Here is a 235,319-nt window from a genome sequence, read left to right on the forward strand (position 1 = left end):
TGTGTCCTCTACCACTCCCCTCTACCCGTCCTTCACCACCAGCATGAAGAGGGGTGGCATGGTGCCCAACTCGATGAGAGTAATACGGTTGAGCAAGTAGAGGGCCTTGATCGCACTTTGATGGACTTAGTCGGTGCATCGAGAGCGTTAAGGAGGTCCACGAGAGCAATGATGTAGGGCTTTTTTTTATCCAATGATGGAGCGGTATGCTTCAATAGAGAAGAGATTGTAAAATGTTACAATAACATGATGGGTGGCTATGGGGGATAAGAGGCAAAGGACAATGACAAAGATATTGAGGATGCACAGGGTGCACATAAGCGGAGATAAAGAGATCAAGGAGAGCAATGACAATGTTCTCTTGGGCCTCCATCACGGATGAGTGGTGGTGGTGGCCATAGAGGATGCAGGTGGCAAGGAAGGGTACTCATCTTTATGTCTTGCTTCGATAGGCGGCAGATCTTTATGATGGTTTCGGAAGTAGACTTCGATTCTGCAATGACGGAGCGCCGACATAGATGTAAAGCAACGAAAAGATCACTTAGCAACTGTGTTGGCGTCGATGCCAGTGACGCTACTATTCAGCACCACCAACGCCATCCGTCATCACAAACTGAAATATTTAAATTATTTATTTTATTCTATATTTTTATATTTTTTTTGATAAAATTAATATTATTAAAATAAATAAACCTAAATATTTTAGAGAGATGTCGATATAATTTAAAGTGTCAGGATCGTAATATTAAAGGTAGAGGGAATAAATATGGAATTAACCACTATCGACACTTTTTTATATTATCACTAAAAATAGTGAACATGATCTTGTTAATAGTTATAATGTAGTTCGGACTAATATAGTTTGTCTATTCAACAACCTTAGTTACACATTTGAGTGACTTAATTTAGGTGCAATGACCCAACAGACCTCACCAAATGAATAAGTCCTCCTCGAAAGAAAATTGCTAGTGATTAAATTTGCATATAAAATTGGAGGAACTAAATTTGTTGTATTTTCCTAAAGTAGTAAAGGCTAAAATTTTATGCAGTGAACGGAGGACTTGCATTTCTATTAGTTCTCATGCATGATAAAGTCAATGAACAATCATATTTTCTTCCCTAAATATGTGAGTAATTTTATATTTATAAAAATTATAATTTCATAACCAATCGAAATAGTTGACATAATTTTAGCTTTGAATCTGATTTATTTAGTAAGAAATAACTTATAAAATTCCTAAATTAAAAGGGTATATATGTAAAAGCGTATTGGGGGGGGGGGGTGGGGGGAAGGAGTACGGAAGCTGGAAAACTAGCAAAAGGGAAAAAGAAAGGGGAGCGAAATATAGACACACCCACCACGGGAAGGTGGGCAGCAGAGGAAGAAGACGTGTTTCCGAGGACAAAAAAAGAAAAACAATAAGAAGATAGATAGATAGATCAGATGTAAAGGAGCGGTGTTGCAGTACCCCCTTTACTTTCCCGAATCCTCCCAATTATTTCCCCCTCTCTCGGTGTGACTGTCCCTCTCTCGGCCTCTGTTGAAGTGATCAGCACAACTGACTAATAAGCTCGCCCCCTTTCGACTCAAAGCTGCAGCAGCGATTCCAGTGTGTCGTTCGGTGCGCCTCCGCCTCTTGCGTCTCTGGATCCGTCGCCATAGTTTGTCCCTTCTGCCTACAGCACCGCGTGTGTTCGCTGAATCCGCCTCTTTGAAACCCTAGATTGGGTGGAGTGATCGGCCAAATTGAGGAGGAGGAGGAGGAATAGAGGGGTGGGGAGGAGAGGGAAGGTGGGTGGGGTGCATTAATTATGAGGGTGCCGTGCTGTTCCGTGTGCCACTCGCGGTATGACGAGGAGGAGAGAGCCCCCCTCCTCCTCCACTGCGGCCACGGCTTCTGCAAGGCCTGCCTGTCCAAGATGTTCGCTGCGTCCGCCGACACCTCCATCTGCTGCCCCCGCTGCCGCCACCCGACCGTCGTCGGCAACAGCGTCCAGGCCCTCCGCAAGAACTTTCCTATACTCTCCCTGCTCGCCTCCTCCCCTTCCTCCCCGTCCTTCGATTACGACTTCACCGATGACGATGAAGATGATGGCGGAGGAGGAGGCGACGGCGAGGAGGACAACGAGGAGGACTACTTTGGTTCCGGCGGTCGGTGCAGGAGGACCGGCTTCTCTTCCCATCCCTCGGTGTCGGGTTGCTGCTCTGCCTCCGGCAGCAGGGCTGCCTCCACCTCCGCCATCGATCTTGGGTCTCACCATGACCTCAAGCTGCTCAGGAGGCTCGGAGAGGGCCGGAGGGTGGGGTACGAAGTTTGGTCGGCCTTGCTGTCTATGGGTTCCTCTTTCTCCTCGGGTCAAAATGGTCGGAGGTGCCGGCACCAGGTGGCGGTGAAGCGGGTGGCAATCACGGAGGACATGGATGTGGTGTGGTTGCAGAGCCGGCTGGAGAGCCTGCGCCAAGCCTCCATGTGGTGCAGGAACGTGTGCGCATTTCATGGTGTGAAACGGATGGATGGACACCTTTGCCTCGTTATGGACAAGTTCAACAGCTCCATCCAGTCAGAGATGCAGCAGAACAAAGGCCGTCTTACGTTGGAGCAGATACTCAGGTTCTTATCTTCTTATTATGCTTTGAGTGAACTAATAAAAATGCACATTAACCAAGCACGCATAGAAGTTTCTTTGATGTGTGGATTTAAGGCTCTTATACATCAGCTACGAATAATGTTGATATCTGTACTTAACTAAGTTATGGAAAATAAAAAAAAACGAAACCTATCATCACTAGGGATTGGTGAGAAGGCTTTGAAAGCCTTTTGCTTTCCTAATTCAAATCAGGAATGTATTCAGAAGGTCATTTTATGTTCCTATTTTTACTATGATTGGACTGCCGTTTCCTATTTTCACTATGTAGGCCTCTCACTTTGATTAGTAGTTTTCTGTACCATGCTGGAGTAGACCCAGATCCAACCAAACTGGATTCATATTGGTTGAATCCTTCTAAGCAACATATTGAAGGTTGCAACCAATTGTCCCAGTCCGAACCAAGGTGAACGGTCCTATATTTTGTCCTTTTTGATAGCCCATATTGCTGTCTAAGGGTGACCAGACCTTGGCTATGCTCTGGACTGATGGAGGTTATGAGCTTTGATAACACCATAACATTTTCATGTAAAAGGAACCATGTATTATGAACATGAATTTTCATCCTTGAAGATTCTTATAAATTTAACAGATCAGTATGAATGCAATGCACATGCAGCCCAGTTGACAGTCATTTAGTAATACGCTAAACTTTGATCAACAAATGGAAGCACCACAATTAATCATATGTTTTTCCATATCTTCCCTGTAAACCAACACATATTTATTTTGATCATTTGCTATAATACTTAGTTTGAAGTCTCTCGTATCACATTGATGAGTTGTTCGTTTTCGATTTCCCTAGTTGTGACATCCAATTGTTTAGAGGTTGTGGTCTCTCATGCTTATGCCTTTTATTAATTGCAGGTATGGGGCAGATATTGCCCGTGGTGTGGCTGAGCTCCATGCAGCAGGTATTGTTTGTATGAATTTAAAGCCATCAAACCTTCTTTTGGATGCAAGCTGCCGTGCGGTGGTCTCAGATTATGGGCTTCCGGCTATTCTAAAAAGACCTACATGCCGGAAAGCTCGATCTGTTCCTGAGGATTGCCCTTCAAGTTTGCATTCATGCATGGACTGCACAATGCTAAGTCCGCATTACACAGCACCAGAGGCATGGGAGCCATTGAAGAAATCACTAAATATATTTTGGGACGACGCAATCGGTATATCTCCAGAGTCAGATGCTTGGAGTTTTGGATGTACGCTTGTTGAAATGTGTACTGGCTCTGTCCCGTAGGTGGTCTAAACCATTTCCTTTGTTCCTCGTTGCATATTTCCCATTAAATGGTGCATTAAGGTGTTTTTATGCAGATGGGCTGGCCTAAGCGCAGAAGAGATCTATCGGGCTGTTGTAAAGGCACGGAAGTTGCCTCCTCAGTATGCCAGCATAGTGGGTGTTGGAATTCCTAGAGAGCTTTGGAAGATGATTGGAGACTGTCTGCAGTTCAAGCCTTCAAAGAGACCAACTTTCCATGCAATGCTAGCAATATTTCTTAGGCATTTGCAAGAAGTTCCTCGGAGTCCTCCTGCTAGTCCGGATAAGTAAATATTAAAACTGCTGATGTTCAATAGTAACAGTTAAATATAACCGTGTACATATAATAAATTATCTCTAGTCTTACAGTTTTGTTGTTATCGTTGCATATTAAATTATCTCTAGTAATTTCCCTCTTGTGATGCTGAAGTCCACTATAAATTGAAGAAATAAGAATGGACCTTATATTAGAAAATAGTAAACAATTTAGAGCATAACATATGACAGTTTGGTTCTGAAAGGTGGCTATTAATTACGGACTGAAGCTTAACATTTCCCTCCTTGACTCTCCTCTGCTGAATAGGAATAATTGTTTTGGTCCCTCATTGCATGTTTTTAACTACAACGGTTTAATTCGCATATATTCATGCAGATTCTTCTCTTTACAAAATTATCTTGGCCAGAATTTGCTCAACTTCATTAATACTGGTAACAGACAACTGGATAGTTAATTTTATCACAGCCTTTTTCTGCATTCTTTCTATTGTGATGACCTTTCTTTTTAGCTACCAAATATTTTCAAACAAAAAGGCTTGGTTATGCTGATGACAATGAACTTAGGCTACAGAATACATTTATGAATCACTTGTCCAATGCCATGCAACTGATTCCCTGTGACTTCCCCAGTCCTACGTGAGGATCTTTTATGTTTTTTTTTCCTTCAATTCCCATGTCAGGCGAATTTATTCTCAAAAAGTAATACAAGTTCATTTATATTTATCAAAGTTTTTCATATCCTATCTGCTTCCCACAGTGATTTTGCAAAGGCTACTTCAACAAATACCATGGAACCTTCCCCGACATCTGTTTTGGAGGTTTTCCAGGGTAATCCAAATGATTTGCATCAACTTATATCCGAGGGAAACTTTTCTGGTGTTAGGTATGTCAAAGGTCTTGAGATTCTTCCTATAGTGATTATCAATTTAATATGTTCCTCTGTTGTGAGGATTTACATTTTTCTTTCTTTTGTGATAGTGATCTGCTGGCCAAGGCTGCATCAGAAAAGAACAACTCAGTTGGTTCTCTTTTAGAAGCACAGAATGCAGATGGACATACTGCCCTGCATTTAGCATGTAAGCGGGGTTCTGTTGAGCTTGTGAAAACCATTTTGGCATTCAAAGAAGCTGACGTGGACATCTTAGATAGAGATGGTGACCCTCCAATCGTGTTTGCTTTGGCTGCTGGTTCTCCAGAATGTGTCCGTGCTCTGATTAGTAGATCTGCAAATGTTAGTTGTAGGCTGAAAGAGGGTCTTGGTCCATCTTTAACCCATGTTTGTGCTTTTCATGGCCAACCCGAATGCATGCGGGTAGGTCATATGTCATACTTCAGGGCATGGTCTTTTTGTTTCGTGGACATTTCCTCAATTAAAAAACTCCTTTAAACTTTTGCAGGAATTACTTTTGGCAGGAGCTGATCCAAATGCAGTGGATGATGAGGGTGAATCGGTTTTGCATAGGGCCATTGCAAAAAGATTTACTGATTGTGCTATTGTCATTTTGGAGAATGGAGGCTGTAGATCAATGAGTATTCTGAATGCGCAGAGGAAAACGTAAGAATTTCCAACTGCCTTATTTTTTGAAATGTTCTATTTTTTAAGGCTGAAAGCACTTACCTGTATTTTCTGGACATGCACAACTACTTTTCTTATAATGACTCATGCATTATGTTCAGGTTTATATGTTTAATTTGTTTTTTCAATCCTGATTATGTCTTGGTAAAATTGTTGCTAAGCTGATGTTTACATGCTAATATGATTTCCATAAATCCACCCTGAAAAACATATCAGTGGTTTGTGTCCTTTGCAGATTGATGATAGTGCACTGTGCACCAGATTATGAATCATAAATGGTGTTGTACATTTCTTTATCTGAGTGGTCATATAGAAGCCTTCCCTGCTGGTGCGTATTATTTAATGGAACATGCAACTCATAGTTGATGTAGGACTAGAAATGGAAAGAGTGCTTTGGCTAATTGATGGTAGTGCACCACATTAAAATTTCACCTAAATGGAGCTGCACACTTCTTTATGCAAGTTGTCATTATAGAAGCCCTTCCTAGTACTAGTAGCATGCATTTATTTAAGGGAACATGTAACATATAGTTGTAGGACTAAGAGCAGAAGAGTGCTCCATTAACTGTTTGATATGGAACAATATGTGACAACTAGTAGCATGTATCACTTCAGCTTTGGCTGATTTGGATCTGTAGGTTCTGAGCTTCAATTTTCTGCTAGGGTTCAGGGTTTTAGGGATTTTTTAATTGTGAGTTGGGGTTTTGGAGGATTAGAAGTGAATAGGAGAGAATTTGGGGTTGTTGTTGGGAAAAGATAGTACTCGGTCCTTTTTTGGTTCCTAATATAGTTCTTGGTTTTAACACTAGTTGCCCCTCTCACATGGATGATGAATCACACCAATAGGGGAGATACTTCCTTTTTATAATTTTATTGTAAACCTCAATATCGTTCCTAGTTCGTGGAGAATTGGTCTTTATATAGGGTTACAAATATGATTTAATAACAAAATTTTTTTAAAGCAGTAAAATTCATCTATTTGAAGTCTCATGAAGAGAGACTTCTAGAACTTTCAGTAATTTTTTACGTACTAGCTTAAGGGTTTTTGCAACCCCATATGCACCTAAAATAGGACTCAAAACTGAGATATCAACTCAAAATATGACAGACATTTTCTAAATAGCAATTGAAATTCAGACCTAAAATTCATTTAAAAAATACTAAAAAACACTTGTCTCAGAGCCTGTTTTAATCGAAAGTCATCTAACGCATATCATGGTTTATCATGAGTTTCTTATATATCAATTGTTGTTGCCTTGAAATAGATTCTTTCTTTTGTTGGCCTTTCACTTTTACTTTCTGTAGAGATGTGGTAGTAGAAGTCGAACTATTTCATCAACATAGGCTGTTGCCTTGTTTTGAGTCATATTGTGGTCAATTTCTTGCTGAGTTTTTATTAAGCTTTCTTTGTTTTTGTTGTTTTCTGTTTCTACATAAAAATTTTAAACCATTCAATATTTTGCAAGTTTTTAAAAGCAATATAAAGTTTTGTTCTGTAATAGCAATATTATACTTTTTGACATGAGATGCTCTTGTTATAAATTGGTTCTTAAAATTTCATGATAAACATAATTTAGGACTTCCTGATGGGATTTTGTATATATTATCCATAATGGGAGTCATAGCTTTTTTATTGTTGCTCATCTTTTTTATGAATAGACCTTTGCATATGTGCATCGAGACATGGAATGTGGAGGTGGTGAAGAAATGGGTTGAGGTGGCATCACAAGAGGACATAGATGAAGCCATAGACATATCAAGTCCCAATGGAACAGCATTGTGCATGGCTGCAGCTCTTAAGAAAACTCGTGAAAATGGTAATTTCCATTTTATAAACTATATTATGCTGCTTTTCTACTATAATTGAATCTTCTCTATTGGAATCTTAATAATTTAGAAAAGCTTCTTGGTCAACAGAATGGAACACTGTAACAAATGGTGCCAGTAAAGGATGGATGATCTTTGTTTTTGAACTATAGGAATTTAAACTAGATTGCTTCTTGGGGTATATAGGAATTTAAACACAGCAATGTTGTCCATTGCTGAGGACAAGCAGGGGTCAGATGTCTTAAAGTTGTATATTTGCTTACTGGTTTCACGGGCATAATCTTCTACGGAACTGGACTTCTTTCATAAAGTTAGGCATCGAATTTCACTTGTACATCAGTTATGAAAAGAAATTGAGCACTAGCACATGCTGTGACTTGTTGCAACTGGTTGGTGTGGCGCATGCCAGACAACAATGAAGTCAGTAAGTTGCTACACATGCCAGTGGTTCTTCTAGGTCAGCTTGTTTATATATGCCATTTGGTGGCACAACATAGTCAATGGTCTTTGTGGCTGACAGCAAGTAATGGGTGCTATAGACCACACAACTAAATATAAAAGGATTTTTTATACTATCAAAATGAATCATATAATTTATTAAAACAGAGATCCAAATTCTAAATGTTCATAGAGTCTAATGCAATTGTTTTATGTAAAAGTGGATGCACACAATATCAATGTATCAAAATGAAACATGATTGTCACCAACAATGTTAAATCACATATTTTAATAATAATATTAAAATATCACACATTCATACTGTAGTCTCCCATCATTTTATTATATCACTACCAGAAGAAATTAGATACCATCCATTATATGGAGAAAAAAGAAAGATATGGCAAATGAGAATCAAATGTTATAATCTGTTATGGTGTGGCCTATTCCCTGGGCATAGTCAGGGCTTTTTTGGCCTCAAATCAGACTTCCCAACTGTCAGAAAGGCTCAAATAAGGGCATACATAAACTGGGTTAGTCTTCTGTGGCTTGTTATTGTACAAGGCATCCATTCTGTAGAATTGGGCCCAAAGGAGCTTGATCTAAGTTGGTGTGAGCCTGGTCCAGTTAGGTTCATGAGTGTCTCAGCCAGATGGAACTCCTACATGGATTTAGAGGTCTATATTTCTTTAGAAGGAACTGGACAGTGCAATTCTAGTTAGAGTGAGAGTGGATGGAGCAAGGCTTTTGATGCTAGTTCACACCTTGGCTGATGGGCAGCCAGTATAATATGTGATACTGATTGGTAAAAGGAAGTATACTGGGTGTATCAATGGGACAAGCAATAACATATATTAATGGAAATAGAAACAAGGATGCAGACCAGATCTCTTTCCCCTAAAATAGAATCCTTCCTCATTCATCGTCTTCCTTGCTTCGTATCTTATCTTTTTTTTTTCCCTTGCATCACATTGATTGGTGATCAACCAAAAGTAATCAAAGAATTTAGGACTGCTTGCAACCCATAATAGAGGCAATTATTATGATTTTGAAACAATTGAAGGATTCAGTGTAATAGTTGAAGAGGTTTTGGTCTGATTTGGTGATGAATTGAACAAGACATGCCATTACTACAGTTTTGTGCAGTTTTTATGAAACTGGGCGGTCAGCTGCAGACCAAGAACACCTGTTCAGTAAGTATAAGGCTAGGTTCCATTCGCCAACCAGAACCAACCAAGTGGTCCTATTATGTTCTGGAAGTCTTGATCTCTTATGCTGCCTTTATGCATTTGGCTGCATCCAAAAAGCCACTTTCTAGTTACTGCTTCAAATGGGTTATTCTTTCACCTCGACCTACTCGGTCACGATGAATGCATTATGAATGATGGTAATGCTCCAAACATTGAGCGTGTTGCCATGTTATCGGAGCATTGCTGATCTGTGACCATTTTACTATAAAATGATGTCAATCTTATTCAGATCCACAGACCATAAGATACAAATTTGATTTTCAAAAGTGAAGGTTAGATCCGTTAAAATTAAAGCTAGGTATATGCACATCTATGCTAGAATAGATCTGGATGGATCTAGCCTAAAATCTTGAAAATCCAGGCTTGATCTATATGGATCTATTCTAGATCCTCATGGATAAAGCCTTAAATTTGCAAATATAATGTGGATCTAGTCTAGATTTGTGAAGATAGATCCGTGAGGATGAAGATTTTGTTCTTGTGAATATAGCCAGATCTTGGCTTTATTTTTTTGTGGATCTAGGCTAGATCCACAAGAATGAAGCTTCGATCCCCACAGACCTAGCCTAGATTTGTAAGGTTCCAGGCTTGATATTTGTGGATCAGCCACAAATCGGTTAAGGTAAAGTGTCTAAATACTAACCTAGTTTCATAAAATAACTGATAGCAATAAATCCTAAACTAATTGCAACCATATAGAGAGTGATTATATTAAAACTTAAAAGATTATACTCAAATTTATCCAATTTTTTGTGAAAATATGGTTCAGAACTTGGGATTGAACTTGGTGATTGGAGTTTGGGGGAGAAAATGGGTGACATTTGAAAGGGATTGAAAGAGGAAATGAGAGGAAATGAGAATGAAGGGGAAAGTGGCAGGGCTAAAAAGAAGCCATGGATCTCTTTTGGATCCAAGAACCACACGTGAGGTTACGGTCTGGTAATAGTGAAAGAACCAGGTGAAGGACCGGTGTTGGCCTAGTTCATGTGCAGGTTCAGGGGCAGACCAGTGAAAGCCTAGTGATATGTACATGTCTGCTTGGTTTTTTGAACCCTAGATGTGCAATAAAATTTACATATTTTTTAAGCTTGGTGAGTGCCTTTTGCTGCTAGCATCTACATTCTCTCATCTTACACCTTCCCGTTTCCAAATTTGTCTTTACTTTCTTCTCTTTGTATTTTCCCGTTCTTCTTCTCCTTCTAGCTTGTTGCCAAGGAAACCATCAGATTATTAGATTTTCTATCTGCCATCTTCAGCAGCCATTCAACCAATCAACAAAGCTTAGGCCTTCTGCTGCACAAGATTTTCAGGCAAATTATTGGGTACAATTTTTTTATTGGTTAGTTTTATTAGATAATGTGCTTCAGTTTTATTAGATTTCTAGAAGGAAGATATTCTTGGACTATATAAATTATGAAACAAAAATATTTTTCTAATGACTAGCATATTGTGGATCAAGAGGCTTTCTGCAGGTTATTATTTTTGGCTAAAATATTGTCGGAGTCTTTATATAAATACAAATTTGCTCTAGTAGTGGGATTCATTATTTTATTTTAATTACTTGTAAATACATGATTGTGGCCTTAGGGACTTAGTGTTGTAGATTTGAATTAAGATGGATTTCTGAGTCATGAAAAATTTACATGAAGAATAAGCCATTATCTACTTGCATTCTGCCATGAACATGTACAGCATATTCAGGTTTAAGTGTATGGTTTATGCTATTTGATAATCATACCCTTTTGGTAATTTGGAATAGGATCCAGATTTACTAGAATTTTTTAAAAAAGGAGCACATTAAAAATTTCTGGAGTTATAATGAGGAATTTGAAGATAAAAAAAATGATTGCTTTGGTGGTAACTTGGAGATAGCATTCGTTGAAGATGAAATGCATTATTGATATTCTTGGCATGTCTGATTGCGGAAGACCTTATTACTATGTATTAGAAGGTAACACGATTATATTCAAAAAAGACATAGAGGGGAAGTAAGACTAAAGACAACTTGATATCGAAAAGAGAGGAAATGTAGACCTTGGTTGGTCTGAGGTTGTTGCCCTTAATAAGCTAAATGGATAGAAATGATCCACTTGGTTGACTTGAACAAGTTGCAATCAGTTTTGTGTTTTTCATTGTCGTTTTTACTGCTGCTATTGCATTAATGTTGCCCTTGTCCTTGTGGAAGCCATACTAAATTTTCTGAAAAATATAATCATCTTCTGGTGGTCAATTGAGCTTGTTTCCCATTAACCAACAAATAATGTACTATCCAAGAAGTTTGGCTGTGTGATTTTGCACGATGAGCAATTGTCTGTGATGGTAGAAGACGACAAACCAAGGCTGAGGCATGCACAACATTTAAAAAAAAGAGTGCTAGATCCTCTTTTTTATAAAATGGAGTGCAATGACAACAAAGCCACAAAATCCCAACTACTTGGGATCGGCTATGGATCTATTGTTGTCATTGTGCTATGAAAAAAAATCATATCAATTGTTAAGTTAAACATATTTAAATTTTTATTTATAGTTTATAGTAAAGTCTTTTGAAGTTTCCTTCCTCTCGTCTCCTTGTACCACTATTACTACTAATAGTAATTTTTGTTTCACCTCTTTATAAATGAAAGACACCCTGAACTATTTATAGTTTCACTACTAACAGTATTTAAATGTTGTACATCTTCAAAATTTGTAATAGTCACCATAAATTGGATGCACTTGATGCTTGGCTCCTTGCCTGTATACCAACGATTTCAATAGGCGCTCGAGCGACGCCTCGCCTGAGCGCCTCGGTTCATGTCCAGGCAGCGCGCTTCAAAGAGGCGTCGCCCCGAAGCGCCCGGTGCTTGGGCTCGGGCGAGCGCCTTGGTTAAACCAAGCAACCTCGGTGCTTTAGTTAGTTCAATCAAACCAACTAAAGCACCGATATCAGCTCCCAGCATCCTTCTCGCGACTTCCCCAACCCTAACCCTGCTCATGATTTTATCGTCGACATTTCCTCTCCGGTGCTGTTGCTCTCTGCTGCCACTGTCACTGTCACTACTCGCCGCTACCACTATCGCTGCTCGTCGCTCCTGCTCCCGCTCCTGCTGTCGTTGCTCGCTGCTACCACTACTGCTGCTCTCAATCAGGAGCATCGGTGTTACTCTTATGTTGCACTCTCTCTACCATTGCCGTTGCTCGCTGCTGCCACTGCTGTCGCTGCTTGCCACTGTCGTCGCTCCCGCCCTCGCTGCCGCTGCCTTCTTACTCTTACTCATTCTTCTCACATCGACTCGATAGTATACTGTTAACAATATATTAACAATTTACTGTTAACTGTATGCTAGTAACCGTATTTTTTTATTTATTAGATTAATAATATATTATTTTGATTTTAATACTGTTAATTTTTATTTATTTAAAATTATTGTTATTGTTTTGAATTTTGAGACTTTTTGCTAATGTGATATTATGATTTTGCAATCTTTAATCAGTGGAAATCCTTAAGGGAAAACCAAATGTGGGCAATTCTTTTTTGTCTGTATGCCCTTAAGCTTTACTGAAATCTACTTTAAGTTTGTCAATTGGTTATGATAAATAGAAAATGATATTAATTGGATGGAGAATTTGCTAATAGCGTTCACACTTAATCAGTTTTCTATCTTCTCTATTTTCCTTCTTTTCTTTTGTAACGTCCTGCTTTTAATATATTTAGAAAAACTCCCATTCTGTTCATCCAATGTGATTGATCTAACTTATTTAGCCTTGTCTCAGCATCAAATTTTAGTGTTTATCCCGATATGGATCCTAGTTTCCTTGCTCCAAACTAATTACTAAAACAAGTATTCAGCAGAACTATTGATCTCTGAATAGGTTCTGTCAGCTTTTATATAACTTTTACATAGGTGTCTCAGTTAAACTAGAGTCTCTAATTAATTCAAATTCTAGTTCTATCATCTCCTTTGAAAAGAAATAAATTATTTTATGGCTTAAATTGGAGTTTTAATCATTCAAGACAGCTTGGACTGCATCACCTTTTTTTCGTCGACGTTTCCTAGCTTTCTGACATAGAGGTGAAGAAGGTCAAGTCTAAGGCCTTAATAATCAATGATGCACAAGGCTTAATTTGAATGAAAGGTTGTGGTGGATATTCTAGTACAAAGAAAGGAGATCATAGTTTTTCCTTTCAGGAGTAGGCAGGGTAAGCTATAGATTAGTATGACAGTCCTTTCTATTGTCAACTTCTGTATGCTAGAAAGTTTTTGACTTAATTTTATGACACTAATAATTTGGTTTCTTAGTCTCTCACTCTAGCTTTGGCAGCCTCTAACATCATGTGACTGAGGCTATGATCCATCTGTCTGTGGAAGTTTGGCCCTATGGAACACCAAATGCACAGGAAAAAGTTTGAGTTTTCTTCCCTTGTCAAGACTTGATAGATATTTTATCCATTATATTCAGTGATTTAAAAAGCGCTAGGCGCCAAAAGGCGTCAAGGTCCAAAAACGCCTGAGGCGCTAGGCGCTCGCCCAGGCACTCGCCCGAGCGAAGCGAGGCGCTAAAATATAAAAATATATAATATAATTAATAAATATAATTATTTAAAATTTTAAATAAAAATATGCTATTAAATTAAGAAAATCTAAGATACAAAATCACAATGTCACATTAACAAAAAGTTTCAAAATTCAAAACATTAAAATTTTACATCAAAATTATTCATCATAATCAATATTATCGTCATTTTCACATAAATCATCTTCATTGAATTCGTCTTCTTCCTCTTGTTCTTCGATTCCTTCCTCTTCATCAAGATATGTTTCATTCTCTGTGTCTTCAACAATAGCAGGAGCCAAGCTTGATGCTTTTGCACTCATTTTTCTCTTTGACATCTGTCTTGTATATGTTTGTAATTCTCCAGCACCTGAAGCTCTTGCCACATCTCCCCACGTCAATCTATCATCTTCAAATACAAGCTCGTCTTCAGCATCTTGCAAGTTAGCACCCATTTCTCCTACTAACCACTCATTTGAATCATCAATATCTTGCAATGAGATTGAATCAAATCTATTTTTCAAATCTTGACGAGTCTTCAAAGCTTGATTATACTTTATGTAAACAAGATCGTGCAATCGTTGATGTTCTAACCGATTTCTTCTCTTCGAGTGAATCTGTCATATCATATAATTTAAAAATATATTAATACATATATCTAAATAAATAAATAAATTAAAATAAAAATATTTAATAATACTTACATGCTCAAAGACACTCCAGTTTCGCTCACAACCCGAAGCACTACATGCCAAACTAAGTACTTTGATAGCAAATTTCTGTAAGTTTGGGGTGGAATTTCCAAATAAACTCCACCATTCAGCTGTAAAATTTATGTTATTATTAGCAATAACATAGTAACATAATATATATGAAATTAATTATATCAAATTATTAATACCTGGAGAGGTAGTTGTCCTGGATCGAACGGCAATTGGAATTCCAAAAAGACCTTCAGCATTTTTATATAAAGATAATTCATGAATAATCTTATCTTGAACCTCAATGCTGGGAACTAATCTTGCAACACACTGATATAACCCACCCAAAACTTCTGCATCAAATCCAACAGATTTAATCTTATAAAAGAATTCAGGGTTCAAATAATATCCTGCTGCATGTAAGGGACGATGAAGTTGACAATTCCATCTTTCGTCAATGATTGTAAAAATTTTCTCATATTTTTCTTCATTTTCATTAAAAGATCTTTTAATCGTCTCCTTTGCTCTATCCATAGCCTCATAAATATATCCCATTGCAGGCTTATTTTCATTATCCACCAACCGAAGGACTCGAACAAGAGGGCCCATTACCTTTAATATATAAACTACATGATTCCAAAAGGATGACATTAAGATGATATCAGCAGCCCTTTTGCCTTTTGCTTCTTTTGCCCATTTACTTGTCACCCATTTCTCAGAGGTAAACATATTTCTCAAAGTATGTTTTTGACGATGCACGCTCTGTAATGTCAAGAATGAAGTAGTAAATCGGGTAACACCATGTCTCACTAATTCTTTATTTCCTGTAAATTCTCTCATCATATTCAAAGCCCCAATGTGATTATAAAGAAATCCAACAACAAAAATTGCCCTTTCTAAGGTTTTCTTGATTTCTAAGATCTTTCCAATATCTTCCAACATTAAATCAATACAATGTGCTGCACATGGAGTCCAATACAAGTGTTGTCTTTTTGATTCAAGCAATTTACCTGAGACAAAGGATAACAAAAATGATAAGACTTAAGAGTTTAACACACTTAATTGAAGATAAAATAATTAACAAAATCAAAAGATGAATATTACCTGCTAAAACATAGTTGCTTCCATTGTCGGTTATGATTTGAACGATATTTTGTTCTCCAATTTCTTTCACGAAGTTGTCAAGTAAATCATATATCTTGTCTCCAGATTTTACAAAAGATGAAGCATCTATTGACTTCACAAACATAGTCCCTAAAGAACAATTAACCATAAAATTAATTATACTCCTGTGCCTCCTGTCAGTCCAAACATCTGACATAATAGAGCAACCATGTGTTGCCCATGATTCTTTATGACCCTTTAGTAAGTCATTTGTATAATTCAACTCTTTTTGTAGCAATGGAACTCGCATCTCATAATAACTTGGAGGTTTTAATCCTGCACCATATCTTCCAATAGCTTCAATCATATCCTTAAAACTGTCTAAACGAGTTGTACTAAGGGGAAGACCAGCCTGATAGAAGAAGCGAGCAATGTGCTGAATTGTTCTTCCTCTTATTTCTTTATCACAAGCATCACTTATATTTGTTTGTCTCAATTTTAAGCCTCCTGCTTGCCCTTGTTGTTTCTGGGATCCTTGAAGCATATATAGATCCATCGGTCCTTTTCTACCTTTCTTAGTACTCATAACTTCTTTTCCCTTTTTGTCGTATACTCTTTTTTCACTTGGGTTAATACTCGCAGAATAATCTTCTTCTTCATCCCTAAGATGTTCAACACTGTCTTCTGATAAATTCCCATAAGATTCATTCTTTTGTGTCTTCTTTTCATTCATATAATTCAGCAACTCTTCTTTTACCTCAGGTGGACATTTTTTGCAAGCTGCTGCATTCTTGAAATTTCCTACTAGATGTTGTTTTGTACGAAAAATACCACCTCTGGTAGTCTTATCGCAGAATATGCAAGTCACTGCATTAGGATCTTTCGGATCCTTCAAATAATTATACTTCCATGCAGGATCTTTTTTTGATACCATTGGAGACTCTATTGAGTTGCTCTCTACACTTGCCATTTTTGTTGAAACCTAACAATAATTTCAAATAAATAAAAATTAACAACATTAAAATCAAAATAATATATTATTAATCTATTAACAGAAAATTAATCATTTTAAAATTCAAATAAACTTAATATTAAGAGTATACTGAGCTGGAGAAACAAGGAAGCAGCGGCGGCAGCGGCAGCAGCAACGGCGAGTGGCAGCAGCGGCGACAGCGGCGAGCGGCGGCGGCAGCAGCGGCGAGCGGCGGCAGCAACAGCAGCAGCGGCGAGCGGCGGCAGCGGGAAAGGGAAAGGGAACGGAAGGCGCGAGCAGCGGGAGGCCTCGAGGGAGGCGCGAGCAGCGGGAAGGCTCGCGGGAGGGCCCGCAGGAGGCGAGAGGGCTCGCGGGAGGTGCGAGCAGCGGGAGGCGCGAGCAGCGATAGCGGCAGCGGGAGCAACGACAGCGAGCGACGAGATCGCGATCGGGATCGGGATCGGGATCGGGATCGAGAGCGGCAGCGGCAGCAGGTTAGTGTTGGGTTAGGGTTAGGGTTAGGGTTGGTGTTATATCGGTTTAGTTGGTTCGATCGAACCAACTAACAACCGAACTAGGACCGAACCAGAGCTAAAATTCTGGTTCGGTCGCCTTGGTTTACCCAGGCGCTCGCCCGAAGCGCCCAGCGCTTGGGCTCGGGCGAGCGCCCAGACGGCGCCTGTTTGAAGTGCGCCGCCTGGGACATTAGCGAGGCGCTCGGGCCTCGCCTCGCCTCGCCCGAGCGCCTAGGCGAGCGCCCGAGCGCCTTTTGCAATCACTGATTATATTTGACACACTGCTTTTCTTATCTGTGTTCTTTTTTCTAAAACAATATGTTTATGTATGTTCTTGTATGAACTTAATTCTTATTTCTCTTTAAACGCATTTAATTGTCCTATTTAGAATGTTGTGTTTCTTCTGGAAATGTAAGAGAACCATAAATATTTTTTGTTTGCATTCTTTCTCTTAGATGCTCTTCGTACTGATCAGCTTTGTTTCATGTTAGGAATGAACTAAAACTTTTTTTTATATAAGAATTAGTGTGAGCTTTGAGATGCTTGTGTCATATTAACATTAATTAACTGGTTGGGAACCTTTTGACAGAGGGTCGGGAACTGGTTAGAATATTGCTCACTGCCGGTGCAGATCCCACAGCCCAAGATGAAATGCACTTCCGGACAGCTTTGCATACAGCAGCGATGATCAATGATGCAGAGTTAGTGAAGGTAACATAGGCCTATCCATAGTTTTAAATTTGATTAATGTTAACTAAATAATAGTTACACATTTTACATTTGTTGCTTTTAGTGTTTCTTGGATAAAAAAAAAGGTTTCTTGGATCAATACTAATATTTAGTGCCCTGTTATTACTTATGGCTAGATAATTCTGGAAGCTGGGATTGATGTGAACATAAGAAATGCCCAAAATACAATACCCCTCCATGTTGCACTAAATAGAGGTGCAAATTCATGTGTTGGTTTGCTTCTAGCTGCTGGAGCAAACTGTAATTTGCAGGTATTATGACTACTTCCTAGTTTAGTTTATAATGAAGTTACTTCCTGTATAAGTTTTCAAATATGCTGTTTATATCTGAGCACTTCATTTTGCAAGTAAAAGATTTACTTCCAATATCTCAACATCTTCGTAGAAGCTCTGTGGACAAGTTTTCCTATAGTTAATAAATTTCTTTGACAGCATAATTTTGACACTGTTCAGCATCTCAAAAATTGTCTTTTGCATATCTTACAATGATTCTGACTAGATGATGTTCTTCTATTTCCTTTTCATCTTTAGACAATTTTGATGAGTCAAAAGTTCAGAAATGAACAGTTTAAGGAGTCTCAGTTCACCAAGTTTGATGGTTTCAATTGTTTTTTAGTGCTTCGGTTGAAAAAGAACAGAAAAATGGCAAAGATGAGATAAAGGTAAGGTATTTGTGAAATGGCTCATCAGACAAGTGATCTGGATACAAGTGAATTGAGTATCATATTCTGAAATATATAAGAGAAACTGCTTTTACCAATTAGGTTGCTCTTCCCAGCCGTGGCAAATGGTCTGGGTTAAAAAAATAGTGAATATTGATGCCAGACAAACTTTTGCCACCATTGTCTCCCAAGGGGAGCAATGTTGAAGTCACAACTCTTTTAGATTGAATTCAAATAAATTATGGTTTATGTTTTAGAGTATACAATTAAGGTTTCAAGTTTCAAGAATTTAAGTACCCTCCCTTATGAGTAGATTACTTGTCTTTCTAAAACATGCATAACATAGAATCCTTCTTTCATCAGACATTTGAGAAAATGGTGGAGAGAATAAAATTGACCAAGGCAACTCTGGATCCACGGGAATGGAATTTTCTTTCAATTCATCTTGTCCATAATCAAATTCTTCAGTAATAGGTTACTTTACAATTTTGCGCAAGTATTTAGTTTTGATTGTGTCATCTAATATATTTGTGGGTGAGAAGGATAAACTGCAATGCAAAAAGTTGTTCGAGATGTCTGTAATTTGGGTTGGACCTACCCTTACATGCTTTAGAATTATCATAGTTACATTTTGTGGCATCTATCGTTGAAATTTGTTTGTACTAATATACTAATCTGGCTGAAATTCATCAGGATGATGATGGTGACAATGCCTTCCATATTGCAGCTGATGCAGCAAAAATGATACGTGAAAATCTCAACTGGATTGTTGTAATGCTGCAGTACCCATCTCCCGATGTTGATGTGCGAAACCACAGGCAAGGGCTGACCCTGTAACTTAGTTGAATCCTCTTGCTGTTTTATGGTCAGATTAATGCCTTGTTCTTGTGGTTCTCGTATAAATTGTTTCAGCAAAAGAAGCATAGAACTTGTTGACTCACTTGTTTTCTGCATTGCCTACTTGATTATATGATCAGTTTGTTATTATCTTACTTTAGGGCCCTTAGTCGTTGTTCGATCCTCATAAATCAATAATCTTTTAAGTAATTATGCTTCCATTATCTTGGCGTAAAGGTTGATACAATATCATTTTAGCTTTAATTTTCAGCAAATAAGTACTTTCTTATTTTGAGTGGAAAGGTCCAAACCAAAAAGAACATTCTGGTTTGTACTGTTGATACAGGGGCTGGACATTGCGTGATTTTCTTGAGGGCCTGCCTCGAGAATGGATCTCCGAAGCATTGGTGGAAGCACTCCTGGACAAAGGAGTTCATCTCTCTCCAACCATGTATGGTGAAAGTTCTTGGTCTTTTAAATTCTGTGACTAGATATATTTCCATGTATGTCAGAATAAATTATTTGTATATATTCTAACAATCATAATTGAATGCTTTATTTAATTGTACCTGTAATGTTTAATTGATATCTGATACCATTTTAACAGATATCAAGTTGGGGACTGGGTGAAATTCAAAAGAAGTGTTGAGAATCCAACATATGGTTGGCAGGGTGCAAATCACAAAAGCATTGGTTTTGTCCAGACTCTCCTGAATAGTGACAGTTTGGTTGTATCCTTCTGCACTGGAGAAGCACATGTTTTGACAAACGAGGTTATTAAGGTGATTCCGTTAGACAGAGGACAGCATGTGAAGCTAAAGCCTGATGTTAAAGAACCAAGGTACATCTGAATATTCTAGGCATCAATTTTGACTTGACTTATCGATGTTGCCATATAATTCTGCATGAGAATTTGAACTGAGTTGACTTTATGGATTAAAATTCTCGGTTTCAATACCAATATTAGTTCGGTTTGGGGTGTCCTATTGATACTTGGTATGAGTCGGTACCTGCTGGTATGGTCCAGATCAGGCACAAAGCAAGATGAGGAACTGGAGGCGGTGGAGGAGGAAGAGGAAGAGGAGGCATACCCATAGGAGGAAGTGTTTATGTTGCAGCAAGAAGGAGAAGATGAGAGACTAACAAAGAGAATGAAGATCGGTATTGGTACCACGTAAAGCAAGACAGACTAACAAAGAGAAGAAGAAAAGCAAGACAGTCATGATATTTGTAAAAAAAAAAAATTAAGATGGGTATTTGTACCATGTGGTAGACTTATTGTTCGCCATAGGTCTGCTTACTGCATGCAAGTCCAACATGGTGAGTTTACCAGGTGGCTTAGTCCTTCCAGGACCAAAGTAGGCAAAATCTTTCGGCTCATATCTTGGTTGGTTGCTAGACCGTTAAATACTGGCTTCTACCAATCAGTTTGGGAAGTATTTTAACCATGGTTTACTCTTGAGATTTCAACTCTTTTTTAATTCTTTTTATCCACATTAACTTTGTTAACTTTAACTATTCTGGGTCATGTGATGCAGTAAAACTTTGCTAATGTTGAGTCAGCCAAGCAAGGTCAAGGACTGTAGTTGTATATGTTTGATGTTACAAACACAATCAAGTTTAATGAGTTCATCTTCTTTTTTTATCAGCTAACTGAAGAAATACATAGCAGAAATGAATGCTTCAATTCAGGGTTTGCTGTCCTTATGCATACCGTCCAATAGGGGTGGTACATATTGGTTCGATAGGATACTGATACATAGACCACCATCTACCGGGCGGTATCGGTCACTTAACCTCGTATCGGGCGATACGGGGTCTGTACCAGGCGATGACGATCGAAATCTGATCGTTACCAATCTGTACCAATCGGTAATGGTCGGATTTCGATCGTTACCGATCAAGGGCTGAGATTATCCTATTTCAAACGGTTAATTTGATCGTTTAAGACTTAGAAAAGGGTTTTTTAAACCCTTTCCTCACTATTTTGACTCATTTCATTCTTTCAATCTCTTATACTCAAACTCTTTCACTCATATCTCTCTTTTATTCCCATATTTTTACTCTTCTAAACTCATCAAAGCTACAATTTGTGGATTGGATCAAATTTAGGAGGCTAATTTGGGAGGATTAAGAGGAAAAATACTCTAATCAAGAGGTTAATTTGAGGGTGGTGCATGGACCGAGGAGCAGAATTTTACACATGCCACTCAAGATTCAGATCATGGAACTCGACGAGGTACTGATCAAGTTTATGCATGAAAGGGAAAGGAGAGGCCAGTGGATGATTTTTAATAGATACGCTAGAGCCTTCATGACGTAGATATAGATCGAAGCTCATCATATTCACAGTCGTCGTATTATGGAGAATCTTACGGCCAACAACAATATGGTGATAGTTGGTCATACTCAGTGATTTAAAAAGCACTAGGCGCCAAGGTCCAAAAACGCCCAAGGCGTTAGGCGCTCGCTTGAGCGAAACGAGATGTTAAAATATTAAAATATATAATATAATTAATAAATATAATTATTTAACAGTATTAAAATCAAAATAATATATCATTAATCTAATAAATACAAATACATTACTGTTACTAGTATACAGTATATTGCTAACAGTATTCAGTATACTGTTAACAGTATACAGTATACTATTAACAGTATACTTTCAAAAGAGAAGGAAGAGGAGTGTAAGGGAAGATCGAGGGTGCAGCGACAGCGGTAAAAGTGAGCAGCAGTGGCGAGCGGCGATAGCAGCAGCGGGAGCGACGACAGCGGCAGTGGCAGCGAGCAGCGACGAGCAGCAGGAGTGTGAGCGGTGACAGCGGTGAGCAGCGGGAGCAGGAGCGGCAACAGCCGCAGCGGCGGTAGCGTGAACGCGAGCAGGGTTAGGATTGGGCAGCGATAGCTGATATCGGTGCTTTAGTTGGTTCGATTGAACCAACTAAAGCACCGGAGACCGAACCAGACCTAAAATGCTGGTTCGGTCGTGTGGTTTAACCCAGGCGCTCGCCCGAAGCGCCCGGCGCCTGGGCTCAGGCAAGCGCCCAGGCGGCGCCTCTTTGAAGCGCGCCGCCTGGAAGTGACGCGAGGCCCTTGGGCCTCGCCTCGCCCGAGCGCCTATTGAAATCATTGGTCATACTTTTTTTAGCAACAATATGATGATCGATCTGACCATACGGAGCAACATATCACTAGCGAGAGTAGAAGTTATGACATTCTCTATGCTCCACACTAATACATGTCACATTCATCGTTGCCTCAAGACCCGCCTCGGACACATAGTTCATGAAGATCAGACTATGACCATCACTACATTGATACACCAATGACATACGATGTATCAATACACTGTCGTGGGACCAATTTCAGGATTGGGTCTGACAAACATATCCCATTGATATACTGATACATAGGATGAAGGATCTCGATCCACCACCTATGGAGTCTCGTTTTTTTTGGTAGAACTAGGTGCATCCATTGATTGATTATTGAATTCATTTGAATCTTAAAATTTAAGTTGTATAAAAAATAATATATTAATTCAAATAATTTTTTATAGATAATTTAATATTAATGAAAGGACGATTTAGAGTGTATAACAAAGTTACTTTTCAAAGCCCGAAAATATGTGGCATTATTCTTTCCTAATTTACATTATTTTTGCTAAAATTGTATTAAATTTATACTTATGTCTAACTTAAAAATCCTAATCTAATTTTTCTCTATTTTCTAAGTATTTTTGGAGGGTTTTTTTTTATGATTTTGAGTGTACCATCGGTATGCCTCGGTATGTACCATACCAAAAAGGGCTTGATACACCAGTATGAACTGAAATTGTAATCCTTGCTTCAATTGATGTATATAAAATAGCATTAGCGGACATGTAAACCAAGCATCAATGTTCTTGAATTAGTTGATATTTCTAGATGTTGCTATTTGGTCAATTAGCCCAACAGCATTCTAACTCTTTAGTGTTAATGTGTTGTTGATTTTCATTGGCACAGCTGATTTTTACTTTGAGGTGAGGGAGCGGCAATGCCAGATTATCATTCTTATGGTGGTGCAGTTATTTATAAGGGTGCATGTAGATAATTTGGATTAACTTTTTGAGCAACTGCGTTATGTAAAATTTCTTAAATCCCACATGAATGCTATGAATGCATAGCTTATGCATGAATTTGATCAGTTTTTTCAAGGTCTAGCTTGTCAACTAGGCAAATTTACTTGGATTGGAATTTGTCCTGGTCAACAAGAATGACTGATCCATCTTGAGTTTCCTTGTTCATGTCAGTCTTAATTCGAACCAAAGACACCTAAGAACACCCCTAATCATCCAAGAGGGAGGAGGAAGGGAAGTGGACCATGTTTTTTACCTCTTTTTGAATCCCATTAGGGGCTGGCCATCCATAGGACAAAAAAAGCTAGGGCCATCATCCCTAAGGCAGGTACCACATGCCTCATGGGTACCTGACCAGTTCATGAATTCAGTAAGGGATTGCCAGGGGCAGGCAGAATACTAAACAAATAATGAGGGAGCACACCATAGTTATAATTTCAAGTCTTTATTAGGTTAGATCAAGTCAAAGCTTTCTTGATTTGTAAAATACATTACTTCGGTCCCTTGGGCAATTCATTGAAGTGATAATAAAGCTTTCTATTTCCTTATTCTTTTTATTTTTTTTATCTCTTTTATATTTGTCTCCCTCTCTTTTCTCCTCCTCTAAATTTTCTTTTGGAGGTTGTATTATTATCCCTCAGAATTAGATTATGCTTGATAGGAGGTGACACATCCAGTCACACATTTAAATCAACAACAGTTTAATTATGTAATACTACCCATGTTATTTTAATTTTTAAAATTCTATATGTAATAGGACATGCTACTAAATTAGTCTTTATGCTCATGATGATATTTTAGTGGAATGTGATTGTATATTTATTTTTTAGTTTTACTTGTGCTTTGTGCAAATCTTTATATTTCTTGTTTCCCATAATTTTTTCATTTTATTGAATTTAAGTATTTGGGCTTTTATGTCTCCAAAATTAGCTAAGAAAAAGGGTGATTACTGCCCATCGCTCCTGCCAATACACGGTTTGAAGGATGTGCAACTGGATCATGTTATTCCTAAAAGCCATGGTGGTGACCTATATTGACCTATATGTCCACGATCACCTCTTAGAAGCACCATAGTTTTGTCTGTTGCTTTTGGCGCAAGCTGGCTCTTGACCATGTCTCTTATATTTTGTTAGAACACAGGTTTTATAAAAAGTAACAACACAAGGAGAGAGATGATAGAAGAAAAGATTGGAGAAAACCAAAAACTTCCACTAGTGTCTGGACTTCCAACACAAACTCTATTTATGGAACATGACAATTCAATGTTATATGAATCGTTCCTCTTCTTACCAACTCCATATTCTAAACCAAAACACATAATGTAATAAATATTTAATTTGTGTCCTATTTTATTATAAATTGGAACAGATTGAAGGCATCATTTGGCATTTTATTGTTTACACTTCTCAAATTGTGTTAGTTTTTATGGTTTTTGTGTTGTGGATCCAATCGTGATCCACCTGCCAGTAGTTGGACAAATATGGTCTCGTGGTACAGACCATTGTATCGCCCTGTATTTTTTGATATTAATGGGAGCAGAAATACTAGAGAAATATAACCTTGGCGACTTGCAATCAATTGAAGTCTTTAATCTTCACTTGAGGACATAAGTTGTATTGGAGATAAGAGGCAAGAGCTAGAATTCTTGTTCTTTATGTTATCTTCCTCTCTTGTTCTTTAACTTCAGATGAAGCAGCAGTGACACTGCGATTATCTAACTGAGCCCAAAAGGCACTTTTTATTAATAACCTGTTCTAGTATTCAGAAATCAAACCTAGCCAGGCCGACTATAAACTTAAAAGAACTGGATAGTCTAGAGCTTAAATTGGGTCATCTCTCAGTATGAGATGATCCATGGGCTATAGAAAATAATTGGCTTTCAGCTATAGAAAGGGTCACACAACAATTATATAGCACTTTGGATGTCTTGCACCACTTTTGTTATCTCACTTGATTGCAATAAATGATATCTTCATAAAAAAAAATTTTCTATTGAATGATTGAAGATAATCAATACTTCTAAAATGTTCTCTGCCTATTCCATCTTTTGATATTGCTATAGTTTCACTTGATATGGTAGTCTTACTCTTGTCTAGTCTAATATCCTTATTTTCTCATGTTTGCTACCATAGAAGTTTTGGATTAATCCCTATTAATCTCTTTAATTAAAAAAATATCATTAACAAACATTTTCCTCGATGAAAGTTTATTCTGAGTATGCCTAGTTAGTTCATTGTGAAAAAATAAAGTGATAGAACTAAAGCTTTTGGTAAAACCTGCAGTGATATAGAACTTACTGAGATGCTCAACTTTATATCTATCTTTTGTCACCTCAGTATAACTACTAGACACCCCTTTTGAAAAATCCAACACACGATATTTCTGGGACCTTTATCATACTGTTTTCTAAGTTAATAAAAGACTGTACAAACCCCATAGTAGAATTCGTAGAGTTTTATATTTTCACAATCAGACAATTTTGTTGGTTATTAGCTAACTAATGCAACCCTGTTTTCTGTGTTGGTTATATTCTGGTAATTGGCCATAATTCTTTAGATACTGCTTTCAGTCCTTATTCAATGTGTTTTAATTTGGTATAGAATCACTTTGTTGCCATCAATATTGATTGTATTTCCCTATATTAGGTTTTTTTTTGTTTTTAGGATGTACTGGCATACCTTGTTGGTATGCCAGTATGGACCAAACCTGTATTGGTCCGGGCATGGGCCGATATGGATCTAGGACGAGAAATCCTTTTTCTTCATGATGTTGGTTGTTCTCTCAAGCTGAGTTCATTAATAGTTGCTATTTATTGTTCCTTCTACAGATTTGGATGGCGTGGTCAATCACGAGATAGCATTGGGACTGTACTGTGTGTTGATGATGATGGTATCTTAAGGGTTGGTTTTCCTGGAGCATCCAGGGGATGGAGAGCTGATCCTGCTGAAATGGAAAGAGTTGAAGAATTTAAGGTTGGTGACTGGGTCCGCGTTCGCCCCTCATTAACAGCTTCTATTCATGGCATGGAAGCTGTAACTCCTGGAAGCATTGGGATTGTGTATTCCATCAGACCTGATAGTAGCCTTTTGCTAGGTCTTTGCTATTTGGCTACTCCATGGCACTGTGAACCTGAGGAAGTTGAACCTGTTGAACCTTTCAGGGTAAGTGAGATACATGGTTGTTAGATAATATATGATTTTCAGTTTTTTTTCTTTGTTACTACACTTTTTTTGTCCTTTTTTGAAATATATTTTATTCACATTCTCTACTTTAACCTTTTCAGATTGGTGACCAAGTATGCGTAAAGAGATCTGTTGCAGAGCCTAGATATGCTTGGGGTGGTGAGACACATCATAGTGTGGGAAAAATAATTGAGATAGAGACTGATGGTCTGCTCATAATTGATATTCCAAATCGATCAACCCATTGGCAAGCTGATCCTTCTGATATGGAAAGGGTCGAGAACTTTAAGGTACTTTTCTCTATAAATTTGATCCTCAAAAAGGCATTGGCAAATATCATATCTGAAATTCCAAATCCTTGAAACAAATGTGGTGTGCAGGTTGGTGACTGGGTCAGAGTTAAAGCTTCAGTACCATCTCCCAAGTATGGATGGGAAGATGTCACACGAAACAGTATTGGGATAATCCATAGTCTAGAAGATGATGGCGATATGGGTGTTGCCTTGTGCTTCAGAAGTAAACCTTTCAGCTGCTCAGTGGCGGATATGGAGAAGGTGCAGCCCTTTGAAGTAGGAGAAAAGATTCATTTGATGCCATCCATATCTCAGCCACGACTAGGATGGTCAAATGAAACTGCAGCAACTGTTGGGGCAATAACAAGAATAGATATGGATGGAACTTTGAACGTGAGACATTTATCTATCTGCTAACAATAGTGTTCTTGTGTTAGATTCAGCATAATTATTTTTTTCTCTATTTCCTCCACAAATTATTGTTTAATGCAGATTAAGGTTGCTGGTAGAAGTAGCTTGTGGAAAGTTGCCCCAGGAGATGCCGAGAGACTTACAGGCTTTGCAGTAGGAGATTGGGTGCGTTTGAAGCCAAGTCTTGGTTCTAGACCCACCTATGACTGGAACAGCATTGGGAAAGAAAGTGTAGCTGTTGTTCATAGCATACAAGACTCTGGATACTTGGAGTTGGCTGGGTGTTTCAGGAAGGGGAAATGGATTACTCATTGCATGGACGTTGAGAAAGTCCCATGTCTGAAAATAGGGAACTACGTCCGGTTTCGTGCTGTAATTGTTGAACCAAGATGGGGCTGGAGAGATGCTCGGCCTGATTCTAGAGGCATCATAACTGGTGTGCATGCAGATGGAGAAGTCAGGGTGTCCTTTTTTGGCATTCCAGGGCTGTGGAAAGGAGACCCTGCAGACCTTGAGAAGGAGGAAGTGTATGAGGTTGGTGATTGGGTCAGGCTTAAAGATGTATCAGGTTGTTGGAAGTCCCTGAAACCTGGAAGCATCGGTGTAGTGCATGGAATAGGGTATGAACAAGATATGTGGGATGGAACCGTTCATGTTGCGTTTTGCGGTGAGCAGGAGAGGTGGGTGGGACCTGCTGCGCACCTTGAGGCGGTAGACAGGCTTGATGTGGGGCAACGGGTGAAAATAAAGAAATGTGTGAAGCAGCCACGATTTGGTTGGTCCACCCACAGCCATGCTAGTATTGGGACTATATCTTCTGTAGATGCAGACGGGAAGCTAAGAATATATACACCAGCAGGATCTAAAGCTTGGATGATTGACCCAGCCGAGGTGGATAGATTGGAGGAAGAGAAAGTGCAAGTTGGTGATTGGGTCAAAGTGAGGGAAGCTATTCTGACCCCAACATACCAGTGGGGAGATGTGACACATGCCAGTGTAGGAGTGGTGCACAGGGCAGAGGATGGGGAGTTGAGAATTGCTTTCTGTTTCAGAGAGAGACTATGGGTATGCAAAGAGTGGGAGGTGGAAAAGGTGAGAGCATTCAGAGTAGGTGACAGGATAAGAATAAAACCGGGTCTGGTGATGCCAAGGTGGGGATGGGGAATGGAGACATCTGCTAGCAAGGGTGAGATCATGGGCATAGATGCTAACGGGAAGCTGAGGATCAGGTTCAAGTGGAGGGATGGAAGATTGTGGATAGGGGATCCAGCTGATGTTGTTCTTGATGACATCTCAACCTAGTCCTGTGCTATTGATAACTGCTGCTTGTAGTAGGGGTTTCAGCAATTCTTTCTCTTTATTCTTTCCTCATTCCACTTCTTTTGGCCTGCCGCCGGTAAAGTATCTAAGCTATTATAAGTTGGATCTCAAGCTGGTTATATGAGATTGCATAACAAGTGTCAGTTCTAGAGACAAATTTCTTAATGCAACCAGGACATAAAGCAGCATTTTCTTGGTGAGGAATGTAGTAGTCAGTTTCTCCTCCTAGTTTGTATCCATATAAACTATGGACGTACTACTGTCATTGTGTTAGTCTTTGATGCTGGTGTACAGATTCTCATATCTGACAGGTGCTTGAGAAAATTGTTGTCGTCGTTGTTGCTCTTGAAATGTCGATGATTTTTAGTTTCTACAATTCTCTCTGTGAAGCTCTGTGAGCACATACATAATTTCTACCCGAAAAGGAAGAAAAAAAAGCAAGTGTGGCCGCTTGCGTTTTAGTATCGATACTTAAAACGAAGGGCTGCTTATGTGGATTGAAGGGGTACGATGGAGCTGTTTTGTGAATGCAGGTTGCCACGGAAGTAGTCTTGGGCTAAAGGGATTCATCTTTGGTTCATGACCACTTTTGACTTTATTAGATTCTGTTGACCTATCACACAAAAGCATGGAGCACGAAGTCACATTTTAATTTGGATTTGCAATCGAAAAGACAAAACCACATAAGGTCAATTATTTTTTTTGTTTTCGTTGATAAAATTAATATAGTTAGGATAAATGAATTTGGATATTTTATTTTTATAATTATATAGATATCAATATAATTTTTTGAAAGATAAAAGATCGAAATCCTAAATGCAGCCAACTATGTAAGATAAGCTATCTGCTCATCAAAGCCTCGAGCAACTCCGGAGGAAAACCGGGTTTCAACCAAAAACTTGGCAGCCAACCAGTGAGCACAGTTGTTAGCTTCTTAAAAACCCAAGTAATAGAAAAGATTTGAAGACCAAAAGTACATTACTAACACAGTAAGTCAAAAAGCCAAGGTGGCTGCTCCTGCTTGGTACGGAGTGGAACTAAGCCTTCAGCATCCACTTCCAGATGCAGCTTCTGGATTCCTTCTTCCAATGCAGCAGCATTAATCCCCTCTTCGACTGCCTTCATTTCATTTATCCATTATCCAGCAGTTTCCTTCAGCAATGAACTTTGCCCCCAGCACTTTATCATCTCTTGAAACAAAGCCTGGTCCTCCAACATGCATTTGTTGCTCATGAACATATCAACATAGATCCATTTCTACTTCATCCATTTTTTACCAGATGAATAGATGAGAGATGCATAATAAACAATGTTTTTGTTAGAAAAATTGAATTCATGTTTCCAAGTCGATGCATCCTTAAAAGAAAACAAAACACCACAATTTTTGGGAAAGTAGAGTTCTCACTGCAGCAGGAGTTGTGCAAAACTTTTTACGTAACAATAACAACAAGAGCCAAATCAAACTCTGAAACCCCTACTGTTCCTCCTTCCGCGAGCCCGTTCAAACTTCCTTCCCTTGGATCGGACGTAAGGCTTGGTGTGGCTATGTGGAACTCCAGGTGCCTTACCAAAGTGCTTCACAGCTTCCCTAGCATTCTTTGGACCCCTCAGGAGTACCTATACATAAAAATTATAATAATCATGAACTTATTGGAAAACACAGAAAGTGCTTCCTATTTAATTCAAAACCTATGTTCTCTTTGAGCCATCATGTCAGAATCAGAAAAGATATATCACATTTACTAAGAAACTATAATTCTCAGTAAGAAAACAAAATTAAAGTTTAAATTATCAGGCTTCAGCATCTTAAGTTAAAGAAAACGAGACAAAGAAGTTTTCGCTGTGATAGTAAGAGCAGAACGCACGTCAAAGAGGAAAAAACAAATCAGATTGCTCTAACCCATGAGGACTCTCCTCACTTAGGTACCTCACCTAGTTTCATGGTTACTACAATTTCTCAAATTCTCTTCATTATGGCTAAAAGTGGGATTTACAATGTTTTTATAAGGATGGATGTCCCTTCGATGATTGACACATACCCCTTTGTACGAGAGAGATGCTTCGGGATTCATATGATAAAAGACATATGTCCACTCTAGGATCTTCTATCATGTGCGCTTCAAAATGCATACATGACATCTCTTATTTCAAATGAAATGGACAATATCAAGATGTTAAATCTAAGTTCGAATGAAATGGACAAAGTCAATAAATGAGAACATGGAGAAAAATAAATTACTTGGAGCATATGATGGATCAAGTTTTCAAACCAAATAAGAATTTGTGGTGCTTAAAATTTGGGTAGGTTAAGAAAGGTTACGATTAATAAAACAACATGCCAGAGTTTAGAATTTTTGTTTAGAAACTATCAAAAAGATGGGGAAAAAATCTCATAATCATAAAATAACTTTATTATTGAAAATGTATATTAATGGAATATACTCCTTGTGGTTAACTAATCTCAAAGGATTCATGTGAACTATTGAAAAATTCATACAGGATAAGAAAGGGTACTATGAATAAATCAACATGCCGGAGTTTAGAATTTTTGTTTAGAAACTATAAAAAAAACGAGGAAAAATTCTCATGATAATATAATAACTTAAACTATTGAAAATGTATATTATTGGACTATACTCCTTGTGGTTGACTAATCTCAAAGGATTCAAACGTACTATCGAAAAAATCTTCATTCTCCAAACTTACGATATCGATAAACAATTTCCAAACACTCTAGGGGTTAATGCTCAAAATCCTACATTTCAACATTTCTTCAAAACAAAATAGAGGTTAAAATGTTGAAAGTTTACTTGAACAAGTGTACTCATGGATTTATACTAAACATAATAACAAGCACAAAATTAAACTTAATATTTATTAAACTATCAAAATGAAGAAACCAATTTCATCAAATACACAATGCAACTAAGCAATTAACTTCAAAATGCAGCATCGAGTGTAATACATACAGTGTTCTGTCCAAGAGGTGCACGGAGGGCAAGCTGATCAAACGTCAGGCACTCCCCACCTGCCTTCAGAATCCTGGCTCTTGCTGTCTCCGTGAACCTCAGAGCCGTGACCTTCATTGCTGGCACTTCGTAAACCCTCTTGTCATCAGTCACCGTTCCCACGATGACTGCAATTTTGTCATCCTGATTCAAAACAATGACTTTAGTAACATAATCACCAATCTATAATTCTCATAGACAGAAACCAATAGGAAAACAGGGTAAAAAATGTCTAGCCTTTCCATTCATAAAAGTAATTAGCCTTTTGAGGGATATCGGAGGCCGGTTGATCTTGCTCATGAAGAGCCTTTTCAGAATCACCGCATTGAACTTGCTACCCGTCCTTCGCACCAAAAACCTGTAGAGCTGATCGAAATGGCAAACACGATCAATTCCAAGACATAAAAAAACCAATCTTGCACAAAGAGAGACTTCACATGTGGGCCGAACAAAATCGATTCGAGTTGATCTAAACCTTGACGAGGAGCTTAAGGTAAACATCGTCCGACCTTGGCGCCGTTCGCCTCGCCTTCTTGCTCCGGCCTCCGGCGACGATATCGATACCCTGCAAAAAATACGAACGTGAAAGAGATAGAGATCAGACGACAAACGCAATGGAAGGCATATTGGCATCGATTGACATTTGCGTTCGAGGGAGGAAATCACCATGACGGCGCAGTTTCTAGGGTTTCTCGAACGTTGCCTACAAAAAGCTTCCGTTCATGATATTTATGTGGTTGTTGCGGTTCGGTGTCCTGCGGTTCATCGCAATGGCCATCAGTACGCAAATCATAAGATCTGAACCGTTGGATTCCATAGCAGAATGAGACGTTGTCTAAGAAAATGACTGCGTCATATTATATATATATATATATATATATATATATATATATATATATATATATATATATATATATATATATATGTATATATATATATATATGTATATATATATATATGTATATATATATATATGTATATATATATATATATGTATATATATATATATGTATATATATATATATGTATATATATATATATATGTATATATATATATATATGTATATATATATATATGTATATATATATATATGTATGTATATATATATGTATATATATATATGTATGTATATATATATATATGTATATATTTATATATGTATGTATATATGTATATATGTATGTATATATGTATATATATATATATGTATATATGTATATATATATATATATATATATATATATATATATGTACATATACATACATACATATATATACATATATATATACATACATATACATATATATATACATACATATATATATATACATACATATATATATATATACATATATATATATATATATATATATATATATATATGTATATATATATATATATGTGTGTGTGTGTGTGTGAGAGAGAGAGAGAGAGAGAGAGAGAGAGAGAGAGAGAGAGAGACTGCTACATTTATTTATATTTTATAGTGCTTCTAAAAATTTGAAAAACACAAATTTTCACTGTTTTTTCTCTCTTCACATGTAAATCTCTTATGCGTTTTCATGAATGAGAAAGGCTAACTGCATCAAAATTAATGATCTCAAGAACTTTATTAGGTATTCATACACCATACAATGTCCTAAAAAAAATATCAGATCTCTCATATTTAGAAATAGTGACAGTGAAGATTTGATCTGACTTGACTTAGCACAACCAAAAGCAGATGTTTCTCATCAGCCAACCGACTCATAAAAATGTAGTCCTTCAAATGCCCCATTTGCTTTAGTGCTTCTCTACATCCTCCACTTCAGTGTATATATATCTCATGGAGTTTCTAACTCGCATCAAATGCCCACTTAAGCATATGAATGCTCTTTAATGCCATTATGCCTTGTGGGTTAGAACATGACTCCTGATGAGTCAAGGACTCACCCAACTATATTGATAATCAAAAAATAACTCAAAGATAAGAATACAACCCAAATTCAATCTAAAATATCAATAAAAAAAGAACAAACATATATCTAAAACAACAAAATGAAAAAGAAAAATTCAACCACACAACCCTTGTCCAAAGATAAATTAGTAGACAGGTTATTACATTCATAGAGTCAGTTTGCTTTCTTACATTCATTGCCATGTACACAACTCATAGGAATACAAACTAACTTAGTAGACAGGTTCTCTATTTGTTGAAAATTAAAGTATCATAGGGGACTGCAATAGTCCCTATATTCATAACATGATATCACTGACTCTTTTTGGCCTGCAATACCAAATATCTACAATCATGAAATAATATTTTTTTAAAAATTAACTAATGTCTGCAAAAGACATGCCATTACTAAAATGCAGGTAGTTATTGATTATAAATTCAGCTGAAGATTTTTCTTTTCTTCCAACTCGAAACAACCAATGCCTCCGAGGACTAGAATCCATGAATCCAAGAGTAAATGGTGAAGTACCAACACGAAACAACACAGAAGCAGAGTGGAATGTGATACAACCATATTGCAGAGTGATTACATGTCATAGACGATCATTGGAAAAAGTTCAAAATATTAGAGAGAGACAACTTGTTTTCTGACAGAAAAATTCATAATACTTATCCATAGTTGAAAGTTCCAATCTTGCTCTTTTAGTTGTCCATTTATCAAGTTAGATTCTCAACTCAGGATCTTCGAGAGGACTGAAAGTTTGAGAATATATGACTTGGAAAAGCATAGTAGGCCTATGTACGTAATCCTCATGCTTCCTCATCTGAATCTTCGACAACCTTACTCCGTTTGGTTCTCTTCTTTCTTATCAACATCTCTTGATTATTCATATCGTTTTCAGAGTCCACATCAGTGATATTTCCGTTAGGCTCAGCAGAAGCAGTCTTCTCAGATATATTCTCCTCATCTGGGCCCTCAGATTCCCCACTAGATCCATTCTCAGAAGTAGAACCGGACAGAGTATGCTCGTGTTCTGTTGTCTCTTCCCCCACCACAACCTTTTTTGTCTCCAAAATTTTAAAATCCCTTGCAATACTGCGCTTGGCATATCTCAACAAATTAACATTACTTGACTTGCTGAGCTGAATGAGATATTTCTCATAGTTTTCAATTTGGAATATCAGATCCGGAATGCATCTATTCTCCCTTTTGATCTTGCTGATGATTCCCTTATGCTGAGCATTCTGGTTCTGAGTTGCAAAACAGCACAAGATGAAGCATTTCTAAGTTAAAAAGCAAGCCTACATGGATTATAGACTACAGAAAAGAATGAGTCAATGCAAATAGTTGCAGATACAATACCCTTTGAACAAGAGCCACGAAGCTGTACAGGGGACTGGTGAGCTTTATACATGTTACTTCTGCTAGCTTCTGAAACTTTAAACTAGGTAAAAATTGTTTGGAACCTTTTGAAGCAATCTGAAGCTTTGTCATAGGAGCCAAAAGCTTGTAAACCCTTGTAGTTATCTTCAGTAACTGTTCTGCTTGAGAGTCTGCAGTTTAACAAATATGTAATTCTTTTTCCCTAAAAAAACAAAAAAAAAGGCAGCTTCATGATGTTAAGTGATGACACATACCCGTAAGTTTCATCTCTACAAATGAAGATAACAGATACACCAGTGATTCTGATCTGGAATAGAGCACTTCTTGCAAATAGGGTCCATGTAAATTTTCAGCAAATTGAAGGTTCTTTCTCAGATCGGGTTGTACATGATTGCATGCAGAAATTGCCTTCACTTTTGATACAGCCCACTCCAAGTCAACAATACAAGATTCAGCCACTCGTAGAATTATAGTAGCAATTGCATTTCTTGTTGACTGATTAATAACAGGATACTTCACAGATCTATGTTCTGGATCTTTATCTTCAGAACCCATAACTTTCAGCAGCTCGGAGGCCATGTCACATGCAACAATTAGGTCAGTTGGAGCTGGTAGAAGATGAATCACAAGTAACAGTACATTCTGTGCTGCACTAGAATTTTCTACTTTTTTGCTCTGACATACACTCACAGCCCAGTTTCCATGAGAATTCCTTTGTGCAGGTGGCAATTTGTTCCCAACAATCAATAATAATTCAGCTAGCACCTGAGAAGAGGAAAGTTTTACTTTATTCTCCAAGACAGGATAGATGCTCTCTAGAAACACAGGAAGATCTGTGATGTGAAAAAGAACTACAAAGATCAATATACATTCTAGCTGCAATCCAAGGAAATATGGTGCACGATGTGAAAATGAAGTGTGCTGTGGACAATGGATGACAAAACAAGCTACATGATGTTCAGCTCATTTTTTTTTTATTTGGTATCTGCCAAAGTGAATAGGCTATCTAAACAGATCAACTGTTCTAGATGATTACAAAACTGACTTATATTCCAGACCAGCAAAAACAAAGAAACTGTCAGACCAACAACAATGGCTGATTCAATCATCCGATGTTACTAGCTTCAGCATAAACCGTGTTTGAAATCTTCCAAAGGCAATCAATAAAATATTAAACCTAGCCATCCAAAGTAGGCAAAGTTGTGAAATTCCAGGTAAACAAAAGAATAAACATCCAACATAAAAGACTACAAAATCGACAAATGGCAACAATGATATTACAAATATCATCCCATAGTATCAGAACTGCAATACTATCTTTGTCAATCACTATTATAAACAAACAGAAAAAACAATTTAGATTTACCTCAGATTCACGGAATAGTGAAAGATCTATCAGTGAGGAATATAATGGTTCTATTCTTTTTTCTAAAAACAAATGTAAAAATCTCAAATGTTGATAGTTGTTCAGAAAGCTTTTCTCTTCGTTAATGCCCGGATCAGCATTCCTTCCAGTTTCTAGATCCAACTCTGGTGCAGCCAGAGAAAGCAAGTCATTAACAAGTTCAGACAGCTCAGCCCCAGAAAAATTCATCTTGAACAACTCATTCAAGCATAATAAGGACAAAAATAATGGGTCAATGTTTTCTCTGTTCATCTTCCCATTGGCATCTTTCTTTCTTCGATCCTTGTCTTTTTCCAGTACTGACTTGAGCAGCCATACGAGCTGCATTACTGGTTTCCCTAGAAGTCTGATATCTCCACACAACAGTCTTCTGAAAGGATCACCACTTGTTCCACTTCTTATTGAACCAACAAATTTAAGATGGCGAAGACACACTTTTAAGACAAACAGCATCATCTTCAAACAAAGATCTATTATGGACGATGATGATTCCCTGTTATTCTGAGAAGCGATGGATCTATTGGGAAAATTAAAGTTGTATGATTCAATGGCTGTAAGCAGTAGATAGTGGATGGTTGAGGTAGCTAAGAAGGTTCTTGATTGGTTTACTTGTGCATACTCTTGTAGCTCGCCATTGATCTTATTCGAGAGTTCTTTTGAAGTCCCTTTCCGACTGTCAGTCCTTTGTTTGTTCATGCTTGAGTCCTTTTCAAGATTATTATGTAATTCAGCAAATTCTATAAGTTCTTTCTCGAGCAGCAGCTTATTTTCCCCTTCTGCTTTCTCAATCTCCATAACAATAATATTGACAAATACCTCAACAATTCGAAGCAGTATTTGCCAATGACAACTATTTTTCTCTTTCTGCAAAGAATGACAACTAGAGTCTTCTCTCTGGCCTTGAGGACCTAATATCAGAAAGGAGATGAAAAATCAGAAGCGTTCTCTTTATAAAACAGCTTAACTCATAATCAAATGATAAGAGGAAATCCAACCTTGCAACTTGCAGTTCTTTAAGTTTCTCCTGATCTTAAACAATGCATTTGAGAATGACTCTGTGGATGTTGCCTTTCCAGCCTACAGTGTTTTCCAGAAAAAAATGATTGTGATATTCATACGGGTAAATTAATATCTTACATACGAATTGCAGCATCACCTCATTCTCTTGTGAAAGTGAGAAGCCAAAGCATGGCCACGAATCTTCTGATTGATGTTCAGACTTACCATGTGATTGAAGAAGAAGTAACCAAGAGACACATGACAATAGGTGGTCCAAAGGTTCTACTACACAAACTTTTCCACTCTCCAACTTAAAACAAGCATCAAGTTGAAGGGGAAAATCTTTGTCCTGCAGTAGATGTGCTAGAAATGTTATTAAATGGATCCCAGATGATTCAGTCACATGACCACATGCAATGATAGAGAAGTAGTGAAAGGTCCAAAGAGCAGCATGTTCTACATGTTCAAGGTATACAGTACCAAGAAGCAGTAATAGGAGCAAAAAAGGATAAAATAATTGAAAATAAAATCTTTAAGAGAGGCAAGAAGAATGGAGTACCTCTAGGTAAACTCGCAGGAAATGAGGCCAGAGGACATCAAAGATAGAGCTCGTAATGGTCGGTTCCAGCATGACAAGTTTTACGAGACCCTCATACAATATCTCTTTAACTCTAGCCTGTCTAAAACAAGCTAACGTATTATAACTAATGTATAAGATTGTATGTAGGAAAAAAAAGATGGCCCATATAAATTTCTCTATGGAAAAAACCTGTTGGGAGAGACATCTCCTAAGCAATCCACTAAGCTCCTGAAAAAGACAACCCTCCACCCTGCTGGGTATGTCACCTTGCTGGCTACAGCTTGCTTGGCTAGATGATTCCTCAAAGCTCTTCAGGCCATTTTTCTTAGAGCTATTTTCCATTGAAATTATATTAATTACAGCATCAGTAGCTGCTACTCGGGCAGTCTCTTCTCGTTTGAACATGGCCTTTCGAACAACCAAAATAATATAATCCTGCATAGGCATTAGGAAAGCCTTTTAATAGTTTATTTTCACCATTTCACTCTGTCCAGGATATTTCAAAAACAAATACCTGGAGATCGTGACTGAATCTGATAAGTGGCAGTAAGGCATCAATAATAGCTATTGCCATTCTTTCTTGCAAAAATGTGAAGTAGTCCAGCAGTTCCTTCAGATGTGCAATATATTCTAGCATGGGATAAGGGTAGCTCTGGACCAAATTACCAAGCAACCTTTCAAAGAGACGCATTAAAGAAGAACTATGTATTAGATTGCCAGAACATAGACAAAAACAACATTAGTTTATTTAATTAAAATGCTTTCTCACTTAATGATCGGCATGCCTTTCTGAGGCTTCAAAGAAAGAAGTCGAAATTTGCACTGCTCAATTATCTGCATGTAGGAAAGGACAGAAGGCACTACATCAGAATTCTAGAGACACGATCAACATGAAAAATTAATTTAAAAACAACCATCCCTAAATGTTGTTATTCTGCCTACTTGCATTGATTTAACTGGAAACTATGCAATTAAGCAATTCAGGATGAAAGCTGTTGAAGAAAAGAAGTTGCATCAAGCAATTCCAAATATTTCAGGAAGTCAAGTTACCAAGTGTCCAGCAAACAATATCCTCAAAAAGAAAATTCCTAATAAACATACCTCATTTCTTGATATGTCATGGACCTCAAACAGTGTCATCAAGATCATTATACTGAGCTCTTCAATGCTCATCAAACCTGCAGAATCACCCCTTTGTTTGCCATCGTCACAATCCACTGATTCTAGCAAAACAAATCCAAATTGAACAATGCTAGGCACAATATGTTCCCTTCCACTGTTGCTCTCATTGACCTACAACATAGAATTACTTCATTATGTTATCATGAATCCATTCGAGTGTTTGTGTCAACATTAAGAAAAGGAAAACCAAAACATCAAAATTAAACTAACAGCTTTCAAAAATGATTTTTCTACACGTTTAGCAGTTTCCAGGCATTCTTCTTTCAGATTATCTGGCAACCACTTGCAATCCCTACAAGTTATAGTCGGAATATAAGCAACAGACATAATTCAAGATCACAACTTAATAAGACGAAGGTTTTCGAAGCAGGCTAAAATAAGTTCTCACCGTGAGGTCTTATAGTCCCGGTGAGAAGTGACAACCACCATCTTGAGAACACCAATGCAGCTATCGTTGAATCTTCGCACCCTGGCCATAGAGAACAGCACCGCAACCACAAAGTGGTTGATAAGCCGGAGATCAGATCGGATGATGGTGAACACCTCCCGTCCCAATGAGGGGTCCTGCTTCACGGCGAAGTTGACGTGCATCAAAACCGTGCCTTCCACCTGCCTCAGGATCGAAGGCTGCCCCTTCGAGAACCCTCCAAAGAACCCTAGAATTCCACTGATCACCTCCCTTCTATTGATTCCCTTCGAAGCCAACAGAAGAAGTTGGTATATAAGAGACGGCAAATCCTGGAGGTCGACCACCTTCATCCCCGAAAAGATCTTCTCGAGAAAATCGGAAACCCTAGCTTTGCCGATGCGCGGGAGCTCGCGGAGGAGAGCGACTATCTTCAGCAACAAAGATTTCGACCACTCACCAGCCAGGAGCCTGTCCAGCATCTTATCAACGAGTTCATCGCCTTCAGCGAGGTCGAGGAGGCGAGGGAGGAGGTCCAGGGGCAGGGCGTCGTCGGGTTCGGCGACCGCGGAGAGATCGGAAACGACGAGGTCGAGGAGCGAGGGGAGGTGGGTGCGTTCGAGGAAGGGGAGGTGGGGGGCGAAGAGGCGGAATACGGGGGCGGCATCGCCGCGGGGGAGGCGACGGGAGAGGAAAAGGCGGAGGAAGGAAAGCAGGAGGGAGGAGAGGAGGGAGGGGGAGGGAGGGGAGCGGGAGAGGAGGGAGAGGAGGGCGTTGAGGTAGGCAGCGGCGGGGACGGTGGAGGAGGGGCAGTCGAGAAGGGCCACGAGAGCGGCGGGATCGACGGCCGGACGAAGGGTGGCGGAGGGGTCCTGCGCGAGGAGGACGATGGATTCGGCGGTGACTGTTTGGCAATCGTTGAGCTCCGTCATCGTCGCAGCCTCGTCTCGATATACCTTTCGCCGTTCCTCTGATTTCTCTATCCCGGGAAGGGATTTGGACTTCGCGCGGGAAAATGAATAGGGCAATTCAGCTAATATGATCATGTTTTAGGACGTTAAATATGTAGTTGACTCTTGTAACTCTTTCTCAAAAATTAATTTAAATATCGCCTTTAAGTATATATACAATTTACAGATAATTTACATGTTCCTTGCATATGCAAATGGAGAACTAATCATTCAATTATATTTTTTTAATAACACTAAAGTTTGTTGGTTCTTTTATCACATTCGATCGAACAATTATTTTATAGAATTAAAACCGAATTTTGATTCAAACCTACTTTATATAGATCCAAAATAAGATTTCAGAATATTTTTATAAAACTTATTAAATTTACTATAATATGCATAAAATCCTACAATAATTAAGAAACATATTAACATGAAAGTGTACCTGATGGATCCATTAGAATATTTTCTGAATTAATCGATAATTTGGTCTTCCAATTATAGAGTATCCTTAAGAACTTTAGATTTCTCCTTGACCGATGAAGAGAAACTTCATTTGATACTGCAACCAGGGATCATAACCTTATTTATAGTCATAACTAATGAATATATAATTATGCTTCAAGAGTTTCATATTCCTGATGATATTCACACAATTAATTTTCATAATAATTATGTCCCTTAGCCAAATAACTTTATTTTAATTAGATCACTTTAATTTTGACTAATCAAGATAATGACTTAACATATTTAATTATACATGTGTGACCCTTAAAATTTTAACAATTTTCCACTGGGTCACATATATATCCTTATAAATGTACTATACTTTATGAGCTCAAAACTATTATCATTATTAAATATGATGTATAAAACAATTTTGTCCATTGGCCATATTAGTATAAGACAAAAACGGTCTTTGCTATATTAATCATAGCTAAACCCATCAATGATCACTAATATTAACATGACCAAATGATATAGATCAATTATGAAATGTGTAGCATTAAAATTATATGAACGTGATATGTACATGTTAATTTTCAACTAGTCCAACTTTATCTTTATAAGATCATTAATAACTTTAATAACCATAATATATAAAATATAATAAACTAAAGCTTTATTTCTGATCAGAAAATATATGTAAAAATATAAAATCTGGTATATAACATATAACAAACATATGACTCCCACTAAACTGAAGTTTTCTCAAATTCTGATATACCCATATGAGCAGTATGCTCATGAAAAACTTTGGGTGGTACACCTTTTGTAAGAGGATCTACCAACATAAAGTTTATTCCTAGGTGTTTTATAGAAATTTATTTATTTTGTACCCGTTTTTTTGTAACTAGGAACTTGATGTTAATGTGCTTTGACTTAGTTGAGCTCCTATTGTTATTGGAGTATAAAACAATTGATTTATTATCATAGTATATCTTTAGTGGTCTTTCAATCCCTTGTACTATTTGCAACCCTGTGGTAAAATTCCTCAGCCAAATTTCATGATTAGATGTCTCAAAACATGCTACAAATTTCGCTCCCATGGTGGAAGAAATAATAAGAGATTGATTGGCACTACGCCAAGAAATCGCCCCACCAGCCAACACATATATGTAGCTCGAAGTTGATTTCCTGCATCCAGCAAAATCGGAGTCAGAATACCCAATGATCTCTAAATGGTTTAATCTCCTATATATGAGCATATGATCTTTTGTCCCCTTTAAATATCTCATGACTCTTTTGTTAGGATCAAGAGTCGGCACTAAGAGGGGGGGTGAATTAGTGCAGCGGTAAAAACTACGTCGATTCGAAAAAAACCTTCATACGATAAAACCAGGTTTCGACAAAAACCATTTCGGAAAGATCTTTATATTGAAAGCATACGAAGTGTGGTTAATGTAAAGGAAGGAAGGCAGTTTGCAATTAAGATAAATAGCATAAAGGAAATGCAAACCAGATTTTTAGAGTGGTTCGGTCAATGTGACCTACATCCACTTTCGGCTTCCTCCTTCGACGAGGTCACCGGCGTCCACTAGAGGCCTTCCTTCAATAGGCGAAGGTCAATCACCTTTTACAACTCAATTCTCCTTTTATCGGGTTTAGGAGATAACCCTTACACCCTCACTCACTCCTCTCTCAATCTATTCTAACACATAGAACTTTGAGAGGAGCTCACACAAGATTACAGCAGTGTTTCTATACTTTTTTACTCTCAAAACTTGTGTTCTTTAACCATGGATGAGAGGGGTATTTATAGGCTTCAAGTTGATTCAAACTTGGAGCCTAAAACTTTCCCATCCTGGGTTCCCCGGGCATGGGCGGTACCACCGCCTAGTGTTTGTTTGACTGACACTGCTCTGGGCGGTACCACCGCCGAGGTCTAGCGGTAGCACCGCCTGGGGGCCAGTGCTGGGCGGTATCACCACCCAGACTAGCGATACCACCGCTTGGCACCCTGCCAAGGGCGGTACAACCGCCCAGACCAGCGATACCACTGCTTGACATAGTCTCGAAGATTGTGCCATGACGGTGAGACTTCTTAGGGCACTGTTTGGGCTTCCTATTGGGCTCAACACAGTTCTTACATGGGCCTAGCTGACCCCTAATTTGATTAGCCCAAATCTAATCCCAATTACGTGCTAACTACGATTGCTAAGACATATTCTAAGTTAAACAAAGTCCGTAAGTCTATTCTTTCGACGAGCTTCCGGCGATCTCTCGGCAATGTTCCGGCGGACTCCCGGCAAGCTCTTGCACTTCATGACGATCTTCTTGGCAAGTTCCAACGTGCTTCTCTGGCAAGCTTCGAGACTTCTCAGTTGGTTCCTCCAGAATTGCCGACAAACATCTAGACTTCCGACGAGCTCTCGAACTCCCAACGTGATCTCGATCTTGACTCCGGGACTTCATTATGCTTCGTGTCTTGCTATCGTAATTAATCCTGCACATGTAAAACATATTTCGATCTAGACAATTAATACTAAACAATAATCAAGTTATCCAGCATGTCATTGGTCCCTCGACACTTCGTTCGATTCTTCGGTGCATCGTCCTCTCTTGCGGCATATTGCCCAATCGGTCAGTTGACTTCGCAACTCTGATATCCTTGGCGCAATATCCACTCTTCTTGGCCCGATGCCTGAATCCACAGCTCGAAGGCTTCTGTTGATACGTCGACTGTTCCTCCGGCCCAACGTCCAATTTTTTTACATGATTTTTCCTACTTTAATTGTCTCATCCTGATTGAAGCATCACTCAAAACGCAGATTAAAACATAAACACTTGTCGATTGGTTTCATCATCAAAATATGAGATTCAACATCTTTTAGCTACCTTCCAATGATCCATTCTAAGATTGCTTAAGTATCTGTCTAACAATGTACGCTATATCCGAACGCGTACAAACCTGTGCATACATTAGACTCCCTACAACTAATGTATAGGGAATCTTCTGCATTTCTTGAGTTTCCAGATTTCCTTTAGGGCACTTACTGAGATTGAACTTGTCTCCCATTGCGATATGGGTGTCTCCTGATTTGTAATCCTTCATGTTAAACCTTTTGAGTACTTTATCAATATATCTTCTTTGTGATAATCTTATAATACCCCGAGATCTATCTCGGTATATATGGATTCCTAATACGAAACGCGTCACCAAGATCTTTCATCTCAAAATTTCTAGATAGAAATATCTTGGTTTCGTGCAATAAGCCTATATCATTTGTGGCAAACAGAATATCATCCGCATACAATATCAAGAAAATGAATTTGATCTCACTGAATTTATGATACACGCTATCATCAACAGAGTTCACCTCAAAGCCAAACGAGATAATTACTTAATGAAATTTGTGATACCACTAACGGGATGCCTGTTTCAGCCCATAGATGAATTTTATCAATTTACAAACCATTTTCTTTGGGTCTCCTGACATAAAGTATTCTGGTTGTACCATATAAATTATTTCATCAATGTTTCCATTGAGAAATGCTATTTTAACATCCATCTAATGAAGCTCCAAATCAAAATGTGCGGCTAGAGTCATAATTGTCCTAAAAGAGTCATTCGTTGAAACCAGAAAAAATGTCTCTTTAAAGTCAATCTATTCCTTTTGAGTATAGCCCTTTACCATAAGACGTGTCTTATACCTCTCATATTACCATTAGAATCCCTTTTGGTTTTAAAAATTCATTTACAACCAATGGGTTTCACACTTTCTGGTAATAGGATAAGTTCCCAAACTTTATTGTCTCGCATGGACTTATACTCTTGATTCATTACTTCAATCCACTTATCCGAATTGAAATCCTTCATGGCTTGATGAAAGTTGATTAGATCATCTTTCATTATACCACTACTTTCTTCGTGTTCTTGGAGAAATATCATATAATCATCCGAAATGACACTCCTCTTTTCCTTAGGGGATCGTCGTAAAGGTGTTGGCTCTTGTAGCACGTATTCTTGAGGATGTTGAGTTTATTCTTCGTGAACAATTTCCTCATACTGTTTGGGAGTTGAAATGACTATATCTTTTTTAGGTACTGATTTTGCCACATTAGTGGCAACTATATGAATTGGATCAGACTGAACCAATTCTTCCTCAAAGGTAAAGTCTTTAACCTTATTTCTCCTCCCAAACTCAACATCCTTGAAGAATGTAGCATTACCCGTCTCAAAAATATTTTTTTTATTTGGGATCATAAAATTTATACCCCTTCAATCGCTCAGAATAACCAATAAAGTAACTACTCACTGTTTGGGGTTCCAATTTCTTTTCATTAGGCCTATAAGGCCTTGCCTCAGCTGGACAACCCCATATATGGAAGTGTTTTAGACTAGGTTTTCTCCCAGTCCAAAGCTCATAAGGTATTTTTGCAGTTGCTTTAGTTGGTACTCTATTAAAAGTGTAAGCTGCAGCTTTTATTGTTTCTCCCCAAAGTGACTCTAACAAAGTAGATTGAGAAATCATACTTCTTATCATGTCCTTAAGTGTGTGGTTTCGTCTTTCAGCTACACCATTCATGCTAGGTGACCCTGGCATTGTATACTGAGGGACAATTCCACACTCCTCTAAGTGTAAAGCAAATAGTCTTAGATGTTGTTCACTTGAGCCATCATTTCTGCCATAATATTCCCCTTCACGGCCAGATCAGACGCTTTTTATCCTTTTGCTGAGTTGATTTTCAACTTCAGCTTTAAATGCTTTGAACACATCCAAAGACTGAGATTTTTTATGTATTAGATACATGTATCCATATCTAGAGTAATCGTCTATGAATGATATGAAATATCATTGACAATTCCTTGAAGATGTAGGAAATGACCCACAAATGTCTGTATGTATCAATTCTAAGATGTTTGTAACTCTATATGCACCTAATCTCTTAGGTTTGGTTTGTTTACCTTTAATGTATTCAACACAAACATCTAAACCTGATAAGTCAATGAGTTCAAGAATCCCTTCTGACATAAGTTTTTCAACTCTATTTCTAGAGATGTGACCCAAACGTTTATGTCATAATACACTAGAATTTTTAATTTTATATTTAGTACCTTATAATTCTGCATTCAGGAATTCATGATAGGATGCTATAGTATCAAGTAAATATAGATTGTCATAAGATATAAGTGAACCGGTACCAATCACATTTGAATTTAAAGACAAAGTAAACTGATTATTTCCAAATAAACAAGAATAACCAGATTTGTTCAAATAAGAAACAGAAATTAAGTTCCGTTTAAATGACGGTACAACAAAAGTGTCTTTCAAATCCAAATAATATCCAATACACAATAACAATCTAAATGTTCCTATAGCTTCCACATCTACCGATTTTTCGTCCCCCACATAAATGCATCTCTCAACATCATTGGGCCTTCAATAGCTCAGGCAACCATGCTTTGAAACACTGATGTTAGTAGTTGTACCGGAGTCTAACCACCAAGTGTTTTTAGGTACTGAAGTTAAATTGACTTCGGAACAAATCAAAGTAAGGAATATTCCCTTTTTAGCACGCCAAGCGTAATATTTGATAGTCTTTTTTTAAATGCCCAGATTTCTTACAGAAGAATCAAGTATCATCCTTATTTTGTTTCTTCTGTATCGGACCCTTATCAACCTCATTCTTTCTAGATTTGTATTTTCTTTTCTTGCCCTTAAAGTTAGTTTTGTTTAGAATCGGTACTGAATTGAGGTTAGCAAATTTTGTTGCAAGAGAACCTAAATAAGAGAACAATAAACAACCAAAAATTATGCTCATATCTATTACCATAAATTTCAGTAAATTCAAATAATTATATAACCCATCTCAAGATACCAAATGCAACGTTAATATCTTATTTTTGAACTTCAATATTAATTACTAGTGGTAGTCTTGTTGTAATGATCAAATATTGATAATAAGGTATGTATAAAATTCTATCAGTTATTAACCTTCATTTGGGCTAGATAATTACTGCATGGATGTAAATACATACTACATTTAATATTTTCATGAGAAATATTATATATAAGAGGTCATGACGATTTCATACATTAAATTACTCGATCTAATATTAAACTTTCACTAATTGAATTTGAACCATATTAGTCAAATTGGCTTGACCTTAATTTGTTGACTAAGATATTTAATGTAGGTAAACCATTCAATTTATGCCAACAAACAACTTTATAGAACCAATATTATGTTTAAACCAATATAATATTACAACAATATTATTATTAATTAAATTTATATATTACAACATCATAATTAAACCAACATAATAATGTAATAATATTAAATTTACTTATTGCAACAACATAATTAAACCAACATAATATGAAACTTTAGATAAAATTTAAAGGAAATTTAGAAAATTTATGCCTTGTAATGCAAAAATGAATTTGCATACTGATGAAAAGAAAAAGACATCTCAAAATTAAAGTGATATAACATTAGAAAAAGACATGAACTGAATGTGAAGCATGCTATAGCATGATTACATAAAATCATCATCTTTCCCAATGATGATAGAATCAAATTTGTCACATCCCAAATTTATAAAAAGAATAATAAATTAATATTTTATTATCCATAATTTATATAATAAACTCTCTTCTTTTCTTTTCATTCGTCTTTGAATTCAAATCCTTATTTTTACAGTAATAAATATTCTATTAACCAGAAAAAATGACAACATCTTTAGGGTCACAAGTCTCTTTCAAACAAGCTTCAGATCTATTACACAGTAGTAAATTATTCTGAAAATAAATATAAAATAAAAACATAACATCAACCACATATGCCGATTGAAACCTTAGAAAAATTATAAAGTTAATCTTTAATATTCATAAAATATAAACAAGTATCAATAATTCATCAAACTTATGCATCAGAAAAATGATGATAATTTCTTATATAATAAACAAAATCATGCATCAACCATATGCAACACATACATAATAACAAAGGCGTACATCACCTGATAGTGCACTCTCCCAACAACGGATGAAGATAATCCATATCGCACTCCCAACAGCGGATGGAGTGGTATCTCTCACCCGCCCAAGTGGGGACACGTTCCTCCCAACAGCAAATGGAGGAACCGTCTAACCATCACGTCTAACGGCCTGCTAATCTCCGAAGGGAATCACCATACCTGCCCTCGACAGGGATACATAAACATCCATGATCATTCATTTACACTCATCCAATCACTCATGCATACATGAAGATGATTAAATATTATGAGAGGTCATACTTGATGTAAATCTGCTAGACTATATTCATTGGTGGCTTCGTACTGTGATGGGCCCGTAGCTCCTTTCACAAGTTACACTCCCAATGTGAACTACTAGTCTAATTACATCTACTATATGATACTCATCATATCAATATCATAAACATAAGAAAATAGAAAACCAATAATTATTTTCAAATAACATCTTCAGATAAAACCTTTAAATTCATCAAATCATTAAAACATGAAATATCAATATCTCAATAGTCCTCAATCAACAAAAACTCTAATTGAAATAGCTCAATTGACTTAAACCAAACTCAATTCGATTATGATCTAACAGAACTAACATCAAATCCTTATAGAACCGGTCTGAAATTACGTTAGACTGATTTAATTTAGATTTAATTGATCTCGATTAGGTCAAATATGTTTGAACTAGTCAAGTTCAAGTCAGACCCAATTAGACTCCTCTTATCAAATTAGATTTCAGTATTTAAAATTATTAATGAATGACTCAAATTCATTAATTAAAACTTTAAATTCATGATCTCAAATTTAAAACTAATTATATTATAGAAATTCATACATAATTCTTGAAATATAGATATATCTAATTAAATAAATTAGACCTACTATGTTAATCTAAAAATAAGAATTTTAATAATTAAATCAATATTAAAATTCACTTAAGCTTAAGAGATCGAGATAAATCAAATAATCATTATAACATTACAAATCAATTATCATTATTTACTACTCATAAAATTTTAAAAATAAAATATCATTATGCATCATAAAATAATAATAATTTCAATATCAAGATTTCAAAACATAAATCAAAGCTAATTGAAAAAGAAAGGATCTTACATCTCTTTGATTATCCCTTCCTCGATATTATTTCCCCGGGAAGTCATCTCCTCAATCCTCCCATTGTTAGGCTTAGTAAAGAATGAGGGAAAAGTAACCCCTTTATATAGGAAAAGATGAGATTTCGCCGAAGGGTAAGTAATAATTTAATTTTTATTTTTAATTTATTTTTTGTTTGCTTTCACACACAAAGAAAGTAATATAATATTCATCTCTTATTGTTCACACAAAAAAATGGAATGTAAACTATTTACTTCCTAAATATCAAATCACTCATTAGGAAATAAATCAATTAATAATTTAATTGATTAGTAAAATTCTTAACTTATCTATGTGATTAAGAAAACTAAATTTAATTATTTCCTTAACTATAGTACATAGAAGTTAGTAATAAAATAATATATCATTTATAGTAATTAATTTATGTTAAAGGAGAAATTATCGGTGATTATAAAATCACTCCAAAATATTGATGAAAACATCATTAAAATATATAAAAAACAAGCATAGATATTCAGTAATCATTGTAAGATGGCACTGATACCGATTGTTGATTCTTTTAATATATTAAATATGGATCAAATAATTATTTTATAGAATTAAACCAAATTTTGGTTTAAACATACTTTATAGATCCAAAACAAGATTTCAGAATGTTTCCATAAAACTAATTAAATCCACTATAATATGCATGAAATCCTATAATAATTAAGAAACATATTAACACGGAAGCATACCTGATGAATCCATTAGAATATGTTCTGAATTAATCGGTGATTTGGTCTTCCAATTGCAGAGTATTCTTAAAAACTTTATATTTCTCCTTGACGGTTGAAGAGAAACTTCATTCGATATTACAACCGGGGACCATAACCTTATTTATTATCATAACTGATGAATCTATAATTATGCATCAAGAGTTTCATATTCCTAACTTATCTCGTCATTAAGTTATAAATATGACTGATGGTATCCACATAATTAATTTTATAATAATTATGTCCTTTAATCAAATAACTTTACTTTAATTAGATCACTTTAATTTTGGCTAATCAAGATAATGGCTTAATACATTTAATTGTACATGTGTGACCCTTGAAATTCTAACAAAGTTAACTTTTGTAGTATATTTTGTTAAGAAATCTTGGGGACAATATCACATGCGTAGCGGAAGAACAAAAAAATAAAATCTCTAATTTTCCAAAAAGATGTTCGTCGTCGTGCGAAGATTGATGCATAAAATTTCGTGAAACAAATTACGTATAAAATAAATTATGTTACCTAGGGAGATTGTATATCCCTATTTCTTTACAGATCTCTAGAAGATGGTGAAGGAGGTCAAGCGTCCTCCTCTCTAGCGGTGATCCACACAGTAGGGCTGCGACGATGCTTCTCAAGACTCCAGGCCTGCTTTGAGGTAGACAGGGAGAGGAGAATAGGAGAGGCAAGCAAAAGCTCTAACCTATGAACCACTTAATCCCTCCTATTTATAGAGGTCCCATGTCAAACCCTAATGGATCCTCCCCTATTGGGTATTGGATCTGCATCCAACTACCTAAGCCTCTTTGATTAGTGGATCTCTATCCAATAATCTCTTATTGGCTCTTATTGGATCTCATCCATAGAATCCAATAATTCAAGGGCTTATTAGATATCCAATAAAACAGGAGCTCCGACGGATATCTCATATTCGAACATCTACTCATCGCAACGGCTACCATATGTGTGTGACCCTCTATCGAGCTGGCCGTGAGTCATACTTGTCAGAACTCCTTCTGACTCAATGAATTATTATCTCTGTAATAATTCACTCGACTCATCAACTACGGACGTATTAGGCCACTACGCCGTAGTCTCCAAACGATACAGGGGAATCCAATTCATTGGACCTGTCTGTCCTTAGTTACCGTGTACCTATAGTCCCTCATCCATCTAATATCCCAGAGACCGTATATCGGGTACAGTACTGTCAGACCCATATGGTTTCTACTCGAGTTTCGTTCTAATCGGATTCTCCCGGAGAACTCTTTCTCTCTCAATCCAAATGACCTTGGCCAGGGATTTGTCTGAGCAAGAATACATGGGATATTCCTCTCATGACGTCGAGAGTGGATGATCCTTTATCGACACTCAATAGCCCTCGTAAGGTCGATTGTCACTCCCAATGTTCAACTGTACTAGATTTGGGACATCCAAACCTATAAGCCTGATATCAAAGAGTGGAGCACTCATACAGGACATCCTTGGTGTCTCAAGTATAAGGACCAGATACACCACTAGGACTACAGAATCATTATCGGATAATAAGGCATCATCGACCATCCAGCATTCTGTAAGCGGATCAATCAGTGAACTCATTCTCCAATGAGCACTTGTATTGTAGCTCTAGTGTCCCCACACAAGCAGTTATGAGATCAGCTGCATCCATTATATGGATGGGTATACAGCACACCAATCTGTTCGGTTATCTCGATGGCCCTCTCGAGTAACCTATGACCGGGATTATTTAGGATCTATGTTTAAAGGTGAATCGATCTCATTATCGTGATCTCATCATGATCCGATTCCTATTGCACAGATTCAAGGACGTCATAATATATACATGCATATATGTAACAGTCAATATAAAGTGATAAATGCCCAAATATAATAATCAAAAAGATTATGTGTCAAGTCACACGTGCCATCACTCACGTGATTGACTTGTTGGGCGCCTATGACTAGCAAGTCACTTCAAGTTTGTTCATATTAAAATTTACTATGAACTGAGAAAAGGAATCTGGTAGGGACTAAAGCACAAGGTCTACACACAGGTCATCCTCTAGGACCATTCCTAGACCTATAAGTTTCTCTATCCACTCAATCATCTATAGAACATGGCCCTGAACCGGTGTCCTCTCAGTCATCCTAGCATGGAAGAGACTCTTTGATATCTCATATCGTTGAGTCCTTCCCTATTCCTCAAATAATTTATGGAGATACAGGTGAATGGATCTAGCATCCATCTTTTTATGTTATCTCTGTAACTCAAGAGTCATGGAGCCCAACATGTAACACTGAGTAAGAGTGGATTCATCTATGTACTTCACGTAGCGAGCGATCTCATCCTCGCTTGCCTCTTCCTTGGGCGTAGACATCATTGTATCATGAACGTATGTGATTTTCTTCGTCGTGAGAACAATTCTCAGGTTGGAGAGTCAATCCTTATAATTTGTACCAGTGAGGTAGTTGACATCAAGTATGCCACGTAAGGGATTTGAAAGTGACATATTTTTGAAAATAAATATGCAGTAGAAATAAATAACATGTAGATTTCATAAAAATAAATAATTAAGATAAGGACTTCTATCTTAATCTACTCCCACTATTTTCTTACGAAACATACAACTCCCTCTAGTATATGAATCGAAGACCCTCAATGGATCTTTAGGGGGGATCAAGATCCAATCAGCGTCTTACGTAACCTCGAGGGACTCGACTAATCACGCTAAGCTTATAAAGGTGGGCAACTCTTGCCAATCACAACTCTTTGTGATTCCTATCTTGTTCGATCTCTGAACCATCATAGCCTCGAGGGACTCGACCAACAATGTTGTTCAGTTAAGTCATCACCATTATTACAAGATGAATCTGATTCGATGATATACCCTTGAGGGCAAGCATTCCTAATGATCATGATGTCATCCACATATAACACCAAAAAAGTGATATCGCTCTCACTTACCTTCCTGTACACATAAGGCTCATCTTCATTCTTAATGAAATCATAAGATTTGATTGCCTCATCAAATCTTATGTTCCAACTTTGGAAAGCTTGCTTTAGTCCATAAATAGATTTAAGCAACCTTCACACCTTATCTGGGCAATTCTTGGACACGAGTCCCTTGGGTTATATCATATACACCTTCTCCTCGAGGTTCCTATTGAGGAATGTGGTTTTCACATCCATCTGCCAGATCTCATAATCATAGTGTGCTGCAACAGCCAATAAAATTCGGATGGATTTTACTATTGCTACGGGTGAGAAGGTTTCGTTATAGTCAACACCTTGCTTTTGACTATAAGTCTCTACCTTTCTTTATAGGTCACTAGCCACTAGCCTTGCTTTATATGTCTCTACCTTTCCATCTACTCCGATCTTTTTCTTAAAGATCCACTTGCAACCGATGGGTATAATAGCTTCGGACGCATCAACTAGGTTCCAAAATTTGTTGGAGTACATAGAATCCATCTTAGAATTCATGGCTTCTTGCCACTTCCCAAAGTCTATACTCATAATATCCTCCTCGTAGGTTTGAGGGATCAATATCCTCAACATCATATCCTCTAATATGTCTCACATATCTCTCAGGAGGATGTGATACTCTACCAGACCTACGTACAGTTGGAACTTGTGTATTAAGTACCTGAACAGACTCGAACTGTAGAGTGGTGCTTGAGCTAGGTTCTCCAACCTCACTCAACTCTATCATTCTCCCACTGTGTCCGCCAAAAATGTATTCCTTCTCAAGGAACACTGCTCTCTTGGCTACAAAGACCTTTGGTCCTCAAGATGATAGAAATAATACCCATAAGTTTCCTTGGAGTATCCCACGAACTTGCACCGTTTTGTCCTCGATTCCAACTTATCAGGGTTGTGTCTTTTAACGTGGGCAGGGCAGTTCCAAATCTTAACAACCTTAAGATCAGGCTTCTTCCCTTTCCATATCTCATATGGTATAGACACTACCAACTTAGTTAGAACTCTATTCAGAAGGTAAGTTGCGGTCTCTAGGGCATATCCCCAGAATGAGATAGGTAGGTCAGCGAAACTCATCATGGACCGTACCATGTCTAACAGCGTACGATTTCTCCTTTCAAACACACCATTGAGCTGAGGTGTATAAGGAGGTGTCCATTGGGATAATATCCCATGGTCCTTAAGGAAGTGAGTAAACTTTGTACTTAAATACTCACCTCCTCAATCTGATCAAAGAGTCTTGATACTCTTTCCATCTGGTTCTTCACTTTATTCTTATACTCTTTGAATTTCTCAAAGGCATCAGACTTATACTTCATTAAATACACATATTCATACCTTGAGAAATCATCAATAAAGATAATAAAGTAGGAGTAACTGTTGGGAAATCTTGGGAGCGACATCACATGCGCAGCAGAAGAACAAGAAAACAAAATCCCCAATTTTCCAAAAAGATGTTTGTCGTCGTGCGAAGATTGGTACGTAAAAATCTGTAAAACAAACTGAGTATAGAATAGATTGTATTACCTAAAGAGATCGTATATCCCTATTTCCTTACAGATTTCTAAGAGAAGGTGAAGGAGGTCAAGCGTCCTCCTCTCTAGCGGCGATCCAGACAGTAGGGCTGCGACGACGCTCCTCAAAACTCCAGGCCCACTATGAGGTGGAGAGGGAGAGGAGAATAGGAGAGGCTAGCAAAGGCTCTAGCCTATGAACCATTGAATCCCTCCTATTTATAGAGGTCCCCTATCAAATCCTAATGGATCCTCCCCTAGTAGGTATTAGATCTGTATTTAATTACCCAAGCCTTTTAGATTAGTGTATCTCTATCTAATAATCTCTCATGGGCTCTTATTGGATCTCGTCCATATGATCCAATAATTCAGGGGCTTATTGGATATCCAAAAAGATAGGGGCTCCGACGGATATCTCACATCCGAACCTCTACTCATCGCAATATCTACCATATGTGTGTGACCCTCTAGGCCCAATATCGAGCTGGCCGTGAGTCATACCTATCAGAACTCCTTCTAACTTAGTGAATTATTATCTCTGTAATAATTCACTCGACTCATCGACTACGGAGATACTAGGCCACTACGCCGTAGTCCCCATATGATACAGGAGAATCCAATCCATTGGACCTATCTGTCCACAGTTACCGTGTACCTATAGTCCCTCATCTATTTAATATCCCAAAGACCGTATATCGAGCATGGTGCTGTCAGGCCCATATGGTTTCTACTCGAGTCTCGCTCTAATCGGATTCTCCCAGAGAACTCTTTCTTTCTTAACCCGACTGACCATTGCTAGGGATTTGTCTGAGCAAGAACACATGAGATATTTCTCGTAAGGTCGATTGCCACTCTCAATGATCAGCTGTACTAGATCTGGGATAGTCAAACCTATAAGTCTGGTATCAAAGAGTGGAGCACTCATATAGGACATCCTTAATGTCTCAAGTTTAAGGACCAGATACACCACTAGGATTACAGAATTGCTGTCTAACAATAAGGCATCATCAACCATCTAGCATTCCGTAAGCAGATCAATCAGTGAACTCATTCTCCAATGAGCACTTGTACTATATCCCTAGTGTCCCCACACGAGCAGCTATAAGACCAGCTGCATCCATCATATAGACGGGTATACAGCACACCAATCTGTCCGGTTATCACGATGTCTCTCTCGAGTAATCTATGACCGGGATTATTTATGATCTGTGTTTAAAGGTGAATTGATCTCATTATCGTGATCTCATCACGATCCGATTCTCATCGCACAGATCCAAGGACATCATAATATATACATGCATATATGCAATAGTTAATATAAAGTGATAAATACCAAAATATAATAAGCAAAAAAAGATTATGTGTCAAGTCACACGTGTCATCACTCACGTGATTGGCTTGCTGGGCACCTATTACTAGTAGAATTCTCATAAAAAAAACCTCAAGTTTCAAAATTTTTGGTAAAGAATCTTAAGTTTAAAAATTTTATATGAAAAGATGATTTTACCTTCGTCATTTTGAAAAATTCATGTCTTACCCTAGTTGTGCCTTCGTAAGTGCTAGACCTGGCCACACCTCCACCTTGTCGACGACCCCTCCTTTGCCTCACACATGGTTGTCTTGTCTGCTAACTTTTGTCTGCCCATAACTCTCACCATCATTGTTGGCCACAAAAGCAAGCCATCCCCCTCCTTTCTTGCTTGTTGTTGATATCAAGGAGGGACCGTGCATAGACCACACCAACGAAGAAGGGGCACAAGTAGAATGCATGAACCCAATTGAACCCCTGACCTTATTGTCATCGCTAACCACGAAGGTGTCATGCAGCACCACCTATACCCTTGCTCGCATGAGGGCAATGAGGATCGTTGCTACCATTGTAGTTTGCACCCTTGCTCGCGAGAAGACGATGATGGCAACTCTGTCACTAGCCCAACAAGAGAGACAAGGATCATTGTTGGGCACAGAGGTACCTCACAACACTACTTACACCCTTGCTCGTGCGGAAGTGGCAAATGTCGCTTCTTCGTTGGTCTAGCGAGGTGCAACGAAAGCCACTATGCCTTCATTGTTGGGTGGGTCTAACAAAGGGGTGCAATGAACGAGATTATGATGGTGCAACCACGGGCTCAGCGAAGGGTAGTGGCCCATAGGTCCATTATGGTCATTTTAAAAAAGAGGTGTTTGTGAATTTTTTTAAAATTATGGTACTATTTAGGAAATTCCAAAGCTTAAAAGGCTTTTTTAGGAATTCATTCTATTATTTGATATTTTATATTAAAATATGAAATGAGTATGCCAAAAATTCACTAAGAATTGGTAAAAAAATACTTAAATTTTACTTTAAATTAATATTTTGTACAACCTAAAAATGAAAAAAAATGACTTTAAATAAAAGATACAATCTATAACTCATTTATATGTACACACAATTGATAGAGATTTATATATTTGCACTGAACTAGAATTTTTTAATATTCATTCTAAACCTGATCTAATAATTATAAATGTCTAGATTTGTATATCAATACCTTTTAGGGTATTTTTCCCATTAAATCAAAATTTGAAATAAATATTCCAAATATAATTTGAAATTGATAAAAAATCAGGTAAAATATGATTGGCTCAAACATACACTATAACTCATTTATATATCATTTGGTAAAGAAAGAAATATAATTAATATAGATTAACCTAGTACTTGATTAAAATTATATTCAAGCACCATAAGGATATGATTTTGAGATGTTCATACGTTCGAAATCACTTTTCCAAATTTATACTTTATTTTCAAATCAATTGATATTCATAAATAAAAAATTAAAACAATTTCCTTAAAATTAGTTTGATGTTGACCAATAGTTCAATTATATCTGACCAAATACAATTCATTAATAATCCAATAAATAAAAATTAGAAGTTACTATTTTTTCAATTTACATGGTTTTTTCACCTTATCTTCTTATCGCTTAATTTTTATAAATTAAGTGTGAAATAAATATATTAAGTAAAGGATGATTCCGATGTACAACCTATAATTCGTATATGATACGACAAAGAAAAATTAATAATTGATAGGAATATAATTATTATTTTTTAAATATTCAAATCTTGTCTAAGAATAAGATACCTTCCAAATTATTCAATCAAATTTTATATTTTATATTTTTTTATCAAATTCGGAACCTTATCTTCTCTTCTCTTATTCGTTTTATTCTACACATCCTCAAGCTAACCTCTTAAATGGGAAATCTTTTTTGTTTTCTTTATCATTTGATCAAAAAAATAAAAATATTTTATTATAAAATAAAAAAGAGCAATTTACCAAAAAGTAACTCTCTTATGGAGTTTTTACCATATGTCACCCCCAATAATTGGTTTTACTAGAGGGGCATTTTTTTAATTTTGTTCAAAATATTCTTATTGAAATCATAAAAAATGATCAACCTAATTGTTAGACCTGAATAGATTTTTTTGAGATTAATTGGATAATATCAATTCAACTAAATTCTAACTGCCCAATTTGATTAAATTATTATATTGATTTCTCCTCCTCTTTTGCCTCCTCTCTCTAATCTTTTCCATAGTTTATATAGAAAAATTATTACATTTAAGGGACACACTCGAGTTACTTTAGAATTATATTCATTCATATAATATATTAAAAATATATAAATATATATATATATATATATTAAGATCATTTAAAATTAAAAAACTTAAGTATTTATAAAAATATTATTTTTTATATAAAAAATTTAAATTATCCAAAAATTATTATACTCGAGTTACACTCAAAATATACTCATTACATATTAAAAAATATGTTTTTTTATATAAAATTATCATGAAACTAATCGTAAAACCTTACATTTTCTATTTCCTATATTGATCTAGTCGAATTAAGTTAAATTTGATCACCTAACTTATTTTAAAATTAATATTTTTAGATAATTTCAAGAAAATTAATTATCAAAACTTTGAGAATTATACTTAATATGATTTAAACAAAAATTATACTACTTTTTTAATGATCATTTTAGATAAATTTATATAAAAAATAATAATATATTTTTAAATATATTTTATGAATTACCATAATTCGAACAACAGAGGGAGAGGCTGAGTGAGAAAGGATGGAGGCAGAGGAGAAAAAAGCCAAAGAGAGAGAGAGAGAAAGGAGGAGGTGATGAGGGTGAAGTGAGGGAAAAAGACAGAATAGGAAGAGGAATGGAAGTAAAAGAATACAACTGAGGAGACTGAGAAGGAGAAGGGGAGAAGGAGATGAAATTTATTTATTTATTTATTTACCTAAATCGATTTATTGGTCTAAATCGATTTATTTGTTTACATTGATTTATTGGTCTAAATCACTTTCAATCGATTAAAAAAATAAAAATAGGATAAACTTAATTGACAAAAAAATCATAAAAAATAAATAGTGATGACGTCATCCAATTTTAAAAAATAATGGAAACCCTATTTGATAAATCATTCAATAAAACAATATAAATTCTTAAGACGAAATCTCTCGCACCGCGCCCCTCTCCAATTCCCAATCTCCTCACCAACTACTCTTCCACTGAGAGTTCCGTTCCACAAGTCACGATAAGATCGGTTTGAATGATGTCACCGACTTTGATTCCCTTCCCTCGATTCGGCAATTGACTCGATGCACGCTCCACTCGATTCTTCCAACCATGTTTATTGCAATGGTGGGCCCCAACGAACCAAGTTTCTTTGTCCTATGGGTACCGTGGAGCCCGGTTTGGCCCATTCACCGAATCTGCGCCGAGGGACCCTTGTTGTCATCTTTCGTTCGCGGAACACGATAAGAGAAAACATAGGCAGATCTAAAAAGCAAGAGGAAAAACCACATAATCTCGTTCACCGCAAGCCGCGATGTCTCCGTTCGGTCCGATGTCTTCTCTTTCCATCGTCCTCCTCATCCTCCTATGCTGCTTCGGCTTCTGTTTCTCCGCCGACGTTGAGAGTCTGACGGCGTACGAGGTGCTGGAATCGTACGGATTCCCGCCTGGGCTGCTCCCTAAGGGTGCCCTCGGCTACGATCTCGACGGCTCCACCGGCGCCTTCTCCGCCCACCTCAATGGCAGCTGCAGCTTCTCCCTCGAGGGCTCCTACCAGCTCCGCTACAGCCCCACAATCTCAGGTCACATCGCCTCCGGCCGCCTCTCCGGACTCCGCGGCGTCAGCGTCAAGGTCCTCCTCTTCTGGGTCAACATCATCGAGGTCCGCCGCCTCAGTGATTCCCTCCGCTTCTCCGTCGGCATCGCCTCCGCCGATTTCGCCATAAGAAACTTCTTCGTATCCCCCGGCTGCGGCTGCGGCTTGAACTGCCCCGATGACGACTACGATGACGTTGCCGATTTCCCGCTTCGACTTCGTCGGCTCCATCCGGATGCGGTAAAGAACTACTAGCGTATGTCTAATTTTAGGGTGTTGTTAGTTCCCTTCAAGGTACTTTTACTTTCGCTTAAGCCATATGTCTCTATCGGATCAGGATCGGACTATCTGTTATTTTCTACTGAAATCGAAGATCTTTGGTAAATAAATTAATCAAGTGGATTGAAACATCATAAATCAATTTACCTCTTGGCTAATTATCATATGCAGATTGTGAATTTTGCTAAGTACCTTGTTGAGTCTCCTAGCGTTGGCGTAGTGTATCAATTTCAGCTTTAATTTAGATTAGACAACTGTGGATCGGTGTTCTACTTTGATGGGACTTCTTTTTTGAAAGCGAAAATTGGTTTGTTGATCACAGGATAAACCATTAAATCGGGCAACAAAAGTAAAAGAAATACCAAATCACATAATGGTGAAAATGAAAATTGCTTTGATGATCACAGGACCAACAAAAAAATTAAGGCAACTAAGACAATGGCATCATAACTGATAAGCGTTATAGAGCCTCATTATTATTGACACAGATACTAATGATATTTTTTTATGCCTAGGCTCTAGCCTCCTCTGAGGTTGCATCTATAATCAAACTCGCGTGCTGATTGCTTTTTTAGCTTTTGTGACAAGTTATCGTTGTTTTCTTGTGTGATATTCCATAGCCTTGACTTCATTTGCCGATACTCCATTTTTCTTCAGCATCAGTGAAATTTCTGTCTTCTGACAATCTTTAATTTCTCCTTCTTTCTGCTGTCTCGATCATAAAGTAGTCTGATCATTGTACTTGTGATCCTTCAAGGTGGTTTCTTGGTCATTTGGTGGTAGTCACAATCCTGTGTGCTTTTGGTACTTTTAGATGTATTAGTGACTGATAATCAACTTTTGTAGATTGTAATGGACTTCACACGAAAAAAGGTTAAACAGTGATTCTTTGTTTTCATTTGATGAGAATATATATTGATCAAACAGGTGATGGGGCAGGCCGTAGAATAAGTCGTCTCTTGAATTCAAAGTTTTGCTAAAAGATTACAGGAGGAATGAGCGTCATATTGCTTGAACTTGATAATTTGTTTGCATTTGGAGTTAGTTATAAAGATTGGTATTCAATTTCCCATACAGAGTTGTCACTCCTAAAATGGGCTCTCTGTAGTTAAGACTGTCTTCAACCCTTCTTCTTATAACTTGCCAAGCTTAAAAAGAGTCCCTGTTTTTCCCCCATATTCAGATATAGTAGTTTCCATCTCCTAGTCTGTGCTTGAGATCCAAACTATGTTGGAAGTTATGACGTGAGCTGCCAAATTTACTCCCATGGTTATCTTGGTGAAAATGGCTCTAGATTTACATATCATGAGGCAAATCTGGGAGTTCCCATCTCATCTTGTGTCTGTTATACAAGCTATCAAGGTTTAATGTATCTAAGTGTACCGCTCAATATGGGTGGTATGTATGGATCCGATAGATGATTGGTATGGACGGTACATCGGTATACCCTAGTGTATCGTGTGTCAGTATACTCGGTACAACTCAGTACATACCGTGCCGACAGCTAGTCAGTACACCAGTATGAACCGGTAACGCGAGCCATGGTTTATATGTATTAGTGAACTACAATGAAGATCCTTTGGTGGGCTATTGTATATAATCTTATTTGGTAAACTTGTTTATATGTATTAGTGAACTACATACAATGAAGCTCCTTTGGTGGGTTATTGTAATGGTCATCATCTTATTTAACGAGCTCACAAAGAACAGAGGAAGCTTTTCTCTGTAATTATAGAGGAGAGAAGTAGAGAACGAAATATATGATAATTAAAAAAAAACTATCAAAGTCATTGTGGCTAAAGGATAATTCTATCATAGTTTTCTGGCCTTTTCATATAGGCCCCTAAGTACAAGAAGAAAATAAAAAAAGGAAAAAAATACGATCATATTGAGGCTAATTAAATAAATTATATCTTTTTTTGGAGAAGGTAATCTTTCAAATTTAGTTTTGTGTACTTGATTCACTTCCTTCTCTAGAGTTTTGAATCCATGACTTATGTCAACCAGAAGTTTAGACTGTTAAGTCCATGAATTTAGGGTTTAGTTACCCTGTGAAGGCAAATATTATATGCTATAAAACATCTATAATAATGTTATGAAGTTCAAATGCTTGATAAAAATGTGCTTGAATTATCACATTCCAGATTTGTAAAAAGAATAATAAATTAGTATTTTATTATCCATAATTTATATAATAAACTCTTTTTTTTATTTTTTTTGAATTCAAATCCTTGTCTTTACAATAGTAAATATTCTATTAATTAGAAAAATGATCACATCTTCTTGATAGGGTCACAAGTCTATTCTATCCAAACTTCAAATCTATTACAAAGTAGTAGATTACTCTGAAAATAAATATAAGATAAAACATATCAATAACCACACATGCTGGTAGAAACCTCAAAAAAATTATAAAAATAATCAATAATCTTTAATATTCATGAAATATAAATAAATATCAATAATTAAATAAGAAATGATAATATATCAATTCATCATAAAATTTATGCATCAGAAAAACGATGATAATTTCTTACATAATAAACAAAATCATACATCAGTCACATACAACACATACATAATAACTAGATAACAAAGACGTGCATCACACCCGATGGTGCACTCTCCCAACAGCGGATGGAGGAACTGTCTAACCATCGATATATAAACATTCATAACCATTCATTTACACTTATCCATTCACTCACACATGCATCAATATGATTAAACATTATAGATACCATACTTGATGTAAATCTATTAGACTATGTTCATTGGCGGCTCCACACTATGATGGGATCGTAGCTCCTTTCATAGGTTGCACTCCCAATGTGAACTATTAGTCTAGTCACATCTACTACATGATAATAATCATATCAATATCATAAACTTAAGAAAATAGAAAATCAATAATCATTTTCAAATGACATCTTCAGATAAAACTTTGAATTCATCAAATCATAAAGGCATGAAACAACAATCTCTCAATAGTTCTCAATCAACCAAAACCCTAATTGGAATAGCTCGATTGACTTAAACTAAACTCAATTCGATTATGATCTAACAGAATCAACCTCAAATCCTTAGAGAACCGGTCTAACAGAATCAACCTCAAATCCTTATAGAACCGGTCAGGAATCACCCTAGACTGGTCTAATCTAGATTTGATTGATCTTGATTAGATAAAGTATGTTTGAACTAGTCAAGTTAGTTTGGAACCACCCTAAACTGACTTTAACCTATCAATCATGTCTGATTTAGTCAATTAACGAGCTCAAACCAATAGAGAGAGAGAGAGGAAATCGAATTATGTCGTATAGTGCTAACCCTAAACGAACCTACCCATCTAAGTCTTGGATGGGTCACATACGCTGCATATGTCTATTCCAAGTAATAGGTTGAGTTGAGGTACAACGGGCTAGATAGAAGAGCAACAATGTGTCTAATGCAAATCACATAGCTGGTCAGGCTTAACTTCATAGACTAGGCTAAGCATTACTCATAAGTTGAGCTGAGCCTTACCACTGAACTAGCCCATGCTTGACTCGCGAGTTAGTCGTACTTAAAAACATAAGTTGGGGTTGTATCTGACCACATGTACTGGGTCGTATCTAGCCGCATGAGCTGAGACATATATAGCCACATGGGCTGGATCATACCTGGCCACATGGGTTGGGTCATGCCTAGCCACATGGATTAGGTCATACCTTGTCACATGGGTTGGCTCCTATCTGGCCACATAGGCTGGGTCATGCCTAGTCACATGAGCTAGGTTATACTTGGCCACATGGACTAGGTCGTACATGACCACAAGTCGATATAGTCTAATAGATCAACTTGGCTCAAGTCAGACACCAATTAAACTCCTCTTAAAATAATTAAAGAATGACTCAAATTCATTAATTAAAACTTTAAATTTATGATCTTAAATTTAAAACTAATTACATTATAGAAATTCACACATACTTCTTAAAAACATAGATATATCTAAATAAATTAAAACTATCATACTAATCCAAAAAAAAAATTTAATAATTAAATCAATATTAAAATTACTTAAGCTTCAGAGATCAATATAAATCAAATAATCATTCTAACATCAAAAAATAATAATTATTATTTACTAATCATGAAAATTTAAAATTAAAACATCATATCATAAAATTATAACAATCTCAACATTAAGATTTTAAAATATAAATCAAAACTAGTTAAAAAGAAAGGATCCTACCTCTCTTTGTTATCTTTTTCTCGATATCATCTTCTCGGGAAGTCCTCTCCTCAATCCTTCCATTGTTAGGCTCGGTGAGGAACGAGGGAGGAGTAGTCCCCTTTATATAATAGAAGATTAGATCTCCACAAAAGATAAGTAATAATTTAATTCTTATTTTTAATTTATTTTTATTTTTTTTCACACACAAAGAGAGAAATATTATATTCATTTCTTATAGTTCGCACACGAAAATGAGAATGTAAACTATTTACTTCCTAAAAATCAAATCACTCATTAGGAAATAAATTAATTAATAATTTAATTGATTAGTAGAATTTTTAACTTATCCACGTGATTAAGGAAACCAAATTTAATCATTTCTTTAACTATAGTACACAAACATAGAAGTTAATAATAAAACAATACATCATTTATAGTAATTAATTTATGTTAAGAGAAAAATTATTAGTGATTACATGAATGGTACAAGACATATCTAATTTATCAATGGCTTGATTTGAAATGCTAAATGACCAACGTAGATGGTTAATCATGATCACTGTGATAATGTTTTCAGCTAATTTTCAGCCTTAGGATTTTAAGTGGTTAATTAAAGTTGTTGAATTAAAATTGTTAGGTATAATTAGGATTTCCTGGTCATTAGAAAGGCCCTAGGATTATTTCTCTTTATTTTTGGTGGACAGATTAGTAAAATTTCGAAGTTGAATGTTATCTTCTTTCCTGCATGTGTGCATTGTTGTCATTTTGAATTATCTCACTCTGAATGTTCTTTCTTCTTCTTCTTTCTTTTCTTTCTTTTATTTTCCTTCTAAACCTGAACCCGCAAACGTCAAACACCTCAGGATTTCTTTGATATCCCAAAAACTCGTAGAAATGCTGTAACAGTGGATAGTTTCTTTTCTAAACCTCAAATTGGTTGGTCAGATTGACTGACTGTTGTCAGTGTTAAATGTAATCTTATGTAGCAACTTATTGTGACTTCTGCTTAATTTCACCCTGAAATTTGGTCGTTCGGATTTACTATAACTGTTAAATGTAATGTTATGCAGCAATCTGTTTGTGACTTAGGACAATTACAAATTGCTGTTGTTTATGTTAAGAAACAAGAGGAGAAGAGGGCTTAATGACTTAATTGTGGGAATTTCTAATTAGTCACTATATTTGGTCACAATCGCCTCATGCAAACTTGTTTTGTGGGAGCTTATGATGAATCTTTTCTCCACCCAACACCCATCCCTATTCTTTCGTTATCATTAGGTACGGTGTCTCGCATTAGCTCTAGTTTTTTGATAACATGAAGTTTTCTTTGGATAGGGAAAATTGTCATTAGTATCAATTGCTCTAAGTTAGTTTTTCAGAAGCAGTGATTTGTTGCTTTTGTTTAATTTCTGAAAAATGTGCACTTAAAAAAGACTCCTTGGGTGCGATTGTCTAGTGACGGATGGCACCGCAGATGCAATTTCACTAGCAAACGTTCACGTCGCAGGTAGACTGACGTCTCTGTTGTGGACTCCATGGAATTGAAATCTGAACTGATCATAAAGTTCAGTTCTTTATTTGGATTTCCTCACAGAGGGCAGCTGTCCATGACTTTTATTTTAATTCTTATTACTGTTTCGTTAGTAGCATTTTTTGAGTATGCCTATGATAAATCTTTCAATCTGTTCTTGCTAATTTGATCACAGCATTTTCTTTTGCATGACATTGAACAAAAGGAGTTGACTTATCTTTTGGACTAAAGTTAATAGAGTTGTTATCAATAGGAAGCTTGTGAAAGGTTATCTGTGCCTTGAGGATTTAGCTTGTGTGTGAATTTTGTGTTCATTCCAGATTTAGTTGACCGTTCATGCGTTCCAAACTAATGAAAACATGAGTGGCAAAATCAATTGTTGTCTTAAGTGACAGTCATCCAAACCTAAGAGCAAGATTTATCATCCAAATGCCTGTGAAGAGTTTCGAAGATTTATTGAATGCTTCTCATCTATAATAATAGATTAGTTATTTGATACTGATTAAAGAAGCTTTTTATATTTTATGATTTTAATTAATTGGTTAAGATGTATTTAGATTATAAATAGATTCTGATTATAATACCTTAAGAGATGATCGAGGGATTTTTTTCATTCACCTTAGGAGATTATTATTATCATCATAGATTTCTTCATATAGATCTCTCTTCTATTGATGGTTGCTATGTTGGTTGGGTACGGACAATGTTGTTGGGCGATTGTCATGAAGAGGGTCATGCAAGGTGGAGGTGAAGGTACCACGATGAGGAATTGGCTGGTTGAGCAACACGAAATCTCAGCTTACGATTAAGTCAAAATCAAATTTGATCAATCTAAATCAAGTTTTTTTATTAGAAGCTCCATTTTGGCCTAATTTCCACTTTTAGGTCAAAGTTCAAATTGAATTTTTGATCGATCAAGGCTAATTTTGACTTGGTGAACTTTGGTTAGTTAATTAATTTGATTGATTCATTGGGTTGATTATTTGGCCAAATTTGGGTAATTTAATTATGAACGTCTTAATTTATTTTGACTCAATTTTGGGATGTCTCGTTAAATAGGATTGATTAGCTCAGTTGGTATTTTACATAAGTTTAAAAAATATATAAATTATAAATTTATTTTATAGTTTTCTGATATGATATATAAGTAAAATTTTTATTACTTGTGATTCTTAAATTTTAATTATTATTTTTGGACATCTGTGTAGTTATTTATATGCATATATTTGAAAATTATTAAATAATATGTATTTTCACAAAAACATAAATTTTATTTTATCGTGATTATTGTCATTATATAAGTTTTATTATGTTGATTAAAGTTTATGTTCAATAATTATTATGATTATTTTTATTGAATAATTTTTATATAATTAGATTAAAAAAAACTTAGTGAATATTATTTATAATTTATATCCCTAAGACATACTTAGATATATTGAGATTATAATTATATTATGATTAAGATTATCAATTAATAAAAAGAAAATTTACTTATGTTATAATACTCCAAGAGATAAATTTGATGGACTCTACTTTTTAGAGGCTCTACTCTTGCCTAGTAGGATTGGGAGCATTATCATGGTAGATTTGTTTTCTCTATGATAGGTTGATATTTTATTAATTATCAAATTCTTGAAAATACGAAGAAATAAAAAAGAAAAGAAAATCTATCATCCCTTTTTTTTGTCTTTAAATTGTTTTTGTCCCTCCCTCAATCTATCATCCATATTTTTAGGTGTTCTAGAACTTACCAAGTTTTTTTTCTTAAATCAGATCTGATAATTCTGATGCTTTTTTTTTCCTATTGAACACATTGGTAGGGCCAAACACATTTTGTACCAGAGACGAAATTTAGGGCCTCTATACAGTTTAGCTGTCAAGTGCCCTCGAGCCCCGAGTTGTGGACCCCGAACGATCCTAAAGCTTAAGAGTCCATGTCTCCCACGATTCCAAACCTTCACCTTAAGAGTGAGGCGACGACCGACTGCAACTCGAAGGCGTTTCTTGATCGCCGTGGGTATTGCTCAACTTAAAAGCCATCCATGGTGTCCTATAAACAAATAATAACTCCATATATTTAGATTAAAAAAGATTCGAATCTCCTAAGATGAGTGAGAATAAAACTGATACGACGCCAAAAAACCAAAACAGACAAAACTGATTCGACGCAGTACTGAACTCCTCTAACAGCATCGTTCGTTCATGCTGTTGGATGAACCGAACGAAGTAACAGCTCAAATTAGCCTCGATCCGTAAGTGCGACGCGGTCCTCAGTCTCGCGACTTGTTGTGGCTCAGCATCATCTCGCGCAGCTCGGCCGGGTCGATCTCGCCCATCCTGTTCGCCGGTCGGTAGTACCCTGTAGCCGGATCCGGCACCCAGGAACACGCCGCCTCCTCCTCAGCCTCTGCCGGCGGCGCTCTCTTCACCATCTGTTCCGCCACCGCAAGCCGTTCCCTGCTCCCCGTCGGCGTCGTCGTCGTCCCCGCCGCTGCCGTAGCGTAACCCCTCCTGCACCAAAGGCCGGAAGCAAATCAGCACCGCGATCCACCGTTATACCAGAAGCGTAGGAGAAGAGGAGCACGGTACCTGGTGGTGAGGAGGGCGACGCCGTCGGAAAGAGCCGCAACCAGGTTGGAGTTAGAGAGAGCGCGAGCCATCGGATCGGAGAGTAAGCGGCTGCGCTTCCGCCAACTCCGCGCTCACTTTCTCTCACCCGTGGTATCTTTCGAGTCCTAGGGTTGGAAGCGAAGCGGTTATTTATAGTGCGACGATGCTCGAGTGAAACGGGAGCGGCGTCGGGGTCGAGCGTGGGAAACGCTTGAATCGGGGCCGGTTCAGGAAACCAGTCCTTACACGACACGTATGCATGGGAAACAACAGCCGTCGGTTTACGCTTGCGTTTTTATGGCCGGAGACGATGGGACGAGAGCAACAAAACCTTTCGCGTAGCCGTCATCTCCAGTGGGGGCTACCGACTATATCCGATCGGAAGACGGGTATTCGGTTAGCGTCACATGGAAGGTCGGCGGAAAGGTCTTTTCAAGGTATGGGATGCAGGGCAGACCATGTCGAAAGAATGTCTCAGAAGTACTATTGCAGTTTTGTTTCATGTAATTGAGATTTTTGTTAAATATGTCAGCTATAAAATAAGTTTGTAACATATATATATATATATATATATATATATATATATATAAGTCGGGTGTAATCTCAATTAAGATATGACGGAATTAATAATTCTCCTAGATGTATATTTTTTATAAATAAGATTATAATTATTATCAAAATATGATAAAAATGATCAGTACATGTAATTATAAGGTCTCGAGACGGTGGAATCAACCAGACATTATTTTTAGGGCTGTCGTTGGAACCCTAAATCTAATGGGCTCGGACTCGCGAGTCGAGTTGGGCTTACCCGACTCAGTGAGCTCCACTAAACGCGTTCGTTGACGTGGGATGGGAAGCCGAATCCCGAGCCCTGGGCTCACCTGCGTCCTAAATCTAAGCGTAAATCAACGAGACTCGCGAGTCGACTCGGGCTTACCCGACTCAATGAGCTTCAGTAAACACGTTCCGTGACGTTGGATGAGAAGATGAAGCGGAGCCCTAGGCTGCCACCTTTTGTAGCTGCTGCCGTCGCCGCCGCCGACTTCGCCGTCTCGTCTCTATTGTTGCCGCAGGCTGCCACCTCCTCTCTTCCGCTATCGCAGGCCACGCTACCTCGGTCCGACCGGTACACTCTTCTCCTCTCCACTCCTCCTATTTCCTTCCGGCTCCTGTTCTCTCTTATCCTTCACTCGCCTGTTCTATCCCATTCTCTCCTCTCCTCACCCTCGTAAAAAGAAAAGAAGTACTTAACCTTTATTTCTTCTTCTTGTTTTTCTTTTCTAGAGTTTCTAAAGGTTTATCATTGAGGGACAAAGGAATTCAAGGAACACAAACGTACCGCAGCGCAAACCCCCAGGAATTCCAAACCCTCGACTGGCCTTCGCACAGCACCTCCGGACGCTAAGCCTCGCGCGGCCATGATGGAGAAGAAAAATAAGGCGGCGAAGGCCAATAAGAAGCGGCGAAACGTCGCCCTCTCCAAATCCCTAGCCCCCAACAACAGAAAGATCATGAAGATAAACAATAAGAAGGAGCAGCGGAGGAGACACGGGCCTCGCATCCCCACAGCCCTTCACAAGGATCTCAAACGTCTGAATCCCGAACCTAGCCACGACGAATCAGATTGGGAAAGTGAGGAGATGATGGAGGAAAATGCATATGAGTACGAGGAGGCAGTCGCTGAAGAGGAGGCACGGAAAAACCGTCGCTTCGATTCTGTGGAGAACTACGAGTACGAGCTCCCGGAAGATTTCGAGGTCAGTTAGTTCTATTCTCCGTAATTCGTGTTGAAATTTGGTATTTGTTTCGTTAAATCTGGATTCGCACTCCTTTAAGGATGAGGACGTGCCTTCAGATGATGAAATGGATGATGAAATACCTTCGGAGGATGGCCAAGATGGTGACAAACATCTGAGGATGCTCGAAGGTATTACTGGCTTACCAAGCCAGGCCTTTGAAGGTGAACTTCTAAAAATTAAAATTTTGATGATTCCTACATGATGATATGAATTTTCCTTTTTTTTTTAACTATAATTGAGATTTTATTGTAGGCAAGGAAAGAAAGAAGTTTGTTTTATCAGATTTTCAAGGGGATTCGGTTGATGGGCGGATCAATATTCATGATCTTTTGGATCCTCTCCATGGGAAGCCTGGGTATAGCAACCTTAGGAAGAGATTGCACCAACTAGAGAGGAAGCCACTGGCTGTTCAGGCTCCATTGCCAAAGGTGGAGAGGGAGAAGTTGGAGAGGAAGATCGCATATGAGCGTGCAAAAAAGGACGTAACCAAGTGGGAGCCACTGGTTAAGAGGAACAGAGAGGCACCTACCCTGTATTTCGATGAAGATGTGAACCTGGGCTATTCAACTGTAGGAGCAATTGCTTCTGAATTTACACCAAGAACGGAGTTTGAGAAAAAGATGTCTTTGTTAGTTCATAACCCAGAGGTTGTTGAAGCTCATAATAAAGATGGTGCAAGACTCCTGGAGCTCAACAAGGTATGCTCTTTCAAAGTTGTCCTTGATGTTCTTCTACATCTGTTAAGGTATGGGAGTGTTTAGGATGACTAATGTATTTTCATCATCATTTTAAGAGGCAACTGCAAGAGTTTAATCTAGAGCTGAATTGGTGTCCGAAAGCCCTAATATCTGCATTATATTAATTATGCTAGATGTTTCCTTTGTAAACATGTATTTTGATAGTTTTATTGTCATTGCTCAGAGTCGCTTGACAGATTAGTCGGCCAGCTCACATGTTTATGAGCATGTGAGCCTTGAAATATATTGTGAGAACAAAATGAAGTATTTCAGATATCTTAATTTTCTCTTCTCTCTTTCTTTCTATTGTCTCTCTTTTCTCTTTCATTTTGCTACCTTCCCTCGAAATTAAGTGGCAGTCTGGTAGATGACATCCTATGAAGATGAAATTTTTGTAAGCTAAATTCGTTTTATTGAATTCACAAATATTCCAGTATGTTTTATATCAGTTTTAATTGTTATGTGATACCAGGGATCATTGGTTATAGCAATGGAGATGTGATTTATGATATTTCATGATTAGACTTGTTGTTGATATTTCTAATCATTAGCAAACTCATTGTTTCTTCTGCAGATTTCTGTTGAGGATGTGAGGGATCACCAGAATCGTCTTGCGAAAATGCGAAGTCTTCTTTTCCGTCATGAGGTGAAGTCAAAGCATATTAAGAAGATCAAATCCAAGACATATCACCGTATTCTTAAAAAAGAGAGATTGAAAGAAGTTTCTGCTGATGTGGAAATGGATCCTGAGACCATGAAAGATAATGCTAGGAAGCAGGAATTTAAACGGGCAGAGGTAACCAAGGCTTCTAATATTTAATTTGTTAATTTTTTATTATTTTTGGATGATTAATCATTGATGTTCTTTTCTTGAAGATCTCTACTTTCTATAGCATTTTTTATATCTATTTATGTATGTTGCAGGAAAGAATGACGCTGAAACACAAAAACCGTTCAAAATGGGCAAAGCGAATCTTAAAGCGTGGATTAACAGTTCAAGATGAAGGAACTCGAGCTGCCATAACAGAACAACTTAACCAACATGCACTTCTGACTAGAAAAATGAATTCATTGAAGGACACTAGCAGTAGTGATGAATTTAGTGATGACAATGATGATGCTGATGAAGAATTTTCACCTGGAACAGAAAGGGAAGACACTTTCAGGCTTCTAAATAAAGCAAAAGAAAATACACTCAAGGCCATTGAGGATGAAGATGAGCTACCTAAGTCAGGAGTCTTTGCATTGCCTTTCATGGTAAACACTTACTAACTTATATTTAAAGATTTCTTTGTTTGTTGATCAATTCTATTACTTGTGTCGGGTATATAGTAAATTAACATGTTTGATTTCTTTTGCCATTTATTACCTTGGAGCTTCTTTAATATTGTAAGTGATAGCAATTCTTTTCATTTTTTGGTAGGTTTGTAGATTAACAAACTTAAAAGCATTTTTTGTTTGTATTTCGATTAAATGATTCTTAAGGATATTTTTGTACCCGGCTATAATTTTGCATATTTTAGTGTCTTCATTCTGCATATATATTGAAATAACTTTTCCATCTTAAACCTTCTTTTATTTACAGGAACGTGGCTTGAAGAAGCGACAGGAGGCAGCAGAGGAAGAAGCTCGAATTGCTCTTCATGAATATGATGCATCATTGAGACAACTTGAAAATGAGAATGATGTAGAAAGTCCAAAATCAACTAAAGTAAGTGGTAGGAAAGTCTTTGGGCCTCCTATAAACAAAACTCAAGAATCCAGCAGTAGGAAGGAATCATATAATGCAGACAAGAGTAGTGACAGTGAAGATGATTTTGAGGCTGTCGATTGTGTGGATGTTGGACATGAAGTTAAAAATCATTCACAGGAGCTCCATCTCGGAGCTGCTTTGCATGATGATCCAGAAAAGACGCATGACTCAATATTCAAGGTAATGACTACTTTAATTTGCTGCAATTTCTTCAACTTTTATGTTTTTAACAGTTTCTCTTAATCTAATCTTCATATGGTTCTATGCAGAGTTTTGATGACATTATGAAACACCCTGGTACAAAGACAACATATGAAGTTGCAATCTTTGCTTCAGATTCCTGGAAAAAGGTTTTATATTGTGCAGAATCTATTTGTTTAAAGTTATATTTCTGTTTTCATGTTTTAATCATTCTGCCAATGTTTTGAGTAGATGAAAGGTGAAAATGTGGGAGATGACAGTACCACTAGAGATGAAGCAGTTCAAAATCCTCAGGAACCTAATGTATGTGCACTATTTATAATTTGATTAGCTATTTAAAGTTACTCAGTTGTTTTTTTTTTTCTTTTAGTCCAACAGTATTGATCAAGATAATGATGATGATGATTCCGAGGAAGAGATGGTCGACGGATTTTTGCCTTCCAGCCTAAAGTACGATTACAAACTTCCATCACAAACTGACCTTATACATCGTGCCTTTGCTGGTGATGATGTGGAGGCAGAATTTGAGATGCATAAATTGGACATTCTTAATGAAGAGAACCCTGAACCAGAAAAACCAGTTTTACTTCCTGGATGGGGCCAATGGACAGACATCCAGCAGAAGAAAGGCATGCCTTCTTGGATGCTAAAAGAACATGAAAATGCCAAGAGGAAGAGGGATGATGCCCTTAAAAAGAGGAAAGATGCCAATCTCAAACATGTAATAATTTCGGAGAAAGTTGATAAGAAGGTAAAGTTGCTCCAGTCATTTAATGTTACTGTTTTGTGAGCTTTTGTTGGACACTTTTTGCTTTATAGTTTTTTGACATCTTATTAGATGAGATGTTTCTGCACAAGGCATGTACTGTGGTGTTACAAAACAAAGGATGTTAATTAGTACTTCAAATTCAAGATTCAGTCAGTCATTTAGGATAATTCAACTTTCAATTTATTTAAAGAATGAAGGGAATAATCATTAGTTAATTTATAGTTGCTGCTGCATTAGTATATGTGTAAGTTTTTAGGTTTTGAAGAGAGATAAATTTAAACTTAGTGATGGTTTGACCCTAAACAAAAAAAAAATGCTGAATAAGACTGGACCACTCAAGAAGGTTTGGTCCATTTGATGGTTTGCTGTTGGAGCAGTAAATACCACTCAATATGGACTCGATCTGAACAGAATTTAGAACCATGGTCTAAATCATGTAACTTAAATTGCAACATAGCTTTAGTTATTAAGTGTAGAGGACAAAGTGGGAAAGCAACTTGAAGAAATTAACTTTAATAAGTTGAACCAAATTCTTTTTAGTGGATAAATTGAGTACTTAAGAGGAAAATGTTCACATGCTAACTAGAAGACAATAAGTTGCTTACATGATATCCACTAGTAATTTGTTTTGAGCTTTTAAGTCATGCTTTTTGTATGTTGTGTCAAATGAGATTAAATGAATTTTTTGCTTATTATTTAGTCAGTTTATTTTTCTCTCTTTTATAGATACAAGGCCTTCTGATATATGCTTGCTTGCAGTATTGCAACACGTATCCATGTCGAACCTCGTACGTACCTGTGCATATTGACAATGTTGTTAGAAACAAGGTTTCAGATGCTAATGGATCGATATGTCATTTGGTGTTTATTGGTTTGACCAAGGATCAGCATTGGATCATTAGTGTTGGTCGGTGTTTAATTTTTTTTCTTGTTTTTTCCACTGGGTTGGTATAGGTTAGAGTATTGCTCAGTATACAACTACCGTACGTATCCAAATAGTTGCAGAAACTGATACTGGACCGAGATCTAAAACCTTGTAGAGAGTACATCTTATGAAACCTTGTTCATGTCGTTTATAGCTAATTGTCGTCCTATGATTTTCATACTGATATTGTGAAGTTGCTTCAAGTAGGAAACCCATTGTACTTTAAGTTTGTTTCGTGATGCCACATGTTCTCTTCTAATGATTTTGTTGCTTCTGTGAAGGCTGAGAAACTACTTACAAAGACTTTGCCTTTCCCTTACACATCTAAGGAAGTTTATGAGCAGAGCATCCGGATGCCAATTGGACCCGAGTACAATCCTGCAATTACTGCTGGAGCACTTAATCGACCTGTGGTGAGTATTGTTAATGCTTCAAAATTTCTTTTTCATAATTGGAGCAAATAGCTTAGTGATCCTATCAGTTGTCAATGATTCGGAGTGTTTTTTTTTTGGGCATAATTGGAACAAATAGCTTAGTGATCCTATCGGATGTCGAAATATAGGATGATGGAAGAAAACAAGAAAAGAAAAGAGAGAGAGGGAGGGAGGGACATTGCTTATCTCTGCATTAATTAAAATTTTTTGAGTAGACAATTTAATGCTACTAGCATCTCCAATAATTAGGGGTTGGAGTGGGTTAAATCTTACCCTAAGAACTGTTTTATACAATTATGAATTGCATATGGGTAGAAACTGTATGGGTACAAGGTTGAGCTGCATCTGGATCCAGGCATTCATACAATGAAGATATTACTTGAGAATTAATTGTTCCAACTGATCCGTTGTGTAAGGTGAAATAATTATTTTTGTAGGGTTGCAAACTGCTTTTAGCAAATGATCTTTTGAGATAGCGATAACTGCTTTTATTGTCTTTAATATTGAGTACTAATGTAAGTTAACGTTTGGATATATCAATAGTTTGTTGCAAAAAATTTTTAACAATCATTATTGTTAGTTCTGTGAAAGATTATAGCAGTGACCGTTTATGATTTGAGCTGATATGGCATCTAAATCAGTATTGGCATTAACAAATATGGTTTTGGCTAATAACTAGTACGTATGGTTATTAACAATGAATTCTTATGATGTCTCTCTATTTGCATCCATGATCAGAAGTTGATAAAGAAAAGGGTTTTCCAGCCAATGTTGTTTTTTTTTTCTGTAAATATATGACATTTAATAACAATTGAATCGTAATGGACATCTGGTTTCATGCCTAGCTGGCATGTGTTATTCTTATTTAATTATTTAACAGTTGATTGTAAAATCTTTTAGTTAGTAATAGGCCAACTAAAAGCCAAAATGATTATGATGCTAGACTTGAATTCAGTTCGGTGATCTTTATAGTCACCCTCGGGGATAGTTAAGAGTCGGGTTTCTTGAATTTTCTCTTTTGCTTCTGCTACTCAGCCAGTCGAATTGATCTTTTGTTGGTCTCCTTGTTTGTAGACCACTGCATGCTTTTCTACTTTTTTTATTTAATATGTATGAATTTGTGATTGATGTAACATTGTGACCGGAGCATGCTCAATGTTTGAGTTGTGTTGGTTTCAAACTCTTTCCAATCTGATAGTAATTGCTTGCCACACAGGTTGTCAAGAAGGCTGGGGTTATCATAAAACCAATTCAGTATGAGGAGGTGGATCCCCATGAGAAACCGGAGCAACCCAAGCGCATCGTACAGAAGCCAAACGCTAGACCAAAGGCGAAGAAAGCAAAATCTGCAGGAGGCAGACCTACGAAAAAGACATCGATGGGCAAAAGTAGTTGAACTTTCATCTTTGCTCCAGACATTACACATTGAAAACCATGCAAGGAGAACGAGTAAGCTACTCATATTTGCCAACGAAGGATGTCTCTATGCTCCACCGGTTGGCTGATGGTTTTGACGTAAAAGACTACCAATTGGTGAGAACTGCTGAAATGTATTCTTTTTTGCTTCATTTCTAAGATACTATTTGGCTCGAGGATATCCTAAAACAGTCGGTGTAGCAAATTCTTCCTGTGTGTATGGATGATGACTGGAAAGGATCATGACCTACCTCTGTATACTTTTACCAATAGGTGTTTTCCCAACCCCATTTGTCAGCATCCTAACTGGTTGAAGTGTAACATACGAGTTATTGTTGCCATCCCAAACAAATCATCGGCATTACTGGCATGGAAGGGTTTGTCTTTCTTCATTCTTCAATTACATCGAGAGGGACCAAAAGGCTAGTGATGGTCTGTCGAGATTGACATTCTACCTCGAGTCGTACCCCTTCGTCCTCATCAAGACAGAGAACCATTGAATCCTGCAACATGAGCGTACTTGGATTTGTCTTGGGTTCTTCATGGTGGGAAAGAGCCAGCTTGGCTTCCTCAATATACAAAAGAAAATTCATAAGAGAACAGAACCATACTCTGCCACTGCAACTCAGTTACTACAGCTAAGCCTGTAGCACCAGTAATTAACATACGCTACAATGACAGGAACGCTCGACAAGAATACTCGTAAAACATCTCTCACGACTATGTTCTCTGACTTCTACCATCTCGTCTCTCTGTATATATATAAATATATATATACGTGAAAGGGAGTCTTAGGAGGATCCGGTGGCAGTGGCGCTGGTGGGGTTGGCGTCGGAGTGGTCGCCAAAGATGCGGTTGCGGAAGTCGGAGACCATGAGAGGGAGTCCCTGGCGGAGCGAGATCTTGGGCTCCCAGTTGAGCAACTCCTTGGCGCGGGTGATGTCGGGCTTGCGCTTGTGCGGGTCGTCCTCCGTGTTGGGTCGGAACTCGATGCTTGCGTTGGGATCGATGGTCTCCTGCACCACCTTGGCCAGCTCCAGCATGGTGAACTCCCCTGGGTTTCCCAGGTTGAACGGACCCACGTGCTCCCCTTCCATCAGTCGTATCAGCCCTTCCACCTGCATCCCGTCGGAATGGAGCGTCAGCGTCAAACTATGCATCAGCTGATCCTGCCAAAAATGCTCTAGGAAGAAGACCCTCCCTACCAAATCAGAGACGTATTGGAAGCTCCTGGTTTGCTTCCCATCCCCATAAACAGTCATGGGTTCCTTCCTCAATGCCTGGGCCGATCGAACCGTACCATCTCAGTTTTAGTGAACCAAGACAGAGAGTCTCCTACTAAGAAAAATTGCAGCAGCAAACCTGCGCTACGAAGTTGCTGACAACACGACCGTCGTCGATGCACATGCGAGGCCCGTAGGTGTTGAAGATCCGAGCAATCCTCACCTGTAGTCAACCAAATGAATCAGTCAGAGAGAAAGCTCAGCCGTAGACTGTAGCAAAATGCATCAATCGTAACGTCGGATGCACGTCAAAGCCACGTCTTTCCGTATACATGAATATATACATATAGTGGGGGATCGATGACCTCTACTTGGGCACCGCGGTGGTAGTCCATGGTCAACGTCTCGGCTGTTCGCTTGCCTTCGTCGTAGCAGCTCCTAACGCCTGTCACCGCCACATGCAGAGATCAGAAGGAATCATCATCATAAAGCCATCCCGCCTCCAAAGAGAGAGAGAGAGAGAGAGAGAGAGAACCGATGGGGTTAACGTTGCCCCAGTAGGTCTCGACTTGAGGGTGCTGCAAGGGGTCGCCGTAGACCTCGCTGGTGCTGGTGAGGAGGAATCTGGCACCTACACGCTTGGCCAGGCCGAGCATGTTGAGAGTTCCCACCACGTTGGTCTTGTGCGCAGGTGGGTTAAGGAGGCATCCAAGAAGGAATCTAACGAAAGATCCTCGAAACAGAGCAGAATCCAATCTGTTTGATGCAAAAAGATCTCAAGGAACGGAATTTGCACAAACAGCGGTCGTACTCTGCAAGAAAACTTGGATGAACCGAGGGGAAATAGCAACGACGAGAGGAAGGATATGATGGTCTTGACGGGGTTGAACTTGTAGTGGACGGGGGAGGCGGGGCAGGCGAGGTGGTAGATCTGGTCGACCTCCAGGAGCAGCGGCTCGACGACGTCGTGGCGGATGAGCTCGAAGTTGGGGTTGCCGAAGTGGTGCATCACGTTCTGCTTCCGCCCCGTGAAGAAGTTGTCCACCACGATCACGCTGTCCCCCCGGGCCATCAGCCGGTCCACCAGGTGGCTCCCCACGAACCCCGCCCCGCCCGTCACCACGATGCGCAGGCCCTTCCGCTTCAGCCCCAACGGCACCTTCCCCCCCACGAACCCCCTCGTCACCTCGAACTCAGCCCTGTGGTTGTGGCCGTGGTGGTGCACAGCCGTCGACCACGGGTCCGCCATCATCGGGCGGGCGCCGCCGGTCGCGGCGGGGGAGGTGCGGGCGGAGGCCAGGACGAGGGCCGCGAGGGCCATGCCGACGAGCAGGAAGAGGAGGCGCTGCTCGCGGAGGAGGTAGCGGAGCGCGCGCGACAGCGAGAGCATCCGCTTCTCGGGCTTCGCAGAGTACCCCGCGCCGCTCGTCGGGGGCTGCGCGTCGTGGCCGCGGTAGATGAGCTCCGAGCTCATGTCGCGGATCACAGCCGGTCTGTGGTCGAAGTGGCGCCTGCGACGAAGGGAAGGGGAGAGGAATTAAGTAGGGCCCAAGAGGAGGGAGGGGTGGGGGGAACTCGTGATTCCCCTGTTCATGGCACCGCCTCGCGGGACCGGACAAGGATGCCATTTTTCTTGTGTTTTCTCCATATAAATCTACAATTATTTATTTTTATGAGGTTGATCTTCTTGGTATATAAAAAAAAAGAAATTTTAATTATGAAGAATAATTCGGCGCAGTGGTAAGACCTCAAACAATTGTTTTCTGTAAATTTATATATCCATTACTAAAAATGTGGAAGACCTTTTTCACATATTTTATGTTATATATATACATTCGAAGTCAAAAAAATTAGTGTATATATATATATTTTTTTATTTATTTCTTTATGTAATAGTGAAAGGGAAGGTGGTGATGGGTTGGCCACATGTTCTTTGTTGTTGGCGACTTTGCTTGATGTCGCTCGAGATGAGTTGGTATGTAGTGACACTTATTAATAGAAGACACATTTAAAACATTTGACAATTATTAAAGCATCAAATTCCACTTTATCTTCGATCTCATAGGATCCTAAAATGGTTTTATTGTGGGTCTCAAAACTATATATTTATTATTTTATATTTTAATATGAGCATCATATTCGGTTGTATACCTTACCTACTTCATATTTTGATGACTTGATGTTAATTGGGTAATATATTCAATAAGTGGTCACCAACGCTTTATATATATATATATATATATATATATATATATATATATATATATATATATGCACATTTGAAGTTAAATAAATTATATATATATATATATATATATAATAAAATATTTAATTTTTTTTTATATTTTTGGTAATCAATATATGTTTTGGACTGACACATTTTACTGTAACATTCATAATGTAATGCATGATTTCATGACTTAATGATGATTAAAACCATTGTGTAATTATTCTTAGAACTAATCTCTATCCCTATTCGATGATCACTTCGATACACTATAAAAAGCGTATAAAATATACCCTTGATCATAGGTAAAAAAAAAATATTATTATTATTTATATATTCTCTTAATTTCTTAGTAATCTAAGCATACATGTCTCTTATATAGTTTTTATATAATATATTACTTATGGAGGCATGAAGGTTATATCGAGTTATTCACATGCATGTCGGGCAACCACAATCAAATTCAAACGTATATTATACATAGATTTGCAAGCCTGTCGATATATTTTGTGGATCCCAAGGAATGTAAGGTGGCGGCTTGGGTTCCCAACTAGTCAAGTTAATGTCCTAATCTCTTACCTCTCGATCGAATTAGTATCATTAGTCTTCGTCATTTTGATATATCTTGTAACATCTTAACTTGTGAGTATGTAAATTTTTGTAGAGTTTAAGATTGTTCTTATTTTAATTTGGAGGCTTCCATAGTCTTCCGTTTTATAGTTTCTGTTGACTAATATAATTTCTTATTTTTCAGAAAAAAAAATCATTTCAAAAATTTGGATGTGTGAAAATATTATCGTTACATCATCTCTAAGAGATATGTTTTTATATTTTATACATTAAAAAAATAATTTATTGGTGATGTGATCAGTATTTAAAACCTTATCCGATATTGATAGAATATAAGATTTCCTCAAATATATGAGGAAATTTCTCTGTTGAGAAAAATCTTCTACTCTGTTGAGGGAAATCCTTCCTCCTAATATATTTAAGTTAAAATTTTTTCATTTCTTCAATAATTATTCTTATCTTTTATTATTTTCTTTAGATATATCAGTTAAGTGATTGAGGTTTTGATCAAGGTCTAATAGATTAAATCCCGTACTAATTATTTATCATGCAAAAAAAAGAGATATACAATTTAGAAATTAATCTAAAACTGAGGTAGTAAAAGAAGTTATAATATGTACGTCTTAGTCAATTAAATGTGTGATGGCAAAACATGTTGAGCCAATAAGTGACCTAATGATTAACAAAGTCGAATAAGCTCGTAGTACTCTTAAATAGCGTCGTACAAAGGAAGTTTAATCTCTATAACAAATGGTTAACCATTGTCTCTTATGCCGTACAACTTGTGCTTAGAGAGAGAGTGAATAAGTTGTAGCGGAAACAATTGATGCAAGAGTTTAATGAGGTCATCTTTTGTACGAGAATTAGGTTTACGTAAGCTTCATGCGATCCAGCTATTGAGAGGGACAACTTCACGTTGGTCTCCTATAATTATTGTGATATTATCAAATAAGAAGAATGATATGCTTTGGCGTCGTGGCATCGATGCCAAATATCAGGACAAACTATGATCACATTTTCCAACAGTTTTCGGATATTTACTTCGTACCAGAGAGGTAATTAATTGCGTGTCATTGCTATTTTGCATTATAAGTAGGGAAAATTCTTCAAGTCTGTTTTGATTAGTGAGGCCTCAATTAATGTTTAACTAATTAATTATATAAAATTTTTATGATATGAATTAATTAACTAATTAATTAGTCTCGTATCGAAAATATGTAAAATAAAATTTGATTTGATGAAAGTATAATTATTAATTTTAATTTTAATATTCTAATCAATGGTTTGGATTCAAAGAAATTAAGAGTTACCCTATTAAATCCAGATCGTGACATCTTACCTATCGACGTTAATTATTATTTTATTATTTTATAAGTTATGTTATAAAAATATAGGCTTAAGTCTTCTTTTTTTTCGTAATTGAAGATAACTTAGCTATTAACGAACATCATTTATCTTTATTTTACACTTAGTATCTTAAAGCTTTTTGTTTTAGCTATTAATGATAATTTAGCTATCGATGATAATTTATCAATAATTACCTATCGATGATAATTTAGCTATTAATGAACATCATTTACCTTCATTTCTAAGTTTATGAAGCTTTTTGTTTTTTTTTGCTATTTATTTACTTCATATTCATATTCGTGGGCGAAGTAGAATTCATTCCATGTTAAGATAAGTCTCACACACATTAAAATCCCTCGTCCGTAGAATTGACGACCGATCTATGTGGTTCTCTTGTGTCTTCTTCTCGCCAACTCTCCAACAGTAGTCACGAGACGAAGCTTTCGGAGACGAACACTCGGATTCTTATGGTGAAACGGACATGTCAACGATTCAGCAAAAGTATGCAACAACGACTACTTAGCTTCATCTCCAATACACGTTGCTACTAACAAAGATTGCCTGTTGCGCAGGGCAACCAACGACGACCGCTGGTCTACCATGTACTAAGTAGTATTAGGTTGGGATTTTCTTTTTTTTTTTTCTTCTAATTTTACTCCTCCTTAATTAAATTCTCGTAATCATAACTATCAAAACAGAATCAAAGAAAAATTATATTTAAAAAAATTTAATAATTTACTAAGTAATACGTACCGATCGATCGAAGCTTTAGTTACTCTTTTTTTTTTTTGTTGGGTCATCTAATTCTTTAATATTATGTTTTGATAATTTAAAATATTAGTTAGTTTAGTCGATGGAGACCATTTAGTTTTTTCTTGTGGTGTGTTAAGTATATGTCAACTGTCGTTTCTTTTGCACGACGAGCTTCTTGTGCTGCCCACAACCAACCAAAGGCACATTAAGCCTTTTTCATGACTTTGCTTGTTTGTTTGGCTCCGTTTAATCTACTAAATTTATGACGATGTAGGTTTAGATATAAACCCTTGACAATTTGTTTGACAGCATGATGAGATTTAAAGTGAAAAAAGAGGATAAAACACTTGCAGCATGAAATTTAAAGTAAATCAGATTTAAAATAAAAATAAAAACTGATAATTTAATTATAAAACTAAAAAAAAAAGAGAGTTAGGAAAGAAATTGAAATAATGTTATGTTTTTTTTAATCTTAAAGACTATTTATCATTTCGGTGTAAGACGTAATGCACTAATTGATGGATTTGTCTAGCGGTGATGTATCGTATATGTTTAATAAAGATTGAGTGTTTAAAACTTTATCGAATAATTTATATACTTAATGTGTCAAATCTACTTACCATGTGTTTTTAAAGATTTTAGCAGGTAAAGTCTTTAACTATTATTTTCGTAAATATATTTATATTTTTTTCTGCCTGGCTATGATCGATATTTTTATTTTTATACTATGTTAAAACCAAGATTATGTCTAAATCAAATCGATCGAGTTAATATATATCAGATGGGATATCAGTTTAATTTGAAAGACCTAACCTTATTAGGTGGCTTTGTGTCGAGAACATGGGACAACCTGTGTCTTAACTCAAAGAACATGCTTCCCGGAGTGTTCTTGAGCTGCATGGTATGCTGTGAAGTCGGTTCTCCTGGCAGCCGTGTGCTCAACAGATTTCCTCGAATGAGACGACGGGCGTAGGTGAAGTTGTTGTTCCATGGCTGCCCTGTAGTTGTTTATCATCATCGAGATTAGCCATGTAAAATGTTGCATAGTTTCTGGTATGTGCATCATCAGTCGGCAAAGTTGATTTGTGGATGCTACAATATCATTGACACATGAAATGACATGATAGAGAACATTAGGAAGGACGACAAGTGTTGATTGTATTTGCTGAATGCCAATCTTTTTCATCAGTAGGTAGCACTAAAAATCAAAAATAGCCATCACCTGCAGTATTGGTGCAACTAACACCAATAATGTCTTTGCTCGGAAACATGCATATGTTATTCTCAATAATGCTATTCAAAATTGAATTTTTCGTTCACATAAAATTGCCAACAGTCCAAACGCTCTTACTTTTCGATAGTGGATTATGTGGTCATCTCAGACGGCAATAGTATCTGATGATATCATCTCAGTCCAAAAATTATGATTGCAAGTAGTGTAGCAGTTGTGCAGATTGGTTGGTTGTTCACGCAGAAGGCTTGAGATGGATATGATGGCAGCAGAAGCTCTGGCTTTAACATGGCTTGCTGAAATTGAATTTATTCGTGTCAGGCAGAGTCAGATTCAGCCATCTACAACATTGCTTAAGAAGGATAACAATTGGACCCAAAAGGAGTTCTACATGCAACATTATGTTGTTGTTCCATGGATGATGCCGTATCAACCGCACACCATGCATATGTCGAAGCCAATTGCAACACAAGAACGACTACCGACTCTTCTCTTAGGCCCAAGTGTGATACTGACACTATGTACTTTCCTACAGCTATACACAATTGCCTTAGCCATTGGGCACTGTATACTGTGGCTATCGACATGAAAATACTTACAAAATATCAGACAGCAAAATATTCATATATCACTTAATTGTTACCTCAAGGAGGCCATTATTCTCCAGTCATGCTTCCTGTGCCTGCCTCGGTGGTGGACCTTCTGCTCTGCAAACTTGTTCTCGCTGACAATTTCCATCTGATCAGCATCTGCGGCTGATAAAATCATCAGTGAAGTTGTAGCACAATTCTATTCAATTTCCCTCTTTCATGATGATATCAAGGACACAAAGCAAGAACAGGCATGCAATATACTTGCGTTTAATAGGGCTGACTCAGCAGTTGCATGTAAGGTTCAGAGTATTTAGTTTATGCAGCATACGGATAACCTAAAATTCCTCCCAACTATTTCAAGCAGTGATTGAAGGAAGCATCCCTCATCACAGACTGCAGCATAAAGGATTGTGTTTGATTTGTGGTCAAGCAATCGTCAAACAGTCATATAGGTAAATCCAACATTCTTTTGTTTCGGTAGCTTAACATATGAACCGAACCAAGTACACCCCTTACCAGAGACCAAATATCCAACCACTTAAAAAAGAAATATTAATACTAATCCAGACAGACTGAACCAAATACAACCCCTACAAGCCATCAAAATGTCGAACCACTTTATGCAAAAAGAGGGAGGAGATACCTCTCGGGTAACCTATGCGTGCTCAGTACAATTTTGGTTTGGATTTATCAGTTTCTTTTACCAATAAAGGAATGATGTCTACCTGCCACATCGAGACATGCATGGTGAATCTCTACATTCCATATGGATGGCAAAGAATAAATTAAGCTACTGACAATTGTAAATATAATTGATAACCACAATTTTTTTAATAATTTAAGAAAATCTACTATATTTGAATTGTGTTTCTTGGCATGTAAATAGATATAAAAAAGATAAGGATACCAAAACATATCTGTACATCTTAGTTATTACTTGTTTAAAGTCATCCCTATCTTCACAGGTGTCCTTTTATCTATCATTTTGTTATTCATTTTTCCTTCCCTTTTGATTTACTATCATGCTTTTCATTAATCCTCCCATTGGTCTGCTTCTGTCTCATCATCCACCACCATAGTAACTATTAGAACACTAGGCAACTATCTCAACAAAGCTGTCAGGATAATTGTGACCAAACAATTCAACTATCTATCTCAACAAAAACCAAACCAAACAAAAAATTCCAATTAATACTAGTACCATCTCTTTTGAATTATTGATGCACAAAAAACTATAGTATCTCAGGAATATTTCTGACAAGAAATATTTTAATCGCATAGAGCAACCTGTCCATAATCTTGGCTACTTTTCCTTATTCCATTTCTCGTTACATTGTGAGATTCTTAAGTATTTAAAAGAAGTTTGTAGCTAAGTGAAGCTAGAAATAGAAGATCTGATATTATACTAGTTGTGCTTGTTAATCTCCTGAGATACATTTGTTCAATTAGAATCATTCATCAACTACAGTTCTCATCACTCAAATTGTCTGGGTATCAAGTTTTTAAGCAACGAAGATTTATGCTTTTCTCGCTAAAGCCAACATGTTTGTCACTGAATATTATACACACTACTGCACCGATAGGAATGAAAAATAACATAATTGAAAAGTTTTCTAAGTCTCAGTTAATTCATCGCTTCCTTTCTTCTATATATATATAAATGTTCATATGTTATAGCTCACATGACATGAGATTAACAATGCACCGATTTTTCCACACATGCCAGCAAGTCTTGGATCCAATCAACAAATGCAATAAATCAGTAAGCTGAGAAAGATAACAAAGGCAAGCTACGGTCAGCAGTTTAAAACCATATAGACGTACAAAAAGATGATAATACTGAGTTTGATAATTCTAGAGATCATTCATCCAAGAGCAGGGTCAAATGTGGTTTTAGGGTTCATACCTCCGAGTTCTTCACCCCAGAACAACTGTTTCCCATCATCATCATCATCCTCATCCTCAATTTCGTCGTCGTAGCCGAGCTCCCCATCGCCCCTGTATCCAGCCTCGCTTCCATAGCCGGATTCGTTCGCCTGTGATTCCAGCATCCCTGCACCTCCAACGCCTGGAATTCCCCCAAACCCGGAGGTTTCCCTTTCCAACCTCACTCCTACTGCGACCTCCCTCCCCTCTCTCCTCGTCACCCGGGCTGCCTCGCTGGCATCCGATCCCCAGCTCCAGTCCCCGATCACGAAAAACTCCCCGCTCGAATCCGTTCCACCAGCAGCCAGCGGGAAGTCAGAGCAGGTAGCGTACGTCGCCGAGACGCCGCCCCGGGGTCGGGTCCCGCTGCGATCGGAGCTGCGACCGGAGATCGACCGCGATCCATGCCGCCGCCGCCGCTTCCCCGCGAACCACCGCAGCCCCTCCTCCCGTCTTGGAGGCCGAGGCGGCGGGGGGTCGTCTTTCAGGCTGAGCCGCGATATGTCGAGGCCAACTGCGTTGGCGGGGGAGGGGGCGGTGGACCGATCGGCGAGGCAGGGCTTCTTGGCGCGGAAGGGATACGACCTGGGTGGATCCGCAGCAACGAGCGTTTGCAATTGGAAGGGCTTCCACGCGTGGAGCAGCAGCGTGCACGAATCGATTGCGTGGCGTGAGTTCGCGGTTCTCGGTTTCATCGCCGCCCCGAGGGATCACGAACTCATTTCCTCTGCCGACCTCGAAGGCGACGAGTCGATCTAGGGTTCTTGAAGCTCACAGTTATCAAGTCTTCGATCGATCGATCGATCGAATCGGAGGACAAAAGGGAAGCAACTTAGGCCGGTGGGCGTTCTCCGGCCAGCGGGGGAAGAGTTGAAGAACGCACATCGACGTTGGTGAAACTCATCACAACCGTTCGTTGTATGAATGGATAGCCGATGGATATGAAGATATTCACAAGACTACAACCTTGGGTTAGCTGACGTAGGAAGGGGTAGTTTTGTAATTTAGACGCTCTTTGACAGCTTGTGACGTGCAGTGGCGTTAAGAGTCGGGGACCTACGTGGCAATCCGTCATTGGTCGAGAGATAAGATCGACCTCAATCTCATTTTTCTTATTAACAACCATGGTTAAAAATAATACTTCAAAAATAGGTAAAAATTTATAGAACTGTAGATGGATAAAAGTTCACAGCACAAACAACTTTTTGAAGACAGCAATTTACAGCAACAAAGATAAAGTTTCCAATATAAAGCTTGTCAAAACTGAATAAACAATTAGAAACACTTCCAATCCGCATATATGAAAATTTAAAGAAAAAAATTCTAACATATACTTCCACTATTCTTGTATTATGTATACTATCCAAGTGCTTGTCATAAACTATTCAGGGTCATTGATTTTATGATGATGATGAGAAAGGTAATAATAATAATAATAATAATAATAGTAATAATAAATCATAATCTTCAGTTTTTTCTTTTTTAAATGCTCCTATTTTAGTTTGTCTAAAATAGTTCTAATTCAAAATAAATCCAAGTTATCCCTCTACTTTACTTCTCTCTTTCTCTCCTCCTTCTCCTTTCAAATTGAGACAAAATAATATAATAATTTTCTTTATAAAATTTTGAATCAGACCAAATCTCTTTTGATGGATACTAAACTCTTGCATCTTACTTTAATATCTTATGTAAATAATTTAAAGTATAAATATCTTAATTAAATAAATTGAAGCATAATTGTCCAAATATCTAGTGCAACTTACCTTACATATTTTGTCAAAATAAATTGATTCTCAAATTTATCAGTTCTTGCTTTTACCTTTTGAAACTTAATTTTAGTTAAAATCCATCCTCAAATGAGGCCCATTGAACCATTTTTTCTCTTAGACATTGATTTTTACTATAATTGAATGAGTTGTGTATATATTCAAGTTAGCTTTAACATTGCTCTAGACGTGCATATACATGCTTTTTGTTGTTTCACATGATTTTTCAATATATATCTATCTCTTTGATCAGAATAACCTTATGTGTACTTTTGATGTTTGTAAGATATTTTGATCTTTTTTTCAAAAATAAAAAGGAAATAGATTATGCTAATGGAGCCATGTTGAACTCTAAACTGATGTTATGTTTGTCCAAAAATAGGTGAAATCATGCTATGTTATGATCCGATTACATCATTTATGTTCTTTTGATATAATTGAAATATATTTTTAGTTAAAATCCTTTGTCAAATGAGTCTCATATTACTGTTTTAAAGTATCTTTTTATCTCTTATTCATTGATTCTCGTTATAATTGATATGTTTATGTTAACTTGATATTGTTTTATATATACATATGTATAGTTTTATTATCTCATATATGCTTTTGATACATTCCTACTTTTTTTTTTTATCAAGAATATCCTTATTCTAGTATTTATGAGATATTATGGATCCTTTGCTAGAAATAAAAAGAGGACAATGTTATATGTACAGCTTGTGTTGCTCTTGTCGACCCCAAAAACTTTATCTAGATGTGGAATACTTGTGTTATGTGACCATCTAGAAACGGATAAATTTATATTATATTATAATCTTACGACACTATCTATGTTCCTTTGATATGATTCCAAAGGATATGCTTATATATTGTTATATGCTCTTTTGATATTAATAAATTGAATAAAATATCAAATATGATACTTAAGCTTATGTCTTGTATTTGTTCATGGCATGCTCCCATGATACATGATAAATATAATTTTACTCTTGAGTTTATTGTTTTGCATTCTAATTGATCGACTTGTATGTTTATTTTTATTCTTTTGTTATCAAACACAACTTTTAAGCTTATTGTTCTGACATTGATTCACTATAAGTTACTATTTACTCATTCGTTATTAATGTATCGAATGGAATGTTGAATAATTCTTGCATTTTGACCTTAATATGCTTATATATTTTTATATGCTCCTTTAATATCAATGAATTAAATAAAATATCAAATATGACTATTGAAATCATGTCATGTCATGCATTTTGACTTTGATCTATTTTTTATGTTTCTTTGATATCAATGAATCGGATAAAATGACAAATATGATTCTTGAGTTTGTTATTTGGTTATCGATGAATCAAAAGAAATGTCAAACATAACTCTTGAAATTATATCTTGTATTTTAATCTTCATCTACTCATATGTTGTCATATGTTCCCTCGATATCAATGAATCAAATGAAATAACAAATATGACTCAAAGAGAATAAGGCCAACTATAAGAAATCTAATTTTAATTTTAAAACTCAAAGTATATATTCATGTGGTTGATAAAGCTAGGATAATCGAAAAAAATATTAAGAAGATTTAGAATATCATGGACAAAAAAGCTAATGCCAAACTCATCAACCATAAGAATAAAAGAAAAAAAATGAATCAGAAATATATAATAAAACTTTAAAGACATTTGAGTTTAGTTTAAAAGAGAGAAGCAATAAGAAAAGACTTTCTCACATGTAAAATATTATAAAAAATCATAAAATAAGTCATTGTTTTTGAATGATTGGAGTTTCTTTTGCTCATAATAAGTTGGTTTATCAAATGAAAGATTGCCATTTTGACAAAAAGAAAAGCCATTACCTCCTAAGCTTATAGCCTATGTTAGAGTATATGTTATCACTAAATATAATTCTAGAACTTTCAAATTAGTGGTTGAATGTATTATTCATGTTTCTAATAAAAATATAAATGTTTTGTTTGATCTTAGTTCTAACATATCATTTATTTTATAATATTTTGCTTACTGTTTGGCTGTTCCTTTGGTTGAAGTGGTTTTAAAATATCATTCTATTAAAAATTTTACTTAGGAGAAATGATAAAACTTTATCCCACATCTTTTCATTGATTGAAGTAAGATAATTAGATAATTAGATTTCTTTTTTTAGCAATAGGAGGGGGCAATATCCTTTATTTTTAAATTATTTATGATATCCATATATTTTTTAATTATTTTTAAATAAAAAATATTTAATAATTTTTATATTACATAATTTTATATTAGAAGCTTAATTTATATGGACCTAACTGTAAATCCTAAAATCTATACATGATTTGTGAATGTTTTTATATTAAGTCAGTAGAGGAGAAAAATATTAAAAAAGGAGAGAGAAAATGGTTAACATGTATCAATCACTTTGTTTGTTTTTTCTTTTCTTTTTTTTTGCATACTTCACATTGCAACACTTTGTGTTATCTAAACCTAACTAATTATAGAACATAAGCGCAAAACTAATTATTAAATTAGAACCTTATTGTCATCTATGTTAGACTAGAGAAGAGAAGAGGAATTAAAGAAAAGAAAAATTGAATGAGAAGAAGAAGTAAAGTCTTCTTACTTTGGTTGGGGATTTTGGACTAGTTTAACATTTTTAGGAATTTAGCTATTAAGATAAATATTCTATCTAATCCTACAATATATTTCCTTATTTATAAGAAATTAGTATAACTTTGCTTTTTGTAATAGCATCAAACTCAATTGAGCTATAAACTTACTATTTTAAAATTTATGAGAATCCTGAAGTAACTATCTTATTTTAAAATTAGTATAGAGACTAGATTCTTAGATTTTTCTTTTAGTATCATATTTAAATTATTTGAAGTACAAATACTTATTTAAATATTTAATTTAATTGATCTTTAAATTTTATTAAACATAGATAAAAACCTAACCTATCTATCTTATTTTAATTATAGTGTTATGTATAAAACTCTAAGTTAATTAAAATTATTTTTTTGTTAAAAATTAGACTCTTTAATATCTTATTTGAATGATTCGAAGTATAAATATCTATCTAAATATTTTCCTCCTCTCTCCACCGATGAAAATACCTCCCGATGAGAGTAAAGGGAGAAGACAATTGAAGCGACAGATGATAGAGGCAATAGCAACATAAAAAAAGAATAGAGGGGAGGGATAACAGTCGATAAAGGCATTGACGATGTAAAAAAACTAGAAGAGAAAAATAATTTAGATATTTTTCGAATTAGAAGTGTTGTTCGAGAAAAATGAGTATCTTTTTAGAAAAACTAAAAACTAAATTTTTACTAGGAAATAATGAATATCTTTGTCTCTTACCAAAAAGTCAATCAATTTTAGATAGTCTCTCTTACCAAAAAGTCAATCCAATTCTAGAAAGTTTCCTAATGCAACAACTAAAAATCAAATAAAAACCTTAATTTAAATGAGCTACAAAGGTTGGGAAGAGATACTCCTTTCCTTTCTTGGATTGAGACATTAAACCACTTGGCCTTCTCAGTGCCAGTCGTCGTCTTACATGTACTACCAAACTTCCTGAAACCCAGCAGACACTCCTTTATCCATAATAGTATTCCTTACCCACACACTATATTGATCCCTTCATATGACCCCATACGACAGTCTTTTCATAGTATATATAACACTACTCCTGCGTCCTAAAGTCAATGAGCTAAACACGCCGTCGTTGATTCCCTCACTGCCTGCGCTCGCTGGGAAAATTTCTTCCATGCTTTTGACTCTTCTTCATTACCGAACTAAACGCTATTGGTTGTTCTGCAAGTGATTTGATTTTAAACTCGGATTAAGGTGAACAATGTTTATGTTATCTTATCAAATTCTTATTTATATTATACAAAATCACAATATATAACTTATACTTTTTAGTAGATAAATTTTTAAATGGATGATTTTCTTAAAAAAAAATCATAAGCTGTATCTCCAAATATACTTCAATATTATATTGATATGAGTAAGAAAACATCTATTATTTATTGTAGCATATAGAAAAGCTCTTACGTCTCTCTACATATTTTCATTCATTTGATATTTTTAATATTCAAGAAAATTGAGATTCTATAGATCATTCGTAATAAAACTATTTTCTACCAAATTTTATAATTTTTATAAAATAAATAGAGTTCTCATTTTAATAGTCCAAAACGGATAATTTTCACCTTTGAAGATAAAAAGTTGATTAAAAATATTTACTCCAATATCTATTTTTTTTATCTATTAATCTCCGCTTCTTTTTTAATTGATATACTTTTACTGATGATATGATATCATGCTGGTTGACTTTTTATATTACTAGAAGGAACAAGAAGTAATTCTAATTTAGAATATTTTTTAGCCTAACAAATATTAGCCCGATAAATCTCCTTATCCTCATCTATTTATCTTAATCTAAATTTTTATTATATAATTATAATTATTTAAATTAATTTTATTATAAAAATCATAAACTATATATATATATATATATATATATATATATATATATATATATATATTATAGGTTTGTTGAATTTGAACCACAAAAAAAGTCCACAAAACACAAGAAAAGACTGCCTTAAGGGAAGTTGAATTAGCTTTTTCAAAGAGCAGACAAAGTTGTCCATTCCTTGCCTTTTTCCTCACCCTGTCCATTTTGGCTGCACTTCTTTAATCTTTCGTCGGGAAGAAGTCGAAAGCAAAAGAAAACACACTTTCTTTAATGTTCCACAGGGAAGAAGTCGTTCACGTCTCTCAATCTTTGCAATTCACGTAACCCGAGTTAAAAGAGATGAACCAGACAAACGAAGGCCGTAGAAGAATGGGTTCTTGCCCTTGGTTGAATGTATGGTTCGTCCATCCAAAAAGGATGGTGACGATATCGATGTATGACTGTCTTCAAGCGTCTTGTTCTTTTCCGTTGCCCCACACAGTGATCCCTTATAGTGGCAGGCGACACCCCCACCTCCCGTTCCCAGCTTTGTCAACAGAGACCTGCTGAGCCCTGACTAGGAAGAGAGAGATCGATGAGGAAGGAGAGCTTGGCCTTGTTGACGACCCTCCTCCTGCTGCTGCTGCTTCTGCCGACTACCGAGTCCAAACTTAGCAGGGACGACTTCCCACCAGGCTTCATCTTTGGAGCAGGAACTTCGGCTTACCAGGTAACTCACTCTCGTCGATGCCTTGCTGCTTAATTACAAGGGGTAATTATATAGTTACCTAAATTAATATTTCGATCTCTATATTAAAAATTACAAGAGGTATTCCTATCTCTATATTTTAATTTTTAGCATTGGATTTCATATAAAACTCTGGAACGCCACCCTCGCGCGCCTCCGGCTGCGCTGCGGACGGCAGACCAGCGGCGGCATCGGTGGCACGCGAGGCCGGCGCCCGGATCTCCTCTGGAACAGTGTTCACTAGCTAGACTTGGCTGAGACAAAAGAGAGAATTCATGGGATCCTCGCAGTTAGTGCAAGTTTCTTTGTGCTCTTACATGATGCATATATCTATGTGCAGGTGGAGGGTGCCGCTGCTAAGGATAGTAGGACTCCAAGTTTATGGGATACATATACTCATGCAGGTGAGAGAACAAGCTATTCTTCCTGTCAATCTCATTTTTGACTTGGCTTTAATTAAACGATGCAATCCTCTTCTTCTTCTTCTTCTTTCGTTTTCTCGTTTTGTTCTATGCACGTTTATGTCGCCGAAGTAATTTGCACCTAAAACAATCAAGATTTTTCAATAAAAAAAAAAAGGAAGAAGATAGTTCCTCTGAGTTTAACCTACAAAAGAAACACTGGCATTACATTTTGGGTGATGGATGTGACAGGGGGGATGCTGGACAAAAGCACAGGAGATGTGGCTTCCGATCAATACCACAAATATAAGGTCTGTCCGTCTGCCTCTCTTTCTCATTAAAGCTTCGTTCATCATACAGAAAAATAAAAAGAAACAAGAGAAAAATACAAATCGTAAGCAGCTTTTCTGAGTCCTCATCTTTTGTAGTGTTGTTTAGTTGGGTTTTCCTTGTTGCTTTGATTATTGGCATTCCTATTGTGGCATAGAAAAGAGTTCAGCAGTAGAAAGAGAAGGCTTGCATCACTATCGATGAGGACATGCATATGTATATATATATATGTACACCCGAATTCCTTTCGAGTTCTTTTATTTAGCAATACAATAAGACATGGCTATAGTATTACCATCGGAAATCAAGCTTAGCTGTAAAATTAACCATGCAGGAAGACGTGAAGCTAATGGCTGACACAGGACTCGACTCCTACAGATTCTCCATCTCCTGGTCGAGGCTTATACCAAGTATGACAGATCTAACTTGTTGAGATGTCCAAAATCCAAGGCGAGATTTAGATTCTTATGTGTCATTTCTTGTTCCTTAGATGGAAGAGGAGCCATTAATCTAAAAGGTCTGGCTTACTACAGCAATCTCATTGATGAGCTATTGAAATATGGTGAGTTTAATTCCCACTCCTGAATTATATATTCTAATAAAGAAAAAACCAATTTCTTGCTTATCTTCTTGTTTTGTTTCCTTTTCTTTTTTGATGACGCAGGAATAAAGCCGCATGTGACAATCTATCATCTTGATCTTCCACAAGCACTTGAAGACGAGTATGGAGGATGGCTGAGCCAGAAAATTGTGTAAGCCACCATCCTTTCTCTCTCATTCACGTCGATGCAAAACCCGCTTGCTTGATTCAATTAATCCGAGACTAATCGATCTTCGGAGATGCAACCCAGGGAGGATTTCACAGCATTTGCAGACGTATGCTTCAGAGAATTCGGTGATAGGGTGTCTCAGTGGACCACCATCGTCGAGCCTAACATAATAGGGATGGCGTCATATGACAATGGAGTCTTTCCACCAAACAGATGTTCTAAGCCTTTCGGCTTACTCAATTGCACCGTCGGTGACTCCACCACCGAGCCATACATTGCAACTCACAACCTCTTACTGTCACACGCCTCTGTTGTCTCATTGTATAGAACAAAGTATCAAGTAAGTCGGTTCATCTTTTCCAGGATCATGTCCTTTCACCTAGCAATGCACTCACAGAAATGCAGACTTAGTCTATCTTTTCTTATAGGCCATACAAAATGGGAGGATAGGATTGAATGTGTATTCTTTTTGGTGTTATCCATTGACAAACTCCAGATTAGATTTCCAAGCAACCCAAAGATCATTGGACTTCCTCATAGGCTGGTAAGTGCAGCTCGCAGTCAACTGCATGTTCACAAGAATCATATGCTAATCTCTGTTTGATTTTAGGATCATTAGCCCCCTGGTTTTCGGAGACTACCCAAAGATCATGAAGAAGATTGTCCGCTCGAGGCTTCCTTCCTTCACGGAGGAGCAATCCGAGCAAGTAAAGGGTTCGTTCGACTTCATTGGCCTAAATCATTATCAATCAATCTGGGTCAAGGACAACTCCAACGCTTCCAAGACTGCACCTCGTGATTTCAACGCAGATCTCTTTGCCAAATTCTCATGTTAGTCCTCTTCTTCCTTTAGTTCACATGAAAGCAGTTCATTGATTGCACTCCTAATGGATTGTTGGCACCTTCATGCTTGCAGTTTCAAAGAACGACACACCGAGCGGTCAGGTAAACTAATAAGAGCAGTTCTTTTAATATGATCAGTTTCTGAATACAGCTTGAGTTGGCTAACCTATATGTGTGGTGTATATCTGAGCCAGTTAATCCCTGCTGACGTACCCATCGATCCTGATGGCCTGCAACATATGTTGGAGTATATCAGAGATGCCTATGGAAATCCTCCAGTTTATATCGAAGAAAATGGTCAGTGCTGCTTCACCATAATGACTCCACACTCAGAACCGCATTACACGGTATGAAATGTTTGATCGTCTCGTTTGAATGTTGATGCATGCAGGTTATGGATATGGAACAAATGACACAATCTACGACGTCGAGAGGGTGAACTACTTGAGTGCCTTCATTAGCAGCATGCTCGATGGTATTAGGTATTTAGCCCGATCATCCACTTCATGTACGTAAGAGTAAGAAAGTGAGACATCTTCATAAATCTCTCTCATCATGTAGGAAGGGAGCCAATGTGAAGGGATACTACGTGTGGTCATTTTTAGATGTCTTCGAGTTCTTGGCTGGGTTTCAATCACGATTTGGGCTATACTATGTCGATTTCAAAGACGAAAACCTTAGAAGGCAACCCAAGCTTTCTGCACTTTGGTACTCCGACTTCCTGAAGAAGAAGAAGACTGGCACGAATATAAACAGGATGGGACTGCATGAAAGATCTCATTCTCAACAGTGACTCGTGATGGTTATCATGTTGCTTTGGATAAAGATGAAGACATACAATTAAGTTGAGCCAATGTGAGTGAAGATGCATCATGTTTCCTTCGATCTTCACTAGTTTTCTGCTATTTGAGCTGTTACTACTAGGATGAGCTGCATCCATGGCATTAAGATGTGATGCTATAATAAAGGAGGTTGATCCTGGGTGGGTCAACGTTATCGTGCTTAGGTGGATGTATAAGATTGGCTCAAATAAATGTGATCAACGTTATGTTCGACCTAGATTTTGTCAAATACAAACGAATAGTTGTCCATGAGGATCTGCTACTACTCGCTAACGATATTGAGATCACCCGACGGTTCGTCAACGTTGGTGCGTCCATCCACCTCTGACCCTACCTTCACTGTTGCCCCTCCGTTGAGGTCGACGATGGGGACGACGGGGCGGAGAGGGGTGGGGGTGGCGACATAGCGACCTCCTTACCCTCATGCTCACCCCACTACCTCCGTCCCTTGGCTGATGTTGTTGCCACAAGGTAAGAGCGGTTTTAGAGAGGTTTTAGGACTTGGTGATATGATACTTGTGCTACTGTCAATGTTTGTTATGATAAGGTACTCTTCAAGACTTACAAAGAAGTCACAAAAGGATAAGAGATACAAATGAAAAATGAGAATCTCTTTGGTAAGGGAACTATCGAACTCACTTTTCGAGAAAGAAAGTCATTTTTACTAATATTTTTTATGTATCAAATATGAGTAGAAATTTAGTGAGTGAGAATCTCTTTGGCAAACCTGGAATTAAATATGTATTTGAATTCTGGAAGTTAATTCTATCCTGTAATGAAACTGGAAAAGGCCAACTGAGGGAATAGTCAAATTATCTATTATTGACAAGGATTCTAAATTTAATAAAGATATTGCTTCTGTTTATATTGTTGATTCTTATTCATTATGACATGATAGATTAATACATATTGGAACTAGTACCATTAAAAGACTGGCTAAGTATGGCTTAATAGATTATCATTTTGATGATCATAATAAATATGAAAGTTATGTTAAATCAAATATGATGAAGAAAACATTCAAAAGTGTTGAATGGTATACTAATTTGTTAGACTTAATATATTATGATATATGTGAATTAAATAACATATTAATAAGATGAGACAATAGATATTTCATTACTTTTATAGATGATATGTCTAGGTTCATATATGTTTACTTATTGAAACATAAGTTGAAAATTAATTAGGGAGGAATATTAAAATTTTAAGAAGTGATAGAGGAGGAGAATATTTTACTAATGAATTTTAACTTGTTTTATGAACAACATGACATAATTCATGAATGTTAAGCACCTAGAACACCTTGAGCAAAATGGATTAGCAAAAAATAAAAAATAAAACTTATGTAGAGATGATTAATGCTATGTTGTTGCATACTAAATTATCTTATGATTTGTGAGAATAAGCTTTATTGGCTACATGTCATATTTTAAATAGAATTCCCTCTAAAAAGAATAAGATCTCTCCATAACTCTTATGGAAAGGAAGACAACTTAATATTGGTTATTTTAAAGTGTGGAGGTGTCTTGCATATTGTAAAATTAATGATCCTCAAAGGATATAGTTGGGACTTAGAGGAATCAAATGTACATTTATAGGCTATGCCTCAAATAGCAAAGCTTATAAACTTCTTAATTTGGAGTCTAATATCATAATAGAATCTCGAGATGTGGAGTTATTTGAACACTTAATGACTTCAAATAATAATGTTCATCCTCCAACTAGTAAAGAGTCATCGATTGAGACATCTCAAAGGTTTAGTAAGCAACCTAATATTCTTTTGATTGGGCATCAATCAAATTCACAAGAGGTTAGAGAGAAATCTCATGAATTAAGGAGAAGCACTCGTATATGGAAAGCAAAAACATTTAAGATCGGATGAGAATGATTTTCAAAGTATTTCCTTTTACTTTATTGAAGGAACTAACGTGGAGTCTTAAAAATAATTTCTCTTGTTTTATAAGTGGAAGATGATCCTAAAACGTTTAAAGAAGCTATGGCCTCTCATAATGCTGCTTTTTGAAAAGATATTATTAATAATAAGATGGATTCTATTATGTGGAACTTATCGATTTACCTTTTACCTCTAAATCTATTAGTTATAAATGGGTTTTTTTAATAAAGTATCATATAAATGGTGCTCTCCAAACGTTCAAAGCAATGTCAGTTACTAAAGGATTTCGATAAAAGAAAGGAATAAATTATTTTGACACATATGCTCTTATGACTAGGATCACATCTATTATAATTATTTTTGCTTTAGCATCAAATTTTGATCTTTATGTTTATCAAATGGATGTCAAAACGATATTTTTAAATGGAGACCTCGATGATGAGATATATATGGAACAACCCAAATGTTTTATTCTATCAAGAAATTAACATAAAATGTATAAACTTATTAAGTTATTGTATGTTTTAAAGCAGGCTCCAAGCATGAGAAATTTGATGCAATAATTCTTTCTAATGGATTTGTTCACAATATTGTAGATAAACGTGTTCATCTCAAAACTTGTGATGACTATATGGTGATAGCTTATTTTTATGTTGATAATATGCTAATAGTCAGTAACGACATAAAAGGCATTATAGAAACAAAAAGGTTTTTATCTTCAATATTTAAGATAAAAGATCTTGGGCAAGTTAATACTATACTAGGTATCAAGGTAAAAAGAAATAGGGGGGGATATATTTTGAGTCAAACTCATTACATAGAGAAAGTACCGAAGAAATTCAGTTATTTAAAAATCAAAGAAACAAATACCCTACTTGACCCAAGTATCAAATTAGTCAAGAATGTTGGAAGAACAATGACTCAATTAGAATATTCAGTGCTATAATAAATCTTATGTATATAACACAGTGCATAAGACCTGATATAACATTTGCATTTAGTAAATTGAGTAGATTTACTAGCAATCCAAATGTAGAGCATTGGAAGGTTATTGAAAGAGTTCTTGGGTACCTTAAACAGATTAAAGATTATGACCTACGATACTCAAAATTTCTTGCTAATTTAGAAGGATATACTAACACAAGTTGGATATTGAGTTTTGAAAATAACAAATCTACTACTGGTTGGGTATTCACTTTGGGAGGTGGTGTTATTTCCTGAAAGAGCAAGAAACAAACGTATACAACTCACTCAACTATAAAATCAAAATTTGTTGCTTTAGGCAAAAGTAGGAAATGAGGCTGAATGGTTGAGTAACTTTCTATTAGAAATTTCATTGACTTCTAAGAGTGTGAATTCAATTTCTATACTTCGTGATAGTCAAGCCTCTTTAGCTCGTGCGTATAGTGAAATATATAATGGAAAGTCAAGACATATAAGTCTCAGGCATGATTATGTGAGGACATTAATCAAGAGTAGGATTATTTCACTCATATTTATGAAAACAAGTGAGAATTTAGCTGATCCGTTCACTAAACCTTTTACAAGAAAAGTTGTAAGATCAACATAAAAATGGTTGGGGCTAAAACTCCTTGAATAAAAGATCTACTGATGATAGCAACTATACTCAACATTATGAAATGAGTAATGAAGAGTTCAAAGGGTAAGAACAAGTCATTAACATGTGAAGTGGTTCAGTACTTTGAAATATTTTACGAGCCTCTTCTAAAAATGTTAAAGTGCTGGTTGTCACCGAATGAATATTGAGTTAATTATACTCTTAATGAAGTTCAGTCAAGTTAGGACAAGTATCTCAAAGAGTGATAATGATACTATAAGAACTTCACCTATATAAACTTAGAAGTGGTGCTGCTTCAATTGAGAGTTGGAGTTTCTCTCATAAAAGTTCATGAACTTGGATGCGTCAAAAATCATATTAGGGTTGAGTGAGAATTTACGAAGAATACATAGATGTTGTATTTATGTGTTTGGTATCACTAGTGTTATCGTTAGGAATAACAAATTCAAAACTTTTATACTATTTGGGATTTCTACTTCACTTTGTGATGCTTACACTAAGATAATATTCAAATCAAAAGATATATTATTTTATTTCTAAATACTATTTAATCACTTAGAAAAAATTTTAAATTTGAACAAACAGAGGATTATTATAAATTATTCAAATTAAAAAATAAGATTTCTTTTCAAAAGATTTATTTGATAAGTGATTTCCTTTGTAGTTATTTTTCAACGTTTTGTGAAAATATCTATAAGTAGATATTTGAGAGTAAATTAAAAAAATATCTCTTTCATATTCTCCTTTTTTTCCTCGCGATCGAATTAGATATTTTATAATTCGTATTTGAAGATTTTTTATTGTTTGCTCAATACAGATTTTAAAGGATTGTCATATCCACTAAAACTATCTGCATCAAACCCATAGCAATCTTGTTGAGAAGAGGATGCAAATATCACTTTAAAGAAAGTTTTTATACACATTTCAAGCCTAATTATATTTCCTATAGTATTCTTGATTATTTGTTTCTATAATATTTTCATCATCTTCTTTGTTATATTTTTTAATATTCACTAGTTTCAAATCGAATCACAATCGACCATAAGTGATTTGGTTCCAATTCCTAATCATGAAAAATTAGTTTCGATTATTTTAATTTCAAATCAGTTAAATATAATAAAAAATAAAAAAAAATAAAATATGATATAGTGGTTAAATATTTACTTAGGTTCATAGCTACTTTGATAGAGTTATTTAGTTTGATTAAAATTTTATAATTTTACTCTTTTTTAATAATTTTCAATGTTTCAATTTAAAAAAAATAAAATTAATAAGTTTTCATGTTCTAAATTATTTTAAATTTAAAAATAATAAAATATTAATGTTTTTGACTAAAACCAAAATTGCACTGACTGGAACCAAGAACCAATGGTTTGGGTTCCAAAATCGAACAACGATGAGTCCCCATGAATAATGGGGTGGTGGATAGTGAGACAACTAAGATTATGGATGAAATAAGGAATTGTGAGAATAAAGATATAATCGATAACTAAAGAATTGTGAATAGTAAATAAATAAATATATTTTTATTTTTATAGGGATTAGCAACATTATCGGGTTAAATTATTTTATTTTTTTTCTAAATATTTATTCTGATGAGTTATATGCTTTGTTTAGCAATTTCTTAAATTAGTCGAGCACGAATATGTAATGTGTTTTAGGAATTTTCTTGAAAATGTCGAAACATATTTTAATAAGTTAAATTTAAATTTTGTTACGATTATTAGTGGAATTGCAATTTACTTTGTTTCCCATCCTCGGTTTATAAAATCATGATTTTGAACCTTGTTTCAAATTTACCATGATTTGCTCTTTGTCAATAATATGACATAACTCACATTGTTTTTATTGCATACAATGTGTACTAAGCTAATGAATGTAACATTTTTTTGTCAAAACCAAATAAATATATCATTACTTTAAAAGTTTGTATTCGTGGAACATGCGATTTTATGATCTTTGATGTATTAATATTATGATCTTGAAGATAAGGGCTCAATTTATATTGTTTTAATGAAGCATTTTATCTGTAAACCATGATCGATATTTTAGCTATCAATTTTCGAATCGTTAAATCCAATCTTTTATCTTTCAAGGTCTAATATCATTTAATCACTAATAGAAATCTAGACTTTCTTTAAGGGTTTCTCAAATATATATATACGTGTCTATATATAGGGGGGTTTTAGAAGACGAAACAAAGCCCTAGCCGATGTTGGTGTCGCCGCCGCTGCGGACTTCGCTGGCTCCTCCCTGTTGGTGCCCGAGGCCGCCACCTCTTCTCTTCCGCTATCGCAGGGTATGCTACATTTGTCCGGTACACTTTTCTCCTCTCATCCTCTCTCGTGTTCTCTCTTCTTCCTTTCGTCCCCTTTCTTCTGCTCCGCTCGCATCCCTTCTCCCCTCCTCCTATATCCTTCCGGCTCCTGTTCTCTCTTATCCTTCCCTTTCCTGTCATTTCTTCTTTCTCCCCACTCCTATGCTCTCCCTCCTAAACGACTAATTAATTGCGGCCTTTACATGCTGTTTATGATTATAACAATAGGACACGTAATAGCTGTTGTCTCCATCTAAATTTTTGCCCGTAAGAATGGCTATATGAGCTCTGAGATTGAAGATGCAAGTGCTCTATGCTGCGAGTTTTCTTTACATGAGCTCATTTTATTCTCTCACGGAAGGGCGAATCAGAAGCATACGTTTAAGGACTAAAATAAGAACTGTATTGTACGACGGATTTTTTTTTTAATGCAAAAACACAAGAAGCAAAATTTTGCCGAAGGTTAAAGAAAAAAGACAAAGTACTTAACCTACATTTCTTCTTTTTGTTTTCTTTTTCTAGAGTTCCTAAAGACATGTCATTGAGGGACAAAGGAATTCGAAGAACACATGCAGAGTAAACTGAAGGATTTCCTCCTCAATGGATTGCTCAACACCTGAAATTATTTTCTTCTAAGTACAATTTTTTTTAAATACATCTGGTAAAGCTATAACTATTTTAATTCTAAAAGGTTGTTTGGAGACCAATGTAGACGTTCATCTTCAGCAGAAGCTGCTAATTCCAATCCGAAATTCCTATTAATTTTAAGGTCTACGGAAGTGAAAAAGAGAATTTTCTTTCATCCAATGATTTGTCATTCGCTAGGATTTGTTTAGCACTCTCTTGCATAAATACAATCTCTAAATTGATAATTTAATGAAAATACAATTATTAACTTAAGAACATATGCAAATTACAAATATTAACAAAGAAATTATTTATAAATTTGTAGAAATATATGAATATATTATAAATTAATTTTGTATACGAATCTCATGATTTGAGTTTGTGTTTGCTTTATGATCCTAGTTAGGATAGCAAGTTTGACAACCATGATTTATCCTTTATTGTTTTATCTTTTTGGTCATTGCAATTTCTAAGGCTGGTCACTGGAGACTATTTACAATCTGTAATCAAGGATAACAGAAACTCCGTGGAACTTGACCTTTTCTTTTTGGCAAAGCATTAGTGGTGTGGACAAGATAGGATCCCAAGATCTTGTTATCGGTTTTCAAAGCCTTTACCAGCATATTTAGTTGCTATCTTCGACAAAATTTATTTGATGAAGTTTTGAATCCTCAATCTTGATAAGTATGTCGAGCTTTTGAATTTGAAACCTTGGGTAAGGAGGTTTGGTACATCACTATCAGAGTATTGTTTTAGAAAGATCTTAGGTGGAAAATTTATCGGACAAGGTCAGGAATTCTCAACCTTTAGTAAGTGGGCCTACTACACCACCATCGAACTAATGTTTTGAACCCTTAGCTCTCAATTTGACTAATTTTGTTTTTGAATGGTTCCTATTAGTCTCAAGAAAAGTAGCTCTTTCTGTCTCTCTCATGCTCAGTCACCATTAATCAATTATTACTTTGTTTGTTGATGATGACTTCTCCATTGTAAATGAACTTGTAAACTGATATATTTTTTGTAATCCTTGTTTCTCATATGAAAATGATACCAGACATGGTTTGCACACAAGTAAAGTTTTACAAATTGTCATATGACAATAATACCAGACATGGTTTGCAAACGAGTAAAGTTTTACAAATTGTCATATCTTACATATGGTCTTTATTGCTCAGAACAACTATGGTATGCATCTTTATTTTTTCTAAGCTAAGCATGTTGTCCCATTTACAGAATTCCCACGTATGAACTTAATGGTAAGAAAGTCTCTGATGAACTGCATTCCCTACATATTTTCCGCAGCTCTTTTTCCACAAAATAGTCATTGCATGATGTGGAGTTCCTTATCTGGCTTTAGTAGTACATCGTGGAGAGGATTTTCACGTGGTAGCTCTAAAGTTTGTAAGCTGGATTTTGTCTTGACGGGATTTCATTTTCATTGCTTTTCTACTCACCGCTCGCGGACTCGTCCGTTGCCAATGGAAGATTCCCAGCCATCAATGGTGGAAGAAAGTAATGCATTTTATGTTGTTCGGAAAGGGGACATTGTTGGTATCTACAAAAGTTTAAGTGATTGTCAAGCTCAAGTTAGCGTGTCGGTATGTCATATTTATAATTACTTCTGATTGACATTATGTTACTTCTCCAGTTTAATTTATTAACTAACAAGCCATATTATGACTAAAATTTTCATTTTGACATACATTCAGACATGATCTTATACAAGAAATTTTATGCTTTACAAGTCCTCTGATGAAATTGACTGGTTGGTCTTTTGGAGAACCTCTATGCCTGCTGAATTACTTAGCATCTAAACTAAACTAAACTAAAAACAGGGGTGCAGATGGTTTATAGTTGTGATTTTAAGTTCCATTCACCATAGAAGAGTAAATCCCATTATTTTTAGCTGTTTGTTCTCTTATATAGAGGCAACCTAAGTTTATTTCTGCTCATAGATAAAATTGAATTTTTATTTAATATTGCCACTAAAACTTGAGAAAATCGGGGTTAAAAAAATTAAGGAAATCGACTTTCTCTACTCTGATGGAGAAATGTACTGATGCTTCATTTTTAGTGGAAGCTTATAGAAAAACTCTTGTTTATTTTACCATTTTCTTAAACCCTTTGTCCTGGTTGCTTCCTCAACATCATACCCTCAGGATTGTTGAAGTCCATGTTGTACTTACTGTTCTCCCATCATTTGCAGTGTCAGAGCTGTTAGTTTTATCCTGTTCAACTTTCTCCCCTTCATTAGTAATCTAAAAACTCTTTGCATCTAATAAGCTCGTGTGTTGTTGCCAAGCTCAAATTATGTCTTCAGTAGTTAAATGAAAATTTCATTTCGATTTTATATTATTAAAGAATTCTCATATTTTATGTAATATTGCAATTGCATTGGTTGTTTGATCTGTTAGTGAATTCTATACACATTAAACTGGATATGTCATGTTAAATATGCAAGCTGAGAATACATATGTGATAATACTGTGTATGACAGTTTCATCTTCAAATTTGTGCCTTTGATGAGACAAGAGCTTAATCTGTCACATTCAGAAGTTGTTGCAAGGACTATTTGTTTCCACTTTTCACAAATTAATTCAATGGTTGGCAACAAAATATTTTAGAACCATTGCTGCACTGAGATTTGCAATATTGATTTGTATTGATGTACCGATCAATGGTTGGTATGGTACGTACCAAGGCGTATCGATGGTACATTAAAAAAAAAAATAAAAAATAGTTCCAAAAATAACCTGAAAAATAAAAAAGGTAGATTAGGATTTTGAAGTTAGAAATAAATATAATTTTAGTATAATTTTGACGAAAATAATCTAAATTATGAAAGGATAGTGATACATCTTTTTTGGATTTTGAGAAGTAACTTTGTTGTACATTCTAAACTGTCCTTTCGTTAATATTGAATTATCTACAAAGAATGATTTGAATTGTTAGATATGAGTTAGAATGCATTTGAGAGAGTTGAAGAGATTGAGAGAGTGATATGAGTTGAAAGAGGGGGAGGAAAGGGTTTAAAAATCCGTTCCTATGGTTCAAACGGTCAATTTGACCGTTCGAAATAGGGCGATCTCAGCCCTTGATCGGGAACGATCGAAATCCGATCGTTATCGTTCAGTATAGGTCGGTAACGGTCAAATTTTGATTGTTATCGCCCGGTACAGGTCGGTAACGGTTGGATTTCGATCGTTACCATCTGGTACATACCTTGTATCACTCGATAGAGGGCGGTCCATATATTGGTCTCTTGTCGGATTGATACGTATCGCCTGTATTGAGTGGTATGGGTTGGTATTGCAAACCTTGGCTAGCACAATCCGTAAGTGTTATCAAACATCAAGAACCATTGAGTAGAAGTGGTATTTTAATCTGTCTAGCGACACTAATCTATCTTGGTTCAAGTTGATGAACATTGGTTCTGGTAATGGTTTCTGATTCTGCTATTTTATCTGGCGTATCATCAAATATTTAACATCATGCCTTGTTGCTATAATAAGTGGAATAATGAAAGCTTTCTTATTGCTATTTGAATGTATAAAAGCCTGGTTACTGTAACGGTCCATGTTATGATGTTTGTTATTTCAAAATGGTGAAATGATGAGTTTTATTTTAAACACATAAGTTCCTTTATATATATTCATCTTGCTTATAGGCTGCTCTACTATTTATAAAGATGTTTACGATCAATCCTCATATTAGCAATTTAATTTCATTTGATGAACTTAATTATTTAGGTGTGTGGTCCTCCTGTCAGTGTATACAAAGGTTATGGTTTACGTAAAGAAACAGAGGAGTATCTTGCTTCCCGTGGACTAAAAAATCCTTTATACAGTGTCAACGCATCAGACGTGAAAGAGGATTTGTTTGGAGCCCTGTTGCCTTGTCCTTTTCAGGTAAGATAATAGTACATTTAATTATTATTATTATATTAAGGAATTCAAGACAGTATAAAACTTCTGCAGTAATATATTCGTGGAAAGCCCTTATTTGTGTAGAATCTATCAGTCTTTAAAATTGTGCAACTTGTCTTATTTGGATATGAGACCTTATGTTCTACATATGTTGTATTTCTGCTAAAAAATAGTTGATGACAATTTAGGAAAGATTTTAAAGCACAAATTAGATGTAGTTATCATTTTCATCTCTGCATGTTCTCCTTTTGGTTTTGTTAAATCCATTCAAGTCATACTTAAGGCAATTATGTTTAGGCCTAAGAAGATGGCATTTTGTTGTACATGGTCATCAAGAAAATGAAACTAACAAATAAAAGCAACTATATTAAAGTGGAAAAACTAAATATGATGCTTATTGTGGATATATCCATTGGATTTTTTTTCTCTTTTCTGAATCTGGATGTGTTCCATCTGTGACTGACACATAAAATGGTCATCTGTGTCATTGTGTTGTGAATACTAGGTGACTTCTTGTTATGTTCATCTTGCTAATGTATGATTGGGTTGTGAATACTAGGTGACTTATTGTTATGTTCATCTTGATAATGTATGATTGGGTTGTAATTAAAGATGAACCTTGGTGATTTATAAACTCGAGTCTGTTAATCCCATATTTCTTCAATAAACTTGTTTGTAATTGGCAAATTTAACATGTTTTTATTGCTTCCAGCAACCAGATGGACTTGATGATATATTGCCTAAAAAGGTGTCTTCACTGAAAAGAACAAAGGATATGGTACTGCTAATATTCTGTCAATTACTTTGTTTATGTTACTCTGATGTGCAGTTTTGCGAACTTCAAAATTTTGACTTGTCTAATTCTCTCTCTGTTTTTTAATCGTAAGTTTTCTATATGTTTTTGTCACTGGTGTTGCTTGCTTACCCATTTACTTTGCCTTTAACATTCTCATTGTTTGTCTTTCTTTTTAATTTTAATATTAATTGATTAAGATCCACCTCAATGGATTTGATCATGGAATGATAATTGGGTGAAAAAAAATTTTACTGAAAGCAACACATCGTCTGGTATGATGTCAGCAAGGCTTCAGGTTTGGGATTTTAGTCTTTTTATGTAAAACTTTTGGCCGACCATTTTTTCCCTAATGCACAGATGATCTTTTTGAAGTAGCATCCAGAAGAGTGAAGTTGATTGTTTAAGTGATTAGAAAGATTATAAAGCAGATCACTCGAAAGTTCTCTGGCAAGCGTGATTCATCAAATTCAGAGTTCATAATATGCTAAAAGTAAAAAAATATAATTTTTAGAAATATTGAAATCTTTTTTGATCATGATGGTGCTCTAATAGTAAAAAAAAATAAATCAACTTGCAGCAGCTTACATAGTTTTACTGGATTTTTAATGATGTTAGTGGAACTAGATGTCCATGTTCATTGCAACAGTTTCTGTTGCTGCTTCATTGTTAGTTTAATAGCAACCATATGCTCAATTCAAGGGCAAGTTTCATGTGACATTATGTTTTGGTGTAGTTAATTTGACTTAATTCATTGAAGTTAGTGGTGATTTTCTGCTGTCCTGACATGGGCGTGTAGTTTTAATTCAGTCTGCAAAACAATAGAACTGTATCCTTTCAGTTTTGAACTTTTTATATTTAGCAATTGTGTGCTGAGATAAACCTTTTAAGTACATTAAGAACAAATAAGTATAATGGATCTACTGCCCTTGATTTAGAGGTGTCGTTTATATATGTATAAACAAATAAATTTACATATATGCAAATTATATATATGTATATATATATATATAATGTATGTGTATGTATATATGTATATATATACATGTATGTACATATATTCATATACATATAAACATATAAATATGTTTATATATCTATACACACACATATATATATATATATATATATATATGTATGTATACATATGTACATATGTATACATACATATATATATACATATATATATATATATACATATATACACATACATATATACGTACATATACATATATATATATATACATATATATATATATATATGTATATATATATATATATATGCATTTGTATTTATATAAACAAATAGGGCATGATAAACTCCTAATTATAAGGTGTTGTTTAATCCTGCTTTGCTTGTTAAATGATCTATTCTTTCTTTATCCAATGCTGCCAATAGTCACTCTTTCTTGCTTCCAGCAATCAGATGGACTTGCTGATATATTGCCTAAAAAGGTGTCTTCACCGAAAAGAACAAAGGATATGGTACTGCTAATATTCTGGCAATTACTTTGTTTATGTTACTCTGATATGCAGTTTTGTGAACTTAAAAATTTTGACTTGTCTGTCGATAATAATATGCTTTGTAAATTCTCTCTCTGTTTTTTAATCATAAGTTTTGTACATGTTTTTGTCACTGGTGTTGCTTACTTACCCATTTACTTTGCCTTTAACATTCTCATTGTTTGTCTTTCTTTTTCATTTTAATATTAATTGATTAAGATCCACCTCAATGGATTTGATCATGTAATGATAATTGGGTGACAAAAAATTTACTGAAAGCAACACATCGTCTGGTATGATGTCAGCAAGGCTTCAGGTTTGGGATTTTAGTCATTTTATGTAAAACTTTTGGCCGACCATTTTTTCCCTAATGCACAGATGATATTTTTGAAGTAGCATCCAGAAGAGTGAAGTTGATTGTTTAAGTGATTAGAAAGATTATAAAGTAGATCACTCGAAAGTTCTCTGGCAAGCGTGATTCATTAAAGTCAGAGTTCATAATATGCTATAAAGTAAAAAAAAATAAATGTTAGAATTATTGAAATCTTTTTTGATCATGATGGTGCTCTAATAGTAAAAAAAATCAATCAAATTGTAGCAGCTTACATAGTTTTACTGGATTTTTAATGATGTTAGTGGAACTAGACGTCCATGTTCATTGCAACAGTTTCAGTTGGTGCTTCATTTTTGGTTTAATAGCAACCATATGCTCAATTCAAGGGCAAGTTTCATGTGACACTATGTTCTGGTTTAGTTAATTTGACTTAATTCATTGAAGTCAGTGGTGATTTTCTTCTGTCCTGACATGGACGTGTAGTTTTAATTCAGTCTCCAAAACAATAGAACTGTATCCTTTCAGTTTTTAACTTTTTATCTTGAGCAATTGTGTGCTGTGATAAACCGTTTAAGTACATTAAGAACAAATAAGCATAATGAATCTATTGCCCTTGATTTAGAGGTGTCGTTTATATATGTATAAATAAATAAATTTACATATATGCAAATTATATATATGTATATATATATATATATTAAATGAATGTGTATTTATATATGTATATATATACATATATAAACATGTATGTACATATATTCATATACATATAAACATATATATATGTTTATATATCTACACACACACACACACACACACACACACACACACATATATATATATATATATATACCCACATATATGTGTGTGTGTGTGTATTTATATATATGCATATGTATTTTTATAAACAAATAGGGCATGACAAACTCCTAATTATAAGGTGTTGTTTTAATCCTGCTTTGCTTGTTAAATAATCTATTCCTTTTTTTATCCAATTCTGCCAAGAGTCACTCTTTCTTGCTTCCAGCAACCAGATGGACTTGCTGATATATTGCCTAAAAAGGTGTCTTCACCGAAAAGAACAAAGGATATGGTACTGCTAATATTCTGTCAATTACTTTGTTTATGTTACTCTGATATGCAGTTTTGTGAACTTAAAAATTTTGACTTGTCTGTCGATAATAATATGCTATGTAAATTCTCTCTCTGTTCTTTAATCGTAAGTTTCCTACATGTTTTTGTCACTGGTGTTGCTTGCTTACCCATTTACTTTGCCTTTAACATTCTCATTGTTTGTCTTTCTTTTTCATTTTAATATTAATTGATTAAGATCCACCTCAATGGATTTGATCATGTAATGATAATTGGGTGACAAAAAATTTACTGAAAGCAACACATCGTCTGGTATGATGTTAGCTAGGTTTCAGGTTTGGGATTTTAGTCTTTTTATGTAAAACTTTTGGCCGACCATTTTTTCCCTAATGCACAGATGATCTTTTTGAAATAGCATCTAGAAGAGTGAAGTTGATGGTTTAATTGATTAGAAAGATTATAAAGCAGATCACTCGAAAGTTCTCTGGCATGCGTGATTCAACAAAGTCAGAGTTCATAATATGCTATAAAGTAAAAAATAATATTTTTAGAAATCTTGAAATCTTTTTTGATCATGATGGTGCTCTAATAATAATAAAAAATCAATCAACTTGCAGCAGCTTACATAGTTTTACTGGATTTTTAATGATGTTACCGGAACAAGATGTCCATGTTCATTGCAACAGTTTCAGTTGGTGCTTCATTGTTAGTTTAGTAGCAACCATATGCTCAATTCAAGAGCAAGTTTCATGTGACATTATGTTCTGGTGTAGTTAATTTGACTTAATTCATTGAAGTCAGTGGTGATTTTCTGCTGTCCTGACAGGGACGTGTAGTTTTAATTCAGTCTCAAAACAATAGAACTGTATCCTTTCAGTTTTTAACTTTTTATCTTTAGCAATTGTGTGCTGCGATAAACCTTCTAAGTACATTAAAAACAAATAAGTATAATGGATCTACTGCCCTTGATTTAGAGGTGTCGTTTATATATGTATAAATAAATAAATTTACATATATGCAAATTATATATATGTATATATATATATATATATATTAAATGTATGTGTATGTATATATTTATATATCAATATATGTACATATATATACATGTTTCTACATATATTCATATACATATAAACATATATATATATGTTTATATATCTATACACACACATATATTTACATATGTATATATATTTATACATATGTATACACACACACACACACACACACACATATATATATATATATATATATATATATATATATATATATATATATATATATATATATATATATATATATATATATAAACACACACATATATATTTGTGTGTGTGTTTGTGTGTATATATATGCATATTTATTTATATAAATAAATAGGGCATGATAAACTCCTAATTATAAGGTGTTGTTTAATCCTGCTTTGCTTGTTAAATGATCTATTCCTTTTCTTTATCCAATTTTGCCAAGAGTCACTCTTTCTTGCTTCCAGCAACCAGATGGACTTGCTGATATATTGCCTAAAAAGGTGTCTTCACCGAAAAGAACAAAGGATATGGTACTGCTAATATTCTGTCAATTACTTTGTTTATGTTACTCTGATATGCGGTTTTGTGAACTTAAAAATTTTGACTTGTCTGTCGATAATAATATGCTATGTAAATTCTCTCTCTGTGTGTTAATCGTAAGTTTTCTTTATGTTTTTGTCACTGGTGTTGCTTGCTTACCCATTTACTTTACCTTTAACATTCTCATTGTTTGTCTTTCTTTTTCATTTAAATATTAATTGATTAAGATCCACCTCGATGGATTTGATCATGGAATGATAATTGGGTGACAAAAAATTTACTGAAAGTGTATGATGTCAGCAAGGCTTCAGGTTTGGGATTTTAGTCTTTTTATTTCAAACTTTTGGCCGACTATTTTTTCCCTAATGCACAGATGATCTTTTTGAAATAGCATCCAGAAGAGTGAAGTTGATGGTTTAAGTGATTAGAAAGATTATAAAGCAGATCATTCGAAAGTTCCCTGGCAAGCGTGATTCATCAAAGTCAGAGTTCATAATATGCTATAAAGTAAAAAAAAATAAATGTTAGAAATATTGAAATCTTTTTTGATCATGATGGTGCTCTAATAGTAAAAAAAAATCAATCAACTTGCAGCAGCTTACATAGTTTTACTGGATTTTTAATGATGTTAGTGGAACTAGATGTCCATGTTCATTGCAACAGTTTCAGTTGGTGCTTCATTGTTAGTTTAATAGCAACCATATGCTCAATTCAAGGGCAAGTTTCATGTGACATTATGTTCTGGTGTAGTTAATTTGACTTAATTCATTGAAGTTAGTGGTAATTTTCTGCTTTCCTGACAGGGACTTGTAGTTTTAATTCAGTCTCAAAACAATAGAACTGTATCCTCAGTTTTTAACTTTTAATCTTTAGCAATTGTGTGCTGAGATAAACCGTTTAAGTACATTAAGAACAAATAAGTATTATGGATCTACTGCCCTTGATTTAGAGGTGTTGTTTATATATGTATAAATAAGTAAATTTACATATATGCAATTTATATATATTTATATATATATTAAATGTATGTGTATGTATATATGTATATATGTACATATATATACATGTTTGTACATTTATTCATATACATATAAACATATATATATGTTTATTTATCTATACACTCTCATATATATATATATATATACATATGTATATATATATACATATAAATATATTTACAAATATATATATATACATATATGTATATATATATGTACATATATATACATATATATATATATATACATATATATATATATACATGTATATATATATATATATATATATATACATATATATATACACACATATATATATATATATATGTGTGTGTGTTTGTTTGTGTGTATATATATATGCATTTGTATTTATATAAACAAATAGGGCATGATAAACTCCTAATTATAACGTGTTGTTTAATCCTGCTTTGCTTGTTAAATGTTCTATTCCTTTTCTTTATCCAATTCTGCTAAGAGTCACTCTTTCTTGCTTCCAGCAACCAGGTAGACTTGCTGATATATCGCCTAAAAAGGTGTCTTCACCGAAAAGAACAAAGGATATGGTACTGCTAATATTCTGTCAATTACGTTGTTTATGTTACTCTGATATGCAGTTTTGTGAACTTAAAAATTTTGACTTGTCTGTCGATAATAATATGCTATGTAAATTCTCTCTCTGTTTTTTAATCGTAAGTTTTCTTTATGTTTTTGTCACTGGTGTTGCTTGCTTACCCATTTACTTTGCTTTTAACATTCTCATTGTTTGTCTTTCTTTTTCATTTTAATATTAATTGATTAAGATCCACCTCAATGGATTTGATCATGGAATGATAATTGGGTGACAAAAAATTTACTGAAAGTTGTATGATGTCAGCAAGGCTTCAGGTTTGGGATTTTAGTCTTTTTATGTAAAACTTTTGGCTGACCATTTTTCCCCTAATGCACAGATGATCGTTTTGAAATAGCATCCAGAAGAGTGAAGTTGATGGTTTAAGTGATTAGAAAGATTATAAAGCAGATCACTCAAAAGTTCTCTGGCAAGCGTGATTCATCAAAGTCAGAGTTCATAATATGATATAAAGTAAAAAAAAAATATTTTTAGAAATATTGAAATCTTTTTTGATTATGATGGTGCTCTAATAGTAAAAAAAAATAAATCAACTTGCAGCAGCTTACATAGGTTTACTGGATTTTTAATGATGTTAGTGGAACTAGATGTCCATGTTCATTGCAACAGTTTCTGTTGCTGCTTCATTGTTAGTTTAATAGCAACCATATGCTCAATTCAAGGGCATGTTTCATGTGACATTATGTTCTGGTGTAGTTAATTTGACTTAATTCATTGAAGTTAGTGGTGATTTTCTGCTGTCCTGACAGGGACGTGTAGTTTTAATTCAGTCTCAAAACAATAGAACTGTATCCTCAGTTTTTAACTTTTTATCTTTAGCAATTGTGTGCTGAGATAAACCTTTTAAGTACATTAAGAACAAATAAGTATAATGGATCTACTGCCCTTGATTTAGAGGTGTTGTTTATATATGTATAAATAAGTAAATTTACATATATGCAAATTATATATATGTATATATATATATTAAATGTATGTGTATGTATATATGTATATATGTACATATATATACATGTTTGTACATTTATTCATATACATATAAACATATATATATGTTTATTTATCTATACACACACATATATTTATATATACATATGTATATATATATACATATAAATATATTTACAAATATATATATATACATATATGTATATATATATGTACATATATATACATATATATATATATACATATATATATATATACATATATATATATATATACATATATATATATATTTATAGATATATATATATATATATATATATATATATATATGTATGTATGTATGTATATATGTGTGTGTGTGTGTGTGTGTGTGTGTGTGTGTGTGTGTGTTTGTTTGTGTGTATATATATATGCATTTGTATTTATATATACAAATAGGGCATGATAAACTCCTAATTATAATGTGTTGTTTAATCCTGCTTCGCTTGTTAAATGTTCTATTCCTTTTCTTTATCCAATTCTGCTAAGAGTCACTCTTTCTTGCTTCCAGCAACCAGGTGGACTTGCTGATATATCGCCTAAAAAGGTGTCTTCACCGAAAAGAACAAAGGATATGGTACTGCTAATATTCTGTAAATTACGTTGTTTATGTTACTCTGATATGCAGTTTTGTGAACTTAAAAATTTTGACTTGTCTGTCGATAATAATATGCTATGTAAATTCTCTCTCTGTTTTTTAATCGTAAGTTTTCTTTATGTTTTTGTCACTGGTGTTGCTTGCTTACCCATTTACTTTGCTTTTAACATTCTCATTGTTTGTCTTTCTTTTTCATTTTAATATTAATTGATTAAGATCCACCTCAATGGATTTGATCATGGAATGATAATTGGGTGACAAAAAATTTACTGAAAGTTGTATGATGTCAGCAAGGCTTCAGGTTTGGGATTTTAGTCTTTTTATGTAAAACTTTTGGCTGACCATTTTTTCCCTAATGCACAGATGATCGTTTTGAAATAGCATCCAGAAGAGTGAAGTTGATGGTTTAAGTGATTAGAAAGATTATAAAGCAGATCACTCAAAAGTTCTCTGGCAAGCGTGATTCATCAAAGTCAGAGTTCATAATATGATATAAAGTAAAAAAAAAATATTTTTAGAAATATTGAAATCTTTTTTGATCATGATGGTGCTCTAATAGTAAAAAAAAATAAATCAACTTGCAGCAGCTTACATAGGTTTACTGGATTTTTAATGATGTTAGTGGAACTAGATGTCCATGTTCATTGCAACAGTTTCTGTTGCTGCTTCATTGTTAGTTTAATAGCAACCATATGCTCAATTCAAGGGCATGTTTTATGTGACATTATGTTCTGGTGTAGTTAATTTGACTTAATTCATTGAAGTTAGTGGTGATTTTCTGCTGTCCTGACAGGGACGTGTAGTTTTAATTCAGTCTCAAAACAATAGAACTGTATCCTCGGTTTTTAACTTTTTATCTTTAGCAATTGTGTGCTGAGATAAACCTTTTAAGTACATTAAGAACAAATAAGTATAATGGATCTACTGCCCTTGATTTAGAGGTGTCGTTTATATATGTATAAATAAGTAAATTTACATATATGCAAATTATATATATGTATATATATATATATATTAAATGTTTGTGTATGTATATATGTATATATGTACATGTATGTACATATATTCATATACATATAAATATATATACATATATATATATATATGCATATGCATATGTATATATATATATATATATGTATATATACATATATATAAATATATATTCATATATATACATACATATATATATATATACATATATATATATATACATACATACATACATACATATATATATATATACATACTTACATACATATATATATATATATACATACATATATATATATATATACATACATACATACATACATATATATATATATACATATATATATATATACATATATATATATATATACATATATATATATATATACATATATATATATATATACATACATATATATATACATACATATATATATATATATATATACATATATATACATATACATATATATATATACATATATACATATACATATATATATATACATATACATATATATATATACATATACATATATATATATATATTTGTGTGTGTGTGTGTGTGTTTGTGTGTGTGTGTGTGTGTGTATTTGCATATGTATTTATATAAACAAATAGGGCTTGATAAACTCCTAATTATAAGGTGTTGTATAATCCTGCTTTGCTTGTTAAATGTTCTATTCCTTTTCTTTATCCAATTCTGCTAAGAGTCACTCTTTCTTGCTTCCAGCAACCAGATGGACTTGCTGATATATCGCCTAAAAAGGTGTCTTCACCGAAAAGAACAAAGGTTATGGTACTGCTAATATTCTGTCAATTACTTTGTTTATGTTACTCTGATATGCAGTTTTGTGAACTTAAAAATTTTGACTTGTCTGTCGATAATAATATGCTATGTAAATTCTCTCTCTGTTTTTTAATCGTAAGTTTTCTTTATGTTTTTGTCACTGGTGTTGCTTGCTTACCCATTTACTTTGCCTTTAACATTCTCATTGTTTGTCTTTCTTTTTCATTTTAATATTAATTGATTAAGATCCACCTCAATGGATTTGATCATGGAATGATAATTGGTGATGTGCCTGCCAATACAAAAATTATAAAAAATATATAATTTTTTGTTGATGACTCATCTTAGTTACTATCTACTATTGCCATGATTCAAGATCCTAAGATCCTAAAGCTACAGTAGCAACTGAAAATTCTATTTTGGTGGACTTTGCTGGGTAAGGGAGCGGATTAGGCTACAGGAGCCCTTGCACATAGACTGATAGGAGGGGGATGGGGGTGTGTGCGGTATTGCTTGAGGCAGAGAGGGAAGGGATAGGGAGGGGTGGTTTAAGAAGGTGATGAAGAAGGGTGAAAAGAGGGTGTAGAGGATGTTTAATATAGAGAGAGAAGGGAGAGTGGAGGGGATGTTTTGGTGAAGGGAGAAGATATAGATGTTGGAAAATTTGGGGCAACATCACATGCATAGCGGAAGAACAAAAAAAATAAAATCTTAAAATTCTCGTAGAAAAGAAGGTTTTATTGTCGTGCAAAAGTTGGTGAGCAGCAACCCGTGAAATCGAAAAACTACGCGTAGGAGAATTATCTAGGGTTATCGTATATTTCTGAAAACCTATAGATCTGTGGGAGAGGATGAAGGAGGTCAACTGTCGTCTCTAACCGTGATCCACATGATAGACGCTGCGAAGATGCTCATCAAAATTCTACCCAAAACTCTTCATCATGTGCACCATGTAATCAAGAAGGGGTTGCCCCTACTTGCTGTCCACACGCCCTAAATAGGGGATGCTGTATGAGAGGGAGAGAGGAGAATAGGAGGCAACTAAAATAAACCTCTAGCCCGGGTCTTTGGTTTCCTCCTATTTATAGAGGCCTCCTGTCAACTTAACTCTAATGGATTTTACCATATTGGGTATTAGATCTTCATCCAACTACCCAATCCTCTTAAATTAGTGGTTCTCTACCTAATAATATTTTATTAGCTCCTATTGGATCTTATCCATAAGATTTAATAATTCAAGGGCTTATTGGATATCTAATAAGATAGAGGCTCCAATAGATATCTTATATCCGAACCTCTATTCGTCGCAGCGCCTACCATATGTGTGTGACCTTCTAGGCCCAATATCGAGCTGGCCGTGGGTCATACCTGTCAGGACTCCTTTTGACTCAGTGAATTATTATCTTCATAATAATCCATTCGACTTATCGATTGCGGACATACTAGGCCACTACGTCGCAGTCCTTAGACGATACAGGGGAATATAATACTTTGGATCTTTCTATGCTCAGTTATCGTGTACCTATAGTTCCTCATCCATCTAATATCTTAGAGATCGTATACTGGGCATGGTGTTGTCAGGCCTATACAGTTGCCTATACAGTTTCGACATGAGTCTCACTTTAATCAGATTCTCCCGGAGAACTCTTTCTCTTTCAATTCGAATGACCCTGGCTAGGGATTTGTCTGAGTAAGAACACATGAGATATTCCTCTCATGATATCGAGATAGGATGATCCTCTATCGACACTCAATAGCCCTCGTAAGGTTGACTACCACTCCCGATTACCGACTGTGCTAGATCTATAACCTCAAGACCTATAAATCCGGTATTAAAGAGTGAAATACTTTTATAGGACATCCTTGGTGTCTCAAGTCTAAGGACTAGATATACCACTGAGTCGACGAAATCGTTGTTTGAAAATAAGATTTCATCAACCATTCAACATTCCGTGAGCGAATCAATCAGTGAATTCATTCTCCAATAAGCACCTACATTGTATCCCTAGTGTCCCCACACGAGCAGCTATGAGATTAATCGCATTCATCATATGGACGGATATACAACATACCTGTTTGTCCGGTTATCTCGATGTCTTTTTTGAGTAGCTTATGATCGATATTATTTAGGATTCGTGTTTAAAGGTGAATCGGTCTTATTATCATGATCTTATCACGATCCGATTCTTATTGCACAGATTCATGAACGTCATAATATATTTATGCAATAAACAATATAAAATAATAAAATATTAAATAATAATAATAATAAGTAAAAAGATTGTGTGTCAAATCACACGTGTCATCACTCACGTGATTGGCTTGTAGGGCATCTATGACTAGCAATAGATGCCCCTAGCGGAGAGAGAGAGGGGGGGTTGGAGGAGTGGTAGTGGCTGAAGAGGAAGAGAGAGAGAGAGAAGGGAAGGGGGAGTGGGGGTTGTTGTTTGCTGAGGAAGGTGAAGAGGTTTTAGGGGGCACATCATCGACTACTGGGGAGAGGTTGTTTGTCATCAACAGCAAAGAGGAGAGTCGATGGTGAGGTGCTGGTGAGATAAGGTTTGTTCTTGCGTTCGTTGAACTGAATCAATTGATTCGGGTTTTAGGAAGCTCAATCAGATTGATTTGAGCCATGCAAGCGCTTTGGACGTTGCTTGGGCCAAGCGTGCACCTAAGCGGGGTCCAATTAAATTCGCCTGCTGGAACAATTTAGAGGTGCTTGGGCCTCGCCTCATGTATAACTTGTTTAGAAAGATTTATGATATTTATGCTGTTGTAAACTTGCCTTTGCCATATATAACTCGTTTATGACAGCTCTTAGAGTTTCAAGAACCATTCTCCACATGATCATTTGTCTTCTTTGAATTCTGATTTTTCTAATACATACCAGGAAACAGCTGGATCTGGTTCTGTGTCAACTGAACAGTCAAATAAACATCTCAAACAAAAGTCTTCATTGGAGGCAAAAACAATATCTCATCCTGATGTGAGTACCTGCAATTATAATGCTTGATGCATATTTATTTACTTCTACATTGATGCTTTAAAGTCATGTTGAAAAAAATCTGATATCATGCTTTTTCTTGTATGTATAGGGTGTTTACATCAGCACAGAAGTTAGCATTACTCATATCATGTAGTCAGATTGTTGATTGTATGTTCTTAAGTGGAGTATGCCTTAAAATTTCCTTAAAATTTCAATTTGATATCACCTGATATACACCTAGTTTTGTCAGATTGTTGATTGTATAGGGTGTTTACATCCAATGATATACACCTAGTTTGGAGATTCTTTTTTTTTTCCTTTTGGCCTGAACTTGCTTTTTGTTGCCTAGCTCTGGTTGTGGAACTACCTTGTGCTAACCCATTAGCCCGGAATGTTGAATTCCATTGTATGTATAATTGTTGTACCCTACATGTTTGATTCTCTTCTTATGAGACCAAGGAAGGATGGTCTCGTTGAACTCCTGCTTTGGTGAGACCAACATTGTATCTGTCTTCTCAATAGTAGTCATTTTAGTATTCAGATAGTTTCTTCATTAATTATTCTGTCCTGAAACACTGGAATTGATTCATACAAACAGCATTGATGAATCAAGAAGGTTGAAAGAAAAAGTTAGAGCAATTATACTAGGCTTGAATTAGAATTATTTAAACAGAATAACACAATGATTTAATTGTTAGGCTTTGTTTATTGTCCACTTTCCCTGAAGACCCTTTGCACTTCACATGCCATGAGCAAATTATAGTAGCATGATAGATGCAGCTAAAACATTTTATATTTTAATGCTAGATTATTCCAAGAATTGATTGGATCATTCCAAAAATTGATTTAGTGTTTAAGATTTCCAATAATGTATATGGAGGAAGACTTTTGAACCTCTTAGTCTTTTGGTTCAAAATGAATAAAGGTAATCTCCCACTCAAATTTCTCTTTTACTTATCTAGCAAGGTTTTGTGTGTGTGATCATTTTGTATTATGAAATTCACAAATTCGTTTCATATGTTACTAAATATCCGTACACTACCATTTTACATACTTCTGTACTAAAGAGATTGGTACATACAGGTGTCTTGTATTATTGAATTTGATGGTGCTTCAAAAGGAAATCCTGGAAAAGCTGGTGCTGGAGTAATTCTTCGCAATTTGGATGGAAGTGTGGTAGATATGCAACAACCTTTTATGTGGTTGTATAGTTATCTAAAGTAGTGTTTCCAGTCTTAATAATTTAAGATTCTCCTGTGATTTGAGGAAGATCTCCCGACTTCGAGAAGGCTTGGGTGTTGTGACCAATAATGTTGCTGAATACCAAGCGTTGCTTTTAGGAATGAAGTTTGCCCTAAAGAAAGGATATAAGAAAATTCAAGCGCAGGGAGACTCCAAAATAGTTTGTATGCAGGTATATGTTTCCTTTAATATGGTTATTTAGTTCTTGTATTACTGTTTCCATATTTTATTATCCTTTATGTTCATATTCTGCATAGTGACTCATTGGTTTAAGATGCTGTTTTAAATCTACAAAATTCCAGACTTCCTATTTCTTAACAATTATTCTTTGCTTTTAATAGCAGGAAACTTGTGTTTAGATTTCTCGAACTCATTAAAACTAGTCCTCTTGCCCACATTTTGTGCATTCCCATGAAGCAAGTTTGAAATGCTACTTGCACTTGGCAGTCCCTGTTGCTACCTGATTTAGGGAATTATGACCAGAAGTTTGTTTGTTATTTTGGATTATGTTATCTCATGTTTATCTGTTTGTCAAGGCCATCATGTTCAAACATTTTGGACGATTAAGAATTTTAGAGGGAGAAACTTGGCCTTGTTGCTTCTTTGCAATCTGAGTCAATCAGGTCATGGAAACCCATATTTGTAGGATAAGATTGCTTGTATAGACCCTTTCCATCTCGCATTTGCACGAGTCTTGTGTACTCGGCTGTTCTTTTTTTATGGAGGCAGGGTTTGCTTTTAAGGGTAGCACAATGCTTAGTAAATGCTAAATGGAAAGCAATAGTATGCAAAAAAAGATCCTAATATACAAATAAAAACATTTTTATAACAGAAATATGTTAAATATTTTTTTGATGAACATTAATAATGAAAATCAACAAAAAATTCGTAGAATAAGTTATAAGAGGTGCTATTATTGGTCATTGTCACTTATCAATTATCTGTTCTATTTATCTGAGATTTCACTCTTCAGTTTATTTCAGATATCCCTTTGTGTAAGGTCAACCACCACTTATTCTCCTATTTTTGTTTATAGAATCTTTGTGCTGCTTTGTCAGATTGGTACATTAGATAGAATAAGTTATAAGAGGTGCTATTATTGGTCATTGTCTTTAAGTACATATGATGTCATCTTTGTCACAATCATCATTGAAGCTTTTCAAAGAATATGGTTTTGCATGACTTCTGGGATACTTGGGAATGATGCAACTTGTATGGACACCTTGCAACCTATGACCAAATTCCAAGAATTTGCATAGGAACTTATTGACACAGGCAAAGAATGTGCTGCCATGAGACTCAAATGTCATTTGGCACGTAAAGAACTTATTTGACTGATTGATCCCATATACCAAGGAGGAACACATCAAAGTTCATCGGCAATTGGAAGAACCCACTGGAGTGTAATTATGCTCTTTGATATTGACCTCTGTTCTTTTTTTGACTGTATATTGAATTATATAGTACAAAAGTAGTCTAGTTCAGTAACATCACTCTGCTCTGCTGACGTCTTTCCTTTTACAAAATCACCATGTTACTCTTGAGCTTGACAGTTTTGTAAGAGCCAATTTACGTTCTCTCATGTTTTTTATACACAATGCTGTATTGCTTTCTGGAAAATCAGGTAGAAGACCTCTGGAAAACCAAGAATGCAACTATGGCTGCCTTGTGTCAAGAGGCTAAGGCACTCAAGGAGTTATTTTTGTCATTCCATGTCAACCATGTTAAAAGGGTAAAAGTTGTTTCCACACTTGCCTATTTTGAGTTTTAGCATGTTCTTATTAGATATAACAGTCTAAGGAATATGTTTCAATCTAAATTCCTTCTCAAGATTGGAAATTCTCTGAAACATGTATGATGGCAGATCAGAAAGTAGAACAAATCTAGTAGCAGTTAGGTCTAACATGATAAAGTTTATGCAAGTTAGTTATGTTGATACTAGTACGTGAAAGTCTGCTGCTATGAGTAAGACTGCTTATATTGACCCTTTCTAGAGTCCTGCATTGGTGGGAGCTTTATTCACTGGACTCCTGTTTTCATGGTTCATTTTGGAAGGCTGGTTTGGTTTCTTTTCTTTTTTTTCATTCTGTTCTTCACATCATTTGTGCTTCTGTGAAATTTAACATTGCATTTAGAAGTTCTTCATTTCTTGATAAGTTCTGTTTTAATTAATTGTAATATTACTTACATTAACCCTTCCTAGAGTCGCATTGCTAGGAGCTTCGTTCATTAGACTGCCTTTTTTATTGGTGTGGTTAAGCTGTGAGGGAAGGGCCATCATTTTACATATTACAACTTGCTTGTTATTGACTAGTTTTCAAGGAGATGGCATTTATATTTTTTGTTGCCTTAACAGAATTTAGTTTTTTAGTCTAGTCACCAACTTCACATTCGCATTCTTATGGTTAATATTTGTTTATTTGCCGATGATTAACCACCAGCCATTAAGCATATATATATGTTGTTTGTTGAAGGAGTTCAATTCTGATGCTGATGCACAAGCAAATTTAGCTGTAGACCTCCCGAGTAAGTGATTAGAACCATTCAATATTGAACTTTTTAAAGTTATTTTTAACTAAATGACGACGCTGATACAAGCTTTCTTCTGCAGCTGGAGAAGTTACCGAGGAGCTTGACTAAGTTTAACGGATTCAAATTAGAGAACACGGTTCGATGTGATTCAGTATCACATGTTTGGTTCTGCCTATGGTAAAAACTGACCAATGCCTAACTTGAAGACAAAGGAAGACTGCATTCGTGCATCTGCTGAAGTTTGTCCACTTTCTATCAATTTCTCGTCTAATGATGTTATGTGTAAACCTTATACCATTAAGCAGGAGGGACGACTTGATTACGATGCAGACCCTACTTTAAAGATATTCTAAGCATGTATTCGACTGTGTTGGCTTCTGTTTGAGCTTTTAATTCCCAACCGCTGTTCAATTCCTCCATGCCCAGTCTTTGGCAAGTAATGTTATTGTTTCTAACATAATGCATAAATTTATGTAATGAGCTCGAGAACTGGTTGCGTGCTAAAGCATGAAATGCCAACCACCATCTCGGCACTAGAGAACAATCGGGTAGTAGGATGGTGATGCTAATATCAGCAGTCTCAGCATTTTAGATCAAACAATCTCGGGTGGTAGGATTGTATCACTACCCACGTCATTTGCTTGTCCATTATCATTTGCCTGTTCAATGCTCTTACTGGTGGTTAAAAAAGGCATGTTTTGGACTGTTTACAAGTTTACCGATGCAGTCTGAACTATCAAATGAAAAAAATGTTATAGATCATTTTCCCCAACAGCCCAATAGAGCAAAGTATGAAATGAAGTTTGTGGATTCACAAGATTAAACAAACATGGGCTGTAGGAGATTACTTGATGCATCACGCCATTACTCTTGAGCTCTCTTCTGAAGATAATCTACGATTTCTTTGTCACGATTCATACAAACAACAGCTGCTAATAAAACAGGTTTCTACTTCTGCTCAGTGTTCTTTTTTGTCTTGTACCAGAGAATCAACTGATCTGAACCATAGAATTGCCTCAATTGCTTCCTTCCAAGGTTTACATCTGCAATGGAAAAAAGCTACACGTCAGCTTCGTAATGTCAAAATGGAACAAGAACTCCATTGAGCCTCTACTGCCAACCATAGAACCAGCGCTCGCTTCAGACAATTCCTGTGACACCCAAATCTTCCCAACAGCTTCAGTTTTGATGATAGGCGTTTTTGAATTTGTAGACATGGCAAAAGACGAGTACGATTTGCAACTAACAATCATCTCAGCTTCTGCAACAACAGAATGATCATTTTTCAGTCCAATTGCCTCATCTTCCATCCAGCAATCATGCTAGAAATTCTCCCCTTACATTTCCTGTGCTTCAGTTAAAACCTCCTTCATCCTTCATATTCTTCCGAGACCACATGTGGATAACTTGGACTTGGAGTTCTCTGATATGCATGCAGATCATGAATCCATTTAACCTCAAGCGATACTGCTTTTCTAAAGATGCACCACAATTACTCAAAACAGCTTGTAAGTTATAAGACAGCAGATCTATTCCATTCGACAGCAGAGTGTGTCAGCAAAAAGAGAGCACTTCCAACCCAATTTCTCACTTCTGCAATATTTTTTCTCTACTAACTTTTGCAGCCTGCAGTACCAAAATCAGGGAGATTAATGGCACTCTTCTCGCTTCTGCAATTATTTTTTCTCTACTAATTTTTCACCAGTTTTCCGCTTCGAGCACAGAAAGACTTGCTTTTCTCAAACTTTGCAGATAACCCTGATGAATCACAGAAAACTTCAAAAGAATTCACAAGAATACTGGAGTCTTAACTCTTATGGAGAAGTAGATCATTGGCAAAAGTCGAGTATCAAATCTTTAGTTTGAGACTTGACTGGACAAATGAGTTCTCTCATCCAATATAATCTGCCACCTCAATATCCTGTCCAAGACAATCTGTTTCGAGATTCCATCTAACCCAATCTGTAGAGATAGCACTTCTATAATCTTATTGTTTCTCCGGCATGTATTTTGATGGCCAAGTATCTCAAGATAACATAGTTTTTGCCCTTCTCCAAGGATGTGACAGCTACAGGTTACATCTCCAAGTTCTCCCATAATAACAATCTACCTTCCTACATTTTGATGCCATATAGCTGAGACCTTTTATGCAGCACATGCTCCTGATCTCTAATGAGTGCAACCAACTCGTTCAATACCTCATAGATGAGCCCAGCTTGGGGATGAACCCTATCTTCCACAACAAAAATGTGAACCTCCTTCTCAACCTCAATCCAACTTGATCCTGTATCCTTCTTCACCCCCATCTCCTTCATCATCTTCAAAATTCTAGCTCGTTCTTCCCATCTCCCGTCGGATGAATATATATTTGCCAACAGCACATAAGCAGCGGAGCATTCTGGTGCAATGAGAAGCAAGTGCTCTGCTGCATATCTTCCCATTTCCAGATTTCCATGAATGCTAGAAGCACCAAGCAGTGCCTGCCAAAGATGAGCATTAGGATTCAAAGGTAGATCTTCTATGAACCTCTTGGCATCATCCAAAAGTCCGGCTCGACCCAGCATGTCCACGACACAGGCATAATGTTCCATCCTTGGCATGATTCCATGATCCAAGGACATCGACTTTAAGAAGCCCATACCTTTCTCGATAGAACCAACATGACTGCATGCATGAAGCAAGGATAAGAACGTGACATCTGTCGGCTCCATGCCTTCTGCTTTCATATGCTCGTATAGCCGAAGTGCCTCTGAACCATGACCATGACAGGCAAAGGCTGCTATAATTGAATTCCATGACACTGAATTCTTAATCTCCATTTGTTTAAAAATTTTGGAGGAGTCCTGCAATTCGCCACATTTGGCATACATGTTGATCAGCCCATTGGAAACAAAAACATTCGATCCCAAAGACTTCTTAACGGCCAACGAGTGTATTTGCTTGCCTAGAGAGAAGGGTGCAGAGGGACCAAATGCACCCAACACAGCTGAGAACATGTTTGCGTCCATCTCCATCCCGGACCCAACTATCTCAGCAAAAAGCTTAAATGCTTTTTCCTCCAATCCATTCTGTGACAAACCAACTAAAATCAACGTGAGGCAGACATCATCAGGATGTTTACAAGCCTGAAAGAGCTGAAGTGCAACTTCCATCATGCCACATTTTGCGTACAAATCCATTAGAGCGCTCTCAACACACAGGTCCGTGAGAAACCCAGACTTCACTATGAGCCCATGAATCTGTTGTCCTTCATGAAGGGCAACCAACCCAGAGCATGCAAGTAGTGAACTTGAGTATGTCAAAGAATTAGCTTGTTCAACACGACGCATATGTTGAAACAGCGCCAGGCTCTCCTTGCACATTAGGCTTTGAGCGAGTCCAGAAATCATAGCGGTCCATGTTATGACATTTCTCTCCAGCATTCCGTCAAACACCTTTTGTGCTGAATTCGAGCACCTATGTTTGAAGTACGCACTTATGAGAGCATTCCCTACTGAAGTCGCCTGCTCGTAACCACTACGAATCGTCAAAGCATGCACCATTGTGATCCCAAGAAGGAGTTCCATTTCCACATATATCGACAAAACAGTCGTGAAGGTCGCATGGTCGCAACTCCCGATCGCAGAGCGCCGCATATCCCTGAAGTACCGGAACCCTCGTTCCCAATCATTCCTAATCAAACAGCCTGAGATGACCGAATTCCAAGAAATCGAGTCTCTGTACCGCATTTGATCAAACACCTTCGTTGCATCAAGCAGCAGGCCGCATTTGGAGTACATGGAGATCAGCGCATTCCACACAACCATGACGTAGCGATGATTGCTACAGCCGTCGAAGCTAAAATGGTCGGCATTTTTGATGATAGCAGCGTGAAGCGATGAGCCGAGACGACATTTGGCATCCCGACCACAGAGGGAGAGGAGAGAACTCAGCTGTGCATAGTTGAGAGGCAGATTCCCATGTCTCATCTCCTTGTAGCGTCTCGAATCAACTGCAAGCCGAAACAAATGGTCGAAATCACAATCTTTTCACTAAATTTCCCTCCCTAATTCATATTCCTAACTTTAAAAATTCTAAAAAATAATTAAAATTTATAAAAAAAATAATTTTAATTATGAATGAAAACAAAACCTCAAAAAAGAAAAAAAAACATCAACTAAATTTTTATCCAAAATAAATTAGTCAATAATATAAAATAAATAGCTAATCCAACATAGTCATCTATGACTTCAATATTTTCAAAAGTCAAAATGTGGTTTCTTAGCTTAGTCATCAAAGTGTCACCCAGTGATTCTACTTCAAGAAGTCCATTTGGTATCATCATATTCAAAGTTTCAACACTGATAGAACGAAATAAATAAGAAGAAGTAACAATAGAGAGGATGACACGAAGCAGCATATATAGTAAGCAAATGAAGATGTGAGGAGATGAGACGAAGACGAAGAGAGAACATTGTAGGAAACAATGATGCAACTTCACTCTTTATCCAAAGCAACGGGATAACCATCACATGAGTCACCGTTGAGAGTGAGATCTTTGGTGCAGTCCCATCATGTTTATATTCGTGCTAGTCTTCTTCTTCTTCTTCTTCTTGAGGAAGTCGGAGTACCAAAGTGCAGAGAGCTTAGGTTGTCTTCTGCGGTTTTCATCTTTGAAATCCACATGGTATAGTCCGAATGGTGACTGAAACCCAGATAAGAACTCGAAGACATCTAGAAATGACCACACGTAGTATCCTTTCACATTGGCTCCCTTCCTACAGGAGGATGAGAGAGATCTATGAAGGTATGTCTCGCTTGCTTACTCTTACGCATAGGAAGTGGATGATTGGGAACAATACCTAATACCATCGAGCGTGCTGCCAATGTAACCACTCAAGTAGTTCGCCCTATTGACGTCGGAGATTGTGCCATTTAATCCAAGTCCATAACCTGCATGCATCAACGTTCAAACATTTCACACCGTGTGATAATGCAGTTCGAGTGTTGAAGCGAAGCAGCAGTGACCATTTTCTTCGATATAAACCGGAGGATTTCCATAAGCGTCTCTGATGTACTCCAACAGATGTTGCAGGCCAGCAGGATCGAAGGGTATGTCAGTAGGGACTAACTAGCTCAGATACCACGCAAACACACACATACATTCGTCAACTCAAGCTTGATCACGGTAAAAGAAGAGGTTTCGGTTTACCTGACTGCCTGGTGTATCGTTCTTTGAAACTGCATGCATGAAGGTGGCAACGATCCATTAGGAGAGCGATCGACGAACTGCCTTAGAACTAAAGGAAGAAGAGGACTAACAAGCGAATTTGGCAAAGAGATCTGCGTTGAAATCACGAGGTGCAGTCTCGGAGGCATTGGAGTTGTCCTTGACCCAGATCGACGAATAATGATTCAGGCCGATGAAGTCGAATGAACCCTTTAGTTGCTCCGATTGCTCCTCCGTGAAGGAAGGGAGCCTCGAGCGGACAATCTTCTTCATGACCTTTGGGTAGTCTCCAAAAACCAGGGGATTTATGATCCTAATATTGAACAAAAATCAGCTAGCATATGATTCCTGTGAACATGTAGTTTGATTGCGAGCTGCACTTACCAGCCTACGAAGAAGTCCAATAATCTTTGGGTTGCTTGCAAGTCTAATGTTGAGTTCGTCGATGGATAACACCACATGGAGTACACATTCAAGCCTATCCTCCCATTTTGTTTGGCCTACGCAAGAAGCTAGCATAAGTCTCCATACTGATCTATAATATTTGACAAGCATTTCAGTGAGTGGATTGCTAAGTCGAAGGATGAAACCCCCATAGATTACGTTGTGTAATATGGAAGGAAGATGAAAAGAAAAGGTGAACTAACTCACTTGATACTTTGTTCTGTACAATGAGACAACAGATGCATGCGCCAATAAGAAGTTGTGAGCTGCAGTATATGGCTCGGTGGTGGAGTCACCGACGGTGCAATTGAATAAGCCGAAAGGATTAGAACATCGGCTAGGTGGAAATATTGCACCGTCGAATGACCCTATCGCTATTACGTTAGGTTCGACGATGGTGGTCCACTGAGACACCCTATCGCCGAATTCTCCGAAGCAGACATCTGCAAATGCTGTGAAGTCCTCCCTGAGTTGCATATCCAAAGACTAATTAGTCTCAGATTAATTGAATCAGGCAAGAAAGTTTTTATAAAATTAATTTAAATAGTTAGGATCATATACAACAAAAGAAAATTTAGATTAAGCTCCATAAAGGAATGGTTGGGCATTTCTTTCTTGTTTAACAAATTATATTTTATTCTTTAGGCTAATATAAATATGTGTTCTTGGATGAGTCGAGACACTAAATATTAAAGTACTCCTCGTCATTTTTATTATTTTTCTTCATTATTTTTCTTTAAGTTTTATAAAAGAAGACCAATAGGAATATGTCGATTAAAAAGGAAGGAGGGACCAGTAAATTAAGAAGGAAAAAAAAAAAAAGAAGATGATAGGCATAAGAGTTTCTAATCAAATTCTTTCTATTTTCAATGGTGAAAATTATTAATTTTAGGCTTTTAAAATTAGTACTCTATCTATCTCATAAAGATTATGAAATTTGATAAAAAATAGTTTTTATTGAATATGATTTGAACGATCCTAATATTATTGAAGATCAAAAAGATCAAATAAATAAGAACATACGAAAAAAAAAGAGCTCTCTATATGATACAAATAAGTTCTTATTTTTCTAAATTATGCTGGCATCAACATCAACAAAAGCATAAAAAATATTAAAAAATGTGTTTGGAGATAAACTTCAAAACTTCAAATTCTTTGATATGAAGTAAAAAACTCTTATGATAAAAGATTCTGAATTCATCACCCATTTTTTCTCAAAAGTCTTTTCTATTACAAACCAACTTAGGTCTTAGTGAAAACCTAAAAAATCAAATAATAGTAAACAAAAATAATACTAAATTTATCTTCAAAATTTAATATGATTTCTAAAGAAGCTAAAGATACAAGTATATTATTTATTGATGAATTAATCAGCTCGCTTTTATTTTATGAACAAAAAAAAAATAGATCTTCTAATAAAACTTCAGAATATTCAAATGAAGATAGATCAAAAGAAGAATTAAAAGAAAATTTTGGAAACCAAATCTCAAGGAAGAGGTCAAAATGGTAGAGGTCGTAGATAATCTAGCACTGACTCGGCTGATCAAATGAAAGTTATAGGAGGTAACAAAAAAAATCCTTTAATATTTTTATTATAAAAAAATTAGACATATTGAAAAAGATTATTGATATAAAAATAAAATCCAAATATTTCTTTCTACTCTTACCATAAAAATATGATCATTTTGAAAAAGATTGTTGGGACAAAAATATTTTTAATTATTATATAAAATAATAGTAAAAAAGATTAAAAAAAACATATTTTTTTATGATATCTAATGAAGAATATTATAGAACTATTTGATTTTTAAATAATGGATGCAAAAATCATATGAACAAAAGTTTATTTCAAAGGTTTGATGGCTCGATCGGATCTACATTATAGATGGAAAGTAATAGCAAAGCTCAGGTGGAAGGGAAAGGGAAATGAACAGTTATTTTGAATGCCAAATCTGATAAAAAATTATTAATGATGTAATATTTATTCTTAGTTTAAAATAAAATCTCATTGGTGTAGAGCAATTATTGAGAAAACGGTATTGTGTTATTTGTTATGATGAAAAATATTTGATTTATGATAAACTTTAGGAATACTCCAATGAATATAAATGATAAACTTATATTAAATGATGGAGTTACCATAATAGATGGGAAATAGTATAGAAGTTAATTGGAGGGTTATTTTATCCCACACATTCAATATTATGTTTATATTTAGTGATTGATTCATGCACAGTCCTAATAAGCATCACATAATTAGGATTAGATGTGACAAAAGATATGAATTTTGAATAACATAAATAAATGAGTAATTGATTTTTTAGTGCATAGATGAGGATGATGAGGTTTGTTGGGCTATGATTTATACCTTTCTTATTTAAAAAATTATATTTTATCTTTTTGGCTAATGTAAATATGTGCACTTTGCAAGTACTTCTTGCTACTTTTAGTATATATATATATATATATATATCCTTAAAGTTCTATAGAAAATCAATACGTTTGGGATCGATGTGAACAAAAGATAAAAGGATTGTGGCTTACACAATTTTATGGCTCAGCCATCCTTCATACTCGTCTTCAAGTACTTGTGGAAGATCATAATGATAGATTGTCACATGTGGCGTTATTCCTGTGTCATAAAAGAACAAAACAAGAAGATAAGCAAAAATTTGACATTATCAATGTTTCATTGAGAACAAACTACAAGTATACTTCATTCAGGAGATGTGATCACCATATCTCAGTAGCTCATCGATGAGATTGTTGTAGTAAGCCAAGCCTTTCGGATTAATAGCTCCTCTTCCATCTAAGGAACAACAGATGACACATAGGAATCTAAATCTCGCATTCGGTTTTGGAATCTAAAGAAGTTAGATGTGTCATACTCGGTAGAAGCCTCGACCAAGAGATGGAGAATCTGTAGGAGTCGAGTCCTGTATCAACCATTAGCTTCACGTCTTCCTGCATGGCTAATTTCACAGTTTAGACTACTTTTCGATGGTAATACTATCGCCATTTATCATCGGTTTGCTAGACGGTATAAGAGTTTGGAAATCCTCGATCATTGTACGGTCATATATGAGATTGTAGGTTGGTTAAATAGCTTTGGTGTTGGAAATCCTTGATCGAGAGTAGGTCAGATATTTTTTTCCCATGTGTTTTCTACATATCGACAGTGTTTACTGATGAACCCATTATGTTCTAAAAGCCTGTAGCAGTTTATACTTGTAATGGGACTTCCAATAATTGAAGAGGGCATTAAGTGTGTGTGTGTGTGTATATATATATATATATATATATATATATATATGATGAATAATGAACGAAGGAATAGTGAGGTAGAGAGGAGGGATACGGACAAACCTTATATTTGTGGTATTGATCGGAAGTCACATCTCCTGTGCTATATTGTCCAGCATTCCCCCTGTCAGTCAGAGGTAGAATCTACAGGTCACATCAACAATGAGATTGACAGGACGAATAACTTGTTCTCTCAACCTGCACGAGTATACGTATCCCATATACTTGGAGTTCTACCATCCTCAGCAGCAGCACCCTCCACCTGCACATAGATATATCATCGTCTAAGAGCACAAGGAAACTTGCACCAGCTGCGAGGATCCCATGAATTCTCTCTTTTGTCTCAGGTAAGTCGAGCTAGTGAACATTGTCGCTTGTAATCAAGCAGCAAACATGGCATCGACGAGAGTGAGTGAGTGAGCGAGTGACCTGGTAAGCCGAAGTTCCTGCTCCAAAGATGAAGCCCGGAGGGAAGTCATCCCTGCTGAGGTTGGATTCCGCGGTTGGCAGCAGCAGCACGAGGGTCGCCAACAAGGCCAAGCTCTCCTTCCTCATCTCTCTCTTCTTCGTCTGGCTTCAGCAGGCTTCCTATGGATAAGATTTTGTATCCCAAGAGCCAGGAATGTGAGGAGGAAATAGAACCAACCACATTGTGTTTACTCGATTTGTTTGTTTCACGAACCACCACGACAGGATAAGGAAGCCTGGAATTAAGTGGGCCTGAATCCGATTTTGGGCCATAAAAATACTGGGCCGAAGGTGTCCACAAAGATCACATGCCTTCTTTAACACCAACCAAATTCTCCATTGCTAAAAATTAATGCATTATAGCTTGATCTTTCACTAATCGAAGTCTCATTTTTAACTTCTTTTGCTCAATTATTTAAATTATACTCAATTAAAGAATCAACTTGAAAACGTGTTAAATTTAACAAAAGAAACACCCTAAAATATGTGAAAGAGTTACAACCATTAAACTTATTAATATTTGCAAATGAAAGACATCCAAATGCAAGGCACATTCAACTCTACACCATAAGGACAACATAAGCTCGTTAGTAGCATTCAGGGTTTAAGGTCAATGACATGAAAATAAATTTCCATAACGAGGTTTAAAAGTTCGACATAACAAGAATTTTCGGTTTTCAGGAAAAATAACAAGATTTCTGAATCTTCTCAAAACAGCAAATCCACAGAAATGAACAGCATGCAGAAATGATGTCTTAAAATATCTAAACTCCTATGTCCTAACCTAAGCACACCGAAGATGAATAGGCATTCTTATCGAGCATGTCACGGAATAGATGAGAAAAGAAAGTGTCAATCATAGTAGTGAGGTGTGGACTGCACGCATAGTTCTTCATCGTCGTCGTCATCCTCATCATCAACTGCACCCACCCAATTACTCGGATGATGCTGTGAATAGGGATTCCCATGCATGTCTGCCCTATCTGCAAAAGAAGACATGAAAAAGAGACGAGTCATTCAGATTTAAGAGCCTCGAGTTTCTAAAAATTATTATGCTGATATCAAACCCTGAGTTTTGTCCCTGTCATCTGTTTCCATAGGCTGCTGTCTGCAGCAATATAGTAAGGGCAACATTTAGGCTTCTGGCATATATTAATTTATAACAAACACATCATGCCTGAAATACATTTGATGAAGAAAGTATGTTCGAGTCTATGTTTTCTGAATATCCCAACTTGAATTCCTAAAACAGTACTTACTATTGCAATTCACAAATTGAGTTCTAAAATATATGTATTTGAGTTACAAGACAGTATGCAAATCTACATATGATCATAGCATCAAACAAAACCACCTTAATTTGGATATTTGATCAACCCACTTAGTTCTATTATATAAATCATGGTTCTTATTTAAAGTGACAATATAGACTTCACGGTCAAGGATATCTGAGATATTTGTCTATATCAGTTTTTACAGTGCTTCTACGTTGGGATTAGTTACCAGCTTTAGTTTGATACAAGGGCAGCATTAAGAGTCAGGATATCAGTTTATTCTTCTATGAAGCAATTAGATGTCTCTATCAATCTTTATCACATAACAAAAATCAACAAATCTTTGATGTTATTCTGATTCTGTTCTGTTACTTATGAAACACTGAGCTACCTTGTGAATGTTTAGGAAGGTCACTAAGACAGGTATAAGGTTTGTTTATTAGAATTTTAAAGCAATCATAGAACTGTATATGTATGTTCAGTGCAGCTAGAGTGGCATGAACTGTGTGCAGAACCGTACAACTACATCAAAGAAGGGCATGCACTAGCATTTTGCATGCTGTCTGATACTTGCATACAGTCTTCATCTAGATTATTTATCAAATCTCATACCAATTTGAGTTAGAATCGAAGCATACAAAAGTCAAGAAAAAAAATAATTGGAGTGAAAAGATAGATTATATCCGAGGATCATAAATGAGCATGATACCCTTTAGAACCAAATGAAGAACAACATTTTACAAAAAAAATATTAAAATATCACATATGCTCAAAATACAAAACTTTGTTGAGAGCTTTAATTAATTAGTTGTTCAGATGAAAAATGAAAAGTTTTATCATGTTGGTGCTCATATAAGACTCTTGTGACATTGATATCATTGTAAAAGATCACAAGAACAATGATTTCTTGCTCTAAGACCAGACTGTTAAGGTATGCTTCCAGCATGTACTACCTCAAGTTGAGGAGAGATAGAACACATCCCAAGAAAAAAAAAGAGGGAACAAGAAGACAACTACCCTATGTTAAATTGTTATTAAAGCACAACTAGATAATAATTCCAAGACTGCTCTCGGCCTTACAATAACTCCTATAATTAGGCTACCAATACACAAACATAAATCTTAAATTATGAATTATATCTAGTAGTCTATTGAAACATTTTTTGGTTTTTTGAATAATATTTATTTATTATAATTAGATCTGATATGATAGTATGTGCTGCAGCTTTCCTTCTCTGATCACAAGTTGATCCCTCCTCTTGGCTCTAATTAGCTCTTGGACCAATAAGCAAAACTTGCAAATTCCCTCGATGGAGGAAGCTACGAACGACGACGTCATGGGTGGACTGTGAAGAAAGCTTCAGATGTTTCTGTCAGTGGAGAAAGAAGTTGCGATCCTATCCCTCGATGGTGGAAGGAATTATACACAAAAGCAATGGCAACAGAGGGAACTGCGCATGAAAGCTACACCAACGAGACTTTTGGACCATTTGTCGGTGGCAGAGGAAGCATTGGCCTTAAGCAACGGCGGCGGAGATAGTGATTGTGCACGAAAACAACGATGAGACCAAAGGTGAGTCAGGGTAGCAAAGTATTTAGGGTTATGGATCGGGGGTCACACATTGGAAGGGGGGAGTTTACTATTATGCTTAGTCGGTTCGAATGCTTGCCTTCAAACAAGCACTTGCCCGAACCCAGGCCAGGCGCTCACCCAAGGAGCATGATGCCTAGGTTCGAGCGAGTACCAAGGCAACACTTCACTGAAGCATGTCCCTCGGCAACTATACAAGGTGCTTGAGCCTCGCCTCGCTCGAGCGCCTACGTGAGCACCTGGGTGCCTTTTAAAAACACTGGACGAGGTCTACTAATTATAGATTATGCAACAATGATACCTTTGACCAAAAAAAATTTTTAAAAAGAGAAAAATCGTTCAACTAATATTATCAATTTACGATAGACACTAACTGGTTTTTACTTGCCTGACCAAGGACCGCATTTAACCATATGGTATGGACGGTCCGTATTATTAAACCACATGGTCTGGTAACGATTTGTATTATTATCTTTTGGCTAATATAAGACAATGAGACAAGTCAATACACCACCTAGTATACTAGTATTATTATTGTATAGCAGATTCTGAAAACTAGTATTGGATCAAGACTATAATTCATGAGTTAAGGTGACTCATAATCTAGAACAAGACAGGATCTCAAGCCTCACTATACTTTTCCAGAGTTCTATCGATCTGGGGTTGGTACAGCAATGGCCAAGGCAGAGTTGTGAAGGCAGCACGAGAAGATTCCTATCGAGAGGCAACTCTATTATGTAACAACTCACAAAGAATCAGGATATGATCTTGATCCATGACTTGAATTGGCTGATTCTTCAGACATAACTGATATTGAACTTGGCTATGCAAAATGAAGACAAGAGAATGCTATTGTAGTAAAGAAGAAAGGACTCTATTATCCTAAATTCTATTATAGTAAACAATTGTTTTTAAACTATTATTGGAACTATAGTGAGAATCAAAGCTTACAAAATATTAAAAATAAACCAATTATATATTTCGGTGTGTTTCTAGAGTTTTTTTCCTAATCAACTTGCTTCTTGTGACCTGTCTTATCACAATGTTCATTGTGTGAATACAGGTTGTAGACATAGCAAAATCACATTGCAAGTTAATTATGGCATATAGGTTAATTACATTTAACTCTCACTGCTACATAATGTGACTAAGCTTTGTAGAAAAGTATTTTATCAAGACTGAGGCTTAAAACTAAATAGATTAATTCAAATAATCATGGATGAAAAGGGCATAAATATCAGGATACGTATCCAGTGTATCTTCCTGGGCAGCAGGTACTCTTGGAACATTTATCACGTTAGGCGTCTGTTGATCATTTGGTATGCTAGAGCTTGGATTTCCTTCATCTTGAACCTGTTTACCTCTAATAGTATCAGAGCTCTTGGCAGCACTACCTGTTGCAGGATTAACATGAGTAACTAAATTGACAATTTGACATTATTAGATAAAACAAAAGATTGAGCATAAATAGATACCTGAGAGCTCTGACCAGATTTTGGTGTGATTAGAAGGATTGTCAGAAACTGGTGAGGCATTAGCAGCCCTAGAACGTTCTAATTGTGGCACTGGAGGAACTGATGGTTGCTCTGTACTGCTTCCAGAATTCAGTTGTGATACTAACATAGTTGCAAGAACTAAGGTGGCATCAAAGTCTGAATCTGATGCATCATCAAATCCAAATGTTGGTGCCATTAAGATAGGTCTGTCCATCCAGAGGATAAGTTACTAGAGAAATAACATGGCAGAAGACAAGATTGAAGTAATGAAATACAAACTCACTCTCCAGCTTTTTCGAAAAAAATATGAATGTTCACTTCACACCCCTCACAGAAGGCTAGAAAAGCCTAATTTGGAGAAAATAGGGATAAGTAATTAGATTATTTATGAAATGCAAATTCAGAAGAATACAGAAGAGAAAGGGTGATGTGCAAATCAAAAGCCTTATATATTACAACACATCTTATTGGAGTGTGGGGTGAACTATACTGATTCGATCAAGATAGAGGCTCATTTTCCTGCATGAAACATATCGGTATGAAGTCAATATGTTTCATATCAGAAAAAGCACAGCATGAAACTGGAAACTTCTCAATTCAATATATTTTTATGGAGTCTGCAAACACATCAGTATGAAATGAACCTAAATTCTTTATGGCTTATGCTTTTGCTCTCTTTCTTTCAATTCAGTATCTTTGTGTGTCCAGATATTGAATAGCCAATGCCATTCTTGCAGTGCGATAGAAACCTGCTCTCTCGAAGTCTAACTACTCCCATTCCAAAAGATTTTGATTTCCCAGAAACTAACATCATACGGAAAGGCAAACATTCATATAGAACAAGAAAAGGAATTATTACTTTCAATTCCTTCACACCAAATGTGACATCCACCGGATCCCCAGTGTGCGTATACTGAAAAAATTCCTCTGCCGGGTCAATCCAAAGCTGTGTGTGCAGTGTCGCATCACTATTATCTACACCACAAAGCATGAGAGAACAACTCAACCAACCCAGAGGCAATTATCCAAACAATGGAAGCCCCAAGACCAAACCTTTAGTAGGATCTATGTAGCTCCGAAGCTCCACGGCCTTCCGCCCGATCTCATCCCTAGAATCTGATGGCGCTGCTGACGTCTCAGTGGCGATAATGGTGATCTCCTGCAGCGATGACTGGAAATTAGCGAGCAACCGTGCCAGGTCACGCGGCCGAACAACGAGGCTGCTCGGAAATCGCCGTCTATCAAGCGACAGCTGCTGCACGTCAGGATCCACGTTGCAGGTGATCCAGTACGTCTTCTTCGCACCTGAAAGCGAGCATCAGAGAACCGATAAAGAAACGATTTTTACAGTAGGGAAAGGGGAAGTGGAAGGTACCGACCGCTGAGGCAATGGAGGGTGCATTGGAGCTTGGCGGCGTCGGGAGACGGGAGGGCAACGGCGATGCGGTCGAGGGCGGCAGCGGGGGTGCGGAAGACGGAGCAGAGGGATTTGAGGAGGACGCTGCATCGGATGGAGGAGGAGGAGGAGGAGGAGGAGAGGATGTAGATGTCGAAGGAGCCAGGGTGGAAGGAGACGGTCTGGTATGCGGAGCGCGAGGAGTTGAGGGTATGGAGCTCGAGCTGCGGAGAAAGGAGGAGGGTGAGGAAACGGAGTTAAGGGCGTAGTGGGGAGAGGGTGGGAGACCTTGGAAGGAGAAGCGACGAGGACGAGCTCGGTGCCGACGCGTGCGAGGCAGGTAACGGAGCGGGTGAAGGTCTTGAGGGCATTTCCGCTGAGCGACAGCTCCATTCCCCGTGCTTGTTCTGTGAAGCGGAGGGCGAGCAACGCCCTCGGGGCTTTCGAGGGGGGGTTGGTAGAGGGTTGGGGCGGGGAATGTCGCGAGAACATTAGGGTGAAGATTGTAAAGAGGATTAAGATTAATCTTACGTGGATTAAAATTGAAAGAATCAATATATATCTATATATTGTGTTTCACTTATAATATAATGATTTTATTTTTTTAATGTTAAAGTAGTCTTCAACATATGTTAATCCTAATTAATTTAACTCATTTGTAAGTTATTATAATTACCGAATATTCCTGTTCTAAAAAAATCTTGATATAAATTTTAATCCTATACTTGTACCCCTACCTCTTTTCATCTCTGCAATATTATTCTCAGGATCAATATCTACAAGAATATTTATATCAATTTTATTTTAAGCGTTCAAATATATCAAAATTTATATCCAATTCTACGAATCCCGTTTATACAAGTAGAGAAATGTAAGGTGCCAATCTTATCCACCAAAGTGCGTTCCTGCAGGCAACCAATTTATGTATCAATTAAAATTAATCTTCCTCAATTGCAGGTTTGACAGAGTGCATCCTAAATCCTCGGTTCAGACATCCTTAGAAACCTCGGCTGAGTTACAAAAAAAAACACAGTATGGTCCACATGTCATGTTTCACATCAACTACTACATATTGCAGCTCCATCGGAAACCCTAATTTGATACCTATCATATCATTGTTCTATGAATTCAAGTCAAAGCAGGAACAGAAAATTAAAAAAAAAAAAATCATGAGCAAGAATGAGACTTGTTGGTTATTGTTCCGTGTAAATTTATTTCTTCAACAGACAAACCATTAGAAATCTTTTTTTGTTTTGTTTGTGTTGTCATTGATGTTGTTTTTGGTACTCAAATACCCTCAACTAAGCACAAACAGTAGTATGACAAGAATGAGGCGATGCACTTTTAAAGCTCAAGGGCGTCCGTTTGCAGGTAGTTGAGCACATCATTCTATTCCGGCAAAGAAAGGCAAGACAGCAATGAGCGCATCACCGTAGCCAACTGCTTCTGCAAGTCCAAAAAAGAAAAGATTGTGAATCGAAAGGGAACTGAATACGTCTATCAAATTTGAGGACTAATCAATAAGAACCTTGATTAGAAAAGTCTAAATATCTATAAATACTTCAGAACAATTGAGAACAGTCCAAGTGTTTTTAAAGGATGAAATGCTAAATATAATATGTGCAAGGAAACATAGTTTTATATTTTCATTATGTAATGCCAGTAATAAAGATCGAAATGCATGGCAAACATACAGGCACATTGGGAAGGCATACTAATGTATAATGTTTGATCGTCAGTAAGGTGATTAGGACCTTTCCAAAGCATTAAAACAACCATCCATTTCTACTAGAGTTAAAGTGGACTTTTGAGAGACAAGTCAAAAGTATGACAAAAATGCTTGTCAAGTGAGACTGTGTGTAACGTTGATGAGGTGGAGCTGGAGCTAGGGGTAAACTGGCACTAAATTGCCTGCCCACAAACATGATTAATACCAGACTCACTGCAATTGAACATGAAGCAGGTGAATGGGTTAGATATCAGTTGGTCAAGGTATGGATGAGTTTAGTGGTTGACTATGGAGAACAGTAGTGAGGTGTAGGTGATGCAAACTGGCATTGAGTATTTAAGCTAGACATGCAATGGGACTATGGTCATCTTCTTGTTCTTTCTCACAGAGTCAACTACTATCTACAGAGTAATAAAATGTGACTCGAATGACAGATTGGGGAATCACATACTTCGCCAACTTGATTAGTTGAACTAATAATGGAAACCTGGAGCAATAAATTCCGACTATGATTGGCTTTTTCGGTACATGAATTATTTAGTTTGATGTCACCCAGAAAGTCCTCCACAAGTATACAATATAAAAGAAACTCAAATCTTGACTGAAATGGAAATTCTAGTATACCTCCATCCTTGCATAGGATCTTTAGGACTTCTCCAGCTACATTGGACTGAAAAATGATCATAATAAGAGCATGAATTGAAGTAAGAAAATGTGCGGATTTAATATTAGTTTGAAGAGAATGTGTCAATAATGTGTCAGTATGATGTGTCACAGGGTTTGTGGTGGATAGCACAAACGAAAAGTACACAAAATGGGGTACTGGCAAATCCTTTGGCACCACATGGATATCCGAGACACCATCTCAAGAGCATGGATACCATGCTTTACCATCCCTGCATGGCTGAAATTATCCAAACCCTAGGAAACTCAACTGCAATAAAATGTGACTGTGAAAGGTATACAAAACTTACCCTAATAGGCAGCTCATTTCCAAACTGATCCAAGAAGCCAATGGCCTGCCCTTCTTTGATCATGTCACCCTGTAAGAGGAAATGTCCTCATGCAAAGGTTTTAAGAAGTTTTGTGTGGCAAAATGCTAGTTCCTATAAGAACAAAAACAAGTCAAATATGCAAAATTACCACTTCACAGCATGGAGGTTGCTTCTTTCCCTTGAGTGTTGTTCCAATTCGAAACGTTCCCACCTGGACAATTAAACCATCAGCATTATACAAAAGCACTGACTTGAACACTTCAGGTAACAGTATACACAAAGTCTCTCAGGCAATTCACACCGAAGGAGATGATATTAGAACATATGCATTTGAACTGGAGGCTCCCAGAGCTGCAAGTTTTAACGCCTTTGAAGAATAGATGTCTGAAAATGGACTTGTTTCTGGTAGAACAGGTTCCTTTGGAACGTCTTGTTGGGCAGGGGCAATAGTTGACACACACATTGGCTCACTTGGAATTGGTGGTGCTGTAGTAGGTGAGACAATCGTAGATATAGTAGAAGTTAAAGCTTCTGATATTCCAATGTCTCTTTTCAGATGCATTTCAAAGTTGCCAACCTAAGACATCCATGAATTTGACAGTAAAATGTTCTGTATAGAAAACTATGAGAAACAGAATAATATCATGAAAGATTGCCATATATTTCTAATTAATTTTATCTTAACCTGAAGCATTATAATTAAAAAACCTTGATTCTTAAAGTGAGCAATAACAAAAAAAAAGAACTAGCATATGACCTGTGAAGAATACCAAAGTCTCTAACAGAAAGCTTTGGACCATGGGTTTACTCTGTTCTCATAAGGGATAAGACTGCATAAGTTGAACCATGGTTCGAAATCTTGGATATCAAACCCATACTGATTCCTGGTTGGGCTGGTGCAGACACAGTTCATATTGGCATCTCAATACATGGTATGTCGGTATGTAGAGGGAGAAGGAGAAGAGGGGGAGGTGGTAGAAGAGGAGGAGAAGAGGAAGAAGAGACAAAGAAGGAAAAGGAGTTGTTGCTAGGGAAAAATCCACAGCAGAGAGACATCATGAACAAAACATGGAATCTTGCTCCAAACTTCAAGAAAAAGAAAGATGTTCCTTTTGTAAGAAAGAAAACCACATAAAGAGAAAATGGAAAATGGGTAGGTGTCACCAGAGAAGATTAAAGAAAGATTGATCTAGTGAGCTCAACTAATGATGCTGAACAGGATGTCCTTGCGGTCACTACAAGTACATTTCTAAAATGGATGGATTATACGCTCTGCTTCTTCAACCATATTTGCTTTAAGAGAGTGGTTTATACTTTATACCTTTCAATTTATTTGTGAAGTTGGTGGGCAACCCAATCAGTGAGATTTTCCCATAGGAAAACTTAAGCTCAAAATGTTGGAGAAGTGGACTTTAAATGAGTGAGTTATGTTCCTACAATGTGTTATAATGCAAACTTCTAGTGACCCAAAACCCCTCCTCATCAGGGTTTAATAACAAAGAAGGCTCCAATCTTTACTGGAGGACCATTGACTTTGACTGAGCAATGTATGTTCCCAAATTATGTTATAATGCAAATTTCTAGCATATCAAACCCTCTTCATCAGCCCAAAAGACTCCACAGGAGTCGAGGCTTAATTGCCTAAACAAGTTGGTTCTAATGGGCTTCACAACACTTAGTAGATCTGTCAGTGGGTATTGACATCCAGACTAATAAGATGAACAAATTATTAATACGGACAAGATCCAAGCCAAGACCCAGATCCCAACTAGTCCACAACATAAGAGTGTTCTAGTTCTAGTAGGATTAATAATAACCTCATATATTTTGTCTATCTTTTCAGAAGTAATTGTGGAAAGCCGACTTTGAAGTCAAATTACTGTCCAGAATCCCAAAAATGGGTGTAGAATATGTTATGCCAGTTAATTTCCTAGTTAGACTTGTATTATGAGAACTCTAGACTCTTTGTTCGACAGGAATTTTGTGAGATGGGATAAACTTTCCTATAATCATGTAAGCTCTAGTTTCTCCCAATATTACTTAAAAATAAAAGATACCAAAAGGGAGTGGCCACTTAATACAAAGGTCTTGTGCGCCTCCAGAGCCATTATAACTTATTTTAAATTCTACTCTCTGTAGTTTCTTTCTGTCACTCTTTAGTTTTTCTCTATCTTCATGTTCACGATACTCTCTTGGAGGTGTCCTTTCCTTTTTCTAGAATCAAAGCACTCCATATGAGCTGTTAGATCTTAGCAATTTGGTATCCCCAGTTTCTTATCAATTTGGCATTAGACCTAAGTTCCTGATATTAGAACTAAAATTTCTATCAATTTCCTATCAAGCCAGATGTCTTAACAATTTGAAGTTCCTATCAATATGGTACCAGAGCTAGATGTTGGTGCCAGAGTAAGCATTTCCATCAATTAATATTAGAGATAGACATCCTATTTAAGTATCCAGAAATTTAATTCTGCCATGTACTTTGGACTGCAAAATCTATAGGAGTTTTGAGAGTAGCATGTCATAACATATGAAAGTGAAAGTTGTACAAACATACATAGGATGATTGTGACTACAATTGCAAGTGAAACTACAATTGCTAGATTGCTACTATTGTTGAAGAAAGAAGATGGTCCCATGATAGTCAAGCGCTTATACTGAGTTAAATTTGCCATGACAAAAGCAGCATGTCGCCAAATATTTTTGTTTGTGTTTCTCTCTTGATCCAAAACTAAGAATTTTGATTTGGTTGCTAGAGTGCAGTAGCATAAAGATTTGAAGAAGAATACTCTAGAGACACAACATGAAGAACCAACAAGATAAATTTAATCCCAAAGTGGAGAATGTTGTAGTTGCTCTAAATTTTATCATATTATAATTAGGACATATGGTAAATCCTATTAAATTTAGTCTAGACTCTAGACTACTTTGACTGGAGCAATTAGATAAGTTGGAATGATATCATTGCCTATGAAGGAGTAAAGCTTCAATTTGCTTGAATTTAGAGTACATGGGGTCCAATTTTTTTTCTAGTAGCACTGAAGTATGATTCTTGCATGAGGTTTATAAATGCACTAGTGATTTAAGGCAAGAATCCAAATCTCAAGTTGTATTGGGCAATATGCTTGATTCAGCACAAACTGATGAATTCCCAATTCCGATACTGTAGTGTAGCAATGGAAGGTGGTCTTGGAAGAAGTATCAAGGGTTTTTGGTAGGGTTTTGCATGTTCTAACACATTTCGGAACTTCCAGAATTGTTTCAGCAAATATATGTGATATTTTAAAAGCATCCCTGGGCCTTGTAATTAAATCTTGGACCATATTGGGCATATCACCTGATATGTGCCAAGTGGTCGCTGAGAAGGAACCACCATGTTGGCATTTCAATCCTTCGTTTAAGGTTAAAAAATGATGAATGATAAGTGCTGAGACAGCCCAACCTCTTCAATTTCTTTTGCCTGTTGGCAAACAAATTCCTGTCTTTTATCTATAATGGTTTGAATTTGAACATGGCTATCTATAAATAACAGTGCTGTCTATAATTAGTTTAAACATTCCACATGAGGTCTCACTGATAGTAAGGTTCATCAGGGGTCTTCTCTGGGTTTCTGCTACTACAGGCACTGTGAGTTGGACATAGCTTATTTGCGGCCATTTAGGGGAAGTAAATAGTGAGAAGCTTCTCAAATATTGGATATCTTTCATATTCTTATTTGTGGCCATTTAGGGGAAGTACATAGTGCGAGGCTTCTAATATATTGGATATCTTTCGTATTCTCATGGTGGTATTAAGCTATACGGCCAATCCACGAAAAGTTTTGCATGCTCTTGTTAGTTTCTCCTTATATTAATTTGCTTTGTTTTTGTTCTTCACACAGGTGTTGTGATACGATAAGCCAATTCAATTCCACTATAGTTTCACAGCAAAGAAATCAAATGCCAATGTCTATTTCACTTTAAGAAATGAAAATGGAATTAAGAGATGCATTTTGAAAGTAGACACATAAGATACACCCTTGGCAATCAATATCAACATTAAAATCACTGAAGGAAATGAACCATAGAATCATTAAAGTCCAGACTGCAATAGAAGCACTTAAGTTAAAATAAGCAACTTCAACAATCTGGCACATAAAATTCAAACCACAAGAACACAAAAAACCTTCCACAACTATAAAATAGAATACAAATGATCTGATTACATCATGAAGCTCAAAGGCAGCTAAAAAGGTGAAAAATGTTAAAAGGAATACCTACAAGAAGCATTGATCATTCAATGCAATAAAGTTTGTTGTAAAATGTGTTAAGTTATAAATAATAAGAACAGCTTCATTTAAGAACCATATTCTCAAAATACTTTGTGCAAATCTCAGTTGCTTAGAAACAAATGATGTTACCTTCATAGAAAGCTCCGCAATGCTAGTTTCATCACAGACTGTTAGGACCAATTCCTGTTTTGAAAATCAAGAAAAATATTTTAGTTCTTCAACTCGATAAATCACTCGAACATGACCAAATTTATTTAGTCCATAGAGCATAACTGACCCAATTGTTATGAGTCTTATAGCACTGTATTCATGAGAACAGAGAGAAATAAGGTATGAATAAAAAGTGTTTTGGTTGAACTGTTAAAATTTTAGAATCACAAGATATTTTGCCAACATTTGCAATACCGATCCAATACTAATACCAGCCATGGTCCTATGGACACTCATTTCAGGTTGATAGAGATGTTACACCAACTATCATATCAAACAAAGTTAACAAACAAAACTTACATTTTATCGCCAAAGTTAACTCTCTTTAATGTTTTTATAACTTGTTATCACTCATACAAGGAAATAACATTAATAGAATAAAAATTAGCATGCAAGTTCAATCATGAGGCATAGTTAAATCATTATAAGTTCAATTATAGAATATTACTGAAGCAACTACACTCATGGCTAAGCCTGAACCTGCATGAGCCAAACAGTACATAGAGGTCCAAACCTGGACCAAAACGTGGACCTCTTAATTTCTGGTGATCCTCAGGCAGTACAACACTTACCACCCAGTAAGCCTTCTAAACCATGCTTACTGACCAGTTTCAGCCCATCACCAGGCCTAGACCAGGTTTTCGTTAATCACTTAACCACAGCCCTCCCCTCCCCCTCCCACCCAGCAACATTAAAATAATAGGTGCAACCATTATCCAAAAATCAGGTAAGAACAAGAAACAAATTGATAGATTTTTTCAATTAAATATATGATTAAAACATAGTAAATTGGATGTCCGAAAAATACAAAAAGAGTAAATGTTCTCCCAATATTGTTCTTTTAATAATTTAAATAAGCAAATACAATCAGTGATTCATTAGTGATAAATATTTACATTTAAAGTCCAAACAAGCTTGCAAGCAATCCTGCATGAACAAATAAAAAAGATTCATATGACAAAATGGAAATAATTTCTTCAGGAAATACCTCAAACCCATTAGGAAAAGTGGATTTCCAAACAGCTTTCTTCTCTAAAGGGCCTTGCGAACTATTTTCTGAAGCAGCTACTGCATTTAGATGTGGTAAATCTCAGATTAAGACACAAATTAAACTAACTATAGCTACAACAACAAAAGCTATGATGTCCTAACTATTTGTAACTCTTTTTTACTTGTTGTGCTCTGTACAAACCAATATATCTTGATTTACAAGGCAAAATCTCTAGTTAAATCAAGAGAGCTCAAATATCTTTTTGTTATTTTTAGCAAAATCTTTATAGATCTCTCTTCACCATTCCTCACACATTTAATATTAATTGACTAACATTATCCATTAACAACATTTGTCATCCTTTGAAGTTTGAACATATACATTATCTTAGATGATTCTTCCTCATTTAGTCATCTATGAGACATCCATGAATAAAGACCTTTTTTTCCTTCCTACTAATTCAGCACCTAACCATCCAACATTGATATCCAACAAAGCTTGGTTGGCCTAAAAATTATCTTACAAGATTTTCCTTTTAATCTATAAGCATCCAATGATCACAGAAAATCTCTGATGCTCCTCTCCAATTTAATCACTAAATTTTTTCAATGGCTTTTCCTCTATGAACAATATTTTTATCAATCTCTCCATTAACTCTATCGAAACTCCCTTCACTCAGAAGAATATTGTTAATCAATAACATAGTCTCTTAAATATGTAAAATAATAGAGACATAACATTAATAGTTGATGTAACCTTATAGAAAACTTGCTAAACATACACCGAGACTATATTATCATACATAGATTTTTTTACATCAATATAATTAGTAGGTACATATTTATTTTTCAAACTAACTATAATATATATCAAGTAATCGTAGACATTTTCTAAGTCAATAAAAAACAATGTGTATCTTTCTTCTTTTCTGTAACTTTTTATTAATTTTATTAATAAATAAATAGTTCCTATGGTTGATTTTTCGAGCATAAAACCTTTTTTTGTGGCCAGTCATTTTTCTTACCTTAAATCATCCTTCCAAAGTTTCAAAATGACTCATTATCTTAATTCCTTTATAATTAAGTAAATTTAAATATATCTCTTATTCTTATAAATTGATACTCAAAAGTCTTCTTCCATCATCAGATATCATTTTAATTTTAAAATTTTATTGAATAAACTAGCTAACTAAATTACTCCTAAATCTCCTAAATTCTACCGTACCTCAATCGTGATACCATTAGGTCCACACTTTTACATAATTTCATCCTTTCTAAAGCTTCTTTTACCTCATTTGTCCTAATTTTATGAACAATATATGACTTTTGAACTTATTAGTGTTTATCTTTGAAGTTATTTATAGAATGTTCATTAAATTCTATAAAAAGATAATTTATCCTTCTTTCCTGAATCTCAATATTATTAATTCGTATCCTTTGAACTTTGTCCTCTATACACCTAGTATTAGCTAAATTGCTGCTCAATCTTTCTCTAACTTTAGCAATAAAAAAAATATTTTCCCCAATCTTAGTATTTAGCTCCCTGTCGAACCTATGATAAGACTTGTATTTGGTAATACAACTACTTTTACCTTTTCTTAGCTGTTGTATTTTAAAAAATCTCCTTTTTTAAATTTTTATTAATCTTTATAGAATTTTGTAGTGATTCCCATTTGAGCTTCTCCACACCACCACAGCCTTTCTCTTTAAGCTACATCTCTACGTTTAGATACTCCATGAATCTCCTTTCCCATGCTTCTAATATTAGTGGCCATGGCAGTGTGGTTTAGCTAACATTAGCTAAGCTCTAGTTAGAGTTAAGAACCATACCTACTCATTATGAGATAGTACAAGCTAGCACACACACACTCATTATGTGTGTGTGTGTGTGTGTGTGTGAAATAAGGTATGCAGTTTATAGATTATATTTCTCTCATCAATTCTTAAGTCTTAACATGACATTATCTTCTCTAAATTCCTTGCTAACTTCCATGTACAGCTAACTTCAATCAAAAGCGAAAACACATGGATCCTAAAACCAAAATTGCAATCTCGGGTACCAGACCAATAATGGTCCGAGCCAGAACCAGTGTAGGTCCAAACCATACCAAGGTATCATGAGTCATTATGCCAATACATACCGTAGAATTGTTTGGGGAGGCGGAAGACAAGAAGGAGAAGGAAGGAGGAGGAGAGATCTTGACATACCATGGATGGCAGGAGCGGTAGTGGGTAGGCAATTGATGGCAGGGCTTGCGATTCAAGCAGTTGTGAGCCCTAAGACTGCATTAAACAAAAGAATATATATATATATATATATATATATATATATATATATATATAGCCAAAACCGGATGCCCAAAATGGGAGCATTCACATCCTGGTCGGCGGTCGGACTGGTAAATACCAGTTGCACACTGAACTGACCAATTTTGCATTCCATGCCTAGAACTACACTTGAAAGAAAGGCCTTATTTTAATTTTACGACATGCATTGTTGCGCTAAGCACCAACATAATATGATGACGCTAAGGCAAGCGCCTGAAGTATCCAAATTTAGTATCTAAACTTTGAGTTACATTAATGTATTCATGTCTTCATGTAATCACATGGTCATCAATTTCTAGAATATCTCAAATTCTTACTCTTGTAGTGTAAATGGGTATCAAGGTTTTAATATGTAGATAATCAAAAGTGAAAAAGGACAAACCCGTATTCTTTCTAACTAGAATTCATGTCAAACAGAGACAAGCATGTGTGGCTTATCCAATTTTTAACATGAACAATGAATAGTGGTACTTTTGTCTATATTTCTAATCAATATAACTTTAGTAAATTTCTCATGTAATTTTTTTGAAGTACATAAATCAATTGTAATATGATTATAGAATATCTTCTGATGGTTCCTATCAATCTCTGCTGAATATTAAATGCATCAATTAACTAGGACAATCTCATTTCTGACTGTATGATGCATGGATAAATACATTCTTCATGGTTGAGCACACATTATTCTTTTGGTAAAGGGAGGAAGTCAAGAGAGCATAGTTGTTAAAAAGCGATATCCAAATACCATGCAAGAAGTATCTTAATAACAGAAATAAAAAATACAATTTTAGGAAGCAAAGAAGTATCAACTTACCATTAGATGTCAAATCTGCAGTTCTTTCTGAGGCCTTCAGTCTTTTTAGCAAAGACCCCTTTTGTGCCTGACTGACCCAAGCTTTGGGAAAGATAATTCTTTTCCATGCACTATTGGAATGGCAAATCCAATTAGGCTTATCAATAGAAGAATGTGAATTCCAAAGTATCCGAACGGAACCTGAGAAAATGTAATATAGAAAAGATGAGAAATGATTTGCATGTCAAATAAGTTGGAACATTATGACAAACAAAGTTGTTCTTGCAACAGTAAAATTACAGAAATAAATCCATGAGTTAGTCAGCATGCAATTGGGATTCTTGCACTAATCCAGGAAGTGGATCCCTTTTTGATACGTGTATGAAAACAAGATGTTAAATACTCAAATGTCATCTTAAATTATGGAACCTATAAGTGCCATAAGCATATCTTGGAAAAATAATGTCTTAGCAATCAGTCAGTCTAAACAAAAGTTCTAGAAAATCAGCAGATTTAGCAAGTAATCAAAATAAATTTAACTACTTATATGATCTGCTCTGCTGTGAAAAATTCTTGAAGTTCAATGTCAAAAAGCATTTGAACAGTGTTTTTTAGTTCTTCAAGATATACCTATTACTCCTATTACTTGGCCCAGAAGATGGGTGAGTACATGGCAAATTGAGTTTCAACAATAACTAGTCAACTTGGACCAGAAAGAACATACTCAAATGTGCATGTGAACTTAGATTTTAAAGAAAAGATTGCAATTCAACAATCTTGGATTTGCAGGAGACATCTAGTTCAACTAGCATTATGGATATATTCAACCATGATGAATGCAAATTTTCTCATAAGCCAAAAAATTTATAGAATCATAGTTAACCTGCAACACTCAGTATAGGATGAGGTCATAAATCAGCTTATTTCGCACTACCATATATCTCCATGCAACTCTATGAATGATGACCACGCAAAGCTACATCAGCTTCTAGTGGTGAAAGCGCACTTCACTAACAAACACAAAATGATACCAGAGTTCAGAGTGACTGGCAGGCCCTCGTTCCAGAAACTTATAGGATCCAACAAACTAATCCACCTATCTCCGTTCCTATAGCATAATTTCTTACAAGAACTAACGAAACATGAACTGACGCTCTAGAACGAGAACTATCATAGCAGTCTCAGCCATTATGTGGACAAAATGCCAAAGATTGTTCAAGAACCAACACCGAGGTTCACAGAACAAGCTCGTAAAGCAATCCTAACTTTCTGACATGCAAATTTCTTGGATCTTAACTATATCTTGGTTCCCGGGAACAATTACTCCAGCACACAAGCACCGTCGTCGTCGGCGCAACAACGAATCAGAAGTTCAAGGAAGCAGAGAAGTAAATTGACGGAGCCTCGCATACCGTGTGAACCGAAGGCAGCGATTTCCATGGAAGTAGGGATTTGTCGGAGACTGGAAAGGCGGTTCGCACGACAGAGAGATCGGAATAGTGATGAGAGTTACATATATGTCGGCGTATGGTTTCGTGGAGATCTCCGCCATCGTTCGCCCTGCCGAGTATACCCTGACTTCCACCCAACGAGTCGGAGATTGCGAGCGAGGTACGGACGCGTGCATGGTAATTTTATGCGGGAAGTTCTTTGCCGCTCGCGAGTCTCATCCGGTTCAATTCGGTCTGGGTCAGCTGAACCAAGAACTCCGAGTCAATTCGGTTCTCGTTCAGCTTTATTGTATTATTAATGGATTATTTAAATTTCCTCGAACTCACAAAACAAATTTTATTTTGTGTTTCATTATTTATCAATTCTATTTTAATTCTTAAATCGGTTTGTACTTTATCATTTGGAAATCTCATATATTTAAAGTGGGATCCATATGTTACATTAAATTTTTTATACTTAATATTTAATTTAATTTTTTTTATATTAGAACTTTTATATTTATAAAAATAAAATATTTAATCTCGAGATTCACTCGTTATATTAGAATTTTTATATTTATAAAAATAAAATATTTAATATTTTTTCTTCTCATGTTATAAATTTTGTTGATAGAAATACAATGATAAATCGAAATAAGATAAAGTTTCAGTAGTAATTCAGCAGTAAATTAGTGTTTTCATTGAGGATAAATATTATTAAATATTTTATTTTTATAAATATAAAAAATTTAATGATAATTTTTAAAAATATAAATATCGAGATGTTCAAATAACCATTTACCAGTATAATACGTAATTAGCCGCCATGGCCCTCCGCTTCTTGGGGGGCTCCGCCGCTGCGGCCGCGAATTTGCCGGTGTCCGGGAAATTGAGCGTAGCCTTGCTCCCCCGGATCTCGCGCGCCGCCGCGTCGTACGCCCGGGCAGCCTCCTCCTCCGTTCCGGACGTCCCCAGCCACACCCTCGCCCCCTTCCTCGGGTCCCTTATCTCCGCAGCCCACTTCCCCGACGGCCGCAGCCGTATCCCCCTGTACAACGTCTTCCGCCGCCCTAGTCTTCGTCTCCTCGCACTCCTCCCCTGCGCCAAAATCGTGCAACAAGTTCACCTGCCGAGAACCGGAAGAGAAGGGGTTTCCTCGGTTGTTTTACCATGATGTGTGTAGAGAGTGTTGCCGGGCTTGAGATCACCGCCGTCCATGAAGTCAGATACGATCGCTCCGCCACCCCCTCCTCTCCTCCGGCCCGCCTCGATCGATCGAACGAACCAAACTTCTCAGCAAAGCTCGCTCGCTCCCACCATCCCCAAGCCCACTTCTCCCCCTCCCAATATATAACCTCACCTTTCGATCTCATCGCTAATTCTGACAGAAGGCGAGCGTTCTAATTCTTTTTTTGTCCTTAATTTCCTGATAAAATTAATAATATTATTTTATGCTGGGGATGATGCGGTGCATGCGATACACGCTGCGGGGAGAGACGATAGCGTGCCATACGCCGGTGACGCGATGCCCCGCGCGGCGTCGATAGCCGCCGGTGTAACTCATGCCACCACGTCGATCCGAGACGAGCACTTCATTCACGGATCGTGCCACCGAGCGACGCGTCCAAAGCCAAATGCGTCCCCTCGCTGCAACAAGAGAACGAAAGATGACGGAGTTTGGGAGTTGATGAACGAGTGGCGTCACGCAAAGGGCGCATTCTGTTCATCAACCCATGCCTTGTCTTGTGATGATCTCGTCATGAAATTTGTCTACCAATCTCTAAATATTTCGAAGTATATGATTCATTTAGATGGTTGAACACAATAATCTACGATTAAATTTTAAGTAAATACAAGTTTAAGGATACTTAAGATAAATTGATCTGCATCAGTTAAAAGAGACTTACGATGTACATGCATTTGTTTATGTAGATCCATTTCATTAAAACCTTGCAAAAAGAGTTTTATCTAGTGTGGAATGTGACAGTTAATTATCCTTTAGATATGAAACAAGCATGATATATAAATGAAATAAAAGAAACTGATTGCTTATTGATTTCTTTACATGACTTAAATTATAAAGAAGAATACATTGCAATTGATATTTTTATTAAAATAGGTTCATGTACCTTCATGAACACATGTGCATCAATACATGTGTTAAGAAAGGTACATGAACCTATTTTAATCGAGAACAAACATTAGTACCATATACAACAAATTAAAATTTGATCATATAGAGATATGATTAAAGTATTTGGAGAGTTCAACTACTCTAGAACTTATATTCGCTTAAGAGAGCTTAACAAATAGGAGAACACGACTAAGCAAGTGAACGTTACTTATCAAGGAAGTAAAGGAGAATAAAATCGTTGTGAATCCCATAATATGATGGGAGTTGAAATTTATCTTTTTATTGACTAAGAGGAATTATTTGGAGAATATAAAGGTGTTGAAGTAGATGATCGAAAGGGATGAGGATGCGACGATAAGTCTCAAGGAACTTAACTACCCATAACTAAACATCGATAAGGATTAAGGTAAACTCGGAGGAGTACCATAGTGACGCAAAAGTAGGTCTGCTGATTACAAAAAAAGGGATGCAGACGTGAGACGACATATAGTAGGGCCATAGGCATAACGCTATGGTACCACAGAGGTGGGACTTTCATAGAGTCATCAATCTATTGTTCTCATAGAGGGAGAGTGCTTCATTGTAAAAGAGACTGAGGAGGTGAAGAATACAGAGGCAAACTCTAAATACTAAAACAACGCTGAAGGGTAGAGGTAGAGGCTAGAAAACTTCATAAGACTAGTGTCGACGAGTTTCTTATCAAGATTGCTGAAAGTGAGAGACTTTGAGTCAATGTATCAGTGTGCGACCAAGGAATATAGTACATATTACTTAAATGAATAGGTGATTGAGATGACACAGAAGATGATGCAATCCCACAAGTAATCATAATTATCAAAGACTTGCTACAAGTCGAGGTGAAATTTTACATTTTTTCGAACAAAACTTCTTGCATTTCAAATAGTCGTTGATAATGAGAAGACAAATTCTAATAGCTAACTCAATATAATGAGTGCAAATACTTCAGGTGTCTTAGAAGTACGAGCAAAAAGGAAACGAAGGCTAATAACCAGCTTAATGTATAAAGTAGAATCTCAAGGAGGCGGGCAAAGTTAAATAAACTTTACCTTATAAACTTTACCTTTTAAATTTCTATGAGAATGAATGAAACTTTGTACTATAGTTATCTTACTTATTTAGCAGAAGAGCTTTGCAATAATGAAAGATAATAATTATCAAATCCTCACCAATAATGATCGATTTTACTGATTATAGACTATTCGTATTATTTTCTAATAAAATATCAATTAAAAGCTGAAGTGTTACGAACCTATTTGGATGTGACAATTAAGAAGAAGAGAAATCGATGAGTAAATTTTGTAGATGAGGGACTATAAAAATTTTAAAGTATGTGTGATGATTCTTATTAAAGCTCTAACAAATACCTATTCAGTTAAAACAATGTGAAACGTTTGAGAAATTAACGCATAAAAAAAATATATATTTTTCTTCATCTAAAGGATTTATAGGAACCCACAAAATATACACAAACTCAAATGATCTTATACCACAGTCAAAATTATTGATGAGTTAAAACAATATTAACATATCAAAGTTTAACTACTTAATAACAATAATAAAAAGTGCGAGCTATGTGGCACATTAAACTAGAGTAAAATATCAAAGATTCACCTTCCCCCCAAGCCCACTTCTCCCCCTCCCATTACCTAGCCTCACCTTTCGATCTCATCATTAATTCTGACAAAAGGTGATAAAATATTTATCCCTAATTTTTTTTTACGTCATTAACTTTTTCAACTGAAAATAGCACACGTGACAATACCAGATGAAAATAATAAAAATATAATTTTATTATCTTTATATTATTAATTTTATATAAATTTTTTTAATTGATTTTCTCTTGCCCTTCTTATTCCAATCTACTTGCTTATTGCTCGTTGCACCTGTTGATACTACTCGCCTATCACGCAAGAAAGTGTCATCTCTAAAGGTAAACAACTTCCAACAAAAATAAAAGATCGCTAGGAAATTACCACACTGAGTCAAACTCCAATGAGGCATGACAAAGTTCATGAACCATATAAGCTTTTGTCATCGTTATCGCCTTCACGTCGGTATAAGCTCATATAAGCAAATGAACCAACTTAAGTGTAATTTTTGTTGGCTTGCAATAACTCTGCTTACAGTTGCGATATCTCGATCCGATGAGTCTCATACAAACAAAGTTACAAGGAGAAAGCAAATGTACAAAAGTATTCTATGAGCTCCGCAACAAATGACACAAAACGATAGATCTACTTTTTTCTTTCAAAGATGATTGGAAATAGCACATCAATTTCAGTAATGTGTTGATGTTGCCACATTTTTATTTTGTCATGCCACCTTGCAAATGAAATAAGATTTTTCATGCAACACGAACACTTCGATTTCATACAAGAAAATGAGAGAAAAAAGAAAATAATTTCTCATAATTTCATTTTTAAAAAAAAGTGGATGTAGCCATCGAGTGATGGGTGAGTAGGAGTGAGCAAGAATAACGAGCAAGCGAGTGTAGCGAATGAGTAGGTACGACGGGCGAGCAGGTGTGGCGGGGAGCGACGGGTGAGTAGGTACAGTGGGTGAGCTGATGTGACATGCAAGTGGTGGGCGAGCAAGTGCGGTGGGCGAGTGGCATGTGATAGGTGTAACAGGCCAGTAGAATCAACAGGTGCGATGGACGATAGGCGAGTAGGTTGGAATGAGACGGGGAAAAGAAAATCGATCAAAAAAATTTATATAAAATTAATAATTTAAAAATAATAAAATTATATTTTTTAATCTTTTCATTCATGTCCTTTTTACACGTGACAACTCGTGTGTTTTTTTTTTATCGAGAAAATTAACGACGTAAAAAGAATTAAAGTTAAATATTTTATTTTCATAAATATAGAGATTCAATATTATTTTTAAAATATATGAATTAAAATACTAATTATATTTAATTATATGAGGTAATATGTAATTATCCTTCCAACAAATCTAAAATATGAAACAAGCATGATATATACGAAATAAAAGAAAATGATTGCTTATTGCTTAATTTAAAATTCTGAAATAGGCTCTAAGCATAACGATAAATTTAGTTATATAGTCTCAGTTGCGTCGCATTCTTCTTTTTATCAGTATCAAGCTAACACACCAACTCTATATCTCTGTTTGCAACCTTATAAGTCATACCTAAATAAATTATAAAGAAGAATACAATGCAATGGATATTTTTGTTAAAGAGTCGGTCGAGAGTGTGGAGCTGCGGATTTTTCACTCGTGTCAACTTCCATCACGGGATCAATTTGCAATGGAAAACGATAAATTAAAAAGATAATATCCCGAAATTTAGTTTGAGATTCCAATTTCATTTTTTATCCTAAATCTTTTTTATGGAAACGTTCAATTCAATTTAGAGGCACTCATAACAAATATAAGGTGGGAATTATTTAATTCCAACGCAACAACATTTGGTGTCTTGAAATAGTCTCCGACCTCCCCACCTTCTTCCCTCTTATTGTTCGTCTCCTATCGATCCACCGATCTCCCTACTCCTCCTCCCTGCCGATCCCATCATCTCTCGACCGGCGGTGAAGCAGACCTCCCCCGTCCGCCACCATGAGCTCCTTCTCCGGCAACAGCTCAGGTCGCGCCCCCTCATCCGCCGCCTCCTTCGACTCCTACAAGTTCGACTTCGGCCTCGCCGGATCCGCCCGGGGCTCGGCCGCCCGTCCCCTCAAGGACCAGAAACCCAGTCCCTACGTCGCCTCCTCCGCCCCCTCCTCCAAGCCCGCCGCCCCCGCCTGGTCCCACCAGCCCTCTCGGCCCTCGTGGACCCCCGCCGCGCCCGCGCCCTCCGGCGCCTCCGGCATCTCTAGATCTGGCAACCTCTCCAGCACCCCCGCTTCCATGGTCGGTGATATATTCGGCAAGAGCTGGGTGTCGGCCGCTCCCTCTTCCGCCAAATCTGGCCTTGCGATCCCCAAATCTGACCCTAATCTCTTCGGTGATCTCGTTGGATCCGCCCTCGGCCAGGGCCGTGGCGGATCTAGCAACGTTCCGTTGAAGTCCGCTGCTCACAAGAATACCTTCTCCATGGGCAATTTATCCGATTCCCTCCCTAGATCGACTAATCCTACCACCTCCGCCGCTGCTGCGGCCAACAGTACCCCAATGAGGTCTAGCAGCCTGGGATCTTCCGACGATCTTGGAAATTTCCCATTTTTTAATCAGCCTGGTCCTAAGATCGGGACTCCGATGGGTAGTGGTGGGCAACCGATGAAATCGACGGCTGGAGTCCCACCGACGAATGCTAAAAGGGATCCTTTTGGTTCGTTGGTTGATTTTGGATCAAAGCCCACTGCAAAAGCACCGATGTCGTCGGCAAATTCATCCAATATGAGCGGTGCCAGTCCCGGTGCTGATGATTTCTCTTTTGGCGCGTTCCAGAACGCCAATTCGACAAAAAAGAGCGACATTGGAATTAGTGGTGCCGGCTTTTCTTCTCCGCCACCACCACAACAGCCTACTCCCCCTAAAGCTGACACGGATCCATTGGACATGTTCTTCTCTTCGTCTGCAGCTGCTGCTCCTGCTGCGGGAGTCGCCTCAGAGGCATCAGGGAGCCAGCAATTCTCTGAAATGAATGATTGGGACCTGGGTTCTGAGTTTGGAGGACATGACACTGGTGGGTCAACGATGGAGCTTGAGGGCCTGCCGCCACCACCCTCAGGCGTCACAGCACCAGCTGCAAAGACCAAGGGATTAGATAATTACAAGCAGGGCCAATTTGCTGATGCTATCAAGTGGCTTTCATGGGCAGTTGTGCTTTTGGAGAAATCTGGGGACAATGATTCAATGGCTGAGGTCTTATCTTGCAGAGCCTCGTGCTACAAAGAAGTTGGCGAATATAAGAAGGCTGTGGCTGACTGCTCGAAGGTGTATTGAAATCTTCAATCTCAATCTTTCAAGCTTTATTTTTGTGAATAATGCATCCTAACTATTGCTGGTTTTGTAGGTGTTAGAGAAAGATACGGCAAATGTCTTAATGCTAGTACAACGAGCACTTTTGTACGAGAGTATGGAAAAATACAAACTTGGTGCTGAAGATTTGAGGATGGTCCTGAAAATCGACCCTGGTAATAGGCTTGCAAGAAGTACAATCCACCGTTTAAATAAATTTGCTGATTAAGATCAATTTGGAGGTCTTGCCCTGCGTCTTGTTTTATTAAATTAGTTGAAAATATAAATTTGTAAGGTTTTTTATTGCTTTTCAATTGGTAAGTTGATTTGGGGATAATTATATATTTGTTGCATGGAAGTGGTGTCATTCTCAATAATTAATCTGAAAACTTTACATGTTTTGCATGTATGTTTGATACTATTAAACTTTTCTGTTTTTATGGTTCTGTTTCTATGCTATAGGCCACATTTTTCTTGATTATAATTGTACTGTGTAACATAATAACAGCTTATTACTTTAGCTGTCGTAAGACATAATTATCCTGTTGCGGATTGGGTTTTGATGAAAATGGTTTTTTAATATTTGCAGCATGCTTATAAAAATCACATGATTTTGCTTCTTAAAGAATATACCTGCAAATCTGGGGCTATGATGTTTAATGATGCTTGCCTGGTCCCATGACCATCATTTAGTAACTATGGTATTAGGAGATAATAACCAAAAGATTGAAGAACATGGCTAAAGTTTTAAAAGTCAGATCAGTCATCCTTTAACCTTGATATTGTGGAAGAAAGGTTCCTCGAAATTGGAACAAATGTGGACAGCTTGAAATGGGCAATCCTACATGAGATCAGATTGGTTAATTCTTACTAATCCAGTTTGAATCTTTTTTGTTTTCTTTACGTTCTTTTGAAGTTAGTTTATTTTCTCAGAAAGATTCCTTTTTCAAATAAAAAGTAAAAGAAACAGAAAACTCTCAACTGCCAGTTGACATCAATAAGTGTCACCAGCGTCTGATCTATTGTCATAAGGTAGTTGGCAAGTGGAAGAAGTAAAAAAGGCAAGATCAGAAGATTCAGCTGCCAAATCCAGTTGAAGGTAATGCTAATAAGTATAACAACAACAACATCAAAATTGTAATGTCCCAACTATTTGGGATCGACTACATAGAACTTTTTCTTTTGCCACCATTGAGCTAGGTAGAAAGCCTTATATCGAATTTTTATTTATAATTTTTAATAAAATATTTTTAGGTCTTCCTAATTGTTTCATGTTTTCTAGCTACACCAATATTAGTCTCCTCAACATATGACAATACCATCTTAAGTAATTCTTCCTTGTTTTATCCTTTTATATCATACAAAACTCAAGTCTCTCTCCATGTTAATCATTCAGTTTTTATTCTATGAATAATATCTTCATCAATTTTTTAGTTGAATAATCGATCCAACACACCTAAAACTTTTTTATCTGACTTTACTCCGAGTACTATTAAAATTGTATCTTATAAATTCAATCTTAGACAATCTAAAATCTTTGGTTTTCAAGATTGGTCTCCATAATTTAAATTCTAAATGAATTTTGTTTAAACTCTCATGATCTAAAACAATCTTATCAGCAAATGAAGATAAACCAAGAAGTTCTACCCCATATATGATTTTAATTTAGATCGTTGATATAATCCTTTATGCTAATGGAAAACTTACTGGACACTCCTTGAAGTTATAATACAAGTGACTATGCTATCATACATATCCCCTATTATACTAGTGAAATTCCCATCATAAATTTACAAAAGGGTCAGATTCAAAAGAATAATGACACCCAAGTTGTTAGAGTGCCTGCCAACTATAAATGCTCATGTTCTTTTGCTACTGAAGATTAGCCAAGAACTTGGGAAACATCACCGATACAAGGTTGTGGATTCATTATTTTGCAAGATTATATGGGTTTTCTCTTAAGCAATTTAAAGAACCTATGACTTCCATACTATTTTTATTTTTTCACTGAAGAGACCTGGAATTGCATTTCTGAAGGAGACAATAATTTGGATCCGTTGGAGGATCATAAAAATTGGTGCTATAGCAGTTTTACGAGTTGAGTTTTGAGATAGACGTGAAGTTCTCTCCTAGTATTTTTGTTTTAAATCCCATTAGACCTAGTTTTTGTATTCCTGCCATCTCCTGTTAGTAATTCTGGATAAATGGTTCGAGTTCCTCTTTCTTTATCTAGTTCAAGTTAGAAGAATTGTTTTTAAGTTTCTGGAAAATTTATGGATTCCGATTGGATTATGCATCATTAGACATCCAATTTTGCATCACATGAAAGATTTAGTGAAAAAAATTGTTTTCACGATGAGATATGTTGGTGAAACGTTCAATTGTTAAATACATCTTAAAAAATATTTGCAGTATCTGTAAGTGATGATGCTGCCAGATCAAATTGCATATTCATTTGGACAAATTTTGGTACATTTTACTTGACTAGATGGTAGGACTTTTCATAGAGCTCTGCACAGTGTCTCCTGTGGGTTTAGTTACAAAATGAACATGCATCTGAGTGATACCTTTCATCATGACTAATTGTTTCTTGAATTGATCATGATATAGTTGTGACTGGTCCACAAGTATGTCTAATCTGTTTCGGCAAGACTTACACATTGTAGAGAATGATTGAAACGATCATTCAGTGATGGGAGGCCTTCTCTGTAATGGTAAGATCACTCCATGATCACCCTACAAACCTATGCATTCTATAACTTGGATTTTTTTTTACTACTGGTTATTTACTCGATCATCCTTCGTCGTCGTCCAAGGTTTATATTATACTTGATCTCTCGTTTCCATTGTTTGGCACGTAAAATGCATGCTTGCCTCTTTCTAGCCTATCAAAATATGTTGGACCTCTGTAATTTGACAATCTCACTATAGCATAATATTGTCACAGTCATAAAGTTGTCTGTTGCCACAATATCAAGCTTTTTGAATGATTCGATTAGAAGATCACCAACAATTAGATTGCCTCAATCATGTAATTACTTAATTTTTCAAACAAAGACAATGATACTGGAGACTTGTATCTCTTTCCCCTGCCAAATCATCAATATGCCGACGACTTCCATATCTTAATATTTTCAGCATATCCTGCTTAATAAAAGATTTATTGAAACTTCGACCAGATGGTAAGAAGATAACTCTTAGGAAAAAGAATCCACCCACAAAACAGAAGATCTATCTTGCGAGAGCAGTGCAAGAGATTTTGTAAATGTAAGAAAATTTACGATAACCATGCAAGAAGATAACTAAAAACCAGAAAACTCAGGTAAGTAATCATAGGTTGCATAGAGGTTCTGTGCATTTAGAAAAGAATCTCTATATGAACATTGAAGAAGCCAGAAGCTATAACAGCTTGAAGGCCAACTTTAATGGCCAAAACTTCACATTACAAAGGTGGTTAGTCTTGAATACAATAATGATTGATAGATCTCAAATATCTATCTATAAATTTTCTACACAAATGCTTGTATTTATTGACTTCCTACTTTTTTAAATAACCACAATGATACAAAAGAATAAAAGAAATATAACTAGAACACTGCACAAGAGATCCCCATGAAGCAGTGCTGCATGATAACACATTTACAACATAATGGACTGTTAAACCCCATATTTTCTTCTGGAATTGCGAGCACATCTGATGCTAAAAGCTGTCAGTCAATGATTGAGACTGCTTCTGAGTCGGGCTGACACTGCTGCCGCGGCTAATCTTGAGCACCTCCATGGCCTTCTGTATTTCCATTTTCATGGCACTGTCGACACTCCCTGCGGAAATTCTTCTGTGAGACTTCTGAAGATGGAGTTTAAGTGAGCTTGTGCTCAGACCAGCATTCTTTCCACAGATCGGGCACACCTTCATCACAGGTCTCTTGTGCTGCCAATTCATAGAAGTTTTTCCATGTATCCTTCTATCAAGATCTAACAGAATTTTGGCAAAGCCATCGTTCGGCTGAGCTCGGCGGTGAACCTTCTTCAGCGTGTTCCATGCTTCAGATAGTGTGTATCCCCTGAAAATAAAGTTGCACACAAATTTCTTAGACTTGAATCGGCATAGCGGCAGATACACCATACCAGATGTTTTCTCACTTTCTTAGCATTAAGTAAGCAAGGACGACAGTTGCACTGCGACTTTTTCCCTCAAAACAGTGAACCAAAACTTTTCCTCCAGAATGCTCAACATGATCAATAAAATCTGAAGCCTCCTCAAAGATATCACTGATGTCTGTATCCTCTTCATCACCTATCTGGATATGCCATGAGTTTGTGGTCAGACAAATGATTTCAATGGTTGCTTGCATAGGCTCAAGACATTTATTACTCTATAAACACATTAGAGATGAAGAATAAGATAAAGAGACCTTTACCAGCTAAAAACTAAAACATTTGCCGACTGTTAATCCCAACATTCATCAAGTTATTAAAGATGAAAATTTTCAGAGAAGATAAAAAAGAACAAAATAAAAAGCATAAATAAACAAGTTATATCAGATGACAGAAAGGAAGCCACTCATATCCTCCGTTTCCTCAAGTACAATGACAAAATGAAAAGGCAAAATTCATAACTTCATGGATGTCATCACTTCATTTCGGTAAAGTTGGCCTTTGAGAAGTCATCAATTTAATATATCAACTCTAAATTCCACTTTTTTGCCACTCAAGTAAAACTGTCCACTAGCATGAAGCAAATCCTAAAAGATCAAAGATGACATGAGCAAGGACTACATGAAATCCGAGTGTAATGACCCATAATTCCCAGGGAATAAACCATTTTTTACCTCCCTAGATATCTTCCTAGAAGTGTCATTTAACATATTAAATACATATAAGAAAGACCTACCGAGAAGTTCTTGTACTGAAAAAGGTCCGGATATTGAGATTCTGACTGTCCAGTCTCATTCGAACACAAGCAGAGAATGTGTGTGATGCCCAAGTATTGAAGGGTGTACATTGACCTTGCAGCAAGAGCCCCACCAATAAACAAGTTATTTGTAACAAGAGATGGCCTCTCTGTACCTGCCGCATCAGAAATCAGAGCTATCCTTTCGAGTATATGTTCAAGTCGGACCTGAAAAAGAACAAATGACAAGGTTAAGGGAAGGGAATGAAACAGGTAAAGAAGCTCTACAGTTTACCTTCAACTCGTAAGCATCAACAGCAATATTATTATCACTGCCCTCAAAGAATCCTGTATTGAAATTCTTTTCCTGGCAAAACTTAACCACATCTGCTCGAAGCAGTCCATTCCACAGCTCAATCTCTTTGTTCAGTTCAGCGTCTACCTAAAATGAGCAACATACATTAGCAAAGTGCTGGATATATATATATATATATATACATGAAGTATACATCAGACAGTTGTAAGGAATCTCAATACTGCATAGAAATGATTTAGAAAAAACTACAACAGAATTTTATAGAAAACAACAAAATAGATACAAACAGAATGATCCTGAGCAGATAAGAATAATGAGCAAGTTCAAAGATGCCAAAGGCTACTAATACATTTAAACACAGATATACAAAGACAAATTTGGAAACAGGAAAGTTCTTAGGACTAAGAAGTCTGATGTATAGTTTATTAAACGATAATAAGGAGAATCAGGCAAATTCTAGTTGCATTTTTTTTTGTTTCACAAACATATTGATCATGCTTATAAAAAATGAAGCCACATAATGCAGGAAACTAGATTTAGCAGCAGGATTTGCTATTTTTCTTATTATGGTCAACAAAGAGGGATGACTTTTAAAAAATTCCTAACCTTTGCAAATTTGTGAAAGTCACGAAGCTTCATTGTCAATCGAAGACTATGAGAATGTTCTTCACTTCCTTTGAAGTACCTCCCATTCCAGTTTTCACGAGAAACGGGAGAAACCGATTCCGGACTTCCCCGTGATCCTGCGGATGAAAATTTTGTAGTAGCTTTCTGCAATGTAGAGTCAGTTGATTCCACATTTACTTCATTTGCAATGTGTTGCTTGCATGCAGGTGAGGGAGTACTGCAACCAAATCCAGCTGAGTGAGATGGTGAATCCAAAGTGCCCATATCATCTCTGTCAGACTCTCCAGAACTTTTACTAATTATTGACAGAAACACTCGTAGAAGGCCATCCAATTTCTGGTAGAGGGTAAGGAGAAATACATGAAAACTTTGAAGGTCCCTGAGAGCTGCACGAAATCCTCCTCGAAACTCATGAACAACAGCTGCCATGTCGGTATCATCAAGGGAAGAACATGAATCACTGACTGAATTCGCCTCACCAGGTCCAGGATGTCCCAGTCTACCTCCAGATATCTCATATAACAGGTTGGAAGAGTAGTCTACATTGTTAAGTAAGAGTTCGATGAGTTTTGGATATCTTTCATGATCTTTTGCACGTTTTCCTGCAGGTGGTCGTCGAGGAACCCCAGAGTCAATGGCCACAACATGAAAATCACCATTGCTGTCATTATTCACTATTTCTTTCTTCACCAATTTGTTGCTGAACTCATAAAAAACATCTGAGCTCTGACATGAAGGTTCAGAGGTAGGGGGAACCATTCTTCTCTCTTTCTGTAGAAACCTTGTTACCTGTGGTGCATAACTTCTAGCAGCAGAACTCTCTTCATGCAGTGCATCCATATTCCCAGATGTCACCTTATCGGCAATTAAGAGATTTGCATAATTGCCGCGCCACCCTAGTTGACGGCAAGGGAGTCTATCCTCATTTCTAAGTATAAGGTCTAACATCAGAACCCTGCCAAGTGCTGCTGCAGCTCTCATAGCGGCTTCCCGATTTTGAAATGCATTTGAACTCTCAAGAAGAGGGGAGCCATGCACATAGCTAGAATACAAAACAAAAGGATATGAGAAAATCTAACAAAATATAAATAATTAATCAAAGATGCAGAAGGTGTTCATACTTCATCAGGAAGAGGCATCGACTCAATTCAAGAGCTTCTAACAACTCTGAACAAGTTATTTCACCAACTTCATCTCCAGCTGAAACTGCTGCATCTCGTGCTTTTTCTGTAGCATACTTAATCTGATGCCATTCAGGGTTAGAATTATGTACCACTCTTGCCTGCATTCAGTTACAAGAATGCCACATATAATTATTTGTTATGAAAAGAAAGGCTTTTAATGATAAAGGTAAAGGTATACACCTGAGGTGTATGCACTCCAAGCCATTTCCCAAATTCATAACCCAAGCGCTCTGACTGTGTGGCCATCCTGGAGGATGCAATCTTTATAACTGCTGCTGCTTCATGTGTAGATAGATCAGTACTAGAGCTGAACAAAGCAAAGAAAACAACTCCTCCAGAATTGACAGTCACCTGTAACAGATCATAAGTGTTACAAGACGAGACATGCCTGAAACACTGAAATAGCTCGTAACCTGGTGCCACTATATAAGAATAATTAGCAGACATTCTACTGAGGTCCATTGCTGTGAAAGAAATCTCAAGCGTTAAGCTGGATTCATCTGCCTTGTGTCTCATGACTGGATTATGACATAGAACAAAATATATATGATCACATCATCAATTCCTATTTTACAGTTTGGGAGACTGCTAACTGAAGTTTGAGCATTTGGTAGTGAATTTGAATCTTTTCTAAACCATCACTAGCTAAGCAATTGAACATACGAAGGAAACAAAAGGTAAAGATGTCCTGTAAATTTGTACAAAAGAAACAAAATTTACTTAACTTGCAACCAACAAATAACTGACAAAACTGAGCACAAATAAGCAGGTAGCATTCAAAATCAAATTGCATCTCCAGCTGACAGTAGCAAATGCTGAAGATGCACTGTGTTGGTGCTGAGGCTAAAGACATGGAATGACAAGTGTGATTTGATTGTTAATTCTCTGGGGCCTTAGAAAATTCTGTCTAGCAAAATGGAAACCCACCAGCCTACTAAAAATTATGCTTGTGTTAAAATTTGACCATCCTAGCTAAAGTTCTCTCCAGTTCAAGGTAAACAAAGTCCATCCAAGGAATAAGCCAACAAAAACTCAAAAGCCTTATTTCTGGAAAAATCACAATAAAAGAGAAAAGAAAAGATGGTAAAACTTGATTCTCATGACAAAATAGACCGCTGATAGCCTCATGCATAAGGATGCAGCTTGATCAATGTACCTCCATAGCCTTGTTCATTTCATCCTCAGATTGCTCACTGCTGCTTGTATGCTCTGTATGATGCAGAGATGACAAAGCATCCCAGGAGAAATTACTGGTTTCAATGTCCAAAACAGAAGCATTTCCTAGTCTTCCCCACAAACTCATTTCTGGAGGTTGGCCACATCTTTGTTTATTAAGTAAATCACAACTTAATTCTTGCATATCTGGTATTTCAATACTGTCAAAAGAAAAGCAAACACAACAAAATTATTTTAGTATTTCTAGTGTGACAAGATTAATGACATTTGGAAAAATGTGAGCATTTGTCAGCCATCATTTTAAGTATATACTTAAACTGTTAGGCTCAAACGAACCAAGCCCTATGATAGATCCAGTTTTCATAATCAATAGAATGATCTAACCGACCAGTATGTGCCATCCATAAACATATTCTCAAAATTATTTATATCAGTTAAAGCCAAAAGAACACATATTTTAGAATTTTTACAGAAAATGAACATTAAAGGCAGTATACAATTCCATCAGGTGGACAGTATACTCTTATTGATATAACTTCATTACAATAGAATAGTCATGCTAAAAGGCTTATTTTAAACTATTTTATTTTGAGCAAGCTTTGAGAAATCATCTTGCTAAGAGGCTCATCTTAAACTAGTTTATTTTGGCAAGCCCGATAAGGTCATTTCATGAAATACAATATTCTTTTCCATAGAACTAATACAAAAAAGGAAATCTTACGAAACAACTACCTAAAGGTTCTTCCACATCTCAGAATTCTGAAAGAATAAGAAAAAGGTTCCACCAAGTACATCTTCAAGTCATCATTTAGTTTCTTTAAAAAGATCACACATCAGACAGTAAAAGCTGGAACAAACAAGTAAAATGTTATTGTTTTCACATGAACCACAACATAACAGGTTGTTGAATCAAGATCATAGGTAACAGAGGTGCTCGCCATGAATGAAGCCTTCATTTAGAAGAGCTTTTAAAGAAAGAACGAACTAAAATTCTAGTTCCCAGAGTGTTTATACAATGGAAATCCTCAATGATCATAAGGCCATGTCAATATCAAGACACCCCTCGATGTCCTACATCAACACCTTGTTCATATCTCCCATGTTCTGTTACTGTATAGGTTTGGAGGTGCAAGTCTTAGTCAGACTAGCACTATATTGCAGAAGTCTAATCCAATCTTTGTCCACTTAGGGAATACTAACACAATCCAAGCTCAGTCAACAAAACTTGCACCAAGAGATTGATGACTCAAAGGAGGTATTCTAGACTTATGGGACTCCTAATTGAGGTCTAAGAAAACTGGCCAACCAGGCTTCGTCACCAGCCTTGGGCAACCAGCAACTAAGAATTATAAGAGAAACCAAAATGGCATGAAGTTAGTCATCTCTCATGAGTTATATCTCTCTAAGATGGCTCATTGGGATATAGGCCTGGTGGATTGCTATACCCTATGTAATACCATTTGTACCAGAGTTAATCCTTTTCCTGCAAGTGAACTAATGTCAGGGCTACCTTTCTCCTAATGCAATAGAAAAACTGTTCCATTTTGAAAATCCAAGTTGCAAGATCCTCAACATGAAACTTTACAAAGTAGATTCAAATTTGATAATGAGTGATATAATTAGCATAGTTATCAGAACCAAACTGGAAACCAACCCAGTCAAGCCTTGGGTCACTGAGTCACTAGTCGAATTGGTTGGTCAATTGGTCGAACTACATGTTTAATTAAAAAATATCTTAAAATATATAAATATTTTAAAATTATATACAGTAAAATATAAAATATCAAAACTAATTTAAAAAATATTGTATAGAAAATGATAAGAATGATAATATCAACCAACATTATAAACAGAAACATTAGTGGTAATTAACACTAAACAGGATCAGTTTTAACCTGTTTCTCACAACAAACTTAATTTTTGACATAAATGCACTCTTAAATAAAAAAAAATTAAGTCAAGAATAATTAAGTGATCCTTAATTATATTACAAAACCAAATCAGTTTTATGTGACTGATTTATAAGGGTTATCCAAACATTGGCCAGGTCAATCAGTTCATTCTAATTTCTCAACACATCCAATCAAATAATTGAATTGGACCATTTAATGGTTTGGTTCTCAGTTTTTCCGGTCTGACCACCCAGTTCGACCAGGTTCTGATTAGTGATAACTATGATAATTAGTCCTGACTCAGTTCTAGGTATACCTAACTTAGAATGGAACCGAATGAGGCTCTGATTCCAATTTCAAACCGAAACCACCTATTTCATTTTTTTATTTCTGAAAATACCCCTCTGCTTAGTCATTTATTAAGCTATTAGAAGGGGCAGGTTCATCATTTGGAGGGACATTTGATCGTTTAGTTTTTTGAATTTTTTTGCCTGGTTTGGGACCAAATCGGATGCACGGTTTTGGTTCTAGTTCCAAATTCTAGGAACCAAAATCGAACCGTCAGAACCTAGTTTTTATTCAGTTCGAAACTATCAAACCATTGACCCATTTCGGTTCAGATCAAGATTCTTGATCGGTTCGGTTCCTTTTTGGTTTTGGTTTTGGTTTTGGTTTGAACCGAACCGTGGTGGTTGGGTCTAGATATAATGTAGTTCTACTTGTTTCTACAGTATGATAAAAGAATGATATCAACGAATCCATTACGAGTTTCACAAGTGTTCTCACCCTGTTGAGAATTTATAAGAGCCACTGGTTACCTTCCTTAACCTCCACAAGTAATATTTCATAACTGCTATGTCGATCCTTGAAGGTCGAGAGGTTCAAGTTGCATGTCAAAGTTGAATTCTATATTCTAGTCATCGGGTTAAATATCATGTATGCTATCTATACTATTGACAGCCACTCTCTAAGCCTGCCAAACAAGTCAAAGGACCAAGAACATCATGTTGTTGTAAATATTGCATCCAAGCTATAGTTGGAGACTTGGAGTAATGAGGTGTTATCAAAACCCAAGTTTATCATGTACATGCCACCACATGATAAGATACCACTCTGACTCTGATATAACCAGACATATGGTGGGAGCCAACCTCCTCTTCAAATTCTACCGCCGATGTCAATACAACAATAGTTTTGCATTGTCTGAATATGTAAGATTAACTAACAATGGCCTGAAAAATACCTTCATTCATGCTTTTATCTTTTGGATTCGTGAAGATATTGGCAGACAATATGATTTTAGATTAAATTATTAATACAGGCATTAACCTGATCTTATCCAATTTGTATATTTATAATTTGAGTGGTGACCTCCCCAAATTAATTATTGAAATAAGTCATCATCCACATTGAATTCTTGTGGTCATCATTGTTGGAGGATTGTTAGAGGAATGAGCCAACATTATGGCATGTGTAGATCACTTCAACCTTTGGTTTAAGACCAAACTGATGGGATTTATCACCGGATATCAAACATCACCTCACTTTGAGGGAAGATGATAATCTCTATAAGATAAATAGGAAGAGAAGAAGACTGTGAGAAAGATCAGAGAGAAAATAAAGAATGAAGAAAATTTAAGAAGTATATAGCCGAATAAAAGTTCAAATATATCCAAGGTGCTACAACCATATATACAAAGACTACTTGGATTCAGTAGTTTTTAAACTAGCTAGGACATAAACAAGAGTTTGGATTGAAATATACTTGATAGAAGTCAATGTTGCACTCTCCTTAGTCAAAACCCCATTGGGTGATTAAGTTGGGTAGCTCTCATGTTGGAGGTGGCATCCTTCTCTAAGCTGGAGCCCCCATGTAGGGTATCTATCTCGAATATGTTGACTATTATATAATCAAAAGGATTCAAAGCACCATTTTGGATTTTCCTTTGAGTTCTTAACCCTCTATGTTGATCGGAGGTCTTAGCATCTTTGGTTTGAACTGGGACTGATCTAATATACGAAATCAAGCTCAAATAATTATCCTTATTGATCAAGCAAGCTACCCTCACTCTCATTCCAAGTAGGAGGTAGCCTCGTTGGCTAGTCAAATTTTGATTAAACACAGATGCAATAGACATTTATAAACACATCCAAGCAGGATGAAACGGCAGATATGGCAAAACAGCCCTCTCCTCTAGTTACTCTGACCAAGTAAAAGTGAGGGTAGCTTGCTTAGCTACCCAAGTCAAGCCTTCCCCTTTGTTCTTAGCTTAGCTACCCAAGTCTTCAGTTTTGTTCTTAGCTTAGCCGGCCAAGGCTCCCCCTTTGTCAAGCCTACACACTAATGTAAGACCCTTTCTTGATGGGTACAATGATCCAATGGCTGCAAACAAATATATCATGACATTTAATAGATCACAAAAAAATTATTGATAATCCAAAATAAGCGATTACAAAATAATAAAATGGAGAAGACAGGCTTGTTAATTCAAAGCCACCTTATTCAGAAATATACAAAAGATCCTGTTCTAATTCTGAGTATCAAGAATATTCTCACAAGATTCTTTAAAGATAACTTTTAAACATATGGCTAAATATAAAAAATAGACATCAGTCAGGTTTGTTGTTTCCAAACAAAGCCAATGTAAATCCATTTTGTAAGAATAGCATACTTCAGACTTCAGAAAAAAGAACTAATAGTGAAACCAAGAAGTTTGAAGCTTCTTTGTGTTTAGTTGCAAAGAAAACATGGATGAGAAGGGGAACAAAAAATGCACAATCAGAAACCATAAGTACATGAGTAGCATGATTCTCTATCATATTTTCACCAACTTAAATAGGTGAAATGGTATGAAAATTTACTTTATGTGCATGCTTTTCTTTTACTTAAACAAGATATTTTCCCTCCACAAAAAATTAAACAGGATGTTTTGCAATCTCTTACACGGTGGCGGACAAAATCTACATTACCAAATGAATGCTATCTAGAATATTGAAGTTATATAAGTAAATATCTTTAAAACGAGATACATCTCATCAAATATTGAACCAAGAAAAATCTTAATCACCATCATCGTACTATAAGCGGTACCTTCGCTGACGATTAGCAATCGGGCACGCATCAGACATTGTTTCACTCTTGGGATGCCGGTGCGGGAAGCCTGACGGCGGGAATCGCCCGCTTCGCTTACGGACCAGCGCTACCCATTTCTCAACTGATCCAGTTAAATCTCCCCACAGCAAAGAAATCACCTGTACAGATCCGACCAGAACAAACAAACAAAAAGAAAAAAGAAAACCAAAAGTATCAAGAACGAGAACGATCTTGCCAACTGAAACAATCATGTAGTAACCACGCACGCTTACACGAGAAGAGAGTATGCGCTCCCTCTCTCCGTCGATTTCCTGCAAGAAATATGAGATTTTTCATCACGATAAAGCACAAAAATCCGATTTTGGAACAAGATTTCTTGATTCAGACCAAGATAGAACAGTCGGACGAAATAATTACCGTAAAGAAAAGTCCCTTTGGGGTGATGATGGGAGGGAAGAGCTTCTCTTCCTTTTGCTCCTCTTCTGCCATGACAAGGGGGAGTGGCGTCTGGGATCTTGATGGTGATTTACTTCGCCTTTTCTCCCGTTTCTTTTTTAAATCTCTCCCCTTCGGATTCAAAAGCAGGGGGCCAACGAAGGCAACGGCAGGGAGAAGACCCCCACCTTTTCCCGGGGGAAAAGTGGTCCGATTCCCTTATCAAAACCGGGGATGGCGGAGAGAGTAGACTTTACAGTACTGTGTACGCAGCAAACGACTCGAGAACTCCCGGAAACCTAAAGATAAAGAAACGCTCTCAAAATGTAGCCGATTTCGAATGGCAAATGTGCTACCAAACCCTCGTCCGATCCGAAGTCAATGCCAAAGAGTGGGGCAAACGAGGGAGTTTATTAGTTCGTAGTTGTCGTACCTTCCGCTTTATGCGGACTTTTTTTTTATATTAACTGTATGTGGTGGATGTCCCTTTTTGTGAGATTAAATCTATAGGCTATATTTATTGCAAAGCGTTTGTACTGATGATAGCAAAATGAAATAGTAGTTTGCGTTTCTCATATTTTGAGTGTTGATTTTTCAAGCACTGAGACTTCTTTCTTAATAGCAACTTTTGTTTCTCTTTAAAAAATAAAAAAAATAAAAAAATAGTTTGTAGAATAAAAACTGTAGTTTATTCGGGAGTTTCAGGTGGAGTGTGTGTCCATCTTTCACTTTTTTTTTTTTTTTTTACGTTAAGCGTAGATTAGTATGTTATAATTTAATATTATCTTATATGTTTTTCTTAAGGCGATAGTCGTTTATAAAATTAACTGATTTATATGTAAAATCGTCGAACTATAATATTTTTAGTCCTTTTAAAAAAATAGTATAAGTTAAGTGGTTAAATTGAATCAAAAATTGGAACATGAACCGGAAACTAAATCGGTCTAAATCGATTTGATTCGAATTAATTATTTTGACTTTGATAGTTGATAAGGTGATATAGTCCTACATTAATTGAGATGAGGAATAAGAGAACGAAGGACTCATAAATAGCTTTTCTTGTTCTTACAGGTGTTCTTTGGAGCTCAATGACTCCGAAAAGATAAAACTTTAATTAAAAAATATCAATATAATTGAGTTCGTTGCTCTTAACTACCTAATCGGTTCAAACCAATTAATCAAACCGATCTAAAGGTTTCAACAACCTTAAAATATATATTAATTTAATTTAATATCATAATTTCATAAAATAATATAGATTTAATTTCATAAATTTTGTCAGTCCAACCGGAGCAATAATCTAATTCGATTTAGTTGAGTCGAATCAATTTATTTGAAAAAAATATTTTTAAATTACTTAAAATTACACCAAAACCAAATCAAGTAATTTAATATATATATATATATTAATTAAAATTATAACTAGATTAATTAGTCTTGAATCGATTCAATTAAAGTAGGTTTAAACTAATAATGTTTGATTTGTTTAAACATGCCTAATTGCATCGGATTTTTTTTATATCAAGATTATTTTAGGATATAAAAATTTAAAACATTTGGATATCATCATAACGTAATATGACATAAGAGATTAAGAAATTACAAGGCATTGATATAATTAGTCTTAGATCAACTATGAACAAAATCCATGAGTCGTAACTCAATCCATCTTCTTAAATTATCCTTTATTGGGTTTAGACGTTAATAATCAATTATAACACCCTAATTAGTCTAACATTAGGAGTGATCATATAACTTTAGGCTCATCAAATTAATTGGTTGGGACTTCGAATATGAAATTAGCCATTGTTACTTTGCAAATCCAAGTATACATCTCACGTATCGGAAACTTACATCCGATCCTCTCCTAAACAAAATAATCCCAAAAAATATTTTGTAATTAACAATAAAATATATATTATCCATAGTTTTGCCATAGTAAGTACACCGATTACAACAATGAACACCAAGAAAGCACAACCACTGAGCAATAAAAACTAAAATTTGAAGACATAAAGAGACTCTATGAGTCAAATCATATGAATCATCTCTCGGGTAAATATGGAAAGAAAGATTCGAAAGCATAAAAAAGAAAAGGCCTCATTATAATTTCAATCGTACATTAAGTCACGATTTATGAAAATGAGAGATCAAATCGTTATCAACACGAGTTGCCTTCCACAAAGTAGGGTTATAAATAAGCCAATTGTCCTTATCCTACCAAAATTATATTGAAATGTCATTCATTCCCTGTGAATTTTTTAAACCTCTTTGTTGCGTTGGCTTCCACTCAATAATTGGCATATTATGAGTACTATTTAATTATCACATGAAAATATTGTAACTTGTTGGGTCTGATACTATGTGATTATCACATGAAAACATATAATTATCACAGCCTGATGAGATGAGATGACTATCGTATTAATTTTATTGGACATTTTTCCAAGATACTTAAGCCCCATCAAGTACACTTATAGTAGTATCCTTCAAATTAAAAGTATATTCGGAATTAGGCAAAGAAAGAACTAAAAAGGCATCCTTCTTCCATAGAAAAGCCAAAAAAGAATTATATTATATATATAAATATATATATATATATCATAATCATCCAATGAGTCACAAGAGATGGTAGATATACTCTTTCTTATAAGCATCCACATCAGACGTAAACAAGAACATAATAATCACCCATAAACATCAAAGGGCCCCATTCTTCATTCACAATTAGACGCCAAGGAGGTCAAATCGTCCACCTACAGCGAGCTGGTTGTGTTTGAGACTTCCAAGTAAACCTTATAGTATTCTTGCACATGCCGCCACCTGTACGTGCTTCGTATGGTATATTTGAGACAGGTCCTCAGCATAAAATTGGGATATTCTTGTGTGCCTTCATCTGCCCCCATCGTTAGTATGGAAAGACAAAGAGACCCCTCCTCCATCAAATTGACCCTTATAGCCCTCTCATTGGGATCATGCCCCCATCAGTGACAAACTAGTAAAGCAAAATTACTCGAAACAAAGATAATTATATCGATAATGTTGGTGAACCTGAAGAGTCGGCTTGGTCCGATTGGCGATATCCAAGATCGTCCCGAGAATGAGGTTTTCACCTGATCGAGTCAAGCTCGGGATCGGTTGGGATGCACCTCTTCAGCAAGCTCGTCCGCCTTTGTTGTCGTCGGATTCCTGCATATCGACCTAGGTCGAGATAGGGAGGGAAATCCTGACTTAGGCTCCTCCAAAGATTAAGTCAATAGAATTCTTTTTGTTGAAGATCTTCTGCTCCTTGCTAGATGTTAGCAAAAGGCTTTTATTATAGTGCTTAAGGGTTGGCCATATGCAACTTTTGCACGGTAGTCAACTTCCTGAGCGATGAGTTCGTACCTTCAGACGTCCGTTGCCCGAGATGTGTGGAACAATGCCATGCGGCACCGTCCCAACTGGTTTGTGTGGCCCCAAACGACTCGGGAGGAGAGTGATGTCATCCTGAATTCTTGGAGGCATATTCGACATGGCATCGTGTCTTCCTTCTGAGGTTTTACGCTTGAGCTAGTGTGGTGGGAGGTCGTGTCCACGTGACGGAATCCATAATATGCCCTATCATATAATGTTAGTAAAAAAATTAAGATCGTGGTATAAAAATCATTGCTGTATTTACATGATAATTTAAGATAACAGATATTAAAAATTACCCAAGGGCAATATGGGTAATTTGGTCATACCAAGAATATGCCAACCGAAAGAACAAAAGCCTCACTGATACCTCCAGAAGTATTGAACGACCTGTGTCTGTTATATTCAGATACATAAAGCCAAAGCCTTCGAAGATCCAAACTCTTCCTTCTGTCGCAAACCGAAGGAGCGAAGCTCAAGAAAGAGGGAAACCGCATTCCGTCGATGTCCGACCACCGATTCATGTCCGAGGACGGCCATTGTTACATAAGGTTGCCGTCGGAGCCAGCGATTACGGAGCGGCAGTCGATCTTCGATGAGCTTCCCACGGCCAAGATTGTCGCAGCGTCGCGGCCGGATGCTGGTGATATCACCCCCTTGCTCCTCTCCTATACCATCGAGTTTCAGTACAAGCAGGTGTTTATTGACCTCAATTTCCGACTTTTTTTTTTTTACCTTCTCTGAATGTCTTGTCCTTGGGAGTGTGAATTGCTTCTGATACAACTACGAATGGGCATTCCTCCGATGATGTTTTAGGGCACAAGATGTTTTGTTTCCTTTTTTCCTTTGTCTTGACGTGGTATATCTGCTCTATGAAACCAGGGGAAAGCTACTTTCAGTAAATGATGGTAATCTCTGTTTGCACGTTGTGTGTTGGTTAAGAACAGTACTGAGTAAGTAGCAAGAGGAATTGGAAATTGATTGTTGCTCGTCATACCACGCTAAATAAATTTTATTTGCTTTATAGCTGGTACACTGAACATAAGCTCTTAGATGATATTTTATGGATAGCCATAAATCTCTATGTATATTTGGTTTGGAGGTTAGATGGGCAATTCATTGCTCGTAGGGGCCTCTGTGGCATCAAGGGAATTATCGTATATCAATATGTGATGGTTGTGGATGCATTCTTCTTAACGTCACTGCTCTTACACCAATTGATGTTGCTATTTCTGGCTTGAGAATCGTTTTTACTTTCTATGTTATCCAACTTCTTTGGTTATTTTACCCATCTTTTGTTTGGCAAAGTTAGTTTGTCAAATTGTTTGAGTTTCTATACCTTCTGGTAGGATTTTGACAAAGTGAATTAATAAATGTAGAAAACACTTAATATCTCTTAGCTTTAATTTCTTTCTCTTTCTCTCTCTCTCTCTCTCTCTCTCTCTATATATATATATATATATATATATATATATATACATACATATATATATATATATACATACATATATACATATATCTATCTATCTATTTATATCTCTCATGCACGCCTGTGCACTCACTCGCTTAGAAAAGGACTTACTCCATGACACTTTCTGAGCTTTGAACTCTTCCTTTTTTCAGGTATCAGAGCTGAAGCTTCCAATGGAGATTTACATTTTTATAGGTCCCTATGTTGGCTGTATCAGTTCTTTGCAGGCCAATGCATCTTACTTTTGTTCACTTTAGTAACATAATGAGGAACTGCATTTGAAGTCTAGAGAAAAAGAATAATGAGAGAATTATCTAATCAGCCTGAAAGCATAGTAAGAAAGAACTAGTGGGCATTAATATGGAAGTTCCTTCTGAGAAAGGTGAAATTGGCATCATTATGATTTGGAAATGGTTGTTGTAACTTGTAACAGCAAAGGGAGACCCCCACAGAGTATTTACCCAGGACAAATACTTGGAAGTTAATAGAATGACTTTTAATTTCATCTCACTAAAATTATTTCATTTTGATTAAATTGAAGAGATCAAAAGTTTTTTCCATAGGAGACCAGTCATTAAGACTGGTATGGACAGCTGATTTTGATGACATTTTCCATAGATCCACATTGCACTAGCCCAAAGAGAGTGATGCAAACGCAGGTAATTTTTATAAGTTGGCTAGGCAATGGGTTAGAAGAAATCTAATTACCTTTTTCACTCCGATCTACTGCCAACCATGAGGACATTAAAAGAATTCAGTTCCTTCTTCATTGATCTATTGGGAACTTCCAGGTTTCACTAGACAAACATGAAAAATATATGTTATTTAACACTCAAGTCCTTGAAGGGCCAGCAAAGAACTTTAAAAACTTGAAATCATTCAAATGGACATTATTAAATACATTGTGCGACTAGGTTTTGAATAATTAAGGATCACTGTCTCTCTCTTTGAGGAATGTATCGTTGCAAACTGTGGCTAGAAATATTTTTCAATGCTTTTTTGATGACTAGGAATAGAGATTCTCTTGGTAGCATTCCCAAAAGCAAACCAGCCAGGAACTGGCTCTTTATGAGTATATGGTGCAGCTTGATACAAGTATGCTGTCGGATCATTTGGATTGAATGCAATGGAAGAATCTTTTAATTGGAAGTCAACAGTGTACAGACCATGATGCAGCAGTGGTATTGGATGTCCAAATCCTGGAGGATTAGGGCACCTGTTAAATTTTCTAGTGCATTTGATAGTACTGTCAAGAACCATAAGACAAGATGACATTCCCTGATGTTCATTTTGTTTTAATTTTTACTTTTTAAATGACTCCTTATTTACTTGATTGAGCTCCTCACAATCCTGTACATTTCAGAACTTTATAATTGCACTGTAGGTTTTGCCTTAATCTCTCTCTCACGCTCAAAACGGAAATCTATATTTAGAGTAATGAATGATAGTCTGAAATTAATATTACTAAAGATATGGATATATGACAAAATTGTCACAGTGAAGTTTCTGTTCTACATGATTGACCCTTGTCCTTTCTATTATTAAGGTTCATGATTGACCCTTGTCCTGTCAGATAACTCATCCGTTTGGACCGTGTATTTAGGGAATTGGATAGAAATTCTTAACTTGATCTAAAAAAGATCTTTTCTACAAACTGAGTTAATATGAATGTGTAATATGAAGAAATTATAATCCGGTCCTACATGATCTTAGGCTCTGGTTTTTCTTTGATGTGATTTGCTTCTTGTTGTCCATGCACTGGTAGCATATCTGCTTGCATATTATTATCTAACACTTGTGCTTAATTAATTGTCATCTATGAACTAATATATACCGTTTTATTCATCAGTTCAGATGGCACTTACTGAAGAAAGCCTCACAAGTTTTATACCTACATCTTGCTTTGAAGAAGCGTGCATTTTTAGAGGAACTTCATGATAAACAGGAGCAGGTTCATCCTATAAACATGGTTAACGCTTTCTAGCAATAGTTTGACATTTTATTTTGTTATAACCCATTTTATCTTAGAATAATTAGTGCCAACAAATAATCTTCAGTCAAAGATTTTCAATGTGGTTCTTTCATGCATAGTTTCTGGTTGTGAGTGCTTCAAAAAGTTTTATTTCTCTACCCCATTAGTAGGGGATTGTTAAAGTAGTTCGCAGTTTGCAACTTTGCACAATATTTCAAGTCAGTAACTTTCCATACATTTTTACAGAAGACTATCATCCTTTAACAAATCTTTCCAATATTATTTTATTTGTCCCTAGGTATCTCTGCTCAGAACAAGTTTTTCTTATTATCACAGTATCACTTATGCTTTTGACATCAACTTCCATTTTTCTAGAAAAACCTAGTAATGTGGGTCTAAGGACAGTCGATTTATGCAGCCTTACATCTGCAAGCAGAGTAGTTTCTAGTTTCTATTACTTGAATGCTTGTCATATTGGTCAAAAGGGAGCAACATTAGTGTGCTGCCAAGATTCACTCTCATTATTACAAACTATGGAATGTCCCTGAAAAGGGTTTTCTTTGCATGTCTGCATCCTCTATTGTGCTTCCATATATATAACTCAGTATCCAGATTTAGAGGCAGTAAACTGCTGTCAACTCCTTCTAATGTGACTTATTTGCACAGTTCCAATTTCGATTTGCATGTTTCTTTTTACTATAAAATTAAGATTTTTTTTATAAAATTAAGAATTTTACATGCAATACTTAAGCCTTTAATCCCGCTTGGGTGTAATTATTATGCCTTTTCTTTTATTCTATCCATTGAAGGTCAAAGAATGGCTTCACAATCTTGGACTAGGGGAGAATATACCTACTGTTCAAGATGATGATGAAGCTGATGATGTGTGTGTTCCTTTACCACATGAGGATAACAGTTTAGTCAAAAGCAGGTAACTGACAACTTCTGCACTTTCACAAATGTTATATAGTCACAAACAACACATAAGCATGAGGAACCAAATTAGTTGTTTTATATTCATAACCTGCCCCTGGGATTGAATGTCTTGTTCTGGCAACCATCCAAACAGTGCTTATGTCATCCAGATTTATATACTCCCATAATACAATGTACATGCTCAGGTTCCATTTGAAATATTGCTTTTCCATGCTATGACTTGGCATCTGCTGGTTGAATTAGTTAACTGGTGTAATAAGAGGAACGTGAGACATAAGAAAACTTTATTAGACAATAAGAGATTCAACTTCTCTTAGTTTGACTAGTGTAAAGAAAACTTTTGGACTGGGGATGATGCCTTTTGGAAATTTTTGGAGAACTTGGAGCTGCAATAAATATGTATCAAAATGGTTCAAGTAGTTAAGAAAATGAAGCCCCTTAAAAGTGAATTCAAGAGCCCAAATTGTAATAAATTTTGTGATATTAGTATAAAAATGCTAGAAAAGGAAAGCAACTGGAGGAATTACAGAAACGATTTAAGCACCAGAAGTGCTAATGATGAACTTATTAAGCATGCGAGAGATTGTTTTCATGTTTATTCTGAGCATTCTCTAGCTGAGGAATGTTTTTACAAACAAAATCGAAAGATTCACAGGTTTTCTTCCACAGACATTTGAAGACTAAAAGAGCTCCCCATAATATCTTCTACATGTGATGAGGGGAAGGATATTTAGTGTACCAAATTTTGTACTATCTTCTTGGTACTGCTTTCTCTGAACGAGATTTAGTTGTTTTAGTTGAAGAGTTTAGAGTATCTTAAGATGGTAAGATTACTGCATAGGAAATGGAAGAGCCATTATTTGAAATAAAGTGTAACAGGGCTTGTAGCCCAAATATCGGGTACCATTCCTACATAGATCTAGGCTTGGACCATTCCTATCGGGTACCATTCCTACATAGATCTAGGCTTGGACCAGTACAAGTCTGAGTCGTACTGCTTGTACTGAGCCGTACTAGCATACCAACACTCAATGCATAGGTACATACCAAATTCCAGAAAACTGACTGATAAATCAGTCGAAAATTAAAAAACTAATTTAGGGTTATTTCATCTCTTTTATTGGCATATATAATCAAATTAGATAATAATAAAGTGAACCTAATGTAAAACAATAGAATACAAAACCAAAAGATATATGGAATAAGGATCAGAAGCCGTATTGTCACGGACTTAGCTGGTTTTGCCTAAGTCGTGCGACACCCTTGCGTGTCTATCCGCAAAGGTCAGCCTCCCCGAAACCTCCCATAGTCCCTTAGAACCTACAAAAGAAAAAACGGATTAGAGAAAACACCTCACTCGGGATCCACAAGCAAACATTTCAGAAAACACTTCATAGCCAATGTAAATTACAAACATACTTTACAAGCTCTGAATGGTTGCACAACAAAGGGTCAAAATGGTCCACTACAGACCGAATATCTCTCACAAGTGTCCACATGACACAATTTTTATTTACAAGCCTAAAATGACCACTAAACCCAACTAAAATGGGGCTGTTAAGCCTTCAATCGTCCCTTTACATGCTCTGCAAAGCATGAACATACCAAAAAACACGGATATACATAAGCATTACATCAAACATCATGTTTAGAAGTTTGTCCGTGACATTCTCCCCCACTCATTCTTTCGACGTCCTCGTCGAAGCCTTTGCCGACACTGCAACTCCTCGCCTTTGCTGAATCTTCAATCTTCTGCTCTAGCTGCAATGCGCCTCTTGGCTCTCAGCTGCTCTCTACTACTATTGTTGAGTAGTCGAACTTTTGAACCGCCATGTTGCTTCAACTCGTCAATGACTCTGACTCTAGTATAGGGTTGGCTGAGTTGTATTGATCCCTGTTGGTTCTTGTGGATCCTTTAGATGAAGGAAAAGACCATCCTTACTATGCGCCAGTCTCTCAAATGCCTCGTGCTGCTTGAACTGGGTGGATCCTTGTTGGAGCTTTAACGAGCATCACCTCGTAAACTTTTTGAAGTTTTGGGTCCTTCCTCTACAAAATTTGCCCATTGACTCTTCTTTCACTTAGTTGTTACTTCTAAGTAGATTCTCATCACTTTCGCTTTCGATTGATATTCTATTGGGAAATGAAGCGGATAATCTGCTCTCAGTAGCACTAATCACCATTGGTGAAGATTTGATAACTATTATCTTCCATTATCTTCGAAGGGTCTTTGAACCTATGTAGAGTTCCACTGCTGGATAGATAAGAAAATTGGGGTACTCAGTTTCGCCCATTCTCTTAAGAGTTGAGAAGGCAAATGTTACTTGACTTCGCTCGCCTCTTCGAGGGTTGTACTCTATGCATCGAGCTGGTTACTGGCCTTCGTCTGCTCTTTACTCACACTTCTGAAGCACTTGAAGTGTTTGCACTCCTTTCGTTGAGTTAGCTACTGTGATTCACCTTCTCAATACCATCGAACTTATGGAATGCAGGAAATTTTCACCCCAACTTGGAGTAAGTCTCTAATAGTTTTGGTCGCCTCTAGGATTGTACCGTCTTCTCCATCAACCCTGCCGCCTACTCCACTGAGTAGCAAAGGTACAACACCGCGTACTGCCTGCTTCGTTCCTTGGTCGTGCACTCTTGCATGACCCAAAGTCATTCACTTTCGGCTATCTTGATGAGAAGCTCGTTGACACCGGTCTTACGAAGTTCCTTGACCTCTGCCCTTCAATCTTGTCATGGTACTTAGAGTTTGCCTTTGCATGCTCCACCTCCTCGGCCTCTTTCATGACCAAGCGCTCTCCCTCCATGAGAGCAAGGGATCGATGACTTCACGGAAGTCCCGCCTCTACGGTACCATGGTACTGCCATGCCCATGACCCTACTATCCGTCACCTTGCATCTGCATCCCTTTTCTTCACAATCGGTAGATCTGCCTCTGTGGCACTCCTTCGAGGCCACCTACATTCTAACCGATGCTTTGTTTTGGGTAGCTAAGTCCCTCTGGACTCGTCGTCGCTTCCTTGCCCCTTTCGATCCCCTGCTTCAACACTTCTGTGTTCTCCAAGCAGTTCCCCTTGGTCGATAGAAAGACAGACTGCAACTCTTATGCATGGCCTCTGCCATTATGTTATAGGGTTTACATCGATTTTGTTCTCCTTCGCTTCCTTGGTATCAACGTTCGCTTACTCGACCTTGTCCTCTGACTTCCCGGGCTCCCTTAAGCGAAATATAGGCTCTGGAGCAGTCCAACTCTCCAGTTGCTTTGATCATACCTCTGTATGATCGAGTCCCTCTTATGGGACTCACTGGTATTTGTATTCGAACTTTTCCCTCGGTGGTACACAGCCCCCATATGCTGATGACCAAGGCTTTCATCTGATGCAAAATTCGATGTACGCACGGAAGACCCGCCTCTATAGTACCATGGCATTCACTCCTTAAATCTATAGCCCTTCTTGCCATCGTGTTGTTCACTGAAGTGGAGCTCCCAGTAGCTCCCGATCATACCTCCGTATGATATAGTCCCTCACAAGACTATATTCGTGTGTATCGTATTGCCACGAACTATTCCACCACGATCCGCTGCACCATGTCGCCTCCTGGTGACATCTCCATTGCATTCTGATCCTTGTGGGATGAACTCGGATTGGGATCCCTCCATGTGTGGCCTTTGCCAACACATTGTAGGGTCTCTTCCACTTTCGATTGTGTTCGCTCCTTTGGCAATCGACCTTCGTCCACCCGCTCTCGAGTCACACCTAGACGAAACACAGCTCTAGGACAGTCCATCGCCTAGTAGCTTCCGAAGTCCACCGACTTCGTTGAAGTTGGTGTACCATTATCTGGATCCTGGGCCTCTGCCCTACCAGCACAATCTCCACCGCACACCGCTTCCTTCATAACAACTTGAATGGCAGTACTATGACATATTCTTTAAGAGTATCCGCCTCCGTGTCCTCTTTGCCTCGTGCTAAGGTCTTTTGAAACCAACTTCACCTCCGCAAGTTGAGTCGTCTTAATTCCTCCGTCAAATGCTTCTCTGAGGTAAGGTGCAAGTGCCTCGAAGCTCCATTCGTCTTTGGCACCATGCAGGATGAGCCCGCTCCATCAGAATGAGGGACCCATGGAATAACATGATCCCGCTCTTGCCTCTGCAAGAGTTCATGTCTTTGACCTTTGTCCAAGGAAAGCTCTGTGCCTTCGCTCCATATTCCATCTTCTATGTTGGCTCCCTTCATGCGGCTTGGGTACTTCATCAAGTTACACCCAAGTTGCTCTGCTCCTCGTTTTGCATTGAGTTGATGGTGGCCCTTGTGCTCACCATTTCACGGGTCAGCCCTCCATTGAGTCCGATCTCCATATCGACTCCAAGTGTGCCTTCATTTGGGTTGCCTTGGATCGCTCACCCACTTAATCTCGTAATATATCCCCCCCAATGCATTATCTTAAGCGAGATCATGCGACGACTCATCGTCACTCGCTCGGTCTGTTGAGCTTTGTGAAGTTTTTTTTTTATTTTGAGGTACTCCTCAACATGTGCGGTCCATTGCATTTGGTTTTCCCTCTGAAGAGCCGAGACTTATCCCTCTTGAATATCTATCCCGTTGGAGCAACTTCTCTTTTCGCTTCCTTCTCTTTGAATGTTTCGGAGACCACCATCCTCTTGGACTACTCCGCCTTGCTGAACAAATAGTGCATGTTCTGCCTCTCACAAACACACTTGCTAGATTGCGACTTCACGTCAATACAATCCCCGCTGCATCCCCTCAAGGCCTAGCAACATGCTGAACTCGCTGCAGACTTCAGCCTCCTACGGACGTATCCTTCTCATGCTGAAGAGAAAGTTTCAATGCTCCATGACGTTGAGCTTCGACCGCCTTTGAATGGCCACGAACATTTCATCGTTCGCATACAAGCCCTTGTATGAGTACCGAATTCTTCGAGTTAGCAATTCCCCTCACCTCTGTGAGCTTTGCACAACTCTTTTGGTCGCTGAACAACCCATTCCACCTTGCATTGTCTCATCCTTTACCAAGCGCCTCACTTGCCTTGAGCACCATCAAGTATGGTTGCCAACGTTGAGCCGTAGCTCAAACTCAGCCATCCCAACCTTTGTGCGCTATGTATTCTTCCTAGCTTGCTTGCCCTCGTGGTGCCTCTTGCGCGAAGGGTTGGCTATTCCTCTGAATGCCAATCTCAGATGCCCGCTCCTCTGAGCGACTCCTTTTCCCTATATCTCCATGCTCGTTTTCCCCCAAACGGTCGCGCGTGCTGGCTACCCTCAACGCAGCCCCGCTAGGTCCCCCACGTTTGTATGCTAAGTGTTTTTATGAGTGCTTGTCTCGCTCTGATACCATCTGTCACGAACTTAGTTGGTATTGCCTAAGTCGTGCGGTACCCTTGCATGTCCGTCCGCAAAGGTCAGCCTCCCCGAAACCTCCCATGGTCCCTTAGGACCTACAAAAGAGAAAACGGGTTAGAGAAAGCGCCTCACTCGGAATCCACAAGCAAACATTTCAGAAAACACTTCATAGCCAATATAAATTACGAACAGACTTTACAAGCTCTGAACGATTGCACAACAGAGGGTCAAAATGGTCCACTACAGATCGAATATCTCTCACAAGTCTCCACATGACACAACCTTTATTTACAAGCTTAAAACGACCACCAAACCCAACTAAAATGGGGTTGTTGAGCCTTCGACTGTCCCTCTATATGTTGTGCAAAGCATGAACATACCAAAAGACACGAACATACATAAGCATTACATCAAACATCCTGTTTAGAAGTTTATCCGTGACAGTATGTAAAGAAATGAGTTATAAGTATCTTATCTCTAAGTTCCCATCGGACTCGAAATTTGTTGCATTTTTTCCTTGTTCTATTATTAAACCTTTGACAACTTGAACGCTTAGACACCTTGCTTGCTTCAAAGTCAATCAAAGTGTCTTTCTTACCTATAAAGAAAAGAGTGCAAACGTTGGATTAGGTGTGAAAAATCTAATATATGAGCATAATAAATTAGATGTAAAACTAAAATATGTACATGTTTCTACCACCAAGATGAATGACATAAGTCCACAATGGTGGATTAGGGTGCTCGATCTGATATAACTATAGATCGAAGTGGTGTGTCTATAGGACTCATGCAGGGGACTGCTCTCTGATACTAATAAACAGTGTATCTTTGATGTAATAATGTGGTAGTATTCATCAAGGTTCGCAATACCGTACCGTACCGACGTTTCGACGTCCGCTCGGTATGGTACGAAACGGTATACTGAGTTGTATACCGCTCGGTATATATATATATATATATATATATATATATGTAATATAATATATATATATTATATTACATATATATATAATATATATATATATATAACTTGACGACGTCGCCTCTCTCTTCTCCCAGGTGGGGCGACGTCGCCGAAGCGACGTCACCTCGTTTATATATATATATATATAATTAATATATATATAAAAGATTATATATATATATTTATATATATATATATATTTTATTTAAAAGGCGACGTCGCCTCATTTGTTTAAATATATAAATATAAATATAAATATAAATATATATATATATATATATATATATAAAATCTGAAAGAGGCGCCTCGGCGACGTCGCCGAACGTCGCATTTTTCTAAAATATTTATATATAAATATAAATTATATATATATATATAATTTTATTATTATTTTTTCGAAGATTGGACATCGGGCCAGTGGATCGGTCAACGTATCAACAGAAGGCTTCGGGCCATGGATTCGAGCATCGGGCTAAGAAGAGCGGACATTGCGCCAAGGATATCGGAGTTGCGGAGTCAACTGGCCGATTGGGCAATAGGCCGCAAGAGAGGACGATGCGCCGAAGAATCGGACAAAGCGTCGAGGGACCAATGACATGCCGGACAACTTGATTAATGCTTAGTATTAATTGTCTAGATCGAAGTGTGTTTTTACATGTACAGGATTAACTACGATAACAAGACATGAAGTAAAATGAAGTCCCGGAGTCAAGGACGCGACTACATTGGGAGTTCAAGAATTCGTCGGAAGTTCTAGAGGAACCAACCGAGAAATCTCGGAGCTTGCTAGAGAAGCTCATCGGAACTCGCCAAGAAGATCGTCGTGAAGTCCAGGAGCTTGCCGGGAGTCCGCCGGAACATTGCCGAGAGATCGTCGGAAGGTCGCCGGAAGCTCGTCGGAAGAATAGACATAGGGACTTGTTTTGCTTAGCAAATGTCTTAGGATTTCGTAGTTAGCACATAATTGGGCTTGGATTTGGGTCAACCCAATTAGGGGCCAACTAGGCCCATGTAAGAACTGTGTTAGGCCCAATAAGAGGCTCAAACAATGCTCCAAGAAGTCTCACCGTCGTGGCACAGTCTTCGAGACTGTGCAAGCGGTGGTATTGCCCAGGGCAGTGTTAGCCAGACTGACACTGGGCGGTGGTACCGCCCGTGCCTGGGGAACCCAGGATGGGAAAGTTTTAGGCTCCAAGTTTAAATCAACTTGAAGCCTATAAATACCCCTCTCATTCTTGGTTAAAACACACAAGTATTGAGAGAAAAAAAGTATAGAAACGCTGCTGCAATCTTGTGTGAGCTCCTCTCAAAGATCTAAAGTGTTAGAATAGTTTGAGAGAGGAGTGAATGGGGGTGTAAGGGTTATCTCCTAAACCCGGTAAAAGGAGAATTGAGTTATAAAAGGTGATTGGCCTTCGCCTATTGAAGGAAGGCCTCTAGTGGACGCCGGTGACCTTGTCGGAGGAGGAAGCCGAAAGTGGATGTAGGTCACGTTGACCGAACCACTCTAAAATCTGGTTTGCATTTACATTTGTGCAATTTATCTTTACTGCAAATATCTTTCAGTGCTTACTGCCTTCATTACTTTTACGAACTCGTTTTCGAGTTAAGTTTCCGAAAACGGTTTTACGTCGGAAACAGTTTTATCGTACAAAAGTTTTTAAACCGTCGTTATCTTACAGCTGCACTAATTCACCCCCCTCTTAGTGCCGACCCCTGATCCTAACAGTATCAAATAATGATTAGTAAATTAAAATAAAAATATTACTTTAATTTTTATAGTTTTTAGCTTTTTATCAAGGATTGCCTTTTCTGGTACCGAACTCGTTTTGGCAATTTGTCGAATTGGTATGTACTGCTTTGTACCAATGTACCGACACATGATATGCCAGTGCGTACCAGTGTTTCAACGAGGAAGGAAAAGAGGATGAAGAGGAAGAGGTGGTGTAGGAACAGAGGAGGAAGGAGGTAGAAGAAGAAAGAAGAGGAGGAGAAGAAGCAGCGATAGCGTACTTGGGAAGCAGCGACTATATCGAAGCGGAAGCGACAACATCGCAGTGGTAGCGGCGAAGAGGCAGCGATGAGGGCAAAGACATTTTACATGAAAAGAGGGCTTGCATTCGCATGACCTAATTTGCTTTTTTTTTTTTTTTATGTTGAGTTGGACAAGGGCCCAGTTTTTTATTTTTTTATTATTTTAACCGGACCGCTCGAAATGAGGGTGGTCCGCATATCGGTCCACACCTGGGCTGGTACACACTGCCCGTACTATACTGTTTCACGTGGTACAGCAAATTGTGATTTTTATTATCATTTATATATGCTTCAAGTACTAGATTGTAGTAAAGAATCTCTTTCACGATGAACAAAATAGAAATGTATTTGAAGTCATTATATTTACCAGGATATGTAGCTACAGATTCTGTCACTATAGATAAATATCAATCTTTTTTCACATATAATATGGTATATTTAAATTATTTTCATCATCATATGCATGCTGTATTAGATCTTCTTTCTTTTTTTTTTCCACTTTGTGATATCTTTGTACCCATAATCATTGTCATATTACTATCCTGTACTTGTATCAATGCTTCATAGTGTTTTTCTTTAAGAGGGGTGTCAGGTGGTGTGTGACATTGTACCTCTTTGTCATTGCTGCGGAGAACCTTCCAAAAATTTTTGAAAAGCATTGCACTGCAGAGAACTTCAGATATCATCCTGAATGAAAGATGCCCCAAATTATACATTCTGCAACTGTGAAATAAATTATGCACAAGTCCTGCAGCAAGCTCTTGGTGTCTTCTTCAATTTTCTAGTTTGTCAGCTAATAAGGATAAAAGTGAAGTTTTCCTCAGTGATAGACAAAAAATTAGAAGTCTCTCACAGTTTAGCTTAAAGGAAAATTGGAAATCACATATCATGGACTGCCTCTTCTCTCAATATACTTGTGTACTGAAAATTGTAGAATTCTTATTAATAAGATTGCTGGAGGATAGAATGTTGGACAACAAGGTTTATTCTGCACACAGAATGCTTTCAGCTTATTAATTTGCGGTCTTTTTTCTATTCTACCCCACTGGACTAGTTGATTCTTTTTATGGAATGGGTTTGATACAAAGAAAAAGAATGGCCCTTGTTGCATGGAAGCAGGTATGCAGACTTAAGAATGAGGGAGCTCTAGGATGTAAGATCTTAAATAGTTGGAACAAGGTGGCAAACTTTGTATATATGTTCCATCTTCACCCAATGTTCATCCATACGAGTACAATTGACTCAAATTATGAGTCTAGAAAACAGATTTATCTTGAATGCCAAGCTTCTTATTGACTGCAACTAGTTCAGGAAAATAAATTACAAAATGAGATGAAACTTGAGAACTGTTTGGTTATTATATATTAGGTGATGGAAGACAGCCATTTATGGTTAATAGTTGGATGCCTGAAGGGTCAATTTTGTATACAAACTTGATCATGAATGAAGCTGCAGCGCAACCTCAAGTAAAATTTGCAGCTTTAATCTTAGATGAGCGGTCTTAGATGCCATGACTTTGTTCATTACTCACTGGTTGGCAAACTTGGCACATATGGTTCTGGGGGTGGTTGGGGGGATAGGGTATATTAGCTTTCCATGGAATTGTGGTTATGTTTTCAGTAATTTGCACTGAGTTTCATTTAAATCCGCTATTCATTTCTCTCCGTTAAACATAATTTTCTATTACCAAGTAAAACCTACCATCCATCAATTCCATGATCTTAGCATTCACTATAATTCATCTTGCATTATGTATTTTAGTAATGCACCTAAGTTAGATTAAACACTACCTAATCATGGATAAATTTAGGGTCAAGAAAATTCTTTTTTATAATTTTCTACACTTAGTGATGTTCACTCTTTGAGCAGAAACATTCCTTCTAGTGCTGCATTGCCAATCATTCGCCCATCACTTGGAGGGCAGCAATTGATTTCTGACAAGGCTAAATTGGCTATGCAAGGGTACTTGGATCACTTCTTTAGCAACTTGGATATTGTGAACTCTCAAGAGGTATTGACTCTATTGGTTGTATCAGTCACTTTTAAGAATAAATTCTGAGTCATGTTTTGAAATTGAACTGTTGCTTGTCCAAGCTTTTCTTGAAGGTGAAGATAATCTTAAAAATGATCAATCATGATGTTTATTTAGTAGACTTCTATAGCTAGCTCTGTTTCATCTTTCTTATTTATACTATTTGACTGATCGAGACAAGTTTTTTATCTGAGGTGTTCTAATAATTGATAATATGATAACTTGCACCATGATTTGGATCATACTATCATGGTAAGAACTAAGAAGAATGTAAAATATGAGAACCTTCTACCTTGTTTAATAGTGCCAAACGTCCTTCATAGACATCTATACTAATTTCACTTTGTCATAAAATAACCTCAGAACAAAGCTTATTTTGTCTAGTTGGTATAAAACTGTTTACATTATCAATACGGAGTTTGTTGGCATAATATGCAGGTTTGCAAATTTTTGGAGGTCTCGAGGTACTCGTTTTTGCAAGAATATGGACCAAAGCTAAAAGAAGGTTATGTTAAAGCAAGGCATTTGCCAAAAGTTCAAGAATTAGATGATGGTAAAAGCTGTTGTGCATGCCACTGGTTTAGCTGTTGCAATGGTAGCTGGAAAAAGGTATTTGTTAATAGGTTCGCCGTACCATGGCATACCGCTCGATACGTGCGGTATGTACCAGTCCGACAAGGGACCAGTATGGGCAATACATATCGTTCTATCGGTATGCCCCACCGTACCATTTGTCGGTATATCGGTATATACCAGATCGATGATCGATTGGTATACTGGTACGGACCGGTAAGGCGAACCATGTTTGTTATTCTATTATCTATTCCAAATAATAGTCTATCGGATTTGTAGTATTTCAATAGCAATTTCTTTGATTGTTACATCATGTTTTTTCAATGTTATCTTCTAGATGACTACTTTAAAAAAAAGCTAATTTTGTAATTAGCATATAACATATTTACATGGGATACAATTATGACGTTCATCTTATCATGGTATATCTTGATTCCAACACAAGAACAGACACTATGCATCTCTCACAAGCTAGATATTGTTTCAAACTAGTAGTCTAACTGTGCCTATTTGTATAGTAATGGATCAATATAGATGTTAGACAGAATTAAGCCTAAGTTTCTCAAGCCAGCTGACTTGTGCTATTCTCATGACAATGCATTTGATGGTTACATTGTTTTGGAAGAGCCCTTTAAGCTAGTCTTAGTTTAGCATATGTTATAAGGTCAGACTGTTGTATTCTATAGTCTCACATCTCTACCTTTACACTTTTGAGTTTTGACAATGCTCGGCACTTCCATTTCTTCCAAACCTTTCAGAGATTTGAAAGAATTATAAACAGACTGTGCACAGCCTGAAGCTACAACCAATGAGCACATATAAGCAACTTACAATTAAATATTCAAGAACCTGAGTTTCTTTATATTTTGGGCATAATGCCTGAAAATCTCAAGTTTGCCTTAGAAATCTTGTGCCACTAGGGTTCTCAGAACTGATAAGGGTTGTTGCCCGGTGAGGTAGCAGGTTCAATGCTTGAATAATGCTAGTTCAATGCTTGAACTAGATTGGTATCATTTGATGCTATTTCAAAGTTAGACTGCATTTCATGATCTTCAAATTTAAGGCTTTAAAAATTATGCCTCATGTCATTGATTTGAGTTCTTTTCATGGGAGAGGAGTTGGAGAAGAGCAATGGTCAAAGCAGTGGACAAGTTGGTGGAGATCAAGATTTACAATACTTCTTGTTCTAGTACCAATTAGTATGAGATAGTATTTATGGTTCTGACAGCCAACCAAGATGCAAACTAGGCAATTTTGTCCAGATTAGTCAGGTATGGACTGTATAGTCTGATATTCCTCTTGGTGATCAATGTTCAGCCACCTTCGGTAGAGAGCTCTTTATTTTTTCTCTTTCTTTGTTGACTTCTTTCCACTGAAGGAATCAAAATAAGAACATGGGGAGTGTGACACTTTTCATTCTTTATGTTATATAGAAGAAGCTTAGCTTAGCACCACTCATTTTGTAGGGCTAACCAGTTGGTAAGAGACCTGTAGTGAACGGTAAGACTATTGCTCATTATCTCTATTTCTTTCTTTTTAAAATAATGATAAACTGCACAGCTATTTCTTCCTATATGTCTCTCTCTTTCTTTCTCTTTCTCTTTTTTGCTCTCCTACTCCTCCATACATAGCTACTGCCTCCTTCCTTCTGTATCACCACCATGGCCTACACTTCCTACCAAGTACGGGTGTTCAAACCGAACCATTAAGGGTCAAACCGAACTGAACCATTTTTTCGGTTCGTTTGGTTAAAATACAATAGTCCAAACTGAAACTGATTCGGATCTACCTAACTGAACTGATTCAAAACTGGTTATTCCGGTTTGTTTAATTGGTTTATAATTTTAAATAATTTTTAAAAAAATATTTCAAATGAATCAGTTCAATTCAATTGAACCGAACCAGAATCTTGGTCCAATTGGATGACATGACAATATTTGTGAAATTGAGTCCTTGTTATTTATAATATTAGGCATATGGAATGGTTTGATTGATCAATTTGACTGGTTAAGGATTTAGGACAATAAACTCAATCAGATTGATGTTTCTTCAGTTCGGTTCGATTCAAACTGATTAACCGAACCAAAGTAGGTTACCCCAAACTAGAACCGTTTATACCCTTCAAAATGGAACCATTGGTGAACCGGTTTGGTTCAGGTTTGGTTCCAGTTCGGTTTGGTTTTCCGCTTTGATTTGAACACCCCTACTACCACCTCCCCAGCCTCCTCCACCTTTATCTCTTGTTCCTCCTTTGTCCTTCACCTCCTCCCCCATCTCCTCCTCCTCCTCCTACTCCATCTTCTCCTCTTCATCCATCTCCTCCTCTAGCGTGACCCATTTATACCTGTTCAGATCAGTATCAGTACTAAATAGAGATTTGAAATCATGGTGGAGATAACTCAAATTTCCATAGACATAGTGACATTGACATTCCTCATGTTGGCTTGGTGGTCTGTCTAGCTGTTCTGGTCCACTAGTAAAAATGGGAGTGCTGGTGAAATTTAGATTCTTGCCACCACATCTTAAGATTTATGGTAATCATCTTTTGGTTAAACTTGCCTTGGCTACTATTTTTTGACCAATTATGGTAATCCATTTTTGCTTAAAGCTGCCTTCACTACCACTATTAATCCCAAAGAATTGATGTCATGATGGCAGCTGCTAATATAAATTCTTATTATCCTTCCAAGGTGCCTTCCTGCATTTTCAGTTGTGATCTTTAATTGGCCTCTTATTAATGAGAAGGGGCATGGTCAATAAATATGACTTAATAAACTATATTACTCTAAAATTAACATTAAGTTCTAAAAAGATGGAAGGTTTTATGTTGTGCAGGCTGTATCAATGTGGGTTTAAAGTGTACAGAGTTATGAATTATTTCTTATTATTTCATTTAAAGATACCAGGTGATAAAGGTTGGTTATTGTTTGATATACTGGTTTGTTCTATTCTGATAGATTACTGAAATTGGTATCAGACCAATATTCAAAACCTAGATGCTGATGTGCTTTAATGCTGCCTTGGCAATTCAAGGAATATATACTTTGATACACACCATGTTTATTAGTACACTAATGCTCATTTAGACTTATTGTATATTGCAAGAGGCTTCAATGCCTATGATAATAATATTATCTTAGGAAGAAAATGTTTAAAAAAAATAAAATCACCTGGCTGGTACTTAATGTGTCATCTTTAAGTGGATTTGACCACTTTATAATAAGTTAATAACTATTGTATTTTTCTGACTAAAATAGTCATACTGCACCAGGTATCTGATGGATTGTGGCACATAACATTCTGAAATAACAAGATTCTATTGTGTCATTGCTTGGACTATTTTGATTGTGCTAGATCGGACATTATGCTAGCCATTTTTCTTTGGTATTGATGGAAGGAAAATCGAAAAAAATATCTGAGAATAAAAACCAAGAAAAAAAGAAAAAAAGCATAGAAAATTTATCTCCTAGAACAAAGGACATGAAACACTGCTTGTGATGGGTCTTTAGGTAAAACCAATGGACTAGTTTACAGAAGCTGGACCAAAACTGCTCAAGATAAGGGTTCTAAACCAAGACCTCCAAAATTCTCCCAGAAATCAGTCTAATTGGTGAAACAATGCAGGAATCCTGAGACCGGTATTGATCTTGAATCTGGACAATTGGTCGAAGACCAATTAATCTTCTATTGCACTGGTATGAGTTGCCCATAATGTGCTGTACAGATCACAGTAAATGATTATCCTTATACAGAAGTAAAAGATCCAAGGCAGTAATCATAGGATTGTCTGCCTTCCTGTATTTCGCGGAGTCCTGTGTTCACTAGTAGTTAAATGATGAATTTCAGCTTCCTGTGGCCTTTCAAAGATGTCATTTTTGACCAATTTCATCTGAAAGCTGAAATTTCCTTTACTAAAGGTGGCTCTAAATCTTACATTTAGTGATTTTTTGTTATGATTGGTTATGTTTTCCTACATGCATTTTTAAAGAGCTTAATGAAAATATAAACAACTTATTTTGCATCATTTTCTGTGGTAAAGATTTATTTTTGGTATATTTTATCATGATATCATCCCTTCTTTAATTTTCTTCCATTCTCTCATATTCTATCACATTATTACTTCCAATCTCATACTGACATGACAAATTTGCAGCTATTCTTAATTAGTCTGATATTGACTGAGACTGGAGCCAACCTATTTTTGTAGCATCCAAACAGCTAGACTGCTTCTATAACTATTGATATGGTTGTCCAACTTGACATTAATTTCTGATGATAAATTAAACATCTTTTGTAGGTTTGGGCTGTACTAAAACCAGGTTTCTTAGCTTTACTGGAGAATCCTTTTGATACAAAAATTCTAGATATCATTGTTTTTGATGTATTACCACATTCAAATGGAAATGATGACGGTCGAATTCTTCTAGCAAAAGAGACAAAGGAGCGTAATCCTTTGTGTTTTGGGTTTCAAGTAAGTTTTTTCATTTATTTCTCAAAATTATTTTGATTTTTCTTCCATTTGTTAAAATAGATTTAACTTCCATGATTATTTTCTTGTCTAAAGTGCTGAAAGATGGTGCAACTCAGAGCTTTAAGAATTTATATGATGCCAGTTAGCTGAATGTCAGACTGAAACTGCATGTAGAAATACAATTTGGCAAAGATGTTATAACATGAATGCTTGTCACAATTCATTTCTATGAGATCATCTTCCTTTTGTTATTTCACTTTTGAGAGCTTCTACTTTTTTCCTTAATATATGTATTTCTGTTCATTTTTCATGTAGCCTTTTAATGTTCCCAGATAAATGATTTCTCTTGGTAGCCTACAATTACTTACTAATCAATAAATTAAAGTGAAGTTAAGCCTTTTAGTCACTACCAAAAAATTTAGAAGCTTGAAAGGAATGAGATGGAATGCACACAAGGGCAAAGGAAGCATGGTTTAAAATCTTGGTCAGGTGCTGATGTCTGACGGCATTCAGCTGATGTATCAACAATTCAAATGGTCGATGTTGTCCTGACCAGGAAAAGAGAGAGAAGAGGGAGGAGGAGGATCAGTGGAGGAGGAGATGGAGGACTAGCAGAGGGGGTGGAAAGAAGGAGAAGATGAGGCAAAGAGGAGGATAAAATGGAGGAAATGACGGTGTACTGGGTGAAGACAGTGCTAACATAGTAGGTATGAGGAGGCAGTGACGGTGCAATAGGAAAGAGGATAGGTGGCAGCCAAGGAAAAGAGGGAGAGAGAGTGCATGAGCATGAGATTGCATGAGAAAGAGAAAGCGAAAGAGCACAAGGATGAGGAAATCGATAACAAACAAAAGAAATATAGCTATCAATACAGCAATTAAAAAAATATATAGAGGTACCAAACAATAAGCTTACCACCACTACCAACTGTACCAGGATATTCACTGTCCAGTATGTTCGGTACAGTGTGCTTATCAGGTGGCACAGCCCATATCAGATTGAACTGGTAAAAATCACATGATTGATTTCTTGGTCGACTGCTAAGCTCATTCCTTAACATTGTTGTCCATGACTCCATTCAATCTTTATTTTTCCTATCTCAGTGTCTCAGTAGTGATTTACTTCAGAAAGAAAATGATGATGTTAATTAAATATAATAAAGTTAACAAGTCAACAAGGTGATGGACCCAATCTTTATATAATATAGGACACAACTGTGATGTTTTCTCAATAACTCATTCGCTGTGTACTTGCAAGTAGTAGTTTAATTAGAATATCAACTTACCACAAGCCAGGAAACATTCAATTTTTGTTGTTTTGGAAACATATTGCTGCTTATTTTCAGTCATTGCTACTTTATCCTAGCCCTTGTTGTGGGCACCTATCGGGTCATGTTAAGATTCAAGTCTGTGTTTAATTGAATTACATCACAAAGGTATTTGGTGGGAGCCGTACAACAAAATTGAGAATGAGAAATAATACAAAGATCAAGGAATGGGTTGCTGCAATAAATGATGCTGGGTTGCGGCCTCCAGAAGGTTGGTGTTATCCTCACCGCTTTGGCTCTTTTGCACCACCCAGAGGCTTAACTGAAGATGAGACTTATGTTCAGTGGTTTGTTGATGGCCAAGCTGCATTTGAAGCAATTGCTTCTTCAATCGAACAAGCAAAATCAGAGGTTTGTTTGGTTTACATGATATGGCTTCTGTGAAAGTTAGACAATTTCTTGAAGTCAAGTACAAAATCTTTAAATAATTGGAAGCCTGATGCAGATATACATAACTGACTGGTGGTTGTGCCCAGAATTGCATCTGCGACGTCCTTTTAGTTTGCATGGCTCTTCGCGGCTTGATGCTATGCTAGAGGCAAAAGCAAAGCAAGGTGTTCAGGTACAATCTACCCAAAGCCACATCGTTCAACACTTCAACATTTTTGTATCTACCATGTCCCTTAAGCCACAACTTGCATTCGTTCATTGTTTTTGCCTTTTTGGATTAGAATGATTTCTTGGCCACTTCTCTGAAATTTCTAAAATGATTCATTTGGCTTTTCTCCAAATTATTAGGTAGTAAACCAGTAACCTTATTATTTGAGAAAGTTAATCTCATCTTTTTTCACATGTGTTGCATGATTCAATGACTGCTGCATGCAAATCATCCAATATATACACATCTAGTGAATTATTTGATAGGAACATTATAGAAATTTGCTTCTTATTTCTCTATGCTATTATCGGACTAATTACATTATGTGGACATATTTTTGGCCTTCATCAGAATTCTTTTTTCCAACTATGATGGCATTCATGGAATTTTGAAGCTTTTAATAAGTTTGGATGTTCATTTGAGAACAAGAGTGTGTTGGTTAACACAAAGTTAACATCAAAGGGCTAAGCGAAATTTGAGCATATTGATTGATCCTAAAAGTCCAAGTTTTTACTGGTGTGGTTCATTTGTACTCGTATGTTTCAAATTCTAGAACTGGGATGTGTCTATGCAATGGATGTGTAAGTTTTGGTATGGAAAATCTGGTGACACCTCTTGGCTCAGATGCCTAGTAATTGAATTAGGCAATCTCTGAACCAGGAGATGCCTACTAATTGAATTGTGGCAATCTTCTGACCTCTAGGAGATCTTAAATGCTCACAGTGTAGGTGTCAGACACATGAAAATAACTGTACAAAGATGAAGAATGGAGTTTCATAAGATAGGTGTCTGATAAGGTTAGAAAAGGATCCAAATTAATTGCATAACTAGTTATGTTTGAAATACTGCAAGCAAAGTTTATGATGGCATTCCTTGGCAGTATAAGGAACCTAGCCAGACTGGTACATACTGGTTGGTACTAAAAATAAATAAATAAAGAGAAATAAAGGAGAGGCTTGTTGGTACTTGGTCAATATTGTAATATACTCGCATACCACCATCTGATTCATCTTGTACATAGGAAATTTGAATTCCTTGATTCTAAAATTTTTCCAGTCTTGTGGGACCCTTTCATGATGATGATGATGATGATGATGTATCTCCTGGTTTTCTTTTTTGATACAGTTAGTGCATTGTGTATTTCAGATAAGTAAAATATTTGGACATTTTGCCATGAATACAGTCTCTTCTTCATCTTTGCCAACCCAGTCTGTTGTTTGTCTCTGATGTGATGGAAAGTAGCTGCAATTTATAAAATATGAGAAGCTTTAGATTGAGTTTAAACTTCTAAAGGCATGCATATTTCTTTCTGAGTTTGCACTTGTTCTTGCATCTGGATGGCAAGGCATTTTCTGCCTGGGTGTTATGGTCTTCCTATGGTGTCTTTTGGATCTCAAGTAGGTTCAGTTCCCCCTTTCTGGTTCTATTTGCCACAATTAAAGTTGGTATGAATATTGATTTCTTACGTCATAGGTGACTCCTGGATTCTGCTGAGACTCATATAGGAGCATCTTTCAATTTTTATTTAGCACTTGTTGGTTGCTATAATGATAATATCATTTTTTATTCAAATTATTTTTAATCATTTTAATTAGAAGGTTAAGTTGACTACTTGCAGATTTATATTCTTCTTTACAAAGAAGTCCCTCTTGCTTTGAAGATCAACAGTGTATATAGTAAGAGAATATTACTGAACATTCATGAAAACATAAAGGTTCTTCGTTATCCAGATCATCTCTCAACTGGCATTTATTTATGGTATGAATTTTTTTTATCATTTTATCTGCTTGATATAGGGTATCTTATTATAATATGTTCGTAAAATATTTATGTTGAAAACTAGGTCCCATCATGAGAAAATTGTTACCATTGACAACCAAATAAGCTTCATTGGAGGACTTGATCTGTGCTTTGGCCGTTACGACAACTTTGAACACAAAGTTGGGGATATGCCTCCTCTTATTTGGCCTGGAAAGGACTATTATAATCCGAGGTAACTGTCTCATTTTAACATATAGCTGAGAACAAATTTATAATAGTTCTGTAATCTAACCTTTTGTTTGTGAATCTCTCATTTATATCATGTTTTTTTATATAGGGAATCTGAACCAAATTCTTGGGAAGATACTATGAAAGATGAATTGGACCGTGGAAAATATCCTCGCATGCCCTGGCATGATGTTCAATGTGCTTTATGGGGACCACCTTGTCATGATGTTGCAAGGCACTTTGTTCAACGCTGGAATTATGCCAAGGTTGCTTTTCTATTCAGAGGTGGCATTTCTGATTTACTATCAGAGGCTTGTTTTCTTGTGGACACTTACCATTTTTTATCTTCTTATTTTTTGTCTCCTAGAGAAGTAAAGCTCCAAATGAGAAAACAATTCCATTGTTGGTACCTCAGCATCACATGGTTATTCCACATTACATGGGAAGTAGAGAAATGAACCATCAAAACGACAAACAAAATGCAATCCCAGAGGATGTTGGAAAGCATACCTTCTCCCGTTCATGTCAAGATATTCCACTGCTTTTACCCCATGAACCTGATGGAACAGCAACAACAAATAGTGATAAGGTTCATGGATTGGATAGGATTTGTGGTCTTTCAGAGCATCCAAATAAAACTAGCCAAAGCCAACCTGTGTCTTTGATAAAAACAAAAATTGAGCATTCAGTTCAAGATATGCAGATGAAAGGTTTTATCGATGATTATAGTTATCCAAAAACTCAGAGGGAACAAGATTTTAATATGTTCGTCCAGCCACCTATTCAGAATGCAGACTGGTGGGTAACACATGAGCGAGGCAGTCAAGTTGTATCTACAGATGAATCTAGACAAGTTGGTCCACGCACGCCATGCCGTTGTCAGGTTGGTATAAGTCTATTGTTTGTAAAAAGATTATTATGATTTTTTTTTTCAAATATTCATTATTTTATTACTTTGTTGTTAATAGTTTTAGAAACATGTCATTAGTAATAATGTTTTGTTAAACTACATCATGCTGAGTTGGGTTTGGATTTTCTTATCTTTTTTTTTTCACTTAGATAACTCTGGATCAGAATAAAGCTTGATTTCATTATACATTAATAGCAATTGCTTGTTTAACAAAATACTGAACAGTTATCTAAATTCTAAAGCACACATTAGAATTATTAATTATTCTACTAATCCATTAAACAGAGAATTTTTGAACTTAACAAACCAAGCAACTCTTACCTTGACTCCATCTATACCCACTTTGATCAGTTTTGAGTATAAGAGACACTAGAAATCATAAGAACATACAATTGGAATTAAATTTACTTATGATACTTGTTTTTGAGTATTGAAACTTGAAAGTATGAAAATTTGAGATGATAGATCTTTTACAAGTTTCAGAAGAAACAGGTTGTAATTTGATGCCTGATTTGTCTATTTGGTTTTTAAATTGATTGCTAACAGATTTGATCAGTCTCAAGTTTGATTAGACTTTTGGAAACAGATGAACACTTATGGTACTTGTTATTTCATGATGAAAGGATGCAACTTTAAGAATATAGACTTACAACAGATTTCAGAAACAAAAAGAGGTCAATACTTGATAAACAATTTGTTGTTGTGGCTACTCAGTTGATCAACTTAAACCATCAAATTTTATGATTACATCTTGATAATTACCCAGGGTTCAGGTTAATCGACTCCATGAGCATCAATAGAAGTTTAGTTGGAAGTGGAAAGTTCTTTATTCTGCCATTTTTAAATCTCATATTGATGGATTTAGGGATAACTTATCTTGAGAATCTAATGTTTGTTATATATCTGGACATTATAGACTGATATTTTACAAGTATCTCACATTTAATCTGATATTAGATTCTGATATTTTACAAGAATTTTTGAACTTAACAAACCAAGAAACTCTTACCTTGACTCCATCTATACTGAGATGAATGCCTACTTTGATCAGCTTTGAGTATAAGAGATACTAGAAATCATAAGAACATAAAATTGGAATTAAATTTACTTTTTTTTTAGTATTGAAACTTGAAAGTGTGAAATTTTGAGATGATAGATCTTTTACAAGTTTCAGAAGAAACAGGTTGTAATTTGATGCCTGATTTGTCTATTTGGTTTTTAAATTGATTGCTAACAGATTTGATCAGTCTCAAGTTTGAGGAGACTTTTGGAAACAGATGAATACTTATGGTGGTTGTTTGTGCATGATGAAAGGATGCAACTTTAAGAATATAGACTTACAACAGGTTTCAGAAAAAAAGAGAGGTCAATACTTGATAAACAATTTGTTGTTGTGGCTACTCAGTTGATCAATGTAAACCTCGAATTTTATGATTACATCTTGATAATTACATAGGTTTCAGGTTAATCGATTGAGACTCCATGAGCATCAATAGAAGTTTAGTTGGAAGTGGAAAGTTCTTTATTCTGCCATTTTTAAATCTCATATTGATGGATGTAGGGATAACTAATCTTGAGAATCTAATGTTTGTTATATATCTGAACATTATAGATTCTGATATTTTATAAATCTCTCACATTCAATCTGATATTGTGAAATTTTTGGATTGGACAATGACTTTTATAATACCCATGTTTGATGAGTAGCTGAACACGAATATGTTTGACTTGGATTAGTTAAGATTGATGCGGAAAATTATTAACACTGGTTGTGTCTGACCCCTGGCAGCAGTCATGCAAATGCAGATTTTTTCCAATCAAGATTTTAGTTTCTCATCATTCTTTTCCTTGTAACATGCCGGTCCACTATCTGCTAGTTCACATGGGTCAGATTAGGTAGTTGTATTTTGGCATGGGCGCTTTGTTAATCCGTCATAATGTCAGCATATTCCATAGTATATCGTGTCAACACATTTATACATAGCCATAATGACACTCATGTTTATGCTAAATTCTGTTGATTTCTCTGTTCCTTGAGATATATGGTACACATCCCATGATTTTTGTAGCTAAAAATTTCTTTGGATAATAGAAAGGGTAGTTGTTTAGTTTATATGAATTCAAGGTATACCTGTTTTCAAAGCTGTCTAGAGGATTTCTTTGGGCACCAGGTTATCAGAAGTGTCAGTCAATGGTCAGCTGGAACAAGCCAAACTGAAGAGAGCATTCACAAAGCTTATGTTCATCTTATTGAGAAAGCAGAGTACTTCCTATACATTGAGGTAAACGATTTTTTCGTAGAGTTAATGCAAGTTTTTTTCTGCCCCTTAAATGATTGTGTTTTAGTGATAATTTTTTTTCAAGGTTTTTTATACCAGTTGGATTGATATGTACTGACTGGTATATATCAGACTGATCAAATATTGATATCAACATCTATCTTGATACCCATACATGTATAGCTCATTTTTTACTTTCTTTATTATTTTATTCAATGATACTGGATGGTAGAATTTGGTATACTGCCTATATATCGGTACCACAGTGGTCCAATATGTTACAGATACCTGGTATTATGCTGGCATTTAGAACCTTGGTCTTTTATTGTTACACTCAAAATTTATCTCATAATGAATATATGATGAAGCCTCCTAACTAGAAAGTTTTGTGCTAGCTATCATGCTGGCTTCAGCGTTAGCATCTTGATGATAATATAGAAACCTAACAAACATTGTGTTGTGAGCTACACTGGAAATATAACAAATATCTGCATTGTGAGGATGTGCTGGTTAATGAAATGGTCATATGCAACTGTGTATGGGCTTGTGGCAGATGACATTATGAAGCTTCTCATAAGCATTGATTGGAGTGAGACTAGTCCAATCATTAGCTTTTTGATTGGTCATATGAGTTAATTTGGGATAAGAAATGTTTAATGAGTTATGATTAACCAAGAGTATGTGAGGAAGTAAATGTTCTGAGTAATCTATAAAATCTGTTGAAGGTTCTGTTATCTGGACTTACGATGAGAACTTCTCCTAATGATCATTGTTCATGCAAAGAACTGGGAGCTATATGAAGAGATTGAAAAAAATGGAATTACCTTGCTCACTGTTAATGAATTTAACAAGCTCTGACATGCAACACATGATAAAAGTGCATCAAGTTCAAACAGCTTAACCTTTAGTTTCTCTGGGTTGCCTGCAGCCTCATGATTTAGAATGATAAAAAGCAATAGTAGATAATAGGAAGAGAATTAAAGATTTTAGTTGCAACATAAAGAATGTAACTACATCATACAGGACATATTTGCAATTTATTTCTGATTATAAACATAAATGAAAGAGGAAAGTGCAGGAGGTAAACAAACAATAAAATCATTGATGAAGGTCAGCAGGAGCCTCAAAAGGTTCAAATTTTGAAAGAGACATAGGCAAGCAAAGGTTCAAATTTTGAGAGACATAGGAAAGTCAGCAAAGCTGATGAAGGAATTACAGTATAGTTTATGGGAGAAGACATTGTGTCTCTAGAAACATTATCATGCTAGCAAAATGAGCAGTAGGACTGACCTTCTTTACATGGCGGAAGGAAGAAATTTGATGCACTTCAAAACTTTCAAATGATAAGTTGAAGATTGGCCGATAAATATATTGTTGAAGTTTGAGCTGTAAAATAATCAAAGACATGTACTAATGTGATATATGCAATTGCTAAAGGTGCATCTAACGTGTTTGTATGCCATAGGCATATCAAGGCTCAAATACCAAAGGCCCATGGTTTTACTAAGGAACAAACTATGGTTTGTCGTACCATGACATACCGCTCGATACGAGCAGTATGTACCAATCCAACAGGGGACTAGTATGGGTGGTACATTGGTCCGCCCCCATATACTATACGTCGGTATGCTCGGTACAACTCGGTATGTACTGTACTGATAGTTGGTCGGTACATCGATACGGACCGGTAAGACGAACCTTGGAATAAACTATTTACCATGAATCTTTTTTAAATGCTTATGAACTAAAAAGCAAGGTTTAGAAGATTGGAATCTAAGTCTAGAATCCACAAAATTTATCACTAAGATTGACCCAAATTAGTCAAATTAATGGAAGTGGAATGTTGGTTATGAATTGTCCACAAGTGGTCAAATTGTGGCTCAAAATTATTGGAATTGGTTGAATTTTGCTATGTTGATTAAGATTGGTCAGAATTTATGTGATTCCATTTAGATTATAATTACTAAAGACCAATCACATTTGTTTATGATGATAGGCAATGGCATAGTATCTACTTGGGATTTAGTTTACTAGCAGTGATCCTTAGTCAAGGATCACTGCTACTCCCTAGCTTCTCATTATCAAGATATGAATTAGAATATGGTCTTTAAAAAAAAAAACTTCCATCTCAATGATCTCTTATGACTTTTTCACTTGCATAATTGATTGTTTCTATTAAATAGGGCAATAAATACTGACATCAAATGGTCTCCAATAAGAACTATTGGAGTAAACATTTTTTTTTGTTATTGAGCATAGATATTTGACTTTTATGTTCTACTTACCTTTAAATTTAGAGAAAGCATACCTGTGAAGCCATATCAATCTAGTTTGGACAAGATTGCTAGAATATTTATTCATAAATGCAAACAAACCATCAACCAGAAACTAATTTATTATTGATATGGACAGAGGATTCTGTTGCAGCTCTAGTTTTCAAAGTATAACAACTTTGCCTCTTGCTTTTGAATTGTTTTGACATGTCCTTTCCTGGTTACAGTTTTGTACCTATTGATGTAGATTGTTTTGTTCCCCATCCATAGGTTATTTCCATTGCCCATGTGCTACCAAGATATCTTCTATGTGTTCAGGTCCTTCAATGATGATATTAACATAGAACTCTTCTAGAATAATTTAGTCACTTTTAAAATTAAGCAATCCACCCCATAGTAACTCTGCTTAGTTTTCTATTCTTCTTTATGGACTGTTTAGGATTTTTTTATATAAACAGTTACGAGGGTTCCTTTTGCTATGTGATTTATACTTTTGTGACTTTGTGGTTAGAAAGAGAATAGTTTTTTTGCTGACATGTCTTAGCTTCCAACTCAAGCTTATGCTTCCAACTCAAGCTTATTTAAGTTCTTAACTGCATCTTGTGTTAAATATCATTTGTTTAATGTTTCAAGATATAATTACATTATCAAATATAACAAAGTTTCATATATGTCCAAATTATTTCTGAATATCTATCTGCCTTTTCCAGAACCAATTCTTCATATCAGGTCTTTCAGGAGATGATACAATAAGAAACCGTGTACTAGAAGCATTATACCAGCGAATCATTCGAGCAGAAAAAGAGAAGAAGTGTTTCAGGGTTATTATCGTTTTACCCTTATTACCTGGTTTTCAGGTAATACTAAAAATGCACCTTATTTATTTTTTTGTTAGTGCTTTTTCTGAACATATTTAGCAACAGGGTGGCATTGATGATGGTGGTTCTGCATCTGTGAGGGCAATAATGCATTGGCAGTATCAAACCATTTGTAGAGGGTCGAACTCGATATTGCAAAAACTTCATGATACAATAGGTCCTAGAGCACATGACTTTATTTCATTTTATGGCCTTCGAACATATGGGAGACTTTTTGATGGAGGTCCTCTGGTAACCAATCAGGTGAAGCCAATTAAATTATTTGTAATTTTCTTACTTTATTTTCCTATGTCAATATGATTATAACTTAGAACAACTTTTCATCTTGGACCTTAGGAGGCATATTTTGTCCCTCTATAAATTTTCTCTAGCATATAATTTGAAGTTAAACTTCTTACTGATCTAGTCCTAAAGTGTACATAATATATTAAAAATAGTCTACAAATAGTTAAGAAAACATGATTCAATTAGATGTGCAATTTGTTTTTACTCATGAGCCCCAGTGTTTTTAATAGGTGCTTGGGTGCTCGCCTAGGTGCTCGTGCGAGGTGAGGTGAGGCCCGAGCACCTCACACAAGGTCCAGGCGACGCGCTTCACTGAAGCGCCACTTGGACGCTTCCTTGAGCCCAGGCACTGGGCGCCTCGGGTGAGCGCCCGATTGAATTCCATGAGTTGAACTAGATTGTGGACTCCTGTTTAATTTAACGGTAACTTGGTTGGTTCAATCTAACAAACTAAGCCCAACAATAAACCCCAAAATGCCCCCGACCTAGTAAATCCCAGGCTCTCTCATCACCCAACCCACCTCTAGTCTATCATTGCTCCCTCTGTGTGCAACTTCCTCCACCGCTGACAGATAGGTTTGAATCTTCCTCCGTCGCTGCTACTTTCGTGCATAGCTCCCTCTGCCGTCATTGTTTTCATGTGCAGCTTCCTTCGCGACCGAGGGGCAAGTCTGTAGCTTCCTCCACCCTCTATGTCGCCATCCACAGCTTCTTTCGTTGCTAATACCGTTGTCATTTAAAAATGTTAATATGCTATTATTCCTAATTAGAACTGATAACCCCTATTTAGAACTTTTAATCCCTATTTAGAACTGTTAATCCTATTTAAAATTGTTATTAGTCCCTATTTGGCATTGTTAATCCCTATTTAGAACCATGGTCTGCAGTACCGAACCATACCGCCCAGTACGGGTGGTACGTACCGGTCCGACAGGCTTCCGGTACGCGGACCATCTGTTACCATTCCGACACTGTAGCAGCACTGTAGCACTGTAGCATTGCTACAGTGCTCGGCACGCCTAAATATACCGAGCGGTACACCTGGGTGTACCGCTCGGTATACCATACCGTACCGGTGCCGAGCCCAGGTCGAAACTCCGGTACGGTACGGTATTGCGGACCTTGTTTAGAACTATTATTAAGGTTTTAGGAATAATGACAAGTGTACAAAATCATTTAGAAGATTTGTCAAAAAAAACTCGAGAAAGGATCCCTGTTGGATTTGATGTAAAACTTTATTGTTTGACATTTTTGTTATTAAAAGATGAACAATATGACTTTGTACTTTATATGTTTTCAATTTGATGTTGCATTATTATTTTTATAATCATATTTATCTATCATAATATATTTTTATATTTTAATATTCTAGAACATCTCACTTCACTCAGGTAGGCGTTTAGCGCCTTAGGTGTTTTGAGACCTTGTTGGCACCTAGTACTTTTAAAAACACTGATGAGCCTTAGAAAAAGTTTTGCATAGATGTATGTTTTAAAATGGATTTGAGTGCATATTCAAAAACTAATAAGGCAGGATAACAAAAAGAAAATCAAGGATGGGACAGGTTAAAATAATTGAGACATGAAAGGAATATGCTTGATATTGTAAAAACATGACACATTAGATTATAAGAGGCCTTAGAAAAAACAACAATTTTCTAGCCCTAATGTTATATAACATTAGATATTAACTGCTATGACTAAAGAGCTTGATTTATTTTCTAGTCACCAATATGTATCTTAGGTATGCTACCTGTTAACCATGCAGCTATATACAGATTGGGTACAAGGTTAGATATTAGATCAGGCAGACACAACAATGGACAAGTTTGTGCAAAGAAAATCACCTGTTTGCATGTTCCGAAGTTGTGCATTTGCTGCAATCATGTGTACATGGACACATGGCTTTTGAGAGTGCATTCCCTCTGATCTATTTCTAGTGAACTTAAAATATCCATCTGCTAGGTACTACTGCTACTATGATGCATTAATTTCATAGAATCTTCTTCCATATGTCGTCATTAATCATCCAAATTGTACTGCAGCAGTATTCCTATTAGAGAAATAACTGCAAGTTTTGACTATTAATATTAGATCTCAATTTGTTTCATAATTCTTAGTTTCTTGTTCCTAAATGTACAGTGTTATGAGGTACCTTTTTTATAGCTTTTTATTCTCTCAGGTGTATGTGCATAGCAAATTGATGATAATTGATGATCGTGAGGTGTTGATTGGTTCAGCAAACATAAATGATAGAAGTTTGTTAGGCTCAAGAGATTCAGAGGTATAATTACTACTTTGTTCTACCTCCTTCATGTTAATAAAAATACAAAATGAATGAAGCAGGCAAAACAAACATGTGTTCCAAAAAGGATTGCCATTTTCCTTTACAGATATAAGTGATGCATATACCATGTTGATAAAAGATTTTCACTTACTAACCTATACATTTTGATGATTTGAATAAGTCATTTTTTGGACAAGTAAATAACAAATGATTTGTATTTTTTAAAATTATTTGGCCTTTACATGGTAAGTTAAGGAATTGTCATGACCCTGTGTGAATGTCTAACCGAAGTATTAATTGTTAAAATGCTTCTTTTCAACTTTGATGATTTTATATTTGGATTTTCATATTGTATCGCTTTTAGTAATTGGAAACTTGCTACTTGCTAGCCATGAATGCTAATGTTCTTATTCCATATGCATAGATCAGTTTGTCTAGGGCATTGCCTTTTGTAGAGCTCAATGATAAGAAAAGATCCATATGTGACCCCAGATATGTGGGACGTATAGCTCATTCTTGTTGTGCTCCTAAGAGATTTGCATCTCTGTGCTCTCTGAGAAGATATGGATTTTTTGAGGCATTTCATAGGTGGTGAAGCACATTGTTTAGCTTCCCTACTTATGGTTTCATGATAATAGTTATACATATTAGAATTGTATGGCTTCATTTTTTTGCAGCTTATAATTATCTCATATTTACAGTTTTCTATAGCACATAGGAAGAACCAAGTCTTGATTTCAAGCATCCGTATCCTGCAGATGAGGTTTACTCCAATAAATAGTACTTGAAGGGGTGATTTTCATCTGGGATGTGTGATTGTGTTTTGGAAGATTAAACTAGCCTATTTGCTTACATTTTCATAATAAATCTCCATCTCCTGAAGCAGTGTGAGTGCAGCAAGCTAAACTTCCATAGTGGATTTCAGTCTAAAGGGAATACTTCAACACATTGTTGATACATTTCAAACTTTAACAGTTGTAGCCTATCATAAAGACAAAACAGTATACTACAGAAAATTTCCCTACACTATTGAAGCTTGTTGTTGTACATTACAGTAGGTGCCTATTACGAAAAGGGCGATATGGTGATTGCAAATTAAAAGTCAATATTACTGCCATTCACTAGAGCTACGGTTCTACTTAGACTTTATCATTTTCATATTTAGAGAAAGTTTTGTATGCCAGAAAAGAAGGCATGTTTGAACATCTAGTTTTACTGGATTGATTCTTACATTGCAGCATTTCTGTGGACTATTGTATTTGCTTCTTTGACATAAATTTGTCTTGCCTTGACTATCAGCCTGCTTTTTTTGCTTACTCAGATTGGTATACTTATAGAAGATAAAGAATATGTTGACTCATTCATGAATGGAAAGCCTTGGAAAGCTGGAAAGTTTTCTCTTAGCCTTCGCCTCTCACTGTGGTTGGAACATCTAGGTCTTCATGCTGGAGAGGTTTGTAGTTGATTTACTAAATACTCCAATGCTTTTATCAGATTCAAGAAGTTTCAGTTATTTAGTAACTTTAATTCATTGGGCATGATGATCAAGCCCTGTTTAAATGCTCCTATTTGAATAGAACTATGGTTTAGCAACCAAAATCATGTGATGTGCTCATTTTTTGGTCATTATGTCAGATACCGGATGGAAACCATGGCATAATATTAAATAATCCAGCATTCTTAGCTTTACTTATTGCTAGAAATATAAGATTCTTTGGTTTTATCTTTGTGGATATCTCTGCATGTTTTTTCTTTTCCTTTGTTTGTTCATATTGTTTTACTCAGTTTCCTCATGCCACTGTTAATTTGCAGAGGCCCCCTGTATCCACATAGTCTTAAAAGATAAAACTATCTGTTAGATTAATTCCTTTACTCTAGTACGAGTGATGCTTCTGTTGCAAGATGACTTTACACCATTAAGTTTGTTAATGGAAAACAAAAGAGAAATAGCTAGTTAAGTTTAGGATATTCTACTATATTTGATATATAATTCATTTTAACCCTTACAGATCAGTAAGATCAGGGATCCAATCAATAATGCAGCATACAAGGACATCTGGATGGCGACAGCTGAGGTGTGAAAATTTAATGACTTGATGAAGCAATTATTCTTCTTTTACGAGACTCATCTTGACTCCCTTTGTTTATCATCATAAGTCTTTGCATCATAAAGAATCAATCAGATTGGTTGTAACTTCTCCTGCACATGCCAAAAAATAAAATAAAATTAGATGGATAAATTTTCTGTGTAGAACATATGTGCATGTACAAAATTCTCCTAGTGATGCAATCATGGTTATGATGAATGATCAAATTTTGTAGCACATTCAGACACCAACATAAAATTCAAACTAGCAATAGAGCTCAACTTACTATGTTTCTAGGAAGTAGTTAGAAGTTACAATGGACAGACCTTAATGGGCATGGAATTGTTGAATGTTGAGAATCATCTTGATACAAAAGCCAAGTACTATTTTCAGTGACTTAAATATGATCATAATTATGGTCTTTAAGGCAACCCATCACATCCATGTCAATACAAATCAGGTTTCGGCTTGCACATGTTTATTCTTCAATGTAGATGAATTTTTTTCTCAAAATCAACATTTAGAGCCTATATCAAAAAATTTTCATATCTTGGATTGAGAATATAAATTGATTGTGCTTTTTGCTTCCCTATCCATCACTTCTAAGTTTTTGATTTTATCTCTTAGCAGACAAATACCATAATCTACCAGGAAGTCTTTTCGTGTGTTCCTAACGATCTTATCCACTGCAGGTATCACAACTTGAGCTTGTTGTTTATTTTCCTAGTTTCTTTGCAAATGTCCGTTTCACTCATTCTGAACAATGTCAATTTTTTCCAGAGCTACATTTCGAGAAAGCACCAACTACTTCAAGGAGAAACTTGGGTACACAACTATTGATTTGGGTATTTCTTCGGAGAAGAAGGATCCTAATCATAAAGAACACAAAGGCACAGATCCAATACAGAGGCTAGAGTCGGTGAGAGGTCACCTTGTTTCTTTTCCCCTGAAATTCATGTGCAATGAGGATTTGAGGCCTGCCTTCAGTCAAGGTGAGTTCTATGTCTGGCCTTTAGTTTTTCTTTAGGCTTATTTATCTGATGCCATCTTTTTTTATCACCACGATATGCTTCAAAGCAAGGCCAGCATGACAACACTTGTTGCTTGTAAATTCTAATATAAGGAAAGCTTAGCCATTCTTTTTGAACAAAGTTGGTATTCCAAGAAGCCTATCTGTCCATTCAACCATTCTTTGCAAGAACTATTTTGTATTTTTTAGGTGTAACTTGTAAAGTTGTCATATTGAAAAGCATAATTGCCTGAAAGGGTTATTGGGGCAAAATCAAATTGATGGATGTTCTCGCACAGTTCTTTTAATAATTCCTTATAAATAGGAAAAAGTTCTTTCTATTCTTGTTCAATTATGGATAACTTTCTCTCAGTTTCTGGATCTATTCAAGTCGTGTTTCCCTTTACGGACTTTCTAGCATCCTTGCAACAGAACCATTGTGCAAATTAGGCCGTTTCTAATAGCTAATGCCTACTCTGGACCCTAGCACAATAATGTTTGGTTTGTTCTTTGGCAATAATAAGGCATAACCATCAGAAATCGATAGTAAAAACTAAAACTGATTATGACAAAGGTCCTAGGCTCAAATTCGGTCTTCATTATTTACTGTTTGTATAAAAAAACAATGGCATGAGGTAACAAGTTTTGTTTCCGCATTAGTTTCATTTTGTTTCTATTAGGATGGTTTAGAAACATATTTTGATCTCAAATTTTCTTATATTTTCCTGTTATAAGTGATCATACTTGTACATGATGATGTTTATGGGATGTTTATAAGCCTTTGCTTCCTTTTTTTAAACTTTTATCTTTGGTTTCTTCGTTCTGATTGTCGTTTTAAACTTTTTAAACTGGCATGTTTCTCTTGGTGGATACTTTAGTCGTAGCATGATTCTGATTGATATCGGAACAACATTCTAAGGCATTACTCATTATTATTTTATATGAGTTTTTGTTCCATCCTTACGGACTTATATTACTAATTTCCCCTTTTCTTTATAGATATACCGTAATTCCATGTCATTTTGATTTTAAAGGGGAAATGGAATAGGTTAGAAAGATAGTGTGGACTTTATAGTATTTTCATTTCTTATTTGTATTATCATCACTATAGACTTGTTTGATGTGTCTAAGGTTTAAAATGAATCCAGATCTAGTGTTTGAGCATGTTATAAGTTCATCGTTGGATGCTTAAATTAATCAAGTTTGACCGTCAACTTAAGTTACTTAAGAAAAATATAAGGAGCACATGTGATCTTTTTTATAAGATGCTCGATAACCATTCAAGATGAGTAAAAAGTTAATTCATATGATAAGTCTATGTTTGATTATTATTGACATGATTCTGTAGGCTTGTAAGAAATTATTCGAACATACGATTTTATCTTTTCGGATTCGTGAGTGAATAAAGATAATCTGACAGATTTATACTCATCATCACAAAATAGTTATGCTGATTATAAAAATATACAATGAACCATCAAGTATTATAATTATTAATAGTTGAGTTATCCACGTAAAGGATCTATTAGATTTTGTTTTCGCCGGTCTGCATGAAGTGATAAACGAGCATTATTCCTTTTTCCACTGCTCCACCGCTCTCTCAAGCTATGATGTCTTCCTCCAAACTCTAAAGAAGAAAGGAATAGACAAGTTTTAGAAACCCAACTCGACGAGAAGACAAAAACGAGAGTCCACTTAAGTTGGAAGGAATCAACAAACCCAATTCACAAGTTATACATGATCGATGGTGAGCAAATCTCGACCTTTCATTAAGGAGAGAAATGCTCTCTACACCTAAGACGATAAGGAACAATGACAAGAATAAACAACACAAGTTGGTTCTGCATGCTGCTGATTCATTATGACCTTTGCTTTGGATTGATGGTTTAGACCACAATCTGAAACGGTCCGACCTGATTGACAATCCCACCTCCTAAAATTATTACTTTGTGATAGAGAAGTGAGTTTGCTTTAATGCCCTCTCAAGACAATAATATATCATCTTAATTTTTTATTTATATTTTTTTTATTAAAATCTTTTCCTATTATTTCTCTCTCTCTCTCTCTCTCTCTCTCTCTCTCTCTCTCTCTCATCACTAACATTAATTATTTTATCGATTATTTTATCTTTAGGTATAAAAATATCTGATTATTCATATATATATATATATATCATCAATATCTAATTGTTCATAAATAAAAATATTTTTTTATCAACTCTCATTCTTTCGGTGTATAAAATTATTTATTGTGCCCATCTTTAAGATACTTTAACGATGGATGACATATTTGTACATGCATTCCATCTCGGTCAACACCTACCGAAATAATAAACATGTGAGACGGCTACTTTCATACTTGTAAACACACATAAATTGTCAATTGGGCTATTTTAAACTAATAAACTTGGTCAAAAAATGACCCTAAGAGCGCTGCACAACATTGACGTGCAACCACTCCCACTGTGCGTGTGACTCAGCCACCAACCGCGAAAGCCTTCTTCCTCCTATAAAGCCCCACCCGGACCTCATCGTCTTCCACCACAACTCACAACTCACCTCAAGAAGCTTCACCCATGGCTTCCGGCTCTTGGACGCTCGAGATCGAGTCCTCCGTCGAGGCATCTCGACTGTTCAGGGCCGCCGCCCTCGACTGGCACTCCTTGGCTCCTAAGGTCGTGCCGGAGATCGTCGTCAGCGGCGCCGTCCTCGAAGGCGACGGCTCTGTTGGGTCCGTAAGGCAGCTCAACTTCTCACCAGGTACGACCCACTACGAGAAAGCTTGACTGACACGGTACGGTACATGCATGGTGACACGTACGTTATCGTATTGACTGCAGCACTACCATTCGGCTACGTGAAGGAGCGGCTGGACTTTGTGGACGTTGACAAGTTCGAGTGCAAGCAGACCCTCTTCGAAGGAGGCCACATCGGGACGAAGCTGGAGATAGCGACGAGCCATTTCAAGTTCGAGCCGGCCTCCGGCGGAGGATGTGTGCTGAAGGTGGTGACCACCTACAAACTCCTGCCTGGAGTTGAGGACGACCAGAGCGAGATAGTGAGGTCTAAGGAGACTGTGACGGGAATCATCAAGGCCGCAGAAGCTTACCTCGTCGCCAATCCTGATGCCTATGTGTAGATCGATCGAGCATCTATCGAGTTTGCGTGAGATTTCCTTCGTGTTCTCTGCATAAGTTGCATCAGTGTGCTTTCCTTGTCTCCTAAACAATAATCGATTGCGAGCCAATAAACAATCTCTCTCTCTCTCTCTCTCTCTCTCTGGGTTTGGTGCGTTTTGCGCATCTCTAGTCACAAGCAAGTCAACTGAGCATATGGTCAAATTTGGGTTGCATTCTATATTGTATTGTATGTTGCATTTCAATGGAGTTTGACTGAGTTGTTTGTTCCATTAAAAGACCATAAATGGTCAAAAGCTTATCCACTAGTGTTACATGACCATTGCAAAGCTTATTCAAATCATGCATTACCACCACCTTTACCGCTAAACATTCATCTTTTGACTGTCATTCTCCCACTGACATTGGTACAATAATTTAAAATTATCTTTCGCTGTTATTATCCTTTCCTTACAAAAAAAAATATATATTAATAATTTTGACATTGAAATTTATTCTATTCAAATAATCGTTTAATGGTTGGGTTTTACGTTACATTTCTTATGGCTTTATCCGGAAACTCCCATATTTAACAAGTCTAGATTTCTCAGCGAGTGGGAGAATTATCCTTTTATTTTTCGTAAAAAAATCTTTTCTTTTATTTTCCTACCTAAAGAGAATACCTAATTATTCTTTTCTTTTATACACCTACACCTACACCTACATGAAGATGTTGATAATTACATATGTACCTGCAGGCTCGTATATGCATGCACCTAAGAATAGCTTGAACATATAATAAAAAATAAGAATATATAGGATAATATAAGTAAATGTGGAATTATAATAAATTTTTTTTTTAAATCACTCAATTTATTTTTACTTTACATATGGAGTATTTTTTTTATTTTATCAATTAAACTAATTGATACATTCAAAATATATATTAAATGAGTTATGTGTGTGTGTTTTGGGAAGATATTGTTGTCGTTTGAGTTAGACCGATGTAGTTAAAATCCACATGTGTAGGATTATCCGATGTGCTATCTGCTTGAAGATCAAGGTCGGGAAAGATTTCTTAAGCTGATCCCTTCGAGGTTTAAGTTGATAACTCGAAATAGATAAATATAATTGTTGATAGTAAAAGGTAATCTCTTTACTATACTAGAAGTAAGCTTTTATACATGATAGCAAAGGAATGATATATTCTATAGAATATTCTTCGAAGAGGCAACTCTTAATTACCTCTAACAACCTCAATTTGACCTTTTGTCTACATAATCAATAAGAGAACGACAGAAGTAGTTCACAACCACTTGTCTTAGATCAATGTCCATTCTAGACCGATGAAGGATAACTTTTATCTCTTTCCAACCTAACCGACACGTGGAGGGCATATATCGGATGGTGGTTGGTCGATACTATCCTCCATATAATTTGTCCCTTCTTGAAAGTGTGCTTCGGTGGCTCTTTGGCAAAGGGTCTTGAAGCACGACATTTGGTCTATATGACATATTAGTCTTGTACTTCTTTGATCATTTCTTTGAAGGTGAGCAAGGGTTCCGACCAATGTACCTTTGGGCACATTAAAAAAAAAGGACTAAGAACGTATCCTTCTCGCCTCAAGAAGCGAGACGATCGATGCATGCCAACTAACCCACCTTGGGCAAATGGGGGTCGGTGCCCTACCCCTCCACCTTGGTCGCTACTTGAGTAGGAAGGGGGTTCACTTCCAGCCATTCCTTCATGATCAATAGAGGAGGTCGGAGCCCGACCCACCTGTCTCAGGCGATGGCGCTCAACCTAGCCCCCTCAGGTGGAAAGGGAGTCGATGCCCAATCCCTCCATCATGGTCAGCATCGATCTCTTAGCCCTAAGCAAGGGGGGAGGTCGACGCTGACCCCTCAACTTCGAGTTAGGCTTAAGGAAGATTAATTTTTCTAACCTCCATGTCTCAAGCAAGTCTCATTTTAGACGTATTGGACTTTCCCCACATGGTTTGATTTATGTTTTTGAGGACTCTACTTAGGTTAAATTAAAAAAAAAAAAAAATTATGATAGTTGTTTAAGGATAAGAGGAACCACTAACCCATTCTGATTGAAATTTACTTAAGAAATTGAAGAAAAGGACGAACTCTATGCTTAGCAATTTACCACTAGAACTTAATTCTAGACTATCAATAGTATTTCACTTGTAGTATTATGGAATCATAATACAACAATAATAACAAACCATAGTATTTGGGGTGGTTGTCATTTAATGCAAACAATAATAACAACAATAAAATTGTAATTCTTAACTATTTAGGATCAATGATTATATACATCTTTTGCTACCGTTAAAAATTATCATTAAATACTAAGCTTGATTTATCTTGTTTTTGAATGCTCATAGCAATATGCATACCATTATCCGTCGGTAAGGGCTTAACTCATAACTCAAGAAGGTGGCATCAAGCATAAACATGATTTTGTTTCTGAATATATATATATATATATATATATATATATATATATATATATATATATATATATATATATATATATATATATATATATATATATATATATATATATATATAATATGAAGTTAAGGTAAGCGATGTGACGATGGAGCTGATGCCGAGCCGATGTATTTAGGACGTATTGTTATTTCATGAATCAGTTGCCTCCAGAGGTTAAAGTAGCTTAAGCTTCGCTTCCTCTCTTTTTTCTTCGAAGCTTGGTCCAATCTTTTAGAGTTGGGTTGGTCAAATGGATCAAATGGCCAATGAGGACGTTTAGCAAGAAAGGTTCCGGTCTTAGAGGATTCTTTCCAAGCTAAATACATACTTCGGATAATGCAACTATATTTGCTTGTGCTCGTTGGAGCTAACCATGTTGGTTTCAATCAAGACGAAGACGTTACGCCGAGTCTGATCTTATCGCTTATGAAATCCTTTTGGCTTATACTACGATACAAGTAAAAAGAATCATTTCTGACCCAAGAAAACTGATATAGTATTGACAAGAACACTTACAATATATCCTTGCTTCATGAACTATGATCTTATTTATAAGACCTAGTTGTAACTACCTTATAACTACTAGATCATGATTGTAGTAGTTATTGAAATCATCCTATAACTACTAGATCATGATTGAGGTAGTTATTAAAATCACTCTGTAACTACCTAGATAACTATGAATCAAATCTCAACACTAAGTAATATCTTTTTCTTCTATTACGTACGAGGTTCGCATCATGAAAGAAATGTCCAAAATCCAAATACCTCTTAAAAAAACCGAGTTCACTAGCGTCTTTTTCCTAACATAACAGCGGCTACGCACCTTCTCCCTCAGTTCATGAGTGCCTCCCTGAGACTATGCTTTAGACAGGAATTAATTCCTTCTCCTATAGCCCCCGAGAGGAAACAGTCTTGTCGCACCTTTTTACTTCATAGAAAGACGTAACCCAAGCATTCCATCTTAAATCTCCTACGGCTACAGAAAGATTAATGGCATTAAGAGCTACAAGGGATATATTTTGACAGTAAAAGGAAAGAACCGAAGAGTTTGACCCTTTGCATTGCATGGAGGAGTTGTACCCTTTGGCACACTACTATATACATTTATATAAGTAAGTCAAAAGATTATATATACATAGATAAGTAAGTCAAAAGATTGATTACCCCTGAGGAAGCCCTAGTATAGAATAAGATCATTTCTTTAATACCAATACCATAGAAGGGAATACCAATAGTCTAACACGCATACGTACGGTTTTGAGAATCTTTTCTGACTCCTGAGCTACCATGAGTTGAGAATCTTCATTGAGCTTTATCCGCTTCAATAAGGTATTATACTAGCCTTATCAATAATAGCCTTACCTGCTACGAAGGAGAAGAAGTTATAGCCGCTTCCCACGACGCCTATCTTCCTGCTCTGCCAGTATACCTCCTTGCAAACCATACTTCCCGGTGAGTCTTCGTAAGAACAAAGCGTATGCTTTCGGTTTCATGCTGTTGTAATGGGCAAGTTCCCTATCTTCATTGCTCAGGGCGAAACTTCGCTGTCACAATCCAAATTGCCTCGGGTTGTTTTAAGGATTTCTTTCTGGCCGTGTAGCCCCTTTGTTAGGAATACTAGGAATACCAGGAAATCGAAGATGCCCATGTTTACTATATTTGCGCTGTTATTGTTACGTAATATGTTGCATATAGTGGAATAGGTTGTTTGCTACGAATACGCTCTTTTACACATCTATCTAATCGATGCCCAGAGGAGGATGCTAGTTAATCCTATAACTCTACACTCTATACTCTCTGTACTGCGGATTATTTTCTTACTGTTGATTCTCGAACGGATTTCTCTATTGGCGACTTCCGGAACTACACCCCTAGATTTCCTTCCTGCCTTCGTCGACAACACCTAGATACTTTCCTGCTCCAGCGGATTCTGTAGATCAAGCTTATGAAACGGATTCCGCTTCGTCTGACTTTGGCACTGCTGACTTACTTGCTCCTGTTTCTGGTTATGATCCTTATTATGCAGAAAGAAAATCCTGACTTGTTGCTCCAACTCCCTCGTTAGCGGAACCATCACTCGCAGGAATGGAAACCATCTTTCCGTTAGGTTAGGCACAAGTAAAGAATGAATTGATCTCTCTTGCAACTACAAAAAGAGCTAATACTCCTCACTGCTTCTCCTCTAAATCATATCAAGTGCACCTACAATAGAAATGAGTAACCTTGACTCTTTAATAACTAAGATTTGCACCCCACCCCGTCTGTATTAGCGTGCAAAACAGCTTATGGAACTCAGGCGAACTCCTTACCGCAACTCACTTCCTTAACAGACAGAGACCTTTGCTCGAACGTCACTTTCAACAAAGAACTCCGTTAGCAGAAGTCAAGTTTTAGGCTACCCACCCAATTGATCTTCTATTTTCCACAACTCCTTTCCCCTCTCTCGTTAGCTCACCGTTGCTTGTTCCTGCTGCTTGTTGAGAATCATATAAGTCTTAAACTGCGAACTCAACTCCATAAAGGGCTTCTGGGAATCTACCACTTGTTCATGCGTCTAGTTGTTAGCGAGCTGATCCAATTCATTCTGTATTCTTTTACTTGTGTGCTTACGGAGAGGAGTCATCTTACACTTAGTTACAATCATAGAAGGCAATTAAAGAATCGAATCTAGAAAGCCCGGCCAGCATTATATCTACCCCAAATGTAAAGCCTTATTTCCTCTTCTCTCAGCCTTCCCCTACTCGATCTTGGGCTTACTTTCTTTTTCTCTAACAGCTGATCCGGATCCTCTAGCTGCAGCATCTAAGACTGCCCTTGCTCGGTTTGAAACTGAGCTACCCTTCTATAACTCTTCTAAAAGGGTGAAGGGAAAGAGAGGAGGAGGAGGAGGAGGAGGAGAAGGAGAAGCCTCCTCCTCCTCGTCCTACATGTGAACTTAAAACACATGAATTATTCCCCATTTTTTTGCCACTCTATTAGTGTCTTTATTAGAGCAGTCTTCCAGAATTGCGTTAGCATAAATCACCGAGCTCATGCTTTGCTGAGGCCATCTTTTCGCTAGATACAAAATGCTACTACTACCTCTGACCGACAAAGGGTTTTCTTAGATTATTCTAAGATGCTGAGATCAAAACTCATCATTTATCCTTCGTAAAAGAAAAAACAGATGGACATTATGTTTCTATTGAAACATTTTGATTGGTCAGTGCAGTGCATTATTATTGGTCTCATATTAACATTATATACATTTTTTAAAATAGGTAGACGTTATTATGATCCAAAGCTGATAAATTGCAGCCGCAAGTCGTACTTACTTTCCGATGTGAATTATTATAAGCAATCGCCAATTTATCTTTTATATCTGACGAACTTTTCTAACCATTATTAGTTTAAGCTTGCATGAGTTGTTACAAAACAAAAACTTTAAGTTCGGTTTGGAAGTAATGCAGCCATTGACTGCCCGATGGATTCTGTAATCCTGGAAGCAGAAAGAGGTAACAACATGAGAGATCATCTGATCAAATCAGGTGGTCAGCCTATGAGAAGACAAAAGCCAGTCATGACATATAGCGGTCAGTTCATACGTCCTAGTAATTTGTAGTGGTATAAAACGATGAGTATCTGATGAGATTAAACTCGTACCTGATCAAGAAAAGATTTTCTTCATGAATTCACCCTAATAAGCAAGTGTGAGGATTAACAAAAACATAATATTATTATAGTACTCATATCAGCCTTGACTGGATTCCAGGAAAAAAAAAAAAGAAAAATAATAATTCATTAAATAAATGTGAGGACTGACATTTAATGAATTACAAACAAAATAAGACTAGTTGATATTTTCATAAATATGGACTCCAAAGATTCAGGTTGATGATAATCGAAATATACAACATACACAAAATCTTCAATTTCTATTACCAGCCATTATCCCAGCCCTCTCATGATATGCTTGATCTTCAACCTCATCGACCCTCGTGCAGATCCTCGGAAAACACTGCAGCCTTGGAGATGTTGTCATTGTCAAAAAGGCTTAGGCCAGAGAAAGGACCAGAAGAGAACATCGACGAAGTGGCGTCTGATTCATAGGTAGTTGAAGACTGCTTGTTCTTGGGATGGGTTGATGGGGTTGGAAGGGGATCCTGGCATTCAGCAACATGCTGTACCATTTTAAGCGACTGCACCACTTCGCCCATCGTGGGCCTCTGACTTGCCTCATGTGCAACACAAGCTGCTGCAATTGTGCAAACTCGGACAAAATCATCCTTTGGGTACTTACCTGCAAGCCTAGGGTCTGCAAGCTCCTCTAATCTATTATTGTCACGAAGAATTGGCCGGGCCTGCAAGTATCAGAATGTATAAATGAATATGATTTGTTGTTTAATGAATTGTTTTATACTTTTATGTCGGTATTGTGTGTTTATTTTTCTGCAGAAGGCTGTCAATAAAAAGAATGACCACCCCAATAATTGCAGAAAGATTATCACAAAAGAATATCTACAGCTACTATTGTAAGAATATCTACATGGTGTGTGTTTTCCTGCTACTATTTTTTTCCCTTGCGGAGATTATACATTTTTCTTTATTCAATGTAATCTTCATTCAAATTCAACTATGAAACCTACACCATGTAGACAAATGAGAATTTCTGATAAGAGAAACCATCGAATAATGCAGATTAAGTTTAAACATAAATGGCATAGAATGTCTAACCCAGGTTACTAGGTTTTCCTGGCCAGATGGTTGTGACATATCTACAGGCCTCCTTCCTGTAAGCAGTTCAAGTAGAACTACTCCATAGCTGTACACGTCACTCTTTACTAACAAGTGTCCTGTCATCGCATACTCAGGTGCTACATACCTGAAATGACATGGGTTTCAATGGTGCAATAACACAGGTCAAAATAAAGTTACTTGAAAAGAAAGGAATTGACCACTCACCCAAATGTTCCCATCACACGAGTGGAAAGATAATTTGCACGGCCTTCAGGTGCTTGCTTGGCGAGACCAAAGTCAGAAACCTTGGCATGGAAGTTGTTCTCGAGCAATATATTGGACGCTTTGAAATCCCTGTGGATCACACAGGGTTGAGAATCCTCATGTAGGTAGGCTAACCCTCTAGCAGCATCAAGAGCAATTCTCATTCTAGTGTCCCAATCTAAAGGACAGTTTCCTCCCAGGGGGCCTGAAGAAAATGAAAGTATTAGCATAATAGTAAGAAACTTTTGCCTGTATTTAAATGAAATCGAGGTTCGATATGAAAAACTCTAAGCAGAAACTACAGCAACAATCTAATACTACCATGAAGCCAGGACTCCAAGCTGCCATTTGGAACAAGCTCATAGCAAAGAAGATTTTGTGATGAATCACGGCTGCCACAGTAACCAACAAGTTTCACAAGATTTCTATGATGCAGCCTGCTCAGCATCTCAACCTCAACCAGGAATTCTTTATCTCCTTGGTGTCCTCCGCTAGAGAGCTTCTTGATGGCAACAGCTGTCCCATCACTCAATACACCCTTAAAAACACGACCAAACCCACCTTCCCCAACTATGCTGGCAGGCTCAAAATTATTTGTAGCCTCTTTGAGCTCCTCATACGAAAGGAACCGTGTACTGGTGAGATGAGGAAGAGACCCTTCTACAGAAACTGCATCTGCAGTCCTTGACTTTACTGCAAAGTAAAATTACGATGAATGTCTAAAAATATAACAATTATATCACATCAAAATTGATCGTTAAAGAAGGAAAGCAACTCAATATGATCTAACTAAGAATTAACAAAACTAAGAAATCCTGTAATGGAACTCTGAGTAGCAGCAGCTAAGCAAACAGTAATATGAAGTAATGAACCTTTGCTTGCGTCCAAAGCATCTGAAATTATGTTGAGAGAAATTTGTTGCCATCTGTTAGTCTGTTACAGAAAATTAACAATGTTCATTTCCAAAGCATCCTGAATCAATCTCCCAACACAAAGCCATCACTTTGAGTTCCTTCCAGAAAGTGAAAATACTGAAGGATAAGCTGATTATCTATCGGATGTATGCTTTGAGAGTTTTTCTATAGTTAGCTTGCAATCTCCAAAAGTAAATATTTTCTATGAAATTTCCAGCCACGTTGGTCCAAACTATTTCTATTATCCAATACCATGATCAAAGTTGAAACAACACAGGCTTAGGTTCCCAAGAAATTGATCCTTCGGAGTGCGTAGTGGCGTTGGTAATGTTTCTTAACATGTTCTATTATCCAATACCATGATGACAAGCTATTGTTGGCACCGCAGAATGTGAGATACAGATTTAAGCCAGATGTCAACAAGGCTTCCAACAATATAATTGAGGTATAATAAATTATATATTAGGAATTTAAGATATTTCACCATTGAGTCCATATTTAATATTCAATTACTATTTATATTTGTTAATATAAGGATGGTCCCGAAGCTTCTAGCATGTTCATAGAGAACATCACAATATCACTCAGATCATATGGATCTTGGTAATACAACTGAACCGTATAATTTGTCTTGTACTTACCTTAATCAAGTTTATCTAAAATAAGTCTTCACTGCCCTTCTGCAACTGAGTGGTGGCTATAATTCTCAGGACCGATACCAAATTTGAAGAGAGTAGGAATGTGGGTTTTATAACAGATCATATCATCCAGTGGTTGTGAACATAATTAGTCGCTATTCATCTTGGTTCATATGAAAGTTCGCAAGCGACTCTCATGCAAACGCTTGGAGAAACTAGTTTACATCCGCTACAGTACACAGACATTTGAGACTGCTTTGTGTTGAGATTGATAAGAAAACAGAATAACCCAGGTTGATTCGTTCGATTTCTAGCTTTAACATGATGACTCGGATTCGATGCTCAATCGGGTTCACACAGGGGAGGAGGGTCTAAACACTCCGATGAGGCAGGATACCATTCACATTCATCTTATTTTCATTTTTGAGGCAAGACAAGAGTAAGAGAAACAACAAGGATTAGAGGATCCTAACAAGGAAGAGCAACATCCAAAGTCAGGTCATGGCTGTCCTTTGAGCTGTTAGTCTTCTAGGGTTCATGGCAGCACATAGCAGGGTCATACATTCGGCCATCACAACAAGGGAAAGGGTCATGCCTCACAGTTGGTTGATCCATATAACACACTCAATGAGCTACAAGTCTAATCAGATGATGATACACCTTCATAGTTCATACTTCATAAGGTTCAGGGAGATAGTAACGATGTGACCAATAGTATATCAACCAATGATGATAGCCAAAATGGCCAATCCAATGTTCCCTAACTTGGACCTGAATAGATGGAGCATGGAGTGAGGAGCAGTATTTCAATCATGTTATCCAAGATATAGATCATGAAGCACGAGTACTCATGCAACTTGTTTATGGTCGCAAAGTCAACAGCTGTTGATTCATACGAGGATATGAAACAGAACCCACATAACATTAAGCCATATAGGAGTTCCTTGCATTCTCAGCCTTCCACTACCCTGGGTCTTAGGGCCAACAGATGCATGATAATAGTCGGTCATTCACTTCAGACTCAAATGCCCTTTACAGCATGCAATGGTACACTGACAAGAGCCATGGCATAGGTGCAATATAACCTATGAAACCGTACTTGCCAGTTGCCACAATCTTACTTGCATGAGGAGCCTCCCGACATGTGGTTCAGGTTGAGGCAACAACTACTACCACATTAACGCACCAGTGACACATTGTTTATCAGATGTCCTATGATGTATTGCAATAATCTATAGCTTCATTACATCCAGAATCCTGACCACCCATCACCGAATCATGACGATCAGATATATGATTATATTATATGATCATATTATACAATCATTTGATATACTTATTTGCTAAAGAAGATATACTGTGTTTGTGCATTATAAGGGATTCCTTAGATAATAACTTGTGTTCCTTTTTGATACATGTTTTCATGCAATGCTCATTATTTAAACTCAAAGAACCACTTCAATTTTATGAGTCTTGTTTATATTTAATGAAAAGGTGGAAAATAACCCTAAAATAAGTTGGATTTACCTTTTTCAATTTCATGTTCTTTAAAAAATGATTTAAGGAGGAACAGTCTTCTGATTCCAATGTTTGATTTCTTCCTATTGCAAGATGGGGGACAATATCTTTATGAACACAAGTCTTCATTTATCATCGATTGCCTTTTCTAGATTATAGATGGATTCTAATATTATTGCCAATCAGTATACATACTATTTTATTTTATGTGATAAGATATATGTGGAACATTTTCTAATGAATATTTAAATTGTATTTTTCAAGATAAATTGCATTGCTTTTTCTAAATTTATAAAATTGTGAACTTATGACTCAATGTTGGGATCCTATTGTGCACCATGGTGCTCATGCATCAATCAAACTCTGAGAAAGCTTCATTATTTTTGTGGAAGCTCGCCTAATGTTGATATTTCCAGTATTTTTCATGTTAAACACTTGCACTCAACGAGATTCTTGTGATTTTGTTGTTCAAGAGAACCTTTGATATGGAAATATCTGATTTAATTGCCTTCAATTCCAACCATTTTCTGCTTTTTTCTGGATGTAGTTCAAATTTCCAACTTTTCCAGAGTCTCTTTAGCAAAACCAAGAGAAAGCTATGGACTTATCTTCTAACTATCAACCACCTCCAACTTGTTCCAGTGTCACCCAATCTTCCATCTGCTTCGCCAAAGATGCCAATTGGTTTCTCTATTCTTCTCATTCAACCAACTCCCACACATTTGCACAATTCCATGACTACCTCCATAGAGCTTAGATCGATGACTGTTGTTAAAAATGACACATAGCTCTACTCTCCAAATTTATCAAATCAAAAATCTTCTTGGGACTCTAAATAAACTAAGAAACAATAACAATTAACAAAATCTAATAGGCATCCAACATATCAAAAAATCTTGAACATGAAAGGTTTCAAAAAAAAGATGAAAAATGTAAATATGATAGGAAAGGTATCCTGTACTAATTTGATGGGTCTGATCTTGCTCGCTAGCAACAAAACAAAAATCTTGGCTTAATCTAACCTAAATTCAAAGTTAAAATAACTGGAACATAGACTGGCTCTGTATATAGCCTAAACCAATGTTTTCAATATTGTGCATTAGACTGATGTCAATCCACAGCCGAACTGATACAGGTCTGGTATGTGCCAGCATACATTCACATGATATGTCAGCACATGTTGCAACATGCTCGAAGGCTACATTTGTTTGGCAAAAACCCTAAAGAAACCCTATTTCATGATTGTTTCTACCTTTTAATGATGAACCCTAATAAGATTCATAAAATTAAAGTGATTTAAGTATAAAAAACAACAAATATTGCATCAAAACATATATCAGAAAAGGAACATGGGCTGTACCTAGAGAACACATTGTATTACACAAACAAGTTAACAGTCATCTAAGCAATTAAGCATAATAAATAATCATATAATAAGTTTAGGCAAAGTTGAAGCATCAATTCACAAAAATCTAGCCTGAAACCAGGTGGACCTAGCCTAGATCCACAAGTCTGGGGCTTGATCTTTATGAATCAAGCCCTAAATTAAGTGCAAATCAGTTATCAGAGATGCATAGGAAAAATCTCCCCAATCTTGACCTAACTGAAACTAAATTCAAGTAAATAGGTTAACAAAGTAGGTTCAGAGTTACCTAATTTTGAAGAAATATCAGCTGGATCTTCGGGTCCCAACTTTCTCCTTGAGAAATTGGGGCTGCCCTTTAACTATTGCTTGAATTTAGGAGAGGTTTTAGTAGGATTTGGAAGAATCAGGGGAAATTTATGTGAGGGAAAGAAATGAGAATGAGAAGGGGTGCTGGATTTGAGAAAAAAGGGTCAAAAAAGGGCGGTTCAAAGAGACCCCTACAGCCCTCTTAAGCTTTTCTCAACCCATATGGGATTACTGCTCAGTTACAGGCCTAGTAACAGCCTTGAACTGGAGGGTAAGCCTGTTCGACAGGACCTACCAGGCAGTAAGTCCTATTTCAGAAGTGGACTGCCCAGTTCAAGGGGGTCCACATGCTGTAATGAGTAACTTTTCCTCCTCTTAGCCACAATGAGAAAGCTTCAAAATCAACTTTCCAGTTCTAAACAGAGATATGCATTAAAAATCAGTTCCTCTGCAACCTTTGGAAGTATTGGATCCACCCCAAATCTCAGTTTGTATAACATCTCTACCGTTCAGACATTCCATAAATTTCTGCATAACATTGTACTACATGTGGATAGCCTTCCATATACATGCAAGTTTAAGCAACAAAATAGAACTTAAACATATACCTGCTTCTTCGGCTGGTACCTCCTTCCCTTTGCTAGATGTGCGGGAACAGATTACTAGCATGACCAAAGTAACAATGATGATAACACTGATACATATCCCAATAATTATAAAAATACTTAAATGTTTTTGGCCTCCAGAATCATAATTTGGTGCAGATGTTGGCAAGTAGGGCACTGCAGGTGGTGAAGCCATAGGTGATATAGCTCGAAAAGGTGCTGGAGAACAAGATTGAAAAGTCTGTCATCATTTCATCAGATTCCATCTGGAATTATAAAATCATTCTAGAGAAAGCATCCATCAATTTTGCTAAACATGAAATGCTGTCCCAACAGAAATTTTCAACATAAGATAAATGCAGATAGTTCGCATGGAAAGTGAGAGATTCTTTATTATGTATACAACTAAGAAAAACAGATAATTATATGAGATAAGATACTAGAACTCTTGGATGTATCTATATGTTTAACCATTAAAAAAGAGCTTTGCTGAAAAATGAAAGGTGCATTATGAAAAAACCCCTAGAAGGGTACAGTCAAGCTAAAGAAGAACAGATGCAGCTGAAATAGAAGCTACATCTAGTAAGCTTAGTTGATTTGGACACTCATGATACAAGATAGTCCTCAAGTTTCCAACAGCACTAACACCTTAAAAGCAGAAATAGTGTGATCACAAGATAGACAACCACAGGATACATTAAGTCTATAAGGGCTAAAAGTAGTCCAATTTCTTCTAAAAATAGAAGCTATCATGGACTAATCAACACTAAAGCTAACATAAATGTGCATCTACAATTTAACCTGTTTAGGTCCTGAAGTTTATTTCACTTTTTGAAGTAAGTTACTGGGAAAGTGGACCCGAGAAAAGTCCAAGTGTCCCTCGACATTGAATCAGATCAAAATAGTGGATGAGAGAACTATACAAAATATACCTCAAAAATGCAGATATGTTTTTTTTTCTCATAAAAACAATCCTGTACATTTGCAATATGACAAAGTAATCTTTTCTTGCATGATAATATTTTCTTGCATGATTTTGACTTTCATAAAATATTGAACAGTACAAATTGTTCAATATTTCTTGTTGCTTCCTCAAAATACATTCCTAAAGAATGTCAAATTTTTGCACTTCCAATGTGACACACCTTTTATCTCTGTCTACATTACATAAATCCCATGCTTAAGTGGTTCAAAGAGGTTGATACATAAAAAAATTGAAACCATGAAATGTGTGATACTGTGATCTTACATCACATATAAAAAATGATATCATGATTACCCAAACAACTTGGTTGCTACATTATAAAACCACTGGCAGATATGTGGTTCAGGTTGATTAACTATGTCATTTGTTCCATGATGTTGATTCATGTCAAGTGACTCATTAACTACTAAAGTGTTGCAAATTACTTGTACAAATTTATGTTAATTTTCTGCATGTTTAGTAGTTCAGCACCATACTATATTTGCATGTTTCTTGAAAATGAAATGGGCGTTACAAACCTAGCTGATGGTAAAGAGAGAAGCAATAGTACACAGATAATGCTAAAGACTGCAACTTACAAAAATCATGGATTAAAATATAATAAAATGCACATACATAAATTTACTGACATCTAATAACCTGAATTTAATAAGTCCTTCTAGAGATTACCAGGTGGAGGAGCGAGTGGCCTAAACCAAGTCAAATTGAGAAGCCTGTAGTCGCCAACTAGATCCGGGTTGACGCGGACCCTATGCAGTGCAAGCGAAGAATTCATTGCAATGACTTTATCTGCAGAAAAACTTAACCCTGTATGTGGGGCTATGTTCATTGTGATATTTAACCCAAATGCACCAACAACATAAAAATTAACGATCTCAAATTGATCAATGCGCAGTTCAAGTTGATAAGCCAGTTCTTGAAGAAATTCATTGCTCCAATTTGATATCAGAGAAACATTCTGTAGGAAGAGCTCAACTTTCACTGGGTACACGCAATGGCAATCTTGCGTACCTCGTCTCTGCACCATGTTCGACTCACAACATTCTGCTCCAATGATAACATTAAAAATGATTATATTAAATATGGCAATTGCCCAAAAGAATAATGGTTTCTTATCTTAGTTCAACTGGTTAATACTTTCTAAGGCAGGATAATCAGATGAGAAACACCTTTCTATGCTTAAAAAGTTCAAATTGGAAAAGTTTTTACTAACTGAATAACATTTTCAAGAGACAGTTTCTACCTTGATCTTTATTGTCCACAAAGAAGTCATGTTTCTTTTGCTTTTCAGCGAAAACATTTATATGCTACTCTCTATTTAAAATGAATATCATTTACTCATAGCACGATAACACCTACTGAGAATTTATGCAGATTACACAAATCATGTATAAATGATAATGAATTCTAAAACATTCTTGTAATATTTCTTCAAATTTTGATTGATGTCTAACAACCTAGAAATTGGAACTAATAGACATCAATCACCTTTAGTAAATGTCCATTAATATACCTCTTAGGAGGAGGTCCATGTTAGGAAGACAAAACATTATATTTGTGGTGATAGTATCAACTATCAAGAGAAAATAACCATTATAACAACTTAACAAAAATATAAAACATGATTTGCAATACCGTACTATACCGCTTGGTACGGACAATATATTGATACATCTTAGTGTACCATGTATTGGAACGCTCGGTACGTACCGTATCGATCAGTACACCGATACGGTACGGTATTCAAAACCTATAAAAGAGAATTGTGTCCTGTAAGTTAACTACTTTAGCGAATTACAAAAGAATGAACTTAAGCTGTCGTATCAGAATGGTAGAATAAATTTGAAATAGCATATCAATCTTACCAGTTTGAGGAGACAAAGGTGGTTGTGTTAATCCAAAAGGAACCGAGCTTAAGTTTGAATATGCTGGATCAGAATAGCCAACAAGTGAAGGAGTAACAGCAAACTCTGTGGAAGGGTGTTGGTCATGCTCTATCGAAGGACTTACAAAACTCGACAAGCGTGAAGCGGGCACACCAACAGTGGTTAGCGAGCGATGTATCGGTGAAGCTCTGATTGGCAATGGCGAAGATGCAGCCTGCTGTAAAGAGTACTTCCTGTGCCTTCTGTTGACCAGAGGAAGACTAGCTGGCAAAGGAATTTCATCTTTTGATAGTGTGATCGTGGAATGAGCTTTATCCCATCCATCTGAAGGAGAAGCAGCTGGAGATATCACCGCTGCTTCTGGTATATGACTGGCAGGCTTCGCTTCAGTAACCACTTGCAAATATATTACAATAAACAGAAAGCCCAGAAACAGTATCTTTGTCGATAGTTTGAATAATCCTGCAAGTCAGAAATCAAGGTCCGATGAAGATCATGTTCAACAAACCAAACAGGGTTTGACATGTTTCTTTAAAATTGGCATCCAGGATGTTTGGTTCTTTATCCTAACAGTAAGCTACAACAATATGACACAATATTGATCATACCGAAAGCAACCCAAGAAAAGACAGCATTGCTGGGCATACTCGAAATAGATATCCATAGAATCACGTAGGTGTCAGACGTCCAGAAATAAACTCGTTTTAGCTTCCAAAACAAAGGTTGCAGTGTAGATATAGGTAAATTCAAGAAACAATAACTCAAAAGGATGGTTTAATCCATCAGCACCTCCAACCCACGGCCATTACGTACCGCCACTTAAACACGCTCTGAACCAAATGAAATCAAGAATCGCTAAACAAAACACAAGCACGAACAGTACCTCCACAGTTGCAAACCCTCGAAACTTGCCGACAGCCCCCCACCCCCATCGCCGATCCCAACCGAGCAAGGGCGACGCAGATCCACCGAGCTCAGCGGAGATCCTTCCGGCGAAGGGCGGGGAGCGCATGGAGGCCTCGGAGCCGGGCGGGGTAGCAGCGGGAGCAGCAGGCACCGGCGAGCCTACACGGATCGAAACGGGAGAGAGATCGTGCGATCCGGAGCTCGACGGGCTCGATCTGGCGACGCGGAGCGCGATGACCAGGTCGGGATCCGTGATCGCCAGTCCATGGGAGGGAATTCCGATCCGGAAGAAGCTGTTAGGGCTTTTTGCCGCCCTTTGGCCAAACTTCCGCTTCCTTTCTACTCCTCTTTGTCTTCACTTTATTTTTTTCCTCTCCCTCTCTTCCAATTATTAGTTTATTTTCCTTTTATAGTCAATTCATTATAAATACTAGAGAACAGATCTGGTTGTTAGATTCACTCTCCTCTTAATGCAATCTGCACCTTTTATCACAACCAACACTATTAATTACCCAATCCAGAGCTTGAAATTACAAACGCGTCCCTACGGTTGTTAGGTTGGAGTAGGCTGAGCTACGAAATGATCAATCGCAGGTTATGGTTGTGATCGAAGTAACTAAGCATTCAAATCTCGAAAGTGAAGTCGATGATCAACCCATAGTGTTGCGATCAAGATTTATGTTTTCTTTCTTAGAGTAAAAGGTGTGTTAGTTTAGATATGACGTCTGGTACATGAAATTACCAATCAATATTCTGACGTTTTTCATAGAATATCATGAATATTTTATGAGACAGGCAGGCAATGAATAATGTTTTTAGTTAATTGTAAAGGAGGTAATGAATAATGTTTAAAAGTCAACTTTATATATTTAGATATTTTGGTTATGTTGTTGAAAATGTCAAAGCTTAGCGTTTGAACCTTAGTCAATTATTAATAATTCAAGACAAAGAAACATAAAGAAAATAATCTTGATTCCAAATTATAACCGGTCCATTCCTTTTGAAGATACTACAAAGTAATTTGTATAAATTTCAAGAAAATGTGCATAAAAGCATATATATTATATGATCAAGAAGGCACACACATCATCTTATGTTATTGATAAAGATCTCCTAGTCTCTCTTCGGGCATTTTCGTTCCCACCGCCCATCACTTCGTCCTTTTTTGTGCTCTCACCTATCGCACTTATGACGTGGTGGTCTAGGTCTCCATCACCTTCTCCTTCGGCCTCTCCTACCTCTGCTTCTTTATCTTCGCCCGTCGCAATTGCCTCCACCACTTCCTCTTCCTCGATAAGCTGGTCAGGGAGAGCGAGTGAGCGCGGGAGGGCTACATGTTAGGATCAAGAGCACTAAGAGGGGGGAGGGTGAATCAGTGCAGCGGAAAACTTTCGACGATTAAAAAGGTGTTCGTACAATAAAAGCGATTTTGGTAGAAAAGTCGATTCGTAAATCTCTTTAACTTGTAATCAAGCGAGATGTAGTTAAAGGAAATCTACGAAGGCAGTTTGCAGTTATGATGAAAGTTAAAATGTAAGCACAAACTGAAATATGATGTTCGTACAATAAAACTGATTTACGTCTAAACGTCGATTTGGAAAATACTGAACTTTAAAACACGATCGTAAATGTGCAGAAGGCAGTAAGCTATTGAGGAGGTTTGCAGTAAGGATAAGATGCTCAAAGTAAATGCAAACCAAGATTTAGAGTGGTTCGATCAATCTTGACCTACATCCACTTTTGGCTTCCTCCACCGACGAGGTCACTGACGTCTACTAGAGGCATTCCTTCAATAGGCGAAGGTCAACCACCATTTTACAGTTTCACTCCTTTTGACGGGCTTAGGAGACAACCCTTACAGAATTTTCTCTCCTCTCTTTAAAGATCAAAACTTGGAAGAAAAGAGGGAGAAGAACTTTTGGCCTTTACAATAATTTTGAGCTCTAAAAATCATAGAATAAGATCAGGATTTCGGTGTGTTTTTGGTGCTCTTTCAGTGCTGAAAGGGTGGGGTATTTATAGGCCCCAACCCAGTTTGAATTTCGAGCTCAAAACTGTTAATTCCCGGAATTCCGGGATCTGGCGGTTGCACCTCCTGACTGAGGCGGTTGCACCGCCCGGCAGAGCTCGAAGACTGAGCCTCTAGGCGGTGCCACCTCCTGTCAGGGGCGGTTGCACCTCCTGCCAGAGCTCGAAGACCGAGCTCAGGCAGTGCCACCGCTTGACTGAGGAGGTTACACCTCCTGCCAGAGCTCGAAGACTGAGCTCAGGCGGTGCCACCGCCTAGTAGAAATCAGGGTCCGAATGGGTTGATCCATTCGGCCCAATTTGGGATTTTCAGGGGCCCAATTATCCCAAGATTAAGATAATGGAATCACCTCCCATTTCTAACTTAATCATTGTGCTAACTACGATATTTTCTAAGACATTTACTACAACTTGCTCCGGTGCGTCAATCGCTTCTTCCGGCGAACTTCCGTCGATCATCCGATGAACCCTCGGTGATGCTCCTACGGACTTCCGACAAACTCCTGGACTTGCGACGATCTACTTGGCGAGTTCCGACGAGCTTCTTTGGCAAGCTCATGGACTTCTCAGATTTATTCCCGTAGAACCTCCGACAACTGTCCGAACTTCTGTCGATCTCTCGAACTCCTAACGTGATCATTGTCTTGATTCCGGTGCAACTCTTGCTGCATATCTTACTTTCATCGTAGTTAATCCTGCACACTTATCTCAACATATAGATTAGATAACAAATGACAATTGACTTCATCATCAAAATCCGAGATTCAACAATCTCCCCCTTTTTGATGATGACAATCAATTGATCTCCCCCTGTCTATATGTCATACTTGAGATAAGTCATTCTTGAATTCAAAACCTTTGAATTCAAGAGACATATTGATAAGTTAAAATCATTTAAACTTATCAATACTCCCATCATGATTCCCATCATGATGTTTCTCTCTGAAGATGATGTCAAGGCTTGACATTCATTTTCAAATTTTACATTACAAGTTTGAATGATGGTAATAGTAGTAATTCATCATATTGTAAGATGTCAACATGTAAAACTGCGAAGTAAGATTTTGATATCATTACATGATGCACACATTTCAAATGTTTTAGTAATTATTGCATTTCATCACATGGTAAGATATCAATACATAAAATTATGATGCAAGTTTTTGTTTGATATCTTGACACGATACAAACAAGGCATAACATAGCATTAATACTCATATATTTCTCCCCTTTTGTCATCAACAAAAAGTGTGGTAATTGTGATACCAAGAGAATAATATAAGCAAATTTTGAGCATAAGTGTGATAATTGTTCATGCCTTTACTAGGTTCATGTTATTTTCCAATAGTGAGTGATAGGAAATCAATTATACAAGCATATAAAGGAAAGCATGATATGTAGATCGCTTTGAGTACTTCTTTCTTTTTATTTGTTATAATCTTTTTGCATGAAGGAGGAAGGCTATTTATGAGTTTACTTTGAGTGAAGTTAAAATCGATGAGAGATTAAATCATGCTTCATTTTTACAAGGATCAAGATATGTATGTGAAACAAATCTTTGCAAGTAAAAATACTATCATCCATATTTCAAGATGGAATTTATAAGTAGGAATCATTTCATCAAATCCATTTCAGAAAAATATTTTTCATAAGTGTATGAGAAAATTCGATTGTTAGATACCAATTGTTAAGTGAATCCGAAAATGAAATTAACACTTTCATGCAGTCGGACAAGACTATGCTATAGATTTTTAAATACAATCATGAAGACAAAACATGCTTATTGTTATGGAAATTTTTGTATTCAACACATAATTTCCAACATGTTATTTAGGCATGTAATGGCAATCAAGTGATTTGATCATTCAATAAAGTCCAAAAAATAATTTTAACTAGTTTATGTATTCGGACACATCAAAATTCCTAATTCTCTTCTTATGAAATCAAATTGTTCTTCACTTAGAGGTTTTGTAAAAATATCAGCTAGTTGATGTTTAATATTATGGCAGTATAATAACATGATGCATCAACAACTGCATTGGTATATCATTTTCTCAATTCATATTTATCATAGAAACCAAGACACAAGGTTTTCAAGGTGGTTATAAAAACATTTAGTTTCAATGTAAAATCCGACAGTGAGTAA

At 36.5% G+C, this 235,319-nt stretch overlaps 18 protein-coding genes and 1 pseudogene across 29 annotated transcripts; 8 read left to right on the forward strand and 11 right to left on the reverse strand.

Moving 5' to 3' along the window:
* Positions 1–1,382: 1,382 nt before the first annotated feature.
* On the forward strand, positions 1,383–29,048 carry LOC135593199 (E3 ubiquitin-protein ligase KEG-like). The gene is made up of 16 exons (XM_065083063.1): positions 1,383–2,612; positions 3,514–3,882; positions 3,961–4,191; positions 4,938–5,063; positions 5,159–5,492; positions 5,578–5,735; positions 7,416–7,573; positions 17,688–17,809; positions 17,965–18,099; positions 19,203–19,327; positions 19,693–19,797; positions 19,954–20,187; positions 26,294–26,627; positions 26,750–26,938; positions 27,029–27,334; positions 27,434–29,048. The coding sequence occupies exons 1-16, from the start codon at positions 1,813–1,815 to the stop codon at positions 28,652–28,654; spliced, it is 4,947 nt and encodes a 1,648-aa protein (XP_064939135.1). The 5' UTR covers positions 1,383–1,812; the 3' UTR covers positions 28,655–29,048.
* A 920-nt stretch (positions 29,049–29,968) lies between these two features.
* Positions 29,969–32,412, reverse strand: LOC135593203 (large ribosomal subunit protein eL18y). The gene is made up of 5 exons (XM_065083070.1): positions 32,347–32,412; positions 32,156–32,245; positions 31,918–32,046; positions 31,642–31,824; positions 29,969–30,289 (listed from the first exon to the last, which is right to left on the reverse strand). The coding sequence occupies exons 1-5, from the start codon at positions 32,347–32,349 to the stop codon at positions 30,131–30,133; spliced, it is 564 nt and encodes a 187-aa protein (XP_064939142.1). The 5' UTR covers positions 32,350–32,412; the 3' UTR covers positions 29,969–30,130.
* A 1,692-nt stretch (positions 32,413–34,104) lies between these two features.
* On the reverse strand, positions 34,105–40,556 carry LOC103998170 (uncharacterized). Of its 2 annotated transcripts, XM_009419563.3 has the most exons (13): positions 39,557–40,556; positions 39,379–39,460; positions 39,088–39,279; positions 38,756–38,820; positions 38,501–38,660; positions 38,176–38,421; positions 37,966–38,082; positions 37,564–37,755; positions 37,403–37,484; positions 36,369–37,315; positions 35,257–35,767; positions 34,982–35,172; positions 34,105–34,869 (listed from the first exon to the last, which is right to left on the reverse strand). In XM_009419563.3, the coding sequence occupies exons 1-13, from the start codon at positions 40,504–40,506 to the stop codon at positions 34,429–34,431; spliced, it is 4,176 nt and encodes a 1,391-aa protein (XP_009417838.2). In that variant the 5' UTR covers positions 40,507–40,556; the 3' UTR covers positions 34,105–34,428. The 2 variants fall into 2 exon arrangements, with proteins under 2 accessions (XP_009417838.2, XP_064939143.1); XM_065083071.1 differs by having other exon boundaries at positions 37,966–38,421.
* An 18,672-nt stretch (positions 40,557–59,228) lies between these two features.
* Positions 59,229–59,984, forward strand: LOC135593205 (uncharacterized). Its single transcript, XM_065083072.1, has one exon. It carries the CDS (start codon positions 59,282–59,284, stop codon positions 59,816–59,818), a length of 537 nt encoding a protein of 178 aa, XP_064939144.1. The 5' UTR covers positions 59,229–59,281; the 3' UTR covers positions 59,819–59,984.
* A 7,658-nt stretch (positions 59,985–67,642) lies between these two features.
* On the reverse strand, positions 67,643–68,313 carry LOC103998172 (late embryogenesis abundant protein Lea5-like). The gene is made up of 2 exons (XM_065084674.1): positions 68,179–68,313; positions 67,643–68,100 (listed from the first exon to the last, which is right to left on the reverse strand). The coding sequence occupies exons 1-2, from the start codon at positions 68,247–68,249 to the stop codon at positions 67,860–67,862; spliced, it is 312 nt and encodes a 103-aa protein (XP_064940746.1). The 5' UTR covers positions 68,250–68,313; the 3' UTR covers positions 67,643–67,859.
* Positions 68,314–68,993: 680 nt separating this feature from the next.
* Positions 68,994–76,526, forward strand: LOC135593206 (U3 small nucleolar RNA-associated protein 14-like). The gene is made up of 12 exons (XM_065083073.1): positions 68,994–69,328; positions 69,487–69,959; positions 70,039–70,162; positions 70,254–70,699; positions 71,313–71,534; positions 71,663–71,995; positions 72,324–72,671; positions 72,761–72,841; positions 72,924–72,995; positions 73,063–73,443; positions 74,668–74,799; positions 76,037–76,526. Exons 2-12 carry the CDS (start codon positions 69,621–69,623, stop codon positions 76,214–76,216), a joined length of 2,658 nt encoding a protein of 885 aa, XP_064939145.1. The 5' UTR covers positions 68,994–69,328; positions 69,487–69,620; the 3' UTR covers positions 76,217–76,526.
* Positions 76,527–76,828: 302 nt separating this feature from the next.
* Positions 76,829–79,052, reverse strand: LOC135593207 (UDP-glucuronic acid decarboxylase 2-like). The gene is made up of 6 exons (XM_065083074.1): positions 78,328–79,052; positions 77,995–78,142; positions 77,825–77,904; positions 77,599–77,682; positions 77,442–77,516; positions 76,829–77,354 (listed from the first exon to the last, which is right to left on the reverse strand). The coding sequence occupies exons 1-6, from the start codon at positions 78,931–78,933 to the stop codon at positions 77,028–77,030; spliced, it is 1,320 nt and encodes a 439-aa protein (XP_064939146.1). The 5' UTR covers positions 78,934–79,052; the 3' UTR covers positions 76,829–77,027.
* A 4,582-nt stretch (positions 79,053–83,634) lies between these two features.
* On the reverse strand, positions 83,635–87,019 carry LOC135593209 (uncharacterized). 3 transcript variants are annotated; one of them, XM_065083076.1, is made up of 3 exons: positions 86,087–87,019; positions 84,231–84,336; positions 83,635–83,883 (listed from the first exon to the last, which is right to left on the reverse strand). In XM_065083076.1, exons 1-3 carry the CDS (start codon positions 86,799–86,801, stop codon positions 83,871–83,873), a joined length of 834 nt encoding a protein of 277 aa, XP_064939148.1. In that variant the 5' UTR covers positions 86,802–87,019; the 3' UTR covers positions 83,635–83,870. The 3 variants fall into 3 exon arrangements, with proteins under 3 accessions (XP_064939148.1, XP_064939147.1, XP_064939149.1); XM_065083075.1 differs by having other exon boundaries at positions 84,231–84,342; XM_065083077.1 differs by lacking the exon at positions 83,635–83,883 and adding an exon at positions 84,824–84,905 and having other exon boundaries at positions 84,235–84,336; positions 86,087–86,935.
* Positions 87,020–92,792: 5,773 nt separating this feature from the next.
* Positions 92,793–96,479, forward strand: LOC103998074 (beta-glucosidase 22). Its single transcript, XM_009419457.3, has 13 exons — positions 92,793–93,058; positions 93,417–93,480; positions 93,730–93,788; positions 94,142–94,217; positions 94,298–94,369; positions 94,472–94,559; positions 94,659–94,917; positions 95,006–95,121; positions 95,188–95,408; positions 95,494–95,522; positions 95,615–95,717; positions 95,812–95,902; positions 95,982–96,479. Exons 1-13 carry the CDS (start codon positions 92,924–92,926, stop codon positions 96,211–96,213), a joined length of 1,545 nt encoding a protein of 514 aa, XP_009417732.2. The 5' UTR covers positions 92,793–92,923; the 3' UTR covers positions 96,214–96,479.
* A 5,457-nt stretch (positions 96,480–101,936) lies between these two features.
* On the forward strand, positions 101,937–124,077 carry LOC135586916 (uncharacterized). The gene is made up of 16 exons (XM_065083079.1): positions 101,937–102,037; positions 103,985–104,280; positions 106,432–106,590; positions 107,321–107,386; positions 108,821–108,886; positions 110,266–110,331; positions 111,826–111,891; positions 113,400–113,465; positions 115,029–115,094; positions 116,842–116,907; positions 119,789–119,884; positions 120,968–121,060; positions 121,155–121,298; positions 122,751–122,858; positions 123,568–123,652; positions 123,738–124,077. The coding sequence occupies exons 2-16, from the start codon at positions 104,011–104,013 to the stop codon at positions 123,764–123,766; spliced, it is 1,446 nt and encodes a 481-aa protein (XP_064939151.1). The 5' UTR covers positions 101,937–102,037; positions 103,985–104,010; the 3' UTR covers positions 123,767–124,077.
* Positions 124,078–124,387: 310 nt separating this feature from the next.
* On the reverse strand, positions 124,388–127,793 carry LOC135593210 (pentatricopeptide repeat-containing protein At3g05340-like). Its single transcript, XM_065083078.1, has one exon. It carries the CDS (start codon positions 127,624–127,626, stop codon positions 125,773–125,775), a length of 1,854 nt encoding a protein of 617 aa, XP_064939150.1. The 5' UTR covers positions 127,627–127,793; the 3' UTR covers positions 124,388–125,772.
* Positions 127,794–127,923: 130 nt separating this feature from the next.
* LOC103998078 (beta-glucosidase 22-like) lies at positions 127,924–133,265 on the reverse strand (annotated as a pseudogene).
* Positions 133,266–133,696: 431 nt separating this feature from the next.
* On the reverse strand, positions 133,697–139,317 carry LOC103998079 (uncharacterized). Of its 2 annotated transcripts, none has more exons than XM_065083080.1 (9): positions 139,128–139,317; positions 138,823–139,063; positions 138,497–138,740; positions 138,303–138,418; positions 137,727–137,791; positions 137,423–137,649; positions 137,194–137,341; positions 134,150–134,190; positions 133,697–134,065 (listed from the first exon to the last, which is right to left on the reverse strand). In XM_065083080.1, exons 1-9 carry the CDS (start codon positions 139,208–139,210, stop codon positions 133,935–133,937), a joined length of 1,296 nt encoding a protein of 431 aa, XP_064939152.1. In that variant the 5' UTR covers positions 139,211–139,317; the 3' UTR covers positions 133,697–133,934. The 2 variants fall into 2 exon arrangements, with proteins under 2 accessions (XP_064939152.1, XP_009417743.2); XM_009419468.3 differs by having other exon boundaries at positions 138,497–138,748.
* A 692-nt stretch (positions 139,318–140,009) lies between these two features.
* Positions 140,010–151,723, reverse strand: LOC135593212 (uncharacterized). 2 transcript variants are annotated; one of them, XM_065083081.1, is made up of 9 exons: positions 151,567–151,723; positions 150,176–150,355; positions 147,032–147,111; positions 145,963–146,016; positions 141,865–142,140; positions 141,712–141,774; positions 141,543–141,611; positions 141,193–141,238; positions 140,010–140,285 (listed from the first exon to the last, which is right to left on the reverse strand). In XM_065083081.1, exons 1-9 carry the CDS (start codon positions 151,592–151,594, stop codon positions 140,224–140,226), a joined length of 858 nt encoding a protein of 285 aa, XP_064939153.1. In that variant the 5' UTR covers positions 151,595–151,723; the 3' UTR covers positions 140,010–140,223. The 2 variants fall into 2 exon arrangements, with proteins under 2 accessions (XP_064939153.1, XP_064939154.1); XM_065083082.1 differs by lacking the exon at positions 141,865–142,140.
* A 5,444-nt stretch (positions 151,724–157,167) lies between these two features.
* On the forward strand, positions 157,168–159,074 carry LOC135593214 (uncharacterized). The gene is made up of 2 exons (XM_065083084.1): positions 157,168–158,641; positions 158,721–159,074. The coding sequence occupies exons 1-2, from the start codon at positions 157,322–157,324 to the stop codon at positions 158,892–158,894; spliced, it is 1,494 nt and encodes a 497-aa protein (XP_064939156.1). The 5' UTR covers positions 157,168–157,321; the 3' UTR covers positions 158,895–159,074.
* A 2,991-nt stretch (positions 159,075–162,065) lies between these two features.
* LOC135583864 (dual specificity protein phosphatase PHS1-like) lies at positions 162,066–172,665 on the reverse strand. 2 transcript variants are annotated; one of them, XM_065083083.1, is made up of 11 exons: positions 172,266–172,665; positions 172,121–172,159; positions 171,846–172,006; positions 166,843–167,062; positions 165,867–166,037; positions 165,624–165,784; positions 164,482–165,544; positions 163,855–164,001; positions 163,560–163,787; positions 162,809–162,966; positions 162,066–162,729 (listed from the first exon to the last, which is right to left on the reverse strand). In XM_065083083.1, the coding sequence occupies exons 1-11, from the start codon at positions 172,335–172,337 to the stop codon at positions 162,366–162,368; spliced, it is 2,784 nt and encodes a 927-aa protein (XP_064939155.1). In that variant the 5' UTR covers positions 172,338–172,665; the 3' UTR covers positions 162,066–162,365. The 2 variants fall into 2 exon arrangements, with proteins under 2 accessions (XP_064939155.1, XP_018674211.2); XM_018818666.2 differs by having other exon boundaries at positions 172,115–172,159.
* A 3,418-nt stretch (positions 172,666–176,083) lies between these two features.
* LOC135593215 (phospholipase D zeta 1-like) lies at positions 176,084–211,771 on the forward strand. 6 transcript variants are annotated; one of them, XM_065083085.1, is made up of 20 exons: positions 176,084–176,375; positions 179,000–179,101; positions 179,932–180,053; positions 190,294–190,435; positions 190,895–191,065; positions 195,327–195,500; positions 196,934–197,176; positions 197,271–197,387; positions 199,042–199,181; positions 199,267–199,416; positions 199,522–199,678; positions 199,780–200,295; positions 202,494–202,604; positions 205,585–205,731; positions 205,798–205,995; positions 208,219–208,320; positions 209,645–209,776; positions 210,333–210,398; positions 211,041–211,102; positions 211,191–211,771. In XM_065083085.1, the coding sequence occupies exons 1-20, from the start codon at positions 176,184–176,186 to the stop codon at positions 211,435–211,437; spliced, it is 3,291 nt and encodes a 1,096-aa protein (XP_064939157.1). In that variant the 5' UTR covers positions 176,084–176,183; the 3' UTR covers positions 211,438–211,771. The 6 variants fall into 6 exon arrangements, with proteins under 6 accessions (XP_064939157.1, XP_064939159.1, XP_064939158.1 ...); XM_065083086.1 differs by having other exon boundaries at positions 176,131–176,375; positions 179,005–179,101; XM_065083087.1 differs by lacking the exon at positions 205,798–205,995.
* Positions 211,772–213,949: 2,178 nt separating this feature from the next.
* LOC135593216 (pathogenesis-related protein 1-like) lies at positions 213,950–214,800 on the forward strand. The gene is made up of 2 exons (XM_065083091.1): positions 213,950–214,178; positions 214,259–214,800. Exons 1-2 carry the CDS (start codon positions 213,995–213,997, stop codon positions 214,555–214,557), a joined length of 483 nt encoding a protein of 160 aa, XP_064939163.1. The 5' UTR covers positions 213,950–213,994; the 3' UTR covers positions 214,558–214,800.
* Positions 214,801–220,796: 5,996 nt separating this feature from the next.
* LOC103998085 (receptor-like serine/threonine-protein kinase ALE2) lies at positions 220,797–231,516 on the reverse strand. Its single transcript, XM_009419476.3, has 8 exons — positions 231,123–231,516; positions 230,219–230,701; positions 229,023–229,397; positions 227,372–227,587; positions 222,343–222,714; positions 221,983–222,226; positions 221,755–221,902; positions 220,797–221,381 (listed from the first exon to the last, which is right to left on the reverse strand). Exons 1-8 carry the CDS (start codon positions 231,169–231,171, stop codon positions 221,007–221,009), a joined length of 2,262 nt encoding a protein of 753 aa, XP_009417751.2. The 5' UTR covers positions 231,172–231,516; the 3' UTR covers positions 220,797–221,006.
* Positions 231,517–235,319: the final 3,803 nt, after the last annotated feature.

Source organism: Musa acuminata, chromosome BXJ1-9 (genome assembly GCF_036884655.1).
Source record: "Musa acuminata AAA Group cultivar baxijiao chromosome BXJ1-9, Cavendish_Baxijiao_AAA, whole genome shotgun sequence".
In the NCBI taxonomy this organism is placed as follows: domain Eukaryota; kingdom Viridiplantae; phylum Streptophyta; class Magnoliopsida; order Zingiberales; family Musaceae; genus Musa; species Musa acuminata.

Bases quoted from the DNA above. Each gene is read 5' to 3' on its own strand.
- LOC135593199 (XM_065083063.1), top strand. From the start codon at position 1,813: ATGAGGGTGCCGTGCTGTTCCGTGTGCCACTCGCGGTATGACGAGGAG. The intron at 2,613-3,513 runs GTTCTTATCTTC...TATTAATTGCAG, and splicing joins ACGTTGGAGCAGATACTCAG to GTATGGGGCAGATATTGCCC. The intron at 5,493-5,577 runs GTAGGTCATATG...AAACTTTTGCAG, and splicing joins GCCAACCCGAATGCATGCGG to GAATTACTTTTGGCAGGAGC.
- LOC135593203 (XM_065083070.1), bottom strand. The intron at 31,825-31,917 runs GCTAGACATTTT...GTTTTGAATCAG, and splicing joins TTACTTTTATGAATGGAAAG to GATGACAAAATTGCAGTCAT. The intron at 30,290-31,641 runs GTATGTATTACA...TTTTATGTATAG, and splicing joins CACCTCTTGGACAGAACACT to GTACTCCTGAGGGGTCCAAA.
- LOC103998170 (XM_065083071.1), bottom strand. From the start codon at position 40,506: ATGACGGAGCTCAACGATTGCCAAACAGTCACCGCCGAATCCATCGTC. The intron at 38,821-39,087 runs GTATGTTTATTA...TCCTACATGCAG, and splicing joins ATGACATATCAAGAAATGAG to ATAATTGAGCAGTGCAAATT. The intron at 37,756-37,965 runs GTACTCCATTCT...CATCTACTGCAG, and splicing joins TCCTGCGAGTTTACCTAGAG to GACAAAGATTTTCCCCTTCA.
- LOC135593205 (XM_065083072.1), top strand. From the start codon at position 59,282: ATGTCTCCGTTCGGTCCGATGTCTTCTCTTTCCATCGTCCTCCTCATC.
- LOC103998172 (XM_065084674.1), bottom strand. From the start codon at position 68,249: ATGGCTCGCGCTCTCTCTAACTCCAACCTGGTTGCGGCTCTTTCCGAC. The intron at 68,101-68,178 runs GTACCGTGCTCC...CCTTTGGTGCAG, and splicing joins GTCGCCCTCCTCACCACCAG to GAGGGGTTACGCTACGGCAG.
- LOC135593206 (XM_065083073.1), top strand. From the start codon at position 69,621: ATGATGGAGAAGAAAAATAAGGCGGCGAAGGCCAATAAGAAGCGGCGA. The intron at 70,163-70,253 runs GTGAACTTCTAA...ATTTTATTGTAG, and splicing joins ACCAAGCCAGGCCTTTGAAG to GCAAGGAAAGAAAGAAGTTT. The intron at 71,996-72,323 runs GTAAACACTTAC...TTTTATTTACAG, and splicing joins TCTTTGCATTGCCTTTCATG to GAACGTGGCTTGAAGAAGCG.
- LOC135593207 (XM_065083074.1), bottom strand. From the start codon at position 78,933: ATGAGCTCGGAGCTCATCTACCGCGGCCACGACGCGCAGCCCCCGACG. The intron at 77,517-77,598 runs GTTTGCTGCTGC...CGATCGGCCCAG, and splicing joins TCAGCAACTTCGTAGCGCAG to GCATTGAGGAAGGAACCCAT. The intron at 77,355-77,441 runs GTAGGGAGGGTC...GACGGGATGCAG, and splicing joins TCCAATACGTCTCTGATTTG to GTGGAAGGGCTGATACGACT.
- LOC135593209 (XM_065083075.1), bottom strand. From the start codon at position 86,801: ATGAAACCGAGAACCGCGAACTCACGCCACGCAATCGATTCGTGCACG. The intron at 84,343-86,086 runs GTATGAACCCTA...TGATTTTATCAG, and splicing joins CTGGGGTGAAGAACTCGGAG to CCGCAGATGCTGATCAGATG.
- LOC103998074 (XM_009419457.3), top strand. From the start codon at position 92,924: ATGAGGAAGGAGAGCTTGGCCTTGTTGACGACCCTCCTCCTGCTGCTG. The intron at 94,218-94,297 runs GTATGACAGATC...CTTGTTCCTTAG, and splicing joins CTGGTCGAGGCTTATACCAA to ATGGAAGAGGAGCCATTAAT. The intron at 95,122-95,187 runs GTAAGTGCAGCT...GTTTGATTTTAG, and splicing joins TTGGACTTCCTCATAGGCTG to GATCATTAGCCCCCTGGTTT.
- LOC135586916 (XM_065083079.1), top strand. From the start codon at position 104,011: ATGATGTGGAGTTCCTTATCTGGCTTTAGTAGTACATCGTGGAGAGGA. The intron at 108,887-110,265 runs GTACTGCTAATA...TCTTGCTTCCAG, and splicing joins CGAAAAGAACAAAGGATATG to CAACCAGATGGACTTGCTGA. The intron at 111,892-113,399 runs GTACTGCTAATA...TCTTGCTTCCAG, and splicing joins CGAAAAGAACAAAGGATATG to CAACCAGGTAGACTTGCTGA.
- LOC135593210 (XM_065083078.1), bottom strand. From the start codon at position 127,626: ATGAGACATGGGAATCTGCCTCTCAACTATGCACAGCTGAGTTCTCTC.
- LOC103998079 (XM_009419468.3), bottom strand. From the start codon at position 139,232: ATGGAGCTGTCGCTCAGCGGAAATGCCCTCAAGACCTTCACCCGCTCC. The intron at 137,342-137,422 runs GTATCTATTTAT...ATCCTGCAACAG, and splicing joins AATCTGGTCAGAGCTCTCAG to GTAGTGCTGCCAAGAGCTCT. The intron at 134,066-134,149 runs GTTTGATATCAG...CTTCTTTTGCAG, and splicing joins TGACAGGGACAAAACTCAGG to ATAGGGCAGACATGCATGGG.
- LOC135593212 (XM_065083081.1), bottom strand. From the start codon at position 151,594: ATGGAAATCGCTGCCTTCGGTTCACACG. The intron at 141,239-141,542 runs GTAAGTTTTGTA...ATCATTTTTCAG, and splicing joins GAAATGAGCTGCCTATTAGG to TCCAATGTAGCTGGAGAAGT. The intron at 140,286-141,192 runs GTATACTAGAAT...TTGGACTTGCAG, and splicing joins GATCCTATGCAAGGATGGAG to AAGCAGTTGGCTACGGTGAT.
- LOC135593214 (XM_065083084.1), top strand. From the start codon at position 157,322: ATGAGCTCCTTCTCCGGCAACAGCTCAGGTCGCGCCCCCTCATCCGCC. The intron at 158,642-158,720 runs GTGTATTGAAAT...CTGGTTTTGTAG, and splicing joins CTGTGGCTGACTGCTCGAAG to GTGTTAGAGAAAGATACGGC.
- LOC135583864 (XM_018818666.2), bottom strand. From the start codon at position 172,337: ATGGCAGAAGAGGAGCAAAAGGAAGAGAAGCTCTTCCCTCCCATCATC. The intron at 172,007-172,114 runs GTGCGTGGTTAC...GGATCTGTACAG, and splicing joins TACTCTCTTCTCGTGTAAGC to GTGATTTCTTTGCTGTGGGG. The intron at 165,785-165,866 runs GTGTATACCTTT...AACTGAATGCAG, and splicing joins TTGGAGTGCATACACCTCAG to GCAAGAGTGGTACATAATTC.
- LOC135593215 (XM_065083085.1), top strand. From the start codon at position 176,184: ATGTCCGACCACCGATTCATGTCCGAGGACGGCCATTGTTACATAAGG. The intron at 191,066-195,326 runs GTATTTGTTAAT...CATCTTTTGTAG, and splicing joins GCAATGGTAGCTGGAAAAAG to GTTTGGGCTGTACTAAAACC. The intron at 211,103-211,190 runs GTATCACAACTT...AATTTTTTCCAG, and splicing joins AACGATCTTATCCACTGCAG to AGCTACATTTCGAGAAAGCA.
- LOC135593216 (XM_065083091.1), top strand. From the start codon at position 213,995: ATGGCTTCCGGCTCTTGGACGCTCGAGATCGAGTCCTCCGTCGAGGCA. The intron at 214,179-214,258 runs GTACGACCCACT...TATTGACTGCAG, and splicing joins GCAGCTCAACTTCTCACCAG to CACTACCATTCGGCTACGTG.
- LOC103998085 (XM_009419476.3), bottom strand. From the start codon at position 231,171: ATGGGGGTGGGGGGCTGTCGGCAAGTTTCGAGGGTTTGCAACTGTGGA. The intron at 230,702-231,122 runs GTACTGTTCGTG...TCTGACTTGCAG, and splicing joins GAGGGTTTGCAACTGTGGAG to GATTATTCAAACTATCGACA. The intron at 227,588-229,022 runs GTAATCTCTAGA...CTTGTTCTCCAG, and splicing joins GCCACTCGCTCCTCCACCTG to CACCTTTTCGAGCTATATCA.